Here is a 269,095-nt window from a genome sequence, read left to right as displayed (position 1 = left end):
AGGTTTTCAGCTCTGTGACTCCTGACGTCAGATATTTTCAGCCTCTGTGACTCCTGACATCACAGAAGTTTTCAGCCTTTGTGACGTCAGACGTTTTCAGCCTCTGTTACTCCTGACGTCGGACATTTTCAGCCTTTGTGACTCCTGACGTCACAGAAGTTTTCAGCCTCTGTGACTCCTGACGTCGGACTTTTTCAGCCTCTGTGACTCCTGACGTCGGACGTTTTCAGCCTCTGTGACTCCTGACATCACAGACGTTTTCAGCCTCTGTGACTCCTGACGTCACAGAAGTCTCAGCCTCTGTGACTCCTGACGTCAGAGTTTTCAGCCTCTGTGACTCCTGACGTCGGACGTTTTCAGCCTCTGTGACTCCTGACATCACAGACGTTTTCAGCCTCTGTGACTCCTGACGTCAGACGTTTTCAGCCTCTGTGACTCCTGACGTCGGAAGTTCTCAGCCTCTGTGATTCCTGACGTCACAGAAGTCCTCAGCCTCTGTGACTCCTGACGTCAGACGTTTTCAGCCTCTGTGACTCCTGACGTCGGACGTTTTCAGCCTCTGTGACTCCTGACATCACAGACGTTTTCAGCCTCTGTGACTCCTGACGTCAGACGTTTTCAGCCTCTGTGACTCCTGACGTCGGAAGTTCTCAGCCTCTGTGATTCCTGACGTCACAGAAGTTTTCAGCCTCTGTTACTCCTGACGTCGGAAGTCTTCAGCCTCTGTGACTCCTGACGTCACAGAAGTTTTCAGCCTCTGTGATGTCAGGAGGCACAGAAATTTTCAGCCTCTGTGACTCCTGACATCACAGAAGTTTTCAGCCTCTGTGACGTCAGAAGTTTTCAGCCTCTGTTACTCCTGACGTCGGACATTTTCAGCCTTTGTGACTCCTGACGTCACAGAAGTTTTCAGCCTCTGTGACTCCTGACGTCGGACTTTTTCAGCCTCTGTGACTCCTGACGTCGGAAGTCCTCAGCCTCTGTGACTCCTGACGTCAGACGTTTTCAGCCTCTGTGACTAATGACGTTAGAAGTTTTCAGCCTCTGTGACTAATGACGTTAGAAGTTTTCAGCCTCTGTGACTCCTGACATCACAGAAGTTTTCAGCCTCTGTGACGTCAGGAGGCACAGAAGTTTTCAGCCTCTGTGACTCCTGACGTCGGAAGTTTTCAGCCTCTTTGACTCCTGACGTCGGAGGTTTTCAGCCTCTGTGACTCCTGACGTCAGAAGTTTTCAGCCTCTCTGACTCCTGACATCACAGACGTTTTCAGCCTCTGTGACTCCTGACGTCAGACGTTTTCAGCCTCTGTGACTAATGACGTAGAAGTTTTCAAACCTCTGTGACTCCTGACATCACAGAAGTTTTCAGCCCTCTGTGACTCCTGACATCACAGACGTTTCAGCATCTGTGACCGTCAGGAGGCACAGACGTTTTCACCTCTGTGACTCCTGACATCACAGAAGTTTTCAGCCTCTGTGGACGTCATGAAGTTTTCCAGCCTCTGTGAGCCTCCTGACGTAGGACTTTTTCAGCCTCTGTGACTCCTGACGTCGGAATTTTTCAGCCTCTGTGACTCCTGACGTCGGAAGTTCCTCAGCCTCTGTGACTCCTGACGTCGGAAGTCCTCAGCCTCTGTGACTCCTGACGTCAGACGTTTTCAGCCTCTGTGACTCCTGACGTCGGACGTTTTCAGCCTCTGTGACTCCTGACGTCGGACGTTTTCAGCCTCTGTGACTCCTGACGTCAGACGTTTTCAGCCTCTGTGACTCCTGACGTCACAGAAGTCCTCAGCCTCTGTGACTCCTGACGTCAGACGTTTTCACGCCTCTGTGACTAATGACGTTAGAAGTTTTCAGCCTCTGTGACTCCTGACATCACAGAAGTTTCAGCCTCTGTGACGTCAGGAGGCACAGAAGTTTTCAGCCTCTGTGACTCCTGACGTCGGAAGTTTTCAGTCTCTGTTACTCCTGACGTCACAGAAGTTTTCAGCCTCTGTTACTCCTGATGTCACAGAAGTTTTCAGCCTCTGTGACTCCTGACGTCAGACGTTTTCAGCCTCTGTGACTAATGACGTTAGAAGTTTTCAGCCTCTGTGACTCCTGACATCACAGAAGTTTTCAGCCTCTGTGACGTCAGGAGGCACAGAAGTTTTCAGCCTCTGTGACTCCTGACGTCGGAAGTTTTCAGCCTCTGTTACTCCTGACGTCACAGAAGTTTTCAGCCTCTGTGATTCCTGACGTTGGAAGTCTTCAGCCTCTTTGACTCCTGACGTCAGAAGTTTTCAGCCTCTCTGACTCCTGACATCACAGACGTTTTCAGCCTCTGTGACTCCTGACGTCAGACGTTTTCAGCCTCTGTGACTAATGACGTTAGAAGTTTTCAGCCTCTGTGACTCCTGACATCACAGAAGTTTTCAGCCTCTGTGACGTCAGGAGGCACAGACGTTTTCAGCCTCTGTGACTCCTGACGTCGGAGGTTTCAGCCTCTGTGACTCCTGACGTCAGAAGTTTTCAGCCTCTGTGACTCCTGACATCACAGACGGTTTCAGCCTCTGTGACTCCTGACATCACAGACGTTTTCAGCCTCTGTGACTCCTGACGTCAGACGTTTTCAGCCTCTGTGACTAATGACGTTAGAAGTTTTCAGCCTCTGTGACTCCTGACATCACAGAAGTTTTCAGCCTCTGTGACGTCAGGGGGCACAGAGGTTTTCAGCCTCTGTGACTCCTGACGTCAGATGTTTTCAGCCTCTGTGACTCCTGATGTCGGACGTATTCAGCCTCTGTGACTCCTGACATCACAGAAGTTTTCAGCCTCTGTGACGTCAGGAGGCACAGAAGTTTTCAGCCTCTGTGACTCCTGACGTCGGAAGTTTTCAGCCTCTGTTATTCCTGACGTCACAGAAGTTTTCAGCCTCTGTGACTCCTGACGTCAGACGTTTTCAGCCTCTGTGACTAATGACGTTAGAAGTTTTCAGCCTCTGTGACTCCTGACATCACAGAAGTTTTCAGCCTCTGTGACGTCAGGAGGCACAGAAGTTTTCAGCCTCTGTGACTCCTGACGTCGGACGTTTTCAGCCTCTGTTACTCCTGACGTCACAGAAGTTTTCAGCCTCTGTGATTCCTGACGTTGGAAGTCTTCAGCCTCTTTGACTCCTGACGTCGGAGGTTTTCAGCCTCTGTGACTCCTGACGTCAGAAGTTTTCAGCCTCTCTGACTCCTGACATCACAGACGTTTTCAGCCTCTGTGACTCCTGACGTCAGACGTTCTCAGCCTCTGTGACTAATGACGTTAGAAGTTTTCAACCTCTGTGACTCCTGACATCACAGAAGTTTTCAGCCTCTGTGACTCCTGACATCACAGAAGTTTTCAGCCTCTGTGACGTCAGGAGGCACAGACGTTTTCAGCCTCTGTGACTCCTGACATCACAGAAGTTTTCAGCCTCTGTGACGTCAGAAGTTTTCAGCCTCTGTGACTCCTGACGTCGGACTTTTTCAGCCTCTGTGACTCCTGACGTCGGAAGTTTTCAGCCTCTGTGACTCCTGACGTCGGAAGTCCTCAGCCTCTGTGACTCCTGACGTCAGACGTTTTCAGCCTCTGTGACTCCTGACGTCGGACGTTTTCAGCCTCTGTGACTCCTGACGTCAGACGTTTTCAGCCTCTGTCACTCCTGACGTCACAGAAGTCCTCAGCCTCTGTGACTCCTGACGTCAGACGTTTTCAGCCTCTGTGACTAATGACGTTAGAAGTTTTCAGCCTTTGTGACTCCTGACATCACAGAAGTTTTCAGCCTCTGTGACGTCAGGAGGCACAGAAGTTTTCAGCCTCTGTGACTCCTGACGTCGGAAGTTTTCAGCCTCTGTTACTCCTGACGTCACAGAAGTTTTCAGCCTCTGTGACTCCTGATGTCAGACGTTTTCAGCCTCTGTGACTAATGACGTTAGAAGTTTTCAGCCTCTGTGACTCCTGACATCACAGAAGTTTTCAGCCTCTGTGACGTCAGGAGGCACAGAAGTTTTCAGCCTCTGTGACTCCTGACGTCGGAAGTTTTCAGCCTCTGTTACTCCTGACGTCACAGAAGTTTTCAGCCTCTGTGATTCCTGACGTTGGAAGTCTTCAGCCTCTTTGACTCCTGACGTCAGAAGTTTTCAGCCTCTCTGACTCCTGACATCACAGACGTTTTCAGCCTCTGTGACTCCTGACGTCAGACGTTTTCAGCCTCTGTGACTAATGACGTTAGAAGTTTTCAGCCTCTGTGACTCCTGACATCACAGAAGTTTTCAGCCTCTGTGACGTCAGGAGGCACAGACGTTTTCAGCCTCTGTGACTCCTGACGTCGGAGGTTTTCAGCCTCTGTGACTCCTGACATCACAGACGGTTTCAGCCTCTGTGACTCCTGACATCACAGACGTTTTCAGCCTCTGTGACTCCTGACGTCAGACGTTTTCAGCCTCTGTGACTAATGACGTAGAAGTTTTCAGCCTCTGTGACTCCTGACATCACAGAAGTTTTCAGCCTCTGTGACGTCAGGGGGCACAGAGGTTTTCAGCCTCTGTGACTCCTGACGTCAGATGTTTTCAGCCTCTGTGACTCCTGATGTCGGACGTTTTCAGCCTCTGTGACTCCTGACATCACAGAAGTTTTCAGCCTCTGTGACGTCAGGAGGCACAGAAGTTTTCAGCCTCTGTGACTCCTGACATCACAGAAGTTTTCAGCCTCTGTGACGTCAGACGTTTTCAGCCTCTGTTACTCCTGACGTCGGACATTTTCAGCCTTTGTGACTCCTGACGTCGGAAGTCCTCAGCCTCTGTGACTCCTGACGTCAGACGTTTTCAGCCTCTGTGACTCCTGACGTCGGACGTTTTCAGCCTCTGTGACTCCTGACATCACAGACGTTTTCAGCCTCTGTGACTCCTGACGTCAGACGTTTTCAGCCTCTGTAACTCCTGACGTCGGAAGTCCTCAACCTCTGTGACTCCTGATGTCACAGAAGTTTTCAGCCTCTGTGACGTCAGGAGGCACAGACGTTTTCAGCCTCTGTGACTCCTGACATCACAGAAGTTTTCAGCCTCTGTGACGTCAGACGTTTTCAGCCTCTGTTACTTCCTGACGTCGGACATTTTCAGCCTTTGTGACTCCTGACGTCACAGAAGTTTTCAGCCTCTGTGACTCCTGACGTCGGACATTTTCAGCCTCTGTGACTCCTGACGTCGGACATTTTCAGCCTCTGTGACTCCTGACATCACAGACGTTTTCAGGCCTCTGTGACTCCTGACGTCAGACGTTTTCAGCCTCTGTGACTCCTGACGTCAGACGTTTTCAGCCTCTGTGACTCCTGACGTCGGAAGTCCTCAACCTCTGTGACTCCTGACGTCACAGAAGTTTTCAGCCTCTGTTACTCCTGACGTCGGAAGTCTTCAGCCTCTGTGACTCCTGACGTCAGACGTTTTCAGCCTCTGTGACTCCTCACGTCGGAAGTTTTCAGCCTCTGTGACTCCTGACATCACAGACGTTTTCAGCCTCTGTGACTCCTGACGTCAGACGTTTTCAGCCTCTGTGAATAATGACGTTAGAAGTTTTCAGCCTCTGTGACGTCAGGAAGCACAGAAGTTTTCAGCCTCTGTGTCATCAGGAGGCACAGACGTTTTCAGCCTCTGTGTCATCAGGAGGCACAGACGTTTTCAGCCTCTGTGACTCCTGACGTCGTAAGTTCTCAGCCTCTGTGACTCCTGACGTCACAGAAGTCCTCAGCCTCTGTGACTCCTGACGTCAGACGTTTTCAGCCTCTGTGACTCCTGACATCACAGAAGTTTTCAGCCTCTGTGACGTCAGACGTTTTCAGCCTCTGTTACTCCTGACGTCGGACATTTTCAGCCTTTGTGACTCCTGACGTCACAGAAGTTTTCAGCCTCTGTGACTCCTGACGTCGGACATTTTCAGCCTCTGTGACTCCTGACGTCGGACATTTTCAGCCTCTGTGACTCCTGACATCACAGACGTTTTCAGCCTCTGTGACTCCTGACGTCGGAGGTTTTCAGCCTCTGTGACTCCTGACGTCGGAAGTTTTCAGCCTCTGTTACTCCTGATGTCACAGAAGTTTTCAGCCTCTGTGACTCCTGACGTCAGACGTTTTCAGCCTCTGTGACTAATGACGTTAGAAGTTTTCAGCCTCTGTGACTCCTGACATCACAGAAGTTTTCAGCCTCTGTGACGTCAGGAGGCACAGAAGTTTTCAGCCTCTGTGACTCCTGACGTCGGAAGTTTTCAGCCTCTGTTACTCCTGACGTCACAGAAGTTTTCAGCCTCTGTGATTCCTGACGTTGGAAGTCTTCAGCCTCTTTGACTCCTGACGTCAGAAGTTTTCAGCCTCTCTGACTCCTGACATCACAGACGTTTTCAGCCTCTGTGACTCCTGACGTCAGACGTTTTCAGCCTCTGTGACTAATGACGTTAGAAGTTTTCAGCCTCTGTGACTCCTGACATCACAGAAGTTTTCAGCCTCTGTGACGTCAGGAGGCACAGACGTTTTCAGCCTCTGTGACACCTGACGTCGGAGGTTTTCAGCCTCTGTGACTCCTGACGTCAGAAGTTTTCAGCCTCTGTGACTCCTGACATCACAGACGGTTTCAGCCTCTGTGACTCCTGACATCACAGACGTTTTCAGCCTCTGTGACTCCTGACGTCAGACGTTTTCAGCCTCTGTGACTAATGACGTTAGAAGTTTTCAGCCTCTGTGACTCCTGACATCACAGAAGTTTTCAGCCTCTGTGACGTCAGGAGGCACAGACGTTTTCAGCCTCTGTGACTCCTGACGTCGGAGGTTTTCAGCCTCTGTGACTCCTGACGTCAGACGTTTTCAGCCTCTGTGACTCCTGACATCACAGAAGTTTTCAGCCTCTGTGACGTCAGGGGGCACAGAGGTTTTAAGCCTCTGTGACTCCTGACGTCAGATGTTTTCAGCCTCTGTGACTCCTGATGTCGGACGTTTTCAGCCTCTGTGACTCCTGACATCACAGACGTTTTCAGCCTCTGTGACGTCAGGAGGCACAGACGTTTTCAGCCTCTGTGACTCCTGACATCACAGAAGTTTTCAGCCTCTGTGACGTCAGACGTTTTCAGCCTCTGTTACTCCTGACGTCGGACATTTTCAGCCTTTGTGACTCCTGACGTCACAGAAGTTTTCAGCCTCTGTGACTCCTGACGTCAGAAGTTTTCAGCCTCTGTGACTCCTGACGTCAGAAGTTTTCAGCCTCTGTGACTCCTGACGTCAGACGTTTTCAGCCTCTGTGACTCCTGATGTCACAGAAGTCCTCAGCCTCTGTGACTCCTGACGTCAGACGTTTTCAGCCTCTGTGACTAATGACGTTAGAAGTTTTCAGCCTCTGTGACTCCTGACATCACAGAAGTTTTCAGCCTCTGTGACGTCAGGAGGCACAGAAGTTTTCAGCCTCTGTGACTCCTGACGTCGGAAGTTTTCAGCCTCTGTTACTCCTGACGTCACAGAAGTTTTCAGCCTCTGTGACTCCTGACGTCAGACGTTTTCAGCCTCTGTGACTAATGACGTAGAAGTTTTCAGCCTCTGTGACTCCTGACGTCGGAAGTCCTCAGCCTCTGTGACTCCTGACGTCAGACGTTTTCAGCCTCTGTGACTCCTGACGTCGGACGTTTTCAGCCTCTGTGACTCCTGACGTCAGACGTTTTCAGCCTCTGTGACTCCTGACGTCACAGAAGTCCTCAGCCTCTGTGACTCCTGACGTCAGACGTTTTCAGCCTCTGTGACTAATGACGTTAGAAGTTTTCAGCCTTTGTGACTCCTGACATCACAGAAGTTTTCAGCCTCTGTGACGTCAGGAGGCACAGAAGTTTTCAGCCTCTGTGACTCCTGACGTCGGAAGTTTTCAGCCTCTGTTACTCCTGACGTCACAGAAGTTTTCAGCCTCTGTGACTCCTGATGTCAGACGTTTTCAGCCTCTGTGACTAATGACGTTAGAAGTTTTCAGCCTCTGTGACTCCTGACATCACAGAAGTTTCAGCCTCTGTGACGTCAGGAGGCACAGAAGTTTTCAGCCTCTGTGACTCCTGACGTCGGAAGTTTTCAGCCTCTGTTACTCCTGACGTCACAGAAGTTTTCAGCCTCTGTGATTCCTGACGTTGGAAGTCTTCAGCCTCTTTGACTCCTGACGTCAGAAGTTTTCAGCCTCTCTGACTCCTGACATCACAGACGTTTTCAGCCTCTGTGACTCCTGACGTCAGACGTTTTCAGCCTCTGTGACTAATGACGTTAGAAGTTTTCAGCCTCTGTGACTCCTGACATCACAGAAGTTTTCAGCCTCTGTGACGTCAGGAGGCACAGACGTTTTCAGCCTCTGTGACTCCTGACGTCGGAGGTTTTCAGCCTCTGTGACTCCTGACATCACAGACGGTTTCAGCCTCTGTGACTCCTGACATCACAGACGTTTTCAGCCTCTGTGACTCCTGACGTCAGACGTTTTCAGCCTCTGTGACTAATGACGTTAGAAGTTTTCAGCCTCTGTGACTCCTGACATCACAGAAGTTTTCAGCCTCTGTGACGTCAGGGGGCACAGAGGTTTTCAGCCTCTGTGACTCCTGACGTCAGATGTTTTCAGCCTCTGTGACTCCTGATGTCGGACGTTTTCAGCCTCTGTGACTCCTGACATCACAGAAGTTTTCAGCCTCTGTGACGTCAGGAGGCACAGAAGTTTTCAGCCTCTGTGACTCCTGACATCACAGAAGTTTTCAGCCTCTGTGACGTCAGACGTTTTCAGCCTCTGTTACTCCTGACGTCGGACATTTTCAGCCTTTGTGACTCCTGACGTCGGAAGTCCTCAGCCTCTGTGACTCCTGACGTCAGACGTTTTCAGCCTCTGTGACTCCTGACGTCGGACGTTTTCAGCCTCTGTGACTCCTGACATCACAGACGTTTTCAGCCTCTGTGACTCCTGACGTCAGACGTTTTCAGCCTCTGTAACTCCTGACGTCGGAAGTCCTCAACCTCTGTGACTCCTGACGTCACAGAAGTTTTCAGCCTCTGTGACGTCAGGAGGCACAGACGTTTTCAGCCTCTGTGACTCCTGACATCACAGAAGTTTTCAGCCTCTGTGACGTCAGACGTTTTCAGCCTCTGTTACTCCTGACGTCGGACATTTTCAGCCTTTGTGACTCCTGACGTCACAGAAGTTTTCAGCCTCTGTGACTCCTGACGTCGGACATTTTCAGCCTCTGTGACTCCTGACGTCGGACATTTTCAGCCTCTGTGACTCCTGACATCACAGACGTTTTCAGCCTCTGTGACTCCTGACGTCAGACGTTTTCAGCCTCTGTGACTCCTGACGTCAGACGTTTTCAGCCTCTGTGACTCCTGACGTCGGAAGTCCTCAACCTCTGTGACTCCTGACGTCACAGAAGTTTTCAGCCTCTGTTACTCCTGACGTCGGAAGTCTTCAGCCTCTGTGACTCCTGACGTCAGACGTTTTCAGCCTCTGTGACTCCTCACGTCGGAAGTTTTCAGCCTCTGTGACTCCTGACATCACAGACGTTTTCAGCCTCTGTGACTCCTGACGTCAGACGTTTTCAGCCTCTGTGAATAATGACGTTAGAAGTTTTCAGCCTCTGTGACGTCAGGAAGCACAGAAGTTTTCAGCCTCTGTGTCATCAGGAGGCACAGACGTTTTCAGCCTCTGTGTCATCAGGAGGCACAGACGTTTTCAGCCTCTGTGACTCCTGACGTCGTAAGTTCTCAGCCTCTGTGACTCCTGACGTCACAGAAGTCCTCAGCCTCTGTGACTCCTGACGTCAGACGTTTTCAGCCTCTGTGACTCCTGACATCACAGAAGTTTTCAGCCTCTGTGACGTCAGACGTTTTCAGCCTCTGTTACTCCTGACGTCGGACATTTTCAGCCTTTGTGACTCCTGACGTCACAGAAGTTTTCAGCCTCTGTGACTCCTGACGTCGGACATTTTCAGCCTCTGTGACTCCTGACGTCGGACATTTTCAGCCTCTGTGACTCCTGACATCACAGACGTTTTCAGCCTCTGTGACTCCTGACGTCAGACGTTTTCAGCCTCTGTGACTCCTGACGTCAGACGTTTTCAGCCTCTGTGACTCCTGACGTCGGAAGTCCTCAACCTCTGTGACTCCTGACGTCACAGAAGTTTTCAGCCTCTGTTACTCCTGACGTCGGAAGTCTTCAGCCTCTGTGACTCCTGACGTCAGACGTTTTCAGCCTCTGTGACTCCTCACGTCGGAAGTTTTCAGCCTCTGTGACTCCTGACATCACAGACGTTTTCAGCCTCTGTGACTCCTGACGTCAGACGTTTTCAGCCTCTGTGAATAATGACGTTAGAAGTTTTCAGCCTCTGTGACGTCAGGAAGCACAGAAGTTTTCAGCCTCTGTGTCATCAGGAGGCACAGACGTTTTCAGCCTCTGTGTCATCAGGAGGCACAGACGTTTTCAGCCTCTGTGACTCCTGACGTCGTAAGTTCTCAGCCTCTGTGACTCCTGACGTCACAGAAGTCCTCAGCCTCTGTGACTCCTGACGTCAGACGTTTTCAGCCTCTGTGACTAATGACGTTAGAAGTTTTCAGCCTCTGTGACTCCTGACATCACAGAAGTTTTCAGCCTCTGTGACTCCTGACGTCGGAAGTTTTCAGCCTCTGTTACTCCTGATGTCACAGAAGTTTTCAGCCTCTGTGACTCCTGACGTCAGACGTTTTCAGCCTCTGTGACTAATGACGTTAGAAGTTTTCAGCCTCTGTGACTCCTGACATCACAGAAGTTTTCAGCCTCTGTGACGTCAGGAGGCACAGAAGTTTTCAGCCTCTGTGACTCCTGACGTCGGAAGTTTTCAGCCTCTGTTACTCCTGACGTCACAGAAGTTTTCAGCCTCTGTGATTCCTGACGTTGGAAGTCTTCAGCCTCTTTGACTCCTGACGTCAGAAGTTTTCAGCCTCTCTGACTCCTGACATCACAGACGTTTTCAGCCTCTGTGACTCCTGACGTCAGACGTTTTCAGCCTCTGTGACTAATGACGTAGAAGTTTTCAGCCTCTGTGACTCCTGACATCACAGAAGTTTTCAGCCTCTGTGACGTCAGGAGGCACAGACGTTTTCAGCCTCTGTGACTCCTGACGTCGGAGGTTTTCAGCCTCTGTGACTCCTGACGTCAGAAGTTTTCAGCCTCTGTGACTCCTGACATCACAGACGGTTTCAGCCTCTGTGACTCCTGACATCACAGACGTTTTCAGCCTCTGTGACTCCTGACGTCAGACGTTTTCAGCCTCTGTGACTAATGACGTTAGAAGTTTTCAGCCTCTGTGACTCCTGACATCACAGAAGTTTTCAGCCTCTGTGACGTCAGGAGGCACAGACGTTTTCAGCCTCTGTGACTCCTGACGTCGGAGGTTTTCAGCCTCTGTGACTCCTGACGTCAGAAGTTTTCAGCCTCTGTGACTCCTGACATCACAGAAGTTTTCAGCCTCTGTGACGTCAGGGGGCACAGAGGTTTTCAGCCTCTGTGACTCCTGACGTCAGATGTTTTCAGCCTCTGTGACTCCTGATGTCGGACGTTTTCAGCCTCTGTGACTCCTGACATCACAGAAGTTTTCAGCCTCTGTGACGTCAGGGGGCACAGAGGTTTTCAGCCTCTGTGACTCCTGACGTCGGAGGTTTTCAGCCTCTGTGACTCCTGACGTCAGACGTTTTCAGCCTCTGTGACTCCTGACATCACAGAAGTTTTCAGCCTCTGTGACGTCAGGGGGCACAGAGGTTTTCAGCCTCTGTGACTCCTGACGTCAGATGTTTTCAGCCTCTGTGACTCCTGATGTCGGACGTTTTCAGCCTCTGTGACTCCTGACATCACAGAAGTTTTCAGCCTCTGTGACGTCAGGAGGCACAGACGTTTTCATCCTCTGTGACTCCTGACATCACAGAAGTTTTCAGCCTCTGTGACGTCAGACGTTTTCAGCCTCTGTTACTCCTGACGTCGGACATTTTCAGCCTTTGTGACTCCTGACGTCACAGAAGTTTTCAGCCTCTGTGACTCCTGACGTCAGAAGTTTTCAGCCTCTGTGACTCCTGACGTCAGAAGTTTTCAGCCTCTGTGACTCCTGACGTCAGACGTTTTCAGCCTCTGTGACTCCTGACGTCACAGAAGTCCTCAGCCTCTGTGACTCCTGACGTCAGACGTTTTCAGCCTCTGTGACTAATGACGTTAGAAGTTTTCAGCCTCTGTGACTCCTGACATCACAGAAGTTTTCAGCCTCTGTGACGTCAGGAGGCACAGAAGTTTTCAGCCTCTGTGACTCCTGACGTCGGAAGTTTTCAGCCTCTGTTACTCCTGACGTCACAGAAGTTTTCAGCCTCTGTGACTCCTGACGTCAGACGTTTTCAGCCTCTGTGACTAATGACGTTAGAAGTTTTCAGCCTCTGTGACTCCTGACATCACAGAAGTTTTCAGCCTCTGTGACGTTAGGAGGCACAGAAGTTTTCAGCCTCTGTGACTCCTGACGTCGGAAGTTTTCAGCCTCTGTTACTCCTGACGTCACAGAAGTTTTCAGCCTCTGTGACGTCAGGAGGCACAGAAGTTTTCAGCCTCTTTGACTCCTGACGTCAGAAGTTTTCAGCCTCTCTGACTCCTGACATCACAGACGTTTTCAGCCTCTGTGACTCCTGACGTCAGACGTTTTCAGCCTCTGTGACTAATGAAGTTAGAAGTTTTCAGCCTCTGTGACTCCTGACATCACAGAAGTTTTCAGCCTCTGTGACGTCAGGAGGCACAGACGTTTTCAGCCTCTGTGACTCCTGACGTCGGAGGTTTTCAGCCTCTGTGACTCCTGACGTCAGAAGTTTTCAGCCTCTGTGACTCCTGACATCACAGACGGTTTCAGCCTCTGTGACTCCTGACATCACAGACGTTTTCAGCCTCTGTGACTCCTGACGTCAGACGTTTTCAGCCTCTGTGACTAATGACGTTAGAAGTTTTCAGCCTCTGTGACTCCTGACATCACAGAAGTTTTCAGCCTCTGTGACGTCAGGAGGCACAGACGTTTTCAGCCTCTGTGACTCCTGACGTCGGAGGTTTTCAGCCTCTGTGACTCCTGACGTCAGACGTTTTCAGCCTCTGTGACTCCTGACATCACAGAAGTTTTCAGCCTCTGTGACGTCAGGGGGCACAGAGGTTTTCAGCCTCTGTGACTCCTGACGTCAGATGTTTTCAGCCTCTGTGACTCCTGATGTCGGACGTTTTCAGCCTCTGTGACTCCTGACGTCAGACGTTTTCAGCCTCTGTGACTCCTGACATCACAGAAGTTTTCAGCCTCTGTGACGTCAGGGGGCACAGAGGTTTTCAGCCTCTGTGACTCCTGACGTCAGATGTTTTCAGCCTCTGTGACTCCTGATGTCGGACGTTTTCATCCTCTGTGACTCCTGACATCACAGAAGTTTTCAGCCTCTGTGACGTCAGACGTTTTCAGCCTCTGTTACTCCTGACGTCGGACATTTTCAGCCTTTGTGACTCCTGACGTCACAGAAGTTTTCAGCCTCTGTGACTCCTGACGTCAGAAGTTTTCAGCCTCTGTGACTCCTGACGTCAGACGTTTTCAGCCTCTGTGACTCCTGACGTCACAGAAGTCCTCAGCCTCTGTGACTCCTGACGTCAGACGTTTTCAGCCTCTGTGACTAATGACGTTAGAAGTTTTCAGCCTCTGTGACTCCTGACATCACAGAAGTTTTCAGCCTCTGTGACGTCAGGAGGCACAGAAGTTTTCAGCCTCTGTGACTCCTGACGTCGGAAGTTTTCAGCCTCTGTTACTCCTGACGTCACAGAAGTTTTCAGCCTCTGTGACTCCTGACGTCAGACGTTTTCAGCCTCTGTGACTAATGACGTTAGAAGTTTTCAGCCTCTGTGACTCCTGACATCACAGAAGTTTTCAGCCTCTGTGACGTCAGGAGGCACAGAAGTTTTCAGCCTCTGTGACTCCTGACGTCGGAAGTTTTCAGCCTCTGTTACTCCTGACGTCACAGAAGTTTTCAGCCTCTGTGACGTCAGGAGGCACAGAAGTTTTCAGCCTCTTTGACTCCTGACGTCAGAAGTTTTCAGCCTCTGTGACTAATGACGTTAGAAGTTTTCAGCCTCTGTGACTCCTGACATCACAGAAGTTTTCAGCCTCTGTGACGTCAGGAGGCACAGACGTTTTCAGCCTCTGTGACTCCTGACGTCGGAGGTTTTCAGCCTCTGTGACTCCTGACGTCGGAAGTTTTCAGCCTCTGTGACTCCTGATGTCACAGAAGTTTTCAGCCTCTGTGACTCCTGACGTCAGACGTTTTCAGCCTCTGTGACTAATGACGTTAGAAGTTTTCAGCCTCTGTGACTCCTGACATCACAGAAGTTTTCAGCCTCTGTGACGTCAGGAGGCACAGAAGTTTTCAGCCTCTGTGACTCCTGACGTCGGAAGTTTTCAGCCTCTGTTACTCCTGACGTCACAGAAGTTTTCAGCCTCTGTGATTCCTGACGTTGGAAGTCTTCAGCCTCTTTGACTCCTGACGTCAGAAGTTTTCAGCCTCTCTGACTCCTGACATCACAGACGTTTTCAGCCTCTGTGACTCCTGACGTCAGACGTTTTCAGCCTCTGTGACTAATGACGTTAGAAGTTTTCAGCCTCTGTGACTCCTGACATCACAGAAGTTTTCAGCCTCTGTGACGTCAGGAGGCACAGACGTTTTCAGCCTCTGTGACACCTGACGTCGGAGGTTTTCAGCCTCTGTGACTCCTGACGTCAGAAGTTTTCAGCCTCTGTGACTCCTGACATCACAGACGGTTTCAGCCTCTGTGACTCCTGACATCACAGACGTTTTCAGCCTCTGTGACTAATGACGTTAGAAGTTTTCAGCCTCTGTGACTCCTGACATCACAGAAGTTTTCAGCCTCTGTGACGTCAGGAGGCACAGACGTTTTCAGCCTCTGTGACTCCTGACGTCGGAGGTTTTCAGCCTCTGTGACTCCTGACGTCAGACGTTTTCAGCCTCTGTGACTCCTGACATCACAGAAGTTTTCAGCCTCTGTGACGTCAGGGGGCACAGAGGTTTTCAGCCTCTGTGACTCCTGACGTCAGATGTTTTCAGCCTCTGTGACTCCTGATGTCGGACGTTTTCAGCCTCTGTGACTCCTGACATCACAGACGTTTTCAGCCTCTGTGACGTCAGGAGGCACAGACGTTTTCAGCCTCTGTGACTCCTGACATCACAGAAGTTTTCAGCCTCTGTGACGTCAGACGTTTTCAGCCTCTGTTACTCCTGACGTCGGACATTTTCAGCCTTTGTGACTCCTGACGTCACAGAAGTTTTCAGCCTCTGTGACTCCTGACGTCAGAAGTTTTCAGCCTCTGTGACTCCTGACGTCAGAAGTTTTCAGCCTCTGTGACTCCTGACGTCAGACGTTTTCAGCCTCTGTGACTCCTGACGTCACAGAAGTCCTCAGCCTCTGTGACTCCTGACGTCAGACGTTTTCAGCCTCTGTGACTAATGACGTTAGAAGTTTTCAGCCTCTGTGACTCCTGACATCACAGAAGTTTTCAGCCTCTGTGACGTCAGGAGGCACAGAAGTTTTCAGCCTCTGTGACTCCTGACGTCGGAAGTTTTCAGCCTCTGTTACTCCTGACGTCACAGAAGTTTTCAGCCTCTGTGACTCCTGACGTCAGACGTTTTCAGCCTCTGTGACTAATGACGTTAGAAGTTTTCAGCCTCTGTGACTCCTGACATCACAGAAGTTTTCAGCCTCTGTGACGTCAGGAGGCACAGAAGTTTTCAGCCTCTGTGACTCCTGACGTCACAGAAGTTTTCAGCCTCTTTGACTCCTGACGTCAGAAGTTTTCAGCCTCTCTGACTCCTGACATCACAGACGTTTTCAGCCTCTGTGACTCCTGACGTCAGACGTTTTCAGCCTCTGTGACTAATGACGTTAGACGTTTTCAGCCTCTGTGACTCCTGACATCACAGAAGTTTTCAGCCTCTGTGACGTCAGGAGGCACAGACGTTTTCAGCCTCTGTGACTCCTGACGTCGGAGGTTTTCAGCCTCTGTGACTCCTGACGTCAGAAGTTTTCAGCCTCTGTGACTCCTGACATCACAGACGGTTTCAGCCTCTGTGACTCCTGACATCACAGACGTTTTCAGCCTCTGTGACTCCTGACGTCAGACGTTTTCAGCCTCTGTGACTAATGACGTTAGAAGTTTTCAACCTCTGTGACTCCTGACATCACAGAAGTTTTCAGCCTCTGTGACGTCAGGAGGCACAGACGTTTTCAGCCTCTGTGACTCCTGACGTCGGAGGTTTTCAGCCTCTGTGACTCCTGACGTCAGACGTTTTCAGCCTTTGTGACGTCAGGGGGCACAGAGGTTTTCAGCCTCTGTGACGTCAGGGGGCACAGAGGTTTTCAGCCTCTGTGACTCCTGACGTCAGATGTTTTCAGCCTCTGTGACTCCTGATGTCGGACGTTTTCAGCCTCTGTGACTCCTGACATCACAGAAGTTTTCAGCCTCTGTGACGTCAGGAGGCACAGACGTTTTCAGCCTCTGTGACTCCTGACATCACAGAAGTTTTCAGCCTCTGTGACGTCAGACGTTTTCAGCCTCTGTTACTCCTGACGTCGGACATTTTCAGCCTTTGTGACTCCTGACGTCACAGAAGTTTTCAGCCTCTGAGACTCCTGACGTCGGACTTTTTCAGCCTCTGTGACTCCTGACGTCAGACGTTTTCAGCCTCTGTGACTCCTGACGTCACAGAAGTCCTCAGCCTCTGTGACTCCTGACGTCAGACGTTTTCAGCCTCTGTGACTAATGACGTTAGAAGTTTTCAGCCTCTGTGACTCCTGACATCACAGAAGTTTTCAGCCTCTGTGACGTCAGGAGGCACAGAAGTTTTCAGCCTCTGTGACTCCTGACGTCGGAAGTTTTCAGCCTCTGTTACTCCTGACGTCACAGAAGTTTTCAGCCTCTGTGATTCCTGACGTTGGAAGTCTTCAGCCTCTTTGACTAATGACGTTAGAAGTTTTCAGCCTCTGTGACTAATGACGTTAGAAGTTTTCAGCCTCTGTGACTCCTGACATCACAGATGTTTTCAGCCTCTGTGACATCAGGAGGCACAGACGTTTTCAGCCTCTGTGACTCCTGACGTCGGAAGTCCTCAACCTCTGTGACTCCTGACGTCACAGAAGTTTTCAGCCTCTGTTACTCCTGACGTCGGAAGTCTTCAGCCTCTGTGTCTCCTGACGTCAGACGTTTTCAGCCTCTGTGACTCCTGATGTCGGAAGTTTTCACCCTCTGTGACTCCTGACATCACAGACGTTTTCAGCCTCTGTGACTCCTGACGTCAGACGTTTTCAGCCTCTGTGACTAATGACGTCAGACGTTTTCAGCCTCTGTGACTAATGACGTTAGAAGTTTTCAGCCTCTGTGACTCCTGACATCACAGAAGTTTTCAGCCTCTGTGACGTCAGGAGGCACAGAAGTTTTCAGCGTCTGTGATTCCTGACGTCACAGAAGTTTTCAGCCTCTGTGACTCCTGACGTCACAGAAGTTTTCAGCGTCTGTGACTCCTGACGTCAGAGGTTTTCAGCCTCTGTGACTCCTGACATCACAGAAGTTTTCAGCCTCTGTGACTCCTGACGTCAGAAGTTTTCAGCCTCTGTGACTCCTGACATCACAGAAGTTTTCAGCCTCTGTGACTCCTGACGTCAGAAGTTTTCAGCCTCTGTGACGAATGACGTTAGAAGTTTTCAGCCTCTGTGACTCCTGACATCACAGAAGTTTTCAGCCTCTGTGACTCCTGACGTCAGAGGTTTTCAGCCTCTGTGACTAATGACGTTAGAAGTTTTCAACCTCTGTGACTCCTGACATCACAGAAGTTTTCAGCCTCTGTGACGTCAGGCGGCACAGAAGTTTTCAGCCTCTGTGACTCCTAGCGTCGGAAGTCCTCAGCCTCTGTGACTCCTGACGTCAGATGTTTTCAGCCTCTGTGACTCCTGATGTCGGAAGTTTTCAGCCTCTGTGCCTCCTGACGTCACAGAAGTTTTCAGCCTCTGTGACTCCTGACGTCGGAAGTCCTCAGCCTCTGTGACTCCTGACGTCACAGAAGGTTTCAGCCTCTGTGACTCCTGACGTCGGAAGTTTTCAGCCTCTGTGTCGTCAGGAGGCACAGAAGTCCTCAGCCTCTGTGACTCCTGACGTAACAGAAGTTTTCAGCCTCTGTGACTCCTGACGTCGGATGTCTTCACACTCTGTTACTCCTGACGTCACAGAAGTTTTCAGCCTCTGTGACTCCTGACGTCAGAGGTTTTCAGCCTCTTTGACGTCAGGAGGCACAGAAGTTTTCAGCCTCTGTGACTCCTGACGTCACAGAAGTTTTCAGCCTCTTTGACTCCTGACGTCAGAAGTTTTCAGCCTCTCTGACTCCTGACATCACAGACGTTTTCAGCCTCTGTGACTCCTGACATCACAGAAGTTTTCAGCCTCTGTGACGTCAGGAGGCACAGAAGTTTTCAGCCTCTGTGACTCCTGACGTCACAGAAGTTTTCAGCCTCTTTGACTCCTGACGTCAGAAGTTTTCAGCCTCTCTGACTCCTGACATCACAGACGTTTTCAGCCTCTGTGACTCCTGACGTCAGACGTTTTCAGCCTCTGTGACTAATGACGTTAGACGTTTTCAGCCTCTGTGACTCCTGACATCACAGAAGTTTTCAGCCTCTGTGACGTCAGGAGGCACAGACGTTTTCAGCCTCTGTGACTCCTGACGTCGGAGGTTTTCAGCCTCTGTGACTCCTGACGTCAGAAGTTTTCAGCCTCTGTGACTCCTGACATCACAGACGGTTTCAGCCTCTGTGACTCCTGACATCACAGACGTTTTCAGCCTCTGTGACTCCTGACGTCAGACGTTTTCAGCCTCTGTGACTAATGACGTTAGAAGTTTTCAACCTCTGTGACTCCTGACATCACAGAAGTTTTCAGCCTCTGTGACGTCAGGAGGCACAGACGTTTTCAGCCTCTGTGACTCCTGACGTCGGAGGTTTTCAGCCTCTGTGACTCCTGACGTCAGACGTTTTCAGCCTTTGTGACGTCAGGGGGCACAGAGGTTTTCAGCCTCTGTGACGTCAGGGGGCACAGAGGTTTTCAGCCTCTGTGACTCCTGACGTCAGATGTTTTCAGCCTCTGTGACTCCTGATGTCGGACGTTTTCAGCCTCTGTGACTCCTGACATCACAGAAGTTTTCAGCCTCTGTGACGTCAGGAGGCACAGACGTTTTCAGCCTCTGTGACTCCTGACATCACAGAAGTTTTCAGCCTCTGTGACGTCAGACGTTTTCAGCCTCTGTTACTCCTGACGTCGGACATTTTCAGCCTTTGTGACTCCTGACGTCACAGAAGTTTTCAGCCTCTGAGACTCCTGACGTCGGACTTTTTCAGCCTCTGTGACTCCTGACGTCAGACGTTTTCAGCCTCTGTGACTCCTGACGTCACAGAAGTCCTCAGCCTCTGTGACTCCTGACGTCAGACGTTTTCAGCCTCTGTGACTAATGACGTTAGAAGTTTTCAGCCTCTGTGACTCCTGACATCACAGAAGTTTTCAGCCTCTGTGACGTCAGGAGGCACAGAAGTTTTCAGCCTCTGTGACTCCTGACGTCGGAAGTTTTCAGCCTCTGTTACTCCTGACGTCACAGAAGTTTTCAGCCTCTGTGATTCCTGACGTTGGAAGTCTTCAGCCTCTTTGACTAATGACGTTAGAAGTTTTCAGCCTCTGTGACTAATGACGTTAGAAGTTTTCAGCCTCTGTGACTCCTGACATCACAGATGTTTTCAGCCTCTGTGACATCAGGAGGCACAGACGTTTTCAGCCTCTGTGACTCCTGACGTCGGAAGTCCTCAACCTCTGTGACTCCTGACGTCACAGAAGTTTTCAGCCTCTGTTACTCCTGACGTCGGAAGTCTTCAGCCTCTGTGTCTCCTGACGTCAGACGTTTTCAGCCTCTGTGACTCCTGATGTCGGAAGTTTTCACCCTCTGTGACTCCTGACATCACAGACGTTTTCAGCCTCTGTGACTCCTGACGTCAGACGTTTTCAGCCTCTGTGACTAATGACGTCAGACGTTTTCAGCCTCTGTGACTAATGACGTTAGAAGTTTTCAGCCTCTGTGACTCCTGACATCACAGAAGTTTTCAGCCTCTGTGACGTCAGGAGGCACAGAAGTTTTCAGCGTCTGTGATTCCTGACGTCACAGAAGTTTTCAGCCTCTGTGACTCCTGACGTCACAGAAGTTTTCAGCGTCTGTGACTCCTGACGTCAGAGGTTTTCAGCCTCTGTGACTCCTGACATCACAGAAGTTTTCAGCCTCTGTGACTCCTGACGTCAGAAGTTTTCAGCCTCTGTGACTCCTGACATCACAGAAGTTTTCAGCCTCTGTGACTCCTGACGTCAGAAGTTTTCAGCCTCTGTGACGAATGACGTTAGAAGTTTTCAGCCTCTGTGACTCCTGACATCACAGAAGTTTTCAGCCTCTGTGACTCCTGACGTCAGAGGTTTTCAGCCTCTGTGACTAATGACGTTAGAAGTTTTCAACCTCTGTGACTCCTGACATCACAGAAGTTTTCAGCCTCTGTGACGTCAGGCGGCACAGAAGTTTTCAGCCTCTGTGACTCCTAGCGTCGGAAGTCCTCAGCCTCTGTGACTCCTGACGTCAGATGTTTTCAGCCTCTGTGACTCCTGATGTCGGAAGTTTTCAGCCTCTGTGCCTCCTGACGTCACAGAAGTTTTCAGCCTCTGTGACTCCTGACGTCGGAAGTCCTCAGCCTCTGTGACTCCTGACGTCACAGAAGGTTTCAGCCTCTGTGACTCCTGACGTCGGAAGTTTTCAGCCTCTGTGTCGTCAGGAGGCACAGAAGTCCTCAGCCTCTGTGACTCCTGACGTAACAGAAGTTTTCAGCCTCTGTGACTCCTGACGTCGGATGTCTTCACACTCTGTTACTCCTGACGTCACAGAAGTTTTCAGCCTCTGTGACTCCTGACGTCAGAGGTTTTCAGCCTCTGTGACTAATGACGTTAGACGTTTTCAGCCTCTGTGACTCCTGACATCACAGATGTTTTCAGCCTCTGTGACTCCTGACGTCAGAGGTTTTCAGCCTCTGTGACTCCTGACATCACAGAAGTTTTCAGCCTCTGTGACTCCTGACGTCAGAAGTTTTCAGCCTCTGTGACTCCTGACATCACAGAAGTTTTCAGCCTCTGTGACTCCTGACGTCAGAGGTTTTCAGCCTCTGTGACTCCTGACATCACAGAAGTTTTCAGCCTCTGTGACTCCTAGCGTCGGAAGTCCTCAGCCTCTGTGACTCCTGACGTCAGATGTTTTCAGCCTCTGTGACTCCTGATGTCGGAAGTTTTCAGCCTCTGTGACTCCTGACGTCACAGAAGTTTTCAGCCTCTGTGTCGTCAGGAGGCACAGAAGTTTTCAGCCTCTGTGACTCCTGACGTCACAGAAGTTTTCAGCCTCTGTGACTCCTGACGTCGGACGTCTTCAGCCTCTGTGACTCCTGACGTCGGAAGTCCTCAGCCTCTGTGACTCCTGACGTAACAGAAGTTTTCAGCCTCTGTGACTCCTGACGTCGGAAGTTGTCAGCCTCTGTGACTCCTGACGTTGGATATTTTCAGCCTCTGTGACTCCTGACGTCGGATGTCTTCACACTCTGTTACTCCTGACGTCACAGACGTTTTCAGCCTCTGTGACTCCTGACGTCACAGACGTTTTCAGCCTCTGTGACTAATGACGTTAGAAGTTTTCAGCCTCTGTGACTCCTGACGTCGGACGTTTTCAGCCTCTGTGACTCCTGACATCACAGAAGTTTTCAGCCTCTGTGACGTCAGGAGGCACAGAAGTTTTCAGCCTCTGTGACTCCTGACGTCGGACGTTTTCAGTCTCTGTTACTCCTGACGTCACAGAGGTTTTCAGCCTCTTTGACTCCTGACGTCAGAAGTTTTCAGCCTCTGTGACTCCTGACGTCAGAAGTTTTCAGCCTCTGTGACTCCTGACGTCAGAAGTTTTCAGCCTCTGTGACTCCTGACGTCACAGAAGTTTTCAGCCTCTGACTCCTGAAATCGTGTTCTGCAGTCTGAACAGGCAAACGAACTAAAAGTGTCCCACATGCGCAGTAGAGGGCGCAGTAGTGTCAGCGGTCTCAGTGTTCTCCCAACCGCCATAAGAAGAAGAAGTGCTCAGTGTTCAGACTGTCATAAAAAGATCAGATACAGGTCGAATTATGTAAAAAAAAAAAAAAAAAGAAATCTGAATTGGGTCACTTCATACTGCAGTGTGAATGCAGCTTGATATGTATTCATTAATATCAGAGTAATATCAGTCTGTTCCTATCCTTAGTTCATGTTTTACATGGGAGAAATGATGAGATGTGGTTAGCCGCCAAGACTACGTGTATTCGTGTTTGGCACCACAAACAACGTGTGACTCAATTTCAGCTGACAGATTGAGATTGAAAATAATGAAAAATTTACACAAAAATCAAAAATGGGTTTCTGTCAAAAAAAAGGGGCTAACGTCCGCACTATAAGGCGCACCTAAAAACCTTCAAAATTCTCCAACGCCGACAGTGCACCTTATAATCTGGTGCGCCTTATATATGGACCAATATTGAGCCACAACAGGTCTCGCAACTACGGTAAGCAGCCGCCGACTTCATTTCCCCCCGTAGAAGAAGAAACGCGCTGGGTTTTGTGTAAAGACCCCACAATGGCTCCTATTAAGAGACACGCTTACGACGCAGAGTTTAAGCTCAAGGCGATCAGTCACGCAGTAGAACACGGGAATAGAGCAGCAGCCAGAGAATTTAACATGAACGAATCAATGGTTATAGCGGAAGTGGATATATATTGTGATTGCACTAACGTTTGATTTACCTTAACAGTATCAGGCTGTTTTTTTACGTGTTTATTGAATCGAGGAAAAGTTCCCCTCCACTATATGTTATACCTTGCTGTTGTTAAAAGATAAACTGTGTCACCAAAATACCACGTCACTTACTTTACCTTGTGGAAAATAATAAAACGGCTGTTTATTCATTCTGGGAATGAACAGAGTTTTCAGAACACTGGTTTGTAATCTATTAATAAAGTTTGACTGACCTATCTGACTGTTTTGTTGACATTCCCTTTAGCGCAGTTCCATCTAATGGATGCATAACCTAATGCAGCCTCTAATGTAGCGTCTATTCTATGCGCCTTATAATGCGGTGCGCCTGATATATGAAAAAAGTTTTAAAATAGGCCATTCATTGAAGGTGCGCCTTATAATGTGGTGCGCCTTGTAGTGCGGAAAATACGGTACCTTAAAACAGAAGATTCCCATAAATTTTCCATTATTTTCTTTGTTCAATGTGCGAACAAACACTTAAGTTACTGTATTTGGAAAATTTCACTTTAAAGTTTGTTCAGTTGTGTATCCAGAAGCACCTGTTTGCGAACTACAAAAACAGTTTTAAGTATAAGCAAAACTCTTGAAAGCTTTTTAAGATACGTCTTATACTAAAAGCATTATTAGAGTAGCGGATCACATGACCCCTAACGTGTTTTTGCAGATCCTTACGGCCTGATCGGGCTCCTCAGCTCAGCCTTAGACCATTGTTAAGCATGACTGATCCCAGGCACTTGGAGCTGGAATGTGTTGGCATGCAATTTGTTTCCCCTTCAGCTTTCCCAGGTGTCACTGGGGGAAAAAAAGAAAAAAAAAAGGAAAAACAACAAACCCACAGAACAGAGATGGACAGACCACAAAAATAAGCAAGGGCACGCAGCTGGAGGTGAGAAACACCCAGCAGTCTGACTCTAGAGCTCCTTTTCCAGACATGAGGTCACGCCTGCAACTACGCTCTGTTTGAACATGCAAAACAAGACGCAAAAAAAGAAAAAAAACATGAGAGATTTATGACCGTTCCTGCTTTATCAGCTGGGTTCCTCCTCCCACTCAAACCAAAGATTTATATCTCCAGTGACAACCGTGCCTCTTGCTAACCTGGCAGGGAGTGTACGTTTAATAATCCGCGCATGCAAACAGCGACTTGGCTGTTAATCCACTAACAGGGTGTTTACTTTGTAAAAAAAAAAAAATAAATAAAAATACAGTTCTGGAGTCTCACTCGCGTTAGACATGACGCCGTACATTAGAGTAGGAATGTGCGACCAGGTAGCTGCTTTGTGACTCCCAGTTGTTGTGTCTGCGCCTCTAGAGCTACAGCATGAGCAAAGCCTAAAAACCTAGAAACCCACAAGAGGCCAGGAGGAGGAGGGATCAGCTGTGTTGTGTCAGCAAACCACGCGTTAACAGTTTGTAAAAAAAAATTTTAAAAACCAGTTTGTTCTCACTCTCAGTTTCAGTTTACCTCCTCTGTTGGTGTTATTGATAAACCCCTCTCTCGGTATCGCTTTCTGTTTCAGGACCTCGCCCCTCTAACTCACCAAAACAGGCAGCACATGGCCAGCAAGAGTGAGTCACAGCAGACGGGTGACAAGTGCTTCTTTTCAGGGAGAGTCCCTCAATGTGTCCTTGTGATAGGGCAAATCCCCTGGAGTGTATCAGGTGTACAAGTCCTCTGGGGAACGCGAGGCTTGGTTCCAATGCCAGCAAACCGGTAAAAAGACGATGCCCTGTAAGACATTAGAGGCTCTGGAGATTCAAAAATAGGCACAGCAGATCAAAGAGGCTGATAGAATTTCATTAATAAAAATGGAGAACCAGTTTACTTCGTTTTTATGTGGGTACATTTTACCTGCTTGCCTCAGCACAGTCTTGTGGTTCCAGAACTTTCTTTTTGGGCTCCATCTTGGAAAAAAGTTCAAGAGTTTTGGACAGGCAGTGGGATGGCCAAAATCTTTGATAGGAACTCCGCTAACCTTTCCTTTGCGCGACGTTACCAGCTTGATTTTCGTTGGGGTAGCAACTTTCATGCCAAGGCACACTGTGTAGACGTCGTGTGTATCCGTCTCCAGTTGAAATAATGATATGGGAGTTGAATAAATGATATGGGAGTGAGCCATTGCTGACTGGCACGCCGAACATCTTTCTTCTTTTCTCAAGGTCACAGTAGGAATCGCAAGAAAATGGCCTTTCATCTTGTTATCCATTACCAACCAGTGATCTGATGCGTGCTCAATTGTAGACTTGGATAAATAATTGTTGCAATAGGTTAGCCATGCTAATGCTAAACCAGTTAGTTCGTTTTTTGACTCTCAACTGTGCCCTGCGACAGACTGGCGACCTGTCCAGGGTGTGCCCCGCCTCTCGCCCGGAACGTAGCTGGAGATGGGCACCAGCAACCCTCCCGACCCCATTAGGGACAAGGGTGAACAGAAAATGGATGGATGGATGGACTCTCAACTGAAGTTAGCTTTGCTAACCTACTGCCATGGCAGGTTAGCCTGGCCGTGGGTTAGCTATACTAAACTCAAATGGGAGTTACGTTAGCCAGGCTAACCTACTGCAAGCAAAACAAGCACAGAAAACTCTTAGAGAACAACAACGCTCAGCTCCAATCAAACAGTTTACATGCATCTAATGCACTAGTTTAGCGCAGATGCTAAACTAGCTTAAGCTATAATTCAAATCTTTCTCAACCGCAAATCTTCCAACAGTTCATTTTTGTAGATAAATTAATTTCTAGTACATTTCTAGTATATTCGAATAGCTGAATATACCCGGATTCATCTATTTGACATTCCTCAATAGATTAAAACCTTATGTCAGAAACTTTACCCTTAAAATATACATTTACAGTCCGTTGTTTGGTTTTCATGGCAGAATTTTAGCAAGCACTCGTGGCTAGGAAATGACTTGATAACAGTTTTTCCAGAAAGGTTCTTAAAGCACAGCATTTGTCTGCACTTTTTTTTTCTCGATTGACTTAAATTGCTGGAGCTGTCAAGACATTTAGAGGCAAACAACTTGTCATGGATGTGTCATCAGGAGATGAATTAAGGAAGCCACAAATTTCAGAGTGTTTATCCTTTAAGGAGATGCTTTTAACTTTCACAGCGGCTATGTGAAAACACTTACAGCGGCATAAAATTAACCGGTTTTTCTTTGTTGTTGTTTTTGTTTTGTTTTTCTTCTTTCACTCCCCCTCACCCTCCCTGACAAAGTCCTGGGTGGCCTCTGATGATGTATGGAGGATTGTGGCTGTTGTGGAGTGGGGGCTGATTCAGCAGGATAAGTGTAGTCAGATTAAATAAGGAGGCTGGGGAGAACAGTTGTTAGCTAAGCTTGTGTTAGAGCAGCTACCTGCCACTCATGTTTGTTCATTAAAAGATTATAATAATTCACAGATGCAGCTTGACATCATGCTTTGTACCAAGATTTTTTTTAACAACCCTATTCATAATGTAAATAGTTTTTGTAATCGTCTCAATTCTGCTTGTTGTTTACTGTAATAAAATGGAGCTATATGACTAATACATGTTGTCTACCAGCACGACTCCCCTTTGCTTGATCTGGTTTATGATTTGTTCTCATCCCGCCCCCCCCTCCGGATATCTAAGCATTTCTTTCAGCATTTAACTCCATAATTTATAAAACCAAAAGTAAAGGGACAAATTGTCACTTGAAATATAGGCATGAATGGGCAAATCCACTGTCGGCCTTAAGCCGTGCAGTAAACACACCTGCAGGTACAAGGCTCCCGTGTCTTTGTTTTTGATTATCTCCATAGCAACTTTTCCTAATCTAGCCAAATGGCCTAATATCTCTGTCCAGACAACAAAATGATGAGTCTGTGGCAAAACTCTACTCCTTGATGCTGTGGTGAAGGTTTGACTAGACCTTTACTAACCAAAAAGCCATTTTAGCCCTCAGGGAAAAAAAAGATAAATATCTACAGGAAGCTTGCTGTCATTATATTTCTATTTCTACAGTGGATGTTAACATGGATGTTACAGTGGATTTCAACATTTGGGATGTTGATATTTGTGTAAAATGAAATAATGATGATCTGAAAAAAACAAAACTTTCCACTTTAATCTAAGCATCTGTTGGTTCTTTATCGTTTTTTTTAGCTAAAGTTATTACAAACCTTGGACTATGCTGATAAAACTGACTGAGAGTTTCAGTCAACTCCTTGAAACCATCAGTCAAAGAGTTGGTCGCCATGGTGACGGAACGTGAGCAGCAGAAGAGACTTTGCAGACCACGAAGGTTTGAGTCCCACTTGCTTGTCAAACTTTAACTGCAAGCTGCCATTTTCACTCAGGAACAAACCACAAACGTGCCAGCAACGTGGCTACTGTTTACAGAGTTAGCATGTCTCAAGATTACACCTATTAAAAAAAGAAAAAAAAAAAAAAACATGGATGGGTGGGAAAAAACCCCAAAACAAAAACAAACAAGTTTTCTGTAAAATCTGATAGCTGCTGTTTGTGGTACCGCTGAGAATTAAACACAGGACCAAATATAGTATTTTGCGCAAGAAAATAAATAATAATAATAATAATAAAAACAATGTGAAAAGCAAACGGCATTTGCTCCTCACTTTTGCATGTGACTCCTCGCTTAGAGACACTTTGATGCGTGCAAAGTGCGTGTTTGTTTATCTTACGGCCACAAAGGGAGCTGATCGGATCGCTGTCATCACGTACATGTTAGACAACACCTGCTGATATAAACTCTTAAAGAGAGGCTAAAAGGCTCTCGAACACAGTGTCACTTAGTGGTTATGAATCCAATAATTACCGCTGAGGGCTAATAACAGGTTGGAGGAGCACGTTTAAGCCCGCTCCGCCCAGCACATGTTCGCAAACGCACCTCACACACACACGCACACACCCACTGTCAGCACGAACAATAGCCGAGCGCAGCCAGTCAGGTGGATATATAACCTCCACCTTGTGTGCTTGTTTTTTTTCCTTTCTTTCTTTTTTTTTTAAATTGAGTGTACACACAGGCCCACGCTCTGCTTTCGGTATGCTACAGTATGTCCTGTATGCACGCTGTGCAGAACACGGTGGCCTGGTCCTGCAGGTTAACAGGCAGGACTGAAAAATGACAGGGTGTGGGACTTTTTTTTTTTTTTTTGCAAGACCGGGCCTGCAGGAGGTTCTGTTTTCCCTGCAAAGTCGGCAGTCAAAGCTAGAAACGAAGAGAGATGCGGTTCCCGCGTTGTGTGCGTGTCAAATTTGCGTAAACTTAACTGTCAGAGCGGTTGAAACCAAATGTTCACATGTAAAATGAGATGTCACCTTTATTATTGTCCACTTTTCCTCTTCTATGTCGCTAAGATTGACCAAAACTACTTCTATCTGTTCTAATTATTCTGCCATTTGCTAAACGTGAAAGTAATAAAAGAAATGTTTTGTTCTAGCTTCAGACCCAGCAGTTTACACACACACTAAGTACACACACTAAAAGTGTAAGTCATTAGACAGCCCGGATGATGATGTCATGGTTTTGCAAGCTTCTAAAAAGATTTATTTACAAAGTTAGAGTTCACTACACACAAACGTGGATCTATTTTAAGACGGTATACCTCAAACTTTTTTTGCGTAGCATCATGGGAAAAGAAATCAGGTGCAGTTCATCTTTGGGTCCGATCTCCAAATGCTGGTCCAAAAGCAAAGAGTTAGGAACCGTAGACAAACTCCTGAAAAGCCATTCAGCAAGGAAGAAGCCATCACTCCAAAAGCGACATAAGCTGTAGTTTCCAAGCTTCAGTCTTACATAGCAGCCCTTCCCCACTCAGCTCCTTCAGACTAGCCAGCAGCAATTAGCGAACTCCTGGTGGAACTGAGCGATCTGCTGAGCTCGTTATAAGCTATTAGCTATAAGCTATTCTCAGTGCAAGGCTGGTAAAACGTTGAAGGTTTAATAGAAGACCCATGTTGTGACGACTTCCTGAAGGCGGAGTTTCAGAAAGAGCAGGAGCTTCTTAAAGAGACAGAGGCCCAATTTCAAGGTTTTAAGTTACGTTTTAAGTCATATTTGACATTTACAACATTTTTGTAACAGCTAAAGGTAACAGTTATTTGATTGTGCTACAAAATGTCAATATGTTGCTGAAAAACACATAATACCGCCCCTTTAAGTGCAGGAGGGTTTGGTCCACTTCATAAAATCGATGGCATCATAAGAAAAGAAGATTATGTGAAAATATTAAAGAAGTATCTGAAATCATCAATCAGGAAGTCAATTCTTGGACAAACTCAGCTAAATGTCTTGGAGTGGCCGTCAAAAAGCCCTGATCTCAGTCTCTCGTTGAAAGTTAGTTGCCAGACCTGAAAAGGTGTGTGAGCAAATTCAGCTCCACCGGTTCTGTCAGAAGGAATGAGGCAAAAGTCCAGCATGTCGTGAGAATCTTACGGTTTTGTCTTTTTTTTTTTACAGTCCATGTATCTGGAATCAGGAAAAGTTCCCACTGCCTTTAGCGCTGCAGTGACATTCCCAACAGCTTCTTATGGAAGCTGTTCTCACTCCTCCTTAGCCCGGAGGAGTGAGAAACGCTCCAGTCAGCGTCCCGGCACCGCATTGCCTATTCCTTCTAGCTGTAAAGCCACAAATCTTGACCGTTTGATGGGTGTGTGAGTCCAGGTCCTTTCTAGGCAACATGTGCCAAGAAATGTGAACCACACCTTCAGCCTTGCACAACTTTCCCCATCCTCTCAGCGCAAACACAGCCGAGCGTTTCGGTCTCGGCGCTCTGCTGCCAGCCCGCTTTTTAATTGGTGCCCATCCCTAACGGCCTTAATTACACAGCCGGGCTTCTGAGGGCGCACAGTGGGCTGTCAACAAGCGAAGCCCTGACCCTTTATGCCGAGCGACAGTTTGCTTGACTCAGCATCACGTGGGCAGTGTTTACTGGACCTGTCCGCCGCAATCAACACTCCTACATCTGGCCTTGCAGTGAGCGGCCTGCTGTGAGCCGTTATCGCAGCACAGAGGGGAGAGCGGGCCGGCTGATGGGAAACAGAGAACGAAGGGAGGCTTTTGTCTGTCCTCATCCACATCAGAATGTGTTCATTTAGACCAACTCAGCAGAAATTTCACAGAGACACACAGAGTACTTAAAAACAAAGTATTTATAACTCTTGAATTTTCCGCAACTAAAGACGCAGTGATCCAATATAATACCCGTATCTGGGATTTTTTTTTTTTAATTCCAGATCGGGTATTGATAAGGGCAGATCTATTCAACCTTATTCTATGCTTTGCGCTCTGAGCGACGTGATTCTTTATTATCTATTTGACATGTATAATTTCTAATTTCACTTTCCGAATCATTTGAAAGAAGGTTTGTTTTTACATATTTCACCAAAAAGGTTTTTTTTTTCAAAATTATTATTTATTTTACATTGGCTGTTCTAACCCTAATTGCACTGACAGAACAACTTAAAGTTGTTTTTACATATTTGACCGAGCTTGTGAAACTATTGGTGTATTTAAATGTGCTGTACTGATGCAGTGTCAAATACATTCAGTACATTTATGTCTGCGTTTAACTTTTTAAGTGAATTCAGCGCTGCGTCTCCGTATCGGATCGGTATCAGCCGATACTAAACCTCAGACATCTGTATTGATATCAGAAGTGAAAAAAAGTGGATCGGCACATCAGCGAGTTTGAAAAGTCAAAAATCTTCAACTATTGAAGCTCAGCAATTGTTTAGAAATGTTAAGAAAAAAATTTGCAAAAACATTTCTGCAAATAATATCAAAATTTCTAGCAAACATTTTGTCTAGTAAATTTTTGACTTTTCAAACTCAGAAATTTTTGAGCTTTTTGGCAGAAAGTTACTCCTTCTTTTACTCCATCTACAATGGCCCTCATACTCCGTAGTAATAACTGGATGTTGCCACTGGCGCCAACCACAAAGAAAACAGGAAGTAGTCCTGAGTGAGGCATGTTTCTTATAACTTAGTGAGAACAAACTTAATTACGAGTGATCTTAATTACACTTCTTATTAAATGGAAATATGTTTTTACATACACATCAACAAAACACTGACAAAATTTTGCGCCTCTTTGTAATAGAAACTGAAATTATTCCCTCTTTTATTTATAAATATAAAATATTCGTAGGCGTAAATTCAAATATTTTAAGTGCTTGTATTAGAGACACATTTTAATGACAAAAAAATAAACAGTAAGGAAATATTTAAACGTGGATATGCAACATCACATTTAGCATGGAATAAAAGTGACCTCCTAATTGGGATGGCTGCATCTCACTCCTAATTTGCACAATCAGCACAAAGTTTGAGAGAAACCCCTGAGTTGAAGCTGATCCCTTCAGACAAGCCCTCAAAGAAAGTGAGGTGGATGCGGGCGCAGCAACTGCCTCCAAACAGCCAAACACAGACACAGACGGGCCGATGACTTCAGTGGGAGAAAGCTGCTGACCCCACAGGATGTCTCACTTCTTCCACATCCGTCATCCAGGGTGAACTTGAACTTCAGCGTCTCTGATCTGTGCAGCCAGGAGAAGTTCTCCGAGAAGTCCTCTGAAGTGTCGACGCTATCGCTAGGTAAACACAGTAAAAAAAAAGAAGAAAAAAAAAGGTATGTGCTTGTCGCACGTTTGCCTCTACAAAGAGCGACAGCTGTTGTGGTTTTGGGAGATGATTACAGGGGAGGGGATAAAAGGTTGCGTTCGAGAGGCGCTTGAAAACGGCGCTGTCATGGAGGATTAGAGCCTTGTTGAAGCGGTGACTCCCGTGACCTTTCAACTCCTTCTGTGCGGGGTCAGCACGGATTCGCTCCCAGCAAAAGTGCTGAAAAGCAGGACGGTCTCACCCGCGATCTCAGCTGCAGTTTGTCTGCAGGTTGAGTCGGCTGTCGTCCTGATTCGACCTGGCTTTGATGTACAACATACCAAGTTTTTAACTGGAGTCCAAATTTTTACACATTAAAATGGTCTTCAGTGCAAATCCAAACTAAGTTTCAGTTTGTATATGCATCAGTATGCGAGACGCAGAGCATGGTTTCATACCTAGAAGTAAGGACAGCCCGTCTGAAGAACGAAAAACAAGCGACGTCAGACGGACAGATGCCCGAGGCTGCAGCCATCATGGGAGGCGCTGCCCTTTGACTAGATGCAAAAGAAGAGCATTAGGAAAGTGGGAAAAAAAGTAATACAGCAACAAACACACAACACCGTAACAACATCGTGCATGTGGGATGGGGCTTCCAGGCCGCCTGAGTTAGTAGCGATGCTGGCGCGAAACATCTAACCTAGGTTGCCGTACCGGTAACCAGGTAGCTGGATGACGCTGCTAACTGTCAGCTAGTATCCTAACAACTAGGATTCACCGACTTTGTTTGGCAAAGCACAGACAGTTGCCTCGCACGCAAATTATTTGATTTGAACGCGGGACGTTTTGGTCCTGTTCCCACGTAATGGATCGCAGAGCTCACCATCGGACGTGAAAGCCAATCAGAAGACACTTTTTGAGTTTACCTCTGAGTCAGAACCTGAGTCTTTCCAGGCTCAATCATTATATTACTGAGCAACGAAAAGAAAAAAACCCCCATCAAATTTAATTAAGCTAACATTAACCACCCGAGCCGATTTATTAGTGTGACTCATCATTGTTTGTGTAAGTTTAAATATCGAGTTGGAAGTTAGACGTTGTTGCCGCACTGCTATAATTTTCAGCCCACATGTTTTTACCCCTTGTAATTTCTCTCTATTTTGGTGGATCTTTGGATTTTGAGAAGTTACTATAAACTATTGACATAATTTTTTTGTTTTTCAGTTTTATTTAACAAAATCAGACTTCTGTTACGAATTCCGAGAACCCATAATGGGTTACTCTCTAATTATGCAACACAACTAACTAACCCAACTATTTTTGGCACCTCTTGAATTCCATACATAATGTTACTACAACCACAAGCAGCACTTGTGTCACTGTCGCCACGCTTGCAATTAAAAACCGGTCCCAGTGTTGCTTCTGTCTGTCTTTAAACTGTTACTGAAAGTGAATTACTGTGCACAGTTATGCTACGTATGCCCACATAACGTTTGGGTGATGCTTTACACAAACCTCTGCAATACTGTTGGAACATTTTTACCACCTTCAATTTCTTTGCTGCCTTCAGAGGATGGCAGCAAAAAAAAAGCAGGTAAACAATCCGGTAAAAACGGAGGAGGACATATTGGCAAACGGCCAGGGATCCACAGCAGGCAGGTTTGCTTTCGAGGCACGGTTGCACTGTGACCCACTTTGTGTTTGGTGTGAGGTATTTCCAAAGCTCAGGTCGCCTGGCTCAAGTCCAAGTGAAGTATAACAGTCAAGCCCAAAGTTTTTTGTGATTTTAATCACATGGAGTCTAAAGTCATCACATCTGCGTCTCGGGTTTTTACTCGACTCCATGTCAAACGAATCAAGTGGAACCACAGCACAAGTTATGTGTAGTGTTGGTTACTTTGTGTTGGCCTGTAAGATAAATTCCATGTAAAATACACTGAAGTTGGTGGTTGCAACAACATGTGAAAAAGTTAGACATTCTGCAAGTTGCTGTAAAACTTTTATCATTAAATTTCTTTTGATATTTCAGTATTATGTACTTCTTAGCCACATAGTGCCATTTTTTTTGCGTAATCAAGTAACTATGTTACCTTAAATTGTTATAAAAATGTTATTTATGTATCAAATATGACTTAATAGAAATTTGACTTCTTAATTTCACGCCTTGAAATTGGGCCTCTGTCTCTTTAAGAAGCTCCTGCTCTTTCTGAAACTCCGCCTTCAGGAAGTCGTCACAACATGGCTCCTGTATCAACCCTTTAACGATTTTACCAGCGTTGCTCTGAGAAGCAGCTCGTATAACGAGCTCAGCTGATGTTCAGGTCCACCAGGTGTTTGCTAATTGCTGCTGGCTAGTCTGAAGGAGCCGAGTCAGGGACAGCAGGGCTGCTCTGGGAGGCGGGGCTAGGTCCAACCAGGCGTTCTGCACAGCTGAATGGTTGCCCCGGGAGATTAGGGGATTTCTCAAACATGCATGAAAGAGCCAAAACAACACTCCAGGTATGTTTTTGATGAGGGAATAACATTATTCATAGCTAAAAAAAAAAAGTCAATTTTACATAATATTCATCTGTTGCACAAGCAATTTCCCATTAATTTACACCCTCTCCCCCTTTTTCCCTCCTCTTTCCCCACCAAAGCTTACAAACGTCCAACTGTCTGACTGATCTAATTAGTCCCGTTCGGCAGCTCGGCCCCTGTGGAGGAAGATGAAACGATCCCTGAGACAAACATTAACCCTGGCCCTGACCCTGCGGCCTGTCAAGAAGATGAACGTCTACGACAGGGGTGGAGTGGGAGAGGATGGGGGTTAGGGGGTAAAAACAACAACACAGCATTCAATTTCCAGTAAGCCAGGAAGGTGGAGGAGGGAGGGGGGATTTTGGGAAGTTTGGTGACTCATCACTTTTTCTTTTCTACCAGCTCTCGGCATCAAACGCCGGAGCTGGAATACCTCCACGGCGGATCTCAACGGCCCCCTTTGACACGGCCCTGCAGCCGGGGTCACAGCTGTCTGCGCCGGCTGTGATCCCGACATGCTGCCGGGAGACGCGTCGCTTCGAAACCTGAGCAGATAAGAAGACGGTAAAAGAACAAACAAAAAGAACAAACAAACAAACAAAACAACCACAAAAAAAAAGAAAAGAAGCATGCAACGACTTGAACCCCCGCCTGCTCACTCACGCCCTTCGCCACTCAGGTTCGTTCTTGCAGGTGTGACTGTTTTGTTTTTTGCGGGTCGAACTGGGAGTGAGTCAGTGGATGCATGCGCGAGGAGTTCAGAACTCACCCGCTGCGTCTCGTGCCGCAACAACATGCTGACGAACGCCTCGTAAAGTGATGACGCGGCTCGAATGCAGGAGCTTTTACAGCAGTTTTCTGGGGGGAGCGAGCGACCCATAATGGAAAGTGCTTAAATTCTCATTGAGCAGACCACAGGCTGTACAGTTTGACTTTTATTTCTCCTATTTTTGTGCCAGCTTCTTTCAGTGTGACCGTATTACACTCTGCTGCACTGACTGACTTGTGGTCAGGTACTTTCCCCAGCAGCCCCTCTCCACCCCCACACAGACCTCCTATTAGGGGCCTCTGGGAGCTTTTTCTCCCCGCTGCTTCATCTGTCCCTCTCAAACACACACTCAGGATATTTATCACTCTTTAATGACAGACTTCACAAAGGGGTGATGTCACCAACCGCGGCATAACAAGGTCCAACAACGGGGCAGCCAGTCCCACACTTCTCCCAGCTGGACCGCAGCGAACCGCAAGCGATTGATGGGCCTCGGTCTCACTGGGCCCCTCTGTGCCAGCGTGGATATTTGGCACACGGGGCCTTAATGCCGCTGGTGACTAACACTGAGTAATCAAAACAGTCGTAGAAACTTAGCTGCTTTCACAATGATGCTCGCTGCCGTTGAAATGGCACTCAGCACCCGCCATCGGCAGCAGCTGCGGGATGTAATCTGTGTGTGTTGTGTCAGAGCTGGGGGACCAATCAAAACGCAGCAGATGTTCAGGACAGAAAGGCAGCGCTTTGTCACACGTTAAGTTTCACTTGTTCAATTCAATGCAAATGTAATCAAAGACAGCACATTACATGTCATCACCTTCCTAAAATAATGGCATGTATTATACTTTATTTTGCCAAAAATGATTTTGACAAAAAGAAGAAAAAAAAAGATGACTAAGGCCATTATTTTAGGAAGGTGACGATATTAAAAGCAACCGTTGTTGTGTCCTTAGTTGGACCTTTTTTAAAAGATAGCGAAATTAAAAATAATGATTCCTGTCACACACACACACACACACACACACACACACACACACACACACACACACACACACATATGTAGGCCTGTCACAATAACAAATTTTGCTGGACGATAATTTATTGCGATAAACGATATTATTGATGTTTTCAGACCATTTTCAAGTAACATAATGGTAATGGCATAAAAATACAAGAACACATTCTCAAAGATAAATAAACTTTACACTCTATTGAACGTTTAACACTGGGAGACATTTTAACTATCCAAAATAAATAAACAAAACCACAGGAAATGGCAAAAAAAATTAAATATGAAGACTCTAAGCAAAATTGTCCTCCAAGAGAAGGGACTAGTTGAGCCCAAAGCACCAGACTGAAGACTTTTGTCGTCCAGTTTTATGTAGAAAGAAAGAGAATCGAGAAAAACAATAAATCACGCGAATGGAAATTATTGAGTTTGTTTTAATTCACCTGGGAATTAAAGATCTGTTACCATTTTTATTGCTAATAATATGAGGACCTATGAGAAGGAACATATGTTTGACCTGCAGTGTTTGTCGGTCAGCAGTCTAACTGAAGTCCCAGTTTCAGTTGGGCACTGGACTGATAAATAAAGAAGTGAGTGTTTAAATGCAACTAAAAATACACTCTTTGTTATTATTGACACACTGACTTACTGACTGCGGTAACACAGAAATATAGGGTTTTCCATCATCAGCATAAAAATACTGTACTAAGATAATTGATCACTTCATAATCTGAGCTAGTGGGAGCATACGGATACTGAATAAACAGTAAACCGAGAATGGAGCCTTGATGAACCCCGCGTTTAAGTGTAGTTTAGTTAGATCAGCATTTGCCATATTGTGATGACTAAATCTGGCACTACAAGATTTAGTTACGACCCTGCTGACTGCTCATCACGCAGGACGAGACTCAACTTCAAGCTATCACTTTATTGTTTTGTGTGTGTTGGGGGTGAAGGGTGTATTTATTCACACAAATTGCTCCAAATATTGTGCAATCTTTCCATTCAGAAGGGTAAATTTACATTCATTTTCAGGAAAATTACTCAAATTAAACAGTAAATCGAGCAAGAAGCCCTGATAAACCCATTTAATCTTTGCTTACTTACATCTGTACTTTCCATATCTTGACACTCAAATCTTATCTACAAGATTTCATTACGACCCGCTGACTACTTATATCGCCAGATATTTTTGTTGTTGTTTTGCGGTTGAGGGGGCTGTGTTTATTCACACAAATACCTCCAAATATGGCGCAATTTATTATCCTGAAGGTTAAATTCACATTCATTTGAGCGTAAAAATACTCTAATAGAGTTCCGTATACCACAAAGCTAATTCATCCAGTAAGCCAGAATCGGGTGGAAAACCATAAATCCAGTCCCAACAGCAAACATTCTTCCAGTAAACGTAAACAGCTCCGGTTCCTCTGAATGTTTGCCGTCTGCGCATAAACACACATATTTCACTAATACGCTCATCAAAAGCCTTCCGTTTGAAACTCCCCGAGCAGGCCCCGATGCCGCTGCTCCAAAACCTTGGTTCGGTTGTTTTGATTTCAAACGGGTGCCTGGCGAGTTGACTCACTGGGGCCCGCCGGATTTCCACTTCCGCTTTGGCCCGCTCATCTGAGAACGACCGGCGGACGAGGACGGAGATGGAGCGAGTGGCAGCGGGCGCAGGGGGAGGGAAAAGGGGAGGTTGGAGGAAAAAAGGAGCAAATGACGGGAGGAAGAGATGTGGAGAGATCTGGAAGCCATTAAAGAAAAAGGCTGGCAGCTGCAGCTTCGAGTGGCTGATTCAGAGGATTTGAGAAAGGAGGAAAACGAGAAGGAGGGCTAAGCCACATGATTGCTGTAATGATTTTAATATCTCTGCATGTGAAGGTCATTATAGATTCTTGTGATTTACCAGCAGGGAAGGAGAAGTGTGTAAAAAAGCACAACGTTTTACTAAAGACCTTCTTCCTCGCAACAACTTCTAAGACTGCCTGCGTTTCCTCCGGGGAGTTGTAACGTCTTATCTGCTTCATCATCCATGAGCCCCCAATCAGCTATCTTATTTTATTACTTCCTTCCTGTCTGGATGGTGTTGCGAAACCACACAAACCTACACACACACACCCCACACCCCATAACAAGACATTGAGACACAATGCTAATATTAACCTACAGATATTGTCATAGCACTCTGATCTCAAATGAGATTAGAGAACCTCACACTGTGCAAGATAGATTTTGTAATTACAAATCATACTTTCATTTATCAATGTAAAAAACAAACAAACAAAAAAACTGTTGATTTTATTGCTTAAAAACTAATTCGCAAAATTTAGCTGTAATAAAAAAAAAAAAAACAGTGTGTACTGTCCGAGATGAAGAACGATCCCATTGGAAAATTGGCAAGTAATACACCAAAAAACTGCAGAACAACTCTAGTGGCTTTTATTTGGAAGTGCTAAGACAGGAAAGAGAGAGAGGGAAGACATACAGGCATAATTTTGACGTAATGCGGCCTGTATCTGATCTTTTCATGACAGTCTGAACAGCACAGGCCGGATTCTTTTCGAATGCGACCCATATCCGATACGCATCCGATTCGAATGCGACTGAACGTTCAGGTCGCATTCCTCCGAACCGATACTGGACGAATCTCACTATTCTGCGCCCTGATGCGCCAAGCGGGAAGAAAAACAACCAACTCTGACGGACTGTAATGAGGATGAAGTTGTTAATAAGCTGCTCCGGTCGAACAACAAGTTCAAACGTCTAAGCTAAGCTCCACCGTTAGCATCCATGTTTACTTCCGCAAACACTGAGCACTTCTTCTTTTTATGGCGGCTGGCAGAACGAGCTATTGCGCCCTCTACTGCGCATGCGGGACACTTTCAGGTCGTTTGCCCGTTCACATTGCAGAACACGTACAGGTCGCATATGTGTGGCAGTGTGAACGGCCCCGGCAAAAAAAAAAAAAAAATCCAATTTGACAAAACAAAATCGGAATTGGGTCACTTCAGGCTGCAGTGTGAATGCAGCCTAAGGTCTCCTTATGAGGGTTTGCTTAACCTCTGCGCCACCATGGCAACCCTGACACTTCCTTTAAATCAAGGCTAAATCCCCGCCTGTTTAGAGTCACTATTGATTAGAAGTAACTGGAACATTGATCAACATTTGATGAATTGGTGAGTTTGATGCTGAAATCAGAGAAAATGTAATGTTTTTTTTTTTTTTTTTTTTGCTAGTTTCATAATCAGTGACTGCATAATGTTTTTAAAATGTAAAGCACTTTGAACTGCTTTAATAATGGAAAGCGCTATACAAATAAACATGACTTAATTTTTTGTTTAAATGATCTGCATTTGCATGTATATCAACAGCCACCGCAATAGAAAAAAGGAATCTGATTTAGATAAACCTCTCAGATCCCACGAATTAACACTGATTAGTCAAAATCAGTGATTTTAATTTAACATAAATCTGAAAAATTAAGATTAAGTCTTTTATTACAGTCTTGCTCAAATCTCTGGCGCTTCCTTGTGAGTCAGGTGTTAGATTATTGCCTGGAAAAGATGGTATATATTCTCCACAGAAAACGATTCTGTGTTATTCCAACTCGGCTGTATCCTGTTGACACAGAGCCTGGAAGTTCAAGACAGGGACAAAACTCAGGGTTTTTTTTATGTGACTCATCGCAGCGAATCACGTAGCGGCACCTCACGACTCATCAGCGACTCAAATTCATGTTCTCACAGATGTAGTACAAAATGTGTGTGTCATCAATAAGAGTGTTTGCATGATCATTGTTTACATACATTGTTTTGCAATAAAGGCATAGAAATGTTTATGTTGACTTCATGTTAAAAGTTTTCACTTTTATTTTTGCTCAATGGATTCGCGGCAGTTTGGGAAAGAAAAAAAATAAAAATCTCTCTTGTCGGTAAAAAGTTTTAGCGCTAGGATGAGTCAAGAACCGGATGTTTTCCGCTGACGCAAACCACGAAGAAGAAGACGGGAAGAGTTAGGAGGAGGACGGCACGGCGTGTTTTTTAATAACTTATTGCGTGAACACAACTTATTCACGTCTGATTTTAAATGATTTAAATTTCTTATTCAATGGAAACACATTAATTTAAAAAAATTAATTTTTTTTTACATAAAATAAATTAAGGCTTAGGGTAATAAAAAATAAAAAAAACCCTCTAATTTTGTGATACAAAGTTTTTGCACCAGGATGAGGTGATTTTTTTCCCCCATATTGAAATTGATGTATTTCGCAAAATCGCAATAGACAAAACTTTTGTTTTGCATCACATGACCAACATCATCAACAAAACCCGACAGAAAGTGGTAGGAGGATGATGGCACGGCGTGTTTTAATGATTTACTGTGTGAACAAAACTTATTCGCCTACGACTTAAATTGTGTTTCTTATTTTAACGGAAACGCTGCAATTTCGAAACTGTATTTTTTTTGTGTGTAAATATGGACAAAGTTTTGCGCACATTTGTAAAGGAAACGTGGCTAGTGACTGCAAAAAAAATTAAACAAAACAATACAGAAAACTATAAATCACGCAGTGACTTTCTCTTACTCAGGGCAGCTACATAATTCACATCCATCCTCAGTCGACTGTATTACACAAGCTTGGTAAACCACTTCATTCACGGAGGGTTTTTCCCTTTGACTCTATCTAGATGTGATGTATGCTCTGGCTTTCATTTCCTTTCACTAGCTGTACTCCTGTCTCCCCCTGACTCCTCTGGTGGTCCGGCGTTATCACAGCGGTGGCCTGACAGCTGTGTGGTCTTTCTGGGTCAATTATGAACAACACAGACACTGACTTTGGTCAGCAAGCGCTAGGAAAAAAGAGAGAGGAGTTTTCTTTCTTCCGGCATGAGACGCGACGGTATGTTGGCCAAGACAAACTCGAATGCTCGAAAGGCCACACACGGCTCTGATAGGTCTGCAACATGTTGGAGTGATAAACAACAACTCATTATTTACAATATTGTCACCTTCTGAAAATAATGTCCTTTTTCTTTTCTTTTTTTTGTTGACAAAAGTCATTTTAGAAAAATAAGAATCATCCATTTTTATTGCCAGGAAAGAGAAGAAGAAACAAAAAAATTTAACTTTTGGCAAAATTTCTCTTTTGACTTTTCAGTAAATTAAAATACCGTAACATACTCATATTAATATGTCAGCTATTCAATTCAGTAATCGAAACTGCTTTTACACAGTCATCACACACAAAAAGTACAAATATTTAAATCACCTCTTCGTCATGTCGTCTCATCGATTCTAAATTAACTTTCTCAGAACTTTCGACTAAACAACAGAAACCGAAATGTTTTGCTGCGCCCTGTAAAATCTAAAGGTCTTTGCTAACGAAGCCGGCTGTTCGCAGACCGCTGTACTCAGTGAAAAGTTCAGTGGAGAGAAAAAAGCAAGAAGACACCGAAGCAGTACAATCATTGTGCCACTTCAGCCGCGGCGTCAAACTCGTCTTCATCATCGAGACCATCAAAGTTTTAGTTGTGGCAGAAAATCCAGATAAAACGACTCTTGTTATGGCTTCCTTTGTGTTCGATTTGTACTTCTTAAGGTACTAAAATCTTTTCGCACTGATGTCATTTGGCCCAAAACCAATAAAAACTGATTTGATTTGAGTGACAAAGGAATATTTAAGCACACGGTTGCTCATTTGAAATTCTATTTCTGTTGTCAAATCGTGGTTTTGATCAAATCTCTCTCTTCGAGAGAACAGGAAGTGAGTTAGACAAACATCCTGGCGTCGGTTGAATTTTGAGGAAAGCAGAACAGTTAAACAGCTAAACGCTGGAACCCAAAAGGTGCAGCGTGAGTCACAACTTTCACATCGGTCTGAAAGGCAATTAGTCTGCTTAATCACAGTCGCTTCCGAACCACTTATTAAACTTTTCAGAGCGAGGTGCAGATATGTGAACCTCTGCCTCTCCTCCTTAATGTGAAACGGAGGCATACTCTGTTCACTCAAGTGAGTTGAGTAAAGCTTGTAAAGATTGACGAGGGAGCCGGCGATCGTCACAGACATCCTCGTAAAAAAAAAAGGGTCTGTAACGGGAAATTAGATATTGACAAATTTGACATTTCATAAATTCGCAAATGAATTCAGAAGGCAAGAAGCCAGAAGGTTGCTGGTTCAAAAGTCTCCGGCTGCGGTCGTCCTTCTGGTGGGTTTGTTCCAACAGTGGCAACGACACGAGCGTTTGGACCAACTGGTGACTCCGACCAGCTCATATTCAGGGGTTTGTGACAATGGACAGCACACCGTAAAGCTGGAATGTGTCCAGGAAAAGGAAGTAAAAATCCTCACTTTCCTCAGGTGAAAATATTTAGAAAATCCCCATTTGCAGCAGCCCAGACGTTTGGGACACGTCTCTACAAGCTCTGAATGTCTAGAGTTGGACATTTTAGCCAAAGTTTGTCTTGGTAAGGTAGCTGGAGCTGGGCAAGCTTGGCTGGAGGATGTCTGTGATTCTTCTGTGAGAATGGCTGTGATTCTTCCTGGGATTCTCAACTGGATAAAGATCTGAACTTTGACTAGACCATTCCAACACATGGATATGCTCTCAACTAGACAATTTCTCTGCTGGGAAGTGAATTGACGTTCCAGTCTCATGCGTTTTGCTGTTGCTAACGGGTTTTGTGTGCTGCAGTTCAGTTTTGGTTTCTTCCATATGTTTACATTATCCCAACATGGCTTGTGGTAAATTTTAAGATTGACTTTGTTGTGCTTCTGTACGATGACAATAAAGGCCAATTCTGATTCCTGTTCTGATTCTCTCGTTGTCAGATCTCTCATTTTCTTTTAGGTAGGTATTCACAGGGGGCTTCTCTTTTTCAAATGTTTTATCTTATTCCAAATTGCACTGAATCGATTTCTTTCCTCAAAAGTCTACACACACACAAACGCCCCGTTCTGAAAATGTGGAGAAACGTTTTCGAGGAGTTATTAGAAAACCAAGAAACCACATTTACTGAGGTATTCACAGCCGTTGCCATGTAGCTCTAAATTGAGCTGTTTCAGTTGATTTGATTAGTTTGTAAAAACACACGCCTGCCTACGCAAGGTCACGCAGCTGACAGGGCAGGTCAGAGGTCAAACACCAAATATGAAATCATAGGACTTGTCTAATTAATACATTTACAGGCTAACTCTGCATTAGACTCCACAGCTTCCTCCCTGACCTGTCTGCTCCTTGGTCTTCATGATGATTTAATTTAGGGGTATTGAACTGATAAAGTGATAAAGGGGGCTAATAAATTTGCATCCCACACTTTTCAAATGCTTCTTTTCAAAACATCTGAAAAAGCCGGTATTTCCGAATTGTGCCCTACTTCATGTCCATCAGTCGGACAAATCCCAGTAAATTTACATCGTAGTTGTTTGCGTGACAACATGTGAAAAATTTCAAAGAGTATGAATACTTTTGCAAGGCTCTGTAGGTGTGTGTGTGTGTGTGTGTGTGTGTGTGTGCGTGGGTGTGTGTGTGTGTGCGTGGCACAACAATGGAGCTGTTGGCTAACACTGGATGAGGCAACACTTACTCCTTCATCTTGAACCACAATGTTTTCACGTCTCCAAATGGTTGAGCAATTTTATTATAAACAGCAATATAAGAAATTCTGCAAAGCTGGTCGCTACACGTTCCACAGGCTGTGCAGGTGGATTTGCATAAAGTTTTTATTTTTTTGGCATAAACTGAAACCAGCTTCTGACAAACAGAGATTTGGCTGGAATAAACAGGAAAAAAACAAAAACACAAAAACTAGAGACTCACGCCGTGATTTTTTTTGGTTTTTGTAAAAAAAAAACATGTATATAGAAAAACACAACAGAAAAAAAAAAGGGAAACTGGTTGCACAGCAGTTTCCCCACACTCATCACTTCATAATGTGGTTTTAAAAAAACCTAAATGTGTAAAATAAAAGGAGAAATGAAAATGCTCACTTTGAAACCACAAAGTCCTCAACGGCACTGTTTGTTCATACTGGGATTTGTTTTTAAGAAAGTTATTTTTATGTTCAGAGGTGTCAAACTCCAGTCCTCGAGGGCCGCTGTCCTGCAGTTTTTAGATGTGCCACAGGCACAAAACACTGGAATGAAATGGCTTAATGACCTCCTCCTTGTGTAGATCAGTCCTCCAGAGCCTTAATGACCTAATTATTCTATCTAGGTGTGATGCAGCAGAGGCACATCTAAAAGTTGCAGGACAGCGGCCCTTGAGGACTGGAGTTTGAGACCCCTATTCTAAAGGTTCGGCCAAATTGATTTGGAAATCAAATCCCACAACAGCGGTCAGTGAAAACACAAACAGCTCCTCTCACTCGTGAAGCAAAAGTTTTAATACTTCTGAAACTTTTTCACATTTTGTCACAATAGAACCGCAAACTTGTTTTGTTGAGGTTTCATGTGACAAACCAGCAAAAAAAAAAAAAGCGCTGATTTTTGACAAAATAAAAAAAATTGTGGCAAATACAAAAAAAAATCTGGCATGTAGTCAATAGGTCCATTCCACAGTGCGACACGGTGGTGGCAGCATCATGGTATGAGGAGAGGGAAGCTGATATATTTGGCTCTAATGGAATCCCATACCTAAACCTTAAACTAAACAGGTTAGAGGCTGCGTTAGACCTTAAACTGGGGTGAAGGTTCACCTCCTAGCAAAACATCGAGCAAAGTTTCTTTTTAAAAACATAAGGAAATTATCTTTTAACATTAAAAAAAAAGAAAATTGCATAACAACTACTGAAAAGGGCCTAAAAACAGGACGCAGTAAGTGCCAGGAAGCCCATGACGTGAAACAAAACCGAAAAGCGGCAAACAGAAAGTTGTTCATGCGTAGCGCAGTCCCTAATGTCAGTGCAGTTATTTTTAATGTCAATTTGTGATTCACGATCGGTAATGATGCTCAAGCTTTGTCTATCTAATTGAGCCTGACTGGCAGGAACTCAAAGATTTCCTGCCTGATGGCTGAGTGGGCCGGCCGCACAAATAGAACCGCTGACATTTGGATGCTGTTTATATCTGCAGAGAGTCACAAAAGTCATTCTTGTTTACATCCATACTTAAAGAGACAGAGAGAGAGAGAGTATTTAGGAAAGTCATGAAAACCCCGTTGTAAATAACTGCTCTGATACTCAGAGGAAAAGTTTGTTTTTTTAAATTTCAGAGGTTTTTTTTGGTGGAAAAATGTCCGATACTAGTTCAAAAATGTGACATCTGTCTCTCTCTCTCTGAACTTCTCTTGATACTGACGTCGAGAGCCCAAAACAGAGAGACATCACTTCCCTTTGGCGCTTATTATTAGCACACTTGGTCATGGATGTTGCCAAAAATAGCCAGCGCTGCGGTCAGATCCACTCGTGACCTTTGCGTGTCGGTGAGGCCCTGGCGTTTGTGGAAAACATGCTGAGATTACGATGCGCTTTCCTCATCGGTCCGCACCTACGCCTTCCAGAGACAAAAAAAAAAAAAAGACAAATGACGTTTGAATGATTTTTTTACATTTTATTTTGACCAAAATAATCAGAAAAAATTCCGGTGAGACATCGGCGACTCAATCCCGCCTTAAAAACAACAAAACTCACCGACACCTGCGACTTTACATACACTCTTTGTTTGGCTGGTGTCGCCTCTCTTGATCATCTGATGGAGAAGCACGTACTAGGTTTTTTTTTTCTTTTCTTGTATTCCTCTTTCCCTGATAAGTCACACAGAGCAGAAGCTCTGCTGAGATCACAGCTTACATCGGTTGTGGTTTGCAGGATGATTGAGCAACGTTGCTCATTGACGTACGCAGCTGTAAAATCTAATGAGTCGGCTCGTAAAAAAAAACTCCCGGTGTATGTGACAAGAAGGGCGACTCCTTGAAAAGGAAAAATGTACGAGCCAGTGAGAGTAATTCATACAAAACCGAGGGAAATATTTTTTAAAGTCTTTTACATGTGTGATTGAGAGTAGACGGAGAAAAAAAGTTGTTTTTCTTCTTTGTCGATTTTCAGATTCTTTCGGTGTTTTTGCTTCCTTGCCTTAAATGAATCAGCTCAAACAAATTTTTAAGGGTAATTTCTTTTCTAATATAATTAAGCTATACACCCAATCTGGTTTTTTCATCTGTTTTTTTTTTTTTTCTCAGACGTGAGACAAAGGTCAACAGGCCGGGAGTGAAACTCGAGGACTGAGGCCTCCGTATGCAGGTCGCACGTTTTACCGCTGCGCCACGGCCGCGCCCAGCCTGGCACTGTTTGTTTTAAAGTAATTCCTACCTCGTTAAGTTCAATTTCACTCGCCACACCTAGGCCTGGTTACTACCAGACCTGTAGGATCAAGAAATCCATTAAATAAAACCCGTTTTACAACATGAAATAGGCTAAAAGGTCTTGAAAAGTCAACACACCGTGCCCCGGTCTAAAGAAACTCAAGAACAGACGTGAAACAAAGTGACCGGGAAAAGGTTTTAAAGGAGAAATATGGTGTTTTTTCCAGGCATGTAGTGCCATTTTATGGCACAATCAAGTAACTATGTTAATCTGAGTTCTAAAAATGCTTCACATATCAAATAAGCACATTAAATCTTTTTCGGAAAAGCCAAAAACAACCTCAAGCGAACGTTTTTTTGAGGAAGTTATTTCAAATTTAGCTGTTTCCATCAACCGTTCCTAATGCGACACATCAAACTGAACGTTGATGGAAACAAGACTATTGGTGAAGCTTCTGGAAGTAAAGGGGAAAGAAAATCACTCAAAAAACACAAAGTACATCCGGAGCACCTTAACTTGACTCGGTTAAGGTCAGTGTTCATGATTCTACAAAGAGCCTGGGTAAAAACGGCAACATTGATCTCCATCTCCATCTGTGACCTCAGACATTATGGCTTAAGTTTAAGGTTGAGGTGTTGAAATTATGTGACGTGTTTTATCTTCTTTTGAAGAATAACTTCTAGAAAAGTGATGAGGGGATGAGAAAAATAGGGGAAATGTGCCAAGAAAGAAGGAAGATCAGCTGATATATATGTGTCAAGGTCTGAGCCAAACCGGAGCAACGTAGAGGGCAACTTATGAGGAACTCTGCCAATAGAATAATAATAATAATAAAAAAAAGATTCACTCTGACACAGAAAGTAGGAGAGAAACGGCTCGCCAAAGGCTGCGCTGCAGAGCCTTTTTTTTAATCTCTTGACTGTTTACCTTGCACTGTTAAAAACTCTTCCAAGGTTTACCCTCCAAACACTGACGTCTTCTCCCAGCTGGCTTTGGCAGACTTTAGCTGCTGTCTTTTTCTCCCTGTAGTACTGCTAGTAGTTTGACATCTTTGATCAAATATCCATCAGTTACAAAATCTTTTTGGTTTTCAGTAAACATTAAGAGAGCCTTTGGGTTCTTTTTGATCATGACTAAATTCAAGTGAGGCATGCAGTGTTTTAGTTTTTGTTCAAGGCTATTTCTCGACCTCCTGATAAGTAGTGGATGTGCCTTTGGAGTAATTTTGGTATAGGCTGGCAACTCCTGGTACGTTTCACCACTGTTTTATGTTTTCTCTATTTGTGGGTCGTGGTTCTTTGGATTCCCAAAGCCCTAGGCTATGTGTACACAAGACCGCTGTTTGGAAGCTGACAGTGTTTTTGAAAGTTTTACACTTAGACAGGACAACCGAGATACCTTGAATCAGCTGTAGTTGTCATGCCAGGCCACTGTATGGCGCTGTGAAATTAGCATGTCGTCCAAACGCGCACTCGGTTTTGACCCTTGGCTTCCTCTTCCTTTAGAAAACAGAGACCCATATCTGACTAACCAAGCCCTCATGTAACACATATATTCCTCATCAGAAGTTGTGTTAAACTTAACAGGCTAAAGCTAGGGGCTGCAACTTTTATAATAACAACAATAAAAGGTTTGTACATATTTGTTAAAAGTGAATATGAGGCAGATCATTTGTGAAAAGATCGAGCTCCTTCACCTCCTCCCAGTCCAAAACAACCAATCAGAGCCCAGAGTACTGTCTGAGGACTGTCAATCATGCTGGTGTACACGCTGCTAAATGTGCCAATGGCAGGGAAACAACTTACTGTTCCAGGAAAACCTTTTTATTCACCATCATTTGTGGCCATTTGTAGCTAGCTCTGTTGTGGCAGGGAGCAAAGAAGCAGGCATGAGAGTGATTGACAGCACTTAGATCCTCCTCCTGGTTCTAATTGGTTGTTTCCGACCAAGCTGTGTATTTTCGTACTTAGCACTGGGAGAAGGTAAAGGAACTCATTTATTCCACAGATCTACAGTATCTTATTCTGTATTGTCACAATATAGCGACAGTTTTAAATACAGTACAGACCAAAAGTTTGGACACACCTTTTAATTCAATGACTTTCCTTTATTTTCATGACTATTGACATTGTAGATTCACACTGAAGGCATCAAAACTATGAATAACACATGTGGAAATATGCACTAAACAAAAAAGTGTAAAACAACTGAAAATACCCCTTATATTCTAGTTTCTTCAAAGTAGCAACCTTTTGCTGTGATTACTGCTTTGCTCACACTCTGCATTTTCTTGATGAGCTTCAAGAGGTCGTCACCTGAAATGGTTTTCACTTCATAGGTCAACCTGCCCTGTCAGGTTAATAAGTGGGATTTCTTGCCTTATAAATAGTCATGAAAATAAAGAAAACCCATTGAATTAGAAGGTGTGTCCAAACTTTTGGTCTGTACTGTATGTAAAAGAAAAAAAGATTTTTAATAAAAGTTGCACACAGCACAACGCTACCTGCCATTGTTCGTCTTGTCTTCTGACGGTTCATGTCTAAAACATTGGCTGCATGCTTTTCACACCTGCGGAGTGCTTCGCACCTCGGCGGGGGTGTTACCGAAGAGTTTCACTCTGAGACCGGGTTTCAAGAAGTTTCGGTGTGAGAGACTCCCATCACTGGAGACATGTAAATGCGCGGCCGGACCGCAACAAAAACGCTTCAGCTTCCCTGAAAACCGTCTTCCTGTAACCGGGGCCCTAAGACCGTTTCCGGATGCCAATCACTTTGTTTTCTGTCTACTTGAATTTCTTTAAATTGGGGCATGAGGTGTTTCAGCCCATGTTGTTTTGAGACACATTCAATTGAATTGGTTTCTTACGTTTGAATAGACATTTTCTCTTAACAAATCAAGACATCATTTGAAAAACATGAAAGTGTAAAAAACAGAAGAAATTTAGGACGGGAGCAAATCCTTTTTCACAGCACTGTTCCTTTTTTGCCTTTTACCTGTGAAAGCATTCTGAAAACCCAACATGCTTTTCCACTTTAGCTCGTGATGTTTGTCGTTTAAAGATGACAAAATGTAAAAGGCAAAGATGATGTTGGTTATTATGAAAATCATTCGCTTTGTGATAATTCCACATAACAACTTAAACAAAGGAATTCTCATAAGCTGCTGGTTTTGTTTCCAATGTTTTACAAATAGAAATTCTGATCTTCAGGCATAAATCCAGAGATTATGCTTTTTTGTTGCTGTTGTTGTTGTCAACGCCATGTTTTGCCAAGAAAATATGTTGATGTGTGAGATGACTCAGGATATTTGATCCATTTTTGTGCAGAACTCTGAACTTGGAGAATTGCAGCTGCCTCCGCTGAGGGCGCAGTGAAAGTGTTGGTGCACTCGGCATCTTACCCCCCTGGGGGGGGGGGAAACTGCTCCTTTCTGGGATTTTCCTGTTAATCTGCTGTGAAAGCTTCAGAGAGTCCATTGAGACAATGGAGCGCGAAAAGGAACGAGCAAATGATGGACTGCTGTTTGGTGGTGGGGGGACGGAGATTCACAAAATCAGGAAAAGGCAATCTGCCAAGTGGAAATTTTGGGAGCTTTGTCCCCCGTTTGCTGGAACAAAGATTTTATCTGCTTCAGGGTTAAAACACAAATGCATCTGATGAAAAAGCTATATTAAGAAGCCGTTCAGTTGGCCATACTTCTATATATTGGGTTAACATGATCAGCCATCTTGTTCAGTTTGGCATTTCTCTCTTTGCATTGGAGGGAGGTTTTTTACAGCGCAGGCAATGTTCTGTAAACTACTTAGCTTCGAACTAGTGCATTACAATCGCAAACATTAGCGATTGGGTCCACGCCTCCAGGAAGCAATCGTTTCTCAAGAGCCCAGACCCTCTGGACGAAGCAAAGTGTTGTACAAGGGGCTGGTTTTTACGAGGCTAGTCTAGAGCGATTTTGACGCTCGATATTGTCTGTTTGGCTTCAAACTTAACTCTGTTTTAAACTTCTCTACACCTTTATCTTTGACTTTGGTGTGTTCTATGGTCTTGATGGTGAGACAGAAGCCTGGAAAGTTGGAAACTGCAGCTCAGAGGTGGAGTTACGTCCCAAAGGCGGTGCTGGGTCCACTCAGACGTTACGGACAGCTGAATGGTTGCCACGGGAGATTAAACGATTTCTCAAACAAAGCAACACTCCAGGTAGGTTTTTGATGAGGGAACAACATTGTAACACGATGTAAAGCTCAAAAATGTCGATTTTACATAATACCGCCACTTTAAAATACATTGTATTTGGTTGTAATGTAGCAAAAATGTGAAAACATGTAACGGCTGTGAAGACTTTTTGCAAGGCGCTGCCTGTGGGGCTGGATTTGTGTGCAAGCCGGAGCCTGGGAAGCTTTAAAACTCATGCCATTCGATGGATTCCTGTTTGTTTTCTGGGCACCAGATCAAAGTTAGGTGGACTTAAAATGACTTCTGAGGGGCTTGCATTGTGTGCATGTGTCACTGCTGAGCAAAGACCCCAGAAGGAGAGAACGAGTCCTTTAAAGCCCATCCAAAAGCCAGACTTTCCACTTTGTAACTCCATTTCACAGGTGAAAGCCGTGGCGGTTCCCATTAAAACTAATTCCTCGCTGAGCCGCCGCCGTCTCCGTGAATGTTAATGTAACCGTTTCGCAGCTCGTGCTGTTAATTCGTATGGATAAGTGATCCAAATCCCCCGTCCTGGCTGTGTGGGGGGATAGGGGGGGACGAGAAGGGGTCCCCGCGGAGGCGAAGCTATTCTCAGTGACAGAATCGGATTATGTGACAATCCATATGCAATCACTCTATGCCAAGGGACAAGACAGACGCGGAGAAGAGATGGCAGAGTGGATACAGAGCGACGCGCGATGAGAAGGAGGCGTGGGGGCGAGCGACGAGAGGAGGGGGCGGCGGGAGAGAGAAATAGCAGGGTTGCCAGGACGCCAAAGCTTGTCTGTCATTCTGTGCGTCAGTCGGCCTATTCCCAGGCTTTAGACGCAGGTAGCCTACAGTATTTGCGCAAATTGGAGTATTTATATATTTTCACACACACACATACAAAGGGACACGTTTCCTAATTCAGCCTGCTAGAAAATGGAAATGCCCCGCTTTATTCCTCTGTCACCGTCTAATTAGATTCCACCACCACGCCGTTGCTTTCCTCTTTTCTTACCTCGCTCACACTTTGCTGCTGTGTAGCACCGTAGACCTTCTGGCTGTTTCCCTGGCAACAGCTGCTTCCTGTTTGTCTGTCTTTGTTGCTATGGAGGAAGAGCTGGGGAGTAAAGAGGGGAGGTCGGTGAGAACGGGCAGCTTGCTAACGACATTAAAAGTGGGCCGTGAAGTGGACTCTCGTCGTAAACGTTTTCTCGGAACAGTAGCCGCACGCCGGCCTTCAGCTCCAGATAAATGTTGTTTTCCTTCCTTTCTGAAGAACAATTAACACATTCATGTTGGAGGCTGTTGTACACAGACGTTTATTTCTTAGCTTTCTGTTTACCCAAGGTAACGTCCTCTTCTCTGAGTAATAACGCAGCTCATTTTTTTCTTAGCTTTATTGTGTTCCTTATTACTGTTTAAGAACCCAAAGTGGAAATCCACTCGGCAATGGGCCATTATGTCCTTTATTTCTGTTCTGACCGACTACATAGAGGACAAAGTCATCCAAGTGAATGATGAGAAAGTAGAAATCTAGAGTGGTTACTTTGGGTTTTCTTAGGAAGCAAGCTTCCTTGAAACTCCATCACAAGGACTTCGGGTGAGTTCCCATCAGCCCTGTTCAGTCCACTTTAATCAAACTAGTTGATTAAAAAAGGACCAAAAAAGCTTAAAGATTAAAGTGAACTTTGGTGCAGTTCGAATGCTTTTTGTGAATGCCAAGAGGGCCGGAAACAGCTCCAAAAGCAGGAAGTGGACCATAGCGCGGGGCATTCTGGGTAAATACAACTAAAACAAACCTGCAAGTCTAGCGCTAGCAAGAGAAATGGCTTGTGGTTTTTAATAACGACAACAGAGAAATCCTACAACCGCCTCTCAATTTTCCTTTGTGAAGTTGGAAGTTGTTCAAGTTTTCTTCTGAGGTTTTCATGTTGTTTCCTTCAGTAGTTCTTGGTGCAGCGCCCCCACAGGTGAGTGGGTGAACAGGTTTTTCAAAGGGTTTGGCTGCTTTGACAGTCTAGTGTGAAAGTGAACTGCAGCAGCTGAAAATGTAACAAATGTTCCAATTTTGGTCCAATCAAACAGAGTCTATTGGACATTTTGCTATGTTACAATTACAATCTTCAATGTATTTCAGTGTAAGTTAATAAATCATCACAAGGAGGCAATTTTGTAGTCGGTTTGATTTAAGTTTGGACTTTGCACGAGCCATTCTAACATATTCTTCCATCGTAGTTGTGACTGCATGTTTAGGGTCATTGTACCGCCGCAATCTCAAGTAACTTATAGGTTTGTAATTCACTTCAATTCAGTTTATGTATACAGACCCATTCAACACATTTTAATATTACTGAAAAGCCCATTTATTTTAGGAACTTTATCATTAAGTGAGGTGCATTTAATGATAAATGGAATGGTGTAATGGAATAATTACACACAGGGGGATGTTTTGATATTTGAAAGCCTTTGGTTTTGTTCATTGTGGTGGTTTTACACATACAGCTAATGGAAACACGACATTTAAAATGAGAATATTACATCAAACCAGCAACAAAAAAAATCTATCTTTAAAAAACAAAAATGGCAGCATAATGAAGCTTCCTCAGAACATTCTACAGCTGTATTTATACTGAGACTAAAACAGACAAATAGACTCTGTTTACAACTTAGGTTTCCTAATTGGTTTAAATTTTACTTTAGCAGAAGTAGGTGGGTCTAATACAATAGTAAGTCCGTAAATTGTAACACGACAAACGGAAAAGGTTTAAGAATTTTTCCAAGGTGTTGCATATCTCATAGCAACGTAGTGGATGTTAATATTTGTTTCCAAGGAGACTACAGAGTAAAAGGTTGCAACGTCATGAACACTCATTTTCTAGACTCTTCCCTGCTGTAATTGTTGTTTTTCTTCATTTCGGAGTCTGACCTGGGAATTATATCACACCCAGCTTAATTGCCTTCCAGCAGCAAGTCAGAAAACCACTGGCAATTGTTAGTTATGCTAACTAAGATTAGCGACGCAAGCTAGCAATCAATTTCTCTGCGTTCCATCACTACAGCGACACTATGTGTGAGCTGAGATGCAAATTGACAGCAACAGGTTCACTGCTGTTATTGCTATCTTTTATACCAGCGGCAGCCATCTTGGATTTAAAGGACCTGGGATTCTGACTTCAGAGGAACCACTTTTATGATTCTGGGAAAAATGTCAGTTTTCTCAGAGCATATCTATAACTTAGCCACTTCATTACCACTCTGTCACATTTGTTCTAATTACTTTTGTTAAATCTATAGAAATATCAAAAATAAAAGCTGCTTGACACAAAATAGTATTTTACTACAAGCTGTGTCATTTCTAAGTGCATTTTTCCTGCTTCCTACAGAGATAACTTTCTGATATTGAACTTGTGCAGACGATTTACAACCTCACAGCTATTTTCGTGCTGAACTTTCCCACTTTTCTCGTTTTCAGAGCGAGGGCTGGCTGCAACAGACGAGTCAAAAAAAAAAGTGGTCCATTGAAAAACTCTAAATGAACCCGCAGAACAATTCATCAAGATTATTTAGAAAACGTAATAACTATAGTCCACAAACCAGACCAGGAATTTACCAGCTGCTCCGGATCGGATGATTCTGGTTCTAGGAAAAGTTGTTTGGGAATGGAAACACTGCTATGAATTGTAAGTAACACAAAGCTCAGAGAATGCAATGAAAATGTTAAACTTAAGTATTTTAAAGTAAGTGCACAGCTTTATTTGCACATCTAGACCAGACATGGAAGCTATTCACACTTCGGTTTAGAAAAATAATTCCTTTAGAGCAGGGGTGTCCAAAGTGTGGCCTGGGGACTTTTTGATGCCCTTTGGATAATTTTATGTGGCCCCTGCGACTGCAGTTCAAGAATTAAAAGAATTAGGCCTTCCAGTGAGCACTTTTGTCACTTTCAACATAAGGAAGTTGGAATGACAAAAAAAAAAAAACAATCACAACACAATTATTTGGAAATAAATAAAAAATAAAGAAGGCAATAAGGCCTCTGAGTACTTTCAACTGCAAGATTCTGGCCCATGTTGCAAAAATGTGTGGACACTGCTTCTTTACAGAGACTTATTAAAAAACACTGGAATGTGTTAGATCAAAGCATAGCATAGTGTCAGAATGGCCTAGTCAAAGTCGGAACCTAAAATCCCAAATGAAACACCCAGAGGTTTGCGGTTGTAGCATCAACCTGAAAACAGCGCTGACACTGTGCAGCTGAACTCTGCCGGCTGAGAATAAATGCTTCATTCGGCAAACCAAAAAAAGAAAAAGTCGTTGCAACATCTGCTTCACATGATGCATTCAATTTCTCGCCAAGAAAAGCATCTGTGTCATCACTCTGGCCTCTGAGAAAGGGCACGTCCACATTAGCAGGCGGAGTAGTGTTTTCCACTCTGTTCTGTCATCCTCACTTGTCAGTTTTCTTTTTCTTCTTCTTCATCTATTTTTTTTTCCCCGCACGAGTGAAGCTGGGAGTCATTAGCCACAAATGAAAGCTTTGAAGTAAGTGGCTCTTTGTGCCACGATGACACCTGGCATATCTGTTTGAGCATACCAGACATACCAAAAAATGAGGCGCTTCTCGCACGCGCTCTTTGAGAAGCGTCTCGAGGTATTTGTCTTTTTTTTTTTTTAAGAGCTCTTTGTGTTGTTTCGATGCTTTTGGTGGGAGGAGAGGATGTGAGAAACAAATCATTTTCTGGTACCACACGCGGTAAATCGAGAACTCGGGGTAAGTATCAGAGTCCTCTGGAAGATAAAAGAGGAAACGGAGCAGGAAGAGAGAGGAAACACGGCGCAACTTCAAAGCTGGAGAAGAATTTCTTTAAACATTGTTCTCCAAAGACCACATCAAACATCAGGGGGCTGAAGGGAGCGAACACACACACACACACACACGCCCACACACACGCGCACACCCATGCAGGCTCACATCCATGTGTGTACGCATCCACATGGCGTAAAGTTGCAGGGATGCAGAAAGGCTGCGGAGAAGAAATAGATGCTGTCAGCTCTGATAAGGAGGTTATTGCGTGTGGGGGTGTGTGTGTGCGTGTGTTTCTTGTTCTGGGAAGCCTCTTCGGCGCAGTGGCTGCCAGAGAGACGATCAGAGAGTGGCCCCCGCAGCCCACACACACGCTCACGCACTCTCACCCCGCCGCCGCTGCATAAGGGCTCCTTTTTTTTACCCCCCTGCACACGGATAAAATGTGCGTGCACGCCAAAAGAAAAAAAAAGGAAAGATAAAGAAAAAAGCAAATCCCAGCAAAAAAACCAACCAAACAAACAAAAAAACCCAACACCTTCATTGTGTGTAAAAATCAAGAGTTGGATATCGATTGTTTTAAACACCGCATTTACGGCCCCCGAACCGCGCTATTCCGGGGGCCCTATATGCGGTCCCGCCCATGCACAACCAGGACGAACGCAGACTCAACCGGAGCGGCTCACCGATGCAGCAGCAGCAGCGGGCGGCTTTGACATTCCTCGTGGAGAAGCCTCTGGTGTCGCGACGCCGTCACCTCTGACTGAATGGTGTTGTTGTCAGAGAAAACGCATGACCCCGCGGCTGTTTTTCACTCAATCTGCCCGTGGAGTTCAGGCATCCCCCCAGTAACAATGAGGCCGTTTGGAGAGAAGGGGGGGGGGGAATAACGCTGTTGATTTAAATGGGAAACTATGTCAAACATTCCAATCTGAGGTCAGCGTGCCATCCTTTATTTCCATAACCTCTTTCCTATTTATCCTTCGCTCGGGCACCTTGACGGAAGAATTACTGCTTCCTTCCTGTCCGGCTGTGGCGCATTAGGCCGCAGCGTCCCTGTAGTTATTCCTGCCCATCTGTGTGTTTTGCTTTTGTGTTGGATTCTTTCTGATTTCTTGTAGCGATTGAAGTGTCTCTTAAGTTATTTATTCCAATCTACAGGTGTGGAAAGCAATCTTTGAAGACAACAGCATCACGTGCCAGCCTTATTGGGTTTCAGCCATGTGTGAAGAAATTTACTTTAAAAGAGGCTGTGTTTTGTTTACAAGGCACACTGTTCCATTTTACATCTTAACCAAGTAACTATGTTAACTTCAGTTGTTATGACTTAAAAGAAACACCATTTTGGGGCAACTGTGGCTCTTTGGTAGAGTAGTCGTCTTGTGATCGGAAGGTTGTAGGTTCGATTCCAGCTTCCTCCTGCCACATGTCGATGTGCCTCTGGGCAAGGCACTTAACCCCAAATTGCCTACCGATCTGCGTATCGGTGTTATAAATGTGTGTGTGTTTGTGAGTGCGACTGGGTGAATGTGACTCTAGTGTAAAGCGCTTTGAGTGGTCAAAATGACTGGAAAAGCGCTATATAAGTTCAGTCCATTTACCATTTTTCCTAATTTAAGGCCTCAAAATTGGGTCTCTGTCTCTTTAAGAAGCTCCACTTTCAGGAAGTCATCAAAACATGGCTCCTCTATTAACTCTTTAACAGTGTTCTTGCCAGCGTTGCTCTGAGAAGTAACTCACGTAATGGCCTCAGCAGATGCGCAGTTCCATCAGGTGTTTGCTAATTGCTGCTGGCTAGTCTGAAGGAGCTGACTAGGGGGAAAACTGGGAAATTGCAGCTCAGAGGAGGAGCTTCGTCTTTGAGGGCGGAGCTAGGTCCACCCATGTGTTTTTCACAGTTGAATGGTTGCCATGGGAGATTAAAGGATTTGTCAAACATTCATGAAGGAGTCAAAGCGACACTCCAGGTATGTTTTTGATGAGGGAATAACATTATGACACGAGTTAAAGCTAAAACAAATCAATTTTACGAAATATTGGCCCTTTATTGATTAAGTAGGCTATAAACTTCACCTTTAAATTAGCAAAAGAACAGTAAGCAGATATTTACATGAATGATGAGGTACTAGTTAGCTAACATCCCAGGGGAGAGATTGCTACAGACAAATCAGTAAGACTGAAAATGACCTGTATTGCTGGATCTATGACAGTCAATTACATACGTTGAAGTTTTTTTCTGTTTTCACCAACCTTCAATAATGTTCTTACAGGATGCTGAGATTTGTTTTTCAACAATGAAAAAAAATATATATATTTTTTTTATATAATAATTGGTGCCTTGGGAGTTGGAGCTCCCGTCTGACGACGTCTTCAAGATTGATATGTGGCTGGTAAGGCAAGCCGACAATAACCTCATCTTATAAAATCAATAAGCAATCACAACCATCTAACAATAGCATGCAACCTGGCGTTAATGGATGGGCTGCAAACAGCAGCAAAATTACTCTTTAACCGCCTAATGATGAGGTCGAGACAAATGCTTCAACGGGTTCAAGTGACCGAAAGATCTTGACGTAAACAGTTCAGGAGAGTCAGAGAAATCTGTCTTTGTTTCTATTAGGGAGGAGATGTCCGTTGCTTCTTATGAATTGTAGCATAACCCCAAATCAAACCAACATAGAGGTCAATATTGTTTGTCAGAGTTGTAGAAGCCAATGTTCTTCGAGTGCAACACACAAAAGTACTTTGAAACAAAAAAAAGTACAAAGCATCCTGTGGTAGGATGTGGTATTAAAAGATTGGTGTGAAACTATCAGAAGTGCTCAGGTGGTAGATGGCAAAGGGCTTCAATGAACAGCAGTGTAGAAATATTCAGCTTACGTTTGATCAGTCAACAAGTAATTTAGATTTTGAATTCAGAATTACTAAAATAGGTGAAATAGCTTTTAAGTTTAGCAACCAGAGGAAACTCTCGCGGATGCTAACGTTAGCAGGTTTCACCAATTTAAACATGTTTTGAATTACAGCTAACTAAATATGGTTCTGATTAGAACAGCAAAATAACTCTTAATATAAGCAATAGCTAACCTCTAATTCATGGATTAGGTGTTGATCTTAAAGTTTTAGCAGACAAAGAACCCAATGGGGCGTTGACGATGATACACTCAGTGTTTCTTCTGCTCGTTTATTTCCCAGCATTGCTGATTCTAATGACAAAACTAGCCTATCCAAGTTCCACTGTCTGTTCAGTCTCGCTGACCGTCTACCTAACAATTCTCACAATTCCATCAAATCAGTTGTCTAACATCTTCCCACATAAATCCTTTAAATGCAGGTCAGCCAAATCAGATGCCAGCCAATGGAGACTGAAACAAAAAAAGATCTACTTCTTTTCTTTACTCCAAAAAACAAGAGCCTTCCATGTTAACGTTAAAAACATCCACCTTCATCTTCAAGGCTTATCTTAAATTTAGTTTTCCAGACATTGGGGAAGCTTCCCTTTCATGAGAAATGTTACAGTGTTGTAACAGTCCAGCATCTTGTACAATTAGTTCTCATTACACTCCTGTTGTCAATGTTTGGCCCAAAAGATGTAGGGTGTTTTCACACCTGATAGTCCGGTAGACTCAGTTCCATTGGGGACCAAAATTGCAACATTTATTCCATTTTCAGCTGGTGTGGTTCGCTTTCACACTGCACTGTGACAACAGAACCAAATCCCATGAAAAAACAGTCCACCTAATAACCAAGAACTACTGAAGAAAAACAACAAGAAAACCGCAGAAGAAGACATGAGTGCAACTTTCTCCTTTGCAAAATGTATGTGACTAGCGGTTGTAGAATTTCTCTTTTGTCTTTGGTAAAAGACTACAAACCACTACTCTTGCTAGCACCGTTTTGGTTGGATTTACCCAGAATGTGGATGCAAGTGGACCGGAGATCGCTCCAAAAGGAGGAAGTGGCATCCACATATGCAATCGAACCGCACTAGAGTTCACGTCAATCGAACCGAAACCTAGATTTGTGTTTGGTCAGCATCAGAATTTGCACTGCGCATTCACGTCCCACGTCCCACGAATATGGAAAAGAAATGGAGAAAGTCGGGGTGTAAAGGGAAAGAATGAGGTGAATGAAGAGGAGAGAAAAGGAGCATGGAGAGAACACAAGTCAACATCCTAGAAGTCTGAAAAGAAAGATAAACTACATCAACAAACAATATGCATATAAAATAGCTATTATAAAAAGCACTGAACAATACATGATACAGGTTAGACTGGCAACTGCAGCCTAATGTTGAGTGTATATGAAAAAACACCTGAATCTATAACAGTACATAATTCTTCATCTTGCAAAATCAATGATCAAGATGGGATCTAGACTTGAGAGCTGATTCTGGACTCTGCGGTATAACAAGACTGTTTTCTGGGACTTCAGAGGAGATACTTGAGTTACTGCAACTTCAAGTTAAAGTATTTAATCTATTACTACACTAATATAATTTACACTAACCATGTTTTTTTTTTGTCCAGTCAGGGTAAAATCAACTTAATATGTTTTAGAAAGAAAAAGTGAACTCTTAACTGTCGGTACAGAAAATAAACGGTCTTCTTCCTACAGACGACACTCCCTCACACAACACCTAATAGGATGTGATGAACCGTTTCATGTTCATCATCAGCTGTGTCTGACAACAAGGTCTGGAAACTTCAAGGCTATCTCTTGACAAAATCACAATTTACGTTTGTCGCCTAGCATGTGTGTCTTCCAGTGAAAAATGGCAAGAGGCAGGCATCAAAACACACACACACACACACACACTCACCACCACCACCGGATGTGATCAGAGCTCAAACATCCTCTCTGCCCCCTCCACATCCTGTGTGAAAACCTTACTATCGCAGAAGAACAGGATGTCACGTCTGCGATGAAGGACTGCGGGTTGAGTGTGGGACAACGCAGGCAGCCGAGCCAAATAAGAAGTTCTGCTAATATTGCTGCCAAGGTTAATAGCATTTAATGCAACGTCGTATTTTCAATCCAAGCAATTAGGGAGCTGTGAACTGGCCTTGCATGCGTTACTGCTTGACTTTTACCGGGTCGAGCAAGCGTGCTAACGTACAGTATGTGTCCGTGGTTTGGTCTGAAGCTGCAGATGATTGGCCTCGGGCCGTTGTTCTGCTCTGTGATCTTCATTAATTGATACACACATGTGGGCAGATGGCCAATGCGTGCTTGTGAAAGAAGGGGCGGGCAGAGAGATGAAGGAAGAAAGAGAAAGAGTTTTTGGTTTATGCAGAGAAGCAGCACCTGCTGGCTGCATGTGGCTTTTTAAAAATTTTTTTAAAGGCCTGGTTTAAGGGTCGGCAGTCACGTACGCATCGGGCCGACGCGCTGCCCCCGCTGTGAGCGTGCACGGTTCAAAGCACATGGTGCCTCTGATCAAGGCCATCGGTGAGTAGGTTTGTCACATCCGTGGGATGGACCAGAGATACAAAGGCCTGACTGCTGGTTCGGAGAGGGGAAGCACAGGTGCATGTTGTAAAGATGTTTAACTATGCCAGACATGTGGGAAGGGGGGAAAAAAAAGAAGAGGAAGCACCAAAAAGAAGCAGTGTGGGATTCAAATATGTCTATACACAAAAATCCCTTTCTAAAATAGGAATGGAAATAATAAGTTTGCATGTTCAGAGGTTGTAGTCTTCAGTCCTTGTCCAGCATTAAGGTTTCCAACTCATCAGGTCAGAGCAAATCACTTCTTATATCTGCTAAAAAATGACCAGACTGTTACTTTAAGATTCAGTTCTGGTATTCATGTAGATTTTCCAAGTACTTCCTTTGCAACATGTTAGAATGTCTCAAACTTCATTGGTTATCAGCAATGGAAAGCTGTCCTTGTTGGGACCCTATTCCATAAAGCTGACACCAACATGGATCATTGTTAGTTTCTACAGTACATTCAGTGTTTTAGTTTCTTTAAACTAAATTTATTACATTTTACTGGTCTTTTTGTGTTTTTTCAAACAATTGCTGTGTTTCCATTAAATAGGAAACAGGATTAAAATCACATGTCCATAGAAACGCAGCAACTATTGATGGAAAGCCATAAAAAGTCCATTTGCAGGAGCGACAGCAAAGACATGGAAGAAGAAGGTACATTTTCAGAAGAGCCAAAAATGTACCTTTGTGGCCTGCGGATAGAAGACAAACCCCACAACATGTGAAAGATCATCCATCATCTAAAAATGATGAGAATGACCCAACTGGGAGACTGCAAAGATATGGGAATCCACCTTAACTAGCAAGATCAAGCAAAGAGATCAAGAAGCATGAATACTCTTGCAAGGAATTGTAGACGCAAACGTATAACCGTCCTTTTGAGAAACCGTCAACGCTGAGCTGATGTACCGGTTATCGGATGTTTGTGGCTGAATCAAGACAAAACGACAACTGATTATGCTGATGACGTTCTGGTTTTCTCCAAAAACACGGGACACGTTTTCCTCGTTTGTCTCCTGGAGGGCCGCCGCATTTCAAGCGGACGAATGAAGACGCTCTGAACCAGTCATTCAAACCGCATCGTCGTTTCAGGACGTCAGTGGGACGGGAGTGAAGCTCTCGCTATTAGTCACGGCAGAAGAGAAAGCTGATAGTGCCTGAAAGATGCTGCCTATAGACTGAGATGGAGGAAACAATTGTCCACAGTTAGCTAAACTGAGAGTGTAAAGGACCCTAACGGGATTAAAGAAGTTGGGGGCATCAGACAAAAACGGAGAAATAAAAAGAGAACAGCAGATTTCCTCGGATCAAATCAATGTTAGCAGAGGCGAAGAGCGAAGCAGCAGTACATATAACCAGCAGCGTTCCTGTGTGTGTGTGTGTGTATGTGTGTGTACTCCGTGTGAGGAGAGCGCTGGGGGGAGACCACCTACACTCCCACCTGCTCTGCCTTTTTAGAGGGGCCTCTTCAATCACAAGGCCGGGGTCGTTATGGATGCGAGCCTCTCGCCGCCAGGCATCGTTTGGCTATTTCTGTCCTCGCGCTTTACAGTAAAACGCAGAGCAAAGCCCCATTAGGACCAGGACCTGTGCTTCAAAACGCAAGAAACATCAGACTCTTCCCTTTTTCTCATGTGGAAAAAAAAAGAAGAAAGGAGGGAAAGAAAAAAAACAAACGGTTGCAGTGAACAAGGCTCCACTGACGACTAAGTGCCGCTCTCGTTCGCAGCGGCAGAAGATGACACGCTTCTAGATCTGATAAAAAAAAAAGTAAAAAAATTCGCCATAACAAACTTTTCTTTGTTTTGGACGTAGATGTGATAATAAATGACTCTGTTCTCAGGCTGACACTGTGATGGGGAATGACAAAGCAGTGAACTGTTTGACAGGCACTGTGAAGATGACTAAGCCCAGGCTTTCAGAGTCACAAATGAAAGAAGGGAAGATGGAGTTTTTCTTGACATGAGGGTAAACTATCAAAGACTCCAAATGCTGCAGATGTGTGTGTGGGTTTTTTTTGTCTTTTTTGGTTGATGTTTTTCCTGCGTTGTGGTGGGTGTGTACCACTAGTTCTTTGGAAGTTGAATGCTTTTAGTGTTACTTGGGTTCGTTTGTGTTGCAAATCTTGACAAACAGAGAATTTTTAAAGAAAATCAGATAAGAGGAGTGACACCGGACTCATGCCATGAATGTGTTGCAAGTCGCCCTGCAGCAACGAGGAAACATGCCATGTTGCATCTTGTTTGTTTAATCCCTCAAAAAAAAATTTCCCTGTGATGCAAAGACCACATAGTTCAATTAATTTCATTGGGATTTTGTGTCGTAAATAGGCCTGTCGTAACGTTAAGGCGCGCGATCACATAATGAGGATTAATCGAACTGTCTATTTCGACCTGAAAGGTGAAAGTTTTCCGCAACAGCATGGAGAGCAACTAAAGTTTAACATTTTTCAACTTTGCGTTGCGTTGCCAGTCCACTTGTCAAGCAACTGTCGCCTCATTGCACAAGATCCATAGATGAATAGAGAGAGGTATTTCTAAATTAACGTTCAAAATTAAATGACTTCCTTTAAGCCTTCCTGAATATAAAAACCTGGAAAACTGAGAATCTTCAGACATGTTTGGTTTGAGACAATAACACATTTTCTCAAACATTTTATGAGAACTTGCATAGACTGGCGGTTTTTGATTTGGGCCATAGATATGGGCAGTTGCCCAAAAACAGGGGTAGCGGCCAAGAACTAGAAAATAAAATATGTTTTATCCGTCACTTATCCCCTGAACAAGTTCACAACTTAATTGCTATTGAGAGCAGAGAGACTACATTATCGGCTTTCTGCTAAAACATTATAGCCAGATAATTGTTTGCATTTAAATTGGCTGAAGTGTGTCAGAAGGAGGAGCTTGTCGATTCCTTCAAGAACCACAACTGCGTTCACATTTATATTTCAAGCTTACAAAGTTAGGCATAGTGATTAATCGTGATTAATCACAGCGCTACAGTCGGTTTGATCTGATTAAAACGTTTAATCGATTGACAGCCCCATTTATAAATCAACACAAAGCAGTGATGAATTATCAAATTTCATTGCATGCTCTACAAATATGGCTTACATCTCATGATACGGGGAAAGTCATAACGAGTCCAGTTTGCAGATTAGTTCAAGGCATGTAGGGGAAACACCAGATCAAAGTTGCTCATTTGTCTGCGTTACTGCAAAATACTATGAAAACAATCCTGTACACCATCATGAAAACACCATCCCTATGATGTAACATGGAGGTGGGAGCATCATGTAAGGAGCTAAAGATTAGGGTGATTTACTTGGCTGATTTACTCAGCGGTGGCATGAAAGCTAATTGAATTTTCAGGTGAGTTTTGGAAGAAAAGAGAGCAAAGTAGGTAAAATAATTCTGACCTTGTGATTTTTCCGTTTTCTTGTCATACTTCAGCACGTCACCTGATCCGACTTTGTGGACTCTTTGTTCTTTTCAAAGCAATACAAGCACAAACAGTTTTCATCAGGGTCACTTCCATGGAAATATTAAACGTTTTGAGTGATTTCATTAGGGTGGCAAATGATGCTGACCTTACCTTCCTGTGGGTGAAACGATCCCCAGTAGAAGGGATATGATGATCCATAACATGGTACATTTCAGCGGATTCAGGTTTCTTGAGGTCCGAGTCTCCAAAGACAAGATGACTTCCTAGGAATCTACCGCTGTTGGATAATCCAGTACTTCCTGTTTCCTGTTTGTTGTGCCGGTCGCTCACTTTCCTGTCTGACCAGAAAGCCAATCCCAAGTAGAAATTATCAACCGTCTCAGACATTTTCATATTTGTTAACTCATACAACCTCTCTTGGGTTGTGTTCTGGGTTCCAACTCATTCATAAGTCATTAAACTTATTCCCAAAGATAAATCATTAAAGAAAAATGGTAGAAACATGAAAAAAATGATTACAGCCTGATTGCTCTAGTTCCAAAAGAATGTTTTTTACCAATTATTGAAAAGTTTAGAAAAGATTTCTAACATACCTTGTTTTGCTAAAACCTAAGAACAGGTTATTTTTTGAAACATCGACACTCCTTTTTAAATAGTTTTACTATGTTTTGAGAGATGCCTTGCTCATTTTCCTATGAGAAGCAAACGTCATAGATGAATGAAATGTTTAAAACAGCCAGCATTCAAATAATTTTGAACTTAAGAAAACCTGATAGAGGTGTGTGATATTGCATATTTCGATATCAATCCGATGCATGGCCTGTATCACTGATACTGATACTTTTTATTAAAGTTTGAACGTGAAACTGATGCTATTAGGTATTTTTGTGATTTATCATTTGTATTATTTTGGACCAATTTTATTTACAAAATACTTTAATAACATATTGACAATTTTTTTTGCATATTTAACAAAGTGTGAAATATTATCATGAGAATAAATCAGAACAAAAAGAATTGAGGTAGAGTTGAGAAACTACAATACAAACATAAAATTTCAAGATGGAATCTGAAAGTAAAGAGTGTAGATCAACTCGATCTTGATCTTATTATACTATCAATCAGTATTGATACCGATGTTATTGATAGTATTGATATTTCGTCCACCTCTAAAAATTTCTTCCAAATTACATGAGATTGGATGAACTTTGACCAGTGACGTGCGGTGAGGTTCATAGCCGGTGAGGCACTGACTTCATCAAAATCAGATTTACAAATATAGACCCCCTGCATGTTATTGTTTACATAAGGAAATTTCGCGCATGCGGACAAAGCTGGAGGGCAAAAAGACAATTCATACATGTCATCCATAGCTGCGCTGCCGCCGTAGAATAATTCTGCCAACTCAATGAAACTTGGACATGTAGATATTAATTTCGTGCTGTGATCCACGGCAAAGAGAAAGACCGTTAAAGTACAACTCAAAACCATTTCTTTCTGCATCAGCACAGCTACGGTTGCCATTAGCAACTGACAACAACACCACACCTAAAAAAACACTTAAATATTTCCCACACAAAGAGCAAAACATTCAGTCTGTTGCAGTAGTATGGTTTTAGGCTTAGTGTTTATTTTGTGATTATTAATAAGCAATTGTTGTGGTAAGAGGAGAAAACTCTAAATATATCGCTGCACTTGACTTTACTGTCTTTCTGGCTCGCTGTTTCTGTCTCTTACTCTGCAGTTGTGGAGTCACAATGTCTGGGATCATGAGCGCCCCCTGCCATGAGGCAGGAGAACTGCCTGCCTCACCTCGAAACTGTTCTCTCCTGTTTCTGATCGCTCCTCAGCTCACAAATCACATTACACACACAGTTGGTGACAAAAAAAAACACTCTACATTATATACATAAGCTAAATTAGGGAAAATAAGTTAATATATAAAATGTTTTTTAGCCATTTTATTGGTGACGTGCAGACAGGAGGAGCATGCTCTCATAGAATGGCAGCCAGTGCAGTTAGAGAGGTTGATCAATCCCAGGTGAGGCTCAGCTCACTGCTGCCTCACCTGCTGCGCTTCCGAGCGTTGGAATGGAGAAAATGCGAAAATTCAGCAATTTTGAAGAAAAAATAATCAGAATTAGTTAAGCTAAATGAAAAATAGGTACTTTACAGTACAAAACACAGGGTGAAAATAGCAATATAAATTATTTTATTAAATATTATTTTTCCATGATGACAGGTGAGGCAGAGCCTCACCTGTCTCGCCTGACCGCACATCACTGACTCTGACCCAAGAATTGCAGATACAATGGAATGGTTTTAGATCAAAGCATTTTAACCTGCTGCATTGGCCCAGTCAAAGTTTAGGCCTAAATCTGTGCTAAGATTTGAAACAAAGGATTTTCACAGATGTTTTCCATCTGACTGAGGCTAACTGATCTTGCATAGATTAAATTGTCAAAATATGCTATTTATAAATGTGCAAAGCTGGCAGCGAAATACCGCCAAAGTACTTCCAGTTGTTTTCACATCGAAAGGTTGTTAAAGTAAAGAGTCTTCCCTGCTTTGTGTCGGCCGCTCACATTAAATCCTAATGAAATTCAGTGAAATCTGCGGTTGTGAGGCAACAAGGTTGCAAAGCACCATCAACATCCCATTGCGCTTTCGCATGGCTTAAACACTGGGATTAGCTGATCCTTGTTGTTCTAGCCTATTTTTGTCTTTTCTAATATTCAGAGTGAATTCCTCATCACTTTCTCAACTCCAGAAATCCCAGGCACCTTAGCTGCTCGGGATACAAGTAAACAACTGCAGCCAAGCAAACAATTACACCATCATTTGTGACCCTACAAGGCTCTTAATTTACCCCAGACGGAGTCTATTTTTGGTGCAGGGCTTCCTAAAAGCAGCAGCAGCTCAGCGTAAAGTGCATTAAAAGCGAGGTAATTAGTGTGCAGAGTAGACCGCAAACGGCTAATTGCGCTGCTCGTGCTCGCCTCCACCTATCGCAACCTCCAGCTCCAGCTTGCTCCTAATAACACCCACCTCCACACGCGGCGTGGGGCTCGTGTCCGAACACGGAGCTCCAAAACAGTAATTGTCAGCTGGGAAGAGGGGGGGGGAAGAGACACAAAAACAAGTCTGGTAGCTAGCATAGGAGCCCAAACGGTTCGGACTGCTCACGAGGCGCTGCGCCACAGCCGAAGCACATTTACATACGTGAGTAAGCGCGTGACTTGACTGCGCGAGAGCGTGTACGTGGGTGAAGTTCGTGGGAGCTTGTAGAGGTGTTTGTGAAGCTTCTGTCTGTTTCTACTTCTTTTTATTTTTATATGTATTTTTTTTTTTTTTTTTACAGGCACTGATTCACTGCAGGGCAGCCATGTCCAGGCCTGATTAGGACGTGCCGGATCCCGTGCGTTAGGAATGGAGGCTCGGTTACGGGATCACGCAAAGGCTCCCTGAGGCTTAGCAGGAGTTGCCGACGCAGACAAAGTCAGAGAATCTGCGGTCTCTGAGGTCGACAGTAAAAGCTGCATGTGAGAGTTTGTCCCCAGAAACTGCTGGTGCTGCAGCTTTTCTCTGAACCGTCACCCATCTGTAAGGAGTTTTTTTTTTTTTTTAATCTCAGCATGGAGTGAGACACAAACTCAAACAATGGAGGGCCTCTACAATAACCTTTCTGTTGTATATTTCAAGTGTGCCTGGGTTTCACTTACAATAATCATGTTCACACCACACAGGCGTTAACACACCAGCATATATGTAAATATTTAACACAATATGTTAAATATTTTAATATCACTATATGTTATGATATTTATTGCAACAACAATAACTATAATAATTTGAATGTGCTGTACAGCTATGAACTGTATGTCAATGTTTAAATAGTAGAAGCGCCACAAACTCAGTTACTACCCTACAAACCTTAAAAAAGGCGACTTCTGTCCATCGTTACTTTAAATAGTCCAATTCTGCTACAGGATGCAATAAATGCTTTTAATTTTTTCTAATGAATAGTCTTGTGTTACAACAATGGGAAAGTAATGGTACAAATTACAGTCCTAACTGTATTGTTGTTTTATGGGGTTTGTAACGATTGACGGTTAGAGTTTAACCGTAGATAAAACGTGATAACAAAAATTTCCAATCACAATGATCAACATCCCATTGTTGATCACCTCTATGTCTAAGTGTGGAACATTTGAAAAAAAAAAGTCACATCATGCATGTCCAAACTCGGAAATTATTAGGAGCCAATAGGATCCAAAACAAAACCAGAGTGCAAAAATAAAACTGAAAAAATAAAAACGCCACAAAAAAATAAAACTGCACATAAAAGTAGAAACGGCTATATTAAAAAAACATGGGACAACATGTTCCCAATGTAACCATCACATAAAAAGAATGCCAGAGCGTCACAGTGCTTATAGTATCAAGTATTAAAAGCCAATTTCACTGGCAAAGTTGTACGTTTTTAGAAAATCGGATTAAAATTAACCCAAAGCTTGTCCATTGAAATTCGTACTTTTACAAGGTGTTGATCTGAAGACCTCAGTCTCATACAAAATGTGACAATTTTTGAGAAATAACATGGGGCAAGACCGTTTATGGCATTCAAAACCAGCATTCGGACATTAAACTGAATTCTGGAAGCCTGTGGAGAGATAAAAGCCCCGGGATGATGCGGACGTGTCTGTCAAAACAACAGCTGCAGGGTTTCCAACTAGCTGAAGGAAAGCAAAAGAGATCCGGCACTGCCACAATCAGATCTTAAACTGTTGTTACAGCGACTGATAAGACACTTTAGCCAGGAGACGAAGCTGGGAGAAACTTAATCTGACAACAGAATCAATCTGTTTGTTAAAATTAAAGTAGCTGTCAGATGAACTTCAGTATTTTCACTTTCTGCCTTAAAGCTCAGACCAAACAGCTTGAATCTGATGACATCACACCATAAAGTAAATGCTTGTATTTCCAGAAGACATGGTGTTCGTAGTATCACGCTTTGGGGATGAATCACTCATAATGGGAGGTAGTTTCCTGGCTCACATGAAGAATGTGGGCCGGGTGATAAAAGCAACAAGTATATTTACAATATTCACAGAAATGTTTTACTGATGAAGTTCTTGTTTAATTTTCAGCAAGTGGATGCCAGAATGTCCGAAGGAGGAGAAGTTATTTGGGGATTGAGGATGAATAGTGAAACAGAAACTGATCTCGACACAGGGAGACCACTAACTGTGGTTTGAGGCACTGTGACGCAATTTGAGGAGTAGGTCAGGTTCGGATGTGGAGCCGGGGGAACGTGGATTGGGTTCCAGAGGTGGTTTGAGGTGAATAGGGTTAGAGTGAGACCAGGCAGCCTGGTGCGGAGGGAAGTTTGTTTAGTTGAGAGACGGGTCTAGACCCGGGAGCCGAAATGGGCTTTAGTCAAGGTACGTAAAAATGAAACTTTCATAAAAATTACAAGTAGTTTTCAACAGGAAACTCAAGAGAACTAGAGTCTACCAGTCGTTAATCATCCAGTGGACAGTGGAGATCCACAGTTCAAAACTGTTCAGTTTCAACAGGTGTAATCCTGACGTAAACCTGTTAAAGGGTGCAAAATTAGCCTTCTCATGTCTTCAGCATAATATGACCAATGGCTGCGCTAAATACCGCAAATATATAGTCATCGCGATATCAGTGGGTGCAGTATTCATACTGTTTGGATGGCACTATCTGTTGGCTAGTAGATTTCATTTGTTACTAATATGCACTTTTCATGCTTTTATAATATCTAGCCAGTTGGACAGAGTCTCACAGCACAACACAAATGACGTACCCCAGGATGCAAAAGGCCACAACGCAATGGAAGTTCTTATGACAAAGAGAGTAAAGAAACAGACATATATTTTGCGACTGATATTGTTTAATCCGCTTCAGTCGAACTCCAGTTTGTTTGTCTAGAAAGTCCAGTTTGTTGGGGGAGGTGTGAACACGTAATCAAATTCTGATGCAGACCATAAAAGTGAACTCTGGTCGGCCTAAAAACCTAGATCTCAGTTTGGTTGACGTGAACTCTGACACGGTTTGAATGCGTATGTGAACGCTAAGATCACCAGAGACCGCTCCAAAAGCAGCAATCAAAATACAGCACAGGGCATTCTGGGTAAATACAAGCAAAACAAAAGTGTGAGTTTAGTTTTAGCTGAAGAAATGGCTTGTTGTCTTTTACAAAGACAAAAGTGAAGTCCTTCAACCTCTAAAATCTGATGCTACTCCATTTTTATTTACATTTTGTGAAGAAGCCAAGAAGGAAGATGGGCTCATGTCTTCTTCTGAGGTTTTAGTGTCTTTCCCTTGAGTGGTCGTTGGTGCAGCGCCACCACAGGCGAGGAGGGGAACAGGTTTTTCAAATTGTTTGGATTGTTTGACCCTGCAGTGTGAAAGTGAACCATACCAGCTGAAAATGTAACAAATGTTGCAGCTTTGGTCCCTAATCAAAACCAGTCTACTGGACTATCAGCTGTGAAAACACCCTTAAACTCAGGCCGGCCGTTCTTTAAATAAATGGAAGCTTCAGTCTGGACTTACTTCTACACAGTCTTGCGTCTGACTTTGGCTTTGTGTCCAGCAACGCTCCTTGCCCCCGCCTCTATCCCCACACAAGGGATTCCCTGGTCTGACTTTGGCGCAGCTATGACGACTTGGTGTCTGGATCCTAAACATTTCCTCTGTTTTTATTTGGTTTCAGACAATGGAGGGACACCAGGAAGCGGAGCAGACACCCAGGATGAGACTCAACACAGACTAGAAACAAACGCTGACAGGCGAATGTGGAAAGCAAACATAATTATTCCCACACAGACTTTTTTTTATGATAAAAATGACAGCAGCTGTTTTCCAGTATGCTGGCACTTAAATAAAACTTAAGTAAAAGAGGATTCCTGCTTGGGTTGATGATTTATATACAACAAAATCGAAACAGATTACGAGCTCTTCGAAGGCCGCCCTGGCTGTACTCCGGGGACGCAATTTGTTTTTTTTTAACTTTTTGTTTTGTTTTGAGAAAAAGCCAAAAATGTTTGGACCATGTGGCAGATGAAGAGGCAAAAGCAAACACGCACTTCTGAGCCGGGCGGCTGCGGCTGTCTGACTGAGCCAAACCGCAGCTGAGGAGACCCACTCGAAGAAACGATCTGATGCAGTTTGGCAAGAAGGCGAGCGCATCGAGTTCAAAATGCGCCGGAGACTTTGTTGGGAGAGGAGGATTTCGAGTAGCGCTACTTCAAGACTCTAAAAAGAAAATGTCAGCGGTCCTAAATCTCCAGAGACACATAGATGCACCCTCAACCCCGCATTTCTCTTACAGTAAAAGTCTTCCTGCGCTACAGGCGCTCTGACTTCCAACATCATTAAGAACTCATTCTACTGTCATTACCATGGTTGTAAACTATCTGCTATAAACTAAAGAAGAGGCAAAATATGGGGGCAGAACAATGCAAAGGTATCAAAAATGGCGTTGAACTCTGAGCCTAGAATCAATGGATCCTATTTTTGATTGACTAGAAGCCATCCAGATTGCCCCAAAATCAGGAACATGACTCAGAAGTCCTGCAGGCTGCTTCAGATTCACCGAACCAATACTAAGGGGGAGGAGCTGGTCAAGGAAATCTCAGATTCCACTCGCTTGTTTTGGTGAAACATGCGAGTGGATGAGGCCCGTAAGATTTTAACATCCCTCAGGTTAGGAGGCTGTGTATCATTTTCAGAAGAAACCTCGCTGCTTGCCTGAGATGTTGCCTTGCTAATAGCGCAGGTTTGACTGCCAGGATTCATCCGAATCTCTGTTGAGACATCTGGCAAAGACGGAAGAGTTCAGACGTTTCAGCAAGATATGGCAAACAGAACAGGTTTGGAGCTCTTTCGGAGTTGCTGTGCCTCAGGCCCGGGCGTGGGTGCAATCCTTTTCCTTCCAACTATTTCCACGTGTGCCATCGGCTTCATCTCTTTTCATCCTCCTTTGCCTGTGGAGTAATTCTTACAGGCATCCAGTCACATTTACAGTGCCTCTGCCTCGGCACAGTTTTTGCTTTGTTATCGCACTCAAATGTTCCAGGTCTTAAAGGAACAAAGGGCCAGAAGTCATCATAGTTTTCAAATAATGACTTCATTTGTGAAGGAATAATAGCTGTCCATGCCCACACCTAGTCCTGTCTGAAAATATAATTGCTGTCCTTGTTGAATCTCATTTTTTGGCTCAATTACACTGTCCACACCCAGGCCTGATTACTTACCAAAACTGTAGAATGAAGAAACCACTTCAACAAAACCTGAATGTTTTGTTGAACCGCTTGAATGTTTTGAACCTGAACCGCTGAATGTTTTACCAATTAAAGTCTGTTCTACCATTAGAAAGAGCTCCACCTATCTCGCCATTAACCTCCTGCGGTGCTAGCAAGACTGCAGATGTTATGGCCGGACAGTGGAGGGGTGTCCCGTCAGACCGTCAGTTCCCGAAACCACACACACACAAAAAAAAAACTCAGAAAAGCGAACACGGGGTCAGTGCAATCCCCTCCCCTTGGATCGCACATGGAATAAAAAGCTTGTGGGCCCAACTCTTCAGACTGTGGGAGGGGTTCAAAGGGCAACTCAAAGCGTGGTTGGTAAGTAATCATCATTGAACCGTAGCTACCTTTTTTAGAAACTTCGTGTTTCAGTTACTATATTCATGACAGATGTAGGTTTTATTTATTTCTACTGTATTTCTTATTTTTATTCTCGGAATGGTATTAATGTCATTTTCTAGCTTGTGTTTGTTTAATGGCACTACAGATGGAAATTAACATTTCGCTAAATCCAGTCTTTTTACAACAACATTGTACGTTCATTTATATGCACTGTCCTGTTCAAATAAACCCACTTAAATAGAATCGGACCGACATCGTGACTAAGGCTAAAATACCTCAAAATAAGGAAAAGCGACAGTCACCCACATTTATCGGACTGGAAAAGGTAACGTCATTTCAAAGACTTTGTGACTCCAACAAACGACAGTGACAGCCATTATCCACAACTGGAGGAAAAGCGAAACAGCTGAGAACCTTCTGAGGAGGCTACAAAATAGCTCCAGGAGCACATCGGTGACTCAACCAGGAGGCCGTAAAGGAAGCCAGAACAACATCTAAAGCACTGCTGGCCTCACTTGCTCTAGTTTAGATCAGTGTTCATGATTCAACAATTGGAAAGAGAGACTGGGCAAACATGGCATCAATGGGGAAAGTGGCAGGGCAAAACAACACTGATGACCCAAAAGAACCCAAAGGCCATCCGTCCACCAAAAATACAAAGACATGGTGGTAGTAGAGTGATGGCTTGGGGTACATGATGGGCTATGATACAAATGCATGCCGTATTATACAAGAAAATGTGAAAAATATTAATGTTTCTCCTTTTTACTTCACAATCATGCACTGCTATGCGTCTATTTGACAAAATTCCCAAAAAGAACAACATTGAGGTTTGTGGTTGTAACACGGCAACGCATCAGAGACATCAAAGGGTAAGAACACATCAAGGCACTGTAATGTCAGACTGAGGAAATGCACTCTCCTTCCTCTTACCTTCTACCTACTACTGTTAAACACAACTATGACACTTGTGCTAAAGCAGAATGCAAACATTCGAGCACTTCCAAAGATGATACACGTACATCTTGGTATGTTCTGTTCACAGTCGGGGTTTTTTTAGGAAAGCTCCTCCAACCGTGTCCCAGCTTTTAACAGTGTCCTCTACGCAGCCACCACAAACACCAAACATACTGTAAATTGACGCAGAAGATGAACGAAGACAGCGTTTCCTGGAAGGTGCTTACTCATTCGGCAGAGCGGCTACAAAAAGAGAATTAACAAGAAAATAACCGGAGTGGAAAAAATTGAGATCTCATCTGAGTGCAGAGTTGTTGTTTTTTTTACATAAAGAATCCCTCTCTGTCTGTTGGAAATGGGTTTCCAAGTCCAGGTTTTCCCAAACATAAAATCTGTGCTGTCAGATGAAAGATTAAGAGCAGTTAAATCCCGGCATGTCGTCAAATGCTAAAAATAAACATCAGAAGCTGAAGTTTTATGTCAACTCTACATTGTCTGACTGAATGGCAAACGTTTGTAGCTAGACGTCAAATTATATACAGGTCCTCAAAAACAAGCTTTTATTTTGATATTCCATTTCCCCTTATCGGCAAGCTAATTTGCATATTAGATAACTATTTAGCTACACACTAAATATTTAACTAGCAACTTAAATAGTCAGCAAGCTACATATTTAGTTTTGAAATTAAATATCTAGTCTGAAACTAAATATTTAGTTTGTAAAATAAATATTGAATTTAGAGTTTAGTTAGTTTGTCAACTAAGTGTTTAGTTTTAAAGCCAATTATTTATCTCAGTAAGTATTTAGTTTGTAGACTGAATGGCTTCCTAACTGCATATTTATAAACTAAATATTGAGTTTATAATCTACATATTTAGTTTTCAAATATTTTGGTTATGACTTAACTATTTAGTTATGAACTTTGACATTTATGAATGAATGATGAAAATATGACTGAAAAATGAACTTCCACATTTTCTTTCTCTATGATTGGCTAAATAAACAAAAAGTATTAATGTTCATTTTTTTACTGTGTAACTTTGCAAACGGCATCACCTATATTCCAAATGATATTGGAACGTGACATTTGAAAAATGAATAACTATTTACATTTCCAAACTTCACTCTTTCCTTCTTTTCAGTCTTTTGTCAACTTTAGGACTGAACTTTGGAGCATTGTAACACTAAAATGAGGAGTGCGGGTGGGTGGGGCGGGGGGCGATATGTACGTAGAATATTATGGATATCTTACTGTGATAGCAATAAAAATTGTGAATGTAAAAAAAACACAATTTATTGCTTCTTTTTTAGGTATTGTGTGGCTGTGACTGCGTGGCACAGCATTCATGGCGCCACAAACACAAATATTGTTCCTGAAACATTCCCATTTAACAAACAGGCCTCTGCAGGACTCCACCTACTTAAAGAAATGTGATTTATGACATTAAACTTCACATGGTAACTGCATTTAATCATATTTTTTATTTTACTGATACTTTTTGATGCTTTTGTGAAACAGTGGACAAAAATTGTAAAAAAAAAAAAAAAAAAACAACATTTCAGATAATACTGTCAGTTGCTTTTTAAAAATTTTTAAAATTGATATCAATTAAAATCTATCGAGACGATAAATCAACATTCTTATCAAATAAGGTTTTTCACGATAAACAATACGTCAAATAGCCACAGCTAACTGAAATATGCTTTGATCCAAACAGTCATGAGGTTTCAAGTCTTTTGACCGGCTTCCTCTTAAGAAAAACGTCCCCCTAGCATGATGGTGCCACCACCATGTAACGGAGTTCATGGGCGATAAGAGCACTTTTCCAGAACAATATTATGTCTTTCTAATGTGCTTAAAACTAGCCAGACACTATGGCGTAGTACAGGGGTGGGCAACTCCAGGCCTCGATGGCCGGTCTCCTGCAACTTTTAGATGTGTCTCTACTTCAACACACCTGAGTCAAATAATGAGGTCATTAGCAGGACTCTGGAGAACCTGACTGCACTTAGGAGGTGATTCAGCTGTTGGATTCAGGTGTGTTGGACCAGGGAGACATCTAAGAGTTGCAGGACACCGGCCCTCCAGGACCAGGATTGCCCCCCCCTGGCGTAGTGAGACGCTAAAATGCAGATCAGCTCCGGCATTGTGGGATCGACATGGCGGAGAGGAGGAAAACATCAACATACCATCATGTGCTGTTGACGAGGGAGATGATGGTGATGATTTCACGATGATGTATCGTCTATTAATAGACCTTGCAACGAAGTGACCACAGTCACAAAGGAGAACAGCAACGCCACGGATGAGAGGCCCCATTATGTCCAAACCAAGGAGTCAGCCGCTGTGTCAGGAGGGCACGTCGCAAACAAACCGCATCTGATCGACGGGGCCGCGCGCGCCCACCAGCTCCCGCCGTGCTACCCCCCCCACCCGACCCGGTTCTGCTGAGTGGGCGTAAGATGGAGTTGTGAAGGTCAAGGGGAAAGACTCCAAGGCTTCAGGCTTTGACCTCTGGTTCGCTACACACACTAACGCACACACACACACACCACGCGCGCACACACAGTACAGTTTCCAAGCTGCTCTGAGTCACAGATGGAGCCGTCGCAGGAAGCAGAAAAGGGCAGTTAGTTGTGGAAAGGCAGGCGACAAGTAGGCCGTCAGCCCTCTGCTCTGGCAAAAAGAGAGCTGTGCAGAGGTGGAGAGGAACAATGAGACGGTTGAGAGGAGGAGGTGAGGAGAGCAAACACAGCAGCTCACTGTAAAAACCTCTTGGTTAAAACAGAGGGAATGCAGGGGATTCCAACCAAAGCACCGCCATTCTGTAGGTTTATTTTTAGAGTTATAAAAATAATAACCATATATCATCTGTACAGTTCTTTCTTTTTTCCACTCACTTATAATAAATGTCACCTGCTGTAATACTGGAGTCCCTCCAGCAGGGCCGGCCCAAACCTTTTTGGGGCCCTAAGCAGATTTTCTTACCAACAGGTCAACATCAGATGCTTCATCACTACTAGGCTGCTTTAAACAAGTAACTACAAAAACAAAAACAACAACAACAAAAAAGCAGTGCAAGGCTGTCTTATAATAGTTTGGATCTACAATCATTTATGGATGAAAATTTGATCCATACAATACATTTTTTAATCCATTTGTTTTCTGATGAAATTAAAAAACAAAACAAACAGACAATACATTTACTTTAAAATGTTACTTTAAAAAAAAAAAAATCAATTATTGTGGCCCTCTGAGTGCTTTCAATTTCATAATTTTGGCCTTCTTGGCAAAAAGGTGTGGACACCCTGTTTTAGAAGTATTGTTGTGGAAGAGATGAATGCATATTCGCGCCACATTTGTCAATTTTCTTGCTTTTAAAAGGGCTTGAAAACCATGTGTGGAAATCATTTTTCTCCCCTTTGCAAATTATGCAACTGATTCCCCTGAAATCCTGATGAGACATACAAATATCTAAAGTAAAATGTAAAAAGGTTCAGGGACGGTGCATGTGTTAGTTAAAGAAAAACACGTGTAGGAGAAAATAGACCGCATTTTCCACAGTAGTTTATTTTTCTTATCTTCTCCCTTCATGCAGATGTTCAATCTGTGGTTAAAAAAAAAAAACATCCATGAATATACTCCACCCTCGGTTACATATGCACTTGTTCACGCACACACACACACACACACACACACACACACACACACACACACACGCACACACATGGACATTTCCTAATCTTACGGTAAACAGCTTCCTTCCACCCTGAGGCTTTGCCTTTCACAATCTCACCCAGGGATCCAAAACAGGTAACGCTCGGGTTTTGGCACCGATCCATCTGATCCTGACTGTTAAAACTCCACGTTTTGCCAAGCAGCTCCTTCCATCCCGAAACCCACGAAAGACTAACCAAAAAAAAAAAAAAAAACAACAAACAAACAAACAAAAAAAAACATTTAAAAGGCAAGACTATGTCCTACAGCAGGTTTTATACCTCCTCTAAAAAAAAAAAAAAAGCAGAAGTCAGACAAAGGAATTTCTGAACTGGAGAGGAGAGAACAACTAAATCTAAACAGACTAAACAGAGACATGACTAACCGAGATGTGACTAAGGCGGCGGACAGTTCTGGATGTTTTTTTTATGCACATAGTATAACTTGATAAGTGATGTGCTGAACTCGTACGTCACAAATCTACCCTAACTCCACTGTATTCATAATTTCTAAAAAGGCGGATTAATAGAGATAAATCCAGGGGAAAACACAATACCACATATTAATCAAGCTAGCCCCCTCTTCCCTATCTTTGTTTTTCACCAGCATTGGGCCGGGGTGGGCACGGTGCCACCTCACGAGTGTTCCCGTAAACACTCCCCCCAGCCGGGGACCGTGAGCGGTTGTTCAGAGCCAAAATGTCAGTGGGACTGTGGCGAACCTCCAACCGCAGCTCAGAGCAAAACCCCGGACCGGAGCCGCTCCGCGCCGAGCATCAGAGCCACGGCAGCTGCACACAGAATGGAGTTTTTATAGGGGAGGCGGCAGAGAGGAGGCTCAACGCTGCCAGGAACTGTTGTTTTTCCTCTGTTTATCTGCACTCCCATGGATACTGACAAAATAAAAAGGAAAAAAAGCATGGAATCATAGTAGTCCGTCGGTGTGGCGGAGAATTCCCTGAGATAAGGGAGTTAGGAGATATGGGACCTTGGAAATGTCCAGCAAGAGAATAAGAAGAAGCAACTGACTTAAGGTACAATCCCCCCTCTGATCACATCTGGTGGTGTAGTCATTTATGATTAAAGTCCAATTATTAAGTACAAACTGCTTACTATGTTACTCCAATCAGGATTCCCACTGGTCCTTGAAGTCCTTGAACATCTGGGAATTTGAAAAACTAAGTTCAATTCCCTGCAAGGTTTTTGGGGAAAAAACAACAAAAAAAACCCGTCCATTTTCTTTCATTGATTCTGACCCAACAAATTCTACGCCATTCAGGAGAAACGCTGCAAATGTGGGGGAAATGGGGAAGGGAGAGAATGTATCGTCAAACCGTCAGTTCCCGAAACCACACAAACATTGTAACCTTGTAAAAGCGCACGCGGGGTCACTGTGATCCTGCTGGACTTCGCACAGAATGATGGGGTCCAAATGACCCACAGGAGGGTTAATCAAATTTGTATTGTACTAAAATCGTTTATTAATAACATATTCACAGGTAGCATTAGGTAAACGTGGCCATGGATGGTCTTTGAATTTGAGGAAATTTGTCCAGGGAAGTCCTTGAAAGGTCCTTGAATTTAACATGAACCAAAAGCTGGGATCCCTGTCCAATTTGAAATTGAATGTTCAAGACTGGCCTCAAATTCTTAAATGAATTTATTTGTGGGCTTTGACTAGGCCATTATAACACATGAATATGGGTCATAGTGCTATAATAAAGTTACGTGTTCAGTAATCAAATGTTTTCCATAAAGGGTGAAAAGTCCTGTTTTTGTTTCATCTGACCAGAGCTTCACCTTCCACACATTTCCTTTAAAAATATCGAAGCCTCCCCACATCAGGATGTAGCCACCTCCGTGTTTCACCATGGCAACAGTGATATGCCGTTTTACTTTTCTGCCACAAAATTACATTTTCATTAGAGGTGTGCCATATAATATATTTTGGTTTCCGATACCAAGTAAATACAGGACCAGTATCACAGATACCAATACTGATACCAATGAATGGAATCGGAGTCTAAAGTATCAATCTTACCACAACAGTGTCTTTCCAATACTGATTACCAACTTGGTACCGATATTTTGGATCAACCTTCCCACCTCTAATGTTGATGTCTTTGTGACCAGATGACCTTCTTTTAGTTACATACATCTTGGTATCTCAGTCTGGATACGGGACTTTTTAAGACTTCCCTTTAATAACAACTTCCTTATTGCCACACTCCCATAAAGCCCAGATTTATGATGCACACGAATAATACTTGACCTCTGAGCACATACCTCCACCTGAGCAGTGGATTTCTGCAGCTCCTCCATAGTTTCCAGGTCCAATGCTGCCCCTAACCTAACAGCACTTTAATCCCCCAGTGAACTTTCTCCCTGACTCGTCTTCTGTGTCCGTTAGCCTTCATGACGCTGTTTGTTATGTGAAGTTCTCTCAGTTTGACTTAGAAGGAAATTGATCTTGCTGGATTTTATGTTGGGTTATCAGAATAAAAGGAGGCTAAATGCAGACGCACACCACGGATTTTCTGATTTTAATTCGCAAAAAACGTCCCGCGGCTCGGTGTTGGTCAGTCTCGTGGACTCGGCCTGTTCTGGCATATGGGGTCACTGCGGCGGAGGCACTGGATCGTGCCTGCGTGGGCGTTGGAAAAAGTACAAACAAAAGACAAAGGTGCCCTTCTTGAAAGAAGGAGAAAATGAAAAAAAAAAAAAACCCAGACAGGTGCACAAGAGAGGAATCGTGTTTCCTTTCCCCGCGCTCCTACGAGCTCTCGACCTTTATCGCCACAGAACATCAGGTCTTTGTTGTGAGACCGGCGTTAAGGATCAAAGGGGGGGGGAAATTAGATGAACATGAACCTCGGGTTTTTAGATAACTGATGGTGTTTGGCTCGAGTCAGATGAAATTTCCTGCCTTTCCTGTCCCCTCATCAAAGTGGCACGCCGAGCGGGCGGCGTGCCCAACGTCGGCAGCACCTCACCAACCTGTCAGGAGGCAAGCAGGAGGTGTCTGGTAACAGACCGCAGGTACTCTGTCGGCTCTAAGTAGAACTTCAGAATCTGTTTCATTCAAGTTTAAATAAGTTTTAATATATATGTGTCTCTCATTCCAAGACACTTTGTCTCCTAAATCTACTGACTTGAAGCCAATTTGCTCCCCTTTCCTGGGGGGGAAAAGTCCCTAGCTTCCCACCAGCATGGATTGAGTTTACACAGGAGAAGGAATGCTGCTGGAAGGACGCCTGAAGGGGCGTGGCTTTTTGGTAGCCCTTCTGGAGGAACAACTCGTCACCATGCCCATATAAGAGCATACCCATATAAGGCTCAACCAACTTCCTCTATACGAGTGCTCGCAACGAACAGCCGAACGTCTCAATATTTTCACAGCATATTTTTTACGTCCAACAGGCAAAAAAAAAAAAAAAAGAACAACGGAGGAGCATATTTCATAACGCCCCGATCGGATATGGAAAGAAACAGCGATTTCCTCTGTAGTTTGACAATAAACAAATGAATGAAAGAGCAGCGCGAGGGAGAGAATATATTTTTTTTAATTTAATAACCTCACAGCCTCGGTTATCTAACGGGCATTTTATGTAGGCCGCACGGACGCAGGAGGCGGTGTGTGGACGGACTGCGTCGGGTTATTTCTCCGTTGCCATCCCTCCTTGGTGCGCCGCTCTCTTGCCTACAGGCTTGTTTACAGGCGCCTCTTCCCGGCATTGGCGTCACCCGACGACGCAGTGACGTGGCGACGGAGGGAGCAGCCAATGAGAGCGCTCCGTGAACCGTGCGTCTTGCGTATATATATAAGGAGCGACACTGACCGGGACCGAACACACCTCACCACAGGAGCAGACAGGATTGAGGAGAACTTGACGGGATTGTGTACACAGCAGAAACTGAGAAAAAGAAAAGAAAAAACACTTTTACCTGCTGACACTGAGCTGAAGAGAGATTTGTTGGACCTTAGCTTTCTCTCTCTCTCTTTTTTTTTATCCTGTTTTCATTTTCGGACAGTTTTGGGGACATTTGAGAGATACAACCCGAGCTGCTGATTATTGTTCATTATAACAGAGATTAATTTTTTTTTCTAGAAGCAGCCGGTAAGCTTCCACCTTTTTTTTTGTGTTTGTTTTGTTTTTTCATCCTTAACGACTTTATGTCAACAAAGATGGAACAGCCTTTTTATCATGACGACTCGTTTCTGTCGGCTTACGGCCACTCAGATGCAGCCATGCACGACTACAAGGTGCTAAAGCAGAATATGAATTTGAACTTGACAGAGCCCTATCGCAACCTGAAGTCTCAGCTGAGGGCCGAGGCGGACCCGTACCAGGGGGGGCAGCCGGACGTCGGGTCCCTGAAGCTCGCCTCCCCGGAGCTGGAGCGGCTCATCATCCAGAACAGCAACGGGGTGATCACCAGTCCCACGCCGGGACAGTATTTCTACAACCGGGGCATCACCGACGAGCAGGAGGGCTTCGCGGAGGGCTTCGTGAAGGCGCTGGACGAGCTCCACAAGATGAACCAGATGCCCCCTCCGAACGTCTCCATCGGAGCCGGCGGGGTTACGACGTGTTCAGCGGCGGCCTCTAGCGTCTTCGGCTCCGCGCTGCAGCCCGAGGCTCCCATCTACACGACGCTGAACGCGTACTGTCCGAACGCGAGCACGCTCTCTTCCGCCTCCAGCTACCCCACCGCCACCATCAGCTACCTGCCGCCTCACCACCAGCAGCAGCAACAGCAGCAGCAGAGCCACACACATACCTCGGCGCCCGCGGGACACCTCTTCCAGCACTCGCACCTGGGCTCCGGCATGCACCCGCAGCGGCTGGTCGCCCTCAAAGAGGAGCCCCAGACCGTGCCGGACCTGCTCAGCAGCGACGGCTCGCCGCCGATGTCCCCCATCGACCTGGACACCCAGGAACGCATCAAAGCGGAACGCAAGCGGCTGCGGAACCGACTCGCCGCCACCAAGTGCAGGCGGCGCAAACTGGAGCGCATCGCCCGGCTGGAGGAGAAGGTCAAGGTTCTGAAGAGCGACAACGCCGGGCTGTCCAGCACGGCGTCGGTGCTGCGGGACCAGGTGGCCCAGCTCAAACAGAAGGTCCTGACGCACGTGAGCAGCGGCTGTCAGCTGATGCTCACCAGCAAACTCGAGGCGTTTTAGGGGCCACGAACTCACACACGGACTGCTAAATGACTGAAAAGTAATAAACACTGGAGGCACGTTCCGCGACGTGCGGCACTGGACGGCGCGGCCAGCCGCACGGAGCCGACTGCAGACCGCTCTGATCCGGACTGATTTGAAATGGTACTTTCGGATGCTGGTCACCGCTCACAGGACCGTTCAACACTTCAGCATCCAGGCCGAGCAACACAGCGGGCCCTGGTCCACATTAAGTCGGGTTTACTAATGGTAGAAAATGGGAATGACTATTGTACTACTTTGTAGTTTTTTTTTTGTTTGTTTTTTTCTGCAATGCTGCATTTATTCTTTGTAAGTTATTTTTGTTTGCCCGGTTGATCCAGGCGAACTTTTGTCCAATGTTTACATTGTCTTTTTATATATATATATATATTATTTGTGACGTGTATTTAAGTAAATTGTCTTTTGAAATTTAAGAAAATGACTTGAGTGGTCTTTTATTTTTTTTATTACATATTGCTTAATCAATGGGAAAATAAGAGGGATTTCCCCCCCACCCCCTATTGCTCTATAACCCTAACAGTTATTTGTCTATCCCTCCCAGTGTGCACTTATACAGCCCGAGTTCTGGTTTCCGTGTTTTTACGTACAGCACGTACCGTGCCTTTCCGAATTACGCGTGGGGCATGTCCAAATATGGGCATGTTGGTGTCTATTTCGTCACAAGGGAGGATTTCTGGGAACCCCCGCCCAGGTAACACAAACCGGTTTCACCCGAGTCCCGCCTTGTACCGAATAGATAAAAACTCCAGCAGGGCGGCGGAGTTTCCTCCTCATTGTGCAACAGTTACAGGGAACTGCCGCGCCAGGGCTGGGCAAAGTGCAGCTTCTTATCAGGTGTTCTGATAAAACAAACTGTGAAGAGTTTTAGAAATAACATTTCAAGATGGAAAATCTAAAGTGCTTAAGAATAGATAAATAAACAATCGATAAGAAGCAAATTTAGAAAATATTCTAAAAGAAAAGTTAATCTATGTCTGGTTTAGTTTCAAAATGATATCACCCAAATGATTGGCATCTATTTTTTTTAAAAAAATTTTGGGGGGGGGTTCCAAAAAAAATTTTTTTTCTGGTTCCAATTGCATTTCATTACATTGGAACCAGTATAAATTACAGGTTTGACAGCCAGAAGATAAATTACTTTACAAAGTGTACTTGTTAAACTAAATTAGTGACACAATGAAAGATCATGTGATCTGGATCATGTTGAAAAGGAGAGAAGATTCTAATTAGGAGACGAAAAGTGAAATGGGAAGTTAACTTTAGGGGTATGATATGCTAGACATTAAAAATAATTGAAGTTTATATCAAGAATATTAGGTTGTAAACAATGGTCAATGGGCATTTATTATATCGCTGCATTTCAATTGGAGTTTAACTGGAGATATTGGTTCAGTTACGATGATGTCTCTCGTCATTGTTGCGGCGTACAGTTGAGAACGGAAAGGCTGACCCGTTTATATTCTGATATATATTATGAATTAGTGTTACAGTGTTACATTACCCCATGAGACCTGATCTCAGATAAGCGGAAGACAGCGGATGGATTATAGTCGTGCCATAAGTGACTGGTGGTTTCTGTGTTGGAGTCGGAATATAAGTGTACAACTTTCACTAATGGCGAAAAAATCAAACATGCTAACAGAATAGCCTTGCTAACCACGAGGGCCGCGGTTGGCAACGGACAACACATCTTAGCATTTGGTAGTCCGGGTTAATGTGTCCCCTCAGTTTGATGCTAGCATTAGCACTGTTGCTAAATTAGTCAAATGTGACTGTAACGTTAAATTCTGGCTCGAGCAACAAAACTTTCTCAGGGTTTTTTTTACGGGTCACCTCTGTTTGACGCTAGCATCAGCATGGTTGTGAAACTAAAAAGGTGGATCTGAGGTTAAATTCTTGCTCCAACACAAAAAACTTTCTCAACCTCAAGTCTTGCAGCACAGCTTCGACTCAGCTGATGCACTCATTTGTAATATAAACAAATCCACCCTGTAGCTACCTGTACCAAATTCTTCAGCTTAATTCCCATGACAGAAAGTCTTATAAAAATAAAGTAGCTGATGGTCGGATTTAACTAAAGCATGACACTATCTTTATAAACTAAAATGCTTGTTTAGAATATAAATTATTTTAATGACTCATATTTAAAATTCCTTTTTGTAGTGCACCGGTGAAAAGAGTTTAGTCTCGGATGTCAGACAAACCAAATCCCAGCGAGGCCAACCAGAAGTCTAAAGATTTAAAGACATAGTTAATCTGTCTGTGTAATTGTGTTTTTTTTGTTTTACTCCAGGGGAAGTGACAGTGGCCTCAGGAATGTCGGGGGTGTCACACGCGCCTTGGCACGGGAGTGGGCGCGAGTGGGCGTTGGGTGAGTGAGGGAGAGAGCCAAAGGTTTGTGCTGCCAAGCCGTGGGATTCCAGTGGGACGCATCACTGCCCAAATATGTCCGAAACCAGAAGGGTCAAAACAGGAACAGGAAACAGTAAAAAAATAAATAAATAAATAAAATAAAATGAAGGAAGATTAACATGGAACATTTTATTCAGGGTCACCACGCAGTTTTGGACAAACGAGGTTGACACGGTTACATATTAGAGATTACACAGGAAGATGAAAGTAGTTAAATAAAATTGTTCAGCTTGGAATCAAAAAATAATTTCTTTTTGTTCTTCGTTACTCATGCAAACTTACACCCAAACGTGTTTGAAGATACAAACAGTGAGGTGTTACAACTGAACAACGATCCAGAAAGAACGGAAAACTGATTACAGGGTGGAAACACACTGTAGAAACAGAAACTACTCAAGTTGCCAGAAGTCCATGGACTTTATGCATAAACATAAACTGTTTATGCACAAACAGCTAGTTTTGTGCAGCTATCACTGTTGTTCTCTGGTATAATTCTGGGTGGATACTGGCAGAGATTATTTAACTTGGTTGTTTTCTTGGCTCTGACCTCCCTTTTGAGAATAGTGCATACGTCTTCAACGGGATTACACGCAGAGCCAGCCTAGAAATTTGGAAAGTTTTGACGCATTAATTATCAGTTAATGTACGTTGAAACAATTGTACCCGAGTTTTAGTCATATAAAGTGAATTAGGGGCGACATTAAAGCATTTAGAAGTAGTCCGCTCCTATCAAATTAGCACCAAAACAGCCTCCCAGCATGATGTTGACATCGCCATGTTTAACAAACAAATCTGTGTTTCTAGGTTTGAAGGCCTCACCTTGACTTCCCCAAACATTCTCATTGTAATTGTGGCAAAAATGGGTCAACTGTGTCTGACCGTTAATGTGTCTGACACTTTCAAAACGGCTCAAACACAATTCAAGGAGAAGCAAGTTAAGAAGCAGAACCTGCTCTGCACTGACGCCCCCCCCCAAAAAAAAACACAAAATCTCACCAAGTATTTTGATATATTTTCCAATGCAAATACCTTAGTACATTTGAAATAACATTAAACTAACTCACAAGTAACTTTTCAGCAACAAATTGGTTTGTTTTGAGTCAATAATTCCATAATATTGGGAGATTATTTCACTTACAACATGAGGAAAATGTATTAAGATATTTGAACTGGATAAAACAAAATACTTGGTAAGATTGTGGTTTTACAGTGTACCCACCCCCTTGACCAGGTTTCTGAGTGTTTTGTGTCATTATCTAATTCTAATACCAAATAAGTTTCTGTGTACTTTCACAAAACAGACCCTTAGCATGATGTGGCCACTACCATGTTTAGCAGTTATAGTTGTTTGTTTGTTTTTTACACGGGTTAAGCTTCACATTTGCTCTTTCCACTCATTCTTCACGTCACTGTGACGAAAAAAGATCAGCTTTGCCTTGGAAAAAGATCAGTTCAAATTTAGAACTGTATTGTGATATTGTGGTATTGTGATAATGATACAAATTGTGATTAGAAAACAATTTATTGCTAGTTTTTTTTTTAAGTTACTGTATGACTGTGACTGTATGGCACAGCACTTATAGCATCACAAATACATATTCTGTTATTGAAAAACTTTTTCTTCAAGGCTTCTTCAAGATTCCACTTACTTAAAGACAAATTGTGATTTATGTCACTGCTTTACAGACGACGGCTTCATTCAACCGCATTTTCAAATCTTCCTATTTTGATGGTCAAGAAAACATTTCCGATTATACCGACAGCTTTCAGCGATAAATCAGAAATTCTGATCATGAGACGTTTTTCACGATAAATGATAATCGGCACGATAAACGCCCAGCCCTAGTTCAAAACTCGCTACAGGCTCCAAATTCACGCCGGTGATGAATGCAACCCACAGGCTGTCAAAAGAACACGTCTAGTTAAAGGTTAGCCGCTACATTTTGTGACCACTGACCCAGAGGAGCCACGCAGAAAGCGGGCCCCCCTGCAGGAAAGGCTCAGAGGGGGATTCCTGTCCTGACGCTCGAATAAACAAGCCAACCGATCCGGGCTGCGACAAACTCTCAGAAACCACTTCAAAGCGCTCTGTGAGGGAAGGCTGCGGTTTTGTCGTTGCGCGCTCTCACCTCAAGGTGTTTTGGAGAAGAAGACTTGAAGCCCTTTCTGTGCATTTAAATATGCTAAATATAGCGCGATTTCCATCAATAACATCTCCTGTTATTTTCTGCCATGGACGTGGAAACAGAACTTGCACCCACGCAAGCTTTCCTTATTCTGCCTTTTTTATGGTAAAAAAAAAAAAATTAAAAAAGGAAGTTTTTTTTTTACATATAAAGGGGATCTACATCATCTGAGCCGATCTCTCTCTGTGTGTATTCAGCAGTTTCAAATGGCGCCGACATCCCCGCTGAAAAGTGTGGCATGACTTTTACATATCACTGCAGCACATTTAAAAAAAAACAAAAACAAAACAAAAAAGTAGAAGAAGGAGGGGAAGAAAAAAAAAAAACACAGATCTCGGTTTACGCACAGAGCAGTGCCTACATAACACAATGCGCACAAGAAAGCCAATATAAGCCATGCTGGCTCTCCACACGCCTCGGCCCACAGCCCACGCTGAGTGTCTGTGGGAACATCTGTGATGTGAACGGTGACGTATGAAGAGCTCTGGGTGGGTTTGACTTTCCTCTACTCGAGCCCCCTCTCACTCCCACAGCCACTTGTTCCCTACCCTCTGTTGTCTTCTCGAGAACTATGAATATTCCTCCCACCTTGCAGCGGCCATCTGAGCTTCTTTGAATCACCATTCGGGGTGGTTAATGTGACGGGTGTTTTTTTTTTTTTTGTTTTGTTATTTTTATTTATTTAAATTATTATTATTCGGAAAGGGGTGACGATTGAGTTTGGTGGGTTCGTAGTTGCAGGGTGAATTGAAGCGGTCGTGAAAAGAATCATTAGAATCCCGTAAATGTCCGATTGTTCACTTGAAGCTTTGAGGTCGTGTGTTTTTCACACATGAATATGACATATAAGAATAACCTCCATGACCTACAGTAAGAGGCGCCTCTCTCATGAAAATATTTAGGCCTTTATAAGTCACAGACTTAAGGCCCAACAGTTTTTATCACATGAAGAAAAGCTGTGAATGTTCGTGGAACGTGATGTGAGCGATACCATCTAAACAACTGTTGTTGAAATGTCCTTGCATCCTAATATATATATATATATATATATATATATATATATATATATATATATATATATATATATATGCAGCTTAGCTGGAACATGTAAGTATATTTACGTTGAACTCTCAGAGAAGTTTGAAGTGACGTTTGAAAGCTTCACGAGACGTTTGAGTGGAAAAACACTGCCATCTAGTGGAGACTTTATAGAAGCGCATGTAAAAATACAGTGCTTTGTACAAGCGTTCATGTTTTGTCATCGTAGCACGTTTTATTTTAGTGTTAGGGGATTAAGCTAAGACCAAAGAAAATTCTCAGAATTGTGAAAAGGAAGGAAAGTGATTTATTGTCCAATCCAGTTATAGTTTACTCTGGACAGCCAATCACAATACAGCACAGAGACACATCAACCTGACAGCAATTGACGTTGCGTTCCTCTTACCTGCGAAGTGGGAACTCAGATGGCCGTGACGTCAGACCCGAGGTAACCGCGTTCTTGATACGACGTCGGAATTTCAACATGGCGACGCCCATGAACATTGTTTGCTAGCTCTTGCGAACATCGTTTTAATCTTTATTTTCCACAAGCAAACACCACTTTTAATTAGTGTAGTTTCGAGTGGAAGGCGCTAAATATGACGTTGATTTTAGACGCACTTTGTGTGTCTGGTAAAATCCATGTTGCCGCCATATCGTGTTGATGGGAGGAGCCGCCATAAACTCTCTACTCTGTGGACAGTGACCTTTTTATTGTCACTCCTGTTTAATTTTTATGATGGCGGATAATTATCTGACAGGAAAAGCTGTCAGGCATTTCCTGTCAGCTTCAGGTCGGATCTTAGGTGCACCGTAATGGAGAGAGACTGTTCTGTTTTACTAGTTCAGTCCAATTTAGTTCATAACTGATTTTAAGTGGCGAGTAAAATTTTGGTCTTTCTCATCAGATCTTGGACTTTTCTTTTTATTATGGGAAAAAGTACGAATGCATATCAGTTCTATTGTAAATAGTAAATTTCCACCAAAGAAAAAAAAAAAAAAATATATATATATATATATATATATACAGTACAGACCAAACGTTTAGACACACCTTCTCATTGAATTCAATGAGAAAGTGTGTCCAAACATTTGGTCTGTACTGTATATACGTTGACACGTTTCCACTATAAAACGTGGAAACACTCAAATTTTCGACTTTTGTGGGAATATCCATTTCCAAAAGTTGAAAATTTCCCGAATGGTTTTTCTAGAAAATCATCTGTGATTTTCTAGAAATCATTTATTTTTTGTTCTTTCAAGCAAATGTTTGACTTTTCAAACTCAAAAATATATATTTCTTGAAAATTTCTGAGATTCTTTGGCAGAACTTTGCTCTTCTCTTTTCAATCTACAATCGCCCTAATTCTAATATGCCGTTGTAGGAAAAGAGCCTTCTAAACTCAAATATACCATCTAATATCACTTTTCTGATGGGAGGCCTCTTCCATCCTTCGTTTATAACATCAAAGCTCTCAGTTTGTTCCCAGACAGGCCCAGCATAAAATGACTCCTAAATTAAATATTGATGTCAATCAGACAATGATTTTCATGCAGCGCCTTGAAAAAAACATTAATTGCCAGTATAGACTTCATACACTTTAGCTCAAAGCACATAAACAAGCTTTTATCCGAGTCATCTGGTCGTAGCTCTGGCTATTTTTAGTGTTGTCGTCCTGCTGGAAGGTCAATCTCTCTGCCATATTTGTGTTTTGCAGCCAACATCTGACAGTTTTTTCTCTCTCTGGGTTTTTATTTAACTCCAATTGGCTTCCATGTCCCTACTGAGGAAAATCTCTCCTGCAGCACGATGCTGCCACCACCACGTTTCACCCTGGAGATGGCGATGCACATAGAATGAAACCTTTCAGCCAATTGCCCCCTCTGCTGGGAACGCTTGGGAACTGCAAGTCGAACTAAAACCGTCAGAAAACTTTCTGCAAAATAAACGAATAAATAAATAAAATAAAATGTCAACGGATATCCTGTCACCAGTGTTTGAAATATTAAATTGCCACTGGTTTTTAGGTTATTATTGTCACCACTAATGCAATTTGTTAATTTTTTTCCACATTTTTATACATTTCTAATGTCCATTTGCTTCTGTGTTATTAAATACATGTAGATCTCAATGGGGTTTTATATGATTATATAAAGGTTTAGTAATAATTTATAATAAAAAAATAGTAACAATATGACATAGTAGAGTTCATATAAGGCTCTTATGCTTCATATATTTTTGTACATATTCAAAAAATAATCAATAATATAATAATAATAATTTTAAAAAAAGCATTTTTCAGACTAAAGAGGGTATCTGGACATATTTGATAACCTAACCCTACTTTAAACTTCTCCACAACTTTCTCTCTGTGTTTTGTTGCCTTCATTGTGCCGTTTGTTTGTTCTCTAATAAGTGGAGTTTATTTGTATTCAGAGCCAAAGCAGTTCAAAGTGCTTTACAAAATAATAATAAAAAAAATTTAAAAATCATACAGTCACGAAACAAGCAGTAAACATGACATTTTGTCAAAAGTCATCATCAAATTTGTCAAGCGGATACACGTCAGATATGTTGATCAATTTTAGTTACTGCTAGTCAAAGGCAACTCTAAACAGTTTGGTTTTAGCCTTGATTTAAAGAAACTCGCTAATTGCGTTTCCACTACAAATGTGCGCAAAACTTCGTCATTATTCTGCTAATGTAAAAAAAAAAACAAAAAAAAAAAACTTCATAATTGCAGGGTTTTCATTAAATAAGAAACGAAATTAGAATCACGTGAATAATTTTGACCAGGTGCAATAAGTCATTAAAAAACCTGCTTCCTGTCTTCTTCTTCTTCGTGGTTCGACATCCGGTTGTGGATCACGTGACTTGATGAAACATAATTCTGACTGAAGTAATAAAAAACTAAAGTGGGAACAAACTAACACAGAATCCCTAAACATAAACAGTGATGGCATAGTTACTTTGAAAAAGTAACTTTAGTCGGATTACTGATTACTCCTTGAAAAAGTAACTCAGTTAGATTACCGACTACTTGATTTGGAAAGTAACTAAGTTACATTAAAAGTAACTTTTTTAGTTACTTTCAGCAGCTGCTAACAGCAACGCTGTGAAAATTACATTGATCTTTGCCAATATTTAATTGTAAACTATTTTATAATGGTAACATCAACAATATGTCTCCACTTATAAGGTTGAACTGAAGGGGAGATTGTTTAATGGTTACAGTACGAAAAAAAACGTTAGTAATTTGTGCATGTTTTTATGGTCCACTATTGTCTGGAAAACTCTAAGAAGGATTTTAACCCCCGGCCTCCAGGTCCTGCGTTACGGCCCTGCATTTGTTGTCAGAGCACAGAGCTCCTCCTGCGGCTCTACAACTCAGATGGCTGCTGCACAGATTTGTGACACTTATCTTAATATTAATAATCATAATGGCGTTTAGTTGCACAACTTTACAGACTCGTTCATGGCTGTTTTCACGTTTATTGCGCTGTTCATATTAGTCTCGATGTTTCCAATGTTCTGGATAGCTCGACGTAATTCACAGGTAATAAATTAACTTGACATTAACAAAGGCACAGCGGGACGGATCATCTGGGAAATGATGGACAGGGAGAGCCTGACTAAAACTAACTGGAGGTCAGATACATTCTGGGGTTTATGTTCGCTTATTTCCAAGCCCAAATGAGCAACTTCATGTTCAAAAACGAGCCCAAAAATTTGCGAGCGACTTTAAAAAAAAAAAAAAAAAAAGCCCACAGCCGCTTATAATAATCGGACTTGACGGCAGAAACTCAAAGTATAGTTCCTGTTTTTCTACCAACAACATGTGCGTCTCCCTCTTCTCTCATTGTTTACGATTCTGTCGCTGCTGATACTGTCGCATAGAAACGGCGATCACTCGACAAGACGTGTAGAGGAAATAAAATTAAATTCCAAAAGAAAATAGTAACGCAAAATGATTTTGATAAGTATAGTCTGTCTACTGGATATAAAATAGCAACGTGTTAGATTACTCGTTACTGAAAAAAGTGGTCCGACTGACACCACTGAACATAAACAAGACAAATAGGAAGAAAAAAAAATTCTCAAAAACTGCAAATCATTAAAAAAATAATAACTCAAGCAAACTATCCACTACTTTGTGTTGGTCTGTCATAAAAATCCCATGAAACATTAAAGTTTGTGTCGTGAAAATGTCAAATTCTAAAAACTTTATGAGTTATGAATGCTGCGTTATGCCAACTGCATTGCTCAATGGAGATTTCCTTTCATTCGAGAGACAAAAAGAGAGTCAGAAGAGCTCTCACGAAGGTCAGATTTGAAATTTGCAGAAGCAAATTACAAAGCTTATCTCAATTATTGAGTTTGTTGCAGAACATTGGCCTTGCAGACTCCGGAGCGATGCTGAAAGAAAACCACAAAGATAAGCCAGTCTCATCTGTCGCCATGATGCAAGCTCGTCTTCTTTTGTGAGGCGCTGATACGGTCAAAGCTTTCGGCTCAAAACTGTGAGATAATATGAAACCGACCTTTATTATGACCCCGTCTGTTCCATTTTACAATTTACAATGGTGACTTTCATAGAGGAGATGCTAATAACTAGCATAATCAAGAATCAGCTCAACACTTATAGCTGAGAAACACACACACACATTTTTATTTTCACATTTTTATTGACTTCTAATAATTTTTCATCAATTTCTATGGACTAACTATTACCACAACATACCTAACCCTAGCTAGCTAAACAGCTGAAATAACCCTAGCTAGCTAAAAAACTGAAATAATCCTAGCTAGCTAAAAAACTGAAATAATCCTAGCTAGCTAAAAAACTGAAATAATCCTAGCTAGCTAAAAAACTGAAATAATCCTAGCTAGCTAAAAAGCTGAAATAATCCTAGCTAGCTAAAACACTGAAATGACTCTAGCTAGCTGAATAGTGTAACACTAATGATAACCCCAGCTCCAGACATTTGGGAATGACCAACCAGAAGCAGCAAATGTCAGAGCTTTACCCAGGGACCGGTGCCTGGAACCTGGGTGAACATTGTTAAAATCCCTTTATAGACTGATTATTGACGATTATTTCAATAATCAATTCATTACGATTAATTTGATTAATCATCAACCCTTGTGACTTCCATAGGAAATTGGAAAAAACAGCATAATAACTAGGAGCACTGAATAAAAATTGGCAGTAAAAAAAAACAACAATTGTAAATAGTTTGTGCTCTCTCAAATAAAATTCCAAGGAAATGCATGAAAGCTCGTGTTTCCAAAATAGCAAAATGTGTAAAATCAAGATACTTTCAGGACAAAACCGGACAATGTAAGAGTACAGTGAGCAGGTAGTGAACTGTAAATAAGCATTTGGATTCCTCCCCCAAAGCGGTGCATGTGAAAGCACAGTGAGTGGCAGCTGTCTGGGTGGGAGGGTAAACACACTTGTCATGATGTGTTTGTAAATTAGCATCTGACGGTAGTGAGAAAACATTGCTAAAACAAGAAACTGTAAAGAGAGGTTGAGGACATGCTGCAGGACACATCACACATTACAGGAGTGGAGGAGGAAACAAATTTCATGAAACAATTCTTCAGCTATGTCCCGACAACGACAAATTAATACGGTGACGAGCTAGCAGAAGAAATCTGATGTCATGGATGGGTCTTCTAAAGATATGAATTTTCCCAAACAATCCCAAACAGCATTGCTTGGGTGAGATAACTGAAAACTCCTTGGATAATTCAAGTGAAGCCAGATTTGCAGAGTACGTGTCACTTAGCCTCTTGGCTAATCCTCGGCTAATAACACATTATTCCCAGTTCTCCCTGGGAACGTTCGGCGGTTGCAGACGTCTTGGTAGGTTTGGATGAGATGTGCCTTACGGTTTCCCCCAGTAGCTGCAATGCCATTAGCCTTAACATTGCGCAGCTTGACATTTCAAAAATAAATTTGCTTAATGGGAAACACGGCAATTTTGAAAAAACTCAAAAAGTTTTGGTGCTGGATGAGGTGGTTTTTCAAGCTCTTTCAAAATGAGTGTATGTCGCCAAACTGCAAATGGAAACACTTCTTTCGCATCACACAAGTCACGTAATCGGCAACCGGATGTTACTACTGACGGAAATGTTGAAGACAGGAAGTAGATGGAGGATCATCTAAACAAACTAAATAAACAAACTTATTCACATGTGACTTTAATTTAGTTTCTTTTTTAATGGAAACACCACAATTGCAAAATATGTTTTTCTTCAATTTTAGAACGTCAACTGATTTGCACTCATTTGTAATGGGGTCGACAAATGACAAGGCCGGTGTTACGCTTACAATGGTCGTCTTTATTGAGGACGTAAACAGAAAAACACAAAAACACCAATTTCAACAAGCTCATCGTACGCCAGACCAACCAGATTTATTATTTTTTTTACAAAACATTTACATCTAACAGTACGTTACTCGACACGGAATTAGAAAAGAAAGACTCGCAAAACATCAGTGATGAAACTACCAGCGCTGGCTCTGCGTGGCGTGAATGCCGCTTCAGCGTATTTCTCCTGCTAAATATTCCTCATCTCTCCGGTACGAAGCGCATCCCAACTATCTGCCCACGATCAGGCCGGAAGAAAAAAACCCAAAACAAAACATTACATTCATAATAACGACCGCACTTAGTGTCTCTACTACTTAATGACGAGCAGACTGCACAGAACAGAATCACAACAGGAAGAAGTGAGTAATGAACAGCCTAAAGTCAGCTAGATGTCTGGAAACAGAAGAACGGAGATTCATAGGCTGGAAAATTATGTTTCCAATACTTCTATAGGGGAAATGACCCGATGTAGAAGGACGACACGTTGGATCCCTACAGATGTTGTGATGCTGTCGGTTTCTACCACATGCAGAACATGGCTGGTTGCCCAACAACCTCTTGATAACATCAAAGCATTTACAGTATTTTGAGGTTTGCCTTTAATACTTACAGGGATCTATGGTGGCTTCTCCAGGTCATTGTAGATATAGATATATATACAGTATAGACCAAAAGTTTGGACACACAGTTGTGTCCAAACTTTTGGTCTGTACTGTATATAAAAAAAAGACTAAATTTGCGAGACACTCAAATTTTTAGATCTCAGAAATTTTATAGAAGAAGCATGAACATTTTCTGAGCTCAAAAAGTCAAAACTTTGCAAGAAAAAAAATAGGAAATGTTCATATTAAGCTCAGAAGTTATCTGGAGAAAACGTGGAAATTTCGGGGCTTGAAAAGTAAAACATTTGTGGGGAAAAAATCCAATATTTTGAGAAGAATCTCAAGTTCTGGAAAAAAAAAGGAGATTACTGGACTCGAAAAGTCAAACATTTTGGACTTGTGAAAAAAGTTTTCAACATTGCCAACTCAGAGAAAAACTTTTTTTCTAGAATATGTGAAATTAACCTAAATATTTCTAGGAAAAAATTTCCCACACAAATTTCAAACTTTTGGTGCTCAGAAATTTCCACGTTTTTTTTCTAGAAAGCTTTCAGCTTAATCTAAAAATTTCAGAGTTTTTATCTCGCAAATTTACTTCTTGTTCTCCTGGATCTACAGTGGCCCTAACCCGTCGCTGTAAATATGTACGCCCATGCGGTCATTTTTTTTTTTTTTTTTAGAAGAACAAAGTTACGCCTTTATTTTCACAGTTTAGCATTACGCATCGGAAACTAGTGATGCATCTTTACCGAACAGGATCTACAAACCGCTCCCGCTCCCCTCCACGTCGTCGATCTCCACCGAGCGTTTCCGCAGGACGGAGTTCGCCCTCCGGCCGCTCTTGGCCGGCGCCGGCATCTTGGCCCGGCAGGGGGCCCGGTACTGCGGCAGGCCGGCCTTGGTGGTGTCCAGCTCCTCCGGGTCGTCCTGCTGGGCCCGCAGCGCTGCGATCACGTCCTTGTCCGAGGGACTGAGGGTGAGGCAGCCGCAGGGCCGGCCCTCCGCCCCGTTCTCTCCGGCCTCCTGCTGGTCGTCCTCCACCGTCATGAAGGCGTCGCCCCACAGGCTCTCGCAGAGATCCCTGCCGTGCTGATACATCTGCAGCCATGCAAACCAGAGAGGGTTTCAACCCTCAGTGAGACTAGCAAACATAAATGCTTTCAATTAATCAATCATACCGAGTTAAAACATTACATCCTTCAGCTTCCACTTAAGCTAGTCTTTTCTAATACAAATTTTTTTTAAATTAAAAATTAAAAAGGATCACAGTTTTGCTTGATTATCAAAGAAACTGGAGAATAGCTAAAATATGTCAATTGTGAATTTGCCCGTACATGTTTCTTTTTTTTATTGCTGCTTTATTTGTTGAACCCAAATTGACATTTAAAGCATGTTTCGATCCAACATATTTTTTTTAATATTTCCCTCCAGACTCCAAACCACAAATTACATCACTCAGTCGCTCCAGTTTTCCAGGAATCCACAATTTCAGAAATTAAGTAAAAAAACTAAAACAAAAAAAACCAATTGCAAGCATTTCTTCTGCGTTACTTATTAGCTGTCAGTTTATTGCAATTTTTTTTTTGCAAAAAATGGAGACCGTTAACTCCGACCTGCAGGTGGCAGTGTTTCTTCTTCCAAACTGCTGCCTCCGCCTTACTGTTTAGGTCAAATTATATGCAAATAGCAAAAATCAAGACGTTTAAGTTCCTTAAAGAATTAAAATGTTTTGTTTTTTTCATATGTCTGCTTATTGGTTCCTGTCTCATCTGTAGGTTTTGTAAAGGGTTTAATGAGGACAAAATATCACAAAACTCCTTGCATATACGTATTTCTAACATAGATTGATATTATGATGTTTTATCAATGTGCAGCACAAATAAACGTGACTTTACTTGAGTCCACAAAGTGAAGGTTTTGGATTGATCTAGTCAAAGTCTGAACTAAAATGTAATTTTTTTAAATTTAATTTATTCTTAATTTCTATTGAGAATTCGTGCCATAATAAAGCTAGAATGTTTTTTTTTTCTTTTTATCAATAATAAATTCAAACAAATCTCGTTACACTTATTAAATAAATTAGAGGAAAATTTGTTTGACCAACCCAGTAAACTGGATCAGACCAAGAAAATTGAAAGATAACGTTGACAGAGTTTGTTTATTTACTTGCATCAATATGCAGTAAAAGCTTCACAATCAAAGACAACTGTAGAATAATATTTCCATTTTTGTTTCAGTTTAAGCTCATTGAAATGATCTTTGATACCATACGGCTCACCAACATGGCTGAAAAGGTGGGGATTGCCATAGCAACCAATAACTTAGCATTTTCTTAGCCTCTGGGTCCTACATTACTCAGCCAGTTTTTTTTTTCAAATCAATTAATCTTTAAACAAGTTTACCATTATTTTTACTGACAAAGCATTGCTGTGTTTTAGGCAGAATCTGAATTTTGATGTTCTTAAGCTTTCGCCTCTGTATAACTGAGTATAAACCATATATGCATCACTGTGTGCTGAGTTTCTGTGCATCTTTAGCTTGTAAATCAGATTTTAAATCAAAGGGCTCTTCCTCCTCCCCGTTTAAATAAATGCAAGGAATTACAAATTGTGACGCGGAGGCCGCGCACAAATCTCATGACGGCTTTAATCCAATCTGCGCCGAGTTTGTCCCTTCAAACTGCGTTGCCGTGGACAACAATAATGTAATTTGTGGTGTAGGTCTTGCATGCAAATAAAATCTTTGCTCTCTGGCTACATAAAGGAGGATCAGCGGAACGCGGCGTAAAACTTAATTAAAACAGCCTTTGAGTCTCTCTTTGTGGGTCGTGTAGGTGGGCGGGACATCAGAATCAGTCAAAGCAAAGATCTACTTATGAGTTTTTGTATTTGGATGGGATGCTAAATGATATATTAAGACATGTTTTATGGAACAATCAATCTTTTAACTTCAGTTGTTATAAAAATGCCAGACATACCAAACATAATTTGGTTTCAAAATGTAACACCTTGAAATTGGGCCTCTGTCTCTTTAAGAAGCTCCTGCTCTTTCTGAAACTCCGCCTTCAAGAAGTTATCACAACATGGCTCCTCTATTAACCCTTAAACAACCTTTTTTACTAGTGTTTAACTGAGAATTAGCTTGTCTAATGAGGTCAGCACATGTTTGCTAGTGGCTGATGGCTAGTCTTAAGGAGCTGAATGGGGGAGTCCCAGTAATTTATTAATAATGAATAAATTATTAATTTAATAATTTATTACATTCTGTTCTGTCTCACAGAACAGAAAACGTTCTGTTCTGTGAGACAGAAGCTTAGTTTGGAAGCTAGGTCGAGCTAGCTCGCTAGCTAGGGCCACCCAGACGTTTTGCACAGCTCAATGGTTGCCATGGAGATTAAAGGATTTCTCAAACATGCCTGAAAGAATCGAGGCAACACCCCAGGAATGTTTTGACGAGGGAATAACTTTATAATACAATATAAAGCTAAATAAAAACAATATTACGAGATCCTGCCACTTTAAAAGTGTAGTGTAGTGGAAAAAAGACGGATGGTTTTCTACTTTTTTCATGGGATCAGACAGTCTGAGCTGATACTCCTGCTGGAAACAAGAGCGACTGGTTGGATTTGAGCAGCAGCACCGCCTGCGCCGCCGTGAGCTGTAGGAATGAAAATATTCGGAACAACCGCTATTGTTTTCTGTTTTCTTCTAACTTTTTTTTTTTTTTAGCTTCTTTGGCGCCAGGAATAAACGGACGCCTGTTTGTTTCGCTCCTCCAGCCCTGCCAGCTGCGTGCCGAGTCCGTCCGTCCGTCCGTCCTCCCGCTGCCCCTCGGGCCTGCCTGAGCTTTACCCCGCTGCATAAAACATCCAGCGAAATAACTGATTTTGCCCTTTCCGCTGCGGCTCCGGCCTTCAGAACACTTTGCCTCTGCCAGGTGTTTTCTCTCTCAGGTGGCTTTGCTCGACCCCTGCTGCTTTTCCTCTCCTTGTCTACAACACCAACCTTGAGAGCCAATCTGAATAAAGCACTTAAAAAAAAACTTTAAAAAAAACTTCAGGTTTAGCATAGCAGCATCTAACGGGCCCCAGAGAGCAGATTAACAGCTCTAAGCTGGTTCAGAATGATTAAAACTCCAACTGACAATCATTTAATCATCTTTAATGAAGGCATGTTTGCAAAATCACAATCTAGGTTGTTTTCTCTTTTCTTTTTAGAATATATTAAAAGTATCCAGAACCTCTTGGACATTTTAACTTTTTCCACATTAAAATGACAATCTTCACTCCGTCCGACTAGAAATTTGTGTAATACAGAACAACACAATCATGTTATAATTTAACAAATTCAATAAATTTTTCCCAGACAGAAATTAAATGTTGCTGCATCTCATACCAATATCAGTAGCACTAGATATTATTTCTAATGGCCTTTATATGTTGAGATCTCAAAAAGCTACAAAAAAAAAGAAAGAAATTGAAGCAATTACAGTGAATAAAGAAAATAAAATCTACTTCCACCAGTAAAGTGAAATGGACAGACATCAAAATTAACCAACACAGATAAAGTTGAGCAAACTGGAGAAAATAAATTCTTATTGTATCACACACTAAACAAAAAGAAATACAGAAAATTTGGAAGCTCAATTCTACTGGGTTACCCATGGACTTTTATATTTTAGCCAATCGCTAACGTTTAGCTGTGACATGTGTAATGCGCCAGTTCAACGCTATGAAGCTTACCCGAAATTGCCTGCGCTGTAAACAAACATCCTCCACTGTGAAGAGAGAAGTCTCGAGCCAAACAAGATGGCTGTTAACGTTAATTCAATACTTGGAAACGTGGCCAACATGGACAATTCACTTCCTACCGCTGCCATTGCTAAAACTGTAGACTACAGTTCTGAAACGGCGCAGAAAATCGACGTTCTCCTTCCGTTTGGCTGAAATTCCACCAGAGAAATCCGTGGGAGAATGAAGTGAAGGGAAACAAGTATAGAGCTAGACTGCGTAGGAAGGCAATGGCAAGGCTAGAAGTTCACAACGGAGAGCACTAGCCTTCACTTCCTCTTCCCTCTCTGGTCACTTCCTGTTTTCTTCAGAACACCGTGTGTGTGAATGGAGCTGTAGAAATAAACATGCCTTTTCTATAACCAATCATTAGGATGCCAAGTCATCCCCCAGTTAATCATTTCCTGCTTCTTCCAATAATTTATAGCATTTCCTCACAATGACCTGATTGGAAAAAAAGAAAAAGATGTGATATGTTTACTGAGTTTGAAGGACAAAAAGGACGATGGGTGTGTCTCTTAACTACATATGCTCTCTGTCTGACGCTTTGGTCTTATCACATCGACCCAATAATACCCACGGGAGCACAGACGCTAACACACACACACACACACACACACACACATTTCAGTCCTCCCCCGGGCGGCCATGGTTTGCTGCCAAACTTAATTCGGTACAAGCCCAAGTAGCTCTAGACGACATGCTGGGATTGAATGAGCCAGATAGAGATTTTTCCTGCGGCGCCATGCGCCGTCCTTTCCTTCCTTATCTCACTTAATTCTAGCCTTCACATCCTGAAACCACAAACACTACGACAAGACGGGAGCCGTAGAAAGAAGAAAAAGTCCTGCCTTAGACTTTCTTTTAACAGAGTTAAAGAATATATATTTGGAAAATCACTTTAGCATGCACAGTACCTGAGATATGAGAGATTTAGCACAGATCTAACAAAACCTGTTAATATGGTGCACAGGCCCGTCACAGCAACAAATTTAGCTTTTACGATAAATTGTCCCAGAAGTTATTGCGATAAACGATAATATTGTTTTTTCAAGTAATAAAGTTCATGGCTTAAGAATGCAACAGAGATGAATAAACCTTAAAATTTAATGAACATTTAACACTGGGAACTGGAAGACATTTTAAATATCCAAAATAAATAAACAAAACAGCCAATAAAATAAATTATGATGCTCTGAAGTGTTTTGCTAACTGCTGTTAGCGACCTGAGCTAATAACAGTGTATTTCTGTGTTGTATGCATTTAAAACTGCAGTGACTTGAACACAGACAAATGATTTCCACCATGCAAGTGTGACTAATTTAGTCAAACAAATTTAAATAATTTAAATCAAACAAAATGATTTATTAGGGCAGCCATCTATGTGTTCCCTCCAGCGGCCATGTTGAATTTTGATGTTGCCGTTGGCGACAAATTCTAACTTGGTATTTTGTGATCAGGAAGTGTTCCAGATTACTCCTTTTCCAAGTTCAAACTCAACACTTTTGCCTTACGAACACAAATGAACTGCATCGTCTTTCCCAGGTTTGTGGTAAACAGCGAACGGGTTTTTGTTCCTGACACAAATTTCCTCTTGCCACTTTTCCATAAAGCTCAGATTAATGAAGCACAAAGCCAATAGTTGGTCCATTGACAGATTCTCCTCACCTGAGCTGCTGTTTCATTAGTCTCTTAGTTTCCTCCTGAGATTATTTCCCTCCCTGCCTGACCTGTGGGTTCAGGCAGACGGCTCAGTAGAGTTGCATTTGTGCAAGAAGTTCAAGGAGAATAAATTAGTAGTTTTGTACTCAACAGAAATATGTTGTTTTTGCCGCCCTAGCCTCTCTCCTACATAATAAGAAGCACTAAATCTAAGAGAAGACCTTGGCAGGCAAATGATGTAACCGAAATCTACAAAAACAGGAGTGAGACAGAGAACGCCAGAGGTGATTTTATTTTCCTGTTGAAGGTGAATTAACTTGACGCTACGCGGACCGACACCTTCCACAGTCTGAGCTCTCACACCCCGCTTTTTACCTACGCATATTTGGCGTTCACTCATACATTCACCCGCGTCACGCGGCGACACGGCGTGGATGTGCACAGAGCCAGCCTCCAGCGAAAATCAGCCGTATCCCCTCCTAAAAACGAGAACCGGCGCTCTTGGTTTTAACGTTTCCTCCAAAAAGAAAAAAGATGCAAATCAAAAAATAGTCTGTCAAATTCCCTGACTGCTTTCACATTTTTCTAATTGCATTCGTCTGTTTCAGAGCGGCTTAAATTTCCCGCAGCCTATTTGCGGCGTTAAGCGTTGCCCTACATGAAGACGGGCCAAGGCGGAGCGCACAAAGCCCCGGAATTATGCAGGCGGTACACCCACAGAAAACACACACAGAGAGATCTTCCATCCGCATTCTCCCTCTTACTACACTCTGCAATTTCTGCTTATCTAATAACCAGCAAGCTGCCTTATTAGATCTGCGGTCTGTGGGTGTGCGCTCGCTCGTTTGTGCGCGAGAGAGGATGGAGGCGATAAGGAGGGGAGACAGAGAGACAGACAGGTCGTGGCTGGGCTGCGATGGTGTGTGAGAGTTCAGTTAGCTGCAGGCCTCCACCGGCCCTCCGCTTGTTTTTTAATCACCCAGCTGGCCCCTGCCCAGCGGAGCGGGGCCAGACTCATGCTCCAAAGCCAGCCCTGCTCTCACACCGTCTACCTGCACATCCTGTCGGAAACTTTCAGCTGACGGACTCGGCTAGACAAATACTGATGCAAAAAAATAAATAAATAAAAGCTGGATAGACTCTATTTTTTTTATTTTACAGTGCTTTTTAAATTTTTTATTTTATTTCTTGGAACCACAGGCTTAAAAATTTGCCAGAAGAAAGCCGCTGCTTCTATCTGCTTTCTGGTCAGAATAAAGCAAAACGGAGCTTTTTGGCCTAAAAATAGCTTACCACCACAAAAACACTAAATCTTACCAAGTTTTTTTTGTGTCTATTTTCCAGTGTAAATATTTTATAAGACTTATAAACTAACTTACAAATACATTTTCAGTTAAATATGGCTCAGTGATTCCTTAATAAGCTCCATAGCCCCCAGCACCGGGGACAGAGTTAAACTTTTTTCTGCACCTCCACTCGGTTAAACGTACGTATTTGGTATCCATGGAAACATCAGACACTTAGAAGCTGATAATAAGCGTTTGAGCATTTTAGTTGACCAGAATGTATTTGAGTTTATGCTGCTGAACAGATGTAAGTGACCACCAGGAAATACATTGTATGGAAGTCTGACAGTGCCAAAAAAGTGTATATTTTGGTGGTTTATTTTTATTTTTTCATTGAAATGTGTATATATGAGTTCTATTTTTATGTTTTTTTAGACCGGATTTGCACCCCCAAAATTATAAAAAGGTACTAGTTCCAATGGCCGATTTTTTTTCACTTATAGCAAGACATTTTTCCCATGTTATAAGTGGGAGCTTGTGAGTGCCTAGTTTCTATTTGCACTAGAAACTAGACAAAAAAAATACTTGGTAAGATTTTGTGTCTTTTATAGTGCATGAGGATGAACATGCTATCCATACTGTGAAACTCAGTGGTGGCATCATTATGCTGTGGAGATGGAAAGATCTATGGAGCTATATGCAATGTAAACAAATAGCCTAATAATAATAGGAACAGTGGCTGTTTCTATGGTGTGTCTTTTAGACTGTGATACGGTAATACAGCAAATATCTTTTAAGGATATTAATTAAATAAATTAGTGTTTATTTTTGTGAAAAATAAGAAGTAAAAAACAGAAATGGTGACGAATGTGCAAGAATTGTGTTTACCTGCTGATACTGAACACAGGTCCCAGTGCAGTTCTGGCCCCGGGGGTCCCTGGCCCAGTTGCGAGCACACGTCATGTCCATCCTACAGGCATCGAACCTGGAGACACATAAAAGACGAATCAGAAACGGCAAAAATCTATCTGCTTATTATTTCTAAAACAGCCTGATTTTTAAAACTAAAAGGTCTATTTTTTTTCTGTTTTTACATGAGACAAGAGCAAGAGGTTGTTCAGCTAAAATTAGCATCAGGACTCAAAATAAAGCTTGCAGCTTCCCTGGAGCTCACAATTTGGCCTGCTGCTGCGCGTTTTGTTTTTGTAGCATGCGTGGTAGCATGTAAAGAAACACTGGTAGATCAGAATCCTGTTTCTGTGAGCAAATCCTTGTAAAATCCTGAATAACATTGCAGTATAACAACAACAACATATTTGCTTTTCTTTTTAATGGCCATCATCCTAATCTGGCTGAGCCACCACGAAACTTTAAATATTATTCCCAGTAAAAGATGACTTTCATCTTAAGTTCAGGCTTAACTTAGCTAGCATTTCCATCCAGGAATGTCGATGCAGTTAAAACTATCTTTAAACATTTTACTGTTTAAAACGTGTAAACCGTTTTAATATTCTACAGTTCTAGCAGTACAGATTTGGCCAAAGAGAGTTTGGCTCATTTTTCTCAGAACCAGATTAGCCAGTTCTAGTTTCTGTGCTATCAGGCTTCCGTCGGTCAATTTCAGCACATTTCATGATCATTTTTTTCTTTACAGAAACACATATTTGTGACACCTAAGCCTTTTCGTTTATATTAATTTCACCACTACTATCTATGTTAGAGCTTGTGAGTGCCTAGCTTAAACACTGCAAGTTAGCAAAACATAAGCTGTGTCCCAGTTGGGAAATTAGCTAAAAGTAGAACCTGGGATGTTCAATATTCACATTTGTGTGTGTGTGTGTGTGTGTGTGTGTGTGTAACATCACATCACATTATTCTCAAGAAATTATTCTCACGTTTCCGAAGCAGCTAATCCAGCAGAGCTGTTCATTTTCGTTGCCACAGATTGGCTGTACCCACTAGAGCTAAGATAAGGAAGACTCTAGACGTTAGCTTCTGCAGCTAACGTCTAGAGTCGGTTTCCTCTGTGCGTATTATTGCATAATAAGGCATATTTGGTGTTTGAACTGTTTTTTAGAAAAGGTATCAAGCATTCTCAGTGGTCTCAAGTATTTGAGAATTGTATATATTTGTAATTATATCTAAAAACAACCGTTCACAAATAAGTAAAACTCGGGAGTCCACTGCACACATAAACAAACTTTCTTTGTTTATGGTCCTTGAAAAGACATTGTTGTGTTAAGAAACTTAGTTCATATTAGACAGGGAGTTTATTTACAGGACAACGTTAGCCTTTTACCTGCTAATAGTTAATGCAAGCTAGTGCTAGCTTGGTTCAACATTCAGATTCTAACTAAATAATTAGTCAAAGTCAACACATACAGGCTATGTTTACCCTGTGTTTTAAAACTAAACATGAAGTTGGCTATTTAGAGCCAACTGCTGGTGAATCAGACACTTTTAACATATTATAAGGGTGTTTTTATTTGTTATCTGGTAATTAATAACAAAATTAAACTAAAAATCGAAATAACTCATTTAAACCCAAATACTTTGTGTTTAGAAGTCAATTTCTTTCCATCCCACTTGATATTAGTCTTAATGTATTATATTAGCCACTTCAACCTGTTTTAGAGGTTTAAATGCCAACCCGTTACCCCTTATCTGACCTTGTTGTATTAACCAACCAAAACCTGGATGGCTCTATATCTTGACACAGTACCGAATTAGCAAATTGCTTTGTCTTTAGCATAGCGGTTTTTAAGAATGCAGAGAATGGATTTGATGCACATTTTGTGCTCGATCCGCTGTTGGACTGTGGATCTGTCCCTTCAAATAATCTGCACAAACAGGGTATTGTTTCCTCTCATCTTGGTCCTGGCAACAGAAGCGGACATATTTTCCATAATCTCAGACTGTTTATTCAGATGCCGTCTGTCAGAGTAAATTCCCAAAGCATGAAAGCAGATTAAACTTTTAAATTCAGTGGGGAAGTTTTGACATGTATTATTTCTTTACAAACTCTCCAATGGCTCTTCAAATCATCTTTCTGTGTTTGCATTAGTCGTTTTCCAACATTTAGAGGATTATCTCTGGGGGGGTTTTGTCCACAAATCTCCAGATTTGTTAATGTCCTCTGAACCCAGAAATTTTGAGAAATAATTGTTTTTAAAAGGCAGTTTTATTTATAGGGCACTTTGCCTTGGGGTTGAGCACTGTTGTTTTTTTTTACAAAACTGTATCCTCTCTCCCCCAGAGTCTGACATGTGAGCAGGAACAGCTACCGAGTTGTGTTCAGGCAGCCTCACCAGTCACGGCAGAAGCTGTGGCAGAGCGGCACCGCCTGGATGTACGAGCGGCGGTGAGGATGAGGCCAGCGGGAGGCGTCAGGGGAGCAGCGGTAAAAACACGACACGCGCTTCAGGTAGCCCTCGCACCTGCGGAGACAGATGGAAACAGTTTTCTACCAGCGTGAGGCGCCGTCAGACGCAGGCGGCAAACTCTTACCGACCCGCAATGTCACTGGGAAGGGAAAGACAGCGAGGGTAAGTGTGAGCATGTGACTCGTACTGTGCAGGTGTGAAAAGTAATGATATTCTTAATGAAAACTTTCAAAAGTATTCACCATCTTGAAGTTTTTCCCCACATCTTGACGTGTCACAACCAGGAATTTCAACGTGCGTTACTGGGCTTGATGTGCAGTACTTTGTCTTGACCTGCCACTAGCTGCGTTTTCATTATTAATGTGCGCAAAAATGTTGTCGATATTCCGTTAATGTCGAAAAAGCCCCCCACAATTTTGCAATTGCAATGTTTCCATCATACAAAAACGCGATTAAAATCTCAAGAATAAGTTTGTTCACACGGTAAGTCATTAAAAAACGTGTTGCACCATCATCTTCCTCACCACTTCCTGTCGTCTCCTTCTTCGTGGTTTGCACCAATTGCAACATCCGGTAACTGACCATGTAACTTGTGTGACACCAAAAAAGCTTGTGCAGTTTTGTGAAATAAACCAATTTTAATATGGCCACAAAATTAAAAAAAAACACCACATCAACCTTTTTATTCAATTTTTCAAAATTGCTGCATGTATGTACATTAAGCAATTTTTTTTTTCGAAATGTCAAATTACAACGGCCGATGGAAATGCAGCTGCATGCAGTTAAATTTGGTGGGTTGTAATCTGACCTAATGTGGAAATGGTCAAAGGCTTTGAATACTTTTGCGAATCAACTTTATTTTGTACAGCACATTTCAGCAACAATTCAGTTTAAAGCAAATTACATCATAAGATGGGCTGCACTGTTGCCTTGCAGCAAGAAGGTCCTGGGTTTGATTCCCAGCCTGGGGTCTTTCTGCATGGAGTTTGCATGTTCTCCCTGTGCGTGTGTGGGTTCTCTCCAGGTTCTCCGGCTTCCTCCAAAAACATGACTGTTCTAATGGATCAGTGGGGTCCTGCTGACCCCACTGATCCATTAGAAAATGGATGGATGGATGGATGTAAAGGGGCGTGGCCAAAGGAATGTTAATGGCTTCCCTTAAAGCCTGATTGGCCACCTAACCTGGCCACACCCACCAATGTCAGTTTGTGAATATCATATTTTACATAGCTTGGCACTCAAAGTCTAAGTTTAAGTTTATTTTTAAAAAACAAAAAAACATCATAATTAACATTTAACATGAGATTATAGCTTTAACCTCATGAGGCTAATTTTCATCTCTCATCCCGTTGGCAGGTTCATGTGTGTGATGTTTATTTATAATTAAATAGTTTTTGCAATATGTAGTCTTATACTAATAATTTCACTTTAATAAGTTGATAAGTTGAACAGAGTCAGCGTAACGGCGCTAAAAATAGAGTAAAATACAGTTAAGCTATGCTAAGCTAAACAGTCTAATGTGTGAATAGATCCATGTTTGGTTAAAATTTTAGTTCACGGGACACTAGAGCCCACAAAAGACCCCCTGGAGGGGTAAAAAAAAATTTTGTTCCCTGTAATTTAAGACTGAGGTCCATTGAGTTGAAATTACAATTTCAGCTAAATTGTACCTCTACCTGAAAACAAAAAAAAACGTAGACACGCCCCTGTGTGTGTGACTCACAATTCTAATATGAGAAGAAACAACAATTAAAACGGGATGTTATTAGAAAGCAAGAACAGATGGGACTTACTCTGAGCTCAGAGGACCACATTTGTCCCAGGGTTCATTCTTATTGCTGTCAGAAGGAACATAGGCAATATCCTGGATGTCTTCCTCCGTGCAGCAGCTGTCTGCAGCAGCGAGGATGAAATAAACACCAAACCACTGTTGTCATTTCTGCCTGCTCACAGATATGATTGTGGAACCTTACGGAGCGCGTGCACTCACTGTCGGCGTAAAGCCCGCACTCGGACAGGCGTGGCTCCGCGCCGGGCGTGGCCTTGTGCTTGCCGTCCTGGAGGCAGACGCCCTCCGAGCGCGCCCGGCCGACTGCCGTCAGGTATATGCATATTAGCAGCAGCGGGGGGGAAGTCACGCCCATGTCTGCCGATCTGGAGGAGGAATGGGAAGGAGTTTCGGCAGACAACGCGCCCTACCGTCAAAACACAGCAGGCACAATGTCAAGATCGCTGCCTAAAACAGACAAGCACACAGAAGTCAATAAAGCTTACTTTAGAAGTGTGAGAGCCAGTCTCTCTCTGTCACTTTTTTTTTTTTTTTTTTTTACATTTATGGTTAGCTACCCAGGGCGTATTTCAGTGATGGAGCGGTAGCACCATTCCATTAAAAACAAAAAGAAAGGGCAAATTTCTTTTGCTGAATCCAAACCAAAAATTTTTTTTAACCTATTTTCATCTCCAGTCCACTTATGTTGTGGACAGTTTTTACTGCTGTTAGAATATATAGCTGTGATTTTGACCAGACTTGGGATTTGTGCTCAGCTAAAAAATTATTTTTACTGCTTTTGAAGGAATTTGGACTCAATCTAAAACCTATCTCCACTGAACAGAGATTATTCCACACTTTTTGATTATTTTTTTTTAAATCTGCCTTTTGTTTGTGAAAACACAAAAATATGAACATTTGTATGCTGCTTTGGAATCAAGGCAACCTCAGGTAAGGATAACCATCAGAATATATGGGCTGGAACAGAAAGTCAAAAGCTGAGTAGAGATTATTCAAAACAGTTTTTTCTTCTGAAAACAAAAAAACGACAAAAATAAAAACTACATATTTATTTTCGAGATCAAACAGGGAATAAATCAATTTGAATTGCCATGTCATGTAGATATGGGAATCATGTAAATAAAAAATAACATATTTTTGAACAATTATTTTTAAATAATTTCAGCATTTATTTTGTGATTTTGTGATAAACTATAAAATAATTTCAGTTGTTACACCGGTTCATTAATCTGCATAGCAACTCAACTCCTTATCAATACTACCGATTTATTCAGAGTTCGCCCTGCCTACTAACATTGATACTTAAGAATTAAATTGAATCAAATCCCTTCCTGCAGCCTATACCTACTGCAATAATGACAACATGTGCTTTTCGTAACAAATTTTATGATCAACCTGTTTAAGTAATTATAGACATTAATCATACTGCTTACACTTTTAATTTAACTATTTATATCTTTATTGAATTGTGGCACGTCAGGACTTCCATAGACAGGGACGGTTATTGAGTAAGAAGAGCCAACCAGATGACCCAGACGTGGTGGACCTGATTAGTTGGCTCTGGGGCACTGAGCTGAGGTGGATGACAAGCACAGTGGTTTAATCTGACCAGGTGCTGACCGGTGTGCAGACTAACCTACATAGCAGCACGACTTAAACAAATCTGTTTGACCGAAATAAACTCCAGACGCGATCCTTGTTGTTACACCTAGGGTACATCTGAATCAGTATTTATGATTGGAAAGCAGCGACTTAAACAGCTAAGACACCTAAAATGTTGTAATTACAAATGATGTGAATGTAAATGTTTTCAACAGCAAAAATTTTATATGTTGCAAAATTCGTTTTTAGAGTGTAGTGATGCTGACCCAAAGAATGACGGAGAGATGAACCCGTAACTGTTGGGATTTGCCAGAAACGGAACCAAAACATAAAAAGTGAGACTCCAGTCTGAGTGGACTAACTGGGGCTAAAAAGGGAGATTTTCAAGTTAAGGCGATTTCTTAAAAAAAAAAAAACACACACAAAAAAAACTTACCAACTTAAACATCACAAAGTGCTTTTAATTTGCGAGTTTGTGACCCGACCATTAAACAGGCATTTTTTTCTCCTTTATACCGGTTTATTTTTTTTCGGATGCATTTTTTAGTCGATTAGCTTCGACACCCTTCGGCGTCACTCGTCAATGAAAACCAACCGAATCACGTGGAAATAACCGGATCCACCGCTTCTTTACTCACCCGTTCGCCGGGTTTAAAAAGGAAAAAGAAAAAAAACGTCGCTCCCTCCGATGTGGCTCGGTTCTGATCCCCGCCCCGATGCTGTGGCTCCAGCGGCTGCAGGCTGCGCGGTGCTCGGCTCTCCTCCCGCTCCGCGTACCTCTCCGTGCGGTGGCTGTGATCTCCTCTGCTCCGGGGAGCCACTGCTCGCCACTTTGTCACCGGTTTAGATGGGAAAACATGCCAGCCTCCTACCAGGCAGCTCACCCCCACCTCCCTCCTCCATCTGTCACACGCTGGGATGTCCTGTCTGTCCCTCCCTCTTTCTTTCTCTCCTGCACGCAAGCGCTCACACATGCACAGAGAAGGACCGGGGCTCTGTCCTTGTTAATCTCCCAATAGGATGTTTTCCAAATCCTCCTTGTTGACAGCTTTCCTTCCACCCGTCCAGGGATTGCTGGAAAAAAACACACCCAGAAGATTTGATTTAAAACTGATGCTTTGCCCTTCAGTCCCAGAGGCTGACAAACAGGTGCTGAGTCACACCTGTCCGGGCACCCGGCTCAGTTGAGGTCAGGACATTTCCCGCAGATGACAGGGTCAGAGGAGGTTGCAGGATGAGATTTAATACTGGATGATATGCTGAGGGCAGAGAACAAAGCTCTCTGCGGAACAAAGCTCGGGAAGCTGCTGCACTTTGCAAAAAAAAACCATTCCCCTTCACCCGACACAGAGGTCATTTTTCTGTTCCCCGATATGCAAAATAAAAAGCAGATGAAGTTCTTACAGGGCATTAATATGTTGTTTTGCAGACACGCCGAGGTGCATGAGCTGAACTGTTACGTAAACATGTGAGTAGATTTACCCCATGTGTGTTGTTGTTGCTCCTCTCTTGTAATCTCACATCCTCTTGGACCTGTTGTGCCAGCCTAATCCCTGGCTGAGTTCATCTCTTTCTCTCTGGCTCCAGAACGCTCCTAAGGCTTTTGGCCTGAATGGCAGATAGGGACTGTCTTGTGGCCTAGATACGATGCCTTGCACTCATACTCCTTAAACTGTTTAACAGAACAACGAAGAAGCTTCAGCGTTTATATTCTGCTCCCATAACCCTAATATTCCTTAATAAAATACAATGCGATACTTTCTGTGATTTAATCTTAACATAAATGTCTTGTTAGAGGAGCAACCATCACAATCCTAAGCTTCGAACGTCAAACATCCTACAAAGCACTGTTCAGTCAGTCATCTGAAAATAGAAAGGGTATGACGCAACTTCAAACCATTCACATGTTACTTTGCTTTTTCATGTCAGTACTGCTCAGATCGTAGAATCCTCCGAACGTCTAATAAAAGAAAAATCTTTGACAGAATGGAATATGAGACACCAAAGAGTGCCTTGTAGTTATTTTTTATATTTCAATTAGCATACGTACTCTTTGACTTTGATCAAAGTTTGTTCTTTATTATGGTATGTAAATCCCTTGTCCATTGTCAAGTAATGTCTGGTTTGGTTCTGGTCAAGTTGGGTTTGTCTCCATTGACAGCGTGTTCCTAACTATGAGGGCGTGAATATGGGCAGGAACCTGGTTGGGAATGTGGGAATATGTACGGGCCATGAGTGTGCAGCAGCTGCGGTCGATGTTCCAAAGACGTCATTGCGCGTACCTTTGGGTGACCAGTTTCTCTGAAGTCTTTAGGTATATTTCTTTGTCGGGGTTGCCCCCTAAGGTTGACGCCGTACCCTTCCACCACAATTGATAAAAAGCTTTGGACCTCAAAGTTTGACCATGGAATTATTGATATGCAGCTTGCCATCTTGCCAACTATTACGGTCTCATAGCCTATCGAAAACGGTGGTTGAGATGTTGTTGTTTGAGGAGTTTGCAAGTATTGTCTTTGCCCATCCAAATCCAAGGTTCAAACAAATTAAGTCTGTTGTCAATCAAGTCACTTGCGCACAATGCTTGACCTTTCTTGTACCACCTTGGAGTGGTTCCAAAAAGCAGGGGGAAATCTGGCCAGAGCTGAGTTGGGAAGAACAGACTAAAGCCACACCAGCGCAAACGGGGCTTCAAAAGCATAACATTGATGTTGACATGGTAGGTCTGGAGGAGCTGAAGAGATCCAACGCTAAGGAGGAAGAGTGTGTTGATAAGACTACTGTCAGTTGTACACTCCACAAACCCGGCGTTTATAGAAGAGGTGTAAGGAAAAGTGTATTATCAAGAGAAAGCTGTGAAAAGACCAACTGATGAGACCAAAACAGAACTTAATGGTTTCTATGCAAGAAGTGTTGTATTGGCAGAAAACTAACATAGCATAACCTTAGCACAACCAGATACTCATGGAGACAGAAAGGGCTCCCATGGCCCCTGTGATCCAGCAGACTGTTTTGTAACTGTCCAGGGTCATCACCACTGAGCACTTTATTTCTGGGGGTGAGAGCGGTGGAGCGAGAGGCATGCAGACAAACAGCTCTTCATCTGGTAATTAGAGACAAAATAACAATACCTTTGTGCGGGAGCTATTCAGGGAAGTGAGAGAGAGAGAAAGAGAAAGAGAGAGAGGACAAAGCAGGCCAACAGAGATCTCTGTGTGTACCCTCTTTCTCATTTAACCAGATTGGGGCACTGCCTGTGTTTAGACCCTGCATAAGCCCTCAGTTGCCATGTAGCCTCACTCGTCCTTTTTGAATGACTGATTCCCCTGTTTGGTATTTTCTTTGATCCACTGACCTATTTCTCCAAAATGGCAAACTCTTTAGTGGAAACCAAAGTCAAAGAAAGAAGGAATTCTCTGCGGATCCTTGTTTTGTATTATTGTTAGTTTTTCTTGTAGATCTAGTGGATGACTCAACATTTATCATAAATATTTGATCCTCCTGGAAACATTTAATTGATTCCTGTTGAAAAAACTTTACTTGGCGAGTGCGAGTAAGGCTATCCTCGTTGGATGTCACTGGGTTTACACACCTCTCAGAATCCCACTCCTGTGTACCAAACACTTCTAAACCCTTTAGGTTTCTTAGCTGCCAATGCAGCTCACCTTTCTATGTTGATTTCTGTAGGACTGAGATCTGGAGACTGACCAGGATGTTCCTTGATCTCAGGGTATCCTCTTCTCAAGCCACTCCTTTGTTGCCTTGGCAGGATGCTTTCTGTAATTGGGGTATTGGATGAGCTCGGTGATGACAATCCAGCTGTTGTCCTCTGGAAGAAAGAAGAAGGTTCTAATCACTAATTTTACAATACATCACCCCATCCATTAGTCCCTTATTGTACTAAAGTCAGTCTGTATCCTTAGGAGAATAGTGGCCCCCAAACTATGTTTGTTTGTTGAAACTGTCAAGAGTTTTAACCAAGTAGAAAGTCATGCAAATGTCATAATTGAAAGCATTTCAAAGGTCTGAGCAACAACACTGAAATCTCTGTATAGACAGAAGGAACCTGACAATCTGTGATAGAGGATAAGGGTGAAGAAAGTTGTACAGTCACTGAACAAGAAGCCAAAAGCCAAGAAGAGACTTCAGATGAAAAAGATTTTGTATCTAATATGGAATCCAGCAGAAAAAGCGTGGTTTGGGGTGACAACTCTGGCGCCAGCATTGACGGCTTTCACTTGGTACTTTGAAGAAGAATTTGTGTATAGAGCAGAGGAATGGTTCAAGACAGGAACATTGGGGAACTCCTTGGAGGTTGGGCATAGCACAGGAGAAGAAGTAGAAGAAACCAACTCATGTGCCTAGAAAGTGAAGCTGTAAGTAGATCATTTGTGACCTCAACAAAAACAGCCTTGAAGCCCCTCTTACCCATTTGCTCTGTTTTTGCCGTTTTGGTCACAGTTGCCATGTTTCACATGGTACCGATGTTCAGACAAAGATCATCTGATTAAAAACCAAAATGCATTTCATTTATTAAAGGAAGAAAGTTGTCCAAGCAAATCTGGCCTTGTGTGGAAAAGTAATACCAGCCCTGGTTAAACCATGTATTAACTGTGACTAACCAACGTTTCTGGTTTAATTTCACCGGAGAAGAATAAATTCTGCTCTCTGTCAGAAAACCCTGCAGGATAATGCCTCGCCATGAGATCACAAACTAAAGGTTTTAGGGTGGCCAAATTAAACTCCTGACTTGAATCCATGTGATTACTCTGGCATGTCCTGAAACGGTACATGTTCGAAAAGGTACGGAAACAATATCGCAATGAAGACTGTTGACGATAAGAACCAGTTATTATATTTAGTCGGCAATTTCTTTTTCCATAGGATCACATGGGTATAAAAAAAAAAGTGACTTTTGCATTTACTCGTGTTATCTTTATTAAAATTTATCTGATAGCCTGAAAAATTATAATTCAGCAATGAACCAAAAGCAGAAGCAATCTGTAATGCAAGAAATTCTTTTTCACAATACCGTACTCCTTTCACAAATTATAAAATGGCCATTTTTATCACTATAGAGAAGTTACTCTGTTATAGTTAACTGTTGGTTTGTTTTGCTGTGTTGAAATCTTTATGTAATGCTGCTGCTATGAGGTTAGTGTAAAGTAGATTTAGGACTGGTCAGACGTAGCGCTGCTGAACACACCTCAGTTTGGGTGAGACATCTTTACCAAAATCTCACCCATTATGCATTTAGTTTATCTCCTGGGATTTTCGGATTAGCCAGGGTGTTAAACATAACATCCGAAGGTCGAGGAGACTTGAAAACATGCTTCCTTGACGCTACACATACTTAACACCGGATGCTCCTTAAGCTGTTTAAAAGCTTCCCGCTCATTTGGAAAATTACCCTGAACTTTACTCGCCATCGGGGAGTAAAGTTCATATGCCTTAAAAGACCTGAACCACTAACGACCTCAGGCCACAAGCAGCTTCATCAGGACAAACAACACATTTGCAATTTGTCAAAATATAAGGATTTCATGACAAAAGTGTGTGTCATATGTTTTTTTAATGTATTATATCACACTCAGAGAGAAATAGCAACAAAAGGTGCTACATATATGTATAGAGTGTCTGTTTTCTGGCAAAAACCTAACTTCTGTGACCTTTTTGTCAGATTTCTTGCAAAGCGAGTGAATATAAATAAAGCACAGTGCTTTATTCCAGAGTGAATTTTTTTATTATTATCTACACATAATTTTTTTTATCTACCTCAAGCAAACTCAGACAATGCATTCACCAAAAAATGTTCAAGTCAATGTAAAACAGATGGGTAATTTGTTTGGATGGTTATTTTGGTCACAGGACTTGTTGCATCTTCTCATGGGTTTTGCTTGATGATGCCCATGTTGCCGAAGCAGAAGCTGAACCAATACAGGCACAGACTCCTTTGGGGCGGCAGCAGATTGAGACAGGAAGAGGTCCAACACCGCCACCGCATGGCCTTATGGCGAAACTGCTTCCATTTTACTGTCCATTCATGAACTTCCATTGTGGAGTGTAAAGTCAGTTGAAACTGTCACCTCTTCTTGGCAGTGTAGAGGTGAAGTTTGATGGGTTGAGTCGGTGGAAGTGGGGTGAACCATTTCGGCAGTAAAGGCAGTGTCCAGGTCCTTTTGACTCTAGCTGCCGTTTGGTCTCATTCTTCTGTCCTGGACGTTTTTCCCCAAATTCATGGTCATGGTGGCAACGGCGTAAGTGGATAAAATCATGATGGTGCTCCCCACGAACTGAGACGAGGCTCCCCGCTTTGGCACGAACCTCCAGTGAGTGGACGCTTGTGGCCTCTGGGCGTCCGTCACCTCCACCGTCTGAGAGACCGGCTCCATGACTGCTGCTCCGACAGGCGGCCGCTGAAAACAACAACTCCAAGATGGATCCAAATGTCTTTGCTTCTCCCTTTTTTGTCAGGATGACGGACAGTGTTCTTCTTGCTGCAGCTCGGTGCACCTGCTTCTCTTCCCCCCCTCACAAAAACGCGCTGCTTTATCTAGTCGGCCTTGTTTGCACACGTCAAATCCTCAGACTCAGCTTGACGCCGGAGTGCGTCAGCGGCAGCTGTGGGAGGTCGACAGGATAAACTAGGTCTCCTGTCCCCGGTGCAAACTGTTCAGACAGGACTCGTTAATAGAACAAACCAAAGTCATTGAGTCTCCTTAATTGTGCTTGGGGATCGATGTCGGCTCAGGCAGATCATTTAACCTGTGAGGAGCAGGATTAAGTCTCTAGTTCCAGTCAGACGTTTACATGCACTTTTATCACGGGCATGATGATAATTTGAGGCTTTTATCTATTTGTTTGGACTCTTTTTTTCCCCCTCAAGGTACAATAAATTAACATACAATGATTTTGAAGATCTGTGTGCACAACTCCTTTGCTCATATTTAGTTAAACGCTCCTTTTAAAGTCGTTGAGATACACCCAAGATTTGAAGCCATTTGCTCCTGGTATAATTCAACCCTAATATTTGTCCACTCTCAAAACTGGTTGATTTGGTAGTCGATTAATTTTTTTAAAGGATTGAGGTACTCCAGAAGCTTCCCCACACCTCCAACCCCGAAAATACCTGCACCCCAAACTCGTACATGAGTGGTGGTGTGATGTACTGAGTGAAGCATGGGGAAGGGAAGCCTGCAGGGGGGTAAAATGCTCTCCTCCCGGTGGGGTAGATAGGTAACTCAGTCTACCCCACCAAGGGGAGGAGGTCTTGGCACATCCACCCTGGGGCCAATGGCACCTGTGTCATCAAGTTCCATGGAACCCAGAGACAATCACCAAGCCCCAAAAATTGAACAGAACTGGGACCAACACCTCAAACACCTGAAAGCCCAACCCTAACCTCAACACCAAGCATTTGCCTAGGACAGACAAATGCAAAGATCTGGTCAAAGATGACCCTTCATTGTGTCAAACGAAAGGTCAACAATGAATCAAACCTTACAAATAGTGTGCTCCAAATATATACAAGCCTAAAAACTTTGTACACATTTAAAACCATTTCATTTGATGTCAGAAGATCTGGGGCTGTTCCCAACGTAAATCCTTTCAAGACAACATGTTTTATCTTGACAGTCATCTCTTTTATATCCAAGTTAGTATCCTATTATCTGACCTCATTTTCCCTTCTAACATCAGCAGCCAGAAAACGAGACACAGAGTCACGATCCAACCTATTTTGTGACAATAAGGATGGGGAAAAGAGACACAAACAAGAAACGGATCTCACCGCTCGAGCATGTGTTGGTGCACCTTTGGGAAGATGTACGACTTGACAGACGCCCAGACAGATTCATTTCGGCGTGGCGGCGGCGTTAGACGGATGGCTGAGGAGAATCCCGTCAAACAGCTCTGTTTGTTCCATAACTCTGCTGCAGCGATAACACCTGCAGAGGGGAAGCAGATCAATAGGCGAGACAAATCATGCTGCTCCTTTCACTTTGTCAGCAGCGCTTCTGTCCTCAGGTGTGCCTGAAGCATCAAATCGCACCATAATTTATCCTCCATTTTATTCCAGTCATACACACAATACTATATTAACAAAAGCTGCTTGTGTACTCGCTACTCAAGTCAGTCTCCTTTATACAAATAACGCTATTTATAGAGTAACAAGTTTATATAAGATCAGGTAGTGTAAGGTACATGTGTCCAAATATGTCTCGCCGAAGCTTTTTGTGACTCAAACTGTATCAGTCTGTCCAGTTTGTCGCGATTCCACAATCACAAAAATTCACGCAAAAACAATCCCCAGCATTTCTTCCGAGCTACTAAATAGCTGTGAGTTGATTGCAAATTTTCTGCAAAAACGGTCAAAACATTTCATTTGAGCAATGCCAACTCCCACCTGCAGGTGGCAGTATTTCTTACTTTTTCGACACCGCTGCTTCAGACTTATTTAATGTTGAGTTATAATCCGTGATTGATGTGGCGAGTGACGTCATACATCTGCGCATATGTCGCATTCACGACAGTCATAATCTTAATATGGCCCAGAATGAAAACCACTTTAGCCCTTCTGATCTACGGCAGAAACAGCAAGCTGCTTTAAAAAGTACTGAACACAGAAAACCTGTTGCTCCTTATCCTGTAACCAGCGTACCTCACAACAAAAATGTACTAATACAGCATTTTCCAACACTGTCAACACACAAGGTGAAATAACTGGATTTTTCTGCAAGGCAAGCAAAACACAGCGGCGGCTGCGTCATGTTGTGGGGATGTTTTTCCTCAGCAGATACATGGACTCTGGTCAGAGTTGATGAGAAGATGGAGGAATACTAATCAAATAAATTGAGGCTTGTGGTGCCAACGGAAAAATGGAAAGAAAAAAAGAATCAAATATCTTTGCGAGCAAGAATATACGGTCGCATCTGTGACTTTTCGCGTCAGGCTGAGCAGAAAGCAGCAGATTTGCGTTTTCTGCTTTTTGGATCCAGCCAGGTTCTGTTTTGGAACCGTTTGCGTCACCGCAATTAGATTACCTGGGCACTCTGACAGGTACGTCTTTATCTCCACATGTCTAAAGGGGGAAAAGCTAATGTTAGCACAGTCTGCCTTAAAGCTGCACCCAATTACAAGTTGACCTAAGATTTGGAAGCTGCACCGACTTAAACAAAAAAAAAAAAACTTCTTAGATATTTACTCAGTCCTGTTCTCATTCGTGTCGTTAAACCTTTTAAATTTTGCTTTAGTTCAGAGTATTGATCAATATTAAAACAGAGTGATGACATCACGAGAGGGAAGAACACAATGTGGAAATATTGACGACATTAACCAGGAAGACGTGTCACAATAAATTGTTCCAGTAATTTAAATAATATTGTTGTTTTGAGACCATTTTCAAGTAAAGCAATGACATGAGAATGTAAGTTCGCCCTCTCAGACGCCAATAAATATTCATTTTGTACAGAACACTTCGCACGGGAACTGGAAGACATCTTGAATATACAAAATAAACATTTAAATGAAGCAAAAACAACAGAAACCATAAACAAAATGGTTTATGATGACTAAGTAAAAAAAAAAAAAATTGACCACAAAAAACTATTAACCATTAGAAGAGAAACTATTGGGCTCATTTCAATTTATCGTGCAATTCATTGATTAACTGCCTATTGTGACAGGCTTAGCAGGAAGCTAAAACTCAGGTGCAAATTATTCTTCCAGGACAATAACCCTAAACTTACAGCCAAAATGGCTTAAGATCAACATATTTAAAAAAAAGAGCTGAACAGCTGTGGGCGTGTGTGTGTGTGTGTGTGTGTGTGTGTGTGTGTGTGTGAATAAACCTGGCTCAGTTACACACCTGTTCTGTCTGGATGAATGGGCCAAAATTCCAGAAAATTCCAGTGAAAACAAAACTCAAACTGTTAAACCAAAGTCACACAGTTTCAAAAGGCAATTCTCCCAAATACTGAGAAAAAAGATATGTGTCAACATGTGAAATCAAGAGATTATAAACAGATCTAGAAAAAAAAAGAACCTGACCTGACTTATGACGTCACTCAACTCTGTTTGTTTGACGCCTTGCCTGGAAATCAAGCCACAGCTGTGCCTCAGGTTAACTTAATTAACCCAATTCGCAAATCTGTTAAAGGCACCGTAGCCCTGGTGTATTTAAAGTTTCTCAATTGAAAGAAGTAATAAAAATGTCTCACTCAGTAGCATTACCTTTGCTTTTATTGGGAAAAGTATAAACTTTTTCTCAGTCATTTTCGAACACGCACAGTAGCTAAAATGTTCTAAAACATTGCTTTCTTGTGTATGTGTTTAAACGCATGTATTATTGTTTTTTCTTTGTTAGAGACAACTATCATAGCGGGTATTTTCACTTGTTTGAATATTAAAAACTACACGTCGGTCCACTTTTAATCGATGCTCTTAGCAAACACTCCCATACCTTCCATTCAGCGCATGTCTTTCCTTTAATTGGTCCGTGTGAGTTTCGTCTGATCCTCTCGCAGAGTACATTTGTCACGGACAGCGCGCGCGCGCCGGTATAAGCTTAGTGACGTCCCGCTGGGAAACGCCGCCAGCAGGTGAGGCGACCGGCGGCTCGCAAGGAAACACTGCAGCCAACAGGATTACACGCGATACCTGCTGCTCCTGTCTGCTGCTCTGAGAGGTGACGTCAGTCCGTGGGTGCGTGGAACTAAAAGCAAGGTTTGGGAAGACACGAAGGTGGGCTTTAAACGTAAAGGAGCATTACAAGAAGAAGCTAATGCCTTGTTGCCTTTTCATAGTGAAGAGTTAAACAGAGGAAATTACATCTCGGTTTTCCATTTTAACCGACCGGAAACAGACAAAGGCGGAGTTAGCTCAATGCCTAACGTCCTGGCTTTAAAGCTGTAGTACGTAGGTTTTATTAAAAAAAATTTAATTTGTTGACGCTGTCACTATGTTCTGACAGTATAGCATAATCTGAAGAAAAAAAATCGAGCTCCTCTGCTTTCTCCCAGTGTGAACTAAAAACAACCAATCAGAGTCAGGAGGCGGGTCTTCCCGCTGTTAATCACTCTCTGTGTGGCCAGGCTAGCTGGCCACCAATGACTGTATTCGAACAATTTTCATATAATAGTAAGTCATACTAGGACTTGGTGTTTTTGTTAAGTCAGATTCAATTTCTAAACAGTTCCAATTATTTCTGGACCAAAACCTTCCGGGGTCACAACAAGGGACCCCACGCATATAACAAGAGAATAGTTTCACCAAAAGGAAATGATCTAGGCCTGTGGTGTGAAAACGTTTTGCACAAAACTGGCAAATTTAAACTACTGACAGGTCACAAAATGTAATAAATTAAAAATGCAACAATTAGTTTCTTCTTTTTTTTTTTTGTCTCTTTATGTTTTACTTGCTCTACAATAAACAAAATGTTGATGAAATCTGTACATCAATACAGATCCAAAAACGTAAAAAGGGGCTTCGGATTCTTGCCTTATTGAAAGGAAAGGTAGACAATTTCCAATTTTCTTGGGCCATAGATTGTTTTCTGCTTTGTTGGCCAAATTTTTACCATTCTTGGCGTGCGGCTAGGGGCCAAACAAAATCATGTCAAAGGCCACAAATGGTCTACAGGCCACACATTGGAGACCCCTAATCCAGGTAGAATGAACAAATAAATTTGACAAAGCTTTATAAGGTCATTGAGAACGACTGAGGATAAAACATATACAAGCATCATGAGACAGATAGGAGAATTTCTACAAGGTGAAAAGATAAAGTTTTGTCATGTCAAAGTGTTACAGGCAGATAAATGGGCACCTAAAGATGTCTGAGAATTAAACCAACAGGGGTTTCAGCAGGCACATCATTTTAAACATACAGGTTTTCCCTGCTTTCCATTGAACTCCACAGCACGAATGTCATGTTAAATATTTATAGTTATACATGGTCCATGTACCATTCAATCCATTGTTTCCTAAATGAGAATAATTAAAAAAACTTTATTTATTGTCAACAATATATCAATGTTTTTTTGCATTATTGACTTTATCTTCACTATCCTCAAACATTTAATCACTTTCCTAAAGTAATGGCATAAGTCATTTTTTACTTTTTACCTTTACCTGATTTAGGGGGGGGGGGGGGAGATTATATATACAGTAAAGACCAAAAGTTTGGACACACCTTTCTATTTCAATGGGTTTTCTTTATTTTCATGACTATTTATAAGGCATTAAATCCCACTTATTAACCTGACAGGGCAGGTTGACCTATGAAGTGAAAACCATTTCAGGTGACTACCTCTTGAAGCTCATCAAGAAAATGCAGAGTGTGTGCAAAGCAGTAATCACAGCAAAAGGTTGATACTTTGAAGAAACTAGAATATAAGGGGTATTTTCAGTTGTTTTACACTTTTTTGTTTAGTGCATATTTCCACATGTGTTATTCATAGTTTTGATGCCTTCAGTGTGAATCTACAATGTTAATAGTCATGAAAATAAAGGAAACTCATTGAATTAAAAGGTGTGTCCAAACGTTTGGTCTGTACTGTATATATATACACTGTATATATATATATATATATATATATATATATATATATATATATATATATATATATATATATATATATATATATATATAATGAATATACTATATATATATATATATATACACTATGTGTGTATATATATATACATAGTATACGTATATATACATATATATTTATATATATACTATGTATATATAGAGATAATATATATATTATCTATATATACACTATATATATGTGTATATATATATATATATATATGTATATATATATACATACTATGTGTGTATATACAGTATATATATATAGTATATTCATAGTATATATATATATATATACATATACTATGTGCGTGTATGTATATATATATACTATGTGTGTATATACAGTATATATATATATAGTATATTCATAGTATATGTATATATATATACATATGCTATGTGTATATATACATAGAATATGTATATATTTATAAAGATCACCACTCCTTTCTTGCAAAAAGATGATCTAGGTAAATATATAAATAAATAAAAATAAATGTGTGGCAAAAGAAAAATCACAGAGGTAATTATTTTTGTAGGGTGGATATTTGTAAAGACCACGTTTGATTTGGATTTTTAAAAAAATAAGTTTTATAAAACTTATATCTTTGATGTGAAGATAAAGCTAAAAACATACAAAACACCGATGCATTACATTTTTAATCTCACGTGAAAATGAATACAAGACTTTTTATTATTATTATTATTATTATTATTATTTTCTGTTTTTATTATAGTTTTTTTTAAAAAGACAATTTAAGTAATATGGCGTAATTTGCTTCTGTGCTGCACTACCTGATCTTACCACCAGAGGTCAGAGTGAGTTTTATCTTAAGATGGAGTACAATGCGGAAAACATGGAGTGGGACGTTCCTGGTGTGTACTTAAGTAACAGCCGCAGGAAAAAACAGAGCAAACAAGACTAATGAGATATAAACTAAACCCAACCCCACACACACACACATTGGTTCAGTGTGTTCTTACTGCAAAACGTCAGACAAGCTGTTCGCTCCTGCACTGACTCATCGACTTAGTGGAAGTCTTTAGGCATAGATGTCTGTGTGCAACTACTGAGGAAGAACATCTAGTCAATGTAGCGCATCTTCAGAGATTAAAAGCCTCTACATAAAGTATCGATATGTATTTATGACGGGAATTATAGCTCAGAACGTCAAATGAAGGAATAAATAAATGTTAGATGGGTTAATAAAAAATATAAAGGCCATTTAAAGTAATTTTTCTCCAAAGACTTAACAGTGTCACATCTAAATAAATACACCACAAAGAAAAACACATTTGCCCTCTTACAGAATTTTGTGCTTTTGCTATTTTGACACACTTTTTATCTATTTATTTATTGTTAATCCTTTATTTCTACAGGAAACTCTCTGGAGACGCTTTGTCTCATTTAAAGAGACCTGCTCAAACAACAAATAACATAAAATAAATAAACTGACTTGAGCAGCAAGAAACCGTTAGATTTGTTTAAAAAAAATGCTTGGGCCAGAAAACAAGTTTTGTTCTTTGGTTTCAATGTATAGCATTTAATTATGCTGTAAAATAATTGTAAAAAATAAAGGTACCTACTTCACGGATTCCGCCTATCACGGGTTCTTCTCGGAACGCAACCCCCGCGAAAAATGAGGGTTCACTGTATTCATATTATTATTACTAAGAATAATAACAATTATTGTTAGAAACAAGTTCAAAATGTTTTTTCCATTATCCATATCTAATGTGCACAAAATCTTTTTGTACTGTGGGAGGAAGCCGGAGTACCCGGAGAGAACCCAGTCATGCACATGGAGAAGATACAAACCTGCCATACTAAAGATCAGGAGGAGCGTGACAGATGGAACAGGCCGCAAATCAACATAAGGGGCAACACGGCTTTTTAGTGTAACGTCTCCGTTGACTTTCGCTCATTGCAGCGAGACGTCTTCTTTCTTCGTTGCAAACGTCGCAACCTGGTAAAATTGGTTGTCTTGGGACCTTGGGATATGGTTGACGTTTGCTAGCGTCCCCTCGAACTGATCTCTTTTCCTTCGACCGGTCTTTTAATGTTGATTCAGGAGAAGTTTGGGTTTTCTGCTCAACCGTCTCCTTTCCAGAGCAAACGTTCGCAGGCGGAGACTTTTGCTCTGAAGAGCAAACAGCTGAGTTTTTGGACACAGCTGTTTGCTCTTCAGAGAGACTGGAAGAATCTTTGTCTTCTACTGAGGTCTCCTCTGAAACCTCACTGCAAACATCTGATGCGTTTTCTCTGGCCAGAGAACGCAGGGAATCCTCCTCCGGTTTCCCAGATGGAGGACTCAAAAGACATTCCTCAAACATGTCGTACTCGGAGACGGTGCGCTCATCCTGATGGTTCACGTTTTTCTCCCAGCAACCTTCTCCAGCCGGAGAAGGTTTGTAAAGATGAGCGTCAAACTCATCATACTCCGTGCTATCGTCCTTGTAGTCAGAGGTTTCAAATTTGACACCTGGCAGCAGTTGGTTAACAACTTTTTTAACTCCAGTCGTAATAAAATATCCAGCGGCAAATGTCAGTGGGAAAAAAAAAGTGACTAACACTTCTTCCATTTTAAAATCGTAGTAAAACACAGAAAGACCAAGAGCTGCTCGTAAAATACCTGATGTTTTGAGATGGAAGCATTTATAACCCCAGATGTTCTTTGATCTATGACATAGATCTATGTCATTGAAGATGTCATAGCAACAATGACCTCACTGTAGTTCTGGGGGAATGTCTGGCTTCTGATCATTGCTATGGAAACGGTCAGGTCAGTTCTGCAGGACTCAAACTATTAACCCTTTGCAACTGCGTCACTTAATCATTCGAGGCGAATGATTAATCATGACGGACGTTGGAAGTGTATATTTCAGGAGGCTGGGGATTAAAACAGGGATTTTAATTGTTAAATATTAAGTTTAGATTGACCATGGTATATTAAAACCATTAATTTAAGTAGGTTTTTCATCATTCAGTCAGGCTTAAAATTTTGAATCGTGACTTAAAAATATCTTAAAAGTAAAATTAAATGTAACTTACAGACATTTGCTGCTGCTGCTGTTGTAAAATGTGACAAGAAATGTTGCCTGCTTGGAGAGCTACAAAGAAATAATTTTGGTTTAATAATTTTATAACTCTGTTAGTACAGAGGAGGGCTGAGTTGGCAGTTGAAAAACTACAATGATGGAGGAACTCTGACTGACTACAGAAGGAGGCTGAATGTTAGAACTACAGACACGGCAGAATGTTTGGGCATTATAGAACTGATTTAACCCAACCACTGTTACACATGGGATTAGTTTGGCCCTTTGAAATGAAGCTTACTGAAAATTTCAAAATAAAAGCCTTAATATTCCTCTCAGGTTAGTGCGCTGCCTAGCGCAGCAAGGCAATGCATTAGCATTAGCACAAATATTAGCATTTCACTTCCTTCCACTATGATCCTTTTCCCTAACATAAACATTTTAGTTATTTCTTATACATTAGCTATGTTCAGTACACTCAATGGAGGAAGTGAATGTAAGACAACATGCTAGTGATACCCACATGCTACTCAGCATTCATGCTAACATTAGCATTTTGACTCATTTTAGCTTATGCATTAATTTTAACATACTGAATGTTGCGGGTCCATGTTAGTCAACATTCTTGTGGTTCTCCACATGCTACTTTGTAATTTGTTAGCTAAGCTTAGCATTTATGCTAATTTTTAGCATCAGAACGCTGGGTCCAAAGCGACCGGCACACTTTGGCAGGCCCCGGTTAAATTTCTTCAGGAATTTTCTAGTTCTACTATATTCTGTACTTCCACGGTGACAATCTTCATATTTAGCAAGGTTTTTTTTTTTTTACCCCTCAATTCACTTACAAAATGCATCTTTCGAATCAAAATCCACATATTTAAAATCAAAAGGATGGATGAAAGTTTTCAGAGTAACAGGTTTGCAACTTTTCAGTCCTAAGAGGTATTTTTGTCCTCAGTCCATCTAAATAACACGGGAGCTGCAAATATTACCTGACTTAAAAAATATAAAAATAAAAAAAAGTTTTGATTAATACCTACTACATTAAATCTGTTGTTAATTTAAAAAAACAAAACAGTATTTATTCCGAATTCCAGGTTTTTAAATACAGAGAAATATGAAACTTTTTCTGACAGATGATGGCAACATTTTCTTAATATCAATATTTGCATGTTGTTTCCATCCAAGTAAAAGAAGATCAAAATAAAAATTACTTATGCTTTTAGTGTCATTGTTTTGTATAAGTGAAAACATGACACTTAAAAAAACTGAAAAATAGGGAAAAAAAACCTTCATTTTCTTTTCTATTTAAAAAAAAACTTTAGCTGTCTACCAGTTCTAGTGAAAGTTTGTACGAACCATGTCCGGCTCTGGAGCCCACAGGTCACAGAATACTGATCTAGAGAGTGGAATAGGGTAGTGTTTTTCAAACTGAGGGCTGTGGCCCTCAGGGTTGCCGCCGGGGACGATATAAGGGCCTGAGGAAGTTGGAGGGCAGATGAGAAAAAAACTAATTAAGCTAATAAATGTTTTAATGTTTTAATAATAAAATATTCAATTCAACCATTATTATGAAATATAAGTCAAAATAGTTGATTGAGATGTTATTTGCTCATCAAGTTAGCATCGCTAGCGAGAGACGGAAAGGTTCTTGACAAGAAAAACACCGAAGGAAGCATCCAGTAGCTCTGCTGTGAGGGAAACTAATGCAAAATAAATCCCTAAGAATTCATGGGAAATTAAAATCAGAAGGTATGACGCCACATTTATGTTAAACAAATGTAATAATTCATGAACAATGAACAAAAGCAAGAAAGAAACTCTAGAAGTTGATGTTTCTTTACATATTTTGTCTGTGAGTTCACAGTCCCACAGACCCTGTCTAGAAACCAATCCTGATTGGGAATAAAGTATAGAAACAGAAATATTATCCCCTATTTCATTTTCTTATCCCCTTCTGACCCAGATCTCAAAACAATGTACATAATATTCCAGACTTTTCCAGACGGTACAGGAAACCTGGAGGTCAGCAGGCTCCGCTCTCCTGTTAGGTATCCCGCGGCTCAGGCAGCGTTTGCAGAAGTGACAGAATCACAAAGACAGCGAGGCTTTGTGTGGACGAGAGGAGCCTGACGGTGTGAGCGGAGAGTTTTGTCTGCTGGTCAGGGTTTACACAGCGAGCAAGCGGCAGAACAAACCACTGCCATCAGCACTGAGACGGCCCGGCCCTCTGACAGCCGGCCAAACGGTTCCACAGCCACATTTAATCCCACTAAAACACAGCCTGCTTACTGGGGCTGTTTTCCCCCCGGAGTCAGTCTGGGCAACTTACTGACGCAGCAGCTCAGGGGGAAATGATTTCTTTTCTCTTTTTTGTCCACAGTTGTTGTTTTTTCTTCGTACAAAAATTCTGGAATTTTTTTTTTTTTTTTACTATAAAAAGTACAAAAGTGTACAGAAGCCATGGTTGGACGGCTCTGCAGAATTTTTTTCCGATGTCTTTCTCGAGATAGAGAGTCAATTTCCAGGTTGTCTTGAGATGACGAGTTAATTTCCCATTTTCTCCAGATAACTAGACGGTTTCCGCATGCTTTTCTCGAGATCACAAGAAGATTGGTGTGAGCTGAACATGATTCTAACTCGTCATCTCGAGAAAATCATCGGGAAAAGTACGTGCGGAAAACTGGAACTTAACTCGTTATCTCGAGAAGACCAGCGTGAAAAAGGATATGCGGAAACCGTCCGTTCTCGGCTTCCATAAAACATCACCTAGTCACGGTGAAAAGGAAGTAAGCTCCCTCTGATTATGGAATATGATCTGATTTTTAGTCAGTTCTTCATCAGATGGAACCAAAGTTAAAAAGCTGTTGGTGTAAAAACTCAATACACCCTGTGATTTAACAGCTTTACCCATAAGAGCAGTAACTTCATAGACTGACAGTTAGTTAGCTAGTTGGCTTCTTAGCTAGGTAGAGTCAGACAGATAGATAGCTAGTTAGCTAGTCGGCTTCCTAGCTAGCTAGAGTCAGACAAATAGATAGCTAGTTAGCTAGTCGGCTTCTTAGCTAGCTAGAGTCAGACAGATATATAGCTAGTTAGCTAGTTGGCTTCTTAGCTAGGTAGAGTCAGACAAATAGATAGCTAGTTAGCTAGTCGGCTTCTTAGCTAGCTAGAGTCAGACAGATATATAGCTAGTTAGCTAGTTGGCTTCTTAGCTAGGTAGAGTCAGACAAATAGATAGCTAGTTAGCTAGTCGGCTTCCTAGCTAGCTGAATAGCCAGTCAGAAAGTTAGCGATCTGTTCCTTCTACTTCCTATAGTATAGATTGTCTTATTATCCATAATATATTTTTTTTATCAGAAAAGCAGACACTACCACAACAAAAAAACAAAGCATAAATCATCTTGCTGTTTGCTCACACCTCAACAACAACAACAGCTTTTCCTGCCTCTTCCCCTCAGATGGGTCAGCGTGGGCTGGTTCCACATTCTTGGACGCTCCCCTGAAGATCTCCTTCTGCGTCTGGCGCTGATGAGGTCATCACTGCGTGGGCGGCCTGAGCCATATGCTGCCTCAAAACTGTGTGAAAGTCCTAATCTCCAGCAAGGACCACCCGTCTGTCTGTGGCTGATGAGGGAATAACATCACAACACGATGTAAAGCTCCAAACAAAACAAACAAAAAGATGATTTTACGTAATGCTGCCGAAATTCACCAGACGTTCAAAGTTTCATACGGTTTATTGTGCTTTTGACTTGGGAAAAAATGTTTCTTTTGTCTGATTTTGTCATTTTGTAAACATATTATTTACATGAATTATTCAGATGTCTTTTCCACATAACTGTATACTTTGGTCTGACTGATGATGACATTTTAAAACATTGAATGACTGATGTTTTGAGTAATTTCTCAACTATGTTTTACTTTTTCTCGAGTAAACATGAAGCAGTGCTGCAGGTTTTGGACTTGTGACCAGTTAGTTTGGTATATTTAAGCTGAATCCCTTGTTCTCTGTTTTTCACTGCATCTAACAGATCACATGTAAAGGAGGTGTTGATCCTTTTGCAAGGATCGATTCTTTAGTCTCCATTTTTGTTTTTCGACAAATGAAGGAGCTGGTGACCTTTGCTGCCCTGCCATGGTAACGCGCCGCTGTCTGTGGTGCTGAATTTGAGACCAGGTCGTTTCATCCACAGTTTTCTTTTTCGTTTCTCATCTCTCTCTCTTGATTTTACGAAAACCAATCGGCATCTCTGATCTCTGATCTGACATCTGCATGCCCCCTGCAGCGTTGTGACAGTTGCGTGGGACCTGGGCTGGGTGTTCACCACATTCACAGAAGTAGAACCCCACCAACACACACACACACACACACACACACACACAGAGAGAGACAGAGAGAGACAGAAACAGAGAGAGAGAGAGACCTCCACTCGGGAACAGGAGGAGGGGCGGTAGGGGAATCCCAGGGAAGATTAGAAATATCGCGTTATTGCTTTCCGCTTCTGTCACTCCATCCGCTTCCCGGGAAGTTAACATTAAAAAAAAACCAAACAAACAAAAAAAACTATGAATGAATGAACGAAAGAAAGCAGAGAGGGAAGTGGGTGCGTGTTTTGCGGGAGGAGGCGCTCAATGTTTACGGCAGCGGAAGAAGCAGATCTGCTCAGTGAGGATGAGCGGCGCGGCTCCTGTACCCGGTACCACGCACCCCTGATGAGGAACAACGGCGTTTGTGGACGCGTCGCTCTTTGTGTGCAGATGCGGAAACGCGCCGACACATTTTTGGCTCTAACAAAAGACGACGACGAAGAAGAAGAAGGACAAAAGAAACGGACCGGATGAACTTTGATTCGGACCAGCCCGCATGAGGCCTCTCTGGCGCCCAGCTGGACAGCGCCGGAGCCCCGCAGAAGTCCAGGATGCTCCCGGGATCCATGAGCGCGTAGAGGGCAAGCATGTCTGACCGCAGAGAGGCGCAGACCGCCACCACGCTGAAAGGAGTTGCACCGTTTGTTGTGAGGAGAGATTATAATGATTTCTTATTTCATTTTCTATGAGAAAGAGGGAAAAACAGAGCGAATGGCAACGCTTGACAAGCGCGTGCGTCCGCGGATTTCCTCTACGTGACCCCGGTCTCACTCAGAGTGCGCCTCCCGGCCGCTGTGTGTGTGTGTGTTTTTGTTTTTTGTTTTTGTGGTGGACAGTTCGGATGCATTCGCCCTGCCTGCTCAAAGAGACATATCGGTTCAGGGTCAAAGGGTTGATTTAGCGAGGCGAGGGGAAGCCCTGCACGCCCGCCTCGTTACGCCATGGATGACTCGGGGATAATCAGGCGCCGCAGGCTGCAGGTGAGCCGACCGCAGCAGGCTGGAGTTCTGCCTCATGGATGGAAAAGCTCTCTCTCTCTCCCTCTCTCTCTCTCTCTCTCTTCTTATTCTAAGTTTTGGTTTGTCAAATTTAAGTGTACAGTTTTCTGGCCAGTCATTTACCTTTAAAAAAAAACCCATATGAAAAACATAATTTATTTATTTATATGTCTTTGCTTGAAATGTCCATTTCTTAAGGTGTTTTCACACCTGATGGTCCGGTAGACTCAGTTCGATTTGGGGAGCAACATTTTTCATACTGCACTGTGTGAAATGATCCGAGGTAGTTAAAAAAAAAAAAAAAAAAAAAAAAAAACTGTTCCCCTCCACGCCTGTGGTGGCGCTGCACCGTGAACCACTTAACGAAACTACATGAAAAACCTTAAAAGAAGAAGAGCGCGACTTCCTTCTTCTCAAAATGTAAACAACAATGAAGCGGCATCAGATTTTAGAGGTGGTTTCTCCCTCCAGTGCGAGGGCTAGCACGTTTGTTTTGGTTGTATTCACCCAGAATGCCCTGCGCCGCAGTCCGTTACCTGCTGGTGGATGGGTCCATTTTCACAGTAGAGCAGTGGCTAGTTTTTTTAATTTAATTTAATTTTTTAGACCCTTGCAAAGGTAGGTAGGATCGGTTTCGCATGCAAGTATCAGCTGATCGCCAATCTCCCAAGATTAAGGCAACTGTAGCAGATTTATCGGTGCGCCTATAACACACCCTCTTCATGAACCAGAAGACTGCGATCCGGATCCTATCAAATCATGATTCTGCCACCACCATGTTTCACAGTGCAGATAACCAGTTAGATTTCTGCCACACTGAAGAAAAGCAATGTGATTCTGCATGATTCTGCCATTACCGTGTGTTTCATCAGAAGAAACTAAGATTTACCTTTTTTGGAAACACATACGCCTAGTAGGTTTGGCGTTAAACAGGATTATGAAAATGAACCCTATGCCCAGTCGAGCCTTTTAGAGGTTTGTTTCTTTACACTTTTTTGTAGGGGCAGTGTTGTGTAAAATGAACTTTTTTTTTAGCTCTACATCATGTTATAATGTTATTCCCTCATCACAAACATTCCTGGAGTGTTTCTTTTGTTCTTTCTTGCATGTTTAGGAACCCCTTTAATCTCCATGGCAACTATTCAGTTATGCAAAATGCCTGGTTGGACCTAGCCCCGCCTTCGAGGACAAAGCTCCTCCTCAGAGCTGAAGTTTCCAAGCTTCCGTCTCACAGAGCAGCCCTCCCCCACTCAGCTCCTTCAGACTAGCCAGCAGCAATTAGCAAACACCTGATGGAACTGCGCATCAGCTGAGCTCATTATAGGAGCCACTTCTCGGTGAAACTCTGGTAAAAACAAAACGTGGTTAAAGGGTTAATAGAGGAGCCATGTTGTGATGACTTTCTGAAGGCGGAGATTCAGAAATAGTAGGTTTTAAAGAGACAGAGTCCCAATTTCAAAGTGCTGAATTACAAAGTAAAATTTTCTTTTAACACATTTCTTGATATATAAAGCATTTTTATAACAAGTGAAGTCAACATAGTTACTTGATTATGCTATAAAATGATGATAGTATCTGGCTGGAAATCATATAATAAAGCCCCTTTAATATGTCAGGAGATCTTCAATGAAAATTTAGTGGTCTACTAGTAAACTAAAATAGGTTCTCTATGGTTTTTCAACAGAATAACAAATAAAAGAAACAGTCGTGTTAATGGTGAAGTGCTTCATCAGACACAAATTCAAACTTCTTTCATGGCTATTTGACCTAAACTAAATCCGGCTGAAATCCTTGGGGTCAATTTGCAAACTGACTTATGACTGAGTTTGCAGAAATGTTTTGTTATTTTATTTTCAGATTAAAACAAGCTGATTATAAAACCACAAAGAAAACAAAGCTCTTCAAAAGAAGGCTTCCTTATACCTTTCTCCCCCCCAGACTCTCTGCTTAAGCCTGTTACCACAACGTGACCCGATTCCACTCCAAGACAGGAAGTTTCTGTGTGCCGTAATTCAGGTCACACACATTTAATGTTCTGATGCATGCGGCTTTGCTCTCGCTCACCTAACGTCGGGGTTTAGCCTTCCCACCCTCCACCCCCACTCGGCACCGTCTGCTGCACTAGATCCACGTGAGATGGATGGGCACCGATGCGTGTCGATATGATGCGTCCAAACGACTGTGCTCATCTACTCCGAGGCAACCAGAGGTCACGACCCCGCCCTCGCCTTCTCCCTCGGCCCCTCCCTTCGCCACTTTGCAGTTCAGTCAAGTGAACTGAGCAGAGATGAGTGAGGGGCCTGTGGGCCATGTGTGTGTGTTTGCGCGCAGCTCCCTCCCGCTGCAACGCATTTCATTTCCAAAACTGCGTGCTGGCGGCTTGTTTTGCTGAAACGGAGGATCATGACTCCGCAGTCAGGATTTTTGTCAGCCGTTAGCCGTTAGCCCACCCGTGCAAACGCATATTCTCCATTACGACCATGGTGGCCATTTTGAAAAACGTCCACCGTCAAAAGGAAACACAAGATCAAGGAGTCATGATGCGCTGCGACTCGACACCGAACACATTCACCTAAATTCCCGGTTTCAGCGCGAAAATTGACTCGCCGTGACAACAAACATGGTGGCCATCTTGAAAAACGTCCCCACCATCTTGAAAAGCAACTTTAGCTGAGATAGATATTATTCAATTCTCTACTTTCACTACACACTTTGCTACAACCTCGACTGAAATTGATCTTCCCAGGACATTATGTGATAAACATGAAGAGGCTGCACTGTTTGTTTTTTTTTTCCAAAACAATTCACGCTCAGATTGTTTAGAGAGTAGCTGTTAAAAAACAAGTCTTTTCAAAGATTCTCAATTTAACGTAGGTCTGAACTTGAACTGTTTCATTCGGACACGTGAATATTCTTGTATGGAAACATTTACTTGTATGTAAGTTTAAAGAGTATGGATGCTTTCTGTGTAAGAATAAGTGTTACGGTATAAAAGCATGCAGGCATTTTACGTCTACACACACATTTCATGTTCACATGTTGTCTTTATGGCTGTGTGTGTATGAAATGGTTTGATGACAACTGATTGGATTTGCATGCTCTGTTAAGCTGCCATGTCAGTCCCTTGGGCCTCACTCTCTCTCACCAACACTCCCCCACCCACCCACACACACACACACACACACACACACACCCCTTCTTTCAGCACCATATGGTGACACACCCCTCTTCTCTGCGGCTGAGGTCAGAGGTCACAACCATGAGGCTTTTTCTCTGACATGACTTACATAACAAGAGCGTGGTCTTTGTGCCACCTAATAACACGCAGACAAGAACGCCTACGTCTTTATTTTTCAAGGAAGTGGTCCAATTGATATCAGATCTTTAAAGAAAACATTAAAGCTTAGATTGTGATTGCATAAAACATATCAACCGCATTTAAGAAAGTTACTTGCTAAAATCGGTCGACGTTTTTATGTGGAGCACTGACTGAAGCTTGTGAAGAGAAGACGTCCGTTTGGGTGTGTAAGTCAGTGCGCTTCAGTGACACAAACCTCAATCATAATTTCAGAATTATGATTTTTTTTTTCCCAGCCATTGTTTACATCCTGCTTCCGGCGCAGAATCACGTTGCATTTCGCAGCGACGTAAAAGTCGGATTAAGTGCGACATGACCGTTCCGACTGCAGACGCTTGGAAAACTATTGGACACGTTTCTGATTTATCACCGCACGTGGAAGCGGCACGAATCGGATTTTTTATAAAAAAAATTTCTTTAAGATGGTGAAAAGATCGGAACCGGTCTGTTCAGACTGCCGTGAGAAAAGTCCGATTTGGGCTCCATTTGCCTGCGGGTGCGAAGGAACGATTCACATTTGCTCCCAATCTGTTTCTCAGACGATTCCTGGGATTTGTTGGCATTTCTGCTCAACACCAGCTGTGTTCCAATTACAGATCTTGTGTCGGTTAAAGTTGTGCTGCCCGTATGATGAGAGCCGCAAAGGTTTCATTGGGTTATCGTAGAACACAAAGAGCGCACAAGTCATCTTCCCCATGCGTACTCTCCGATCGATCGTTGTTTGTCTCCCGGCCAGCTCTCCACTGTCTGACAAAATGAACGGCCTCGCCGTCCTGAGTGAGCAGAGCACTTTATATTCATGCTGCTTAGCTAATCTTATTTTCTCATAACCTGGCTTCTCTTTCCTTTCCTTTTCCTCGTCTCATTTCTTCAGTCCAGAGTCGTAAGAGGTTTTTATGGCTGTAGCTTACGACCGCTTTCACTGGCTGCATCTAATGTTTGTCCCTGACTGGCCATACTTCATGTCTAAGCACACCTTAAATCCCGTCACATTCTCACCTGCTAGTAAATTGGCAAGTGAACCGTTCAAATGTAAATCCCTAGGTGATGAGCAATGTGCTCAAACTTACAGCTTAACCCTTTGAAATTGTTCCCATTTTGATGTAACAACATTTCAGTATTTTACTTGGATTTTGTGTCATAAAGTGGAAAGAGAAGGACACATGCCTTTCAACAATCAATCAATCAATCAATCACATTTTATTTGTATAGCACATTTCAGCAGCAAGACATTTCAAAGTGCTTTACATCATTACAAACACAGAATCACAATGCAATATAGGATCAATAATCAAAACAAAGCATTAAGTCAAGTTCCATCAATAAATTTGTAATTGATTACATGTCAAATACAATTCTAAACAGGTGGGTTTTTAGTTGAGATTTAAAAGAAGTCAGTGTTTCAGCTGTTTTACAGTTTCTGGAAGTTTGTTCCAAATTTTTGGTGCATAGATGCTGAAAGCTGCTTCTCCTCGTTTGGTTCTGGTTCTGGGGATGCAGAGCAGACCAGAACCGGAAGACCTGAGAGGTCTGGAAGGTTCATACAACAACAGCAGATCTTTAATGTATTGTGGTGCTAAGCCGTTCAGTGATTTATAAACTAACAACAGTATTTTAAAGTCTATTCTTTGAGCTACAGGGAGCCAGTGTAGGGACTTTAAAACTGGTGTTATGTGCTCTATCTTCCTGGTTTTAGTGAGAACGCGAGCAGCAGCATTCTGGATCAGCTGCAGCTGTTTGATTGATTTGTTGGACAGACCTGTGAAGACGCTGTTGCAATAATCAATACGACTGAAGATGAACGCATGGATGAGTTTCTCTAGATCTTGCTGAGACATTAGTCCTTTAATTCTGGAAATGTTCTTCAGGTGATAGAAGGCCGACTTTGTGACTGTCTTTATGTGGCTCTGGAGGTTCAGGTCAGAGTCCATCACTACTCCCAGGTTTCGGGCCTGATCGCTGGTTTTCAGTTGTAATAACTGAAACCTCCCCGAGTTGATACTTTTACAGAACTGCCTTTATTTGATCATTTGCTATTACGGCTGTACTTACAGTTCCAACAAATCAGTGGTGGGCACCGCTAGTAAGACAGTTAGCTGTGCTAAAGCCACAGAGCTAATACAAAGCTATACAAACAAGGTATTTAGCTGAATATTTAGCTGAAGCTAAATACCTTGTTTAGGTATTTAGCGCTAAATTCGCTAAATTCAACCATATTTATAATCACCAAAACTCCAACACAGATGTAATTGATTAAAGTGAAATTTTAGAAAACAGCCAAGTAAATTAGAGCCTTGGGATTTATCTGGAAGCTAAGTGAGCTAAATGTTTTCAAAGTTAGGCAAAATGCTAAAGCCCTAAATGAAAAATTAGCTCCGCTATCAGAAGTGTTTCCATCACCGAGACGAAAGCATTCCTGCTCAACACCAGCTGTGTTCCAATTACAGATGTGCTCAAAACTTTGTCAACATTGCGCTGATGTAAAAAACGACATACAATTATGAAATTGTTAAATAAGAAACACGATTAAAATCATCCATGAATTAGTTTGTTCATGTGGTGTGTCATTAAAAAAACATACCACGCCATCTTCCTCCAACCACTTCCTGTCGTCTTCTTCTTCTTCTTCTTCGTAGACTGCGCCAGCGGTAAAATCCGATTGTTGATCTTGTGATGGCAAAAAAGACAAAAAACCAGAGCTTTTTCGACATTTTTGTGCTTCCTGATTTAATTTTGAAATGTCAAATTGCACATTATTATGGTGAATGGAAACACAGCTGGTGACCAGTACCTTCAGCTAAAATGCAGTGACGCTAAAAACACCAAAAACAAAAGCTCCGAGTGGGGTAGCTACTGTTTCACGACTTCGTACGTTAACGTTTATACGAGTAGTGTCTCAAATCAGTGTAGCACCGTTAGTAATTATGAACTTTCTGCCCTAATATTGGTTTGTACATGGAAATACTTTTGCATCAGGCTCAGATACTCTAAGACAGCTCTACTTAAGAGTGTATGAACACTGATGTTTCCCTTTATTCGTTCAATCCCGGGAACACGTACTCGCATGCTAACCCCGTCGGACCGACAGCCTGGAGCTAAAGGGATCAAACTATCATTTCTTAGCTCAAATCTCAGCTTTCTGGTCCCCCGAGGATCCAGCTAGCCCTGGATCAACCGCGAGCTGTGGCTCAACTTAAAAAAACATGGTCAGGAATCAGAAGGTGCTTTGTGTAAACAACCGACCTACATCAACGGAGAGATTCATTAGCATTTAGTCTCAGCTGTGCTGATCCCTCGGCGTCCCACATCTGCTTTTAGTCTGCCGTTTTTCCAAGCTACATCTGTGAACGCAGCGACGTGGGGAAGGCAGCCGTGCAGTGAGCAATGAGCACGCTATTCCGTCAAGATAATTAAACCGCAGGAGAATCTGCTTTGAGCCACGGCCTTCAGAATATTTGGTCAGACCCACAAAAAAAAGAAGCTTTTTTTTTGTTCCAGTCGTATTATATTGAATTTTTATCCTCCCTTTATTAAAATAGTGAGACTTTGAGCAGCAGCAGCTGTGGGAGTATTGCAAACTGTGACTTTTTTATTTGTTTATTTTTTTATTCAGGATGAAATCACTGTGTGACTTTATTAAGAGGAGAGGTTATCTAAACCAACCTGGCCCTGTGTCAAAAAGTTACTACACCCCCCAACTTAACTACTGGTTGTGTGCAACAACTTCTGACACGAGCATTTGAAATCAGTGACGAAAAGATCTGTTCAATTATTGCAAGAAAAACATTTTTTTTCACTTTTTCTTGAATATTTTTTTTTTGTAAATCAGCCACAATGTCACAGCATGTCAATTGGTGAAACGTTACCATGTTGCGATGACTTCCTGAAGGCGGAGTTTCAGAAGGAGCGGGAGCTTCTTAAAGAGACAGAGGCCCAATTTCAAGGCATCAAATTTCTTTTCAGTCAGATTTTGATATATGTAGGGGTTTTTTTTTAATAGCAACTGGAGGTAACAGTAGTTGTGCTATAAAATGGAAAATACATAACACTGCCCCTTTAAACGAACCAAGCGCATGTTTAATTCTAACAAATTCAGGTCATTGTTGGTTATCTTTGATTGATATTGAAATTTAATTATATGAGACATTTCAGTTTGAAAAAACAAAGCAAAAACAGAAGAGATCTGTAAAGGAAAAAAATGCTTTTTCCCCCAACGCTCCAAACTCGTAAATGTTGTCAACATGGAAGCCGGGACGATTAAAGGACGGCTTCGGTTCATTTTAGCGAGTTAATTACGTCCATTTTAAACTGAGCAGGTCTGCTACGAGGAGGTAGAGATGGAAACATTTTGTTTGCCCTTTGCTACGCACTCCACCGGGGTTAATGTATTAACATGTGGCTGTAACACACTCAGAGCTCATTTCCTAGCTGTAAAAAAATTGAGACATGGTTACCTGAAACTGAGATGACAGTCATTTGGTTACTGCTTACTCAACATCTATAAAAAAGAATAAATAGATTTTTAAAAAGATCCTATCAGGTCAAAAATGCTATCAGATCTCAATAATATTTTACATTGAAACCAAGCATAGATTTGTTTTTGTTGCACATTTGGTATCTGTTTTGATAACTTACTGCAGCCCTGACCTTTTTATCTGTTATTTGCGTCGCTGGTTTGACCGTCTGAAGGTAAACCGTGTGCCGTTGCTCCGGGACGTCAACACTTTGAATTTTAATGAGTTTTTAACCTTCTCTTCCACCACTTAATCTACTCCGTTGTTAAGTATTCAATGGGAGGACTGGAGTGGCATTTGGGGACGCCACCAACAGAATTATTGTCCATTGTCTTCTGATGGTTTTGCTGCTGAAGGGGCAACGTGCAAATATGCAAACAAGTATTAATTTTGTAGCGTAACCTTTTGCGGGGAGCTGAGATCAATGTGGTGGTGTAATCTACTGAGTGATGCCTCCCAGAAAAACAGCAAGATTTAAATTTTTAACTTATTGTCAGGATGAATTCAATGTCTTGCTATCTATATAATCTATACATACTGTACATTTGTAAGTATCTTCATAAAGATTCTGTTGATTTGGGGCCTCTAAATGTATTTGAACTGTTTTGGGGTTTTTTCTAGGGTGAAATGATCACACAACAATCAAGACCAGTGATTTTTTTTAGAGCAAAAATTTAACGGAAAATTTTGATATTTTGTTTTTAATTTGCAAGCTCAACATTGAAAACATTTTATTCTGACGTTTGAAGCACAACTTTTCAAAGGAGGTGAAGTTAGCGCCACTCCACTGGCTTCGTGTTAGCATGCCGTACGCAGTCCAGAACCAGCTGTCATGCGTTCCCTTTTAACATGTTTCGACTATTTGATCCAAACCGGCGCCCTCTAGAGGTCAGGGTGACTGGAAACAACAAAATCTATCAAGGTTCAAGACCATTAGGGTGCTGGAACAGTATCATTAGATACTGAAAAACAAAGAAGCCTCTGTTCCAAAAATAAAATCTGCAGCTACCAAAATGCCGTTTGGAGAAATATTAATGCTTTGACGAGACAAAGATTCGGCTGCAGAATTTGGCCTCAGTGACAGGAAGAATGTTTGTAGGATCCGACCTTAGGCTTTGAAAACCAAAGAACACACTTCTAATTGTCAGATAATGGCGGTGGCAGCATCATGTTGAGGATCAAAACGGCTGCAGTGGTGAAAACAGAGAATTGTTTCCAAATTCTAGAATTTCTCCTTACATGAAAAGCTCGATGGGCTTCCAGGTGGACAGTGATCCGAAACACAGACGCCGAAACAAAAAACAGTTCCTTCAGTTAAGAAACTGACTTTTTAGTGTTTTGGACTGAATAAATGAAGGCTCATTAAATCCCTGTGAAAGGAAATAAAAATATAAATGAACTTCACCATTTCTGATCATAAGTACAGTCAAATCTCCAGTTAGTTAAGCCAGTAGCTTGTTGACACAAAACGTGTGGTTTCTTTGCAACTTAAGACACTTTTTTTTCCCCCAAATTGTCACCTTCCTAACATAATAAGTCACTTTTTCTTTTTCTTTTTTTAAAGTGACTTATTGTTTTAGGAAGATGACGAAATATTAGTGGGGATGTATGGACATATTTGAGCCTTTATGCCTAATTTTGTGAGCAAACCTCAAATCTCCATAACTAAATCTACTCTCTTTTTAAAAATAATAATAATATGGATGTAATAAGAATAATAACAAAATCTAACCAGCACTCTGTGTAATGCCAACTCTGCTTTGACACAGTTTTCACTCCAGTTGAGGCGTTAAAACTGGCTTCTCTTAATGCATCTCGCTCTTGAAGTCATCTTCTCCTTGGCTTTGACAGCCCAGGGCCAATTAGCCAGATCAATGAAGGACAAAGTGAAGAGGGATCAATGAGTTGAATATTTACTCGACCTTGTGAAGGGAAAGCTCTGTCCTAGTTAACCCTGCAGGCACGCAGCTGAACGTCAGGGTTGATTTGGACTTCTGACCCGGAGGCGAGGAGAAGGAAAGGGCGAGCTGGAGTAAAGCAACGTGTGAAGCATTTGAGCTTTTCCTCCTCTCGTCTTGCTAAAAAAACTAAAACTTCTATGTATTTTTATTTGAATTTTCGGTGATAGATTTTACAAATTCAAAAATCCGTGTTGAGCCACATTTTCCCTGATACCCATAAATAAAATCCAGTACAAAACGTGACAGTGGCAAGGAAGCCGAGTTCAGATTGGGCCTAAAAACACACAGAAATCCAACCTGATCCCGTACACACTGTGTGAACTCTATTTAAAAGCCTGAACCCGAAGTAACCAGACATATTATTTTAAACTGCGGTTGCCTTAGTAGTTGAACTTTCCCCATGTTTAGCTTTGCATTAGCGTGTTCCAGCTCCATTTTGTCGCTTGTTGTAACGGCAGGGTGAGTCAAGTGCAGATCTTCTGGGATGAGTGACTGATGGAGCGGCGCCGTGTGCGCATGACATGTTTGTTACATTCTGAAGAACTTCTTTGTTTCTTGTTTTCTTTCTGTCTTTGTTTTTCTCTGTCTTTGTGATTCTGTCCGTCTTTCTCTCTATTGCGCGTTCTTGTGTAGTTTTCTCTGTGCTATACGTATGGTAAGGCTGATTGAAAGGAGAAGATGGACGGAGCCTGCTAAAGCCTGGGGTGGAGGTTCAATCTCCAGCAGAACAGCGGTCCTTTACATCCAGCCAGAGCCACACGGGGCTTGTTTACATCAAATACGTTCTGTGTTAGAACTACAAACGCACCCAAGTTGCTGATGAAAAAACCAACCACACTTTTCAGATTTACACTTGTAATTTTTTTTTAATGTTGGTGATGGTGTATCCTTCACCTTCCACTTCACAGTCATAAGCTTCTTTCAGCTGGTCCCGCTCCCCGCCGCAAAACACACAAATCTGCGTTCCCACACAAAATGTGTCACCGTCACGCGAGTGTTGAAGTAATCAGGACGAGCTGCCAGAGTCGCTCTGGGTGATTAAGGGTCACTGTGAAGCGATTCCCATCGGTCCGCGAGCAACAGACCAATCACCATTTGACATCGACGGCACAGCAGGTCTTTTGGTTTCTCAAGCGCTGCCGCGGAGGAAGGCTTAGGGGACCGAGAATAGAGTTACACACAGGAAGGGCTCGATTTGAATGTTTTTTTTATTTTTTATTTTGCCGTATTTAATTTATGTGTTCAACCACAATTAGAGGAGGCTGTTGCAAAAGCACGAGAGAGATCAAAAATAAACAATCAAAACCATTTTAAAATAAAAATAAAGTCTGCACATTTTTTTTTTTTTTACATCTATATAAATTTCCTCTTTTCTTTCAGAAATAAAATTACAGTCACGTCATTTAAAAAAAAATCATGATGACAGACGTAAACAGTTACACATATTCATAACTCGGCCAAAAACGGATTTTGCCAAATAAATCAGTTTCGATTCGGCCGAGAAAAAAAATGCACCTCATCCTGGTGCAAAAACCGCCTATCAAATAACGTGAGTTTTCTTTTGTCTTTTTTCAAAATGGCAAATTTGTTCAATAAGGCAAATTTATTTCCCTAATTTCCATTTGAGCAGATTTATGGTTAATGTAAGAAAAGCAGCTGGTGTTATTGTGCTTTACAACAACAATAATAATAATAATAATAATAAAGAAGATGAAGAAACAAATTCCATCTAATGATATAGACAGCATCAAAGTTACATAAAACATCCCTACTGGCTTTAAGAGATTTACAGGAGCGGCAAATGCAAATGAGGCGGATTAGCAGAGCTTGCCAACAACCGATGTCGTCATCCAGGAAACGCTGCATTCGTCTTTAAATGTTCACATGAATTAACTTTGAGGAGTTTTTTCCGCACCTGATCTCTTTTTTTTTACTCTCCTCCTTCTCTTTGTTGCTGCCAGCAGGACCTGCCGCTGCCGCGCAAGAACAGCAGGTGAGTGTTTTCCCTTTGTTTACTTCCTGTCCCGCTCGCCGCCTCGACTCTTCCCGCCTCTCCTTTCGTGAAACGAGCAGTAAAGCAGCACGCGGACCTGGTGTGTCAGTGTGAGCCTGGCACGTGGTCGGAGGGCTTGTGTGAGAGAGCCGAGGAAGAGGAGGGTGTGGAGGAAGAGCAGCTGGAGTGTGTGAGACTCTGATTAAGACCGGCGACAATCTGTGGATTCTGTCCATGGTGCTGAAAATAATTCATACCCACTGCTTATTGGTTATTAATCCATCACTTTCATCCCCCCCCTACTTTTCTGCACATTTTGTTGTTCTGCTTCTCCTTTCTGGGTGTTTTCACTCTAAATATGAACAATAATAGCAGGGGTCATGTTTAAGGACAAACACGAAGGAGTCAAAGTGAAGGGGTTAAGCACAACCCACACAAGGAGGCTTTAGTCCTCGTCACGGCTGTCGCAGGTTCGATTCCCAGCCTGGCGACCTTTGCCGCATGTCTTCCCCCTTCTCTCATTACCCACTTTCCTGTCAATTAACTATCAAATATAGGCCACTAGAGCCAATAAAACCTTTAAAAAATAAAAATGACTTTGTGGAAAACTTTGAAAAAGGCTTCGGAAAGAAACTGAGAACTGCGGATCAAAACGTGAATTCTTGAGACGAGGTGTCAACTGTTTAAACGTTTCGGTTTGTTTTGATGACACGTTTTGGAGTAGAACACATGGAAAAATGAGTTTTGATAGTGAAATGTGTAGCTGTGTCTGTCAGCGAGACCAAAAATGAGGCGTAAAGACAATCGATTAGCTTAACTTTTAAGCTAATCGATTTAAGCTAATCAATTCTCTTGTTGTTCTACTCTAAACAGAGGTTTTGAGTAGATAATATTCTACAAGTAAGCTTTTAATTGTTCTGTTTTTGTATAATACAGGTTTCTTTTTCACAGACCATGAAGGCCTGGAAAGGGTGTTATCTTTCTCTCAACCCTTGGAGACTGTTCTGCCTCCTTCCAACATTTAAAGCTGCAGCATGTAATTTTTTATAAAATATGATTTTTTTTTACATATTTGCTGAAACTGTCACTATGTCGTGACACTATAAAATGAGTCAGATAGTCTGCAAAAAGATCGATCTCCTCCACCTCCTCCATGAGGTGCCGTCGCCGCCTGAAACAAATGCACCGCTCCAAAAACAACCAATCAGAGCCAGGAGGAGGAGTGTCTTAGCTCTGTCAATCAACCTTATGAACATGCTGCTAAATGTGCTAATGGCGGAGAAACAACTTGCTGTTCCACAAAAACTGTTTGTCCGCGGCCATGCTAACTAGCCTTAGTATTCATGGCAGGCTCAAGCTGCATTGCAGCACAGAGTAAGGCAGGAGGGATGAGCGGGCATGATTGACAGCGCTAAGACCCGCCTCCTGGCTCTGATTGGTTGTTTGCAGTTAGCACTGCAGAGCAACTGGATTTTTTTTGGACAGATTATCTGTGTCATACTGTAGTCTCATGACATCGTGGCAGATTAAATATATGTGAAAAATATTTTTTTAATATAAAAGTTACATACTGCAGCTTTAAGGCTTTTAGGCTTTCTCATACTTTATCCAAAGTGTCAAACTCGGCTCTCGTTGACCTAGCCACATGACAAAATTGTATCGTCTTGTTCACAGGGAGGATTTCTCCCATTGACTTGGATTGTCTCCGGTAGATTCTCCCTCGGACCAATCAGCAAACAGAAGGACAAGTTGTGAACGACGATTTCAATTCTCTGCGTTGTTTTAGAACTGTAGTCTGCCTGTAGTTTTAGCAATGACAACCGTAGGAAGTGAGCGAAGACGTTCAGTCCAAATTGGCAACGTTTCCAAATATTGGATCAACATTAACAGCCACCTCATTCGGTTCTGCACTTCTCTCTTAGCATTGGAGGATGGTTGTTTGGAGCTCAGACAATTTCCAGCTTCTTAGCATCGAGCTAGTAATGCATTTCATGCGTCACGGGCAGATGTTAGCAACTGGGGACAATTTAAAACCTCAACAGAGTCCACGCCTCCAGGAAGCAACCGTTTCTCAGACCCTCCGGACGAAGCAAACGGTGTAGGACAAGGCCTCGTTTTTACAAGCCTACAAAATACCTCCAAAGATCGTCAAACAGCTGAGAACTCATGGATGGAAATTGCAAAGTCATTGTCCATGAAGGAATCTGCCTCCCAAACATAAACCTGCCAGAACAAATGTGGTTAGGTTTTTTCTTTCTTCTCTTTTTAAAGTGCTTTGAAATAAAATGCAAGAAAATGGACAAAAACAACGTAAGCAGAATTTGAACCAAGTCATCTTTAAATGTGGGATTGGGCATGCTGCTTTCTCCCGCTCATCACATGCCGTCTCCCTCAGTCGGAGGCCATTAGTCCGCCCTCCATTATGGATGAGCTGAGTGGAGTTGGCTCCTCGCTCGGTCTGCCTGCTGCATCCATTCGAGGGTAAACCCAGCCGTTCACAGCTTGTCTGCGTATGTAGCCTACCTCCCAATTAGCTATGCTCTCTTAATCTTCCACCACTTCAAACCCTTTCTCGTTGTTGCGTAACAACCCTCACTACGGTCGCCCTTTAGTCGTTGTGAAAAGCTGACATCTCTTTACTCTGCTTCCTTCATTCATGGTGCCTTGCAGTGAGAGCTTTTAACAGAGTTGAAAGCAAAAATTGCAAAAGTACATCATAGCCTGGATAAAACGACCCATAATCCCCTGCTGTCTTTTGTTATTCCTTTCTATACGAGCGACCCACTCTTCCTCCCCTCAGCACTCCCTCTTTCTCTCTCGTTCTCTCTTCCCTCCCTCACCTTTTGCTTCTTGGACTCACTTGCTCAGACACGCAGTCGCCAAAGGATGTGGGACCCACCGTGTGTGTCAGAGCGGGCTGAAATTTTGCCTGTGTTTTGTGCCTTGATATATTCGCAGCAGAAATCCAACCGGCAGCATGTTCCGACGCACTAAAAGGTACCGCAAAGGGCTGGGATATCAAACAGGGAGGATTTTTGTCTTGTTTTTGTGGTTTGGGTAGATGGAAGGTCAGGCAGCAGTATGTTTTTTGTAAAGTCTAAAGTGTTTTTTTTTTTTGTAAAGTCTGTGAGGTGTGAGGTAATAACCATGTGAGTTTGAGTTGCTACTATCTTACTGAAGGTCTGAAAGTGTTGATGTTGGATAAATGGTTTATTTTATATTTTCTAAAGTTGAGTGGATGTCTTTTTTTGTTTCTGGACTGCTGTTTGTGTGGTATCCATCCACGCCAGTTTAATAATGAACCAGAGGAAGTGGTTTGCAAAGACTCCCACTCACAACATCACTTTTTTAGCATTATTGTTTTCACTGACTGCCAAGGAATTAGCAACGGCTATACATTGTCACCAGAGTTTTCATTGGTCAACATTAAGCTAAAGTGTTGATTGTTCAAGAAGGAAATTCAATGACATTGGGTAAGCTCCAGGGCCGTGGTGGCAATTGATGTCCTTCATGGCTCCCCGATTAAAGACACCTAATTTAAGTTAATGGCCATAAAAACATGCCTGCTGAGGAGAAAAGCAAACTGTGTGAATAAATAAAAACTGATTTTTATGCTTGCCTGATTGTAAAGTTGTTAATGGAAGAGGAAAATAGCATAAAAAATGTTTCTGTTTCCATTTTATAATAGGCTAATCTCAGCTAGCCTATATTAAAAACAATATCCTGGTTCATGGTGGAATTATCTAATTGTAGTTTGACCAGTCACAGTCTTAGATTTTGAACTAGGGGTGAACAAATATAGGCTCACTGAAATAGGCCTTAGTTTACAGCACATAGGAAGCTCCAAAGCAGTCGCTAACTTTAGCATCTCTAGCTAACGGTTAGCTGGCATTATCTCTCTGGTATTATATCTCTGCTGCCTTTTCTTTTTTCTGTTGTTTACAGAAATAGCTTCTAAACTAGTTAACAATGTAGAAGCTTCTTAAGGTTTTCCAAATGGTTTTAGCCTGCCTGTGAGAGCTGTTTGTTGAGCGACTTTTGTATGCAACAGCAGGCTGAATACTTTACTAATAATATTTTCAAAACTGAGAAATTACATTTTAAAAAGGATGAAAATACTTTAAAAATTTTTTATTGTTTCTAGGTCTCTGTTTTCCAGTACTCCCTCCCCGCCACCGCCACCATTTTCCTCTTAGCAGGCTTAGCAAGGAATCCATTTCGACAAACGTTAACTCATGGAGGATAACTTAACTGAAATGGTAACACTTGCAGTCTGTGTCAACAACATTTTCTAATAAACCTGGAGGTTTTGTTCGGACTAGTGCTGGAGTGAATTTGAAGACACTTGTGAACGTGTTAGCATGTGGACTTTGTTTACATCTAAGCTAGCTTAGCTGGAACTAGTAAAACTAGAGTTTCTGTAGGTCAGTGACAGGCTGCCAGTACTGAAGGGATCTGCAAATGCACAGGGATTTGGGTGAGACATAGAAACACATAACAGAGGAATAGCAAGGCTCTTAAGTCTTTTTTATATAGGCTAAAATGATACGTCAAAGTGAACGTTTGTCCCCGGTTCTGACGTTTTGTCTGGCTTGACTGATTGATGTAGCAAAGCATTTTATCGAAACGTGGCTTTTGGTGACTCATAGAGATATTTCTGGCCCGGCTTCAGGTTGACCGATTAACAGTCAGCTAATGATTACATGAGTCAACCGGATCAAGTAAAAGGTGGATTTTTCTGAAGGCTGACTTTTACGCAGAGACGCTTATTCGATGGTACACGGTAAAAAAGTAGTGACCATAATTTAAATTACAATATGAAACACATTCATTCTGTTAACCAAGCGTTTAACTTATATTTTTAATTGCTTTAATTTCAACTATGTGTAACTAAAGCTGACATTCAAGCTCCAGGGGTTTCCTCTTTGGCTCCGTCACCAGTGGATGTCCTGCTGAGCTTCTGAGTGACTTCATTGTTCCCGGTTTGTGAGAGATTGCTGATGCCCACCTGTGGCCTGACACATGGTCAGAAACATGGACGTCTGAGCTGCTTTGCTGCCCGAAATGATGTTCAAATCCAGCGTGATTTGTAGCAAAAGTCACTATGACCTGTGGGAGTCCCTTTCCATTTTCATTTATGAGTTTATTTTTATATGGCCCAATTACTTTTGTTCCATTTGCAATGTTTGAGCTTTATCTATATGCAACAATAACATGGCACAGAAATGTATTTATACATTATATTTAATGTATAAATATAAAAGTTAGTAGTATAAAATCCATTAAGACCCAACAATACATAAAAACACAATACAATTCCAACAAGGTATTTAAGAAATAAGAAATGTCATCATTCGTTATCACACAATTGTTACTTTATGCTTCTGTTTAGTTTGAATTAGTCTATACGTATGCAAGTTAGCTTCTGCACCTCTGCAGTACATCTTGACAAAATTCTCAACTTTTTAATGTTGTTATTAAAATGATTAAACTTCTTCAATAATTTGCAGATTACACAATATAAGAGTGGACACTAGAGGAAAAATAAAGTTGTTGTTTTTTTTTTGTTTCACACATCTGGAAACCTGCACCAAGCAAATATTTTACAAAGTAAAAAGAAGTGGACCAAGAATTGAGCCCTGTGGTACACCTGCAGAAATTGTTTGTAACCATAATCCAAAACCTGCTTATGACAGCCTATTGTTGTAATTTATAACAAATGATTTAAATTACTCTAAGGTTATTAAAGAAGAAACCTTGTCTTATCATTTCAGAATGAGAATATCGTCATTTAATGTGTCAGAAAATGTTTGTAGCTCCCAAACCTGACGATGTAGAGGCGTAAGGAGTCTAAAGAAAATACTAGCGACTGAAGGAAACTGGAAGGGAAATGGGTGGAGGTTGTTGTGCCTTCTTCTGCTCTTCCATTAGGGAGCTGTTTACTGAGAAACGAGAGCGTGGAAGACACACTTCTAACTTTGACTCCATTGTTGTTCCTCATTAGGACAAGAGGTTCCTCGGTTTTTGTATTATTAAAAACTGTTTTAAGGCTGTCCTACAATAGTAGATGGTATATATATATTTATATATTCGCTCCCGACCAACTTTTGTCACTGATATTTTGATTGGTGACATTACTTTTTACCTAAATCTGTCTTGGTTGAGAGCCAATCCAGACGACTGTAAAATAGTGAAATGGTAATAAAGAATTCAAATTTTGTATATAAAAAAAACAGATGTTATAATAGAAAATAAAAACATGCATGTGTTTGTGTTTGTCCCTCGGGTGCTGAGGCTCAGGTGTGCTGTGCGTCTGTGGAAACAGCACAAACACAAAGACGTCACCTTCATGCAGTTTTTTTTTCTTCTTTTGTGTGTGTGTGTGTGTGTGTGTGTCTGCTACAAATCTTTCACACACCTAAAAGCTAAATGTTCACATTCTCTACTCATAAACACTCCTGGACCTTAACTAAACAAGCCGAGCAGTTAGCTGTAAACCAAGCGAGGTCGAAGTGAGGCCGGTGCAGCTTTCCCCCTACAGAAGCCCGGCGCTTCATGGCGGATCGCGCAGGATCTTCCATTACTTAATGTTTCCAATACAGGTCTCCACCTTCTTCTCTCCGGCAAGATTCTGTTTGTTTCTGTTTGTTTTTATTTTTCTACACCGAAAAAAAAAAACGTTTCTTTGAACAGACTTAAAAATATATATATACAGTATATAATATAATAATTTGTTACAGCTAATCTTATTGGTTTTGTTCAAGCTACAGTATATCTCATTTCAGAATTATTCAAATTAAAGAACTTTTTTTTTTTTAGTGTGACAGCCCAACAGTGAAACCAATGCTTGCACTCTCTTTAGATCTTCCATTTCTATTCAGCAGCAGCTTGAAGAATCCATGAATTTATTGCAGCTTAAATATACTTTATTTTATTTGTATTTTTTTTTATTATTATTATTATTATTATTAGAAGAACGGTATTGTGGATATTATTTCACCGAACATTTCCAAACGACACTTCACAAGCTGTGGCTATACGGTTAGATAACCTTAGAAATATATTCTGGAATATTCCGATCCAGAGCCGCACAGCATTCTGGGAGATGTAGGCAGAAGAAAGGCTTTACCTAGTCAACCTCTCACGGCCAGCTGAGCAAGATCGGTCGGTCCCATCACCTTACTCACTCGCTTTTTGGTTACCTGGCAACGACCTGCTGAGTATCTTGCGCAGCAACAGTTTCATGTTTTCCTACCGTTTCTCTTAGCGGCTTAAAAATACAAAATAACAGCACACCAGTTTAGTAGTATTTCAGATATAAAAACAAAAACCCTAATCAATAATTATCAATAACGACTGATATAAAACTTTTATGTCGTATATGGCGATACGAGTCATTTTCTCCCATAACTCTTTGTTGTTTGTTTGCGTATTCATTTTCCATTTTTACATTCAGTAAAAGTTTGGGGGCATTGTTCTCCACCGACCCAATCAGCTACTCTAAGTTCTCATCCTTGTTTCTTTCTTTTCTTGTTGTCTTGCTTTGCTTATTTCTGCTGCTGCCAATCTTTTCGCAATCAGAACAAACAAGTTTATTCTTTCAAACTCTTTCATTTCCTGGGGGGGAGAGAGAATCAAAACCTTTTTTCCAAACTCGCCTCCTAACGCAACAATTTGCTGCCAGCTTCCTCTTCCTGACGCGGACGACCTCATTGCCGTTTCACATTGTGTCACCATTAGATCATTTCTTGTGTTCGCCCTCTTCCTCCTCGTCCTCTTCCTCCCCTCCTCCCTGGTTGGCATTCTCGGCGGTCTCCCCCGATGCCCTCTGCGTAGCAACAAGCCGTCACGTGAAAGCTCCTCCTTTTCTCCACCACATCTCCTCTGGTTTTTCTCCCCCGACCCCCCTCTCTCTTTCTCTCCTGAACTAAATGAGCTAAATTTTTGATTTTCAACCCAAACCAACTTTTCTTTTTTTACGCTTCTCCTTCTTTAAGGGTCGTTTGTTCCTACAGCTGGCGCTTTATGGGTCCGTTTGGGTCTGGAGAAGGAAATCTGGGCCATGTTTACTTATTTTTGGTCGAATGAGCAACACTTTTAACCTTTTCCGACACGACTTTTTCTTTTCTACTGACTCTCCACTACCATTTTGGTTTATTTAGCTTTAATCTCCTGCTTGTTCCAGACAAGACTTTCTCTCTTTCTCCATTTTTTATTTATTTTTTTTGCTTCATCATTCTAACATCAGTCCAGATCTCTGGGCTACAAATCATTCCTAAGTACGTCGGAGTGCTTTTCTTTTTATTTATTTATTTTATCTTAACCGACCGTCCGGTGGAAAGCAGGCCTCGGGCGTCACGCTTAAAATTTTGAACTTGCGTCGGCAGCGCTCTGTCTGAATGTTTGCTGCTGTTCTGAGAGCATTTTATTATCTGGCTCAAGGACGGCACTGTGGGTTTTCAGCAGGTTTCTCTTGGCGATCCATTAAACACGAGTGGCTCTGCTGCTAACATTGTGCATTACTCTGTTTTTGTTTTATTTGTTCTGTGGAGAAGTTCATAAAGTTTAAAGAAGCCATAGGTTGAATATACTTAGAATCCCTGCTGGTTTTTCCCCACCTAGAACAGAGGTGAGCAAACGTTTTGTCACAAAAGTCAAAATTGTCAAGTCTAAATACTAACGGAAAAAAAAATCTAACGAAAAGTAAGCTTCTCTGTTTTTGTAAGAAATTTTCATTTTAGATCCAAAGAATTTTGTGTGTTTGCTATTTTTCTTAATGTTTTTGGGGGTTTTTTTTTAGCTCCATTAAACAAATATGTTCTCTGTTCATGTACAAGGTTTGGGTCAACTATTCTTTTATTAATGGTTTAATTTTTCATATTGTATCGAAAAAAATATTCGATACAATTTTTTTTTACTTACCGTCACGTTTTTTTAGAATTTTTCTCAATATTGAGAATTTTTCTAATATTTCTCTATTCACTATGATTTTTTTAATCATAGATTGATTTATTTTTGCTCCTCTATTTCCTCTTCCCCTCCTGCTTAAAAAAGTTAAATAAATGCAGATTAGATATAAAAAATAAATATAAAAGAAAATTACATTAAGGTGTTTTTTTTAAATGTCAAAATAAATAAATAGGAGAAAAATATCAAATCTAATAAAAAGTATGGAACTAAAATTAAATAATAACTATGATGCTATATCAATACTTTATAAACTAATAAACAAATATTCATTTATTTGTTAATATTTTTCACTATTTACAATGAAATAAGTTGGGAAAGTTCTTGGTTTTTTATTTGTTGGATGTAATATTTGGTAGATGGATTAGATTAGAGTTGGATTATTGTCGATGTGACGTGATGATTGGTTGAATATATTTAACTGAAGTCGTAGCAGAGCGGCTCCGTCCTGCACGTTTCTCCTGTGTGTAATGTCAGCTCCGAGGAGACGGGCCGGAATGAGCGAGGAAATTAAATTCTCTTCATCACTGCCGTCTCGGTGCGAGCCGCTCGGTAGCATAATATCCCAACTAAACTCTGCTGGTGAAACTTCACACACGTTTTCCTTCCCCTGCTGTTTTTATGTTGTTGTTTTTTTCTTTGCAGTTGCCGCACGAGTAACAGGAAGAGTCTGATCCTGACAACCACGTCTCCCACGCTGCCTCGCCCGCACTCCCCTCTCCCGGGTCACCTCGGTACGCTCACGACCTTAAAGCTGCCGGATGTAACTTTTATTTTAAAAAAAAAATATATATATATATATATATATATATATATATATCTTTTGCATATTTGTTAACCGACAGTATAAAACATATGCCATCTTATATGTTGTGACAGCATAAGACGGATAATGTGTGAAAATGTTCAGCTCCTCCACCTGCTACTATTGCCATCTGAAGAAATGCATAGCTCTCTGTCAAGACCCGACCAATCAGAGTCAGGAGGCGGGTCTTAGCGCTCTCATTCAAGCTTAGGTATTTTCTGCTAAATGTGCACATGCTCATTTAGCAGGGGGCTAAATGTGTATTTGCAGGAAAACCTGTTTGTCCGCCGTCATCAGTGGCTATGCTAACTAGCATTAGCATTCCCTGTAGACTGTTATCGTGAAGAATCTGTAGAATAGCGGCGAGCGAGGGGGAAAGAAGGTTGTGACCAGCGTGTACACAAGTGTCATTGACAGCGATAAGCCCCTCCTGCTGGCTCTGATTGGTTGTTTCTAGTTTGCTCTTGGAGAAGGCAGAGGACCTGAGTTTTGTTTCACAGATTATCTGTCATGTTATATTTTCGTGACAGAGACAGTTTGTTAGGTTCATCAATATGTTCTACCACAACAGGCTCTTTGAGGACATTCATGAACTTGATTTGGTCTGAAATGAAAATGAGCTTGACCCCTCTGGCTTAGTGAAATTGATCTGTGACGCCATCCTTCAGCGGATCAATAATACATGTTTCAGTCAATCCAGTTAGTTTGCAGAAAGGACACTTTCTTTGGATCATGTTGTTAATATTCCTATCACACCACAGTCTCTTATGGCTTTTCAACATAAACACACAACTACTGCCTGTTGCTTATCTGATACTGTGGGATTTGTAATATAACCCAACTCTGATTTACATCCTTTGTAGTGAAGCACTGGTCATACTCTAAGGAACACGCAGCTGATTTTTCAAAACAGCCTCATTTCTTTAAGCAAAAATGTCACCAAGTATGGAAAGATAAGAAACATTGTGACAACAGCTTAAAAGTGAAAGGAGAAAATTTATTATTTGTTTTTACTAGTAAAGTCGGGAGTTTGAGTTTGGTTGAACAAAACAACAAGCTCAACTGAACGAGGGGGTGTGGGAGGAGGTATGGCTGTCTTGTCCTCCAGGAATCTGAGCTGTAAAAATCAACAATATGCGTCTTAACCTCCATCAGCTTCCCAATCCTTTGTCCCATACAGCTTTCCGTACCAACTAGGACACATCGCCATTTAGATCCACAGGTTTAGCGTGCGTTACAGGATGAAACGTCCCCCGTTGCTCTGTCCACTGTGACCTTCTCTGACTCTTGTTTGCCTTTTGTCTCGCTGTCCCCTCAGGAAGCAGCCCCCTGGACAGCCCCAGAAACTTCTCCCCCAGCAACCCTGCACACTTCTCATTCGCCTCCTCCAGAAGGTCTGACATTTCTGTGCCCTTCATCAGACTGGAATGTCGTCAAAAATTTGATTTCACTGTAGCAAAAATATCTTGTTTTTTTTGTTGTTGTTTTTTTAATATTTTTTTTCCTTAATTCAGTGATATACAATGAAATGAAACAATGAAAACAATCAAATATCACAAGAACATGATTATTTTTTAAATAGTGCTTATTGCGTTAAACGGTTCCAAAAATGATCTTGAATGAATTTATTCTTTATCTTTTGTCAGTGTTTAGAATAAATAGCTTGACAATGCCTTGTATTTAAAAAAAATACAGATTATCTGATACTTTTTATTTTCGCCTTTTTCAGTGATTGAAATAAATGGTAGCTTTTATTCAGAAAAAAATCATTATTGTTGCATTTAAAAAGCAGTCTTATGACTGCCGATGATTATGTAGGCCATAACATCCCTACATAACATTCCTACCTTTAAAAATCATCTTTTATTTGTCTTCTCTAATTTTCGGAGGAACAGAATTTTGGATTCCCATTAGGTATAAACTATAATTACAAAAAAAAATGGATTTATGATTCACGTGAACAGAAATAAACGCTTGCAATGCATCATCCCCAGGAAAATGAATCTATATGGTACCTAGAGGTCACAAAATACTGCATTTTAAATGATATTCTCATTCATTGAGAAGCAGATGTACATCATATATGTAAAAAAAAAACCCGGCAGACATAAGTCAGTTTAGCTTAGAGAGAAAATAGCCGGGGATCAGATGAGTCTCAGAGGACCAGAGGTGTTGGTCTGTTGTTGTTAGCGTTTTCACGCGTCCTGTGGAATGTCACAGGTGATCACAACACAACAAGCCGAGTCATGTGTGACCGGACCGCCCAATTACAATCACAGCACCTCTGTGTTTACTCAGCAGTGTTGAGACAAGGAGGCTTCAGTATGTCAACATACTGACTCAGTATGTTCAGATTACGCTTTATTTAATTCACAGCTCATGTTAAATTAGTAAAAATCTTATTAATATGATGGTCATTATGCTTGTACTATAGTGATGTGTTCAGTTCCATACACGTGGTTAAAGGTTGTTTTTGTGCTTTTGGAGGTGATGAAAATGTACCTGCTAACGAGAACTGTAACCGCTATGCTAACGAGAACTACAATGAGCTACAACGACATTTAATTTCCCTTTGGGATTAATAAAGTATATTTGAATTTGAATAGAAGCTATGCTAACGAGAACAATACCTGCTATGCTAATAAGAACGGCATCTGCTAAGGAGAACTATATCTGCAAGCAAGAACTGTTTTCTGGTAGTTCTAACCGATCTACACAACCACTGAGCTCATACAGAAATTGATAAAAACATTATTACGGAAATTTAGAGCTAATAGGTTACGTTTCTTGATGCTAACCCTAAAGCCTTAGCCTTCAGGGTGTGGATTTCATTGTTTCTGAAACTGAAACTTTTATGTGATAAACCAACACAAAGCAGTTCATAATTAAGGAAGCAGTTTCTTAAAGTTCAGATAGCATATTAGCTATAATGAGGCCAGAGTATCAGTGGTGTTAGACTCTCAGCATTACTCTATAAAGAGCAGAATGGCGAAAAATGATCGTATCCTGAGGAGTAAGCACGTTTACTGAAAAAGTCTACCAAATTCAGCGGGTTTTTATCCCAAATTTTCTTACAGTCTTCCACCACCAAGTAAATTAGACTAAAAATATTACTAAATACTTTAAAACAATCTGTTCAAACAGATACTTGTATACCACCTACATACCAGATTTGGGTCATTTGAATCAAAGTGTGCATCATATGTGTCTATATATCAAAATGAAAATATTACAACTGAAAACATAGCTGTAATTATTAATAGGTTACATTAGTGTCACTGGAGAAACATAACATCTGCTCTTATGTTTTTGATAACACCAGTTAATTGGTTTTCAGCCTGGAAGATTATAATTTATGCTCCGGCTTTGTCGCTCCAACGTTCAAATTCCCGACACTGAAGGCAGGAAATTGGCGTTTTGGTGTGTCTGGTGGCTGGAGGGCCCTTACTGTAGATAAATATTAACCAGAGCAGCAGCAGCTGAACTGCACACTGACTGTGAACCACCGGCTGGAGAACTTCTGTGTTTCTAAACAGAGGCAAAAGTGAACTAATCCACGTCTGGGCTCCTGCAAATGCTTCCATTTTAAAACAGATCATCAAAAACTGCATATTTGTTTATTGATATTGGGAATACAATTCAATTTTATTTGGTGGTTTCAGCATAGATTCATTAAAATATATCTTTATAATTCAACACTTACATGAATTTAGCAAGTTTACTTTGTAAAATTATCATTATTTGATTGTTGTGTTGCCATAGTTACAATCTGATGCTACGGGTTTAATATTTTCTTTGTGTTTGAGCTCGGTTTGTTCACAACCAATCATCTGGAATTGATTTTTTATGCTCAGCCAATGAACTCGAGCCCTTTTACCCCGCATTCCACCGGATGTGTAGTGAAATTTCTTTGACACATTTTTCAGTTTGAAAATAGGTTTTCTTTGATGTCTGGCATGGAAATAAATACATGGCAGCTGTCGCTCACGCAGTTTTCTAATGGAAGTTGAGTGACTTATAATGAATGAGCAAAAAAAAAAAAAAAACTTTTTAATGAGAGCATGCAGAGATGCTTTCTGAAGTCAGAGATGTGTATAAGGAAGTCTACTTACACTGACCATCGTCGTTTGCTCTCGGTCAGACGTGGAGCTGCCAGCGGAGACGCTCGCGGCTCGGCTACCACTACTGCAATTCCTCATCCTCATTTATCAAATCTTCCCGCCTGCATGTCACTGTTCGACTGTAAGCTCACTAAATGAGAGGCCTGTCCTCGTTTTACTACGGAGAGAACTCCATTTGGAATAACTCGTTTGTTTGCTGTGTCATTTTGTATCGCACTTTTGTAGTACACAATCTGAGGTTGTTAAAGATTTTAGTTTTGTTTTGTTTTTTTACACTTGAGGTGTTAATTTAGGTTAAAATCAAGTAATTTCAAATACAGTTTAGATCAAAATATAAATGTGTTGCTAGAATAATGTATTTATTTTTTTCTGTGATAAAGCAACACAAAATAAGAGCATGACTATGTAGCTAGATAAAGATGTACGGCGTCCCTAAAGGGACAGTGCAAGAAAAAAAAAAAAAAAAAACTTTCTTTAGCTCACTAGATACTTTCTGGTTGACAACATATACTATCTTTGCGTACAAGAAAGTTTTTTTCCCTTCAATTTCTTCTTTAGGGACTCTTTAATAATTATACAATGTTTGTTTTAAAAAAATCCCATGATACTTTTAGCCTGTTAATTCAATGCAGCAAATTGCCTTTTGATTTAATCTGATCATCAAATAGACAGACAATGACCTGGAAATGAATCATCTACATCCAATCTGATTGAGTTATATTCAGAAGACATCTCTGTCTAACACTTGCACCTACAAGGGCAACAAAGTGGGTGAATCGAAAATATGAAAACGAACCTTTTAGTCTTTTGTTTCCAAAACATTTCAGGACAGTTATCCTGTACTTGGTGTGGATCCTAACATTTAATTAAGGTTGTAATTGGCTGTGGTTTTGACAGCGCTGATATTTGTGTTCCCTGCAGAGCGGACGGGAGGAGATGGTCTTTGGCGTCTCTACCCTCCTCTGGATATGGCACCAACACTCCCAGCTCAACGGTAGTAACTTTTTCTCCAACCTAATCCATCACATCCCAGTTGTTCAAGTTGAAATTCCAGCTTAGAATCCAATATGAAAATCCATGAAGCTGTCGGGACTATAAAACCTGGCACATTTTTGGGATGAAGAACATTCAATTTTTATTTGATCACTTGTTTCAATTCTTTTTCCACAAAGAATGTGAAACTTTTCCTCTTCGACTCCTCCATGTGCTCATTTGCATTGACGCTATAAAATGTTTTTTGTTTTCCTTATCTAAAACGTGTCACGTGTGGTTTTTAATTTCGTGTTAGCAGAATTTAAAATTTCTAGCAACTATTGGAAGAAGTGCAACAGATTGGGCAAAGTTTTATTATGTTTTGTCTATTATTATTTTTGAGACAACCAAGCATCTTTGAACAACTCATTTCTCCAGTATTGATTGAATTGAAGTATTGATTATTTTCACGACTCAAGGCTGAATGCTAAACTTGGGAAGTTCCGACTTGGGTTGGGCATTCGTGTGGTATTTCCAACAGGGCTGAAACGATTAATCGTGATTAATCGATTGCTGTCAACTAATTTAGTAATTGGTACAGACTCAAAAATGGCAAATAAAAAAAAAAAACACAACACACCCAGACCAGTAAATAAGGAAACATTGTACTAGGGACAGACATTTTACATTTAAGATTTTTCTGTAATTCTATTTGTCCAAAAACTGCTAAATGAGTGGCTTGTTCTCCTCTTACTATGAGATGGTAGATGGCATAACTAGATTTAGAATAACTCCTTTGTTTGCTCTGTCATTTTGTATCGCAGTTTGTTTGTTTTTTGCGTTTGATATATTAATTTGAGTGGTTGTTTTAGCTTCACTTCTCTCAAATTCTGTAAAAAAAAAATCTACTACTACGCACATTTTACTATTCAGATGATTAATTAAAAAATTTATCAACTGCTTTTTATGTGTCTTTAGCTGCGAATGTATCAGAAGCGTTCACTAAAAATAATTATGATCTTATTGCATTTTACCCAATAAAATGCTTATTTTTTTTATTTGAAAAAGGATTGTAATAATTTTTCTACTCACATTTTTCATGTCAACAACGAAGATTTAAGTGGTGGAATGAAAAATGTGCGGAATACGGCAAATATGTTTATCCGATTAATCGTCAGAATAATCAATTGCTAAAATAATAATCGAAACAAAGTGGGAAAATCCCACTTCTGCGTTCAAAGAGAACACACCATGAATCGATACTGACTCATAAAACTGCCTGATCTCTCCGGAAGAATCGCCTTCATAATCAAAGCACGCAGATTTTACAGTCAAATCAAAGCTGCGGTCATTTTAGCGCCCAGGATTTGTGCGCCCTTTTCGTGACAAAAGAGTTGTTCATCCGGCCTCCCGTTTTGAATTGGCCTGTCACTTTTGATGAATTGGCGATCGATCTCTTGGCGAAACGAATAATTGGACGAGGTCCAGCGTCTCTGCTCTGATGAGGCCGAACTGATTTGTTCGGCTATATGAATATTAAAAAAGGCTGGTGATGGACAGATTGGTGAGGCTCACAGGGAGACTTCATTAACGTTTCAGCTGCGCTCTGTCATCCTGCTGAGGGGCTACAGACGCTGTAATTATATACCTTTCAAAGCCTCGTTTATTTTGCCTCCTTCCAAGAACATTAGCTGCCGCTCATTTTCTGGCACGTCATTTCTCTAATCTCTCCAATTCGGGCTACGTCGTGTTCTGCCCATTCTTACCCTCTTTTTTCCCTCCATTTTCTTCTTCTTCTCTGTCCATCCAGTCGTCCAGCTCCTCTCAGGAGCGGCTGCACCAGCTGCCCTCCCAGCCCACCATGGACGAGCTCCACTTCTTATCCAAGCACTTTGGCAGCACCGAGAGCATCACGGACGACGACGGGGGCCGCTGCTCCCCGCGCATGCGCCCTCGCTCCCGCAGCCTCAGGTCAGCAGCGCCGCCAGCCGCGCGCCGGCAGTTAGAGACAGCGGTCCGCCGCCAAAAACACTCCCCCGCCCGCTTTGTTTCTTTCTCAATAACGTTCCGGAGTGAACAGAACGCTAAGTTGCCTCTCTGTTAAGAAACGGAGCAGTGCTCGTTTACGTAGACATGAATACGCTTGTTTAATTCTGTCGAGGCTAGCAGCCAGTAGCAACTGACGTCAGAATGGGAATGAGGCGAAACTTTGCTGCGACTGCTAATCATCACGAACCCGTCCTTCCTTCTCTGGACTCTGATACTGACAGTGACTCACGGGCTTCTGTGGGTTTTATTGGGATTTTATCTGCCAGACCTACAGACTATTTCATCCTTGTATAGTGAAAGGAAAATTAGGAATGTTATTTTGTATTTTCTTTGCAAATAAAAATCTGTAAGTGTGGCATTCATTTATATTCAGTCCCCCAAAGACAGTACTTTGTAAAAACATTTTGGGATACCACTTTTTCAGCTTTCCACATGTGGACACCAAGGGCGTAGGTTTGGTCTAAGTTTTGGTGGGACCTTACAACTTACTGACCCGCCGCTCCCCCCGGACCGACCATTTTTGACCAGGGGGGGGGGGGGGGGGGGAGGCACCACATTGGTTTAATAACCCCCTCCCCCCAACCATAACCATAACTTGATCATACATCTTGTGTATACAACCAGATACAGTCATACTCAGCAGATCACTTCAAGAACACTTTACTTTTTCATTTTCAAAATTCAGCAAACATTACAAGTAAGATCAAAAGAAATATCCTCTGGATCTACTGATTATACAACAAACACAATTGCAGATAAGAACAAAAAATGACTTCTTGCACTTCAGGAAAAAGATCCAATTGTTGAGATATTATTGCGTGATAGATATCTAACTTATGGGTCCACTCACTGTACTTACAGCCGAGGTAGCGAAATAACTTCTAATGTCTGTCGTCCTTTTCTTTTTTGGTGGCGACATGGTCTCGGAGACTCATAGTAAATGTCAAACTCAGAAGGAGACGCGTTCACTGTCAGCACCATGGACCAAGCTTCCGTTCCGCGTGTGGCCAGCTGGCCGCCGCCTGTTGCAGCTAATCAAAGAACGTAGATCCACGTTCTGTGAGCCAATAGCGGGTCGTCATAGTTCAGAACAGCGAATTTTAAAATGAATGCTACCACTGCGTAGTATATTGAAATATTAAACTAATCAATGTAGATTTTCGTTTATTTATTTTGTTTTTGTTAAAAAATACATATGTTTTTTTTTTATTAATATGGCAAAAATTGGTTGGGACTATTTTATATCCCTTGAATATTGGTCGTGACATGTCACGACCGTCCATACCCAAACCTACGCCCATGGTGGACACTAATATTTTTGCGTATTCTTCTCCAGAAATTTAGACATATTTACATACATCAGGGCTGCCAGTGTCAAAGCGTTAAAGCATGTGATTAATCTAAAAACATTTAACCTACTAATATTACATAATGCAGATTACTTATTCTGACCTAAAAGCATCTCACCTAAAGTCTTGCTTAGTTAAAAGCAGCGCACTGAAGGGTCTTGTACTGCGGTCAACAATGGAGAGTTGTAAACGCGACTGAAAAGATGAGCAAGGAGAGTCAGGCTGGTGAGCTCAGCGGCAAATTTCACTTTAAAAACACAGCGATGGACGTTTGGATAAAAGCAAGCTAGCATGTAGCCTGCTCATTAGAACTGTGAATTATCCTTCCACCGAAGCTCAGCCAGTTTATAGTTAACATTTCTAGATTATGTTTGATGCAAAATAACTTTTTTTTAACCTTCCTGAACACGAAGACCTAGAAAACTGAGATGTTTGGTTTGAGACAAGAGAACATATTCTTAAACCTTTTGGGGGGGGGGGTTAAAACATGCATTACAACCAAAGTTAAGCATAGCGATTAATCGTGATTAATCACAGCGCTAGTGTGGTTAATCTGATTACATTTTTAATGAATGAATACAGATTCCTGCCACGCCACAATGTTTTCCCTCCATTTGAAATGCTCCACTTGTTTTGTAGTTTGGTCAATCACCACAAATCACAGTAAAATTAATTGATTTTATGGTTGTATCAGCAAGAATTTTGCTTGGCAATAAAGACTAGTGTTGCTTTAATCATGACCTTGATCTGTTTCTAACCTTAATCAAACATATTTTCAGGATTAAAGATTATAAATGACAAGATGAACCAATCAGAACGCCGTATGAGATTTCAGATCTAGGTTTTTTGTAAGCCTTTGTGCTAATGGTAGCTGATTATGGTTTCTCTACAATATAAGATAGGAGGACTTGAATCCATAATTGTGTTTTTTTAAGTCTTCCTGCCATGAGTATTTCTATCTAAGCAGACTTGATGTTAGACAGCGTGTGTTTGTGTGTGTAATAGATAATGACTGTATTTCTCCCTGTTATGTTAGCGCTTAGCCCTGCTAGCATGATGCAAACAGCATTTACTCTCTGTGTTCTTTCCAAAATGGATATTCTAACCGTAACAACTTAGAGTTGCTAATTCTTTTCTAGTTCCAAAAAAAAAAAAAACAGCCATTTTCTGTAGAAAGTTTAGCTAACTCCCAGCCTGAATTACCGTAGACGTCTTTGTCTCTCCTGGAGAATCCATTTCTTTCGAAGTATCTTGTGACTCATTTACCGCACTGCTAGTAAAAAAGCTAACTTCACCTAACTTCTTTCCTTGGTAAAAGTTTTCACACTGAAGAGAGTAGCGTTGGGTCCGTTGAAGCTAAAAAAGACATTCTGGACACCGGCTGATTTCTCAGTGCATTTTTGTTTAAAATGTTGTAATATTTTGAGGTGTATTTCCCTCTTCCAGCCCGGGACGCTCCTCCTCCTGCTATGACAATGAGATCGTCATGATGAACCATGTGTACAAAGAACGGTTTCCAAAGGTAACTCTCGCATATTCCACAATACGTTTCTTCTTCACCGAGAATGAAACCAATTGTAATTGGTTCTGTTCCAAAATAATTGCTTTATCTTAAAGCAATAAAGCAGAATTTCAGTATGACAAATCCTATAAAACACATATCCTTCCTGCTTGAACATCAGATCCAGTGAGGGGAGCTCAGCCTCTGATAAAACCCTATGAAATCATATTAAGCGATGATACAAATGCTACTTATTCAGGGACAATATTAAGTTTGCTCTCTCCCACGGGTTGGCAGTGGCGCGCCCTAAACAGGGTCTGTGGGGCCCATTGCCCCCTTCTAAAAAATGTTGGCCCCCTCTGAGAATAATGTTAAAGTCATACAAAGGCATACAGAGTCATCTTGTTTAATCAAGACATACTGTAAACCCATATAAATATTTATTGGGTTTATTGTAAAACCCAATAAACATTTACACAATTAAAAATAAAATGTAGAAAATTCAATAATATTAAGAAAGAAATATTATTCCTTTTAGTGATTTTCTTCCCCCAAACATTTTAGCTGTGTCCTCATAAAAAGAAATGTTTACTGTGAACATTGTGCAGCTCTGAACTGTTTGGTTTTCCTACCTCATGCTTTCTGCCTGAGGTTAACGTCAGGAGGACGTGAGCTGAAAGCTTTTACCTTGATAAAAATCACACTGATGATTTCATCGGTAATAGAAACGTTTTGTTTTTCTGGCTTCTTTTTCATAAAAGTTGATTAGCAAAAACAGACATCGCGATAAAATCAGAATATATGGCAGAGTACAACCATCGCAATGACGCTTTGTTGGCTTTATAGGAAAGAATCTTTTCTTCTTTTTTTTAAACCACATCCTGGGTCATTAATCTTTCCACTTGTTATTGTTTCTCTCTCTGTTTGTTGTTGCCAGGCCACGGCGCAGATGGAGGAGAGGCTAGCCGAGTTCAGCCACGCCTTCTCACCTGAGAGCGTTCTTCATCTGGCCGACGGGGTCCTCAGCTTCATCCATCACCAGATCGCCGAGCTGGCCAGAGACTGCCTGGCCAAATCACGCGAGGGCCTCATCACTTCTGTCTACTTCTTTGAACTGCAAGAGAACCTGGAGAAGCTGCTTCATGATGTGAGTTCAAAATAATGCACTGGCATGCAGCTAGTAAAAACAGATCTTATTGGGTATTTTGTAAAAGCGCTCTTTTCTCCGTTTCATTTTGTAATGTTACAAACGTAAACTTTCATATACATACAGGGATCTTATGTTGCAGAGCAACACAAAGTAGTCCGTGTCTATGAAGTGGAAAAGTACAATGGCGTATTAGGGTCACTGTAAATTGGCAACGAAAAAATTCAGATATTTTGAGATTAATTTCAGAAGTTTTCTATAAAAAAAAAAAAAAACTTATACATTTCTGAGTTTGAGAAGTTGAAAATTTGCTAGAGAAAACTCAGAAATATTTAGATGAATTTCAGGAATTTTCCAGAAACAACAAAGAAATGTTGAAAATTTTCCAGAGAAAACTCAGAAATTTTGAGAAAGGTTTTGAGTTTTGGAAATTTCCAAGTTTTTTCTCAAAGACTTCTGAGATTTCTTTGGCGGAAATGTACCTCTCTTTTATACATCTACCATGGCCCTAATATGGCGTCGTAGAAAATAAATGATTCATGTATTCCTTTTCACTTGCAAATAAAAATAAGGAAAATATGGGATGGGCATGCATATAGTGGCGCAAAAAAGTGTTTGCCCCCTTCCTGATTTCCTTTTTTTTTTTTTGCATGTTTTCCACACATTTTATTTGGGGCATGCTAACTTCTGCTCTCAGCTGCACATATTTTAAACTGTGATACAGAATTTGAAGATCTCACTGTTCCACAAAATCCACATACCGTAACACTTTATCTTTTGCTGTTATTTTGCATTTCTTTTCTTCCCTCATGGGTGATCATGCCTTTCTTTTCTTCCCTTTGCACAGACTGCTGTTTTTAACTACATTAGCGTGTTTGTGCCACTTTCTCTGTCTCTTTCTCAGGCCTTCAAGCGCTCTGAAAGCTCTGAAGTAGCCTTTGTGACGGAGCTGGTGAAGAAGCTTCTAATCATCATTTCCCGACCTGCGAGGCTCCTGGAGTGTCTGGTGAGTTTCATTTAAGTGCGATGATCCAAGACCTTCTTTACAAGGCGTCGGCCAAGCTCCCGAGACTTGAGGTGGAAATTGATTTTTTCTCTAAATAAACACGAGCCCGTGTGTTGATTTCTAAGCCCATTACAAGTTTTTAAGTACCGTAATCTATTACGCATGAGGAGAGGAGAGGCTTTGGAAAATCAAAAATGGGGGGAACCCCATAGGTTGAAGGCTGTTTGTGCAGCCAGAGAAGACATTTGCATTTAGATTAAAATTCGTCTTGCTGCCGTGCAGCAGACCTGCTGATTGGCTGCTTTCCAGTCTGAGTCGATCGGGCCGTGACCGTGGCGTCGTTTGAGGCGTGTGTTTATCCGTGGAGCGCAGTTTGACTGTGTCTCAACGCTGCAGCCCTGCAGGACGCGCTCCATGCCGGATTGGTTTCGGATTGGCAGTCGAAAAAGAGTGACAACGCGGAGACGAATTGATCACGCAAATCACACGCTCGCGACTTATTAGCGTTGGCGCATTTGTGCGGAACCATTTGTGTTGGCGAGGCATTTCAAATCTTAATAATGAACTTAAATAGTAAATTAAAAAATATATATATATATTTATCTCTTGCAGTACATGTAGTTATCCCTCATAATTTGAGCTCTGGCCTAAATTCACAAGGGATTTAAATACATTTAAGTTTAACTATATAACTTCACAGGAAGCTCAATCCCTAAGTTGATTTCAGAAAGCTTTGAATTTGTTGCTCCTTAGTGTTATTACAGAGTGAATGAAAAAATGTCTGCTAGTTTACAGCAGCTTATTGAACGGCTCTGGTCCTCAGGAGTTTAACCCAGAAGAGTTTTACCATCTCCTGGAGGCAGCGGAGGACCATGCCAAGGAGGGTCATCTGATGAAAACTGACATTCCCCGTTACATCATCAGCCAGCTGGGACTGACCAGGGACCCAGTACAAGGTTGGGGACCAAAAGATTGTAAAAAAATAAAATAAAAAAAATCCCCAGTTTGGAAAGAGAATGACTGACCACTGACTTGTCTGTCATCAGACATGGTGAAGCTGGAAAGTTACGACAGCGAGGGACCAGTGACGCCTGAAACAGACGACTCCACAGAGGTGAGACCAAAATGTTTCGTCAGTTCTACAGAACAGCGCCTCCTGGTGTTGGAGGACCTGCTGAAGATCAGGAGGAGGGAGGAATAGTTAGTGATGGATGGATGGATGGATGGATGGATGATGGATGGATGCTAATTTTTGGATAATGAATGGATGGATGGTAAATGGGTGGATGAATGATGAATGGATGGATGATAACTGTTCAGTTATAAGTATTAAACTCTTTAAATTGAAACATGTTTCCTTATCTTAACCAGTCCTTCCATACTTTTCCATCCTTGGAGCATGGAGAGATTTTCCATCCCATATCCTAACAACTTTCCCTTTCAAACACTTCTCACATTTCCATACAGTGAAGGGTTGCTTTGAAAACTGCTTTTGCATTCATGAAACATTTTGCACGAAGAGGCTAATAGATAAAAAAAAAAAAGAGGCATCTGTTTTAGAATTTCCTCTCTTTTTATTTCCCTCAGACCTGTTTGAGTTACTTTATTACCCTGTTGCCCCATTTCCTAATGACTCTGCATGGAAGCAACCAATTAAGCTAATTCCTGCTGGCATTCAGAAACCTGGATCACTCTGGGCTTTCCTTTCAGCATTAGGCAAGCTTCCAACTTAAAAAAAATGTTGTTTTTTTTTTTACATTCTGAATCAACAGTTTTAGCATTTATACAAATAATTTCTGCTCACCCTGAATCCCATCCATCACAGCAGCTGCTCCTCTGTGATCCACAGGGAAAAATCAGAGCAATAAAACCTCCAGGAGAAGCAGACTTCCAGACCATCAAGCTGATCAGTAACGGAGCGTACGGGTAAGCAGCTCAACGGAGCATCCTCTGTAGTCTGTCTGCCTTAAACAGAAGTGAACCAGGCGTCTGTGTGTGCATGTGTGTTTACATGTGAACCAGCGCCGTGTACTTGGTGCGTCATTTGGAGACACGCCAGCGGTTTGCCATGAAGAAGATCAACAAGCAGAACCTGATCCTGAGGAACCAAATCCAGCAGGCGTTTGTGGAAAGGGACATCCTGACGTTTGCAGAGAACCCCTTTGTCGTCTCCATGTTCTGTTCCTTCGAAACGCGCCGCCATCTCTGCATGGTCATGGAGTACGTGGAAGGTGAGCGCTTGGAGACGGAGACTGGGATGTACAAGCGTTTGGAAGCGTCTGAGAAAGAAATCTAGTTTGTAATTAGTTTATAAACTATTTGTAAGCTTTTCAGAAGTTGTCTCTAAAATTTCAACCCATCATTTTTAGGGAGGAACCAATTTGTTTCAGACATGTAGATGTGTCTTTACTATTCATTCTTCTTATACTGTAAAACTTATTTAAAAAACACGTAAAACCAAGTTAGTTAATATCGCTTAGATTTCGGCCATGTTATTCATACATTTATAAATCTCATGGGTTCAAAGTAAATACTCAGTTAGCAAGATAAGTATTTTATTAACAAATTAAATATTTAGTTACAAACTAAATATTTAACTATCAAACTAAGTATTTAGTTTACAAACTAAATATTTAGCCAGCAAGCTAAGTAATAGGTTTACAAACTAAATATTTAGCTTTAGGTTTAATAAAGGTTTGGAACTAAATATTTCGCTCCACATATTTAGCTCCAAACTAAATATTTAGCCAGCAAGCTAACTAAACACACTGAAAATATGACTGAAAAATAAACCCTAGTTTTTTCTCTCTTTTTTAAGGCTAAATAACCTAAATTATTGCTGTTAAGTTTTGATTTTGTAACTTTGCAAATGACAAGCCCATATGTTTCTTCTTAGGAATCACTGTTATGCACTATTTTTGTTAGCGAAGGAGGGGAAAAACAACAAATGCCTTTAGGCTTAAGGCTTTTGTTTATAATGTGGAAAAGTTGAAACGGCGTACTCACTTTTTGGAGGCGTTTTATTTTAGCATGAAGAGTTGCCGGGCAGATTAAGACCTCCAGGCAAATCCTCAACTGGCTTTTACAGTTCTGCTATTTTATAACTGCCTGCAAAATGAGCCATCAGTGAGTCCAACCTCTACACACAAAAGTGAGCAGTTTTTCTATTGCATTCACAGGTGATTGTCTGGGTTATTAACGTCTGAACACCAGATGTACCAATCGTCCTTGAGTCACTCCATGCAGGCTGACTCAGAGCAGCCATCTTCACTTATAGACTAATAATTACTCACTTTTCTGTCCTGCATTTGGACTGTTGCACTTTCTCTTAGGTGGGAGGTTTAAAGGTTTGGGTAAGGAGGTGTTTACACCAGCCCCGTTTAGCTCGCTTTTATCCGCCAACTCTTGTCTGTTTGCCTAGAAAGTCCGGTTCGTTTTAAGAGGTGTGAATGCGTATTCTAACTTTGAACCAAACCAACTCTGGTCCGCCCGCAGCCTAGGTCTTCATTCTATTAAAGTAAACTATGAAGTGGTACAAGTTAATATGTCGACGCAACCAGACTGCACATGTCTTCAAAAGCAGGAAGGGGACAACAGCACATGGCATTCTGGGTAAATACAACAAAAACAAACGTGTGAGTCTACTGCCAGCAGGAGAAATGGATCGCGGTCTTTGACCAAAGACAAAAGAAAAATCCTACAACCGATGAAATCTGAAGCTATACCTTTTTTTTCCCATTTCATAAAGAAGGAAGTTTCACTCGCGTCTTCTTCAGAGGTTTTAGTGTTGTTTACTTCAGTGGTCCGTGGTGCAGCGCCACCACAGGCGAGGAAGGGGAACAGATTTTTCAAAGGGTTCGCGTCGTTTGACACAGTGCGGTGTGAAAGTGAACCGGAGCAACTGAAAGTGTAGCAAGTGAGAATGAATTGCATTTATTAAAGGAAAAAAGGAAAATTTCTGTATAAATGTAAAAAGCCATGTTTTTAAAATGTGTTAAGAAACAATACATTTTTTCGAAAGAAAAAAAAGTGTTGTAACTTTAGTCCCCAATCGAAGCGAGTCTATGGGAGTACCAGGTGTGAAAACGCCCTGAGAGAGAGACTGAAGACACTCTGGGTTCTCTGTTTGCAGGAGGGGATTGTGCCACTTTGCTGAAGAACATCGGGGCTCTGCCTGTGGAAATGGTGCGCATGTACTTCGCAGAGACTGTCCTCGCGCTGGAGTACCTGCACAACTACGGCATCGTCCACCGAGACCTCAAGCCTGACAAGTAAGGCGGAGTTGCTTCACCTCGAAACGTTGCTGAAGTGTTTAAGGTGCTTGATTGCGTGTTTTCTATTCACAGCCTCTTAATAACGTCAATGGGACACATCAAGCTGACTGACTTCGGTCTGTCTAAGATCGGCCTGATGAGTCTGACCACCAACCTGTATGAAGGGCACATAGAGAAGGACACACGGGAGTTTTTGGATAAGCAGGTATGTGTAGAAAAATGGAGAGGGATGGAATCCGTCTTACATGATGCAGCACCAGTATGTAAAACAAATCATATCATCTCACTGACAAATGTTTTAATGTGTCCATCTGTAAAATCCATGTTTTTGAAGGGGAAATTCCCTTTTTCTGAAATAAAGTGAAGTGCAACCAGCTGCCTCGGAAGTCACATAACTGGTCCACTTGTTCGTAATTTTATTAAAGCTAAAGAAGTTAATTTGTAAAGAAAAAAAAAGAGAATTTAAAAGAAAGAAAAAAGAAGAAAATCCTTCCAATGTTTCACTGGCGCACAATAAAATCCAATAAAACCTGTCAATTTTTAAGGTTTGACATTAAAAAAAAGAAAAATGCAGAAGAAATATGAGTAATTCTGCAACACTTAAAGGGTTAATGTTATGTGTTTTCCTGGCACATAGTGACATTTCGTAGCATAATTAAGTAACTCTGTTACCTTTAGTTGTTATAAAAATGCTGTATATATCATATATGACTTAAGAGAAATTTTACTTTCTGATTCAGTGCCTTGAAATTGGGCCTATGTCTCTTTAAAAACTGCTTTCTGAAACTCCGCCTTAAGAAAGCTATCACATCGCTCCTCTATTAACCCTTTAACAACCAGCATTTCACTGAGAAGTAAACCAGATGTTTGCTAATTGCTGTTGGCTAGTCTGAAGGAGCTGAGTGGGGGAGTCAAACGGGAGGGCTGCCCTGTGAGGTGGAAGCTTGGAAACCGTTAGCTATGCCTCAAAAAGAGGAGGAGCTGCACCTTGAAGGTGGAGCTAAGTCCAAGTAGGCGTTTTGCACAGCTGAATGGTTGCCATGGGAGATTAAAGGATTTCTCAAACATGCATGAAATAGTCCAGGCAACAATCCAGGTATGGTTCTGATGAGAGAATAACATTATAACATGATATAAAACTCAAAGAATTGCCTGCTCCTGTAAAAAATATAACTCAAATTCACAATGTAACTGCCATTTCTGTTATTTTGCCAACAACACAGGGGTAGACGGTTTCATTTACGGTCCAGTCAAACTTTACACATAAGGGGATGCTTTGATGTCTTCCTTTTTCTGTGAAAAGCTATTCCCCTCTCGTTGTGCGGCAGGCATATTTGAAGCCTGATAAAATGAGACCTTTAGCGGCTGGCGGAACAATAGAGCAGTATTTCCGCCAGCCGTCACAAACGCACGCCGTCTCTTTTAAGCGCGGCTTTATGTTCTTTTATTCTCTGCTCCTGCTTTGAACACCTCATTATTTCCCATGCTGTAGACAAAAAAAATCTGCTAGCGTTCAATGCACGCCCATCTGCACATAAAAACGCACACCAGTGGGGCTTTCATCTAGTCTTGGCATCTGCAAGGGGATTTTACTTGACCAGACGTTGCGCTTCTGTAGGTGTTGTACCTCTACTGCAACATATTAGTCCGAGACAGGTTGAAGGAAAAGCACACACCTCTATCAGTAAAGCAAGACTGAGAGGAACTGTCACAAAATAAGGTAATAACTGATTCAGTCGAGTCTTGTTCCTCTTTTAGATGTGTGGAACCCCAGAGTACATCGCTCCGGAGGTGATTCTGCGTCAGGGTTATGGGAAGCCAGTGGACTGGTGGGCAATGGGCATTATCCTGTATGAGTTCCTGGTGGGTTGCGTGCCTTTCTTTGGAGACACGCCAGAGGAATTGTTTGGACAAGTCATCACAGGTGAGGGATCCCACGTCTCCGTAGCTGCGCTTCCATTGAAAATGTTGTCGATCTTCTGCTGATGTTGGAAAAACACCGTCCATCCATTTTCTAACACCCTTGTCCCTAGTGGGGTCGGGAGGGGTGCTGGTGCCTATCTCCAGCTAACGTTCTGGGCGAGAGGTGGGGTACACCCTGGACAGGTCGCGAGTCTGTCGCAGGGCAACATAGAGACATACAGGACAAACTTGGAAAAACACAATCTCACAATTGTGGTGTTTCCATTCACTGAGAAACTGGATCAAAATCCCATGTGACTAAGAGTATTCACGCGATAAGTTATTAAAAAACATCATCCTCCAATTACTTCCTGTTGTCCTCTTCTTTGTGGTTTGAGCTAGTGGCAACATTCAGTTGTGAGAAGTGTTTCCATTCCAGTTTTGCAAAATAAACCAGTTTTGATATGACCTAAAACAAAAACCTCGTCGTACCACCAAAACTATTTATCCAAAAACACGAGTTCAAAATGTCAAATTGTGCAATTATACAGTGAATGGAAACGCGGCTGTTGACGTTAACATATGTCCTCCATGTGGATCTAACACAGGCTCTGAATGTAAATTGTACTCATCCTCGTATTGCTTCTTCGCTGCAGATGACATCGTGTGGCCAGATGGAGACGAGGCTCTTCCTGTGGACGCCCAGCACCTGATCTCCTCTCTGCTGCAGACAAATCCTCTGGTGCGATTGGGCACAGGTCAGGCGCCTTCCACTCCACACACAGCTTTAACTGCATGGTCTCGATGAGGTATTCTAATCTAACTCAGATTGAGCCCTGCAACTTTTCAATGCTTTTTCACACCTGGCACATTTGGTTTGCTTTAAACGGTTTCCCTCCATTTTTCTGGACCTTTTGTTCCGGTGCGAATACGCTGAAGTGAATTCCGGTGTAGACCAGTCGACCGGACCGAGACGCACTTTTCAGGTGGTCTTGGCAAGTCCGCTTTTGCTCCAAACTAAACTAAACAGGTGGACCAAAGGGCTTTCCTTATGTTAAACATGCTTGAATCAAATGAATGGAACTGTAACGTCTGTTTCGCTCATATTCGGACTCAAAGTACAATGTACGATTTGGGGTTTGAATGTTGTTACTGCAGCATTTTGTAGCACAGCACTTTCAGACTGTGTTATATGTACGCTAGCTTCAGCAAATGGTACACCATTGGCTGAAGTACCACAGGGAGTTCTTCCTGGGTATCTTAAACCCAGACGGGCTGTCGTCGTGCATTTCTGATTGTCAGCTGAGTTTAGTCAGACAAGTCAGGTTCTGTTGGGGTCAGAGTCCGCCTGCAGGCTTTCGGGCCGCATTTATCGCCTACCTGACTGTCCGTCTTCTCCTGCGTTTCCCTCCCCATGCCCTGCAGGTGGTGCTTTCGAAGTCAAGCAGCACTCATTCTTTGCAGAGGTGGACTGGAACAGCCTGCTGAGACAGAAGGCTGAGTTCATCCCTCACCTGGAGTCAGAAGAAGACACCAGTTATTTTGACAGTAAGTTCACCCCGTAGCATTCCTGGAAAAGCGGTATTCAAGTCGAAAGTTTGAAAGTCTGCTGAAACGGATCATCAGACTGGTAAATGAGTCCAGTGAAATGAATTCCTTCTTGTCCCCAGCTCGGTCGGAACGCTACCATCACGTCCAGTCCTACGACGAGGATGACACCAACGACGATGAGCCGGTGGAGATCCATCGCTTCTCGTCCTGCTCCCCTCGCTTCAGCAAGGTCTGAACCCGTCAGAATCAGTGCCAGTTAGACGGTTGCGTTCACCCGTTATGAGCATCTCAGAATTCTGACTTTTTTCTGGGAATTCTGACTTCTGAAGTCAGAAAAAAAAAAGTTTGAATTTTACTTTAAAGTTGGAATTCTTTTCAGTGTTCCTAATCCTCTTCTATAAGCAAGTATAGTTGGGGGTGATGGTGTCGTGTCAAGCAAAATTAGAAATATGTGGTGCTCTTGTTATAGAGACTACCAAATTCACCAGAAAATAAAACAAAAGAATGATTTCAGAAGGGCACCTTTTGTGTCCAGAGGAAAAAGGGCAGGTGCTCTAGCACCTCCTAATGTCTAACTTAGCACATCCCTAAAATGTAAATCAAAACAGCTTTTGAAGCAGTTAAACCGGGTTGAGAAGCCTCTCGAATGACTCAATTTGCAATTCTATTAAAAAGTTCTGAACTGTACTTAAATTCCAAGTTTGTGCCAGAAAAATTGCTAAGTTAAATGAATCCTTTTGATAAGAAAAGTTGTCAAATATCCCACCATACAGATGGTTGTGAATTTCTCAGGTATATAAATACTCTATTTTTAGGAGTATATGTATTTGAGTCTGTGTGTAGTAGTTTGAGGAAAACATTAAAAAGGCCAAAAATAATATGAGTGGATGTAAAATTCTGACCAGATTTTCTGTTCATTTCTAATCCCCTGACCGGATTGCTGCACCAACCTGCAGGTGTACAGCAGTATGGAGCATCTGTCCCAGCTGGAGCACAAACCCCACACTGTGACTCTACGGGAGCACAAGGTTCCCAGGGAGGACCGGGTAGCCAAGCGAGAAAGCTTGGGAAGCGTCACCCTACGAGACAAGAGCTGGAGGACAAGTTCACCGGAAATGTACACCAAAAAAACCTGGCCAAATTACGTTTAATTTTTTTTATTCATATTTTGCGATCTGCCGCTGATGCTCTAAGTGTGTTTGCCTCGCTTTTCTAGGAAGCGCCTGTCCTGTTCGGAGTCCTTTTTTACTGAAAGTGACTCCAGCCCGCCGTCCGGGGCTCGCAGGCGCTTCTCCGCCCTGATGGATATGAGCCGCTTCGCCTCACCTCAGGAGCTGAACGCCGAGCCGCCAGGTCCAGGGAAGCAGCCTCCCGTCAAGACCAGGGGGACTTCCCTGGAAGGGGCCATCCCCTCCCACGGAGACCTGAGGACGCTCCTTAAAGATGGTAGGGGCCACATGGCATCGGGTAAGGCCTTGGAGCGTCTATGCGCCATTTGGTTTCATGGTTCTGCTTTGTCCTAGACAAACTTTTGAGACCTGCCGACGCGTCGCTGCCGCTGCCGAGCAGTCTGGGTCTTCCTGATCTCCAGGGGCCCCGTGGGGCCGCCACGGACCTGGTGTTGCGGAGGGTCAGACACCAGCAGCTCTCGTCCGAAGGAGACAAGCGAAACTCGCGACCAGGAACTAAAGTCATCAAGTCTGCGTCGGCCACTGCTCTGTCTGTCATCATTCCAGCAGGTGAAGCCTCACTTTAGCTGCTGAATGTAACTTTTACAAAAAAATATTAATTCACGTTTGTTGCACTATCTCTATGTTGTGAAAATATGGCATGAGATAGATAATCTGTGAAAAAAATTGAGCTTCTTTTCCTTCTTCCGGAGCTTCCAGTGCTAACTAGCAACAACCAATCAGAGCTATGAGGAAGGTCTTATTGCTGTTAATCATGCTTATATACGCGCTGGCCACAGCTTCCCTCCCCATTGCTCTTTGCTACGTTACAGCTTCTTCCTAATAGTCATGTTAGTTAGCATGCCCACCGACGACTAGGCCTGTTACGATTGAACATTTTGCTATAAATTGTCACAGAAATTATTGCGATAAACAATAATATTGTTGTTTTGAGATCATTTTCAAGTATATTACTGGCATAGTAACGCAAGTACACCCTTCTCAAAGATCAATAAACTTTAATTTGTAAAGCACATTTAATACTGGAAATGGAAGACCTTTTGAACAACCAAAACAACAAATGAGGTAGATATTGACGTCTCTATAAGCAAAATTGCCCTCCAGAACGGGGGATGGCGGGGCCCAAAGCATCAGACTGAAGCCTTTCTTCATACAGTCTTTGGTAGAAACAAGGACACAAGAAAAACAAAATGAAAATGATCCAGCTTGCTTTAATTTATCATGTGATTAATTGATTTATTGAGCACTGCGACTGGTTTGCCAATAAACAGTTTTTCTGGAACAGTTGTTTCTCCATGCGTGTACACGAGGGTGATTGACGGTGCTAAGACCTTCCTCCTTGCTCTGATTGGTTGTTTCTGACCTGGCGGCGGAGGAGCTCGATCTAATCACAGATCATCTGTTTCATACCATACTGTCACAACATGGTGACAGTTTTAACAAATATGTAAAAAAACATATTTTTTACAAAAGTTACATATCGTAACTTTTATTCTGTCGTCTTTCTGCCCAGTGGAGCAGCACGTTGCGTCCCCACTGCCCAGCCCCATGTCGCCTCGCTCCCTGTCGTCCAACCCGTCCTCCCGCGACTCGTCTCCAAGCAGAGACTTCTGTCCCATGGTGAACGTCCTGCACTCTCCCATCACCATCCACCGCTCCGGGAAGAAGTACGGCTTCACCCTCCGGGCGATCCGGGTCTACATAGGAGACAGTGACATTTACAGCGTGCATCACATGGTTTGGGTAAGAGTAGCATAAAACCCACATAAAATCCTTTGAGTTTGTGTCTGTACTGTAACAAATTGCAAAAAAGTCGAAGCGTCAAAAAGGTATTTACATTTTTTGGAGATCATTTATGGTATACTACCCACTTCTTTGCAGCATGTTGAAGATGGAGGTCCTGCTCAGGAGGCTGGTCTTAAAGCTGGAGACCTCATAACTCACGTAAACGGGGAGTCGGTCCACGGCATAGTCCATACAGAAGTAGTGGAGCTCATCCTGAAGGTAAAATAAAACCACATTTGGGAGGAAAACACTTCCCTGATATTACACTGCTTGTCATAAACTGATTAAAAATGTGTAAATATGTGCGATCCACAGAGCGGAAACAAAGTTACAGTCGCGACTACTCCCTTTGAGAACACCTCCATAAAGGTGGGGCCTGCCCGCAAGTCCAGCTACAAATCTAAAATGGCACGTCGCAGCAAAAGGACCAGAGTCAAGGAGGGCCAAGAGTGCGTCCCCAAAAAACAGATTAGTTTTCTCTAACTCTACTAGGAGGCTTTATTCACCTTATCGCACTTTCTTTTGTTTATTTTTCAGTAAAAAACGAAGCTCACTCTTCAGGAAAATCACAAAGCAGTCCAACCTGCTCCACACCAGCCGGAGCCTCTCGTCCTTAAATCGCTCTCTTTCATCTGGAGACAGCCTGCCGGGGTCCCCTACCCACAGCTTTTCTGCCCGCTCCCCCACACAGAGCTACCGCTCCACTCTGGAATCCCCTTATCTGGGTTAGTAAGACAACTGTCTGTAAAATAAAGCCACCGGCAAAGTCCAGTTGTTTATCATATAACTTGTATGATGTGAAAAAAGCATTTACATGACAGTTCCGCGAAATAAATAAATTATGATACGACCAAGAAAGCCCGCCTCATCCTATTGCCAACACTTTTTATAAAAAAAAAAAAGAGTTTTTTTCAAAATTAAGCAAATTTATTTTCAAAATGTCCAATTGCACAAATATGTGGTCAATGGAAACACAGCTAGAGGCTGCAAACTCCCACCTACAGACGGCAGTATTTCTTACTTCTAGTACACTGCTGCCTCAGCCTTCCTTAATGTCAAGTCTGAGATCAAAACGTTTGTATTGCAAAATTTCTTGCTAATATTACTAACGTAGCACCACAAAGTCAGTGAAATTGATTCCAAAAACTCAAAAAGGCAGTTGCAAAATCATAGAGGCACTATACAATGTTTAATGATATTGTTTATTAAGACACACCTACTGTCTTAGTATCAAAGACAGTGATAACATGACTGTGTCCTCAGGTACGTCATCCCAGAGCAGCTCTCCGGCATCAAGCACTCCCAACTCCCCAGCGACTTCCCACCACATGAGGCCCAGCTCCCTGCACGGCCTGTCCCCCAAGCTTCACCGCCAGTACCGCTCGGCCCGCTGCAAATCCGCCGGTAACATCCCGCTATCCCCTCTGGCTCACACCCCGTCCCCTACCACCTCCTCCCCTCCACCTGTTACGGGCCACACGGTGGGGAGCTCCAACACCACCCAAATGTTCCCCGCCAAGCTGCACTCCTCGCCTCCAGTCGCCCGCCCTCGTCCCAAGAGTGCCGAGCCACCCAGGTCTCCCCTGCTGCAGCGGGTACAGTCTGCGGAAAAGCTCGGGGCACCCGTCCTACCTTCCTCCTCTTCGTCGTCGTCGTCACCCTCCCCTCTGACCGGAGGAGTGTCGTTGCGCAAGCATAGCTTAGAGGTGTCTCACGGGGACTACAGGAGAGAGTCCTTCCACTGCGAACACAGTCTGCAGAGTTTGCTGGAGATAGAAGGAGAGAATGGACCTGCTCCACCCTCTCCGGCCTCGTCTTCCTCCCCTTCTTCTCCTATGGGAGCAGATATTTTATTGCTGAACCATGTGAGGAAGCTGGGGAGACAGGAATCACTGCTTAGCAGAGACGTACTTGTGACAGTAAAGGAGAAAGATGGTCCATCAGCGTCTGAGCTCTCTGAGTTGCCAAATGTAAGGTCAGTTTCTCCAACAGAGTCTAAGACCAGTGTTGATACGAGCAAGGCACCACTCAATGAGGTTGCAAGGAGTAGCAGAAATACGAAGGCAGCTGAAACAAAGACTAGTACCTCATCTACAGACATCAGAACAGGCGCTGGGATCAAGCATTTAGGTACAAAAGTGTCAACTTTGGAGGCAACAGACTTTCAGGCCAAAGCTGGCGAGAAAACTCCAGACATATCCAAGAGACCACAACAAGACACAAAGCAGCAGAGTGTGCAGACAGATGCGTTACATGTTACCAAAACTCAGGAGAAGACAGAAGAGAAAGAAAAAAGCACTGTAGGTGTAGATGTAGAGAAAGCAAACCTCCAGAAAACATTGACCACTGAGCAGTTCAAGCAGCATATAGGCTCAGAGACTGGAGATAAAAGTGGAATCAGTGGAGGCGACATGGCAACTGATACGACGAAGACCAAAGTACCTGGACCGCCAGTTCCATCCCTGGCTAAAACGCACTCAGCACCCAGGCTCAGAGCAGAGAAGTCGGCAAGCAGCAGCCGTGGCGTCAAAGAGGAGAAGGCTCAACTGGAAGTCCTGGAGGAAAACCCAGCGTCCCCTTCCTCAAACGCTGCCTCGCCATGCTCAAGCAAACTACGGGCCATGTCTCCGGGGGACAAGACCACCTTCGTCACCCAACTCACGAGTGTGGCTAAGACGGTCCTGGGTCCCATGAAAGGAGGGTCTCAAGAGGGCAGCAAAGTGAAAGACGCCTCAAAGTCAAGTGAGGAGAAGAAGGGAAGCACAGTGGGGAAAGCAGAGGCCTCGTCCACAGGGGTCCACCGAGGGGCTCGGGGCTTCACCACGGCCACTGCTCACTCTGAGAAAGGTAACAGTCGGAGCGCTAAACATCACTCGTGATGTGAAAGCTTCAGAAACACAGACTGTCCCATGTAATGCCTTTAACTGTAGCATCAGACTGACATAACATATGAATTTGTATGAGGCAGAGATAGCAATGCCTGAACAAAAATATATTTAAAAAAAATACACCAAATCAAAAAGAAGTAGAAAAGATGTCAAAAATGATCAACTACTGTTGTGAAAATGTGCACATGGTGTTTTGATGTAGACCTGTGTATGTACTGTATGCTCATCTCAACATGTTGTGTATATTGTAAAAAAGAAATGCATATGTCTTCATGCATGTCTGATTAAGGAGAATGACAGACTATTTAAACAAGATGAATAATATACTGCAGACCTTGAGATAGAAAACACTGTGAACAACCTTTCAACTTGACAAGCAGACTTTTGACTGTGTAGAAGTGGGATTCTGGTAGAAAAGGGCATTACTCACATTCCAGCTATTGGTTTCAGGGATGTCGTTTAGTTCTATGCTGTTTTTATTTGAAGTTCAGGTACTAAAATGTGTCACCGATAGAGTGGGTTTTCATGCTTTCAATGCCTTGCAAAAAAAAAAATGCCCCTTGAACTTTTTCAAAGCTTTCGCCACAAATTCTAAAATGGATTTAGGTCTGTACTTTGACTAGGCCATGCCCTTTGAGCTAAATCTTTCAACAGGTTGTCTTCTAGTATTTTTCTGTACTTCAAATTATGTCTGTCCTCAAAAGACTACAAGCACCAATTTAATTTTGACACTATAATTTGCATATTCTATAATCTACCGAGAGATTGCATTTATGTTGCTCTCTACATAAATGCATAAATAAATACAATAGGTTTTTTTATTTTGTTCGGTGTGAACATGGTAAATGTCAATACTAAATAATGTAGTAAATATAAATGTCTAATTACCTGAAGGATTCTTAAGTCAATAACCAAAACTTCAACACAGATGTCAAACTTTATTCAACATGTTTACAAAACAGCCAAGTAAATTACTGCTTTAGAATTTATCTGCAAAATTTGATTTAAGGGAAGCTAAGTGTGTTTAACATTTTCAAAGTTAGCAAAAACAAAAAAAATTAGCTCCGCTATTAGCATGTTAGCGAATTAGTGTTCCCACCTCTGACTGGAATATTATGATTTTGGCCAAAGTCAAGCTTTATTCCACTGAATAAAGCTTGAAAGTTTTATTCAGTGAGTTTGCAAAACAGCCAAGTGAATTAGCTTTAGAGTTTATCTGGAAATTTTAATTTAAGGGAAGCTAAATGTGCTTAATGTTTTAAAGTTGGCAAACGCACGAAACAAAAAACTAGCTCCGCTATTGGGCTTGAACTTCGTCACCACAGCGAAACCGTCAAAACACATCAAATTTCAATAAAATACATTGCGGTTGTAACATCACAGAAGGTTCAAGGGGTATAAATACTTTTGTATGGCACTGTCATTTTGTACTTTGTTTAGGTAATTGAAGGTGTCACAAACAGAATGTGACACCTTCTGTATGGTGGGCTGAGGAGTCGCTGTACACACAGCAGAAACTGGACCAAGAAACCAAAATGCTTGCAGTGACAGAGTTGAAGGATGGAGCAGATAGTTTCCCTCGGCTCTGTTTAAGGGCCGACTGTCAATGGGATTGAGAGGAATACATTAGATGAACTTGATCAGGGACACTATGCAATGTGCTGCCAATGCCACTATTGTCCCATCTTTTTGTGTCTCCTGGGTGTCCAAGTTTACATTGTGCTCCAGACAAATACAGAAAACAGCATAAAGCTTACAATAACTCAAGCAGACATATATTGTTTCATTTTTAAAGGTGGTGTCTACTGGTTATAGTGATATGTGCAATTCTATATTTTAGATTAAAGTATGTACAATATGTTCGCTCAGAGCGTGGTAGCAAGTAAAGATGCACATGGAAAGTAGCATTTAGAGGAGAGAGCAGGTTTCCTGTCACTCTTTTTCACTCACGCTAAGCTACAGTTCGTGGTATCATATTAGGTGAAACGGGAAGGGCCAGTGTTTTTACTTAAAGGTTATGTGGTCATCTTTGTTGTTGTTGGGTTTTTTCTTACTTAAATGTTAAACAATATGCAATCCATCAGTGCTCAGTCCTGTAACACTGAGCATCACTGTCTGTGAGAAAAGCCTGGAGCATAGATTTGTTCAGAGTACCTTAGTGGTGAGGTCTTCGTTTGTTGTTTGTGTGTTAAAATGTAGTGTCAAGGTATCGGACTTGTCTTAGACTGCCACCTTGTGGACAACATGACATAGAGCCAGAAGTTTTAGAGAACAGGAACGTTAAGTGTCCCATATCCTCAGTCTGTGGAACTTTTGTTTGTGCATAGTTTATAGTTTTTATGCATAGGCAGACATGTTTACATTGATTTCAATTACAATCTCCATCTTATCTCTCATGATGTTGTAGTTTTAGCAATAAACACCAGTGTTTCGTGTGTGACCAAATTGCACTTTATGTTGCGTTTCATCGATACATTTATAGTCAGTACTTTACATTCACTGTATGAAAAGACAGTTGTTTGTTTTTTGTGTGTGTTGTTGTCTGGTTTACGCCAAGTTTCCTTTTGTCAAGATTGCTAAAATGATCTCTATTAATTATATGTTGCAATTATGAGAGAAATGTATATTTAGATTCGTCTCTTTCTCTCCAACAACAGTTTTCTGGAATTTTGGCCCATTACTCCTGATACAACAGAGTCAGGATTTTCAGTTTTTTATTTAACCAGGGAAAAAACTAATTGAGATTAAAAACATTTTCTTTCCCAAGAGTGTCCTGCCCTGGATTTGTAGGTCACCTTACATACACCTTTTTAGCGCTGCCTAAAATTACTATGATGTTTTATGATGTCCACTACAAAACGTTGATCTTGTGGTCTTCAAGCCGGTTTTTGTTACTAGGCTCCATGAGTAGGTCGATTGTCCATTTAGAAGACCGCTTTGTGCCCAAACTTTAAGTCCCAGATGATGTTTTGAAATCTGACAGGTGCACCTGTCCCTCCCGCAGCAACAAAATTCCCCCAACATGATGATGCCATCCCTGTATTTCACAGTTGAGATGTTGAGAAGTGGAAAAAAAATTATTTTGCAATTGTGGTGTTTCCATTAAACAAGAAACTCAATTAAAATCACGCGTGAATAAGTTTGTTCACGCAACCATGCCGCCATGATTCTCCAACCACTTCTTGTTGTTTTCTTCGTGGTTTGCGCCAGTGGCAGCATCCAGTTGTTGATGATGTAAAAGGGCTTTCCATTGCAATTTTGCGAGAAAAACTACTTTCAATATGGACACAAACCACCCCATCCTAGTGGTAAAACTTTTTCTAAATCAAAAGAACGAGTTTTTTCAAAGTGTCCCATTAAATCTGTGCAAAACTTTGTATAATTCTTTTCCTAATTTCTTGTGACTTTACGTAATGAAGCAGTATCGTGCCCTCTTAACTTAAATTCAGCATAAATTAACCTATCAGAAGCTTTAAAAGACCATGTCAATACTTCATATGGCCTTCAATATCTTATAAAGCAAATTTTTAAAAATCCTCTGACATTTAGCAAACACAAATAATTTTGGTAATCATAACTGACCAAAAGGAGGAAATGTAGTTTGAGATAATGTCGGACAGTTTAAAAAACTGGTTCGTTTTTTCTTCATAGAGTGAACATAAACGCCTGGCTTCCAGCGTACATGTGGGAAGAGTTCCAGCTTTTTTTTACATTTCTTTCTTTTAAATTCTATTTATTGAATTTTGTATTTATTTATTTAAGATGCCGATGTACTGTTGAAAATATTCCGCGTAATATTGAAATAGATCATTAAATACCCCACCATATATGTGTGGTCGAAGTTGCTAACATTACTGTCGTGTCCATGTTTGTCCAAGTGTTTGACCTTTTTTCTTTCTTTTTTTTACAGCAGCTCTTGTGAATAACTAATGTCAAATGAAATTCCAACTAGAAAGGAAATAAAATGTGTCAGAAACCCTTGGTATTATCTGAGATTTTTTTTTTGTGTGCGCTTTCTTCAATGGTGCATTGTGGTGCACATCTAGGTCAAAAAGTTCTGTTTAGATCTTATCTTGAGTCGAGAACCTGCTTGTTTGCTGTAATCTCTATGCATACTGTTTTCCATTTTGGTCATGTGATCATTTGTGTTGGTCCAAATAAAATACGCTCACGTTTATAGCTGTAATGTTACAACCAGTGGAAAATGTTTAAATGAAAATGAAAGCCAACACCAGTGCAGCCTGGGGAAAATTTTGCGTGACCCTGGAACGTAGTTTAAATATACCGCAAATTTGGCCCTCCAGCCATTTGAGCTAATCTTTAAGAAGATTTTCCAATCTTCTTAAATTTAAAGATACAAAGTACTTTCTTTCGTGAGTCATGTTTTTTCCCCCCCTCTTACTTAGGGCCACAAACATCCAGCGACTTTTTATTTAAAAACAGACTTGGGCACGTATAAAGTTTGGCTAAAAACAGCCAGTGCTTTCACAGAAAGATCTCATTGACTTTTAATTGTAGCCTTAAAAACTATTTCTATGCCAACTAGACATGCTTTTGTACAGTTTTCTTTGGTAGGCAAAAATATACGAGACTCTTATATGGACCTACTATAATATGCTGTTCTTCTTCCTCTTTGTTTCATTAAAATATTGTATATGTTTAATTACTTGCAGGGTAAATAAAAAGAAAATAATCCCAATAAAATCATTAAACTTATTTGAAATGGGAAAGCTGTTTTCCAGTGTGAAAAAAGTCTGGGCAGCCTTGCTGCCATACTTGACCCTGCCACAGTCTCAGAAGTAGTCGAGTTGACCCCGCATGAGCTTTTTGACCTTTTTGCCTGAGGTGTCCTACTATTTTTGTGTGTGTGGCTTCGGGAACTGATGGGCTGAACAAGGGACACCGCCTTCGCTTTCCCCGTCGTCCGACAGTGACGTATCCCTGGTTCTTACCGAGCGTCGACCTGGAACTGCGGGAGGGTTGAAGAAAAAAAAACCACCAAGACGACACATCTTCTGAGCCAACGGTTCCAAGCTGTTTTAACATAAATTCGGTTTTGCCGCCCTTACATTCCAGATATCTCAGATTGTCTTATGACTAGATGTTTTAGCGATATAAGATATCGCTAATTATATTTTGACTAGACAAAATGCTTATTTGAGATATCTCTAATTACAGTCTGACTAGTCGAAATGACGTCAGATTTATCATTGAGTTGTATGGAGACTTCAGTTCAAGATGTCTACAATGAATTGCTGACTATCTGAAATGCACATTTCAGATATGTACAATTAAATTATGACTAGTCATAAAGTAAATTCAAGATACTTCTATTTTAGTTTTGACTAGTTAGTCATAATTCTAACTAATTCTATCATTCAAGATATCTTAAATGTATTTTTGGATAGGAGGTATGCAGTTTTGACTAGTGAAAATTCAATTACAGACATCTTAAAATCAAATAATGACTAGATAAAACTAAATTAAAGATATTTTGAATTGTAATTTTGACTAGTCAAAATTCCTTTTAGGATATCTCTAAATGAATTAGAGATCTCTTGAATTACAGCTGTTCAATTTAAACTATCTTAAATTAACATTCTGACTAGTCAGAATGACATTACTGATATCTTGAAAATGTATTCTGTACAGTCAAAACGTCCCTGACTTATGTGTCAGGGACACATAAGTCAGGGACACATAAGTCAATTTGAAAGTTTGATAAAACAATGACAAATAGAAAAACTGACAAAAGATAAGTGCATTCGGTCTGTCGGAAACGAATAAACAGGAAATTCTTTGCATATTTGAGAAGCAGTCTTATAGTTAATGAAGTTTTGCGTTCTCCGCATATCCAACATTGCCGAGCTCTTCCTACATTGTGGCATTTACTGACAATTTTGTGCAGGAAACATAAAATTCTGCAGGCAACTGTTTGGACAGCACAAAGGGCCTTCCACGCAATTCTTAATTTTAGATAGCTAAAATTGTGATTTTGACTAGTCATAATTAAGTTCAAGATATCTTAAATTGCAATTACGGATGTGTCCCGTCAAATGACGGACCCAGTGTCGTAATTTGAGATATCTTGAAGGAATTGTGACTCGTCAAAATGTAATTGAAGATATCTCGAATTATTATTATTATTACTAGTCAGAATGTAAACGCAGCTATCTTCAATTACCATTCCGGATAGTCAAAATGTAGTTTTGTCTAGTCAAAATGCGCAGTCAGACGAAACCGAATTTATGTAAAAACGGCTTGCCATATTGCCACAGCTTGTGCAGCAGAAGAGAGAGAGGAAAAGAGAGAGAGCGGCTCCCTGCGTTTGACCAATCACAGAAGGCCGAGTACGTGACCACCATAAACAGGAAATGACTTCGCTCTGTCCTCTGTTGCTGTTTCAACGCTCGACAGTTCGTAGGTTGGAGTCGAAGGAACCGCAACACAACAAAAACCAGCGCGGCGGTGCTTCATAAATGTAGTCAGAAAGTATCACAGTTTGGACGGAGGAGAAATGACGACACCACAGAGAAGGTGAGCTTTATTTTGCTGACGAGGACCCGCTTAAAAGTGTACTATAACGGCTGGAAGTCATTAAAATGGTCCCATGGTGATATATTGTCGTTGCAAATCACGTGCAAATCCCGTAGAAATTCTTGGCCCTGATGTGTATTACCTGCATTTAAGACTCCTACACGAAGAGCACAAAGTACGTTGACTTTGTTACTGTTCAGAATAGAAAGTAGGATCGGATCTAACAAAGTAATGTTTCATCTGGATTTTTATGTTTTTAACCATTCTCCCTAAAATTACGAAATATTAATATTTTTAAGCCATCAAATGTCTGAAATTTTACTTCACTTACACGTTTTATTTGCTTTTAGTCTACTTATTTAGATTATTAAACTAATTATGATAAGAAATAGATCGTGTTTCCTCTCACCCATTTTTTCACGTTTCCGCCCAGAAAATTAAAATGTTAATAATGTTTAAGAACAAAATTTTATGTTCCTAAATAACAAAGCAATAAATTAAAAATAAGAACATTTTTCTGGTACACCTTGATTGTGGTCTTACCTGCTAAATCTAACTTTATTCAGTTTTTTTTCTGTAATGACTATAGCTTGGCATGTTCCAATAATTGACCAAAGAGTGATATTGTTTTGATCATAACTAAGCTGCTTTTCTGTTACGAATGAGCGTAAAGCTTTCAGTATGTTGAAAAAGTTTTAATTTCGCAATTGCGCTTTTTCCTTTAAGTAAGAAACACAATTAAAATCGTGTGAATAGGTTAGTTAGATAAGTCAGAAAATAACATGATCCTCCAACTACTTCCTGTCGTCGTCTTCTGCGTGGTTTGCACCAGTGGCAACGTCCAGTTGTCGATCATGTGACTTGTGTAATGCAAAAAAAAGTGCTTCCATCACAGTTTCACCAGTTTAAATGTGGCCAAAAAAACTCGCCTCTTGTTAAAAAAAACAAGAGTTTTGTTGAAATTGATGTTTCCTTTGAGTGAATTTATTTTCAACATTTTCTCCACCACTTAAGAGTCGGTCACATGCCTGTTATGGACTTGCTGGAAGTGGAGCTTCGTGGACTCATCCGTTCAGCAGCCAATTCTCCACAGTGGGATGGTGTAGTGACGGTTGAACAGGAACAAACCTTGTTTTTCTGCATCAATTACATTTTCTCTTTTTAGGTCAGGGGTGTCCAAAGTGCGGCCTGGGGGTCATTGATGGCGCTTGGAATCATTGTATGTGGCTCCTGACCGCAACATGTAGCCCTCTGACACTCTTTGTAATTTTCTTTTCTTCAGGATGAAATTTTCCATGCCAAGTTTATAACTTTTTAAGCTGAAAATTATACCAATAACTTTTCTTTACTTAGAATTTTAAATTTATTTTTTTTTGCTTTTATTTCTATCTCATAATAAGCTGTGTCGCAAACATCCGTCATGTTTGTCTTCAAACACAGACTCAGGCACACTCATGCATTACATCTGATAATGGATATCAGGTATAACGTCTGATATCCAGAACCAGCAAAGTTGCAGAAGAAGATCTGTATTTTTGTGGCTGGAAATAAACTAAAAACATTTTACACATCAGACTTTAAAAGAAAGAAAAAAAAGAAACTAATAAGCTGAAACAGTGAAATGACTGTAAATGTTAAGGCAAATAGTTTTTTTTATTCATTTATTGCATTCATTTACAGTTTAAAATGAACATGTTGACACAAACAAAAGTTCTGAATGAAAAAAAGGTCAAATATGACATGTTTTATTTATTGTTGTGGAGGTAAAAGAGAAGAATTCACAATAATAATTAAAAGTTTTCAATTGTGGGGGTGGGGGAATAGAATGTTGACCCCTGAATACTTTGAACTTGGGCAAAACATTTGGACACTACCTGCCTAGGGGCTTATCTTGTGAGGGTCCTGACCCTTAGCTTGGAAATCAGCAGACTGAAAGCATCTGTAACCAAGCAGTTCAATAATGCCAATCTTTGTTATAACCAACCATTACAAACAAGTTAATTTATTTTTGGTGTGTGTTTTTTTTCTTTCATTTATTTTCGTCCGTTTCCTCCATTTTGCACTGCAGCTGACTGACCCAGTGCCCGGCCGCAGCGTTCTCTGATAGTGTGTGAAGTCTTTCACATCAACCACAGTGTGGTGACAACTATGACTGTGCCGGTGTCGCTGGGAACCAGCAGCAGCTGCAGCAGTTAAAGTGACATACCTGAAATTCCATTAGTCGCAGGGTGCTGTCACATGTCTGCTGTCTCCGTTTATTATCTCACTAAGTGATTTGCTTTGGTTTTTATTGGCTGATCCGACGCGGTGGGAAAGGAGCTCGTTTGTGCCAGTAGAAGCAGTGGGATTCATTGTGGACGGCTACTTGTGTCACGTGTGGGCAGTGGGAAACGGTTAACGTTTTATGTTCTGTGTTTTATGGCGCATAGAGCTCTGTGGTGATCAGGAGAGATGGGAGCAGCACTACTCACTCGGACATGGTGATTGGCTGGCTGTAGTCATGGACCCCACCACGTCCTCCACCTATGTTTACGGCAGGTCCGCCGCGGTCGACCAGTTGGATGACTGGGACCTCCTCCCCTCTGTGTCTGCTGGGTCTTTGAGTCAGGAGATGTGCTACGAGGACCGGGTTGCAGGGGACAAAAGCAAATTGAAATCCAAGCTGGTCTCAGCATGGAACAGCGTCAAATATGGTCAGTTTGTTTTTTTGTTTTTTTTATTGTTCCCTACATGTTAGAGATACAAACAATTAATCTACTTACGATTAAGTATTCATTAATGGTTTATTAGGTTAAAATTCATTTTTTAGTCAATTAAGTACTGACATCCGCTTAGATCTTCTTCTAGTTTTGTAGTTTGGCCGCCATCCAGCAGAGGGCGTCATCCTTGGGGTTCCAGGATTAAAGATGGTGACGGTACAGAAGAACGGGAAAGACAGATGACTGTTCAGAGTCCGGTGCGGGACATAAAATGCACTTAATCCGCTTCTGTTTTGAAATAAACACTCGACAAGCTCGTTAAGTTTGACCTTAATTCAGCCGAGCTGCATGGCAAAGCGTATCAATATCACTGATATGCTACAAAAGGGGGGAATATCTACGACGGCGTATTATGGTCGCGGTAGATGGGTGGAGGGGAGAATAGGAGTAAATTTCCGCCAGTTAACTCAAAAAAATTTTAGATTAATTCTCCGGGAAAAAAAAATGTGTTTTTTCTAGAAAATTTCTTGAGTTTTGTCGGAAATGTACTCTTCTTTTTCTATCTACAGCGACCCTGCATAAAAGAAAAAACTTGCAACATGACAGTAATAAACATTGTGCCGATAAGCACGGTTGAGTTTTGAAGGCTGTCCCACGTTAATGCACTTTATGGAGCCAAATTTTAATATTTCTTCAAAAGCAACCACAGACGGTACTAATATGTGAATATTTTTTTGTTTGTGGGAATTTAATTTTTTCACATATTTATTGTTTTCATCCTTTGTTTTTTTGCTCAGGAACTTAGAAGGTTCTTGTTTGGTTATATTTTGTAAATATGACTAAGTTTAATTACTTGAGAACCACAGTTTTCAGTTTACTCAGTCAGCATGTTATACAACTGACACAAAACAATGTTATAATTGAATGATTTTTTTAAAAATTCAGCATATTATAAAAAATTAATTTTGTCATGTTATGGACAGACATAAAAGGCTCTGTTTTTGAGAAAATGGACGCTTATCATTTAATTGCATAAGACTAATCAAATTTAGATTAATTTATTAATCAATACTTTGCCTCCGTACAACAAATACGTAGTTCTTTTTTTAGAAGAAGAAGAAGAATTAATGGACCCCTCTCTTTACTTCACCAGGCTGGTCCTTGAAGCAGAAATCCAAATTTAGCAAGAGCTCGCCACTCATCATGCTGGGGAAAACCTACAATCTCAAAGACAGCGGTGCGGTCAACCAAACCAAACATTGGACCACGCGGCTTTTCGTAATATTTCGAAAAAGTTTTCAACTCCGTCTCTGAACCCTTTCAGGGGACGGGGAGCGTTTCCGCCGCTCCTTCGCGTCCTTCCTGTGGCTGACGTACAGACGGGGCTTCCCTCAGCTGCCGGGCTCCTCTCTGACCACAGACAGCGGTTGGGGGTGTGTTCTGCGTACGGGCCAGATGCTGCTGGCTCACGGCCTGCTCATACACCTGATGCCCGCAGGTGAAAACAAAGCAACGTTTGCAGGAGACAAAAACAACACACACAACCAGATTGATTTCGTTGAAGTTTGAGTCTACTGTTGGGTCTTAGATGTCACTTGTGTGATTGATTTTAAAGGTAACTTTGTGTTTTTGTTACTGTTAAACTAAAATCTCCAGCATGGGGAAGTGGGATGATCTCGGGTTTTCTTGACACAACACACACAATTAAACAAGCAAATATAATGTAATGGGAGAAGGAAAATGAAAACATGCTCTTTTAATTAGCTGTTTTGATAAAACTGTTGATGTGACACTTTTTTTGTGTGTATTTTGGGCCAGGCGTGGTATTTTGTTAATTATTTGTTTTACATGACAATCTAAATGTTTTTCACAGTTTGAATGACTTTCATTTAAACTGCTCGCCGGGCTCAAGTGTCCACAAATCGCACAGTTGTTGTTGGGCCTGAAACGATCGATTCGATTAATCGTGGTGAATCGATGATTGAAGTAATTGTCAACTAATTTAATATTCAATTAATCACTGACTCGAGTGTACAGACTCAATAAGTCATTTGCTAAAAACACATTTAGAGCGGTAATTAAGCCAAGAATGTACAAAAATAGACACATTTTTGCTTTTAAGATTAAGAAGCCTTCTTTGTTGTTTGAAAATAGAATAAAATTATTTGTTTATTTGCATATTTGTATGTATTTCTAATATTTTATAAAAAAGCTTAAATGAGAAATCTGCAGAATGTGCCAGTTTTAAAAAAATCTATTTAATCAGAACAATCAAAAGATTAATTGATAACCAAAATAGTTATTAGCTTCACGCTGCTAACTTAAATGTTACGACATTCAAATGAAACCCTTTTAATTTACAAAGAGAACATCACTGAAACTGTCATAGAGTCACACATGGCGGTGAGTAAGCATGAGAACTGTCACACCTATAACTGCTGACAACATTGAGAACAGGAACAAGATGCAATTTTATAGAAGATTGTATCGCTGCAGTTAGCCCTGTCACAGTAAAACAATTTGCTGGATGATAAATTATCACAGAAATTACTGCGATAAATGATAATATTGTTGTTTTGAGACCATATTCAAGTAATATAATAGTAATGGCATAACAATGCAAGTTCACTCTTAAACTGAACAAATTAACTTTGTACAGAACTCTTCACTCTGGAACAGTAAGATATTTTAAATATCCAGAGTGAAACGCAGCAAATGAAAACAACGAAAAAAACGAAAATAAAAACCACACACAACTGAAATCATAAATAAAATGGAATCATGAAGTCTCCATAAACAAAATTTCCCTTAAAAAAATATGAATCATCAGAATGGAAATGATCAAGCTCATTCTAACTTATCTTGCGATTTGATGAATTGTTTACCTGCCTATGGCGACAGGCGTAGCTGCAGTGAACTCACAGACGTCAACTCTTTCAAAATCGAATAAAATGGAAAAATGGTCGCAGCAAAAACTGCAGCTACAAAGCTTGCAAAACTGCTAAAAACTTTTTACTTCCATGACTGCATGATGTAATTGAGTAACATTTTGGGGGGAAAAAATAGTCTCTGAACTTCTTCTAGACTGGACTTGGCCTGTGCGGTACTCAGCCGTCAAGGACGACCTGGACCTGCTCCACCCGGCCGACTGGACGGCAGGGGAAGTCGGGAGTAAGAGGGGGCGGAAGCTGAGCGTCGGCTCCCTCCTGGACAGACCCATGGAAGCCACACACAGGAGGGTGGTGGGCTGGTTTGCTGACCACCCCACGGCCCCGTTCGGCATACACAAGCTGGTGGAGCTGGGGCAAAGCTCGGGGAAGAAGGCCGGCGACTGGTACGGCCCATCCATCGTGGCTCACATCCTGAAGTGAGAAGTGAATGAATCCCTCGCAGCTGTTGGAGCGTCAGAGCGAGAGATTCTTCGTACTCTGACGGTGAATGTGGTCCTGTTTTCAGAAAAGCTGTGGCGGCTTCGGTGGATCTCCCCAATCTGGTCATTTATGTTGCACAAGACTGCACCAGTAAGTGGTTTCCACATTACATGTGTAAACTAGAGATGTGCTGGTCAGGTTTTCTTTGTCTTAACCGATTTCCAATTTTTTTTTTATTACGGTCTAACAACTATAATGATGCCATGTCATGTAAAGTCGGCTATTTTTGGCTTTACATTGTGTTTAAAGTTATTCCCACATCAAAAACATACCTGGAGTGTTGCCTTGATTTGTACATGCATGTTTGAGAAATCCTTTAATCTCCCGTGGTAACCTTTCAAACCATGCAAACGCCTTTGAGCTCCTTCAGACTAGCCAACAGCAATTAGCAAACACCAGTTGGCATCATGAGTTCTTTATAGGAGCTACTTCCCCTTGAAAGGCTGATTTAAAAACGTTGTTAAAGGGTTAACAACATGATGACTTCCTGAAGGCGGAGTTTCACAAAGAGCAGGAGCTTCTTAAAGAGACAGAGACCCAATTTCAAGGCATTGAATTACGATGTGAAATTTATTTAAAGTCATATTTGATATATGAAGCATTTTTATAACAACTGAAAAGTTACATAATAACTTTTTTGTGCTATAAAATGGCACTACATGCCTGGAAGATATGTAATGCTACCCCTTTTATAGGTTGGAGAAGTTTTGAATCCAGCAGGATTACAAAATGATTCCATCAATCTGTATACAGCTAAAACAATATTTGATTTCCATTAAACTCAAAAAAGTGAATCAGAGCTGAAAATAATGAGATTTCTTTGGTTTGATGCTTTTAATGGATGAGAAAAAAAAATTGTGATTAACAAAAAACAGTCAGTTTTCAACCTAATTCCAATTGGTGCATTTCTAATAGTAAATATGAAGCTGAATTACCCTTTTAGCTCAGCATCCTGTAGTTTAATAGTTTTTATTACTTTTCTTTATTTTCTTATTTTAGTCTACCTCCAGGATGTCAGAGGGCTGTGTGAACGGCCCCTCCCTCAAAGCTGGAAGTCCGTCATCGTCCTGGTTCCTGTCCGGCTCGGAGGACAGGAGCTCAATCCTTCCTACATCCCCTGCGTCAAAGTACTTGAACCATACATGGCTCTGTTGTTAATGAGGAGAGAATTAGCATCCTATGACCAGAGATGTGCTAATCAGTCAGCGAGAGTCTGGAATGAGACAATTTTTGCTCAATAAAATAGGCTAAAATGTCCAGAAATTGCATTTTTATTCTGTTCTACCTGCTAAAACAACAACAAACAGGTATGCACAGGTATTCATGCATTTTCTTTCTAGAAACTTCTGATGCTGCAGTGCTGCATCGGGATCATTGGTGGCAAACCAAAGCACTCTTTGTTCTTCGTTGGCTTCCAGGGTACACTTGGTGACGTCATGACAATATCTGATCCATCTAATCTCTGTTTTTAAATAAAAATTCATTTTGCCTTCCCTCCACCCCTGTTTTGATAAAGACGACCATCTGCTGTACTTGGACCCTCACTACTGCCAGCCTGCAGTGAACATAAAAAAGGACAACTTTCCCTTAGAGGTATGAGTTAGCATTTCACTTCCTTCCCTTTTTATCACTTTCTGTCTCGTTTCATCTGGTGACACCTGCTCAGTTTATCAACCGTTAAAACATAGTAAAAAAAAAAACATTCATGCAAATATAGCTTGTCATTTTTCTGTCGGTTCAGATTTCTGTCTGAACTGACAGAAATTAGTTCTACACTATTAAAAAAAAATCCCTCTTTGCTGATCATTTTCTAGATTTCACTGTGATCGTCTCATATTAAAAGGCCAAACTTTATGTATTATAGGGGGGCTTTTATGTGGCAAACCAAAAAAAGGTGCTGCATAATTGTGACGTCTGTTGTCCCTGAACAATGATTAACTTGTCTAGCTAAAAACAAACAGGACAAGGTTAAAATTACTTGCGTACACAAATTCTGTCAGTACAAACAGTAAACAGAATTTTGAAAACCATGTTTTCAAACTTATTTTTCTTTTACTTTAAAATTAGTCTACGACAAAAGAAAATCCCAATAAGATACAGGGTTGTTCTTGGTTGTAATATGGCAAAAAGTGGAAATGTTGTGTGAGTATTTGCATATCAATGTGAATGTTTTTCTGATCTTTTCTCTCGTCTCTGTTTGCAGTCGTTTCACTGTAAGCAACCCAGGAAAATGGCCTTTTCCCGCATGGATCCCAGCTGTACCATAGGATTTTATGCAAAAGATCAAAGTGAGTTTGAGCTCATGTGTGCAGCTGTGAACGAGGTACGATTTTCTTCTTGCTATTCATCAAAGGTAGCATTTTTTATTAAAGGGGCAGTGTTGTGTAAAATTGGCTTTGACATAATGTTATAATGTTACGCCCTCATCAAAAACACACTTGGAGTGTTGCTTTAATTCTTTCATGCATGTTTGAGAAATCCTTTAATCTCCTGTGGCAACTACTCAGCTGTGCTAAACGCTTGGGTGGACCTAGCTCCGCCTTTGAGACAAACTCCTCCGCTGACAGAGCAGCAATCCCCACGACTCCCCTACTCGGCTCCTTCAGACTAGCCATCAAGATGGCTAAAACCAACAAAATGACAAAAATTAAATTCAGAAAACATCTTTGTGACATAAAATGAATAAAAACGTTAATTAATGGGGGGGGAAAACCTCTAAATCAATGTATACATAATGACAATAGAATGCTTTGACCTTTTTGCATTCTGCACCCAAAAACGAACCAAGTATGAAACTACTGTAAAATTGTATAACTTATAAAAGCTAAACTAAAGCTAAACAATGTTGACTAACTAATAAAAACTAGAAAACTCACTCTAAAACCCAGCTCAAACTTATTAGAGTCACAACAAAATTAAATTAAGCTACAATAAAGAAACCCCCAAACTATTCTAACACGGCTAGCCAGCAGCAATTGGCAAACATCTGGTGGAACTGCAAATCTGCTGAGCTCATTATTTGAGCTACTTCTCAGTAAAAATGTTGCTAAAGGGTTAATAGAGGAGCCATCTGATAATTTCCTGAAGGCTGCGAGCTTCTTAAAGAGACAGAGGCCCAATTTCGAGGTGTTAAATTACAAAGTCAAATTTCTTCTAAGTCATATTTGATATATAAAGCATTTTTATAACTGAAGGTAAAATAATTACTTGATTTTGCTATAAAATAATACAATGTGGCTGGAAAACACATAATACCTCCCCTTTAAATTCAGAGAGGCTTAAACAGATATTTCGATGTGCTTTAATCTTAAAACTCACCGCTTTGATGGACGCGTTCTGCTCCGCAGGCCGTCTCCATGTCGGCAGAGACGTACCCCATGTTTATATTCTCCGAGGAGAAGCGTCGAGACGTGGAGGAGGAAAGCATCAGCAGCAGCATCACTTGCATCCAGAGAAACGACAAACTGAATAACGAGGACGGCAACAGCATGGACGAGTTTGTTCTGATATGAACAAGAAACGGAGGAGATGGGCCTTTTGTCTGTGCGGAAACTGTTGAGGATTCGCAATCTTCCCTCTTCGACAAGCTTGCAGGACTCAGCCGGGAACACACAAGTTCAGTGACTATGAACTGACCAGGTTTTAGTCGCCTCTCTGCTGTATTTTTATCGGTGTTTTGTGCGTCTGTGAAATTGTATTTATTCCAAATAAAAAAACATTTGCGTTAATTCCTTTTAGCAGAAGAACTCAGAGGAACAAAAGTGTCACTTGTTTGGCATTAGCGTTGTAACACGAACCGGCTAAAGGGAAGCATTGCAGTGCAATGTGTGTGTTTTATGCTCATGTGGCTAGATAAGCTGCTCTTTACATAGCCTGGAAAAGCGGATTTCTAAGTTTTAATTTATGACCTTGTTTGAATTTAAACAAAATAATAAAACATGCTCTCTAAATGTATGTTTTCCTATGAAGCATTTGTTCATGACGGCTTGTTGTTGGTGTCTTTTAATGGCAATTCACCCATTTATCTGTTTGTGAACAAACTCCTTTGAAGACATCCCACATCAGTTTATTTTTCTATAAGTATTCTTAGCAAATATTGAGGTAAATGACCATACAATGTTCCAAAACTACTCTTGAATTCAATGTAATTATAGATTATTGTCCCTACTGGCATTCACGCAAGTTCTTCAAACATATTGTCGTCAACTAAAGCGAACTCCGCATGCTATGATTGAAAGAATCATTTTTAGCCTTTAGGCATTTCACTTCTTCCTTTGTGGTCTTCGACTAAGCGGTTACATGAGACTCGCTGATCTCTCACTTCCATCTTTGTGCAGTCTCAAGCACCATAAAAGCAGCTTTGATGTCTTTTGTACCTTGTTGAGATAATTTTGTTTGACTCTCATGCTCGGTTTGCACAACCAAGACAGAATAATAACCAAGGCTGGGGTACAAACTCGTAGTTCAGCAAGGTGAGAAGCTCCAAATATAAGCAGAGAGGCAACTCCTGTGATTACCACGATGCCTGCAGCTCTTGCTGGTCCAAGTCCAACACGTCGGACATAAGCCGGTATTTTTCCTGTTACGGAATTCTTTACATAGTCAGCATGGCGGTGTAAGTCCTACACTGGCTTGACCTTAACATCTTTAAGTACATGTACATGTGCCGGGTCACATGTACACGATAATGTGTTTACCAAGCTGCAGCAAAGGACTTTCGGTTCTACAACAACAATTCTGATTCTTCAACAGAACATCCAGCGCCTTGAAAAAATAGTACTGACACATTTCTGTTTTGTTACAACGAAATTTAATGTATTTTATTAGGAAAAAATGTCATTTTCAGCCTTTTTTTTACTCCGATATACATAAAATTAAATCCAGTGTAACCATTTGTTTGGAACCTAGTAACTCTAGAGGAGCTACAGGTATTCACAAATCTAGCCTTTATGTAATTCAGTCAAGAAAAGGGTAATAGTTGGGGGTTCTGTTCCTTGGAATAGTAGTCACAGTGAAAGTTGGTTCTATAAATATGCAGATGCATAAATTCTACTTTTGGTGTTTATAGGTTACAAATGACCTCTTATCTTTAATGCTGTGTTTATACACTGATCTGTTTTGGTGTAAATATAACGTTCTCCAAACACTAAAAAGGAAAGTTATTATTTGAAGACTGATTTAGCCAATAGAGAAAAAAAAGCTATTATAATTTTTATTATTATCAACCGAGTTATGGTAAGAGATTTCATTTTTGCTATAGTAAACTAAAAGGCCCTTTTGTTTTAATTTCCAGCGCTGCTCGAATTAGTTTATTACACAATAAACTAGTGTTTTAAAGAAATGTGTGAGGTTAAATCCTATTCACGTGCAATCGGGTTCCTTTCCTCCCCTCGCACGGGCTTCTCGTTCTTTCGGGCACGTAAACGCAGGGCCTGGCATGCGCGGCAGGGGGCGCTGTTGAGTCGTACAGCAAACGCTCAGAGAGACGGAGACGGGAGGGGGGTTGTAGGAAAAAAACCGACCGGGTAGGTCGCTCTTTGTTTCTGGTTAGGGGGAAAACCAAAAGACGCTGCCTCCGGTCAGAACCCAAATATTAACATTCAAACTCTCGTGTAAGTACTTTAAGTCTTTCTGTCTGTATGAGGACACTTTTAGCCACGTTTTAGTGCATTTGTTTGGGTTTACTTTAGCTTTAGTGGGGGGGTTTTCTAGAGAGAAAAAGCCCGACCGACATTACAGTGGCGCGGCAGAGTGCAATGAATGAAAATTGGTTTAGGAGAAGAACGGAGCGGCGAGCCAAGAGTACGGGAGGCGCGTTGGATCAATCAGCTCCCACAATGAGTGATGCTCCAACTTTTCACGTGTCGCCGCATCGCATCAAATATATCAACGAAATAAACGTCGTTTTTCTTACTTTTTTGGCCTGGCACAGCATGGCCGGGGAAGGCTAGCCGAACTAGCTCGCTAGCATGTTAGCAGTCGCCAGCTTCTGATGTGTTGATTCAGAGTTGTTTTTTTTTGGTAAATTGCTCCCGAGTCGGGCGGTGTTTTTGTAGCTTCTGTGATATTTAAACACTTATTTTTGACTGAACTAGGTGTACCGTTGGTATAAATAAGCTGGTTGAACATTTAGTCAATGCTGAGGTTCAGACAAAGGGTTTAAATAGTGTCAGTGTAACCTTATCTGTTAAAGCCGGCTAGGCCTAGCTAACATTAGCAATGTCTGAAACAGTTTAAATGGGTGAAAACAGGCACCGACTCGTCCATGTAAACACAGCAACAACAGAAGAGGGGATTTTTCTCGACTTTATTTCTTAAACTCGTCAGTTTGTAGCTTATTTGGATAAAAAATATGGCCCCTTAGTTTGTTCGCCTATTGTTGTGTTGCACAAAGGGACATTTAAATAACTTCTGTCACATTTCCTTTAATCCTGAACTTGTAGATTCAGCTGCGTTGCCCCAGCAACTGTCCACCTGTCAGGTTTACAGTTATGGAGACGTTTAGAAACTGACGCGGCCCTATTAAAAACATAAACCACCTCCATTTATGTTTACAATAAATCTAAAGCTAAGTGTTAAAGATGTGTGGATTATTCTTTAGGAGTGTGCCGGAAAAAATACTTAACACAAAGTATGCTAAAATGTATATCTGGAGAAACTTTGAGTAGGAAAGAATCAGCCTGTTGGTAACAGGGTTTTTGTGAAGATGGATTTTTTTTTTTTTTTTTTTTTTTTACAGAGTTTTCCAGGTGTGGAGAAGTATGGGAAAAATAGAGCCATTTAGAGATTTTATTCCCTATTTGTATGATTTTAAAAAATCCCTCTTTAGACCTGCCAGTTTATACATCTGCCTGTTTCTGTCCCTCCAATCTTTGTATTCAGAACCTGCAGAAATACCTACCATAAATTCAGAAAGAAAATTTCTGTTTATTCAAAAATGACTAAAAAGCAACAGCGAATGTTAGAATTTTGAAGAAATGTCTTGTGTCTATTTTAAAGGTCATGTAAAATTGACCTTTTTTAGCTTTACAACATGCTATATTGTTATTCCCTCATCAAAAACGTACCTGTAGTGTTTCCTTAAGTGTTTCATGCATGTTTGAGAAATCCTTGAATCTCCCCGTGACAAACATTCACCTGTGCAAAACAGCAGGGTGGACTGAGCTCCTTCAGACTAGCCAGCTGCAATTAGCAAACACCTGGAGGAACTGCACATCTGCTGAGCTCATTATAGGAGCTACTTCTCAGTGAAATGCTGATTCAAAACGTTGTTAAAGGGTTAATAGAGGTTTGATGCTGAGATAACTTTCTGAAGATGGAGTTTCATAAAGAGTAGGAGCTTCTTAAAGAGACAGAGGCCCAATTTAAAGTGTCAAATTGCAAAGTCAAATTAATTTCAAGTAATATTTGATATATATAGCATTTTTACACTAACTGCTACTTGATTATCCTTGTAAAATGGCAGCATGTGCCCAGAAAATACTTAATAAGAGACAAAATGGATGCCTTAGTGCTGTTATTTTTATGCTCCACTATATTAATAATCTTGATAAACCTTTTTTGTTTTTAGTCACTCTAATCTTATCTTCTTCTCTAGGGGTACAAATTTCCGCTGCGCGTTTTCAGCTCCTCGTGAGAGATGTCGACCCCCGACCCACCGATGGGAGGGACGCCGCGGCCCGGTCCCTCCCCGGGCCCGGGACCATCTCCAGGAGGCATGATGGGCCCCAGCCCCGGGCCCTCACCGGGCTCGGCCCACAGCATGATGGGGCCCAGCCCAGGGCCGCCCGGCTCTGGCCACCCCCACCCCCAACAGGGACCCTCAGGATATCCTCAGGACAACATGCACCAGATGCACAAAGTATAAATGATTTCTTTTTTTTCTAAAAACAATAGTTTTTTTCTTTTCCTAGTGTTTTTTAAAACCCACTTCTATGTCATTAATATTGTTAAACATATGCATGCAAATTCTCAGTTGATAATTTCCGTCTTTATGTCTGAATATCTGGAACAGCCAATGGACCCCATGCACGATAAGGGGATGCCTGATGACCCTCGCTATGGTCAGATGAAGGGTATGGGCATTAGGCCTGGCGGACACAGCGGCATGGGACCGCCCCCCAGCCCAATGGACCAACATTCCCAGGGTAACTCATCTCCCTCTATTAGTTTCTCATTAGGTATATATGAAGTGTCTTATCTATTTTCACTCCGTGTATTTACGCAGAAAAAAAAAACTGGATTTATCATGTTTTGTGTGTTACTTTTGATTGTTGTTTTGGATTTGAACTTGTATCTAGCCATGAGTTTCATGAATGTTCACACTATTACCTATATTATATATATATATCAGTGATGTGCAGTCAGGGGAGGCAAGTGAGGCAGAGCCTCACCTGTTATAATGGATAAATATGACAAAATAATTTATATTGCTATTTTCAGCTTGTAGTTTGTACTATAAAGTACCTATTTTTCATTTAGCGTAACCAATCTTGCTTATTTTTTCTTCAAAATCGCTGAATTTTCGCATTTTCCCCATTCCAACGCTCGGAAGCGCAGCAGGTGAGGCAGCAGTGAGCTGAGCCTCACCTGGGATTGATCAACCTCTCTAACTGCACTGGCTGCCATTCTATGAGAGCATGCTCCTCCTGTCTGCACGTCACCAATAAAATGGCTAAAAAACATTTTATATATTAACTTATTTTCCCTAATTTAGCTTATCTATATAATGTAGAGTGTTTTTTTTTGTCACCAACTGTGTGTGTAATGTGATTTGTGAGCTGAGGAGCGATCAGAAACAGGAGAGAACAGTTTCGAGGTGAGGCAGGCAGTTCTCCTGCCTCATGGCAGGGGGCGCTCATGATCCCAGACATTGTGACTCCACAACTGCAGAGTAAGAGACAGAAACAGCGAGCTAGAAAGACAGTAAAGTCAAGTGCAGCGATATATTTAGAGTTTTCTCCTCTTACCACAACAATTGCTTATTAATAATCACAAAATAAACACTAAGCCTAAAACCATACTACTGCAACAGACTGAATGTTTTGCTCTTTGTGTGGGAAATATTTCAGTGTTTTTTAGGGGTGGTGTTGTCAGTTGCTATGGCAACAAATCTGTGTGTAGCCTGGCCAATGCAGAGAGCGAGAAAGAAATGGTTTTGAGTTGTACTTTAACGGTCTTTCTCTTTGCCGTGGAGCACAGCAAGAAATTAATATCTACATGTCCAAGTTTCATTGAGTTGGCAGAATTATTCTACGGCGGCAGCGCAGCTATGGATGACATGTATGAATTGTCTTTTTGCCCTCCAGCTTTCTCCACATGCGCGAAATTTCCTTATGTAAACAATAACATGCAGGTCAGAAGGTATCTATTTTTTATCCGTGAGTATCGATACGATAAACCATAGGGGTCTATAGGCTTATACCCTCTTTTTAACATGTCTGGTTTGTTTGGCTCCTGAGTGGGGAGATCACTGTTGAAACTTTGAGTTTTATGTCAAATCCACATAAATTAAATGACAGAAACTAATTTTCTCACTGCATCTTTGATTCATTTTGTCCAGCTGTAGACTGTTGGACTCTGTCCAATCAGAGTCCGGTATTGTGTAGTCGGCGCTTTTAATCAGTTTTCAGTTAATTAAATCCAAGTCTATGAAACACAAAATGTCACTAAAATCACTCTGTCCTTCTAAAGTCTTCCAGAAAATCGCAAAAGTGCATTGAATCGTATTGAATTGTACTGTTTGCCAAATATTGTGATACATATTGTATCGTGATCAGAATATCGTGTATTGCATCGTGAGATTACTGTATCGTTACACCCCTAATGTATATTTATGTGTGTATCAGTAAACACAATCACGGTTGCCCCCTGCAAGTTTCTAGTTTAGATCATTGTGTGGTCTGATTTTTACGTCGGAGGGAGTATGAAACAATATCTGCTCTTCATCCTGCCAACCTGTATCAAGGAGAAACAGGCGCTTTAGAGGGTGTGGGTGTGTTCGTGCGTGTGTGTGGACCCATCCGACCTGTTTCTCCTCCTCTGCTGGTGTGGATTTGGCAGAGAGGAGGAGTGTTTCATGGGCTTTAGCTTTCAGGAAACAACAAGCTCCTGAGTTTATCTTAGCACAATCACAAACCCTTCATGTGTTTTATTGAGATTTTCTATGATAATTGTGGAAACATCTAGTAACCTTCTCGGAAAAATCTGAAAAGCTAGGCGTTATAAAACAAGTTTTGTTCCTGTTACCATAAGCTACCAAAATTCCATTTAGCATCGTTTCTATTTCATTTTTGTATTTTTTTTATGTGTCGTCTTTTATGGTCTTTAATATTTTAAACTATTGAGCTTTTATAATTGTGTTATGTTTATTGTTGTGTCGATGCAAAGCTTCCTGTCAGGCCTTTGCATTTCCATGTTTCTGGTTCTTGCGTATATCTGACGCACAAGCAACATCCGCTAACGTCCATGGACGACACAGCTGCTTTTCTTCACTCACTGGAGGTTCATTTCTGCTTCAAAAACTGATTTGATTGGACGCTGAAAAAGACCATCGTTGTGTTCAAGTCGTGTCAAAAGGAGTTAGTCTAACCTGAACTAGCAACTTAATGCGAAACATGTAGCTGCAGCACAAACATCACAGTCCACATCACATTTTCTCCACAGTCCACAGCACAAAATGTGGACTGTGAACATCCACAGTCCACATTTCTAAAGAAGTTCCATGAATGATCAGGGGTTTGAACACCTGAAAGCACCAATCTGATGGCTGAATAACCTAAATAATACATGAAAAACATTAAATATCTTTGTTGTTGAGCTCGTTTGTCTATTTATCCAATAATTTAGCAGCAAAAATAGTCTTTCAATTGAGAATTTTGCTTATTTTGTCTATATGGTTTTCAATTGAAATGTGATTAATTAGAGACCCTGAAATTAACTCGATTAAAAGGTTTAATAGAGTCCGACCACTAATTTTTAATGGTTTCATAATGATAATTTACAATGTGATGATCCGAAACATGAAATCCCAATAAGTGGCATTGAAATTTGTGACTGTGATATGATGAAATGTGAACAAGCTCAATATATTTTCAGTCTTTTGTCTTTTGGACTTCCACACTGAAGAGGAAAGAAACAGGATTTAACAGTTTAGAGTTTTAAAGTTTGGACCTGAATAGAGTTATCTTGTTCTTTTTAAAATGTAAAATTCAACTCAACAATATTTTATTTGTCCCAAAGAGGAAACTAAATGTTTTTGTTACTCAAATAAATTCAAAAGCGAAAGTTCCTCTTTTTTTTTTTCTGTGACATCTCATTCAAGTCTCTCCCCCACCTTGTCACTGTTGCTAGGATACCCCTCTCCGTTGGGCGGCTCGGAGCACGCACCCAGCCCCGTTCCGGCCAACGGCCCCCCCTCTGGCCCCGGAACCGGTCCCATGGAGGGCAGCGGGGACCCCGCCCAGAGCATGGGCCAACCCAACCGGGCCGGGCCCCCGGGTCCCAGTGGGCCGCCGGGGCCGGGGGTCGTACCGGGCGCCGCCGGCGGACCCACCCCTTTCAACCAGAACCAGCTGCACCAACTCAGGGCCCAGATCATGGCTTACAAGATGCTGGCACGCAATCACCCGATCCCAGAGCATCTGCAGCTGGCCGTGCAGGGCAAGAGGCCCATGCCTGGGATGCAGCAGCAGCAGCCGCCCCCCATGCCCAACATGCCGCCCTCCGCTGGGCCTGGGGGCGGCCCACCTGCGGGGCCGGGATCAGGACCAGGACCAGTACCAGTACTGGGACCAGCTCAGACCAACTACAACAGACCTCATGGTGAGTGAAGGAAGACCAACACAAGATATGGTATTTATTTAGTAACAGGGAAACTTTAAACCCAAATGGTTATTTTTAGATTTATTATTGGAGGCGCACCGATCCGATATCAATATCTGTATCGGTCCTGATATTGAAAATAATTCTCTGATCAGGTATTGGTGACAAAGTGTCAAATCCAAAAGGGCGGAACTATTCAGTCTAATTCTATGCTTTGTGGTTTGAACGACGTCATGCTTTATTCCCGCATGAATAAATTCCCCCATTGCATTTGAACCATTTGAAAGAAGGTTTATTGCAGTTGTTTTTGTTAAAGTAAATACCAAAGTATTTACTTTACACTGGTTGTTCTACTCCTAACTGCACTGACCGAACAAATGAAAGTTGTTTTTATATGTTTGACCAAGCTTTTGAAGGTTTTGGTGTATTTAAATGTGACGTACTGGTGCAGAGTTGGCAAATACATTTGTAACTCAGTGCATTTATGTCTGTGTTTATAACAAAAAAAAAAGAAGAAAGGAAACGTTTTAAGTAAATTCAGCTGATTTTCTGTAATAGGTTGATATCGACCAATGCTAACGCGCAGTTATTGGTATCGAAAGTGAAAAAAGTGGATCGGTGCATCTTTACTGATTATCTATAAAAATGAAGGTAAATATTGTTTTTTTTTTTTCTTATTTTAGGGATGGTAGGTCCCAACATGGCGCAACCCGGACCTGCAGGAGTTCCTCCTGCTATGCAAGGCCAGCCTGCCAACGGACCACCCAAATCATGGCCTGAAGGTAAACCCGCTCATAGCTCCAAATATTTGAATGTCTTTATTATTTACTTATTCCTCTGCATTTCTGTAACAAAACAGGTCGATGCTTCTCAGGGATTTACATTCAGTTAGAAAACAATAGTTAAAAGCGAAGATTTAAGAAAAAAAACTGGACACAAAAACGTGAAAAACAACTACGATAATGCCCCGTTTACAATCTAAAATAGATCACGATTCAGTTCATGAGCTAAAATAAAAATTAATTCTTCCTTTCCAGGACCAATGGTGAACGCCGCTGCCCCATCCAATCCTCCCCAGAAGTTGATTCCCCCCCAGCCCACCGGCAGACCCTCACCCGCCCCGCCGTCCGTGCCTCCAGCTGCCTCCCCGGTGATGCCCCCGCAGACGCAGTCGCCGGGGCAACCGGCGCAGCTCCCTCCCATGATGCTGCACCAGAAGCAGAACCGCATCACGCCTATCCAGAAGCCCCACGGGCTGGACCCGGTGGAGATCCTCCAGGAGAGAGAGTACAGGTGAGGAGGGCGGAGGGGCCGATATGGAGCAGCACAACTCCCATGTCGTCCTCATGGCTGTGGCACAAAGAAGACCCTGTTGAGCTTGACTCTTGTCTGGCATTGTGAAGAGACATGAGAGGTGTAGGACATGTGGGAGGCTCCGGCCGCAGGTGAAATACCACTACTCTTATCGGGTTTTTTTCACTTTTTTTCCCAAGCATTCCGCTATCATTGGATATTTCTATTAGGAGTGAACTGGATTGTCTCTAAGCAAACAGACTACACAGTAACACCTTCTGAGTCGGCATGCTAGTTATGTTGTATGACTGCTTGTTATGAAGGTTATTTTAAGCCGTTCTAAGAACGACGCGCAGCAACAGAATTCGCCACAGAACAAAGCAGAGAAACACTTGAAAAGCTCTTCACTGATGTTCCAGAGCCAACACGTCACATTTAAAGGTTCTTTAAGCTTTGCTTGTATTTAAAATGTGATTTTGTTCGAACAGATTTAGGCAGAAGTTTTGTGAATAAAGTTGTGCTCGAGTCAAAAAGTAAGGCGCTAAAAAGACCTGCAACTCGTACTGAACACATGGTGTCGCTGTAGAGAAGGTGATAACATCTGCACAGCAGGAATATGCAGAACAGGAAGTACACTTCTAAGAGACAAAATAAAGTTTAGTAAATGTAGGATCGTCCAGGATTACTGTCCAAATCATGGAGAGTTCTAAAAGTCTTAAGTTTAGAGACTTTTATAATGCAATGGAAAGTTTGGGCCTTCATTGTTGTACCGAAAATGAAAATAATGAGCTGGTGCTTCTTTGTTTCAGGCTACAAGCTCGTATTGTTCACCGCATTCAGGAGCTGGAGCATCTGCCTGGCTCACTTGCCGGTGATCTGAGGACAAAGGCCACCATCGAGCTCAAGGCTCTGAGGCTGCTTACGTTCCAGAGACAGGTACACCATTACAGTACTGGCTTTATCATCATGATTAGTTTCTGGCAAGTTATTTAATTTTATTTTTTTTTGCCTACAGCTGCGTCAAGAGGTGGTGGCTTGCATGCGTCGGGACACAGCTTTGGAAACCGCCCTGAACGCCAAAGCCTACAAGCGCAGCAAGCGTCAGTCTCTACGAGAGGCCCGGATCACAGAGAAGCTGGAGAAACAGCAGAAGATTGAACAAGAGCGAAAGCGTCGCCAGAAACACCAGGTAGAGAAGCTTTCATCAATTAATGCCGGAGCTGCTGCATGTTTATATGCACAGCTACAAGAAGAAGCTACAAAGAAGTTGGATGTGAGGCTGATTAAATAATGAAAAATGGAAAAACAATTTAAAGAGGTTTAGGCTTTATATGGAGTCTGGACAAATGGCAGAGTTTAAAGTCAAGTTCTAGACAACTGTGGAAAAAGAACAGAATGGAAATTCTGGCATCTATCTGTCGAGCTATCTATTCATCTGATCTGTCTCATCTATCTAATCTAGGTACCAGCTAGCTAGTTATTTATATCGATCTAGCTGGCTAGCTATCTTCTTGCCTAGCTAGCAGTCTATCTGGTTAGCCATTTGTCTGGATAGCATAGTCGCTGTTTATCTGGACAACTTCTGACTGCTTATTTATCTACCTGGTCAGTTGGCTAGCTGTCTATCTGGTTAAGTAGCTAGCCAGCTATATGTTTGTTTCTCTGGAAATCTAGCTATATATCTTTCAACATAGCTATCTATCTATCTCTCTGGCTGGCTAGTTAACTGTCTTTCCAGCTAGCAGTCTATTTGGTTAGCTATATATCTGAGTATATATCTATCTAGCTACTAGACAGCTATTATACTGTCTATCTGACTAGCATACTAGTTATGTATTTATCTGGCTAACTATCTGGTTAGCATACTAGCTAAGTAAATGGCTAGAATACTAGCTATGTATCTGGTTAGCATACTAGCTAAGTATATGGCTAGAATAATAGCTTTTTATCTGGTTGGCATACGAGCTAAGTAAATGGCTAGAATACTAGCTATGTATCTGGCTAGCTAGTGATCAAAAACATATGAAAACTCTGGGATTTTAAGTCTGATGGCTGTCATGATGAATCTTTATGAACCATAGGATTGGTTTGTGCCTTTCTCCTGACAGGAATACCTCAACAGCATCCTGCAGCATGCCAAGGACTTTAAAGAATACCACCGCTCCATCACAGCCAAGATCCAGAAGGCCACCAAGGCTGTGACTACCTATCACGCCAACACCGAGCGTGAGCAGAAGAAGGAGAATGAGCGCATCGAAAAGGAGAGAATGCGGAGGCTGATGGTGAGACTTTTTTTTTTACCAAACACCTGATGGTGCGATAAGTCCGAGTTGAGCTCACTCTGAACATTCCCCCAGGCTGAGGATGAGGAGGGCTACCGGAAGCTCATCGACCAGAAGAAAGACAAACGCCTGGCCTACCTACTGCAGCAGACCGACGAATACGTGGCCAACCTCACCGAGTTGGTGCGCGCCCACAAGGCGGCACAAGCTCTCAAAGAGAAGAAAAAGAAGAAGAAAAAGAAGGTTAATGTCGCCTCTGGCAATGTCTGAACTTTGAGGTTGTGATATTGTTTCTCACAATGATTCTGTGTTTGTTTTAAGAAGCCCGACACCATTGAAGGCGGTGCGCCTGCTATGGGACCTGATGGAGAGGTGAGCTTAGAGGAAAATCTTCGTTTGTTCCCAATGGGCCACCGTCTCCACGCTCAGCGTTTTGATTCTTCTTCTCTCTGCTACTAGCCTCTAGACGAAACCAGTCAGATGAGCGACCTGCCGGTGAAGGTCATCCACGTGGACAGCGGAAAGATCCTGACTGGCGTCGACGCACCTAAGGCTGGCCAGTTGGAAGCATGGTTGGAAATGAACCCTGGGTAATTATCATGGCGCGCTTGCTTTCTAAAAAAAAAAAAGGCAAACTTTTTATGATTATGTCTCATTTCAGTTTTCTTTCCAAGGTGTATGACACAATATTTCCTCATATGTAAACACACTAGAAGATAAAGTAAGTACAGGATTATGACCACCAATGTGGGCTTTCTGATTGTAAAGAAAATGGGATATTTTAGGTTTCCAAGGAAACCACCGATTTATTTTCTTGATTTTTTCCCCCATGACCAGCGAGTCACTGACTGAAAATTTCATCAAGATTTTTCATTCATTAATTCATCGCAAACCAGCCAAGTAATGCTAATCTAAAAATATTTGTTTTAACTTTTTGAAAAATGAGATTGCAGTTTTAGCAAAAGCTCAAAATATAATTTCATAAATGCAGACGCCTGTTAAAGAAAAGAAATAAACAGACATGCAGTAATCAGGTTTGTCCTTCCAAGACAAATTCCCAGGATTATTTGAGGTGTGACATACTTATTAATTCATATCTATGGTATTATACATACATAATACATAAATCAATAGTAGAACATTGATGAAAAGTCCACTTTATTACTCAGTGAAACATTACATAGATTAATTACACACAGTCAGATGTTTGACGGCTTTTTTCCCCTGCTAATTTTCCACTTTCAGGCAATGAAAACACATTTAAAATTTGTATATTAAGAAACCCCAATTCTTTAATGTTCAAATTAACATTCAAATTTTTGTTGTAATAAAACATGAATGAGTACCTGCTTTAAGGTCATTTTCAAAAGGTCCCTTTAATATGAAAAACTGGCCTCACCTTGAACGCATACGATGGCAGACATTAGAATAAAAGTTATAAAAGAAAATTGGGAATTGGAATTGGTTTGTTGCATTTCTGATAAATACTTCTGAATCTGATGTTGTTTACAAAAAAGCATCAGTTTATTGTAATCTGTCTACATAACAAATGTAGTTTCGGTTGAGCTCCGAAACTGGCCAAAGGGTTTTCAGTTTGGACGTATTCATTGACCAGCTGCGGAAATTTTGGCTGATTGATCGGCTCATCGGTTCTTATCAGATCAGTTTGCTTTTGCGTTCGCTTTAATAACGGAACGTTGCGCGTTCCCTGCAGCTACGAAGTGGCGCCGCGTTCAGACAGCGAGGACAGCGGTTCAGAAGACGAAGAGGAGGAAGATGAGGTGCGTACTCTTTGCCTCCAAATAAAACAGAGTAAAAGGCTTTCGCTCCTGGTGCTAATGTTTTAAAAAAAAAAACATGTTGCCAGGACGACGCAGAGGACCAGCCTCAGCCCACGACAGCTTCAACCGAGGAGAAGAAGAAGATTCCAGATCCCGACAGCGAAGACGTTTCGGAAGTTGACGTCCAGCACATCATAGAGTAACTGCTAACGTTTAGCTCCGCCTCCTCCGGCTCATTTTCACGCGTCGACGACTCGCTTTTCACTTGAGCTGCTGTTTCCTCCCCCAGGCACGCCAAGCAGGACGTCGACGATGAATACGGCAGCGCCAGCTTCAACCGAGGCCTGCAGTCGTACTACGCCGTGGCGCACGCCGTCACCGAGAAAGTGGACAAGCAGTCTTCTCTGATGGTCAACGGGATGCTCAAGCAGTACCAGGTAAAGCGTCTACCGCCGACCGCAACGCGGCGGATTTCAAAAACAGTTGGGCGGGGCTAACTGTACCGACCATCAGATTAAAGGTCTGGAGTGGCTGGTGTCGCTTTACAACAACAACCTGAATGGCATCCTGGCCGACGAGATGGGCCTGGGGAAGACCATCCAGACCATCGGCCTCATCACGTACCTCATGGAGCTCAAGCGCATCAACGGGCCCTTCCTCATCATCGTACCGCTCTCGTAAGTCACGGGGTGACCAGATTAACGTTTGACCGGTGACGACTGTCCAGGTGACTCTTCCCAACAGAAAGCAATCTCTTGTTCCAGGACTTTATCGAACTGGGTGTACGAGTTTGACAAATGGGCCCCGTCAGTGGTGAAAGTCTCCTACAAGGTAAGGCGATGCTCGGTTACCGTTTCCTCCGCCTTGTGAACGGTTCTAGTTCCGTTTCCTGAACGCATTCCGGTCCCTTCCAGGGCTCCCCGCAGGCTCGCCGCTCGTTTGTTCCCATCCTGCGGAGCGGGAAGTTCAACGTTCTGCTCACCACGTACGAGTACATCATCAAAGACAAGCAGATCTTAGCCAAGGTAACGGAAATCTGTTAATTTACACCATCCTGCAAAGTTATTCAGTAGAATAGTGCAAGGCAGTGTTCAATTTTCTAGATTGTTTTTTATTTTTATTTTGTTTTAACAAAGTAGCATTTAAAAAGTGTGGACTGTATTTGTATCCAGTCTCTAATAGCATGTAGAAGCAGCTCTGGCTGAAAGTCTTTTAGTTTGTGTCTCTACTAGTTTGTTCCGTCTGCAAACTGATAGTTCTGTTCATTTTACTACGTAAAGTAGCCGGAGCTCAATCTGATTGGTTGGAGACCGCCTGTAAACATAAATTAGTAATTTATGTTGACTAGGTCTGTACTTTGATTAGGCTGTTCTAGCACATGACCTATTATCACTATTGTAGCTCTGGTGCTCTGGTTGTATGTTTGTTAGGTTCTCTGAAGTATTTGGAGAAAACAAACCAGACTGCGATTAGCTAACCTGTTCCTCCTAAAGCATTCGGAGCGTGTCCGCGTCCTCAAAGAGTCTTTAAAAGTCTTAAATTCAGGTATCGAAAATAAAATCCTTAAAATGCTGGTTTCCCCAAGAAAACTTGCTAAGCTCATCGGTAGGAGCGTGAGGGCGCTCTACCCCTCTAAGAGGTGGAGGCCCAGCTGCCAGAGAAGGTAATCATAGAAACATGAAAACACATAGAAAACCTGTTATTTATTTATTTTTTTATGTCCCCCTTTGGCTCGCTCTGTTTTTGAGTTAAAAAATGTTTAAAGTTGACAGGAAATCTGAAAATATCACCTGATAATTATGTGTTATTGGAAGACTGGAGGATTAATACCTTAACACCAACTATAAAGTCTTAAAAAAAAAGACAAGCAAAAGTAAATTGAAACCTTTAAACAGAATTTTTGCAATAATAATAATAACAGTGATTTTGAGTCCAGAGCCAATGAATGTGGATCTTCACACTTGCAGCACTTTGTACAGATTCATGACGTTGAAATCTAAAGGTTACGAACCGCTCTGCTCTGACATCATCGTTCCCCCGCAGATCCGCTGGAAGTACATGATCGTGGACGAGGGCCACCGCATGAAGAACCACCACTGCAAGCTGACGCAGGTCCTGAACACACACTACCTGGCGCCGCGGCGCCTCCTGCTGACGGGGACGCCGCTGCAGAACAAGCTGCCCGAGCTCTGGGCCCTGCTCAACTTCCTGCTGCCCACCATCTTCAAGAGCTGCAGCACCTTCGAGCAGTGGTTCAACGCTCCGTTCGCCATGACCGGGGAAAAGGTCGGTCAGGTTTATCAACCTTTAACACGCCATGGCCCCCCGACGGCATTAGCCTCAGGCTGGGGACCCCCTTTGAAAACCTGCCGACTATTCTGCAAAATATATGAAGAAACATCAACTTTGAATGTTTTTTAGTCTCTATTCAATAGTTATTACATTCATTTAGCATAAATGCTAATCCATCCAGGCTGGGGACCAATTAATCAAACACTCACGAACCACCCAGCTTGAAACTGACCTCGCATTAACACAACATCTTAATCTACACAACCTGAAATGAACTCAACACATTTTTTGAATAAACCACTTTTAAGTTAAGAGCAGATCTGCGTTCTGGTGAAATCTTATCGTTACAAAAACAAAAAGTTCTGCAATTCATCCTGTTAATTGAAACTGAAAAATATTCCTGCAGACGTGAGTTTCTCCTGACGTGGTTTTCTTTCCACCTTCAGCTTTTCTTTTGAGCGACACACTCACTTATGACTATTATTTTTGTAAACGCAATTGTTTGGTAAGCTAGCTGAACGCTTTGAGCTCATATTGCAGCAAATAATAATACAAATAAAATAATAAAAACAAAAATAGTAAAATAATTATTATTATAATTATTATAAAATAATAATTGCTTGTTTCACCAGTTATGAAACAAGCAATAAACGTTACATTTTGCCAAATTCCATCATCAAGCAAACACATGTATCAAATTTGTTGATCAATGTTCCATTTACTACTAAACAAAGGAAACGCTAAACATTTGGTTTTTAGCTTTTATTTAAAGGAATTCTGCGGTTTGGAAGTCTGTTCCAGATTAGTAGAGCGTATGAAAAGCTAATCCAGCACCAATAAATGTCCACAAAGGTGGACCTGAACGAAGAGGAGACCATCCTGATCATCCGACGTCTGCACAAGGTGCTCCGCCCGTTCCTGCTGCGCCGGCTTAAGAAAGAGGTGGAGGCCCAGCTGCCAGAGAAGGTAACCATAGGAACATGAAAACATATAGAAAACCTGCTATTGAGTTGTTTTTTTTATGTTCTAATATGTGTTTTGTTTTTTTTAATCTCCCCTCATCGGTCGCCGCAGGTGGAGTACGTGATCAAGTGCGACATGTCGGCTCTGCAGAGAGTTCTGTACCGCCACATGCAGGCCAAAGGCGTTCTGCTGACCGACGGCTCGGAAAAAGACAAGAAGGTAACGCCATCGTTTTGTAAAACAATTGAAAATACAGGGTTTGTACTTGAAATCCTTAAAAATGCTTCAATTTGAGTTTGTTTAGTTTGCTCTGCATAAAGTTATCGGAAGTGCTTCGTATTCAAACGGCACAGTTTTGTAATAAAGTCCAATTTAAAGCCTAAATTTGTAAAAGCGTTCCAGTTGAAAACAAATGTTTTCATACACCTGATAAAAAGAGGTTTTTTTCCCTCACTGATTGAAGTTAAATCAGTCTAAAATGTTCTTGTTTAAGATTACTTCTATTTTCTAAATGTCAGAAAACATGGTGAGCATTTTTATCTTATATTTGAATATTTATTATTCTTAATGGCTCAATCAGATATTGATCTGTTCACTTGAAATAAGGTTATTTTGAGTTAAACCACATTTTATTGTTATTTTGTTCTCACATCGGTCAGGTGTTTGAGAGCATTTTCAAAACATAAAGTTTTGTTATATTATAGTGTATTTTGCTGACGTCTACCACAAGACGTTATTGATAACAGTAATAACTAATATCAAACAATAGCGAATTGAAACAGTTTTTTTTTCTTTAGATCATTTATTGTTTTAGGTGCTGGAAAAGTTTGAAAACTTAACTGGAAAATGCTTGAAAAGTGTTTGGATTTTACCGCGGGGAAAAATGTTCACACCCTGAAATAGAACTAAAATGATTTTTTTTAAATGTCGGAGATATATAGCAAACTACAGATTTCATTTGTGTTTTTTTAATGTTTTTAGGGTAAAGGCGGGACGAAGACCCTGATGAACACCATCATGCAGCTGAGGAAGATTTGCAACCACCCCTACATGTTCCAGCACATCGAGGCATGAAGCTGCAGAAACGGCGACGATCCGTAAACACACCGACGTTTCTGGAATACTAAAGTTTTATTTTTTTATTTTATTCGTAGGAGTCCTTTTCCGAGCACCTTGGCTTTTCCGGCGGAATCGTGACTGGGTATTTACAACTACACTCTCATTCCTTCTTCATGAATGTGTATGTATATATGACGACTGACTGTTTTTATTGTTGTTTGTCTTTTTGTTAGCCCTGATCTGTACCGTGCCTCGGGCAAGTTCGAGCTGCTGGATCGCATCCTGCCCAAGCTGAGAGCCACCAAACACAAAGTGCTGCTTTTCTGCCAGATGACGTCGCTCATGACCATCATGGAGGACTACTTCGGTTACCGCAATTTCAAATACCTGCGTTTGGATGGTAAAAAAAACAAAAAAGTAACTTTATGTGCAAAAATAAACCTGTGACATCAAATGGTTTGTTTTTGTTTTTATGAATTCAATCCAAAAAAAAATAAATCATAATAAAAAGATTTATTAAATATAGATCAATACAGTTTGAACATTGATTTGAGTGAACAGGCCTCACAGGTATTGAAAATCAAAATTCAGTTCCTCAGATACTTAACTATTAATTTGAATTAAGATCATTTTTATTTTAAAACTAACTATAGATTATGTTATGAAATGCATGATCATTGGGAAACTGAAAGGTCATTGTGTTCTGCAGCCAGTGAAATTGATAGAAAGTTGAGAGGAAGGAAAAAATGTGTCAGAAAGCTAAGGTGAGAGTCCGTAACACCCAAGAAGCGCTACACCACATTAATAAAGTATTTTGTTTTTGTTTTTATGGTTCTGTGCTATGCTTGAACAAAATAGTGTTATTAATTTTATTTTTATTATTATTACTTAATTCATTCAAACGGAGCCCTGACCTAGTATTGGTTGGTTATGCTGTATGCAAATACTTTTCAAAATATCTGGATTAAAATTCTTAAAAATAAAATTTCAATCTGAACTAAATATGTCATTTTTTAAGTATATGAGAGCATATGGGATTATTTTTAGCTTTACTTACTCTAGTAAATTAACCGTACTATCTTTAGATTTATTCAGATAAAATGTAATAAATAAAATAAATGTAATGTGGCGTGAAATCACTTTTCTCTGCAATCCTTACCCGGATTAGTGTGAAAATCATTAGATAAAACATAATTGGGGAAAAAAAAGAGAAAAGAATAAAGCTGAAGTGATAAAAGGTATGAGAAATAGCTGAAAATATTCAGAACAATGTTCCTTCATCAGCCCTATGTTGGAATTTGGATGGTTTTTCTTTCTCCAACATGTTTTTTATTTCTGGCCCCTAAGGAACCACCAAAGCAGAAGATCGCGGCATGTTGCTGAAAACCTTCAACGACCCGGCCTCAGAGTACTTTGTGTTCTTGCTGAGCACCAGGGCAGGAGGCCTGGGGCTGAACCTGCAGTCTGCCGACACCGTCATCATCTTCGACAGCGACTGGAACCCTCACCAGGTGAAGCACAGGACCGCAGAATCACAGGAAGCGGTCCAAACCAATCATTCTGTTCTGCAACAGTAATAACCGCTGGAGAAGATGGTGTAATACAGGGCTGTGGCGATACAATAATCTCACAATAATAATCTGCTCACGATACGATATGTATCACGGTATTCAGCAAACAATACGATTCGATATGATTCAATTCATTTTTAAGATTTTCAGAAAGATTATAGAGGGACAGAGTGATTTTGGTGACATTTTGTGACTGATCCATAGACTTTGATTGAATTAATTAGACTGATGGTGTAATACTGGTGTAATAAATGTTGTTTTTGTTATACATTTGCTTTGTTTAAATGTTAGTTGTGTGGCTTTGTGTATATGGTTATGCAGAAAAGGAAACTTTTTTGTCTTATTCACTTATATTAGATAATGTAATTTATCTATTTCATCATTTAATTAATTGTAACTGGCTGTTTCATGTGATTTTTAATGTACATGTGCAACTGGGTAAAAAATGTCATGTTTGATAGCTGTCATTTAATTCATGTGGATTTGACATAAAACTCAAAGTAGGATTTAATGTATAAATACTCGCAGATGGAAAAATTGCTAATTTCTGAGGGAAAAAAATCCAGAAATATTGTGGAATCAATAAAATTACACAGCTCTAGTGTAATAATAATTTTAATTTAATTGGTTTATTTGGTAGGGACAGACATACAGCGACACAGACAAACTGAACAAAACAGCAGTCCCATGTTTACGTCATAGTGCAATAGCAACAGCTAATTCGCAGCACTTGTCCCTATAATAATAATAACCAAGTTGTTTTTGGTATGAGAGGCCTCTGACTGTTGCTGCATGACAATCTCATGACATGCTAACAGCTCAATATTCAGGCTGCAGAGGCAATATTTGATAGCAACAAGTCCAGGATGACACAATCAGTTGTTAGCTAACAATGCTAATCCAAGGCTCCATTTTTAAACCTCTCTTGTTCCGACTACAAGTTTTTTCTCGTGTCTGAACCGATGTTCTTCTTTGCTCTTTCGTCACAGGACCTTCAGGCTCAAGACAGAGCGCACCGCATCGGGCAGCAAAACGAGGTGCGCGTGCTCCGCCTTTGCACCGTCAACAGTGTGGAGGAGAAGATCCTGGCGGCGGCCAAGTACAAGCTGAACGTGGACCAGAAGGTCATCCAAGCCGGCATGTTCGACCAGAAGTCCTCCGGCTGCGAGCGGCGGGCCTTCCTGCAGGCCATCCTGGAGCACGAGGAGCAGGACGAGGTCAGGAACTGGTCTTACTGCGAGGAGTCTGTCCATCCCTAAAACGTCTTAATGAGTCTGAAGTTCATGTATCTATCTAAAGGAGGCCTGACGTGATAACAAATTTTGCCAGATGACAAGTTGTCCCAGCAATTATTGTGATAAAAGATAATATTATCGCAATAATTGCGAAAATGGTGTCATTTTGACACCATTTTCATGTGTTATAACAATGGCATAACAACAAATGTCTGCCCTCTCAAAGACTATTATGGTTTAACTTTGTGAAGAACACTTCATTCTGAAATTTTAAGATATTTTAAATATCTAAAATCAATAAATAAAATAGAAATAAAAACCAAATGCAACTGAAATCATAAATAAAAAGGATTATAACATCTTTGTAAGCAATATTTTAATTGAAAATATATTATGATGTGAGCTTACATTTAATTTATCAAGCAATTAATGAATAAATTGCTTATTGCGACAGGCTTAATCTAAAGTTAAAGCTTTAAAAAGTCTTAAATTTATGTAGTTAAAATCAAGGCCTTAAAATCTCTTTAAATCCATTTTAAAAAATATAAGTTGGCCTTAAATTTGCTAATCACAGGTCTTAAATTTAGTCCTGGAAGGACTATTTACACACATATATTGCATGCATTTTATTTTTCTCACTGGACTTTTCTGTCAGGAAAACATTTGAGTTGTGTGCAGACATCTTCTGTCCATTCTGTAGCTCGAGCTACTTGGGGTTAGCATTAATTAGCTTCTAGTTAGCTGGTCAGTTGCTAGCTAGCTTTTTTATGTCAATCATGTGTGTTGGATTCGACACGCAGGGAGTAACAAATGAGTCATCATCACTCGGGGTGAAACTAAACACAGCTAACTAGCTGCTAATATACCCTTGCTAACTAGATAGATAGCTTTTTTTTGCGTGAAGAGTGCATTTATGATCAGTTTGCTGCTCCCTTCTGTTGCCGTACCATGAGGTTCTATGTGCATATTTGTCAAAAATTCTTGGTCTTACTACTGTATAAAATACGTGATTTTCTGTTGTGACAAAGGTCTTACGTTTCATTCATAACGGTTTTGAAAGCGTCTTAAAGAGCCTTAAGTTTGAGTTGGTGAAACGTGCAGAAGCCCTGTGCAAGAAATGAAAGAAAAATCCTTTTCCTTGCAGGAGGAGGACGAGGTGCCAGACGATGAGACCGTCAATCAGATGATTGCAAGAAGTGAAGAAGAGTTTGAGCTTTTCATGGTAAGTTTAGTTTCTTTTTCTTTTCCTTTTCCTGAGTTAGTCACTGATATTTGCGGAGTTGGATTCTAATCTGTCCCGTTTGGTTTGCAGCGAATGGACCTGGACAGGCGCCGCGAGGACGCCCGCAACCCCAAGAGGAAACCGCGGCTGATGGAGGAGGACGACATGCCAGGCTGGATCTTGAAGGACGACGCCGAGGTGGAGAGGCTGACCTGCGAGGAGGAGGAGGAGAAGATGTTCGGCCGCGGCTCTCGTCAGCGCAAGGAGGTGGACTACAGCGACTCGCTGACCGAGAAGCAGTGGCTCAAGGTGGGACAGAGTGGGGGAAAACCTCCGAGGGTTTGGAGGCGACCTTCTGACTCGCCGCTCTCCTCCTTCTTTAGGCCATAGAAGAAGGAAACCTGGAGGACATAGAGGAGGAGGTGCGGCACAAAAAGACAACCAGGAAGCGCAAGAGAGAGCGCGACCACGACGGCAGCCCGGCCACGCCCAGCTCCAGCCACCGCGGGCGGGACAAGGACGACAGCGGGAAGAAGGCCAAGAAGCGCGGCCGGCCGCCGGCGGAGAAGCTCTCCCCCAACCCGCCATCCCTCACCAAGAAGATGAAGAAGACCGTCGACGCCGTCGTCAAATACAAGGACGGGTAAGACCGGCGGAACGCCACCGAGTCAGAGGAGGCCTCATGGTTGTTACCGCGGTCAAGTATTTGGAGCTCAGGACTAGAACAGCTGCAAAAAAATTACATGATGAATTAAAACAAGCTCAATAATTTCCATTTGCTTGATTTATGTTTTTTTTCTTTTCCCTTTTTCCACTAAAAACTGGATGATAAAAGTCTTCAGTCTGGTGCTTTGGTCTCAACTAGACCTTTTTTTTGAAGGAGAGTTTCGTTTACAGAGACTTTATGATCCATTTTATTTGTTGTTTCTGTTGTTTTGTTTATTTCTTTTTAAAATGGCTTCCAGTCCCAGTGTTAAATATTCACTACAATTTAAAGTTCGTTGATCTCTGAGAGTCTGTTCTTGTGTTAGTATGCAATATATTACCTGAAAATGGTCTCAAATCAACAATATTGATTTGAGACCATTTTTATCGTATCAAGTTATCGTTTATCGCGATAACTTCTGGGACAGGATTTATTGCGACAGGTCTAGTCAAAACCAGGATTTTTGTGACCGTTTTCAATCTCCAGTTGTTCAGGTTTCAGGTCTACAGATTTCTCTAGAAGAACAATAATTAAGAAAGTAAATTACAACATGGTCCACAAGTTATTTGGCCGACACCCTTCGCCAAATTCTGTCTGTTTTGGTCCCGACCGACGCAGACCGGTCGTTTTCCACCCTTTAGGCTGAAGCTCTGCTCTTCCTCCCTGCAGTAATGGCCGCCAGCTGAGCGAAGTCTTCATCCAGCTGCCGTCTCGGAAGGAGCTGCCGGAGTACTACGAGCTGATCCGCAAGCCGGTGGACTTCAAGAAGATCAAGGTGAGGAAGAAACTCGGAACGGCTTCGCGTTTCCCTCCTCTTCGCTCCTCTTTCTCATTCACTCTCTCCGCTCCTCCCTGCTGCCCTCAGGAGCGGATCCGCAGTCACAAGTACCGCAACCTCAACGACCTGGAGAAGGACGTGATGCTGCTGTGTCAGAACGCCCAGACCTTTAACCTGGAGGGCTCTCTGGTGAGATCCGTCGCAAACCCGCCCGACTCGTTTTCCCGTCCCGATTTAAAAGCGTCAACGGCGACTCTTCCAGATCTACGAGGACTCCATCGTGCTCCAGTCTGTCTTCACCAGCGTGAGGCAGAAGATCGAGAAAGACGACGAGAGCGAGGGAGAGGAGAGCGAGGAGGAGGAGGAGGAGATGGATGAAGGCTCCGAGTCTGAATGTGAGGATGAGAGAGAGAGAGAGAGAGAGAGAGAGAGCGCAGACGTAAAGCACCGATTTGTTTTGTTTTTTTCTTCACGTCTTCGTGTTTTCTCCCCGTCAGCTCGATCGGTGAAGGTGAAGATCAAGCTGAGCCGGAAGGACAAGGGCGACCGAGGGGGCAAAGGTCAGAGGCGGAGGGGCCGCGGCTCCCGGGCCAAACCCGTCGTCAGCGACGACGACAGTGAGGACGAGCAGGAGGAGGTGAGGGAGACGCTGGAGACCGGGTTAACCTGATCTGGATAAGAGAGGGAAAAGAAAATGGAGGACAGGAAACTATTGTCAGAGTCAATGTCCTTCTTGTCCTTCCTCCATGTTTTTTTTCTTTCCTCCTCCTCTCTTTGCTTCTTTTCTCCCATTTTTCATTTCTTTCTGCACTTTTTTCTCGTATCCTTCTTATCATCTGTCCTTCATTGTCCTTTCATCTTTCCTTCATTCGTTCCAATCGTCTTTCTTTTGTTTCTTTTCTCTTCCTTTCTTTACTCTTTTTTCTTTCTTTCCATATCAGCCTTTCTCTCTCTTTGTTCCTTTCTTTTGCCTCTCTTTGTTCTCTGTCTTTTTTTTCTTTTTGATTTGTTCTCTTCCTTTCTGTCCTTCATTCTTTAGGCCCTTCTCCCTTTCTTTCTTGTTCAAATATCTGCTGTAAATGTACAGGAAGTCGTCATGTTTCCATCTCAAAACTGTAGGAATGTGAGTGAGGAAAAGTCTGGACTCATGTAGAACATGCAGGAATCTTGTTTGTAGTTTAACATAAACCTCTGTGTTTAGATAGTTTTGTATGGAAAGCAGTAAATGCCTGGTTTCTCTCTGCAGGAGCGTTCAGCCAGCGGCAGTGAGGATGATTGAAGCGAACCCCGTCGCTTCACTTGACTTTATATTTCACTAGACGCAGCAGGGAGGCGGCCAGAGGAGAGAACTAGTTTTACCTAGACGGGCTGATTTTTAGTGTCACAGTCAGCATTTAAGTACACCATTAATTAAAAAAAAATATGAACGCTATGAACCATCTATTTCATATTTAAACCATGTCCCATAATGAAATGGTAGTGTCTTTTTTTTTTTTTCCTGTAAGTGGAACCTTGACAGAGCCTGAGTCATCATGGACAGATCGCGGGCAAACAAAGCAGCTGTGGTTTTGTTGTTTCTTTTTTTTTAATTATTTTTTTTTTTTTTTTATTATAATTCAAAGTGACATACATTTTTTGTCTTTGTCGAGACAAAGTGTACTGCATTCCTTGAAGTCCCTTTTGGATGCATGTTTTGTGGCAACGCGCCTGGATGTGTCTTCGCTGTGCTTTAATTTAACGACGAGGACGGGAACGCGGTACGTCCCGCCGCCGCCGCCGCCGCCTCCTCCCGCTCAGGTCACATTCAGTAAAGGGGAGAGGTGGACGGGGGGACAGGACCTTTTTCTCGTGTCACTGTCACTGGATTCCATAAAGTACAATAAAGGCATCTCAATTCATTCGTTGTCGTTATTACGCCTGATCCGTTGCGTCGCTCTGTCGTCTTCAGAAGTCACCGGATGGAATTTAAAGGTGGTTAAGAGAACATCAGTGAATGAACCACAACTTTTTTTTTCCCTTTCTTGTGAAGCATGTGTTGGGGGGCAGGCGGAGAACAAACCAAGACCAATATTAAAATAAAACTGTTATTGAAAATAAAACAAAGACTACAACCCAACAGCCTTTTTAAAAGGCAGTATTTTGTGTTTTCTGGTCATAGTCCCATCTTGGAGCACAATAAATTAACGGTTACCTTCAACTGTTATAAAAATGTTATATATCAAATGTGTAAAAAAGCCTATTGGGGCCATTATAGGTAGAAAGAAAACCCACAAAAGACTTTAATTTTCTGGGGGGAAAAACGTGGAAATTTCCGAGTTTGAAAAGTTTAACATTTTTGCTCTATAGTTTTGGAGCAACAATTAAAAAGATCTCTGAGCTTCGATACATACAGACTTGTCCCTGCATTGACTCCATCTGTCCGCTAGGGGGCCCCACGAGAGCATGCGATAGCGTCCTCATCGCTTCTACGGTCTACCGCCTTTTTCTCAGCCATTCTTCACTTTTAACAGCAGGCTCAGTTACTTTGGGTTGAAAGAGGACTCCTGTCTCTCCACCCCAGTTCTCAGCTGAGTCCTGTGGACTTCATTTCTGTGACACGCAAAGAACAAACCCGCTGGAGCTGATGTGAAAATGCTGGTGCCTACTCTTCCGACCAGTTCAAGTCCCATTTTCCTAACACTTTTGTGAAAATATTTAGTCTCTGCATTTCCACTGACTATTAATTGCGCAATTTGACAATTTTGAAAATAAGTTCACTTAATGGAAACACCACAATTTAAAAAAAAAAAGTGTTTTTCTTAGTTTTGGCTCCAAGGTGAGGTTTTTCTTTTTCTTATTTTGTTTTGTGGAGGGGCTCGCCAATATCGACGTTGGCTTATTGGAAGCGCTTTTCGCGTCATAACAGTCACATGATCAACGACCGGATGTTGTCACTGGCACAAACTACTAAGAAGACGACAACAGGAAGTTGTAGGAGAATGATGGCGCTACATGATTTTTAATGACATGGTGTGAACAAACTTATTCACGTTTGATTTTAATTCCTCTTCAGTGGAAACACAGCATATTTATTTATTTATTTATTTATTTTAAGATTAGCAGAATATTGTTTTGTGCACATTTGTAATGGAAACAAAGCCTCTGTTGTGTGGAATATACATATTTTACACAAATATGAGCTTCACGTCAACCAGATTCACTACGGTTGGCTGGAGCCGAAGTCTGATATTTTCCGGTGAACATAACCGTCTGTCCCATTGCATAAGGAAAATGTTTAAACGTGATTTATGATGGTCTCATTTTCAAAACCTAAAAACCAGACACTTTGGGGGTGTGTCCTCTTTTTGAGAGCCGCTGTATTTATTTTTAGAACTTATAATTTTGACCATGTGTGGGCGGAAGGGAAAAAAGGAGGAAAAAATTCATAATAATGTCCCAACTTGTTTGATTCTCGCTTCTAAAAGCCATTCCTCTACAAATGGTCGGATTGCATCATTAAAAACCATAAATTAATTTCAATGCCGTCATTATAACTGCATCGAGCGACGCCACAGTTCAACTGACAGGCTGAACTTTCCAGAAAAAAAAAAAAAAAAAAAAAAAAAAAAAAGAATCTTGCTGGGAGTTTTTCCTCCCCTCACACACCCACACGCTCCTCTCCTTGCCACATGCCTCGGCACTTGAACAAACACAGGGCCGGGTCTGCAGAGTGTCTGAGGCTGTTTCAAGGAACCTCAACTCAACAAGAAAGAAGCTCAGTTCATCGCCACAACTCAGACACTTTCAACACACACCCCGCCGTCGCTTCTGTGTCATTTGGATTTGTGCTTTTCTCCCTTCGCTCTCTGTAATTCTATTTGGATTATGTATTTATTTTTTATATGTATGTGTTGTTTTCACTTCTCACCTGATACTTTTGCTTGATTTCTATACGTGAATGAGCCCAATTCATTACAAACAAAAAAAAAAATCTAACTCTTACCAAGTAATTCTCAGTACACTTGGAATAAGACAAAACATACTTAAAAGTAACTTTTCTGCAAGACATATGAGTTTGATTTAACTCAATTCCTTAATGTTGATTAAAAATGACTAGCTCCATTGGAAGACTATTTCACTTCTAACAATTTTTCAGGATTGTAAGTGAAATAATCTACCAATGGAACAAGTACGTTTCCCCCAAATTTAAGAAATGATGAATTTAAAACATGAAAATGTACTTATAAGTTAGTTTAGTCTTATTTCAAGTTTGCTAAGATGTTTGGTCCAAAAACTAGACCTACAATGCTCAGTAATACTTTGTCTTTTTGCAGTGAAACGATAATTTTTTTATTATATGTATATTTTCTCATTAGTTTTACATCCTAATGAAGCGGTCAAGCTGCTGATCTCCAATGAATCTCTGCAGAAACAGCTACTGAATCAAAGAGGTTTTGCTTTAGCTGTTTTGGCCGCCATGCACCATCTTGTAAATGAATGAATAACTTCACATTTTCTTTGATTACGGGGTTCACGACACAGTTTTGCTTTTTCCAACTGACTGTGATGTAAAAGCGAAATTCCCACTGTGGGAGCGCCGGAGGACCTGGCAGAACCTGATTTGACGCTCACAGTCGGCAGTCACTAAAAAAAAAAACCCGTTAGGCCACAACAATGGATCCTCAAACGGCGGTGACCCCGCTGACCCCGCCTGTTAACGGTTTGCTCACCTTGAGGAGGAGCGAGGACGTCGGTTGCAGCAGCAGCAGCAGCAGGGCGTGTCGCTCCGAAGCCCTGCGTCCCGAAAGCATCTTTATCATTTTGTTTACGTTTAAAACTGGAAACAAAAAATCAGGGATGTGCATCTGTACGATGCGGCGATGTGAAAATTGTAGACCGTTTTGGGGATTTTAGAAGGTCAAACAAACTTTTGCAAAGCTGACAAAGTCCTTTACCTCATAAGCCTATAGATTAGACGACAGAAATAGAGTGAGTTGATCGGCTAATTTGATGCATACAGCGCTCCTCTGAGGTTTATCATAAATATGTTTGGTTACCTCAGAGTAAATTGTGTCTACTGGTTTGTCGGTGAGGTGAATCTCTCTTACTCTCGTGATTCATTTACCTCTGAAGTCATAACTTTGATCCTGTAATGACATCGAACCCAATTTGACCGAGTTCCAGTTATTTGAAAATCTGTTGCATTAGCTAACCAGGCTAATGGCTACTGGCAATGCAAGCTAGTGATTGTTTTTACATTTTGTCTGTGTTTTTGCACTTTTAGTGAGTATAGCAGCAAATTTACTGAAGAAAATTATATAGAGCTGTCTCTGAAAGATGTAATTTGACACAAAGTGCCTGTGTTTCATACGTAAAGCCGCCATGTTGGATTTTGAGGTCAATGTTGGTGAGAAACCAACTTTTCTCCAATTGAATTACAAACTCTGGGGACACTTTTTCTTTGTTTTTCTGACTTTAAGCTCGGAAAACTCAACTTTTAAATCGGTTAGTATGCAATTATACTATATCCTGTCAAAATGTTGCAAAATTTGAATACAGCTTGGACATTTTTGCATTTTGTCCCAAACTTCAATGTAGTTCACTAAATCGACCAACACAATTAGCATAATTAAATTGAAATGAAGTTCAAAAATTGCTTACAAAGACAAATACTAAACGGTTGAATGTCGTCACCATCCTAAAATAATGACCCAGGTCTTTTTTTTTTTAATTCCCCCCTAAAACATTGTTTGGAAAGACAATTCTTGCCAAAATCACATTTGGGAAAAATGATGTGTAGACCATTATTTTAAGAAGGTGACATTGTACATTCGTGGGCCTCTTGAATAAAATCCAGTCAAGAAATTTCATTCTATTCGTTGGTTGGATTGGTCCAGTCAAAGTCCAGACTTATAGCCAATCGAGAATCTGTGAGAATATGAATTGCCATGTGGAATTTTCAACTATAGTTCCAGCAAAAACATTGTCCTGCTTTCCCTTCTTAAACATTTTCCTCCTTGACCCCAATAACATTTCCACTCAGTCCAGATTCCCAGCTGCCTCTCGGATCACAGGCCCAAAGCTTCGCCTCCAGTGAATGAAACCCAATGTCTCCAGGTTAAATTACGTAGTAAAACGCTATTGGCTCAGAGGTCCCGCCTCCTATATGTGGAGGGCGTGCACCTCCGAAATCACACCATGCCCAGACCCCGCCCACCCCTTCGCCGGGGCCCCCCGCGGACCCCACCCACCCGTGGACCACATTGAAATGACTCTGATGTTGTCAAACACCGCACTGTGTGTCAGACTGTGACGCCGGGAGCATCTACGGTGCTGGAGCCCAAGTCACTATTAATAAAACACTGCTGCCACTAATTTTTTATTTTTTTTATTCTTAATTTTTCTTGGAGGGAGGGTTGGGGGTCCGATTCCCTCTCTGTAAGAACCGGTGGGCTTCAGGGTTCATCCATCTGCCAGAAAGATGAGACTCCCTCTGATTCTTGTCATCTGCCTCTTTGGTCACACCGGTAAGTTCACATTTCCACTCATTGTAAAAAAAATTTTTGCGAGTTTAAATGTTTCAAATTCATGCACTTCTCCTACCTTTGCTGTATTGTGTGGTTCAGTCGCGTGCGCTTTTACAGAAAATAATTCAAACTTTTTCTTTAAAGTGCAACAATTTTCTAAGTGTCCCAGATGAGGAGGGGAGGGCTCGCCTCTTTATGCATGTATGTAGGTCAGACATATCATCTCCGGCTCGCAGAAAATTCTGCATTTGGAAGGAGGAAACGTTTCCTTTTATATGTAATGTTATACATCTTCGCAAAATGGATTTAATTTACAAAACAAAAAGTATTTTATAGTAGTTTGTGTGAGTCTTTTTCATTGATTTTATTTTATGAATCAATTTTACCGGTTCTTATTGTCTTGGGGGCTTTTTACATCCAATAAGGTCTGAGCTGCTTGTTGGCTGTTGAAAAAGCTCAAAAGAACTTTAAAAATAAAATAAAATAAAATATGCGAGAGAACAGTACTAGAGTAGTGAAGCAAAATTGTAAAAGTGGAAGAAAAATGATATATAAATATATAAATGTAATTTTGTTTTGCAAATGGAAATGTACAAAGTGGTTGACGTGCAATTATAGTTGACCCTCCCCTGTACTCTAACCCCCCTAAATGAAATAAAGTGCACTTTCAGAATCAACTCAGTATTAATTCGGGGTTTATGTGTCCACATATATTCTATTACGATACAAATAAATAAAAAAAAAACAAGATAACAATAGAAATGTCAAACCCGTCAAGACAAACTGAAACATGGTGGCGGCAGCGTCATGCTGTGGTGACTGTTGGGTTTTTGGTTTATTATACATGAAATACGATACAGAAACAATTTGGCTCCTTCAGCACTTTTTAGCTAACAGTTGCACGTCGTCTGCAGGTCAGCTGCCAGTTCTGCCTCTCTCTCTTTTTTTCTAATATTTGTTTATATGTTTTACTCCTCAACTGTTGACTTCGACCCTCATTTCTGTTTATGCTCCATTGTCACGTTTCAGCACGTTTTACTCTGTTGACTTCAGCTTATTCAATACAGCCTGGCACATTGGCTTTCAAGTTCAGCCGGAAGTGCCTTTTTTTTTTTTCATTTTTCTTTTTGTACCACTTCATAATTGTGCAACTATCACATAAAAACGGACTCAAATAAATTGTAACGTCACACAGAGTGGGGAGGAGGTAATAAGGGGAAACCTTCGTGCCACTTCCAAATAAATCGGCTTGTTTATGTTTGGATACATTTATGTTTGACTTGTAAGCGATCCAGCGTTTCCCAGAAGAGCTGACGTATCCTTCGCAGTGGCGACAGATGTTGTTTTTGTGTTTTGTTTTTTTTAAAAAAAAAAAAAAAAAAAAGAAGAAGAAAAACACTGTGATGAAACTACATTCATGTAGTTTTGGTTTTGAACTCAGGCGCTCCTGAAGTTGCTGTCGGACCAGTTCTCGGCATGCTGGTTTTTGGGTGTATGGTGTGTGGTTGAAACATGTCGGAACTGGTTGCCACCCAAAATTTGTCACCACTGCAGCCAGTCGCAAGGACATTCATTTCAAACACTTTGAAAAAGGGTTATGGAAAGAAAAACAAGTTTTATCCATGTAGATTCGGCGAGAGACTCCAGATTTGTCTCACCTCGTGCAGAAATCAATCCATTTTTGGCGATTCTATACGTTTCCAATGTTTGTTTTCCTCTTCGTTCCTCTTTTACTTAATCTGTTGAGGGTAGATTATATTAGATTTTTTTTTCTGACATTTCAAAGATGTGTAGCAACCAAGAGCACATTTGTTATTTTCCCAGAAGTGTTTTGCAGTCGGTCAATAACGCTGCCATTTGGTCCAGTTTGCCTTTGGAGCTCTGAACTTTAAGCCCATTAAGTAAACATCCAGCATGGAAATAGCTTTGGTAACGTGGCACCAGTTTCAGGAAAAGAAAGAACAAAAAAAAAAAAAACCAAAAAAAAGGAACAATTTTGAAATCGACGTCAAATGACGTCATCGCCGTGACTTAGATTTTAGACGCATGGCGATCGACGTTTCCGAAGCGGTGGCGTCTTTCTCAAACTGATCATTGTGTTCATGGTGGGGCTTAATATTGTACAGCTCATCATAAAGACATGAAAAAAAACCCATTTTCAGCAACATAAACTGATGAAACAAAATGGAACCAAAGAAATTAGTGAGTATTTTACATACGATTTGTTTTTGTGGATTTTAAGGATTTTCTTTTACGTTAAATTTCAACCATTCTTACCTAACATTTAAACTGCTTACTTAACAAACTCAAGTTACATTTTAGCTGCTTGTTAAAGCTATACAAGTGATGCTAATGTGTTACTCGTACATTTGCAAACCTGATTAAAGTGAAATGTCAAGTACTCTGTGGGGACCCCTGCTGGTGTGGAGGACTAAGGTCAGTTCTGGTCTTAAATGCACACTCCAGCCTTTGTTATTAAAAAAAAGAAGAAGAAAAAAAGTGCATGAGCAACTTGTGGGTAGTTTTACATTGGTGAGTGTTACGGCTTCTGATCTTTGGGAAACTGTATTTTCAGATTGTTGACATTAAATGTGGAGGTGCTGACTCGGCTGCGAAATGATTCTCTTGTTCTCAGTCCAGTGAAATGCGCTGGTTCTATGGAAGCCCCATCTTGGAAATTTTAAGAGCAGCTTACGCAAAAATAACGAAGAAGCTCGCGTCACAGTCTTCTTTGGTCCTCTGTTAAATTGTTGACACAAAACTATTTTGATTTAGGTTTTGGATTCTTTCTAAAGCCACGCGTTCATATTTCTGTCACAGAGGCTTTAACCCAGAAACCCAGCCAGTTCCTCTGTGGGAATGGGAAGAGCATCACATCCACCTGGGTGTGTGATGGCACAGACGACTGCGGAGACGGCACAGATGAGCTTCCCGGAACCTGCGGTGAGCATCCTCCGCTGTTGGACTGTATTCATATACAGCTGCAACTGACGATTATTTACGTAATCGATCTATTGATCGTTCTATTGATTATTCGGATGATTAGTTGGATAAAAAGAAATTCTGCAGATTTTTTTATTTAAGCTTTTTTTAATGCAGTTTTAGAAATATATTTAAAAAAATGCCAACAAACAAATAAGTAAATTAATTTAAAAAAAATAAGAAATATATATATTTTTTCTACTAAAATGCAAGAATATAAGAGCATTCCTTTAGTGAACTCTTGATCATTTGCAGTAAATGATGCACGGCTGATCTGTTGACTGCTAATCAATTAATAATTGGATAGCAACATTTACTTATTAGGAAATCTATTTTTTATTTATTTACATTTTTTTTACAGAATTTGAACCAGGTAAAGCTAAATAGATACAACTTGAGTTTTGTATAGAACATATTTACATATCTTAAATCCAAAATGAATATATTTCTTGTACAGTTTTGTCTTAATTGCCACTCTCAGTGTGCTGTTCTCTCAACAAATTTGCCTCTTTTAGTCCGTATGCTCCAGTTAATCTAATTTGTTGACCATTATTTCAATAATCGATTAATCGCGATTAATCATTTCAGCCTGGTATTGTCTTACCTTCAGTTCACACAAATTCAACCATCTCAATAGAGTAGCAAATATAAAGTTGGTAAAATATCCAATATTTTCTATATTATCAATTCCAGTGGACAAAACTTGCAAACCAACGGAGTTCAGGTGCAGGGGTCACGTGACCCTGTGCATACCAAGCACCTGGCGCTGTGACGGAGAAACGGACTGCGTCAGTGGAGCCGATGAACAGAACTGTGGTAAGTTTGTGTTTTATCCTGTTTGGCTTCTTTCACAACCGGTCTTTTATTTTATTTTTATTTTTATTTATTTTTGCTGGTCTGTTTTCTGTCATTGCTCCGTCCATCCATCCATCCTTCCATTTTCTGTTCACCCTTGCACCTAACGGGGTCGGGAGGGTTGCTGGTGTCTATCTCCAGCTACGTTCCAGGCGAGAGGCGGGGGTCACCCTGGACAGGTCGCCAGTCTGTCGCAGGGCAACACAGAGACATAGAGGACAAACAACCATGCACACACACACTCACACCTAGGGAGAATTTAGAGAGACAGTCATGTTTTTGGACTGTGGGAGGAAGCCGGAGTACCTGGAGAGAGCCCACGCATGCACAGGAAGAACATGCAAACTCCATGCCGGGAATCGAACCCAGGACCTTCTTGCTGCAAGGCAACAGTGCTACCAACTGTGCAGCCCGTCTTTGCTCCGTGGTTAGCTTAAGTTTGTCCATGTTGCACGCGGCAGTAGCGCAGGAGGTATCGCGCGCGACCCATGTGTAGAGGCTTCAGTGAGTCCTCGACAATCCTCTTTCCTGTCAGCCTGTTGTAAAATAAAGGCAAAAATCCTAAAAAATAAAATAAAATAAATAAATAAAAATATATTCCCCTCCATCCCAGCTGCCAAGCAGTGCTCAGACTCCGAGTTTCGCTGCACGAGCGGCCAGTGCGTCTCCTCCTCCTTTGTGTGCGACAAAGATGCCGACTGCAATGACGGCAGCGACGAGGCCTCCTGCCCGCCAATCACGTGCAGCAGCGCGTCCTTCCAGTGCAACAACAGCGTTTGTGTTCCCCGGCTGTGGGCCTGCGACGGCGACGCAGACTGCTCCGACGGCTCGGACGAGTGGCCCCAGAACTGCGCCACGAGGACCCCCACGCGCGCTCCCATTCACCAGTGCTCCCTCCAGGAATACCAGTGCGGCAACGGGGAGTGCGTCCATGTCAGCTGGAGGTGCGATGGCGATACTGACTGTCTTGATCGATCCGATGAAGCTGGATGTGGTAAATAATTTAATTTCACGTTTGTATTCAAGTTTCTGAACTGGTAATGCAGATAATGTAGCTTCTTGTTGTCCTCCAAACAGATACATGATCAACAAAGCGTTTTATTTTACTTTTTTAAATTTAACCAAATTGTTAAGTTATGCTTTAACTACAAAAGCAGAGCCTCACTATCCCGGACATAGCTCATACTTTAAATAGGACCTGTCTGACAGCATGAAGTAGGGTAAAAGTATCAAAAAGGAACTCTTCACTCTCAACTTTAAGAAAGTCAATGAAAGATGAGAAACAAAGTAATTAGTTCTGCCATTTCTAAGACTTAAGCACACTGTTGTCTCTCTCTTTCCGTAGCTCATTCCACGTGTCGCCCTGATGAGTTTGAATGCGGCGATGGTACGTGCATCCACGGCAGCAACCAATGCAACCACCGGTACGACTGCACAGACATGAGCGACGAAGTCGGCTGCATCAACGGTACACATCAACCCCGTCTCCCACTCTGTCTTCCCGGAGACCAGCGGCGTATTTTGGGTGTTACCTGATGCGTTTTTCATGCCCTCCCGTCCCCCAGTGAGCCACTGCGACGGTCCGAACCGGTTCAGGTGTCACAGCGGGGAGTGCGTAAGCATGGAGCGGGTATGCGACAACAAGCGTGACTGCAGGGACTGGTCAGACGAGCCGCTTAGGGAGTGCGGTGAGCGGCGACACTCCGCATTCAAAGCTTTCCCCGCTTAATTACGGCTAATTGTGTCCTCCGAAAGCTGCAATTATATCCCCGGGAAAATAAATCACCTTCTCGCCTCTGCAGGCTCCAACGAGTGCCTCTACAACAACGGCGGCTGTTCTCATATCTGCAACGACCTGAAGATTGGCTACGAGTGCCTGTGTCCAGCTGGATACAGCCTCGTCGCTAAGAGACGGTGTGAAGGTAAGCAACGGAGCGGCAGGACAAAATGACTGAACATCTGTTCCCTCTCAGTCAGGTTAGGTCAGACCGTGAACTTAGCTCAGGCTAAGAAGTGATGCCAGAAATCTGTTTGCTGTCTTTCTCTGTGACAGGCTGTGCTTTCAGATAAGAAGGAACGTCCTGGTTGGTTTCTCAACTTTGTTTTTTTTCTTCTCCGGGTTAGACATCGATGAGTGCGCAAACCCAGAAACCTGTAGCCAAATCTGCATCAACCAGATGGGCGGTTACAAATGCGACTGTGAGGAAGGTTATCATATTGACCCGGCGACGCAAGCTTGCAAAGCTGTTGGTAAGCATGACCTCCAAGCAGATTTTTAAAACACATCCCTAAACCGTACGTCACTTACTTGACGTACAGTGACATGGCGTACTTCTGTACTCACCTCCAACTACCTTTTGTTACCGCTGTAGGTGTTTGTGTTGTCTTTCTAACAACTATGCTAATCTAGACACTGAGATTATCGAAACAGCTAAAGATCAGTCGGATTTAATGGAGAACATCTGTAAAAATCAATTTCCAAGTCTAGGACTTTGACTGGGTCAATTGAAGTATGCTTTATGTGATCTAAAGCATTCTACTATAGCGCTTGCTGTCCTGCTTGAAAGTGAAGATACACTACAGTCGCAAGTTTTCTTTGAGGAATCCCCTGTGCTTTAGGGTGTTTTCACACCCGATAGACTTGTTTTGATTGGGAAACCAAAGTTGCAAAATTTTGTTACATTTTCAGCTGGTGTGGTTCTCTTTCACACTTCACTGTGTCAAACGATCCAAACAATTTGAAAAACCTGTTCCCCTCCTCGCCTGTGGCGGCGCTGCACCAGGAGCTACTGGAGGAAATGGCACAACTACCTCTTTACAAGATACTGACCGCAATTTTCTTTTTCATAAAATGTAAACAAAAACGGAGTAGCATCAGATTTTAGGATTTCTCTTGTCTTTGGTGAAAGACCACGAGTCATTTTTCCCGCTAGAGTTAGACTCTCACATTTGTTTTGTTGCATTTACCCAGAATTCCCTATGCTATATTCCGCTTCCTGCTTTCTGCTCCACTTGCATCCACATAAGCATCTGAACCACCCTCGAGTTCATTCAACCAAACCGGGACGTGGGTTTTTAGGTGGACCAGAGTTCGCTTTTTTGGTCCCATCAGAGTTCGATTACAACTTCACTGTTCCCCAAACAAACAGGGTTGGTGTGAATGCTCCCTTAGCTATAGTTTAGAATTAGAAATAAATTTAAATATCATGAAACATTCAAATGTACTTTATTTTGAACTGCCTGTCTGGCCACAACGACTCTTCCACAGCCACTCCACGTTTTGAAAACCATGACCTTTATTTCATAAAAAATGAGTAAGTCATTTTAAAATAGATTTAAATTCTTGACCTTTATTTTGCAGGTACAACACCTTACCTTTTCTTCACCAACCGCCACGAGGTCAGAAAGATGACCCTGGACAGAAGTGAGTACACAAGAGTGATCCCCCGATTAAAGAACGTGGTGGCCCTGGACATGAACGTAGCAACACAAGAGATGTACTGGTCCGATCTTTCACTGAAGAAAATCTACAGGTTAGTAGGATTAAATTCACTTTTAAGTTACTGTATTATTGTTTTATGTTCCCGTTTGGTTTTGTTTGACTGCTGCTTTGACCTTTCACCCAGAACCCCAATGGACTCAGCAGAGGACTTCTCCCATCACAATGTGGTGATAGGCAGTGACATCGATGGTCCTGAAGGAATAGCCTTCGATTGGGTCCACGGCAACCTGTACTGGACTGACGGCATTCGGAAGACTGTCTCCGTGGTAACCGCTGACGGTAGCCGCCGCAAAACCCTCTTTCACCAAGACTTATCGAAGCCCCGTGCCATTGTGGTGGACCCACATTCCAAGTGCGTTTCTTTGGGGGGTTTTTGTCTCATTTTTATGTTTGCGTGATCTGCAGCCGCCAGCATCTTTAAACTTTTTCACCCTACAGCTTCATCTACTGGACCGACTGGGGGAGTCCTGCAAAGATCGAAAAGGGAGGCCTTAATGGAGTAGACCGCACCGCTCTGGTCACGGACAACATCGTGTGGCCTAATGGCATCACAATAGGTGACCTCATCCCCCATCTGGCTTCAGCTTGTTTATTTATTCATGTGTACATTAATGCTAATGGTCTTCTTCTCATGCAACCCCCACTGGTGACTCAGACCTGCTGAACCAGCGCCTCTACTGGGTGGACTCTAAGCTGCACACGCTCTCCAGCATCGGCGTGCAAGGCGGCGGTCGGCGCACCCTGATCATTGACGAGGACAAGCTGGCTCACCCGCTGGGACTCACCGTATTCGAGGTGGAAATTTTTTCCAATTAAAATTCCCCACAAATTATGATCACCAATTTTTCTTTCCGCAATTTCCCAAGTGTTTGAGTAGCGCTCTGGTCGTTTTTAGGAAAGAGTGTTCTGGACAGACGTCAGCAATAACGCCATCCTCAGCGCCAACAGGCTGACTGGTGGTGACATCACACCGGTGGCGGAACATCTTTCGTCCCCCGAGGACATCGTTCTTTACCACAACCTCAAGCAACCTGCTGGTAAGACAGTTGCATCCCCAATAAGACGTAGCTATGCACTCGAACATACTGAGAACCGATACTAACTCAGCGGCTCACAAAAGTATTCTCTGTTAGTAAAAAGTCTACAAAGAACCCAACAAAGAGAATGTTAATAACACCTTTCATCTGTACAACAACTTAAGCAAAACTGTATTCCATTTCCTGTTGCAGGAAGGAACTGGTGCCAGGTGTCCAACAGCACCTGTGAATTCATGTGCCTAGCTGCCCCCCAAATAGGCACCCACCCCCCAAAATACACCTGTGTCTGTCCAGATAATACGATGCTAGCAGGGGATATGAGGACATGTGTGCCTGGTGGGTAAATCCGTCACAGAAAGTTGCTGTTTTAATACTTTCCAGATAAAATATTAACAGCTACATTCTTCTCTTGGTTTCTACTCTACCAGCTGTTCCAACTCCTTCAGCTTCTTCAGAGTCTCAGGCCTCGACTACCCACCCTCCTGTTGTCCCTACAACGCCACCAAAGACAACGCCACCAAAGACGACGCAGAAGCCCCGGGTTCCAATTACTACCACAGTGCCTCCCATAATCACCACTACAGCCACCAAGTCAGTGCGGCATCCCACTAGGCCTGTGGTTTGGACCACCACACCTTTACCAAAGAAGCCCTCCCCTCAGCCAGAAAAGCCTAAAATCTTGCAGACTACCACAGTTGCTCCTGTCACGACTCCAGGCAAGTTTTGAAAGTAACAGTTGTAAATATTTCTGTTTTTATAGATTCCTTCTCTGTGATCATTGTGACAACATTATGTGATAATCTTATCCTCAGGTGTTCCACCTAAAGGTGTCGCAGTTATACCCGAAACTACCTCCAGCACCTCAAAAACGCTTTACTTTGTCCTTCCTCTAGGTATGTTTTGGCCTCATTTTGCCTTTTCTCAACGATCAGAAACATCTTTCTCTCATCTCTCACTTTTGATTTCTCCCTCCCAAAACAGCGATACTTTGTCTGGTGGCCGTCGGGGGCGTGTTGCTGTGGAGATACTACAGGCTCCAGAACACCAACACAATGCACTTTCATAACCCCGTCTATCAGAAAACCACTGAGGACCAGGTTCACATCTGGAGGAGCCAGAGCCTGGAAGGTTACGCCTACCCTAAAGTAAGTCTTTACGGTTGCTTGTAAGAAAGTATTCAAACCATTTGAACTTTTTCACATCACAACCACAAAGTTCAGTGTATTGTACAAGAATATGTGTGATAATATACCAACACAAACAAGAAAATTATCCACCAAGAGTTTTTCAGCATGCCTCTACTGACTTTACAGATAAAGCTGGGGATTTCTAACCATTCTTCTTTGCAAAATAGCCTAAACTCAGTCAGATTGGATGGAAAGCATCTGTTAATATGAGTTTTCAAGTGTTGCCATAAATTCTAAGTTGAATTTAATGCCAGTCTTTGAATGGGCCACTCTAACACATGGGATTCTCTTAACGACAATTGGTTGCACTGGATTTTATTTAGTTATCAGAGCAAAGAGAGCTGAATATAATTCCACTCCACTTTTAAAAAAAAAAATCTTTATTTGTAAAATAGGTTGAAAGTGTTTATCTCTTCACCACAATTACTTACTTTGTGTTGGTTTATTACATAAAATTGTAGGGGTGCACTGATGCAAAAAGAATTGGGCCGATATCGATATCCGATTTTAAGGTTGCTGTTGTGGGCAATAACCGATATTTACCAATATTATATCCATTTTACTACCATTTTGACATATTTGGAAAAGGACAAAATTAAAATAAATATCAGTTGTTAATATCGGCCCAGTTTTAATTATCAGACTGATACCGATATGTTACAGATGGCTAATAACCGATGTAGATAACTGATGTTGGTGCCAATATATTGTGCATTGCTATAAAATTTTGGAACTTACACTGGAGTTTATGATTGTGACATGTTTACATGATTGCTATTGCAATGCCATGTTAGCAGAAAGCTACCTGGTACAATCTGTTGCACGTCTAACATCCTTTTCTCTCATTTCATCAGAGACAAATTGTGAGCTTGGACGAAGAGGCGGACAATCCTTCCTTCATTGAAAACTGAAAGAAGAATTACAAAGTGGGGGAAAAACATTGTGCCTCAGTGAACACACTATTTGAGGCCTTTAGTATATATATATATTTTTTTACCTCACGCAGAGAACATACAAAGCCAGCGTCCGACAGCCTTAGACCACTACATCCTCACTAATAAACGAGTGCTTTACTGTGAAAATAACAGGGTGAAAAGTTGACGTCGGAGTGCACATCACATGTTGTATAACATCTCAGGTTTATATCTTAAAACAAACCAGCTGACCGTCATGTGTTCTCCAGTATATTTAAACTGTGATCCTGATGGTTAAATTGGAGCAAAGCAGTTTTTAAGATGAGATTATTATTTTTGTTGTTTTTAGCTTTCTCTTGATTCTCTTAATGTTCACTGCAACTTCCTAATCAAGCAGATGTTTAGGGGAAGTCGAGAAGCTTTGAATGGAGATTTATTTTTTGTGTGTGTGTTATTTATCATTTCAGATACATAAGACAGATTGAACAGTACTCTACTGGCAGGGTTTGATTTTTTTATTTTCTTTTTTTTTTTTACCTCTAACTGCAGCTAACAATCAATTGTCTGGCTCTGCACGCAGTAACACAATAGTTCCACTAAGTCATGAATGCAACAGGTCAACCACTGAAAAGACGGCTGCGTGTTGTGTGCAAAAATCTTCTTCCAGAAGGCACTAATGTAAGTTCTTCAAGTTCTGGTTACACTTCACCTGCTTAGGAAAAAAAAACAAAAAACGTCAGAACCAAACGCTGCTCGAAGTTTCGTGCAGCTCTCTAGATCTTCTCCAGATGTCTCCGGTATGAAACGTTGAGAAGGTTCATACGTTTAGCATTCCTCGGAGTTGGGGAAACTTTAATGCAGCCACGTGGGACCAACCGAGCCGAGTTTAATGCTCCGCATCCAGTCAAGTATGCATTTATGTTCTCCCCTTTTACACCAGCAGTCCTGGTGAAGGAATGGCATGTGGTTAAAACAAAAAAAAAAACCCCAAAGCATCTAGATATCAGTTATAGTTTTGTTTTACAGCGAATGTATGTGCCTTTTATTGAGATGTCTCTGTGTTCATGTTGGTGCTATTGAACTCAAGAGTTTCTGTTATAAATCTGCTCTTCATCATACGTTGATGAAATGGTTCTGCTGCGTTCACGTGACGTCGTTTCCGTTACGAATGTGCGCAAATCCTTTGACTATATTCAGCTAAAAAAAAAAACCCAAACAATTTCGCAATTGATGTTTAATTTAAATAAGAAAAGAATTTTAAATAAATCACACGTGACACGTAAACTTGTTCACGCGGTAAGACATTAAAAATTACGGCAGATGTACGACGGATGTAACGGTTTCATGGCGCGTGTTTATAATTCAGCCGTGGCGCTCGCGCTCATCATCTATCGTTGATGAGCCTTGGAAATGGAGAAATTGTAGTCGCTGACTTTACAGAAGAGCTGTGGATTCAACACGTTTTTATAGACCGATAAGCCAGCCGCACATTGTCCGAAAAACAAACCATCATCTTTCTACTACCTCCTGTTGTTGTTGGGTTTTTTTTTTTTTTGTCGTTCCCGCCAGTATCGGAACATCCGGCCGTTGATCATGTGACGCGAACAAACATGTTTCCGTTGCGGATTTGTGAAATACATTTATTTTTGATACGGCTGGAAAAAACACTTAATTCTAGCACAAAAACGCGATTTTAAATTTTTTTTTTTTTTTTTGGAAGATTGGCATGTTTGTTAAGCAAATTTATTTTTGTAATTTCAATTTGTGCAATTTTATGGTGAATGGAAACACAGCTATTACGGTGTCAGACAGGGAAGGAGAGACATACCGGAAGTCTTTTTTCTGTTCAGTGATTAACCGCAGTTTGTAAATATGTTCATAGATGTACATAATTTATCTTCTACATACTTGTTCACTTGTGCTGCTGATGTTTTAGCTTTTCAAGATGTTCTGTAAATAAAGACACAGTTCTATTTATTACAGAATCCACTTTGTTCAGACTCTGTTTTTCGAAAACGTTCTATTGTTACTTCAGCATGAAGTAAACCAGTTCAGCTCTCATAGCTCCTCTAACACAACTTCTGGGCTTTTTAAGTTGTTTTTTTTTGTACAAGTAGAGGGACAGTATTATGTATTTGTTATTATTAAGTACTTTCCAGCCATATGGTATCATTTTATAGCACAATCAAGTAAGTAACTGTGTTACCTTCAGTTTTTATAAAAATGCTGTATGTATCAAATGTGACTTAATAGAAATTTGATTTGGTAATTTGCCGCCTTGAAATTGAGCCTCTGTCTCTTTAAGAAGCTCCTGCTCTCTCTGAAGCTCCACCTTCAGGAAGTCATTACAACATGGCTCCTCTATTAACCCCTTATCTATGTTTTACCAGCGATGCAGTGAGAAGCAGCTCATATAATGAGCTCAGCAGAAGTGCAGCTCCACCAGGTGTTTGCTAATTGCAGCTGGCTAGTCTGAAGGAGCTGAATGAGGGAGTCATATAACATGAATTAAAGCTCAAAAAAAGTTGATTTTTACATAATACTGCCTCTTTATCTGGTAGATCAAGGTTGAACTCTTATCTATGGAAACTTTCTGCTCACGCATTAACATTTCAACCATACGAAATCGATCCAGCTCAGTCAGACTGGATGAATTTTCAAACCTTGCCACAGCTTTATGTTTGGACTTTGACTAGGCCTTTCTAACACATTAATCTAACTGGGTCTACACCCATTTCATTGCAGCTCTGAGTTCACGTTTAGCTTGTTATCCAGCTCAAATTTGATCCTCTGCCTCAGTTTCAAGTCATCTGAAACCTCTAACAAGTTTTCGTTACGTATATTCTGCGTTGAAATTCATTCGTCTTTCCGTCCACTCTGACCAACTTTGGTTGAGGTCACTAAAACAAATGCAGGCCACACTTTTGAGATTCACTTGTGAATAATTTTAAGCGGGAAGCCACGCTGTAAGAAATTCTGGCGTCTGTTTCAGGGAAAATACTTTTCCTACTTGCCTCTTACGCACGGAGCACATCCATTCATCCCTGTGCGGTTATCCATATCCCACATGGTTTCTGTATGCAGTCAGAGCTTAAAATGTGAGGCTGGATTTGTTTTTTTGTTGTTTTTTTTTTTTTCTTTCTTGGAGCTGCTGTAGCTATTCCACAGAAAGCAAACGCTTTCCTAGAAGAGCCCCATCGTGGAAAAACCTGCCAACATATCGTGTTTTTTTCCCCAGTGTGGTTGTCAAGTGGGGAAAGAAACAACAACAAAACGAGTTTGTGGTTATTTTCCTCATAATTTATAATTTGAGAAAACAAAAACATTCTGGTGCAGCCATCAAATAAAGCCACTGAAAATCCCCACCTAAATTCTGGCTACAATGCGTGCTAGTAGAGTACTTGGTAATTCAAAAGTTATTCCAATTAAGGCAACAGCAGAGTACATTCCTTTTTTGCTGATGTTCAGTTTTGCTTATTAAAATTTAAGCATCTGTAGTCAGAGCAACAAAAGCAGCTGTTGGGAAAGCCAAAAGTGATTTTAACTTTGAATCATCGAAAAAGATTCAAACACACACAAGAAGTATTTTTTGGGGGTTGGTTCGTTGGTAAATGACCAACGAACCATGTGGGCAGTTATTTGACAACTGCCCACATGGTTCAAGTAAAGTGCACAAAATGTCAACAGTAAAGTTCAAGGCTGAGGGACAGAGGAAGTGTTGAACTAATAAAATGAGTTAAAAGAAGCAGTCAACACAGAAGAAAAAGGCAGTCATTAAGGTCTATGTCAAAGAAAAAATATACGCAGTGATGATTTAATTCTGATAGAAGATTGTTCTGGGATTACGGAATATTTTTTCAGAATGCCGTGTGATTCCAGTGAATTGTTTTTATTATTTTAAAAACAATTTCAGTGTAATTATCTACTTCCAATAAAATCCCGCGGAACAGTGAAGGTTTTGGTTTTAATGTGACAAAAATATGACAAGAAAAAAAAAAAAAAAAGTTCAAAGACTGAAAACGGTCACGTTTTGCGTTCTGGGCAACACATGCGATCTCTCCACCGCAGAGGATGAGACATCACAGCTCACCTGATGCGCCTGGTAAAAAAAAAACAGCCCTCAGCTGTGTTGACCCTTTCCTGGAGATTCACTGACCTTTGCACACACATCTTGCACACACACTGTTTTGTTAGAAAAAGACCACCCACAGTCCAACTCTGCTGACCAAATGGTCCACTAGCATTAGTAGTGGGAATCCACTACGCCCACCCTTTTTTCTGTTTTTGTTGACATCGTACAAGCGTTTAAAATGACTTTTTTTTGTGTGGAAATTTTAACATTTCAGTGGAAAGACTATTATTACAACTACTACTATTACTACTACTACTACTAATAATAATAAATAAATAAATAATAATAATAATAATAGAAAAAATAACGAAGCTAAATTTTGTTTAGCTAGTTAATATCAAATTCAGTGGTTAGGAAAATATATTTAACATTTAAGATTTTAATTTTTGCTATGATCGCTTGTTTATTCATTTTTGTTATTTTCTTTAGTGCTATCCTTTATTAGAAATAAATAAGAGTATCGTTTACTTTAAACACAACTCAGAAAGTCAGTTGAATGAGACCTTCTCGTGTGAATTTGCCACTCACAATATGGCCGACACTCTCCCCAGAAGCACTCATACGCTGACGTTATTGCGCCCTCTGCTGGCTACATCAGCTGCAGCTCACCGGAAACGGAGTGGTTTTGCTCGTAACGTGCTTGTCGCGGCGGCGGTGGCTCGTTTTCATTAATGCCTGTAACTCGCCGTCATTGAAAACATGCCGGGCAGGTCGGAGCTGAAAATTAACTCGCAGTTCGCGCAGAAATACGAGAAGTACCGACAGAAAGAGGAGTTGCAGAAGCGTGAGTGTGCTACTAATGGCTAACTGTGATGCTAACTCCCCGACATGGATCAGAAAGTACCATCAGCGATAAAGTTGCCATGTCCTCTGGGCAGGAGTTCGTGGAAGATGTGACGTGTGTGTGTGTGTTTTCTGTACATCTATGCAGTGAAGGACCGATTCGGAGACCAAGCCGATGACAGCGACTCCTCTGAGTCCAGCTCTGACGACAGTGAAGTGGTTAGCATCTGTGGCTAACATGCCCCCCCGTTTAATGTTTCCCGAACGTCCTCCTGCATTGTTTTAGTCGTTTTCTTGCTTGCTCTACTCACCCATTAATAGAAATCAGGTGTGCTGAAGCAGAGAAACGTCTAAAACACAGATACCTGGTGCCTGACTTGTACCTGTTCCTCCCAGGAGCTGGACCCTGCTTTAGACAGGGACTTTTACAGAACCCTGTCTCTGCTGAAGAAGAAAGACCCGAAGATCTACGAGAAAGATGCCAGGTTCTACTCAGAAGGTGATTTGAAAGCGTACAGCTTCACTCGGGCTCGGTCATCTTGCGCAGTCTGCTGGGTTTGACCGGTACTTTTGCTTTCAGACGCGTCCCAGAATGAGGACGGTCCGTCAACATCCAAACAAGCCAAAGTGAAACCCATGTACCTGAAGGACTACGAGCGGAAAGTCATCCTGGAAAAAGAAGGGTGAGTGCAGATGTTTGGCGCCCCTGCGAAGATTTCTAAAAAAAAAAAAAAAGCAACAAATACTGCTCTTGGAAAAAAAAATTCCCATTTGTTAATCGCTTCTTTATGACACCAGATGAATAAAGAAGTTATTTATGTCACTGAACTGCAGACAGTAACTGTGTTTAATCATATTTTCAAATGTATTGATGCTTTCATTGAACAAACAGTGGAGACAAAGGTAAAACTAACAATATTGACAGTTTTTTTTTAAATCAATTGAAATTTATTATGATGATAAATAAAAATTCTTAGAAGTTTATCAAGATAAATGATAAACGATGCGATACATGTATAGTTTTTTAGCTGCAGATGCACCCTTTGTGTTCACTAAAGGAATGCTATGGTATTGTATTTGGACAACAAGGGTTTGTTTTCCTATTTAAAATGAAGATGTAATTATTTGCATCTTTTTAATGTATTTCTAATGTTGTATAAAAAACGGCCAAATGAAAAATCTGCAGAATGTGCCAGTTTGTTTTGTCCGAACAATCAACATAGTTGCAGCATTAGTTCTCTGATTTGGTGGACTTTTCAAAAAACTTAAAATTGGTCGTTTTTGTGTCTCTTTACCAGATTAGTGATAGAATTATGGGGGGAATCGTGGATTAAAAGAGGAAATACTACTGCATGTCAGGCAGTAACGATTTTTAAAAAATGTCTTCTCTCAGCAAATATGAAGACGACGACGACAGCGACGAGGAGGAAGCAGCCAAAAGAAGAGAGGTGTGCAAACTTTTTCAGATGAGTAATTGTGATTACAATTTTTTTTATTGGGAAAATCACTGTTTGATGAGTCGGCGTCGTCTTCCTGTAACAGAGAGCAGCCTCGCCGAGCTACATCCAGGAGCAGAAGGAGCTCAAAGAGAGGTGAGGTCAGACGTTCGTTAAGCGATTGCGCCCGGACGCCTGCTGACGGAAGCCCAAACGTCCCTGCAGCTTCCGGAAGTTTGTCGAGGACAGCGACGAGGAGGAGGAGGAGGAGGAAGGCGAAGCCTCCAAGCTGCTCACCAGAAGGATCAAAACGCAGGAGGAGAAGGTCAGGAAACGCCCACAGGTCGTCTTTTTCCAGCAGCGACTCGACAAAACCAACACTTCCCGCGTGTGTGTTTTCAGGATAAAGAGGAGGCGGATTATGTGGACTGGCTCAAAGGTCAGGCTGAGCTGGACGGTCCGGAGGAGGTGAAGGACATGGTGAGTTCCCATAGTTACGTCACAATACGGGAATTCTAGAAGTTATCGCGATAAACAATAACTTTGTTGTTTTCAGACCATCTTTAAGTAATGTATTGATAGTGGCCTAATAACACAAGAGCACATTCTCAAAGACCAACAAACTTCAAAATTAAATGAACATTTAACTCTGGAACTGGAAGACATTTTAAATATCCAAAATGAATAAGCAAAAGAACAGGAACGACAAATAAAATGAGTTCTGAAGGCTCTGCAAACAACATTTTCCTTCAGGGCTGCTGGAGACCGAAACACCAGACTGAAGCATGCAGTGTTTTGTAGAAATAGAAAAAAAAGAGAAACAATAAATCATACAAATGGAAAATACTGAGTTTATGACGCAACAGGCGATCACCTGATTTATTGCGGCATTCCTGGATGCACCTTTTGTAGCGATATCTGACGTTTTACAGAAAAATCAGCTGAAATGACTAAAAATGTTTCTTTTTTCAAACACAGAAATAAATGTACTGAATTAGAAATGCATTTGATAACTCCGCATCAGCACAGCTCACTTAAATACACCCAATACCTTCACAAGCTTGGTCAAACATGCAAAAACGGCAACTTTAATTTGTCGAGTCAGCGCAATTAGGAGTAAAATAAATAAACTGAAACTGCCGAAAACAATAGGTTGACTATCTTGATCAAAAATGTAAAAAAAACAACAACCCTGCAACAAACATTCTTTAAAATTATTCCTAAAGTGCAATTTGGAATTTTAAATGTAATGTGAGATGAATAATAAAGCATGTTGTCGCTCATAGAATTAGACTAAATAGATCTGCCCTTATGGATCAGGCACATTGTCACTGATACCTGATCTAGATTCTTTTTCAATACTGAGACTGCTACAAGTATTAATATTGGATTATTACATCTCTATCGGAAATAAGATTTTTTTTTTCCCCCCGTTGTGACAGAAATACCTGCGAGAATACTGGAACGACCCGCAGCTGGACGACAAGGAGCGATTCCTCCGGGACTACGTTCTCAACAAGGGCTACCTGGACGAGGAGGAGGACCACGACGAACGGTGTGCAGCCAAATAAGCTTGGCATCCTTCTTTAAATGTTCGCAATAATCACTTTTAAATCCTCCGAACCTGTTCAGGATCCCGACGTACGACGAGCTGGTCCAGGACGACGTGGACGACTCCGAGGAGGAGGGCGAGAGTTTCCTGGAGCGCCAGGAGGACTTCGAGCGGAGCTACAACTTCCGCTACGAAGAACCCGGCGCCCTGCAGATCAAGACCTACCCCCGAAACATCGCCACGTCCGTCCGCACCAAGGACGACCGCAGGAAGCAGAAGAGGGAGGAGGTGAAGGAGAGGAAACTGAAGGTACGTATGACAGTAAAACCTCCCCACCTCCCAAAAAAACCCCCCGCTAATGCTAACACAGGCTCACGAAGCGGCCGTGTGATTCCAGGAGAAGGAGCAGAAGCAGGAGCAGCTGAAGCAGCTGAAGAACCTGAAGAGGAAGGAGATCATGGACAAGCTGCAGCAGCTGCAGGAGCTGACCGGCAACGAGCAGCTGGCCTTCAGTCAGGCCGACCTGGACGGAGACTTTGACCCCAACCAGCACGACCGGCTCATGCAGGTCAGAGCAGGAACCCGGTTTGACTTTAGTGAATCAAAAGAATAAACAAAGTTACATACAAGGAAAGGAAAGACAGAAAAGTACACTTGCACATTCAGAGGAGTGAGTAGAAGATAAGCTTATTTTATTTACACCCTGCCTATCTTACATTAGCAGCAGCATCCAATAGTAAAGTCGGTTTTTAACATTCGTTCATAGTTAACATTTTCTATAATCATATCTGATTAAATGCATTCATATTCATAGATGCAACACAAGCAAAGCTGCATTGCTTCCTTTTTTCAGCTATCAAACATTCATACGGCAGGATTAGGGCTCCAGATAAAATCTGCCTAAAGATTAGTTTTTTTCTAAAAGAAATTACAAATTACATATTTTTAAAAAGTTGCTTTTATTTCAATCATCCCTTCTGCAATTTGTAAGATGATTTACTGACAGATAATTAAACAGGAATTTTAGTTTAATTGCGAGAATGTCGTCATAATTTTACATGAAGAATGTCTCAAAATTAGGAGAAGTTGTTTTCAATAAGAAAAAAAATCTTGGATAACTTTATTTTATGTGTGCGAGTTTTCATATTACTACTTCATTCTCCTAACATTGCACATTTATTCTAGTATTATTTCGACATTATATTTGTATCATTTTGACTATTTTTGGAATCTTATTTTTATGAAAAAAGGAAAACAAATGTTAAAGGCTAACAGTTATGTCTCGTCATAGTCGACCTGAACTCAAGAATTTAGTGTCCAAATAAATAGAAGCTGTAAAACAAAATGGCCGCCTTAGGCAGATTGAAGATCTGCAAAGGTGGGGGACAAAAAACAAATCCTGATTTTTCTAAAAATGAAGTCTTCAAAACAGTTGTATCAATTGATACAATTATTTTATCAGCCAGTCCTCGTCAAGCTGCATCAATTTCTGCAGTCATCATGTTTCTCCTTTCTTACCATCCTTTCAAATATATTCTGCCATAAATAACGTCCATCATTCACACATTTTCTGTTTCAAATTCTTCAGTCAAGGTTAGGTTTTAATCATGTGCGTGGTTGTCAGTTGCCAACTTGGCAACTAAGTCGCCGTATCGGTTATAAAAAGTCAATATCGGCAAAAATTGGACTCAGATCGGCCAGAAAACCGCAATCGGTGCTCTGCTAACGTTCAGTTAAAATAATGTTTAACTTGACAGTCAAGACTTTCAATCTCTTAACTGCTGTTTTCATTTAATTTTCTGTTCAAAATAAGCTTTTGTATTTATCTGCAACATTGCGTGTTTGCAGAAATTCTTTGGAGACGAGTATTACGGACAAGAGGAAGAGGAGAAGCCTCAGTTTGACGATGAAGGAAACGAGATGGATGGTGAGCGGCTGGCCTTTATTTTTTTTTATTTATGCGTTCATGTCAGATGCTGAGATTTGTCCGCTTCATTTGAAGTTTCTTCTGCGTTTTCAGAACACTGGAACTGGGACACCTGGACAGGAGAGGAACGTGAAGAGGGACATGACGAAGCGGAGTACAGTGCCTCTGGACCGCACTGCGACGACGAAGACTTCATCGTGAGCCAACCTTATTTTGCCCAAAACTGTTTGAATTGTATTTTGTTTTAGCTTTGCTTAGTGAAGCAGTCATTCTGTTCATGCAGATGGATGCAGACTACGACCCAAGCCAGCACACCGCCTCCAAGAAGAAGAAGAAAAAGGAGAAGAAGAAGCTGAAGAAGGACGATCTGCCACAGATGGGCAAGAAGAAGAAGAAGTCTCACTTTGCTGAGGTCGTCACCAGAACCAAGCCGGTGTTTGACCCCCGTAAGTGTCGGGGAGCGTCCCGAACCCGGCCGTTGCCCGGGCGACGGCCTCGCCTGACGCCGTCCGTCTCGTTTCAGAGGAGAAAACCTTCGAGCAGTACCTGGACGAGTACTACAAGCTGGACTACGAGGACATCATCGACGACCTTCCGTGCCGCTTTCGCTACAGGCAGGTGGTGCCCAACGACTTCGGCCTGACCACGGATGAGGTGAGGTTCTTCCTCTTGGGGGCGCGTGAACTCTACACATCTGCATCGCTGTGATCAACAAAAGAAAACGCAAGAGAACCAACTATTTGGCTAAAAAGATTATCTCCTGTAGCAGTCAGTCTTGCATCAGATCTAAAGAGGCCTCTGACTGAAGACAGTGTGAAAGTCAGTATCTGGGCAGCAGAAACAATATTCCAAACTAGCTGTGTTTCTATTGACCGCATAAACAGATTGATTTTTGAAACTTTGCATTTAAAAAATCTTCTCAATGGAGACACGGCAATTTTGAAAAACGCTTCTGTTTTTCCGCAACGTTTTGGCGCTAGAATGTCTACTTTGCAAGACTGCAAGGGAAACAATTTTTTCACATCACATGTTCAACCAGTGGATGTTGCCACTGGCGCAAACCACAAAGAAGAAGACGGGAAGTAGTTGAACGGTCTTGACGCAACATATTTTTTCATGAGCTATCGCACAAACAGACTTATTTGAATTGCATTTCTCATTTAAAAGAAACGCTGCAATTGCAAAAAGAAAAAAACGTTTTTTGCAATGTCAAAAATTCCAGTAATTTTTGACATTACTGGAATATTGACAAAGTTTTGTCCACATTTGTAATAAAAACTGGCTAGTGACGTGTCCTGGACGAAACAATCAGTTGTTGGCAATCACTGCTAATCCACCTCCTTTGCTTTTGCTGCTCCTGTTTAAGGTTACAGCAGTTTATCATCTCATCTCATGCTAAAAACATGATGTGGAATGAGGTTACTCTGATCCCAGTGCAAGACTAATATGAAATTAATAAAAGCTACAAAAGTAGAATTTTAAAAAAACTCATGTATAATTAAAGAAAAGTGTTGAACTTCCTCCTTTGGAAACGATAAACACCTCAATTAGAAAATTAACAAGTGGACAGAACAACACTAGCTGGTTCCGGTTCCCAGCTCTGCAGTGATGAGATCTGTGTAGACTGATCTGGTATTGCCTCCCTCTGGGGATTCGCTCTGACCAGGGAATGATCTCACACCAATCTTCTCTCTGAGCAGATGAAACTGCCACAAATATGACCTCCTCTACCCGCTCTGGTTGTGTCTAAATTCTTCCAACGATTTTCTCTCAGATCTTGAGTGCCAACGACCAAGAGCTGAACCACTGGTGCTCGCTGAGGAGGACGTGCATGTTCAGGTACCGACTTCGAGATGTTCCCCTCCTGGTCCTCTGAGGTCGCTGAGTTTCAGTAACAGCTGCCCTTGCCTCTTAAGGTCTGAAAGAGAGGAAATGAGTGACCTGAAGAACTATAAAGCGAAGGCCCAGAACGTGAGAAAGAAGAAAGAAGTCCTGAGCTCTGTGTATTCTGAGTGAGTAGCAATACTGTGGTCCGAACCAATTTACGGTTAATAGTGGATTAACGATTTAATGGATTCAAATTACTTCCAATCTATTAATAACTTCCGCTTAGACTTTCTTTTAGTGTTGTAGTTTGTCCGCCATCCAGTAGAGGGCGCCGCTGGTCATCCTTAAGCGGAGCTACCTCAGACAGAATCAAAGATGGCGGAGATATTCTAGAATCCAGTAGAGAAACGGTCCAGAGTCCGATGTCGGATTCAGAATGCACCTTTTGCGGTTCTGTTCGGAAATATTAACACTCGACAAACTTATTAAAGTTATATCATTTGCCATTTATTATAGTTATCGCCTTCCTACCGCTCATGACGAGCTGCGTTAGGGAGCAGTGTCAACTTCTCAGTCACAAACTACTGATGTGCCACGACGGCGAGGATAATAATACGACAGAAAAGCGAAGGGTATAAGAGAAAAATTATAACTTGATGCGGAATAAACATGACTAAAATAAGCAAATTTGATGTTTTTTATGGCTGTTTTGAGTTAATGCGCTTTTTAAATGTTCCTTGAGGCGAAACCAGAGAAGTTGCTTCTGTATGAAAATCTCTCCGGTCATGTTAAATTAACATTTTTGATTGTTTTCATATTTTACTTTTCAATTCAACAACCTAAAATGTTACTGTTTTATTTTATAAATATGTCTTAAGTTTAATAATGTGATAAAACCACAAATTTATGTTTGTTAAATCAGGATACAGTTGACACAAAATGTTAAAGAAATTTAGCCCTTTTTGTTAGGGAAAGATGGTCAGCCCTCTTGATACAAGACAAAACTCAAGTTTTTAAGAAAATGGCCACTTTTCAACAAATTGTTAGTCGATTGATAAGATCAATCAATTGATAGCTTGCACCCCTGCTAATAGGTGATTGGTTTCTATCTGATCTGCAGGGAGGATAAAGAAACTCTGGAGGTGAAAAGCAAGCTGGGGAAGAAACGGCGAGATCGTCTGAGGAACACAGAGAAGCAGAGCGAAGAAGCAGACGAGGCAGTTCAGGCTCTGAGCGAGGCTGTGGACGGCACAGAGGAAGGGGACGAGATCCTGGTACCCAAGAAGAAGAAGCAGAAGAGCAAACTAGAAGAACAGACGCAAGATACGGTTGAGCAGGTGGCAGATGAACAAAATGGAAGGGAGAACAGGACTGAAAGACCAGCGTGGGCCAAGAAGCCCCGGCGGTCAGGAGGACGACTCAAGTCAGGAATCAAGGGGGTGAAGATAGGCGGCCGAGAGTTCAGCAGACACAGGCTGAAGGCGTACGGGCTGAACCCACGGAGACTGTACTTCAGACAGCTGGGCCGACACAAACGGAAAGAGCAGGAGAAGAAGCTGAAGAAGAACCAAGAGGGATAGAAACTTCCCACTGGACTTCACTGTACAATCTGGTTTTATACTCCAGAGTAGAAATGAAAGATGTCGTCAGAAACATTAAATGATCCTAAAGGAACTGAGTTTTTCAAACATTTTCTATAAAGATTTTGGATGTTAAACTGTGCGGTGTTTGACATGGTTTGAGATTTGTTAAATTAAAAAGTGTAATTGTTCTTTCACCTGACCTCAGGTCAGAAAATATAAAAGACCAAAAACCTTTGTTGTGTCGCTTTGATTAAATTTGACTTAAAGTAGCTTCTGAAGCTTCTGGTATCTTATGACTTGTGCTAAATTTGTCATTTAATTTTCCCCTGCTTATTTAATTAGAAAATCTCTTGGCCGTGTGCAAAAAATTGTACATGAATTTATGGGGAAAAAATCTAGGTTTTTTTTTTCCCCTAGATTTTTTTTAACTTTGTGGTTTCAATTCTGACTGTGGGCATAACAAATATAGAATTGAAGTATTTTGGGAGGCTTGTTGTGATGAAGAGCAAAAATGAAGATAAAGGATATACATGACTTTCTTCTTGAAAATATGGAAACCTGACATACAGCATAGACAAAATGTACATTTCTATGAGGTTACTGAACAAAATCAGTGTTGAAGTTTGTAATGTTAACCAATTGAGATTTCAATTGTTTTCTAAGAAAGTTGATTAAAAAAATCTTTTAACTTCTACAGAAAAATCTAGTAAATGTTCTTGTTTTATCATAAGTCACAGTTCTTCAAATTTGTATTACTGTAGATTTAGAACTTATAAAAGTTATTTAGAAGTTTTAGCTGTGTCTGCTTAAAATTTGGAACATGATCAAAATCATTGTCCTAAATATGTAACCACAGCCAGGACCGAAATGGTTTTCCAAAAAAAATCAAGCTCTTCCATGTGCTCAACTCTGCAGTTGGACTCACCGCTGGGCTGCAGGGGGCGGTAGACTGCGTCACGTCTCCCAAACCCCCAAAGAAGAAGAAAATAACAACAGGCGCGCGCGGAAGTCTGAATTTGAACAGCGGAGAACAGAGAAGGTAGGTTGTTCTCTGTTTGTGACCAAATTACAAACCGCTTTATTTACAGCAGAGTTTATATGGTTTATATTCTAAATGTCCGTCTTTGTGTTGTTAATGTTACGTTCAACGCGACGTGTATAAACGACGTAAAACAGGAAAGCTGTTTGTTGTCCGTATCATGTATTTAGGTAAAACACTTTTGAGCTGTTTTGCTAAAAAGTTATAAAACTAACTGAACACGTCGTAATTTGACACAACTTCAGCGAGCTGCTGTTGTGCAGGGGATTTTCTCCGCCAGCTACATTATCTTTCAGTGACGTTTTTAATGTCGGTCGTCGAAGCAGTTCATATTTCATGAACTTTCATGGTTCCGCTCCTGAGACTAAATCTGTATTCAGGCTCAATTGTTCGTGGTGTTGCGGGACAGACTTAATCCTTTCCTTTTGATTGTAGGAACGAGAGAAATACTGCCGATGCCTTTGCTGCTACTGTTTGTTTTTATCCGTTTAAAACATTCCAGATTTACCTAAAAATAAAGGCACAACAATTTTCGTTGCTCGTTTTATGTGCTTCTTTAACATATTTCTGGAGTTTAGTTTGTTTTATTAACAGTTTCTCATACAGGCAGGCGACATGTTCTAAACATTTCTAACACCGCTTCTCCAGAAATATCTAGTTCGGGCGATCCACAAGGATGTGTGTTTAGTACCCCACCATTTGAAAACCTAAATGTCTAACATGAGCTATTTGTGGTTATTTAAAACAGAAACATTATCTTAACTGTGTCGTGTAGATATTCATTTATTTTTGTGTCATAGATTTGAGTAAAAATAAATAAACTTATGTAAAATAAAGTACCTTTTTCCACTTTGGTCTTTTTAGACTTCTTAATACAGTAAATATAAACACAAGGTATTTATTATCCCATTTGCAATTCACTGCAAAACTGCTGTCATCCATACGACGTCTCTGGGTGTGTGTGGGGTACTGGAGCATCACGGCTCAATCCTGTGGACTTTCTTCCTACTTGGGTGCATGAAGATGTGTTGTCATTTACGGCGAACGAGGCGGTACTCATTCTGTTCTTCTCCTTTTTTTCCCGTTTTCCAGCTGCCCACGATGTCTCTGAGCCACAAGTTTCAAGACGTGGAGGAGAATGGGGAGATGCTGGTGGCTTTCATCAACAGCAGTCAGCCCGAGAAACTGAGAGAAGTGAAAGTCGAACGCCAGGCCCTCGTTGACCGGCACCTTGAAACAAAGAAGACTGTGACACAGATTCTTAAAGGCAAGAAATCAGATGCTTGTTTTTTTTTTTTTTTTTTATCTACTTCTAGATGTAATTTAGCTTCCAGATGTAATTTAGCTGGTGAGTGTTGTCATTTCGAGCGTCTGCCGCTGTCCTTCACAAGCAGACGTGGCACAGATCGAGGAGCGCGCGGGTCAGAGGCTGCTGAACATGGAGGAGCAGAAGCAGCACAGGCAGAAGGAGCTGGAGGACTTGGAGGAGCAGCTGCAGCGGTGCACGGCCAAAAGCCAGATCACGGACTCAGAAATCCAGTACGCTTTCCGCGCCAACCCCGTCCCCTGCGCCGTTGGTTTGGACTGTTCCCCGTTTGCATCCCTGACCGTCTCTCTCCAGGTTTCTGCAGACGGAGCTGGAGAGTGTGAGGAACACCGAGAGGGAACTGGAGACTCTGCAGAATGAGGTGCATGAAGACACCACCGAGGTCATCCCGTCTGCAGTGTGAGTTTCTGGGAATCGGCATAAATAAAATGAACTGAATCAGTAGTTTTCACCTTTTTCTTGACTTGCACATTTCTGTGTTACAACGATGTGAATCGACGTGCCGTGTTTTTATGAAGACAACCTCGGCTGTGTTTCAGTCATCTTCAGGTCCTGCTGGTGTTTTATCGCCTGTCTTTTAAAATTCAACGTTTTTATGTCGCAGTACACAATTCCTCAACGAATCGCATGACACATTAAAAAGAGCTATTTAATTTCCGTTGTGATGATTCCGTTTTTTGAAGAGTAATTTTGTTCAGAGACGTCGCAATGCATATTATTTGTTGTTTAGAATGTCTTCAAGTTACAATGTGCATTGTTCTGTACAATTGTAAAGTTTATTATTCTTTAAGAAGGCGAACTTGCATTATTATAGCTATACTAGTTGAAAATGGTCTCAAAACGACAATATTGTCGTTTATCGCAATAATTTCTGGGACGACTCGTCAGTCAGAAAAATGTTTTGCCTTTCATTCTTTTGTTTTTTTTTGTTGAGTTTTTTTATATTTACCCTAAGTTTTTCATTTCCAGGTACGTGGCTCAGGTGTACTACCTAATAACCAAGATCAAGTGGGAATACGACATGCAGCCCAACATTTTGAAAGGAGGTAAGAAACATGCATTCCTACTTCAGTCAGATATGGTTGCTAATTTTTACTTAATATATTTTAGTCAGAAACCAAAAATAAAGAAAGTAAGCAACCCTAATCATAAAGTGTGAACTCAAAGTGATCATGCGAGTCTTGTCCAAAGTGTGGCCCATGGGACATTTGGGGTCCTTGGAATAATTTTGTGTGGCCCTCCACTCCCCCACAAATGAGATAAACACTTTTTACAGAGTGTAATTTTCACTGTCGGATAAATAGCGTTTATAGTTGAAAACTTCTATTTGCTAATTGATTCTGTGGTGACAGAATCTGTCAGAGATTCATTTATTAATGTCTTCAAAATTCATTATTTTGATTGCATTTCCTTTAACTTGAGTCAAACATTTTAGGATTCCTTCCTCGAGCTTCTCACTACAATTGCTGGAGTTATGACTCAAAATATTAAATAATAATCAGAAATGTATGTCTGTGTTGCAACAACCTAAACATGTTGACAGAACAAATAAACTTTAAAAGGAGTTGTGTCAGTTTAATTTAGTCTTTTTTTTTCTTGCAGTGCACTACGGTCCAGATCTGGCCACGCCCATCAACATTGACACGTCTGTCCGCTCTCGAAGCGATATAAGCGATCAGCTGTGGGACTTTGTCAGCACCGAGTGGTAGATGAAGAACACATGTTGTGTATATTAGTATTATTTGTTTATTATATCTGTCTGTTGGTCTTCTTGTTGTTTTTCTTTATGTTAAACTGCTGCGTTAAATAAATAACTTACAACTTTGATTTTGTGCTTTCTGGTTTGTTACAGCATCAGGGACTAAAGCAGTGCCTGCTGCGTGGGAGTTGGTCACTAGATGTCGCTATAGAGCTGCTTACAGTTAAAGCGTGTTTAAACAAAGCCATTAAGTGTTCTTTAGAGCAGATTTAAAAGAAACATTATTCAATTACTTAATCTTTTTTTTTTTTTTTTTTTGATCAACAAAAAGGTAAGAAACTTGAGCAGTGGTTTGATCAAACTACATGACAGCAATTAAAATCAAACAATATTTCTGATTTAAAATTTTCTTGCTGAAATCTGCTTTCAAACGTCTTCTTACAACTGATCAAAAAACATTTGTATTCAGTTTAATCGAGCATTTTGGAGCAACTATAAAACCATCTCTCTACTTTTAAATCTAATTTATTAACATGTTTAGTTATCTTGCCTCCTTCATATGTTTTGTGTATTTAAAAAAAAAGAGAGACATCATTTGATACATTCTTGTCATTACATAGGGACAATCACCATCATTACTAGAGTTTGACTGCTGAAGGAAGGCAAAATCTTAAACAGATCAAATATTACTGACGTGTCCAAAAACAAAGATGGAGGAAATATGGCAAAAACAAACAGAAAAATGCATCCAATCTTCTTTCTACTGTGAGATATAAATGTAAATAGCAAATCGGGTGATGATAATCAAGTACAGTGCATTAACTGATCATCAGCAAGTTAAAACACTTCAGTAGAAGCTGTTATGGAGGATACAGGTGTGGGTTAGCGACACAATACCAAGGTAGAAAGTGGCGTTAGAATAGCAAAAGTTTCTGTCAATAAGTCTGGGAATTGTTAAAGTACACCTCAGCTAGCACAGCTACAACTGAGTATTTAACTTCTATTAAAAAAAAAAGTTTTTTGACAAATTTGTTAAAACTGTCACCATGTTATAACAGTGCAATATTAGACAGATAATCTGTGAAAAAAATTTATCTCCACTTCTTCCTGTTGCCATCTGCAGAAAATGCATCGCTCCTGGTGAGAAACAACCAATCAGAGCCAGGAGGAGGGTCTTAGTGCTGTCAATCATCGTTGTGTAAGTGGTGCTAAATATGCTAATGGCGGAGAAACAACTTAGTGTTACAGGAAAACCGTTTATCCACCGTCATCATTGGCTATGCTAACTAGCCTTAGCCTTGGTGGCAGTCTCCGTTGTGGTGAACCAGCTGTAGCGTAGATTTAACGTTCATGAGGGTGATTGACAGCACTAAGGCCCTCCTACTGGCTCTGATTGATTATTTCTGTTAGCAATCTTGAGAAGGGAGAGGAACTTGTTTTTTCCCCACAGATTATCCGTCTCACATTATACTGTCGCCACATAGCGACATTTTTAACAAACATGTACAACAATAACATGTTCTTTATAAAAGTAACGTACCGCACCATTTGAAGAAGACTGGTGTATTTGAAAGGGTTTCTAGGATAAAGGCCTCTTCTCGTTAAAACAGGATAGGATATTTGGCTTGTAAAGATCTTAATGAACCACACGCACTCCGACACACCAGAGGAACGCTTGGCAGTCATTTACAGCACAGAGGGTGCAGAAAGACGAAAACATTGTGTCAGCACTTTACAGTCGTCAAGCACGGTGGTGGTGAAGTGATGTGGGCTCACTTAGCAGCAAGGAAGTCTGCACAATCAAAAATGTCTCTAAGAGGGAGACGCGTGGTCACGACTGGGCAACAGCACGTAAATGGTCAAAAAAGTGCCCAAAGTCCAGACCGCAGTCTGACTAAAATGCTGTAGATCTTTGGAGAGATTCACAGAAACAAATGTCTAACCTGAAACGGCGTGGTGTAGAAGATTCCTCCATGATGATGTGAGAGTGGTAAAGTCAATCAATCAATCAATCAAATTTTATTTGTATAGCACATTTCAGCAGCAAGACATTTCAAAGTGCTTTACATCATTACAAACACAGAAACACAATGCAATATAGAATCAATCATTAAGTAAAGTTCCATCAATAAATTTGTAATTGATTACATTTCAAATACAATTCTAAACAGGTGGGTTTTCAGTTGAGATTTAAAAGAAGTCAGTGTTTCAGCTGTTGTACAGTTTTCTGGAAGTTTGTTCCAAATTTGTGGTGCATAGATGCTGAAAGCTGCTTCTCCTCGTTTGGTTCTGGTTCTGGGGATGCAGAGCAGAACCACAACCGGAAGACCTGAGAGGTTCTGGAAGGTTGATACAACAACAGCAGATCTTTAATGTATTGTGGTGCTAAGCCGTTCAGTGATTTATAAACTAACAACAGTATTTTAAAGTCTATTCTTTGAGCTACAGGGAGCCAGTGGAGGGACTTTAAAACTGGTGTTATGTCTATCTTCCTGGTTTTAGTGAGAACGCGAGCAGCAGCATTGTGGATCAGCTGCAGCTGTTTGATTGATTTGTTGGACAGACCTGTGAAGACGCTGTTGCAATAATCAATACGACTGAAGATGAACGCATGGATGAGTTTCCATTCCTTTTTTCTTTTCTTTTTTTTGATTTACGTTTGCTCACTATATCCGTCATTTGCTCCTGTGGGCTTAATTGTGCATTTACCTGGAATGTTTGAAATCTATGTCATGAACCCTGAATGTAACCAAAGGAAACCAGATGTTTCCTATTGTAGCCTAACTGTGTAGATATTAAGATATGATAGCAATGATTCAGCAGTTGCAGGTCTGTAAATTGGAGCAGGCCGCTCACACTCAGACTATCCTCCCTGTTGCCTCCCACACATGGCACTGCGGCTTGCGTTGTTTGCACTCAGACCCGCTCGACGAGAACTGAATCTTTCCCCTTACATGAAAACGAGTCGTGGCTTTTTTTTTTTTCTTTCTTTCTTCCTTTTCTGTATTTGACTCTATGACGATAGTTTCAGAGAGAGCAGGATGTGGAGCCCGAATCGGGTAGGCACACCATCACACCTACCAGTGTGTGGTTTTCTTACCGTAAACTGAACATTGGGCCCAATTCTGCTACTTCACTGGTAGCTCTGCCTGTTAGTGGCTTTAACACGTGGTTTGTCACTTCAGCTTGGCCCCCCGCTTGATATGGCTTCAGCTTTTCTTTGATCGCTCTGCTCACGTCGGAGTAGGTTTCGATTTTAATGAACCCAGAAGCTTGAAATATTGCAATAAAGCTTCTGTTTATTTCCATTTTATTTTAAGTGTGTACTTTAAAAAGCTCAAATTGCCTTCAATGGTCACTGGGAGAAAAGCGGGGCACCGCTTGGGCATGTCCTCAATAGTTTTAATATTATTCCTATTGAGTAGTCTAAATTGACTATTTGTCCATATATTTTTGAATTGTGTGTTTTGTAAATTGTATGTATGAGCGGATTACTACATAATACTTAATACATTTTAGATAAATTGATAAAATAAATATTACTAGTACTTCTAGCATCGAGATAAATAATAATTAAATTTAAAATTCAAAAATACTTTAATCACAAATTAAACTTTGTAACACAATTTTCTTGAAACATTTGTGTAGTCTGACGCCTGTTGGCAGGAAGGATCTCCTGTAGCAGTCAGTATTGCAGCGTACAGGGAAAAGCCTCTGTCTAAAGACACCGTTGTTGCATAACAGTCTCATGTAGAGGATGCTCAGGGTTGGCCATAATTCTCAACAATACTCAACATAATATTAAATAATAATGTTCTGTTAGTATAAATAGAAATGTAATGAAATAGTAATTACACGGAATAAGAATTTTTTGCATTATGTTTGATATTGTTAAACATGCGATTAATAATAAATAGAATTGCGATGTATCGTCCCTCCTTTAGAAAATATTCAATGATGTTGCATCGTATGTTGGTCCTGAAGAGAAAAACTGGTGTAAGACGGAAAACCAAAAAAACAATCAGCGGAAACCTGCATGTAAAAATCATTCACATATGTTTATTCAGTGCACATATAAAACTGGCATAATTTAAGTAGGGCTTGTATAAAAGAACACACAACTCACAGAGGCTACACACATTTACAAAATATACTAACTATAGGTAATTAGAATTACATCTTTGCATTTTTTCACAATTAGTCCCATCATGTCTGGGTACGGACATCTGAGATAAAGTTTCACTAAGAGAAAGAAAACAGTCCTCCTTACACATCATTTCACAGAATAAAGACGAGCCTCCTCCGAAAAGAAATGACTTATCTGTAAAGCCGAAACGTTCTGCTGCCACGTTCCAGTCTGCAAAAGCCAAAAAGGCGTCGCCAAGCCTCGGCTGTCAGCTTTTATTGCTTTAAGGCACTGGTCATGTGTTGCTACATGTGTTGTTGGGACCTCCAAAGCTGAAAAGCCACCCAGCCCGGCCCCTCAGTCTGACGTCTTAGGAGTGCCTCTGATGTCCCCGGCCTCGGCGCTGACCAAAAGTCACAAGGCAGAGATTAAACGGTTTTGGCAGCCGTCACTTTTTGGGTGTGGATGCTCCGTGATCACGACAACGTGTCATTATATGCTACAAAGGCAGCGGGAGATAACTCTAACCCTAAATCTTGAGCTTGGGGTTTTTCCCCATCATCAGATGCACATTACAGATGCTGTGAAACGTCAACACACAGGCTTGGCTTTCTTGTTTGTTTTTTTCGGTTTTGTTGTTTTGCAAGAACTTATCAGACCATTTCGGTCATCTCTCAGAACTCTCTCTCTCTGATCACCACTGGCTTTGTTTAAAAGTCTTGACAATGGTAATGCTAGGCTCTAAAAAACAAGCTTTGAGCTACGACGAAGGCATGGGTATCTATAGAGAAGTGGTATAAATATAAATCAAACAAAACGGTTCTTTCTCCCAGCTTTACAAACATAGATCATTTAAAAGTAGAACCATTTCAAAGTGCAACACAGTTTTTCTCCTTCCAATGTTTGCTTAAATACGAGTCTTTAGCACAGATAGAAGCACATTTCAGTTCATATGCCTGCTCTCAGTTCTGAGTCAGAGTGTTATATCTTGGATATCCTTGGATAAATAGCTTTAATAGTTGAGGGAAGGTTCCCAGAAGACACCGTCGTCTCCAGACCCTCCAGTCTGTGAGACGCCGCGTCCGTCTTAGTGGTGCTGAAGTCCAGGAAGGCCAGGCCGAATTTCTTCATCCTCCCGTCTGCGTTCAGGAGGCAACGGTAGCAGAGCAGTTTCAGGATGGCCTTCCGCATGTCCTTGCTGGTCAGTGTGTAGATGATGGGGTTGAGGAGGGAGTTGAACACAGCGATGCCCAGGAAGTAATCTGCCTTGAAGAGCACCTTGCAGCTTTTGACCTCACAGCTGAAGTCCAGCAGGAACAGGATGAACAGGGGCGACCAACACGCAATGAACACCCCCAGGACTATGGTGACGGTTTTCAGGAGGGCTATGTACTTCTGCGACTTGCGGTAGAGACCCTTGCGCTGGGGAACCGTGGCGAGGTGCTGAGTGTTGGACTTCACTATGCGGAAGATTCGCACGTACAGCACCACGATGGACATGAGGATGGCACTGAAGACGGTGATGCAGAAGAGGATGTAGCTTTTGGCGTACAGCGGCAGGACGGTGGAGCATTTCTCCAGCTGGTTGATGCAGTTCCAGCCCAAGACCGGAAGGACGCCGAGAAACACCGACAGCACCCAGCTGGCTCCAATCAGAGCAAACATCCGACCCTGCTTGTGACCCTGGTACGGCTTCATCCTCACCATGGTGACGTGGCGCTCTATGGCGATGGCCAGCAGGCTGATGATGGAAGCAGCTAGCATGACAAACACACAGCCCTCCCTCAGGAAATACAGCAAGGGAGTCATGTACAAGGTGTTGGAACCGGACGCCATGATGTTTATCATGTAGGTCAAACCGGCAAGCAGGTCTGAGAGAGTCAAGTTGCCCAGTAAATAGTACATGGGGATGTGGAACTTCTTGTTCTTCCAGATGGCAATGAGCACCACAGCGTTCTCTGCAACAATAAGCAGGCAGACCAGCAGAAAAGCAATGGATTCCGGTGGGAGTCTTTCCGTGTATTTCTTCCCGTTGGTCCCATTCAGCTTGCCTGTGTATGTGTAGTGCTCGATGAGGACTTGGTTGTTTTGGTACACGCTAAACATTCCTGCAGTGGAAAGTGGGGCAGCTTTGGGTAGAAACGGGGCTCAATGTTGGGGTTCCCCAGGAGTGGAAGACTCGTTTGTTTTTCTGCCTTCTTCCGGGTTATGAAGTTAGATCCACAAAGTGTCAAAGAGTCCTGCGGTCAGGCATTCTTCCGTCTCTTGGTACGTACGCTGGTGGAAAAAAAAGTGTTGCTTTGATGACAAGCTTTCTTGTGGTTTCACAAGTTTCCTTCCAGAATCTTTTTGGTCGATATCTGGGACGCTGGGAGGCAATAACAGGAAGCCTGCATGACGAAAATAGAAAAAGAGCATTTAGACGATATTGACAATGACGAAAATAACCGGAAATATGACTTCTTAAATTTTACACACCACTGCTTGAGCTGGTGCAATGAATAAGCAAACTGGTGCCGCCCCGGGCCAGCAGGGGGCACTCAAGAGTACTGGATATATCTAGCAGATTAATGAATTTTAAAATGTAACTTTTAAAATAAAGTATAAAAGAAAATTGTCCCAAAATTCTCATTTCTTAAAAACCTAAACATTATGTCTTTTTGGATTTGACATAAAGGAACATTTGGCATTCCTGCAGACTTTCATAAGTGTAAAACATTTACGAATTGATCCTTAGCTATAAAACTTTTGACTTTTTTAGAAAGTTAAAATTTCAATTTACTCCAGAAGTCAACTCTGCTAGAGTCAAATTTCTTGAACAAGACTACTGCAGGCTAAAGAGGTAGATTATATTTTCTTTGCAGAGAAATCTGCATTGAAACTCTGGACTCACTAAAAGCAAATGTAAGAAAAATTACATTGTCTCTAGAATTTAAAAAAAAGTATTATGTAAATAGTGTGATTTAATTCCTAATTCCATCCAGGGTACCATCTAATCTTGGACCGGCTCTGATTACTGACATTACTAATGAAGTGGAAAAAAATGGCAAGTTTCTTGTTAGAACTATTTTAAACAACTTACGAAATTAAGCAAAAGGGGAAAGTTAATTCATTAAACATTCTCCTGAACATATGTTTGGGATTTGGTGGAATGATTTTCCAGCTTTGCATTGCTATAGTCTACATAAACAGATTATTACAATACTAATCTAAATAAAGCAGTACAATTCTAAATAAATAAAGATGTATCCGTGCGCCTGTGCGTAATAGCGCTCCTATCCAAACAAGTTGGGTTTTTTTCTTTAGAATTAAAAAAAAAAATTTTTTTTTGTATTATGAAAACATTTTCAGCTCTAATTGATTACGCTTTGTTAGTTGCATTCCCTTAGAGTCAAGTACAACTTCAAAAAAGAAATGTATTTATGCTATGGAAAGACTTTTGAACGACAGTGGTTCTTATACACCATCCTAAGCGCGTAAAAAGTTTAAAGGAATTAAAAACACTTTAAAAGTCGACTTTCACACTCACCGTGGGAAACGTTTCACGCCAAATATCCTCTGACAGAAGAAGTCTGCGAAGGCGGAGGACGCTGCGCTCCTCTGGTCTGTCGATCAGAGCGCACCGCGCGATGTGGGAACGGAGGAGGGCAGGACTGAACATGCGGAGGATGGCTCAGTGTTTGCGCTTTTCAACGAGCTTTTCCTCCCTCCTTCTTCTTGACCCCCGCACTTTTCCTTTCGAACTCCCCCCCCCTCCCCCGAGGACAAATTGAAGCTCGACGATGGATGAGAAAGAAAGTCGGAGCAGTGCGTTTTATCAGTTTAACGTCACCGGGCTTGCAGGTTATTGTAGAAAAAAGCCAAGTGTATTTTGACTATTGCGTTGATCTCGCTTCTAATGAGCAGTTATGAATCCATGTTGCTCTTCAGGTTTGCTGGATGACAGAGATATAGCTCCTTTCTTTGGAAAGGGAAATTGGCAACAGGATTATCTCAGAGCTAAAGCTGCACTGCTTAAAGGAATTTCCAAGGGCATTAACTTTAAACCATTACAATAAAACAATTCACAGAAACATTTATTCTGATAACATTCTTATGTAAACATTTCGATTAAAATAACAGCAAAACTCTCTTTAAATGTTTTGCCATGTTTAGAGCAACGTGACACAATCAGTTTTCCTATTTCTCCCCTCCCCTCAACTTTGTTGCAACTTTATGTAATCAAGGTTATATACCTTTTCAAAAGGAGCTTTGTATGCCTCTGGTGACATCACAGAAATAAGCAAAAGGCAACATGTCAACGTTATTTTGAGTGCATTCATTTGTATTATATTGGAGTCTTTTTCAAATGACTACATCAAAGGCGTTTACGTGTGTTTTGTGTGTCTGCAGCAAAGTCTGGTATACTGAGAAAGCTGTACAGGAAAACTTTGCAACAACAAAAAAGTCTCACTGTAGGAGGAAAGGGCAGACATAATGTTTTTGAAACTAACTCGCATTCACACCGTTTGTTACTCTTATCACGTTTTCAACCCGTACAGGTGAGAAGCAGTATTAGCTGGCTTTTTCCTCAGTGCGCTTAATAAAAAGCTTGTATATTGTAAAGTCCTGGAATGGAAGTCCATACATCATTACACGGCTATATATGTAAGTGTATAATTAAAATAATTAACAACTCAATACTAGTATCTTTAAATTAAAATGTCGCCTCAGTTAGCCGGTAGCTTTTATCCCACATAGTAGCTAGCAAGTCCCAGCAGAAATTGTTTACATAAATTATACCAGAAATGTAATAATTTACGTACATGTTAGATTTTGCGATAAGATTTGTGGTTGAAAACGGTATTGTGTTCGAACAAGAATTTCAGTTTGTGTCCAGCTTTAACTACAGTTTAGCGTCTAAGGCTAAAGTTAAATTTGCTAGCGAGGTTAGCTTGTATAGCGAGGTTAGCTTGTATAGAGAGGTTAGCTTGTATAGAGAGGTTAGCTTGTATAGCGAGGTTAGCTTGTATAGAGAGGTTAGCTTGTATAGCGAGGTTAGCTTGTATAGAGAGGTTAGCTTGTATAGAGAGGTTAGCTTGTATAGAGAGGTTAGCTTGTTAGCCCTGACAAGCTAACCTGGCTGAAGACAGTCGTTGTACATTAACGGGTGAAATATATTTAAAAACCTGTGAACTTTTTTTGTGAAATTTTAGTTTTTGTTTCCTTTTAACATTAGAGGACAAACTAAAAGAGAGAATTAATCTCAATAATCAGAGTATTAATTATTGAAAGTACAACATGCTATTCAGAAACACTGTTTATCTACCAAAACATGAAAATTGTTGTGGCACTTTTATTGGTTGACTTCTTACAGCTTGTTTTATTTGCAGATCATTTGACAGTGGGGGGAAAAAAAACATATTTGTGAGAGTGGTGCAGCTGGGTCTGTTTAGCTGCTCAGAAAGCCCACATTTCAAAAAATAACTCCTCAGATTTACTTCATCTGTAATTATCCTTCGCTCACACATCAAAACGTAGTTTTTTTGGGGGGAAACATAGTATTTATAGGGTTTGTTTTTGAAGATCCCCCCCCCCCAGGCATATATCAAAGCATATTCTATGCCCTAATGCGCTTGGTACATTATGTACAAATTATAAATTTCCATGAAACCAAGAATCCCAAATATTTCAGCAGGATCATGAAGACCAAGAAACTTAACAGGAAAGTCTGAAATGAAGTAGGGCAGAAGATTAAGTTAAACACATCAACCTACGACACATGATTTACGATTTTTATGTGTAAAAACTTTGAAAATCCAATATATTTCCACTTCCTAATCATGACATCTAGAATACGTAGGATTTTGTGTTGGTACAATGTGAAAAACTTTCAGTGATCTTAATACTTGCAAACATATTCACATCTTCCCTCTGATTTTAATTGAACTTATGAGGCCACACAGTGGAGTTTTAGACATTAATGTTCACATTGTTTTCCTTCAGTTTTTTATTTTCATAAATTTGACCCAAATTTCAAAGTAGCTTCATTTTTATTTGAAGGTATGTTACTAAAATGTATTCTCATTTACAAAAAAGTGCAGAGTATTGCTTTTGCTTAAGAACAAATACTTTTATGACATTGCATGATTGTTAGTTTTCTGTCTCACATCTGAAAGTGAAAGCCCTTCACTTTCTGTCACTCGCCCCCTCACTACTAACTTTCAGTGGAACATTTACAATATTCAGTAAACATACAAGCCTGTTGTGCTTACTCATGTGTTTTTTTATAGTATGTTTTCCACAGTAGAACGGTTTCCAGACTCTCTGTAAACACTGAGCGTTTCTTCTCCACAGATCACCGAGTGTCTGTGCAGCTCAAGGTGCCGGGGAAACTGCGGCGGTCGGGAGCGGGTGAGTGATGGAGTGGAGCGAGCTTTCATTTAAACAGGAAGCAGGCTCATTGTGCCTGGAAAGGAGAGGGATATCCTTGACAGAAAATACAGATGAAGTCACCGTTGGGGTCTGACACACACACGGCACAGCCGGATTCTGACTACAGAGTGACGCGCGATAAACAATCAGTGCGAATATTTGGTAACTTAGTCACCTCGCCACCCTGTTGTTTATCAGCGACTGTATCAAACGTTTATGTGGCTTTATGGTTGACACATTTGTGGTTAACATTCCAGATTTTAATTTCTGCGAAGAAAAATTTTCTCTTGAATATAAATTTTTTATTCCTCTAGGAGATTTTTGTATCTCCAGCTCTTCCAGGGTGTGTCTTTATTACCTCTATACAGGATTTCTAGAGAGGGCCCCTCACTATTTGTCATGTAACAATTTCAGATCTTTCCAGACTCAACTTTCCCTTGCATTCACCTTAATAAAATAAACACCAAAAATTTCTTCCAATATTTTGGTGAAGGAAGGATGTATTGAAGAAGGACAGAAATGACAGAAATAAAAAAGGCACAGAGGAATGCCCAACACAGCTAAAAGAAAAAGTAAAGTTCAAATGGACCAATAAAGGATTTAGATACTTGGGTATAATTATCACACCTCAAAAACACAAGTAAGTATTCAAAAAAGAAAGAGAAAGAAAGAAGGATACAATGAAGGAGGGAAGACGCAAGGAAGTATACAAGGAAAGAAGAAGAGACACAAGGAAAGAGTGAAGGACACAATGAGCTGCACTAGGAAGGAAAGAAACATACCAGAAAGAATAAAAACAAGAAAGCAAGGAAGAGCAAATGGAAAGAGGGACACGATGTCTAGGCAGAAAACAAAGTACGCAGTCTGTAGCAAAGTTCCAGAATGGAGGAGAATGGAGTCCCACCCCACCTCTTGTTCCCCCAGGCCCAACCATCCTATCATCGGGTTGGATCACCTTTCTCCTCCCAGGGTCTCTCTGCTAAGAGGCAGCTAAGCTAATCCCCCACAGAGGCCCAGTGTGCTGCCTGTCTAGTTAGTTAACACACAAGGACATGACAGCAGGGCTCTCAGCTCCGTCCCTCCTCCTTCTCTCAGGCCGTGTACTTTCAGAACAGAGTGACCAGTCTGGACCCACCCAGCCATCACACTCTGCTTTCAGTATGTTTTGTCCGATGTGCCGGGCTCTGGCTGGACGATTTTTTCCCCCCCTCTTCCTGTGACGTTAGCTAGACTCGCAGAGAGGAAGTCGGTCAGCACTGCTTTTGTCTTGATAGCAGACTTGGGATTTGCTGTTGTTTTGACTTTTGCCTGTTTTTCTTGTGAGGCTTCTGCGTCTTAATAAATCTTAACAGCTTTTTCCTTGCAAGGCCCGCGGGCCTTTTCTGTTTCGCTTCAGAAATAACCCTTGCACCACATTGTAGAGGTGTTATTTATCGCACAATAAAGCCTTTCTCCTCATGGTGCAGAAATCACACCTATTGTGAGATGTGTTTACGGTCGTATTTTAGAATTCGCACCACTTACGACGAAATGACTGCTGATTAATTCTTGAAGCGATTGTGGCTGAGAGATGAGATGATGGGAAAATTTGTTCTTAGGTCTGTCTTGTAAATGTGAAACTTAAGTCACTGCAGGGCAAATTCTGCAATTCCAAAACCCACTTCCTCTAAAAACACTTAACTAGAAAAACAAAATCAGTTCCAGAAGTATATAATCGAATGAACCCAGTTCTTATCCATTCCTATCCAGGCATTCTGCAAAAAAAAGTCAGGTACAGCAAAAGAACAAAATGGCAACGGGTGAAATGACCTGCAATCGTGTGGGATCAGTGGGAGGGAATCCACCGTGATTTGCAAAAAAAAAGGTACAAAAGTTCAGGATTAGTGTCCCGCTTTCATATCGCTGCAACAGATTTATGGGAATCCTAGAAATAGCCAGCTTTTGTCAAAGTCCGTCTATTGCTGTCACGCTGTTTTAACGTGCAGCTGTGCCGGGCAGCGACCTCGCTTTGAGCTCCTAATAAGGGGAAATGGGAAAAGCACATGGAAATGTTGGCATGTTGTTTTTCCACTGGTTCCATGTTTCATGCACAAAATACCTCCCAGTCTGAAGTCTCCATCTGCCCCGTCTGCACGTTGGCATTCTGCTCTAAACACCAGCAGGATGGAGACTAAAGACTTCAACTCTTGCACTTCTCATAAAACAATTATCTTGGCTATTTACCCCATTTTCTTCGCAAAATCCACGTGCATTCAATAAAAAAAAAAAAAAAGAGAGAGTAATTTACATACAGAGCGTTCAGCGAAATGTGTAAATTCTTTCACCAGAGCAAACCATCTAATTATGTTTTCCTGTGGGGAACTCTTAAAAGTTTTTCTTTTGTGTTACCGCCAAGCACACCACTCAAAAGACTTTCTGCACAGTAATTTATTCCCAAGAAGGGAATGTTTTGTGTTAGAAGTCAAGAGGTGAAACAAGATTAGTTGGTCAAAATGACTGCAGACTGCTCAGCTGGGAATTTACGGCACAAATAAACACAGGAAGAGACGGCCAACGGGGAGCATTTTGATTAGACGCAACTGAACCGTATTTAAATGCAAGTTGTGTCTGTATGGAAACACAAACATCATTATTTCCTTTACCGTGTCGTCAGTCTGGAGCTGGTACTTTTACTCCATTATAGATTATTGAAATTCCAGCATCATCCGTATGAACGTAATTTGATCTCTAAGTAAGCTATGCATTTATTTGAAAAGTTGAAAACCTTTGTGGCACAAGAGTGAAAATTATGCAAAAAAGAGAAAAAGAATTATTGGATGTTCACAAAATATAGAAATTGTGCATTAAGACCTGCAGTGTTTCGGTGTTAGAGGTGCTACTACTACTTTACATATTGTTTCATGAATGTTGCAGCAGTGACTTGATGGTAACATTGTCTACTTTCACAAAGATTCACTCACATCGGTATGCCGAATGCTTGAATAAGTTCCAAATGCAAGTCTGTCAATCTGCTTTTTCATAAATGTCTACAATCACATCTTGAATCTTTTTTTTTTCTTTTTTTCAACTTTTTCTTAGGTTAAATATGGAGCCGTTTTATGGATTTTTGTAACATTTGCGATATGGATATGCTATAGCGATATGGAAAAGCTATCCTATATCTCCTGCTAAGCTAATGCTGTGCTGCCATAATATTCTTAACGGCTATATCATCTGTTTTTATAGCATATTGCCATTAAATGCCAGAATTATTGATACACACATTCTTTCTGACAGGTGTAATCTTAATGATGTTCTTAAATGTGGCTCAGCCAGAGTCCGAAATACAATCTGATAGATAATCTGTGGGAGGAGCTAAAGATTAGGGTGATGTCAGGGAGACCCTCCAACCTCAACGACCTGTAACTCCTCCCCACAGCCAAATCGAAATAACTTTTGGTAAATTTCAAACTCGTTTTACCATATTGATACTTTTTAAGGAACGCTTTAATTTCCTGTCAGACAGAAACATTTAATTAAATGAAGTGACATTGAAATTTAAATAGGCAAAGGAGTAAGAATATTTTTTTGGGCATCACTCCTGTAACTTGAGTTTCTTGCAGAAAACTGTATGAAGAAATGTTTAATGTTTCTGGTCTTCCACAAACCAAAGCAGCCTTGTTTTTGCTTTGTGTTCCATATTTTTCAAGACATATCTTTCTTTCTCTCTCTCTCAGCATTCCTTCCTTTTAACATTTAACCTCTCACCTTTTTACCCATTTAGATTCCTGCATTCCCAGATAAACTCCAAAAAGTCAAACCGGGTCACCTTCTGATAAAGAAGCATTCTTTTCTAATACTGTTTTTTTCCTGCCACAGCAATAGTTCCTAATGCTGGACCTTTGGGGTTAGAAGCTTGAATCAAAGAAAGGTCAAACTTTTCCTCATTTCCAAAAAGTTTAATTTGTAAAGACTGACAAAATCCTCCTTTAAATGTCTTGTTTTTTAACATTCGGTAACTTTCTCACAGTAGTTCATGAAGAACTGACATCATGCTTTGACGCGTGTAATTTTCCACATTAGCAGTCAGGGGCACGATGATGTGACAGGGGCCGTTTCATGAAAGCTGGTTCTGTTCTTACAGCAGCGGTTTGGGATGAGTTCATCCTGAAGGATACTTTGGATGAAAGAGCGTTCCCACATCGGGGAGGGCAGAAAAGAGTGGGCGGGGGTGGGATCTATGACCGGCTGTGTAAAGGACCGAGGAGGGGTGAGTCATGCAACTTAGTTGTTTCAAAATTGGTCATTTGCCGACATGGCAGCAAACGACCTTTGCTCGCAGCCAGGGGTCAGATTCTGGGAAAAGAAAATACCGTTCTGTGGAAGTGGGCGAGGCGCGGGCAAAGTCATGAAGAGCCCGTTTTATGTCCCGATGATTTTGAGGGAAATTTTAACATTCCTCTTGGGGTTTTATACTTAGTCTTTGTCTGGTTTGCGTGGTTTTCTCATGAGCAATATAAGTCCGAGAGGAGAGATTGATTCCACATGAAAGCTCTCCTTGCTCCCTGTTATTGCTCATTAGAACATCAAAAACAAGTTTCTCTTTATTCTAACAGAACACATTGGTTACAGTTACCAGTGGGTAGTTTTTATGGATGAAAGCCCACCCTGTAGGACATAATCAGGCAAGCTCAGATGGATATGAGGGAGAGCATTAGTGAGGAGAAGTTTTCAAGTCAAGCCATTTTTTATTGGATGTAGGTCTGGACTTTTACTTATTCATTCTAACCAGTTGCAGCTGATCCAGAACTGACTAAAACCAGTTAGGAAAGGTGAGTCATCTTAGCTGTTTCTAAGCTATGTAAGCTTAGGAAAGGCTGGTGACTAGCGTACCTTAGCCTGTCTCACCCAAATGAGTATCCTCCTTTTCATTTGCTAGCAGCGGCCACTCACTTTCTGCCTCCTGCAACGAGGAAGTAGCAGCCATTGGGTGCACAATAGTCTTTATTTTGTAGCTGAAACCACACCATACTTACCAGGGCAGAGGACATCTGCCTTACGAACCTCAGGATCTTATCTTAGCTTGTTGAAGAGGACGTGGTTCTTTTGATGGCTTCCATATCTAAACTTCGGCTCGCACTGGAGCGCTTCACACCTGATGGGTGAGGCTGCTAAGATGAGAGTTGTGTCCTCTAAGTTTAAAATGCCACGAGTCTCAACCAGAAAGAGGTGGATTGCTCCACCTCAAGTTATTCAGATATTCAGGGGGAGTTCATCTGCATCTGAAGGACTCAGTTGGATTTTTTTTTTCAGGAATCTGCTGATGTCTCCTGAGCGCCTCCATCTTGACGTTTTCTATTATCTGGTTGACCCACAACTCTGTGGGGTCTCTAATTATTAATATCTGCCAACAACAGGTCACACATAATTATTTGGATTTGATGAGACATCATAACCGGCCTGTTTGTAAGAGCTGACCCGGCCAAAGAGGAATCAGAACCACAATCAGTAAAAACAAATCTTTACAAAAACGTATCATTTAAATGAACTTGTTTGAGATTGGAACCTTTCTTTATATATAGGTTGGTAGTACATGAGTACAAATTGAGAATCTGAACTACAGCAGGATCAATTCACTCACAGTCACAGTAATGCTACAGTCACCCTGATGATCTAAAGGTGCTTAAAAATACTCCTTTACTTCAATCTATTGTTTGCATTCAATGGCCTCTGACTTTCAGCTTACAGTTGCCTTCTGCCAGTCATTCCAGTTCACCCAGTGTTTCACCTCCAGTGAAAATAAAGCTTCTGACGTCCTCTGAGGAAGCATTTTCTGTGACAACTCAAACAAAGAAACAATAGGCCTGATAATGTGAGAAGGACAGATCAGCTGTACTCCCTGACACACGGCTCTCCAACTTTTCACGCTTAGAAAATTGACGTGGAAAAATGTGATTTTTTTTAATTTAAGGTGAATGTATGTTGACAGCTGAATTTTCACGTTTGAACACATCAGTTTGAATTGAACCCTTTGTTCCCATAGATACAGGAGCATCTTAATACAGCAACATGTCACTTTTATTGTCAGTCATTCAAATTAAAAAGCGTTTAGGATTTTCTCTCTGTTCATTGTCGTCTTTGAAATGAACGAAAAGCTTAGTCTTAGTCTCTCTTGAAAATTTTAATATTTCTCATGTTCAATGCAAAAAAGTTTATTATTTGAGAAATGTGTGTGTATACTGAACAGTGTTTCCATGCACTGTACAGTACTTGGTCTGGGCTCCTTTTGCTTAAATTACTGTATTATAGAGTCTTATAAGAAAAAATAAAGCTATGAGACAGGCAAACTTTTTCTATCACAGGTTTTCCTGCCATTCAACTTTCTTTTTTTTTTATTTTTTTGTTTTTTAGCAATGAGATCTTGTAGGACAGGGCCTTGAGAGCACAACAAGATGTCTGGATTTAAA

The 269,095-nt window shown here is 41.6% G+C and overlaps 9 protein-coding genes, 1 long non-coding RNA gene and 1 other non-coding gene across 23 annotated transcripts; 9 read left to right on the top strand and 2 right to left on the bottom strand.

Annotated features, from left to right (window-relative positions):
- Positions 1 to 67,033: 67,033 nt before the first annotated feature.
- Positions 67,034 to 71,030, top strand: LOC114159440 (uncharacterized). The gene is made up of 3 exons (XR_003598582.1): positions 67,034 to 67,317; positions 67,457 to 67,698; positions 70,841 to 71,030. It is a non-coding gene; the product is annotated as an uncharacterized LOC114159440 (long non-coding RNA).
- A 10,257-nt stretch (positions 71,031 to 81,287) lies between these two features.
- Positions 81,288 to 83,090, top strand: junbb (JunB proto-oncogene, AP-1 transcription factor subunit b). Its single transcript, XM_028042567.1, has one exon. It carries the CDS (start codon positions 81,629 to 81,631, stop codon positions 82,637 to 82,639), a length of 1,011 nt encoding a protein of 336 aa, XP_027898368.1. The 5' UTR covers positions 81,288 to 81,628; the 3' UTR covers positions 82,640 to 83,090.
- A 12,753-nt stretch (positions 83,091 to 95,843) lies between these two features.
- On the bottom strand, positions 95,844 to 110,861 carry rtbdn (retbindin). Of its 3 annotated transcripts, none has more exons than XM_028042915.1 (6): positions 110,453 to 110,861; positions 108,414 to 108,618; positions 108,217 to 108,316; positions 106,349 to 106,477; positions 103,929 to 104,025; positions 95,844 to 96,401 (listed from the first exon to the last, which is right to left on the bottom strand). In XM_028042915.1, exons 1-6 carry the CDS (start codon positions 110,786 to 110,788, stop codon positions 96,063 to 96,065), a joined length of 1,206 nt encoding a protein of 401 aa, XP_027898716.1. In that variant the 5' UTR covers positions 110,789 to 110,861; the 3' UTR covers positions 95,844 to 96,062. The 3 variants fall into 3 exon arrangements, with proteins under 3 accessions (XP_027898716.1, XP_027898718.1, XP_027898717.1); XM_028042917.1 differs by having other exon boundaries at positions 108,414 to 108,577; positions 110,453 to 110,605; XM_028042916.1 differs by having other exon boundaries at positions 108,414 to 108,659; positions 110,453 to 110,545.
- Positions 110,862 to 129,915: 19,054 nt separating this feature from the next.
- Positions 129,916 to 182,127, top strand: LOC114160069 (microtubule-associated serine/threonine-protein kinase 1-like). 5 transcript variants are annotated; one of them, XM_028042462.1, is made up of 28 exons: positions 129,916 to 130,465; positions 130,655 to 130,798; positions 142,611 to 142,642; positions 152,255 to 152,343; positions 153,733 to 153,808; positions 157,457 to 157,529; positions 159,318 to 159,478; positions 162,352 to 162,427; positions 163,344 to 163,553; positions 164,458 to 164,559; positions 165,383 to 165,515; positions 165,606 to 165,673; positions 166,409 to 166,485; positions 166,582 to 166,790; positions 168,692 to 168,830; positions 168,906 to 169,038; positions 170,592 to 170,757; positions 171,392 to 171,493; positions 172,161 to 172,283; positions 172,406 to 172,515; positions 173,243 to 173,403; positions 173,503 to 173,732; positions 173,810 to 174,025; positions 174,990 to 175,219; positions 175,358 to 175,480; positions 175,577 to 175,710; positions 175,799 to 175,986; positions 176,525 to 182,127. In XM_028042462.1, exons 2-28 carry the CDS (start codon positions 130,760 to 130,762, stop codon positions 178,138 to 178,140), a joined length of 5,016 nt encoding a protein of 1,671 aa, XP_027898263.1. In that variant the 5' UTR covers positions 129,916 to 130,465; positions 130,655 to 130,759; the 3' UTR covers positions 178,141 to 182,127. The 5 variants fall into 5 exon arrangements, with proteins under 5 accessions (XP_027898263.1, XP_027898260.1, XP_027898264.1 ...); XM_028042459.1 differs by lacking the exon at positions 130,655 to 130,798 and having other exon boundaries at positions 142,614 to 142,642; XM_028042463.1 differs by having other exon boundaries at positions 129,916 to 130,798; positions 142,614 to 142,642.
- Positions 182,128 to 184,506: 2,379 nt separating this feature from the next.
- Positions 184,507 to 194,770, top strand: LOC114160158 (cysteine protease ATG4D-like). 4 transcript variants are annotated; one of them, XM_028042611.1, is made up of 11 exons: positions 184,507 to 184,686; positions 187,116 to 187,379; positions 188,539 to 188,622; positions 188,710 to 188,883; positions 190,452 to 190,752; positions 190,842 to 190,906; positions 191,816 to 191,943; positions 192,157 to 192,235; positions 192,333 to 192,409; positions 193,020 to 193,104; positions 194,164 to 194,770. In XM_028042611.1, the coding sequence occupies exons 2-11, from the start codon at positions 187,187 to 187,189 to the stop codon at positions 194,286 to 194,288; spliced, it is 1,311 nt and encodes a 436-aa protein (XP_027898412.1). In that variant the 5' UTR covers positions 184,507 to 184,686; positions 187,116 to 187,186; the 3' UTR covers positions 194,289 to 194,770. The 4 variants fall into 4 exon arrangements, with proteins under 4 accessions (XP_027898412.1, XP_027898411.1, XP_027898410.1 ...); XM_028042610.1 differs by having other exon boundaries at positions 184,509 to 184,686; positions 190,470 to 190,752; positions 193,020 to 193,139; XM_028042609.1 differs by having other exon boundaries at positions 184,509 to 184,686; positions 193,020 to 193,139.
- A 3,685-nt stretch (positions 194,771 to 198,455) lies between these two features.
- smarca4a (SWI/SNF related BAF chromatin remodeling complex subunit ATPase 4a) lies at positions 198,456 to 219,719 on the top strand. 4 transcript variants are annotated; one of them, XM_028042509.1, is made up of 33 exons: positions 198,456 to 198,677; positions 198,831 to 198,963; positions 202,169 to 202,639; positions 203,323 to 203,421; positions 203,677 to 203,932; positions 204,742 to 204,868; positions 204,948 to 205,121; positions 206,041 to 206,214; positions 206,290 to 206,457; positions 206,539 to 206,586; positions 206,674 to 206,804; positions 207,929 to 207,995; positions 208,082 to 208,194; positions 208,285 to 208,432; positions 208,509 to 208,672; positions 208,760 to 208,826; positions 208,910 to 209,020; positions 210,039 to 210,281; positions 211,140 to 211,253; positions 211,362 to 211,469; positions 212,232 to 212,318; positions 212,405 to 212,451; positions 212,543 to 212,709; positions 213,657 to 213,820; positions 214,870 to 215,097; positions 216,260 to 216,337; positions 216,428 to 216,646; positions 216,721 to 216,980; positions 217,713 to 217,818; positions 217,909 to 218,010; positions 218,084 to 218,216; positions 218,319 to 218,458; positions 219,068 to 219,719. In XM_028042509.1, exons 1-33 carry the CDS (start codon positions 198,456 to 198,458, stop codon positions 219,098 to 219,100), a joined length of 4,902 nt encoding a protein of 1,633 aa, XP_027898310.1. In that variant the 3' UTR covers positions 219,101 to 219,719. The 4 variants fall into 4 exon arrangements, with proteins under 4 accessions (XP_027898310.1, XP_027898309.1, XP_027898312.1 ...); XM_028042508.1 differs by having other exon boundaries at positions 206,536 to 206,586; XM_028042511.1 differs by lacking the exons at positions 198,456 to 198,677; positions 198,831 to 198,963; positions 202,169 to 202,639; positions 203,323 to 203,421; positions 203,677 to 203,932 and adding an exon at positions 203,947 to 204,084 and having other exon boundaries at positions 206,536 to 206,586.
- Positions 219,720 to 224,083: 4,364 nt separating this feature from the next.
- Positions 224,084 to 236,042, top strand: ldlra (low density lipoprotein receptor a). Its single transcript, XM_028042176.1, has 18 exons — positions 224,084 to 224,327; positions 227,148 to 227,270; positions 228,003 to 228,125; positions 228,778 to 229,158; positions 229,510 to 229,632; positions 229,730 to 229,852; positions 229,967 to 230,086; positions 230,289 to 230,414; positions 231,526 to 231,697; positions 231,791 to 232,018; positions 232,105 to 232,223; positions 232,322 to 232,461; positions 232,562 to 232,703; positions 232,896 to 233,039; positions 233,132 to 233,419; positions 233,516 to 233,596; positions 233,685 to 233,848; positions 234,745 to 236,042. Exons 1-18 carry the CDS (start codon positions 224,282 to 224,284, stop codon positions 234,799 to 234,801), a joined length of 2,700 nt encoding a protein of 899 aa, XP_027897977.1. The 5' UTR covers positions 224,084 to 224,281; the 3' UTR covers positions 234,802 to 236,042.
- Positions 236,043 to 239,506: 3,464 nt separating this feature from the next.
- kri1 (KRI1 homolog) lies at positions 239,507 to 248,313 on the top strand. The gene is made up of 18 exons (XM_028042177.1): positions 239,507 to 239,720; positions 239,868 to 239,938; positions 240,116 to 240,218; positions 240,300 to 240,402; positions 241,113 to 241,167; positions 241,262 to 241,311; positions 241,381 to 241,480; positions 241,558 to 241,635; positions 242,598 to 242,710; positions 242,788 to 243,016; positions 243,105 to 243,275; positions 244,556 to 244,634; positions 244,728 to 244,831; positions 244,918 to 245,080; positions 245,158 to 245,288; positions 246,409 to 246,473; positions 246,551 to 246,646; positions 247,582 to 248,313. Exons 1-18 carry the CDS (start codon positions 239,636 to 239,638, stop codon positions 248,039 to 248,041), a joined length of 2,256 nt encoding a protein of 751 aa, XP_027897978.1. The 5' UTR covers positions 239,507 to 239,635; the 3' UTR covers positions 248,042 to 248,313.
- LOC114160567 (Z30 small nucleolar RNA) lies at positions 246,235 to 246,334 on the top strand. The gene has a single exon (XR_003598787.1). It is a non-coding gene; the product is annotated as a Z30 small nucleolar RNA (small nucleolar RNA).
- A 642-nt stretch (positions 248,314 to 248,955) lies between the features above and the next one.
- Positions 248,956 to 252,237, top strand: spc24 (SPC24 component of NDC80 kinetochore complex). The gene is made up of 6 exons (XM_028042178.1): positions 248,956 to 249,083; positions 250,176 to 250,350; positions 250,478 to 250,622; positions 250,705 to 250,809; positions 251,380 to 251,456; positions 252,013 to 252,237. Exons 2-6 carry the CDS (start codon positions 250,185 to 250,187, stop codon positions 252,117 to 252,119), a joined length of 600 nt encoding a protein of 199 aa, XP_027897979.1. The 5' UTR covers positions 248,956 to 249,083; positions 250,176 to 250,184; the 3' UTR covers positions 252,120 to 252,237.
- Positions 252,238 to 256,148: 3,911 nt separating this feature from the next.
- On the bottom strand, positions 256,149 to 259,911 carry s1pr5a (sphingosine-1-phosphate receptor 5a). Its single transcript, XM_028042633.1, has 2 exons — positions 259,765 to 259,911; positions 256,149 to 258,625 (listed from the first exon to the last, which is right to left on the bottom strand). Exon 2 carries the CDS (start codon positions 258,339 to 258,341, stop codon positions 257,217 to 257,219), a length of 1,125 nt encoding a protein of 374 aa, XP_027898434.1. The 5' UTR covers positions 258,342 to 258,625; positions 259,765 to 259,911; the 3' UTR covers positions 256,149 to 257,216.
- Positions 259,912 to 269,095: the final 9,184 nt, after the last annotated feature.

Source organism: Xiphophorus couchianus, chromosome 16 (genome assembly GCF_001444195.1).
Source record: "Xiphophorus couchianus chromosome 16, X_couchianus-1.0, whole genome shotgun sequence".
NCBI classification, from domain to species: domain Eukaryota; kingdom Metazoa; phylum Chordata; class Actinopteri; order Cyprinodontiformes; family Poeciliidae; genus Xiphophorus; species Xiphophorus couchianus.
Note: the sequence above shows the minus strand (reverse complement) of the source record. Positions and strands in the feature narration are given on the sequence as shown.

Excerpts from the sequence above, each read along its gene's own strand:
- spc24 (XM_028042178.1), top strand. The coding sequence starts at position 250,185 with ATGTCTCTGAGCCACAAGTTTCAAGACGTGGAGGAGAATGGGGAGATG. Across the intron at positions 250,351-250,477 it reads TGTGACACAGATTCTTAAAG|ACGTGGCACAGATCGAGGAG; the intron begins GCAAGAAATCAG and ends CTTCACAAGCAG. Across the intron at positions 251,457-252,012 it reads GCCCAACATTTTGAAAGGAG|TGCACTACGGTCCAGATCTG; the intron begins GTAAGAAACATG and ends TTTTTCTTGCAG.
- ldlra (XM_028042176.1), top strand. The coding sequence starts at position 224,282 with ATGAGACTCCCTCTGATTCTTGTCATCTGCCTCTTTGGTCACACCG. Across the intron at positions 227,271-228,002 it reads TGAGCTTCCCGGAACCTGCG|TGGACAAAACTTGCAAACCA; the intron begins GTGAGCATCCTC and ends TATCAATTCCAG. Across the intron at positions 232,019-232,104 it reads GTGGTGGACCCACATTCCAA|CTTCATCTACTGGACCGACT; the intron begins GTGCGTTTCTTT and ends TTCACCCTACAG.
- rtbdn (XM_028042915.1), bottom strand. The coding sequence starts at position 110,788 with ATGTGTGAGCGCTTGCGTGCAGGAGAGAAAGAAAGAGGGAGGGACAGA. Across the intron at positions 106,478-108,216 it reads TGTGGTCCTCTGAGCTCAGA|GTGCGAGGGCTACCTGAAGC; the intron begins GTAAGTCCCATC and ends CTGTCTCCGCAG. Across the intron at positions 96,402-103,928 it reads CCTGTGTTCAGTATCAGCAG|ATGTATCAGCACGGCAGGGA; the intron begins GTAAACACAATT and ends GCATGGCTGCAG.
- kri1 (XM_028042177.1), top strand. The coding sequence starts at position 239,636 with ATGCCGGGCAGGTCGGAGCTGAAAATTAACTCGCAGTTCGCGCAGAAA. Across the intron at positions 239,939-240,115 it reads GCTCTGACGACAGTGAAGTG|GAGCTGGACCCTGCTTTAGA; the intron begins GTTAGCATCTGT and ends TGTTCCTCCCAG. Across the intron at positions 241,168-241,261 it reads AAGCAGCCAAAAGAAGAGAG|AGAGCAGCCTCGCCGAGCTA; the intron begins GTGTGCAAACTT and ends TTCCTGTAACAG.
- s1pr5a (XM_028042633.1), bottom strand. The coding sequence starts at position 258,341 with ATGTTTAGCGTGTACCAAAACAACCAAGTCCTCATCGAGCACTACACA.
- LOC114160158 (XM_028042609.1), top strand. The coding sequence starts at position 187,187 with ATGGACCCCACCACGTCCTCCACCTATGTTTACGGCAGGTCCGCCGCG. Across the intron at positions 192,236-192,332 it reads GTTCTTCGTTGGCTTCCAGG|ACGACCATCTGCTGTACTTG; the intron begins GTACACTTGGTG and ends GTTTTGATAAAG. Across the intron at positions 193,140-194,163 it reads TGTGTGCAGCTGTGAACGAG|GCCGTCTCCATGTCGGCAGA; the intron begins GTACGATTTTCT and ends TCTGCTCCGCAG.
- smarca4a (XM_028042508.1), top strand. The coding sequence starts at position 198,456 with ATGTCGACCCCCGACCCACCGATGGGAGGGACGCCGCGGCCCGGTCCC. Across the intron at positions 212,710-213,656 it reads CAAATACCTGCGTTTGGATG|GAACCACCAAAGCAGAAGAT; the intron begins GTAAAAAAAACA and ends CTGGCCCCTAAG. Across the intron at positions 215,098-216,259 it reads AGCACGAGGAGCAGGACGAG|GAGGAGGACGAGGTGCCAGA; the intron begins GTCAGGAACTGG and ends TTTTCCTTGCAG.
- LOC114160069 (XM_028042459.1), top strand. The coding sequence starts at position 130,406 with ATGTCTGACCGCAGAGAGGCGCAGACCGCCACCACGCTGAAAGGAGTT. Across the intron at positions 159,479-162,351 it reads CCTCGCTCCCGCAGCCTCAG|CCCGGGACGCTCCTCCTCCT; the intron begins GTCAGCAGCGCC and ends TCCCTCTTCCAG. Across the intron at positions 164,560-165,382 it reads CGAGGCTCCTGGAGTGTCTG|GAGTTTAACCCAGAAGAGTT; the intron begins GTGAGTTTCATT and ends TCTGGTCCTCAG.
- junbb (XM_028042567.1), top strand. The coding sequence starts at position 81,629 with ATGTCAACAAAGATGGAACAGCCTTTTTATCATGACGACTCGTTTCTG.